At 51.8% G+C, this 225,298-nt stretch overlaps 1 protein-coding gene across 1 annotated transcript; it reads left to right on the top strand.

The window, feature by feature from the left end:
• Positions 1 to 13,370: 13,370 nt before the first annotated feature.
• On the top strand, positions 13,371 to 217,449 carry SH3RF3 (SH3 domain containing ring finger 3). Its single transcript, XM_047782790.1, has 13 exons — positions 13,371 to 13,414; positions 13,466 to 13,719; positions 13,835 to 14,090; positions 14,272 to 14,836; positions 112,398 to 112,652; positions 128,649 to 128,744; positions 146,619 to 146,972; positions 154,115 to 154,191; positions 168,164 to 168,334; positions 170,298 to 170,551; positions 181,829 to 182,160; positions 211,164 to 211,498; positions 214,932 to 217,449. The coding sequence occupies exons 1-13, from the start codon at positions 13,371 to 13,373 to the stop codon at positions 215,098 to 215,100; spliced, it is 3,162 nt and encodes a 1,053-aa protein (XP_047638746.1). The 3' UTR covers positions 215,101 to 217,449.
• Positions 217,450 to 225,298: the final 7,849 nt, after the last annotated feature.

Genomic DNA, 225,298 nt, shown 5'->3' with positions numbered 1-225,298 from the left:
CTGGAGGAGCTGCTCTGTCAGGTACTTTTCTTCCCACATCACTTCCCATGGTGGCTTCTCCTGTGGCCTCAAAGATTTTCCTTCTTGCTGTTCTGGGACAAAACATACAATGAAAGGATCACCAAGAGAAAAGGTGCTAGTCAGTTTCCAGCATGTCCTTATTCTTGCCTTTCAGGTTGATATCAACTAAACTCAGACATTGAAAAGTCCAGCGAGTGTCCACTTTGGTGAGAAAGGTGGTGGAGAAGTTCCTTCTGTGGTGCAGTGGTTTAAGAATCTCACTGCAGCAGCTTGGGTCACTGCAGAGGTACAAGTTTGATCCCCAGTCTGGCACAGTGGGTTACAGGACCCAGTGTTGCCACAGCTGCAGTGTAGGTCACAGCTGAGGCTTGGATTTAATCCCTGGCCCAGGAAGTTCCATATGCTGTGGGTGGAGCCATAAAATTAAATTAAAAAAAATTAAAGTGAGTGGTGGAAATTTGGAGATTAGAACTTAGATTATTTATTTATTTATTTACGTCTTTTTGCCTTTTCTTAAGCTATTCCCACAGCATATGGAGGTTCCCAGGCTAGGGGTCTAATTGGAGCTGTAGCCACCGGCCTACGCCTATGCCACAGCAACTCGGGATTCGAGCCGCGTCTGTGACCCACACCAAAGCTCACGGCAATGCCGGATCCTTAACCTACTGAGCAAGGGCAGGGATCAAACCCGCAAAGAACTTAGATTTTTTTTTTGTCTTTTGTCTTTTTTGTAGAACTTAGATTTTAAATTAAAACAGCATCTGCAGAGCAAGGCCACTCACTGTGTTTGCTGAAATCTGCTGTGCCTCCTCCAGGAAAACAAGAGGCATGTGCTCCTGCTGTGGGCGAGGGTACTCTCAGTGTGAAATCATATTGGAGCAGACTTCGGCGTCCCCCCAGCTCCTGGAGCTTCTACAATAGCGGTTGGCCCGAAACCAAATTGAGCTTGGCCACGACACTGCCGTCCCTGTGGGATTCTGAAAGGTGTGTGGCCTCTCTTGTCTGCTTCCTGCAGAGCAGAGGGGTGGTGGAGTGACCCAGATTTGGTCAGAATCGTGCCAGGAAGATTTAAGTTTAGAGTGGTGAGCTGAGGCTTGTGAAACTGTTAAGACAGACATGAGAGGGCTTTCCTCAGATCTGGGGCAGGAAAAGGCGCAGGCCCACAGCTTGTCATCAGAGGAGGACAGTGAGACAGAAGAACTCTGCTCTTGCTTTGTTTGTTTTCTCCATCCAGGAGCGAGGTCTCCAGATGGAAAAGGACAAAAGGGGCCCAGACAAGGGGAACAGGGCCCCAGAGCAGAAGAGACAGCAGTTGAGGGTGGGTACCTCCCCAGGCCTCGGCAACTCCAGCCCAGCGCCGCAAACCAGAGCTGGCTGTGCTGTGCCTCCTGGGCACAAATCATCACCCAGGGTCTCGTTAAGCAGCACACACCTGAGCACTTGACACTGGTCAGGACGTCAAACAAGTGAGAGAATCCATGCTGCTGAGGCACGAATATGCCCCACATTTTAGTAGGGGAGAAAAGGCAGGTTCAGGGGGCATGGGCTATGGTGCTGGATTACTTAGTGATAATTGATCTTACTGGACCGATGAGATGAGAGGACGGGAGGGAGGGCTCAGGCGGGGCTAAATCCTTGCTGTGGGGAGTTGAGGCGTGGGGGTGCAGTGTGAGTGGGGTGCGGTGGATGAGTGGTGTGTGGTGCATGAGTGGGGTGTGGTATGAATGGGGGTGTGAGTGGGGGTGTGGTGTGAATGGGGGTTTGGTATGAGTGGACTTAGGAGAGGAGGGGGTGTGGTATGAGTGGGGGTGCAGTATGAATGGGGATGGGGTGTGAGTGGGGGTGTGTTGTGAATGGGAGTGCTATGTGAGTGGACCTGGGGAGAGGAGTGGGGTGCAGTGTGAGTGGGGGTGTGGTGTGAATGGGGGTTTGGTGTGAGTGGACTCGGGGAGAAGCATGGAAGGGCTGAGGGAGCTGCTGCTCCCCGCCACTCCCTGAGCTCTGCTGATTCCCTTGCACGAAACCACTTTGATGAAACTTTAAAAGAGCCCCTGCTGGTAATTCACGCATATTATTCATGTAGTTACTACACGGGACACAAGTTAAAAAGATAAAAATGACGACACAGCAGAAACGGTGAACAGAAGAGGAGGAAGGAGAGATCTGTGGTAAAGATAGGGCCTGGCTGACAGGACGGATCGCTGAGGGGGCATTGAGGCTTGTCCTGAATGCCTGGGGAGCAGGAAGGGATGAGGGATGGTGGCAGGTTTAGGGTCTTGTGTCTGAAAGGTGACTAGTGGAGTGCCTTCACACTGGGTGCCTGACTAGACACCAGACAACCCTCAGGTAACCAGGGAGAAGCCCATGCAGCTTCTAAGGGTTGTAACCAGGGAGAAGCCCACGCAGCTTCTAAGGGTTATAACTGTGTATTTCTAAGAGAATCTCCCTTTAAAAAAGAAAAAAAAAAAAACCACAAGAAAAATGTTACTAACATAAAGGCATCTCAGAATGCGTCTTAAAAAGATACATGGCTAAGTTCCCCTAAACCTTTAATCTCAAATACTTAGATAATTTAATGAAGAGAGAACGATGCTTGAAAATTATACTCCCTTGACAACTCTTGGGTAGTTAGGAATGATAATCTTTAAGATCTGGAATATTCTCTCAAAAGCCCATCACCTGCCAAAATGCACCTGGCGGAGGCTAGCGGAAGGCATAGCAAGATGAAGAACCCACCTCAAAGCAGCAAATCCCATAAAACCCACAGGTGCAGGAAGCGGTCCTCAAAAGAGCCCTGAAGGGTGTTGCCCACTAAAGAGAAAGGAGACAGACATTTATTGAGCACCAGCTGTGTGAAGCAGCCAGCCCCCAGCTGCCTGCTCCTGGCTGGAGGGCGGTGTGGCTGGAGGCAGGCAGAATGGGGCCTTGGTGCCACCCTAAGATGACAGCTGACATGATGGGCACAGAGAGGCCTGAAGAGGTGCCTCCAGCAGACACAGGGAGCCCAGGAGCACTAAGAGGCTTCTCACAGCAGGAGGTGGGCTGAATCTGTGCAGCAGCAGGAGGAGGAGGTGGGCTGTATCTGTGCAACAGGAGGAGGTGGGCTGTATTTGTGCAGAAGCAGCAGGAGGTGGGCTGTATCTGCGCAGAAGCAGCAGGAGGTGGGCTGCATCTGTGCAGCAGCAAGAGGTGGGGTGGGTGTCCATGTGCAGCAGCAGGTGGGCTTTGAGTGAAACCCTACCTGGGTGACTGTCCCCCTGGTGCCTGGAAGTAGGACTCTTGGCATCTTCCCAGCAAGTAGCCATAGCTGAGTGGGTGGGACCCCCAGGGGTGATGGACCTGGGATATTGGAAATTCCAATAGTGCCCATTGGCTCTGAACCACTGACGTGGGCAGGTGGAATTTACCATTGTTGGGACATGGCAGAGTCCCCAGGTGCCCTTGGCCTAATTCTGCCATCACTTAGAGATCCTTGGGGTGTTTGAGGTCTCCCTTCCGAGTCAAGCCGTGAGCCACACCTCACAAAATAATGCCTAGGACTGAGAGAGACCCTCCCACCCCTATCTTGGCAATGTTTAAGATTGACACCTACTATTTTGAGAATCATAGAGTTGACCCCAGTGGGCTCAAGACACATGGCTCGTTTCCCGGCCAGTGAAGAGCTCCACCTGCAACCTAGTGGTAAGAGTGAGCTGGCGGGTCACTGGACCGTCAAGTGTGCAGTTGCCTCAGGAAGCAGCATCCATGCCTTCCTGCATCAGGTGAGACCAGGTGACAGTTCACAGCGGAGGATGGCATCGAGAATGATGCGTGTCACTCAGGCCCAGTCCTCCGGCTGGAGGGGGCTCCCCGGGCCCCAAACAGGCTGGGCAGCACCATGGAGGGTGTGGGTCCCACCTCACCACCCCCACCAAACAGGACACCACAATGGACACCAGTCGGAAGTGGACTATCATTGTGTCAAGGCTCAGAAAACCTGGCATATGTTACACAAACCAGGATCAGCACAGGTAGTGACTCCAGCTGAAAGGCTTCCAGCTTTGCAGGGCAGTCCCCTCAGTGTGTGAGCTGACAGCCCACGGTTCTTTATCACTATAGAAAGCCCCCTCTCTCTACTTCCCACATGGTAGCCCAGCTCTGCATCACAGAGTCCAAGTTCCATTATCTATGCGCAGATCTGTATTTAAAAGTTATATTTACTGACAGTTGAAGTACAGCTTTACTGTGGGAGTTTAAAGGCTGGCAATGATATTACACACCCACCACACCACTGAGTGTTTTACCGTCGAGATGTGACTAAAGAGGGCTCTGATGACCCAAAGGGAGAGCTCTCTGTCCAGGACATGGACTCGCGGTCAGGGCTGGGCTCTGTTCCTGCCACATGCACACCAGCCTCTCTACCTTCCCCAGGAGCTCCGTCAGCCCAGCTCTAGAATGTGGTTGCAAACCCACTGCATTGGGAGTTGGGGTTTGCCCAGGAAAAGCGGTATTTTCCATCACATGTTCTTCTAAAGCCTTGCCCCCCCATCAAGAGATGGACAGCATTTTCGTAGCTCTGTACCCCCAGGGGCTCCTGTGTGGACTGCCTGGATGCAGAGTGAGGGATCCCAAGTGACTTCTGAGGGGCAAGATGTTCCTCCACTCACTCCTGGGGCCCCAGGCCACAGGAAAAGGCCACATGTGGTGCCCCAGCCTTGGTGGGCCACACTGAAGGCCAGGCACGTGGTCCTTGCAGCCAAGGAGAGAAGCCACTTGCACTGAGCCCTGCTCGAGTGACAGCTGGGTGAGTAAGGTAAACTGATCCTATCTCGTGCCAATAAGTTTAGGGGTGGTTTTTCACAGGGCAGAAGATACTGGAACACACCCTCTGTGAGGCCCCAGAACAGCCTGCATACTTGGATTCTGTTCTGGGTAAAAGCCTCCACAGCAAGTGTCCACACTGGGGACCCCCGGAGATTTCCCAGCAAAACAAAAAACAAAAAACCAACCCCCAAACGTCAAGGTTTCAAGTATTTGTAGCCCTGAGGTCAGAGACCCTATTCATTCCCCATTGTTTAGAGAAAGGAAATAGGAACAATTTTGCAGGAGGTAGGACTCATAATAAAGCAGCCATCTGTCCCTGGCCACCACCACTCAGGGTAGGGCAAGTGTGAGGGGCGGCTGAGGGGGACACTCCTACCGGAAGTGAGCCAGTCTCTGAAGCTCTTGGCTGCCCTCACAGAGCTTTCCTGGAGAAGCCTCATCCTCGGCACACACGAGGCTGTGACTCTGCTTTTCCACATGTATCCGGTCCTCACTGCGGCTCAGAGAGAAAACAACTCTTGACAGAGTCACAATTCTATTCTTGCCGTGGAAGGAGGTGAATATTATGTTCCCCAAGAAAAAGCCCCATTACTCTTTTTCATGAGATTGGTTCTCTACGTTAGCTCTATATCCTTCATAAGAATTTCACATTTTTCTAGAAAACACATTGGTATTCTTCATAATTGACAGCCTCCCCTTGGGTGATTTAAGATGGACTTCTGCCAAGACAAGAGTTCAGATATTAAATATCATTCAATGTCAATTATACTGTGATTATTCTGGAAGCTTTTCTTTATATTCAATTTTCATTCATCTTGTTTATGACTGTAATTTAACAGTTTTCTTCATTGTGTTAAACGCGTCCCAGGGCTTGGCTGATACCTGCCCAGAACACACAGCTTCAAGTATCTTCTGAGATCTGGGGCCAAGCTAAAATGAAGTGTGCTATGTCTCCAGACTGGAGGAGAATCTATTACAACCCTCTCGAAGACTGTGAACGAAAACATAGGCAACGGCAGGATTATTTTTAATACCCCGAAGCATCTGCAGTATTTTTGTCACAGCGCTATGGAAACTGCAGTCAGGAACGAGGAAACCTTCCTTCCTGCAGAGTTGAATCCATTCTGACTTATTTACTTAACTGAAGGGCTCATTCCCTCGGTTTGAACAAATTCACATTCAAAGAATCCCTCAGACCTGCCCCCCACTGGATTGAGAGAAGCCCAGAGACAGGTCTTGGAGCCCCCTCTGAGTCACCCACAGATCCCCTGTGCCAAGGGGCTGGGGTCCCAAGGCCCTGCAATCTGCAGAGTCATGGTCACTCTGCTGGGGGACTGGACTCACCCCCTTTTACACCTGGGGCAGGGGGATGACCATGAGACGGTTCAAGGCCGTCCCTCCACGCAGGCCACCTTCAGCCAATGGGGTTCCCCAGGAGTCCCCCTTGGAATCACCTCACACTCGGATGTTGTCCTGTGAGGAGAGGGGCTAGGTCAGGAGTGTCTGCCAGCCTTGGCCACCTGCTCGCTGGGTCAGCCAGCCGTGTGCACTGAGACACCCTTTCAAACCAAACTTGCCTCTTTCTGGGTGGTGACATCTCCTTCCACCACAGTATCTGGACAAGGGGTTGAGAAGCCTAGACATGGACTCAGGCTCTCAGCTCGATGTGCTGCAAGGTCTGGGGAGGGTGGCATCTGTCAATTCACACGAAATGGTCCTATAACCCATCACCACAGGAAGTGGTAGCCAGACTTGAAGGTAACTCAGGCCTCTCTTCTGGCACAGACAAGACCCCCGCCTTGCTGCCACAGCACAGGGCAGTTACTTTGGTTGAAAAGCAGCTCATCTTCTGCCCAACCAGGTGTCTAGGTGCCCAGCGAGGAAGCAAAGGTGAGCTTCTGCAGGGCAATGACTCATCCCCTTGGTATTGACACTGTGACTGCTCAGAGCCCTGACTCCAATGGGACAGAACGCCTGGCACATGTCCCATGAGCCCAATGGAACATGTTAGAGTGAGTGAGGGTATCCCCTGCTGCCAGCTCCCCGTCCCTGTCCCCCAAGTAGGAAGCAGGAAAGGCTCCTCCCTGCAGCTCCCCAGGGAGAAGTGCTTACTCTTCTCACAGTGGCCTCATCCATCACCTCCAGGAAAATCACTCCCAGACGTGCACCCCTGGTTCTGAGTTCCCTCCCGAGTTCTGTTTGAATCATTTGACTCCAGACAGCTGCGCCTCCCTGGCCTGCCAGCACCTCCAACTCTTGCCTAAGTAAGACTTGTTTTCCAGCTCCTTCACTTGGCCCCCATGTGCTCCTTTTTGGTTGAGGGTCTTTGTGATTCCTCCTGCCCTTTTCCCCTTGTGCCTAATCAGGGAGAAGAAGCATCTCTTTCCTCAGGTGTGCACAGCACCTGCTTGCTTGAGGGGAGGGCGCCAGCTTCAGTCCAGCACCCAGGGAGCTTGGATTCAGGAAAGGGAGACTCGGGAAAGGGAGACAGAGCCTCTGAGCTGCATGGGCGAGGCGCGTGGTCCAAGGGGAAAGAACAGCTCTGGTTTCAGAGGAAACACAAGGGGAGGCAGCTGATGGTTACTGGGCCCCATTCTCTGCCTGGCATTTTGCACTCCACTTAGGTTTGCGTTTCCCCAGGAGAAGGTCCTAAGGGCGGGGTTCAGGACAGGTAGGTTTGGGAGGATCCTAGGAGGCACAGCAAGGGAAAGAGGAGTGACATCCCAGGGGAAGTCAGCCAGCAAAGCTCTGCCCCACCCGGCGCTTAGGGAAGAGCGGATGGTTACCCCTGTCCAGGCTTCCTGCTGCCCACGAGCTGGTGACTTCACCGTGCGTTCTCAGCTCTCACCTGACTCATGAGCTTGGAAGCCGGGTGGGCATAAAATCGAGTCTGGGGTTCCACCCTTTGCATGCAAGTCCCGACTCTTCCACTGAATAGCTGTGCGACCTTGGGCTACTTACTTGTCCTCTCTGTGCTATTTTGCTCCCCGGCAAAGTGGAGGAGATTGATTAACCCACCTCTCCAGGTATGTAGAGGTGGGAGCATGGACTGTCCTGGCTGCTGGGTGGTGCTCATTTTTATATTTCCAACTGCTTGCTGCTCAATCCTCCAGGCAGCCCGGGGTCCTCTGTACCGAGGCCCTGCTGTGGGGCTTTTTAATTTTTTAAATTGTGGTGAAAGATACCATTTTAATCACTTTAAGTGTTCAGTGGCATTAGGTACATTCCCATCGTCACCCTGGGTCTCCTGGCTCAGATTCCTCCTTGCTCCAGACAACTACATTCGGGGCTGCCCCCAAAGCCTTACTAAGATGGGCAGTGCCCTGGGAGAGACCCTCACTGGCCAGCCAGTCACCGAGTCTGGTGCACTAGTGCCTCCACCATCTGTCTTTCACGTACTTGCAAACCCATGGCTCCCACTCCTCCTACCACTGAGGCGTCTCTTCCACTCCTTACCCTCTCATTGCCCTGCACCTTTGACCCTGCAGATGCCCTTCTCTCTAACCTGGGGTCCTATCTCCTCCTTCAGCCCCGGCAAGTCTCAGCAGGCACAAAGCCGGATGCCTACTCTCTGCAGCCATCCCTCCTGACTCGAGACAGGCTGTGAACCATCTCCTGCTGAGTCCCCCGGGCCAGGGCTGGGTCCCACGCAGGGAATGGGAACTCATGGAATGGGATACTAGACTCGGAGGCTGATTATATCGAGGGCTTGCTCAGGAGAGCGGAACAGTAGCAGAGGTGGGGCAGAGGTTGAGTGGAGAGAAGGCCATATGCTTGGCAGAGGAGGAAGGACTGATGTCAGAGTGAGGTGCCTGCTGGGAGAGTCCCGGGCTGTGGATGGTGTGGTGGGTGAGGCTCTTACCCGCCTTCTCTCCATGTGTTACAGATGCAGACATTACGAGTACTGGAAACTCTGATGCCGTTGCCGTTATTACCTCATGAACGTGCATGCACACACACTGTGTGAAAATAATTTTGAGAGCTTCATCCCTTTTAATAAAAAGAAAGTGCAGCAGAAAGTCCAGCTCTCACGTGCCTAAAAGCAGTCATCATGATCCCCCATGGCCTTAGAGTGAAGGGGAACTGGAGGTCATCTGGTTCAGCATCTTCAAACACAGTCTTCAAACACAGCCCAACTCTGCAGATGTTGATTAAATGCATACCGATCTCAGGACATTTCTTTTTTTAATTTTAATTAATTAATTATTATTTTTTTAATCTTTTAGGGCCGTATCTGTGGCATATGGAATCTCCCAGTCTAGAGGTCAAATCAGAGCCTGAAGCTGCTGGCCTACACCACAGCCACAGCAACAACAGATCCCTGTTGTGTCTGCAACCCACACCACAGCTCACAGCCAACACTGGATCCTTAACCCACTGAGTGAGGCCAGGAATCGAACCTTCATCCTCATGGATGCTAGCCAGATTCGTTTCTCCTGAGCCACAACGGGAACTCCTCAGGACATTTCTTGATGGGTCTTAAAGACCAATAAAGCCCAGTCTTTGCCCTTGAGGAGTTTGTGGTCCAGTAGAGGATAAGGAATGGCAGACTATGAGAGGTGCAGGGGGAAAAGTCATGCAGATTCAAGAGAGGCAACGAGGAGGGCATCTTGGAGGAGGTGGTGTGTGCTATAGATGGGGTTTTGACGAGGAGCAGAACGACACACAATTTATATGGAGGTGGGCAGTAGGGGCGAGGCTAAGGAAAGAGCCTGGAAGAGGAGAAGAGTCACAGATGATAGCAACAGCCAGGAGCAAAGCAGGTTCCCCATTGCAGACATGTGTGGGCTGAGGAGGAGCCATAGTCCAGGCAGAGAGAGTGAGGGCATAGCTGAGCATGGAAGTGGTAGTGGGAGGCTGTGGGGACACAGGCCTATCACGATGTGGGAAACTGCAGGGTGAGTGACCAGGTGTATGTGAGGGACCAGGGTGGGGCTGCCTTACTGGGGGGCTTCTTTTTTTTTTTGTCTTTTTGCCATTTCTTGGGCTGCTCCCACTGCATATGGAGGTTCCCAGGCTAGGGGTTGAACTGGAGCTGTAACTGCCAGCCTACACCACGGCTCATGGCAACGCCCGATCCTTAACCCACTGAGCAAGGCCAGGGGTCGAACCTGCAACCTCATGGTTCCTAGTCAGATTCGTTAACCACTGTGCCACGACTGGAACTCCAGGGGGCGGGGGGGGGGGGGGAGGGCCTTCTGTTTCAAACTTGGGCACCAGGTCACTGAGGTCCAGTGTAGCTGCTGGCCAGCACAGTGACAAGCATCTTGAATTGAGAGCCTTCACTGGTCTCTGATTGATATAATGTCCAACAATTAGGATTCCCTGTTCTAAACAAGAGAAATTGACTGGCAGATTTAACAAAAAAGGAACTAATTAAATAAAACTGAGAAGCCCACGAGATCACCAGGAACCTCATCAAAGCAGTGGAGGCCATGGCCCAGGCTCATCACCCCAACCACACCTGAGGCTGGCCTGATGACAACAGCTGGTCCCTCTCCCAAAAGACAGCCTGGATGGCACCATAGTCCAGGTGCTGATGCCGACGGCCCACCGTCCTCCCTGCCAGCCCTGCCTCTGAAACCACCTGCGCTGCACCAGCCATGTGGCTGCATCTGGCATCCTCCTTCCACCTCTCAGGCCCCAGGGGGCTAAGCCTGTGTCACATCCCCACACCGTTGTTGGAAAAACAAATATCTGACTGTCACCGAGTGGAGTATCTCCCAAACCTATGGAGGAGTTGAGGTCTTGGGCAGCCAGAAACCTGACCCACAACCACCCATCCTGTTTCATCCGAGCTGCCTCCTCTTTGAGAGACCGCAAATCTTCCTTTTGGCTCTATCTTCCTTCCTCCTAGATCCACGATCGAGGCCTCTGGATCCCTCACCACTCACATATCATTACTGTCCGGTCCCCAGAATTGGAAGCAACCCTACGGCTGTGGTCTGATGAGCCGGAGGTGCCATGAGATGATCCTGCCCCATGACGTCCCCTCCCCACCACCCTGAGAGGCCCTTACACCCAGGCAGCCACGCTGCACGGATGGCTCATGTTGGCGCCTTGCAACATGGAGTCACCTGAATCCCCAGGTTCTTTTCACAGGAACGGCTGTTCAATGGGGCTTCTCAACCATTTACTGATGCGGCTGACTTACTGAACATGTGCAGATTTAACTGAGTAATATAAGACTGCATTTGTAATACTTCAACTATTTGGTTCACACCCTAAGTTCCTTTGCTCTTCGGTGCAGTTCCCTTGGCTGCTTCAACCAGAAACTGCAAACGGGGGGCCTGGGGGGGTCAATGTGGCCACAGGCTGTTTGGCTAACAGGCTGTTTTCCTGAGAACTGACGGAGTGCCAACTGTTCAACATCAGGAGAGCCCACGTAGAAAGCAGGCCCCCAACTTCCCTGGAAAGTAGAAAGATCAGGCAGTGCTGGGCCCCAGTGTCCTCAAGGAATGAGGGGTCAGCTGGGGCTGAGTTGCAGCATCTGCCTTTGCAAGGCCAGCATAGCCCCTGCAGATCCCCGCTGTGCAGCCTGTCCGGCCTCTGAGGATGCCTAGGCTGTGGCAGTGGGTCAAGGTGGCCCAAGGGAGGCAGAGGGGTTCAGCAGACCTGTGTTTGCTCTTATGGGGCCTCAGTCATGCATAACAGGGGGAGCTGGGGGCAGGGCTCCTGGCACGGGCCTCTGGTGTTCTGAAATTCGATCTTCTCCTTCTGGGTGACTCCTGATCGGATGATCCTCCCCTGTGGTCAGCACACGTTTGTCCAGAGAGTGGCCACCTGGGCTGAGCTGGGTGGTAGGGCTTTAAGACTTCAGCCCTCCATGGTGTCAGATGAGTGTCTTTTGTTAGTGGCTGAAGCCAAGGATGAAATGCTCTTGGAGTTTGACTGTGTATCCTGCCATGTGGGACGGGAAGTAGAAGCAGCTGCCACAGGAGAGGGAAGCAGCATGTCCCCATATAGAAGGCTGGAGATTTGCCCCCCCCACTCCCCCCCGGGGCCCATCTGCAGCGATCTGGTCCCACTCTTAGCTGGGGGCTTGCAAGGTGCCTCTGACTCCCGGGATCCCTTCAGTTCCTTTAAAAACCTCTCTAGAGCTGGTTTCTGTTGCTTGACACAGAAAGCATCCAGGGCCCATCAGCACAGCAGCCCTCCCAGCTCCCCTCATGCCCTGTGTCCATGCTACTTGCTTTTGGATTAAGCATTCTGGTCCTCTCGAAAATTCCCCTTTGGGAATTCCTGATGTGAGGCAGCAGAAATGAATCCGACTAGTAACCATGAGGTTTCAGTTCGATCCCTGGCCTTGCTCAGTGGGTCGGGGATCTTGCATTGCTGTGAGCTGGGGCATAGGTCCCAGATGTGGGGGCTCAGATCCCGTGTTGCTGTGGCTGTGGTGTAGGCTGGCAGCTACAGATCTGATTCAGCCCTTAGCCTGGGAACCTCCATATGCCGTGGGTGCAGCCCCAAAAATCTAAGAAAAAAAAAGCAAAAACCAAAACAAACAAACAAACAAAAACTCCTCTTTGTTCAGGTCCAAGGGTAGAAGGAGGGCCTGAGAAGGTGCTCAGTGTCTGTGATGGCCCCTCCTGGAAGCCTGGACCCAGGTCCTGTTCCCCAGGCAGCTCGGGATGCCTTCCTCTCTCAGGGCATTGCTGACGAGGATAATCGTGCAACATCCACACTACGAGAGAGTCAGGAAGGGGTGGCAGGCATAGGGCTCCTGTGGTGGTCAGAAGCCAGGAGCAAAGTTTCCACGAACTAGCAGCCTCAGTTCATGGTACCACGGTCTGACTCAGGGTACCCGGAGCTGAGAGGCAAAGATGGGCATTCAAATCACCACCAGGCAATGATTTGGAGACCACTTTTCCATTGATTCCACAAATATCCATTCAAAACTTACTGTGTGCCAGACACTGCGAATATTACCGAGTAAACATACGGCTTATAGGGAGCTCTTGTATTGCAGCGGAATGTGATCTCGTCCACCTTTCGGTTTGGGAGACACAAAGATGAACAAAATTCAGCCTCAGTGATTTCATAACTATAAGCCTCACCTTCATCACAAATAAAATTGGGTTAAAATAATTATCTCACAGAGCCGTTTAGAGGATTAAATAAAAAGATGCAAGGCATGTTCTTGGCACTGAAGGCTCAACAAATACTACTTTCTCCTTGAAAAGTAAAAAAAGTTACGCAGTAGTTTCACAAACCGTAAGTTAGCATAACCAGTAGTCGGGCCCACACGTCCTTCTGATATGGCCTGTCCAGGGTTGTGCAGGATCCAGCGTCCGGCCTTGGAGCAGATTTGTCCAGCGTCCAGCTTGGACCAGGCCGTGCAGGCCGCGACTGGGCCCAGAGCGGCCACGAGGGGGCAGCGCTCGGCAGGGAATCTGCGCCACCGGCCGCGGCCCTGCGGCCCCCGGTCCTCCGTGCGCTCTTGCGTCGCTCTGACGCGCCCGAAGGCGGGCGCCAGGACGAGACCGCGGCTCCCCTCGGTTGAGCCTCCCGAGGAGGGATCCAGCGGGTCCCCAAGGGCGCCCTGCATGAGGCTGCAGTTCGGCGGGCAGCGGCGCAGTCTACGACCCGCGTATCCGGGAGGACCCTAGGCGTCTTCCTCTCCGCCTCGCGCGGCGCCCAGCGCCCACCCCGGCTCTGGGGCTGTCACTTCCGCGCGTCGGTGGGTAGCGGACCGGGCCGTCGTCGAGGAGGATGCCCGGGTGTTGGCTTCGTCCCCAAGGTGCTGGCCGGCGCTGCCCAGGGAGGCAATCGGGATAGCGCCGCCCAAACTTTCCTTCGTGGCGGCGTCAGGCGGAAACATTCCGCTGCGAGGCTCCCGGAGAGAGAAGGAAGGCTCGGGCGCGGGAGGAGACAGGCCCGAGCTTGCGCAGGAGGGTGCCCCAGAGTTCCTGGGGGCCCTGGAAGCGCCCTAAGGGCAGGACTAGTGACCAGGGTGCCCCCAGGCCGAGGCAGGTCCAGGGTGCTGCTGCCCTTTCCCGGCGCCCCGCAGTGACCGTGACCTCCGCGCGCTCCCCACGCACGTGCTCGCGGCCGAAGACTAGGAAGCTGCACCCGCTGGGCAGCAGCGCTCAGTCCGGCCCAGGGCGCAAGGAGGCGGTGCGGGGGAGCGCGCACGCTGCGCCCCCGCCTCCCAGGGGATCCGACTGGCTGCTGCGAGCACAGAGCCGCCGGGTTTCGTGCCTGCCCGGCGGTGGCCCTGGACCCCGTGCGGGGCAGACTCGGAGGGACGAGTGTGACCCGCATCTGTGGGGGCCGTTAGCCGAAGAACTGGATTGGCTCTGCAGCCCTAAGGCAGATTGCGGGGCTCAAAGCTCCAGTCCCTGCCACGCAGCCCGGCCACTACTTGGCGTTGCCAGCTGCAGGGAAGGAAGTCGTGGCGTAGCCAGGAGTCCCAGCGGCCGTCTGGGCGCGACCCTGGCACCCAAGGTCTCGGGACCTAGAAGTGCGCGCGGCCGCCGGCGCCGCCCCCATGCTGCTCCGAGCGCCCAGGCTGTGCGCGTCTAGGGCGGCCGCTGCTGCGCAGAGCGAGGGCGACAGCGAAAGGCTGGGCGGGGACATGGACGAGTCTTCGCTGCTGGACCTGCTGGAATGCTCCGTGTGCCTGGAGCGCCTGGACACGACGGCCAAGGTGCTGCCGTGCCAGCACACCTTCTGCCGCCGCTGCCTGGAGAGCATCGTGTGCTCGCGCCACGAGCTGCGCTGCCCAGAGTGCCGCATCCTGGTGGGCTGTGGCGTGGACGAGCTGCCTGCCAACATCCTCTTGGTGCGCCTGCTGGACGGCATCCGCCAGCGTCCCCGCACCGGCGCCAGCCCCGGCAGCAGCCCTCCAGCGCGTCCAGGTCCGAGTGCCGGCCCAGGTTCGGGGACCGCCTCGGCGCTCGCAGGTGGCGGGGGCAGCGCTCCTGGCTCCCCGGTCCTCCTTCCTGCAGCGACCAGCGCCACTGCCAGTCTGCGCGACCTGGCGACCAGTAGGAGCGCGCCCCTGGCAAAGGTAGGTGTGTGCCTCGCCAAGGTGGGGGCGGTGAGCGGTGAGGAAGGACAGGAGACTAGAGGCGCTCCACGATGGCCTTCACCTGGGGCTTGTTTCTTTTCTTGCTTCCCTCCAGGGAATCCTTGAGTGTAACCCTTCAAGTCGCACTTGCCAACTCTTGGATGTCACGTGGTCCCATTCCGCCCCGCTCTCCTCTGAACTTCTTGTCCGCACCTGCCGCCCCCTCCTCCCCCTCCATCTGAAATTCCCTTCCCACCACCTGCACTTCCCCATGGGTGTGGCCTGTGTGTGCCTGGGGCCCCCACCCTCCCTCGGGGTGGACTTCTCTCCCTACCCCGGCCCCCACTCCCCATCGGTCCATCTCTAGGCTTGGCTTGTTTCCCCACCTTTTGACTTTGCTGGGCCCTCCGTTTCCCCCAAGACACAACCTTCTTCTCCTGGGAAGAAGCTGGACCCTTTGCACACCCTCCTCTGCCTGAGGTTAGCGCCTGGCATTCTGGCCACCGGTGGTGTCTTCTGCTTGGTGCCTGGTGTCTGGCAAGGGAGGACCTGGCAGAGGCAAGTGAGTGCCCTGGGAGGTTGTGAGGGTGCAAATTACAAACTCATTTAGCAAGAGGGGAGCAGATAACCTGGAGGTCAGGACCTTTCCTCACAGCCCTTCCTAGGCTTGGCCTCTCAGGCCTGCTGTGTTCACATGGGCTGTTATTTGAGGTTTGGTTTTGCATTTTGATATTGATACATTGTCCAGTTGTACTGGGTGGACTGCTTCTGTTTCAAAGACCTTATCTTGGAGGTTCCGGTGACTTGGTTTCAAAAGCTGCTTAGAGTGTGTCATTTCACACCCTCTGCCACTTTGGGCATGGTTGCTGGTGGGAGGATGGGATACTGGTTTAAGTGAGAAGTGAGAAACTACTGGTGTTTTGTATTTTCTTTAAATGTGGAAAAGTTCATTGAAAGGTTTGCTATTATTGCAGATATTTGTTTTAGAGAGCAAAACCGTATTCGTCTACTTTTTTTTTTTTTTGGTCTTTCTGCCCTTTCTAGGGCGCTCCAACGGCATATGGAGGTTCCCAGGCTAGGGGTCTAATCGGAGCTGTAGCTACCGGCCTATGCCACAGCCACAGCAATGCGGGATCCGAGCCACGTCTGCAGCCTACACCACAGCTCACGGCAATGCCGGATCCTTGATCCACTGAGCAAGGCTAGGGATCGAACCCGCAACCTCATGGTTCCTAGTTGGATTTGTTAACCACTGAGCCATGATGGGAACTCCGTATTTGTCTACTTTTGACCTTTCAAAGATCTGGTGATGCATAAAGCACTTAAATAATCTTCCATATGTGCAGTGCTGAGGTGGGGAGAAGTTCCCCGGCCAAATTGCTCAGCTCTGTACTGTCTCTCAGGTTAGGAACTTAAGCCCTTGGGTGTTAAGCTTTTGAGTTAAAAGTCAGACTTTGCCAGACTGGGCTTTTCCTATGGGTCAGGGAGAATGGGCAGCCAAGAATAGTCAAGAAATATCTGTACTTGGGATCACTGCTGAAGGGGAATTGGCTTAGTTAATTAATTTGGTTTTGTGATTAAATCCAGTTGTTACAGATTTTCAAACTTTTCTTTCCTACCTTGCCCTTATTATCAAAGGTATCATACTTAAGGGTCTTTGTTTGCAAAGTAAGCGGGTCACCTCCTCCTGCTCAGACAGCCACATGCTTTCCAGAATGATGCTTCCAGTGAGGACGTTTTACCGGTCATGTTTGATCAGGAAGATGAGAGGTAACTTCTGGGCTTGAGGCAGCTCCTGAAATCCACGGCATTTGTAGCATGTAAAGAAATTTGTGAGGAACTGAACTAATAACTTCTAGAAATGACACTTCGTACCAGGGAATTAATTTTTTGTCGCCTGTGTTTGGCTGACTTTCTTTTTGGAAACATGCAGCCATCAGGCTGTGTCCAGGGCTGCCTGAGCCTGGGGGACTCTGGAACACATTTCCTTTTTTCTTTGTGCTGTGTTGCCTGAGTCTGATCCTCCGTCCTTCCTTATAGCTGCCCTTGCCCCAGGACTAAGCTTGGGCCTAGGAAGAGTCGGCATTAAATCCAGTGTTAACATTCGATCATTTTCAGAGAGGAAAGAAAAAATAGTGGTGGGGTAGCAGCATCTAGCCTTTTATCCACTGGGTTTTTTGTTTGTTTGTTTGCTTGCTTTTTAGGGGCACCCACAGCATATGGAGGTTCCCAGGCCAGGGGTCAAATCGGAGCTACAGCTGCCAGCCTATGCTACAGCCACAGCAACACGGGAACCCAACCACAACTGCAACCTACACCATAGCTCATCGCAACACTGGATCCTTAACCCACTGAGCGAGGCCAGGGATCAAACCCAAATCCTTATGGATACTAGTCAAATTTGTTTTCACTGCGCCACAGCGGGAACTCCCCAGCCATTGGTTTTTAATAGTCTTTAGGAGTCTTCTTGGGCAACCAGATGTCCTGCAGCTGGTGAGTGTGGTGGGCAAAGCCTTCAGCCGTACATCATTTTCAAATGGGCCCTAGTACTGGACTGTATACTGGAGTAGGTGGACTCAAAGCTGGGAAGCTGAAGGCTACATGCTACCATGTGTAGTTTAATAGATGGGCATTCATTGTCATCAAGTACTGTATATGCCTTAGTAGTAGGTGACTACAAATATGAGTCCCATTTCCTGGTGAGAAGCCCCTCTGGCCTTCCTTTGGGATAGTTGGAATATGTGGATGTTTTAGGTGTGTAGACAGGAGACACCTGATTAGATTTTTGTTAATTTAGTGACAGGTAGATCCTGAGAATGTGTTTGGTGTAAAAACCGTTCCGTGAGTTGGAAGCACTTTTCACACTCCTCACTGGCATCTTTCAGTGGAGTTGCTTGGACCCTCCAGCCTGCTGGGTAGAGCCATTGAGTGCTGCTTTCCCCTGGGCTGCTTGAGACGAGGCATTTTGAATGTTACACTGCCCTATTACAGTGTCCACGGCCTGAAGCTGGCCATATTGTGCTCCGCTTAAAGCCACCTGAGAAGGGCCATTAACACACTCCCATTGCAATGCCGAGCTTCTCAGCCTAACTTGATTTCTGTCTGTTTTACAGTTTTGCAGGGTGAACCCTTAAACACCCCAACTAGCATTGATGGGGGCTTTCAGGGCAACTTGCCTTTCTAAGAGGATTTTGTGGTTCCCAATTGAGTAATTCAAAGCATACTTTTTAGTGTGTCTGAATAAGGCTCTAATATTAGACAATTCCAATTTTTGGGTGAGTGATTTTTATTTTGAAAATCTCTTGCCCTGTATTTGAGCATACACAGAATTTGCTATGTACCCACACTGGATGGAGCCCATCCTGGGAGAGCCAGGGCAGCGTGTCCCCTGATGGAGCTGAGTTAAGGGGCTGAGGCTGGTCTGCTCTCAGGAGGTTCCTGGGGGCAGTGGGCTGGTGTCAGAACACTGTGAAGGTTAAAGGAGGACATGATCAGAGTTAAGAGCTCTGCAAGGCTTGGTGGTATGTTCACTGATAGAAAGCGTAGGTGTTAGAACCTGATTAGTTGGTCTGCAGGTACTTGGGGTTATGGTTAAGCTGGAAGCCTGTGTATCTCTTGGCCGCTGTGCCTGGGACCCTGTAATGGGAGCAGAGAAAGGAATAACACAGATGGTGTCCATTAGATATTTTATCTTATAAACACACACATATGTTCCCTCACTGTTTTGTTTGTTTGTTTTTTTGTTTTTTTGGATGCAGGATCAGGACTGTTCTTCTGTTTCTAACCTTTCTCTCTAGTTTAAACCACAGTCACAATTTATGATTTTCTATTTCTTTCAAAGGGACTGAGAACTAAGACTTTCAAAGGATCCTGAGTGGAGCACCTTCCAGATTTTAAATAATTCCCCCACAACATGTTCTATTTTTGTTCCTGCCAAAGTGACAGTTTTAAAGAGATCTTTTTTTGTTGAGTCTTTTCTAAGTGGTCACCATGGTTTTCCAAGGAGTGGCTTTTTCTGCACTGACCCTTCTCTGGTTTACATACTATTTGATTCAAGTTTGTATTTATATGCAAGTTTATAAGTACACTTGCATAAATGTGCTCAGGAATCCAGAGAGTGGACTCTGGTGGGCACAGGCCTCCTGGACAGTGGTCAGCCAGGCAGCAGCCGTCTGTGGGATGGAGGAAGTGGAGTGCAGGCTAGTCCAGCTGGCCCACTAGCTGGAGGCCATCAGAAAGTGTCTGCAAATCTGGAGTGAATCACTGTGTCTTGCTTTTGCCCACAGCTGGGCAGCTTGTACCCAGATTTTCTGGCTAACAGTGGCTGAGCGCCTGCCACATTCTGGGCATCTCAGCATATGGCCTCATGGGAAATTCATGTGATCCTGAGAAGCGGTGGCCTAGTGACTTTAGAGACCCATTGAGACTGACATCTGGGCAAATGCAAGTCGGAGAGTGGGCAGTGGCTGGGTCAGCATGTGCTCAGGCCCCACCACGTCCAGCACCACTGGACATGGGTGGGGTGGGTGGTTGGACTTTGGTTTGGGTGTGATGAGGACGCCAGAGAAAGGCCTGGTGCCTGGAGGCATCATGAGAGCCAGGCAGCTCCCAGGACACAGACAGTTGAGTGGTCACTGACTCAAGGGGCAGACGCCAGCTTTGGGACTGATGCAGTCACAGCAAGTCCTTTGGGACATGGTTTCAGAAGGGCCCTGGATGTGGAGCCAGCTCCTTTGAGACGCGGGACAGTGCACGTTTCTGATTGTGGCCAGTCAGTGGGTGACCCCTGGCTGAGCATCTGTTGTGTGCCGGCGAGTTGGGCGGTATAACTGTGTCTCCAGTCTCCCTGACCACAGCTCCGCGGAAGCTGAGGCCCCAAGGTCCTCTTGCTCAGAGGCACAGGATTCGGGGTGAATGTGAAAGATGAAGTCTGGACCTACTTCCCGGTCAGCTGCCTCTCGCTATGACAAACTCAGTTAATCAGAGATGCCAGCCCCGGGAGTTCCCATCATGGCTCAGTGGTTAATGAACCCAACTAGTAATCGTGAGGTTGCGGGTTCAATTCCTGGCCTCACTTAGTGGTTAAGGATCTGGCATTTCTGTGAGCTGTGGTGGAGGTCGCAGATGCGGCTCGGATCCGGAGTTACTGTGGCTGTGGTGTAGGCCGACGGCTACAGTTCCGATTAGACCCCTAGCCTGGGAACCTCCATATGCCACGGGTGAGGCCCTAAAAAAAAAAAAGATAGAAAAGGAGTTGCCGGCCCCATATGTAAGCAGCCCCGGCCCAGAGTTCCACTGTGCCCACATGGTTTCTGCTTGGGCTGCTATCCCTGAAACCGTGGGGGTCTCCTGGGCAGGGGGCGGGGACTGCGTGGAGTTGGGTAGTCTGGGAGGTGGCGGCAGGAGTGTTGTGTCAGCCATGGCTTTGAGAGCAGGCCACCAGCAGCAGTAGATCTGGGGCCCAATGACCGCAGCTCATTCTGTCCCCCAGGATGCATCCTTGTCCATCCTTCTGCCCTGCCACCGTCCTGGTGTCACCCTGTGAGTCCCATGCACAGGGTCTAAAGGTAGATGCAAGGACCTCGGGCAGCTCATCCTCATGAATCTCTGAGAATCAGAGAAAGAAGCATGCCTCCCCTTGTGTTCAGTGTCTAAGCAGATGAGCAGACCTGACTTGCTGCCCTCACGCTCACCCCGGGATCACTGCTGAATCCCAGGCCAGCTCATGGGGTTCATGACCCTGGCTGGCCTTTCCTCTTCCGCCTCTCCTCCCCCACAGCACTAGGTGATGGCAGATCCCTGGGCTCCTCCGAGTCCATGAGGATGGAGGACTGGGGGACTTGGGTGGGCAGGAGTGGCACAGGCAGGAGAGGCCCAGGGGGTGGGTTTGAATCCTGCAGAGGTGGTGATGAGGGTGCAGACCTGGAGCTGTCCTTCCAGTGTCACTAATACACACACCTTGAAACCACGAATCACCACCAAGGTGCACACCGCGGGGCCTCCTTAGTGCTAGAGAACTCAGTATCTGGTACCCTAAGTGACAGGTGAGTGTGTGCACATGTGTCAGTCTCATGCAAGCTGTGTGTCTAGATTCAAAGGCGGCGAGTTATGGTGACTGGATTGTTCAGGGTTGATAGGCATCTAAGCCAAGGCCTTGAATCGGTTTCACCTTTAAGTTGCTTCCACGTTTCATCTTTGTCATCAGAAGTAGTGTTCTTGATCCTTACATGCTTCACTAAAGTGGAAAAAAGTCCAAAAGATCATCTGTTTTAAGGAAGGCAGCCTGGAGAATAATCCTGCTTGGTGCTGACGCGTGGTCCTGAGAGGAAAACACATCTCCCTGGTCTGCAGGGCAGGTGGCTCATCCACACCTCCGCGGTCTGTGGAGGGGCACACTTACGCCCCTTTGTCCCCTGGTTCCATGTGGGAGAGCCACGGACTCACTACAGCAGGATGAGATAGACTGTCAATCATACAGTTTCAAGAGTGCATTTCAGTTCAATCTGTATTGAATCTTATTTTCACAGTTAACTTGCTCTTTTTTGAGATATGTTATTAAAATGAAGCATCAGCAAGGATTTGGTTTATGGGAAATGCTCCTTATGGAACGTGAAGCGGCCAAGGTCACTTTTCGCCAGATTTGCCTTCCCTGGAAGACCTTCGATTGGATGAATTTGACGTATGTGTGATGCCATCCTGTCTAATGTGAATTCACCTTAAAAGACAGGGTGTCAGACGCATGTCAGCAGCGGTGAGCAGTTTAGAAACCGTGACATGGCTCCCCTTGCCCCTGAGTGAAGGTGGAATGAAAGGGCCTGTGAGGCAGCAGCTGATTTGGAGTGTGCCAGGATTTGCTGCTTCTTTGAGTCGGACTCCAGTCCTGATGGCCTGTGGATGAAGAGATGCTGGTTCTCTTTCCCACTGTGTGTTTGTGGTGGTCTCTGGTCATCTGCAGACCTAGAGCCTATCATCTTTGCCCTTCTGCTTGATGGGATGTGTGGGTGCTGCTCTTGTGAATCTGTGTGAGTTTAAGTGTTAGAATTTACTGCAGGAATTCAGGTCCGTAGAAGTGGTGAGCGACATCTAAAAACATTCGGGTACTGGGAGTGGGTATGAATCACTGTTGAGCTAGGGGACTGAGGATGGGAGCATGGGTTCTGGGTGGCACTGAGGCATCAGGGGCTCAGAGGGCCTCTCATGGCAGTTCAGACACAATGGTGATGCGTTTTTCTCTGCTCCACTGAATGCATATCTGAGGACCTACTATGTACCAGACGCTACAGCTAGCACTTGGGATAAAAATTGTTTTGGTCTTTTTGATTTAATTTATTTCTTTTTTGTCTTTTTAGGGCCACACCTGTGGCATATGGAGGTTCCGAGGCTAGGAGTCAAATTAGAGTTGCATCTGCAGGCCTATACCACAGCCACAGCAACTCGGGATCCTAGCCTCTTCTGTGACCTATGCCACCACTCACAGCGATGCGGATCCTTAACCCACTGAGCAGGGATCCAACTGGTGTCCTCATGGATACTAGTCAGGTTCGTTAGCGCTGAGCCATATCGGGAACTCCCTATTTTGGTCCATAGAAAGTGGCACAGAGTTTGTCTGGCCCCTTGCTAGCCAGTGCAGCACCAGTCTCACTTTTAAGACAGTGTAGTCACCCTGGGAACAAGAGCTGCCCTGCGTTCATTTCTTCTACACACAAAACTGAAGCATCACCACCCTACCCTACATTGCTGTAGAGATTTCTATATATGAAGTAAATGTTTACTGTTTATGGCGAACCATTGGATTCCTTAACTCTTTATAACCATACTCCCAATTCCACATGATTACAAATTGCACCTGTTTCCCCGTCCCAACCACGTTGAAGGTAACAAAAGCCAGTGTGTTTGCAAGGTGACATAGGCCATGTCAGGAATGGAACAGGCAGGTGGCCTGTGTCAAATCAACGTTGCTTGGAAAGAGATAACCAGTGAGCTCACCTTTATGTGTCACATTCATGATGCCAGGGTCACTTTGTCACCAGCAGTGATGGGACATGAGGAGAGTGAAAGGCAGGTGTCAAGGGGGTGGCAGTCTTGTGCTGAGCGCCCTGTGCCTTCTGTGCCTGAATTTGCCCTGCATGGTTCCTATGGGTTTGGGGATTTATCTGGTGTCACCATTGGGGAAACCAAGCACTGGAGGTGCCTTGCAATGGTGAGTGTTTTCCTGGAGTTCCATTGTTGCCCAACATCTCAAATGAGTGATGGATCTCAGGTTCTGACCTCATGGCATGGGAAACACCTGGCACATCAGCAGTTTTGGCCTTTCAATGAACAGACATGGTACATTCCTGGCCGTGGCTGTAGGGGCACCCAGCCAGCTCATGCCACCCTGATGGGCAGCCTCCCAGGGCTCCAGGTGGCATGGACTGCCCTGTCCCTCCAGGATTCACTTCCTCAGCTCTGTCCCTCCCCCCACCTACTGAGCCTGCCAATCTCTCCATTTCTGAGTCTCTTAGGCTGTCCCCAGAGGCTCCTAGGGTGTCTTTGAAGGGGCCCGCGCTGTGCTGCCCCGAGCTGGAGGCCTTTTCCAGCTGGAGGAGCAGGGCAGGTGCACTGAGCTCCACCACAAAGGGAGGCTGCTGCCTTGGCGCCTTCCCTGAAGAGCTGGGTAGCATCTCATGGGACCCTGGTGTGTTCCTGGAGGCCACTGTCAAGGGGCATGTCTGCTGTGGCCCCAATCCAGCAGCCTCACCTGCTCCTCAGGGAGGAGGGCAGGGTTGCTGTTCACCTTCTGCAGGTGGGTGTGTGCCCGGCCCTGCAGGGAAGTGATGGGTTTGTTGTTGAGGGAAGGAGGCTGGGGGCTTGTCCATCCATGAGGGAAGGGGCTGTGGCAGGGTGGGGGGTGCGGGGAGGGGCGCTTTTATGCTAAAGTAGGTGAGGAGATTCTGTCATTCTGTCAGGGTGAGGGGTTTCTGAGGGTGTCACTTCTCAAGGCCACAGTGAGGGGTGCCAAGGACTCAGAGATGGCATCCTGCTGTTGGAGTGTGACCTGGTGCAAAGAGCCCCATAGGTGCTGGTGTTCCCGGCCTGGACGTCTTGGTACCCAGTGGTACTTGAGGACAGGCTTTGTGTTAATGTCTGCTTATTTTAATGATCTATTGATGTCAAGTGGCTCGTTAAAAAATTATGACAGTTACCTGAGGTTTGATTTGGAACCAATTTAAATAAAAAGTAAATTGATTTAAAGAAATTAAGTAGATGTTGTGAGGATGAGGCCTGGATAAAAACTGCCCGGAGGCCTAGAATGAGCAGACTTCATTTTCCCTGAGCCACATGACTTTGACTTTTTTTTTTTTTGCTGTCTTTTTGCCTTTTCTAAGGCCGCTCCCACGGCATATGGAGGTTCCCAGGCTAGGGGTCTAAATGGAGCTGTAGCCACTGGCCTACACCACAGCCACAGCAACGAGGGATCTGAGCCGCATCTGTGACCTACACCACAGCTCACATCAATGCCAGATCCTTAACCCACTGAGCAAGGCCAGGGATTGAACCTGCATCCTCATGGTTCCTAGTCAGATTTGTTAACCACTGCGCCACGACAGGAACTCTAGCTTTGACCTTTTTGACCCTTGGTGCCCTCCATGCCTGAGATGAAGGGCTGGAGTCGCCTTTGTGCTAAGGATTTGTAAGACCACAAGGTTGAATGCGGTGAATGTGAGAAGCAGAGCAGAATTTCATGCTGGGAAGTCAACTTTTGTTTTTTTAACTCAAAAAGCAAGTGTGAGAACTTAGCCTTTGGGATTTATTTGAGGCTGAAAATATAAATGGGCAAGAAGTTTTAAGAGTGACATGTGTCTCCTGAATCCTCCTGCCCAGCTGCAGCTGGGTGCCCCCCATCCCCAGCCAGAGTCATCCGCACACCAGGAGCCAGTCAGGTGCCGGGCTAGGACCTGGACATAGCAGAAGAGTGACACAGGTTCAGGGACCAAAAAGGATATGGTTAAGCAGGCTCTCCTGTCACCCTTCATCCCTGACCTGAAGGCTGGGGCTTGAGACAGGTGGGACCAGGAGATGGTGAGCTAGGGGATCTGTCCATGCTCACGACAAGACAGAGGCTCCAGTTCTGAGAAACCCCGGGTGGGCTCCGGGGTCATGGCAGGGCCATCTGATGAGCTGAGCTGAAGGGCCTGACCTGGTATTGACATCCGGGGCTTGGGGTCATCTTTGATTGTCCCTCATCAGCTGTGTCTGTATCACCACATTTTATCATGACTCTCTTGGGAGGCAACAGTTAACTCCTTGCTTTCTGCCCCTGCTGCATCGGCCAGGTCCCTCCTGGCCACACTCCCTGCCAGGACAGTGCCACTGTCTCCATTCCACTGTGCCCCCAGCCTGGCCACCATCCTGAGGTGCTGTTTGGGTCATAGATGCCTTCCACTCAGGGAGATGGTGCTGGGGGCCCTGGGGGAGCAGTGGGTGGCAGGCTGCAGGGCAGGGCCATCTGCACACAGCCGTGGATGAGCTGCTTCCACAGCAAAGAAATGCTCTGTCTGGGTGTAGTTATTATTTTCTACCTGCTGCTTGGTCAATACATCTGATTCACATTGAGTGAAAATCTTGCCGCGCTAAGTGGAATTCTAAACATAGGCCCATAAAGTGTCTAGAGGAAGATGCGTCGTCAATTATTCAGGAGGGAATACAAGGCCTCACACTGTCATGGCTCCCAGTCCTTTCAAAAGTGATTTACTTCTTAATTGTCCACTGAGTGACCTTTCCTATTATATATTTTTACTGCCAGGCCTTAGGGCACTTGGTTTAGTAAATTGAGTTTATCTATTAAGTATGAGAAGTTAGTCTTCATCTGTTTAGGTCAGTTGTCCGGATTAGAGCCTGACCCATTCATTTTCACTCAATAATGGTTACATTTCAATAGATATAAATACACACACACACACACACACATACATATTGACATATAAAAAATATACATATACATAAGGAGTTCCTGCTGTGGCACAACAGGATCGGTGGTGTCTCTGCAGCGCCAGGACACAGGTTTGATCCCTGTCCCAGCACAGTGGGTTCAAGATCCAGTGTTGCTGCAGCTAAAGCATAGGTTGAAATTGCAGCTTAGATCTGATCCCTGGCTGGAGAACTCCATATGCCTTGGGGCAGCCAAAACCAAAACCAAACAAAAACAAACCACATACACATTTATTGTTTTGTAAGTTACGTGTTTATAATTATTACTTTCGTTGGCAGTTCATCCCTTTGAATGAATGTTTGGGGACTAGCTGGCTTCTGCTGACCTTTAGTTTGCTTAAGGTCTGTTAGCCCCTGGAAATGTGTCTTGTGATGGGAAGAGCCATTGAGCTGGATTGTCCTGTAGTGACAGGAAAGGCCCTTCTGTGACCATGGCCTGTCTGTCCTGCAGGAGGAACCTACTCTGCTGCCAGCTGCTGCAGGTCTACAGCAATGGCTGGCCCCTTCCAGGTGCCACCCAGGCAAAGCATGTGGCCAGAAGGACTGGGACGTGTGGGCAGCCTGGGTTGAGGCCTGCATGCCACCACCAGTTGCTGTGCTACATGGGGCTGGTAGGAAGCTGACCCTGTGGGGTCGTGTCTTCTGGAAAATTGGTGAGATGCTGGGGCTTGAGGTGAGTACACACTTTTACAGGTGCAGGCGGTCAGTCTAGAGAAATGAAGAAAGGGCTGAGTAATTGGCTCTGGGGAATATGAGCGCTGATGGGGCCGTTCTGATGAGTAATAGACACCATTAGATCACAGTAAGATGCTCAATGATGTATAATTAAAGATGGCATTAGTCAGGCAGAAACCACAACGTTTAAAAATGTGAGAGGGATAAATTTCTAAGGCTAAAACGCACATCCATGACTTAGGAAACAGGACACAGTGTGTGTGTATTTGAATTGTGAAGCGGCTGCCGTGGTTACAGACAGGCTGCTGTTTGGCAGGACAGCTAGTGTCCTCTTAAGTCTCAAATATTTGTAGTGGCAGCAACCACAGTGGTTTAAACAATTATTTTAGGTGAATTATCAGCTTGTGGACCAGTTCTGATCGGTGACTCGATCAGAAAAAGCAGTCCTATTTTTGTTCTTTGTGGACCAGACGGCGTCCAGGTGAGCTGTGGTCTGAGAGCCTGCCTCCATTTTCCAGATTCACCTTGAGGCCCTTCTTCCCCCTCTCCCTTCTCCATTTATTCATCCTGCTGGGCTCTGGGCTCTGGGATGGGCGTGGGGGCAGCAGGCTCAGTGGCTCTGCATGAAGCTCAGGCCCAGTGACCTGGCCGAGCACTACCCTGGCTGTTGTCCACCTGGCTGTTCAGACCTCTCCATTGTTTGTTGGGCGCACCAACTGTCCCGCTGGGCCCCGGCTTCTGGACTTGGCGTTTAATCAGAGTCAAGCCTCTGGCAGACAATCTCAGTTGTTAATCGTGCTGCTATTAATATTCATGTTGACAGTCATTTGCACTTCTAACCCTCCTCCTCTCAGGGGTTCATGCAGCATCTCACAGACCTCAGAGGAAGGGCTCTCTCCAGCAGGGACAGACACAGACAGGAGCCATGGGGTCACTGTTCCTCATGCCTGCTCTGTGCCTCCCTCCTGTGTTCCATCACCTGGGAACATCTGTGGGAGGGAGGGCTGTGCGTCCCCTCCAGGCATCCGTGGGGCTCCGTGACCTCTTGATGCCCCAGAGCTTACATTGTGGGTGTGGTGGGGCTGCTATCAAGACGCTGAGTAAAGTGCCAGTTGAAAAATTTCAGGTTTGATGGAGATGCTTTGTAAAGCCTGTGTTTGATACTCTAACTGGATTAATTTAGGTTAAAAGAAGTCAGTGAGTCCTCTTTGCAATCTATGGGTATTTCTATTGTATGGAAGAAATCACTGTCCTTGAAAAGACTGCAGCCATGTTTCTTTATTAACCTGGTGGTCCTGGACTTGGGCTGTATGTTGAAAGACTGCAGTGTGGCCCCAGCCTGGAAGCCCTGTTCTGGGTCAGGTGCAGCCTGGTATTGGGTTGTTAAAGTCACCAGGTGATGTGAACACTGGCCTTGGGAAGTATTGGCCTGAACCATGGAAGACTGGGAAAACTCGGGGGAGCTGGGAGACATTTTCCGGAAGCCCCTCTTAGCTTGCAAAGACATACAGAGGGTTGTGGGAGCAAAGGCCTGGGGACCCTGCCACTGGGATCCTGGCCAGGTTGGGAGGGAGGAAGGGGGCTTGGCAGCAGGAACATGGGCTGAAACACACATCCATGACTTAGGAAGCAGGATGCAATAGAGGGGTATTTCACGGACCAGGACATGGAGGCCTGGGGTCCTCAGGTGCTCGGAGCAGAAGCAGACCTGGAAGGAGGTGATTGGGGCCAGTGAGGGTCAGCAACCAGCTGGACTTAAGGCTGGAGGGAGGGTGGAGGCAGAGGGTCTTTTACAGCCATTTTATTTAGGCACCTGACACTACACTTAAAAAATAATTCCAGGAGTTCCCGTCGTGGTGCAGTGGTTAACGAATCTGACTAGGAACCATGAGGTTGCAGGTTCAATCCCTGGCCTTGTTCAGTGGGTTAAGGATGGGGCGTTGCCGTGAGCTGTGGTGTAGGCTGGCAGCTACAGCTCTGATTAGACCCCTAGCCTGGGAACCTCCATATGCCTTGGGAGCGGCCCTAGAAAAGGCAAAAAGTCAAAAAAAAAAAAAATTCCTTAGGGAGTTCAACATTGTGGCTCAGTGGTTAACAAACCCAACTAGCATCCATGAGGACGCAGGTTTGATCCTTGGCCTTGCTCAATGGGTTAAGGATCTGGTGTTGCCGTGAGCTGTGGTGTAGGTAACAGATGTGGCTGGGATCCCACATTGCTGTAGCTGAGGCGTAGGTCAGCAGCTACAGCTCTGATTCAACTCCTAGCCTGGGAACCTCCATATGCCACAGGTATGACCCTAAAAAGACAAAAGACAAAGAAAAAAATTCCTTAGGGATAATTTTCATCAAAAGCAATACATTTAACTCATTATTTCACTCAGTCCTAGTAACAGCTCAGCGGCCTGGGCACTATGATCGCCCCCACTCGGCAGGCCTGGAGGATTCGCGTGTCCCTCATGGCTGGCTGCAGGAGGACCTGAGCCCAGGCCCACTCTGGCTTCTGGCTTGGGCCCTGCGTTAATGTGGGGTTGGGGCCCTGAGCCTCAGTTCTTAGGGCGGGAAGGCATGGTGTGACCTGGGGTTAGCATTCTTCTTCCACCACCTCAAAGGTTCCAATATTTCCTCTTTACCAGGCTGCCCAGATTTGGGGAGAAATTAGGATAGTTACTACTATTTTTTACCTTATGGTGAAGAGGCAAGGTGGTGGGAGATTTCCTGGAGGGACATAAAGAGTGGACATAGATGGAGGGCTGCTGGTGGAGGGTCCAGCAACTGTGGGCTCCCAGTCAGGAGCCAGAGCTAACCTGCTGGCCACAAGAGGCCAGTGTGACATGGAGGTAGGCCCCTGTGTTTGGGGAGGTAGGGGCCTTGGGTTCTTACATTTGAAGGGTTATCCATCCACACAGGTGAAATAAATGAACACAACAGAAATGTCGTCAGTGAGCCAAGGTACTTGGAAATGTCTTTCTGTCCAGCTTTCTTACACAGCAGCCATTGCTGTCCACCTGAGGCCGCTCCCTCTGGAATGAGTGTTAAAATCAGGGCTAGATGTGTGCAAAGCTCTACATTTGTGGCCATGGAAAGCAGACTGAATACAGATTTTTTCCCCTGGACATCTGTGCTTATAAGTCTCAAAAACATTTACAAAATGCTAAAGGATTAACATGCGTTTGAATGAAGTCTTTTGATGGCTTGAATTCTTCATTTTACACTCCAGGCAGCACTGTCCATTGACATAAAATGTGGGCCAACCGGGTAATTTAAAATTTTCTAGAAGCCACATTACAAAAGTTAAGAAACAGTAGATGAAACTGGCTTTAACGATCTATTTATTTAACCCACTCCATCTGAAATGTGAACTCCTAAACTCATCACTCCCTATAAAAGGCTAACAGGGTGCTCTGTGTTCTCGGTCAGCATCTGGCCCCGGTGGTGTGTGGTCGCTGCGTGGTCTCCAGTCAGTCCGCTGGCAAACTCGGTTCTGGCTGCTCAAAGACCCCACCTGGCTGGGGAGATGCGTAGTTTGGGGGTGGCGCGGAGCTCCAGACACCGCGATAAAGATCTGAAGTCACGCGCGCTTTCTGCCGCCATGGGCCTGGTGCACGTGACGGGCTTGGGGCGGCTGTGTTTTGCTGGATGAGACCTCTGGTACTTCACGCCCCTGCTGACTTGGAGGGATGACAGCCTGGGGGCCTTGGATGCTCGCTGGGCGCCTGACCGGTGGTTAAGTCATTTCCTGGACCAGCCTGCTTGTCCTCAGGCCCCTCTTAGGGCCGTGGCGGCTCCGGGGGAGTGGCAGCATCTCACAGGTAGGTGGGTGCAGCACAGCCACGGATGGTGCATTTTCTGAGGTGATGGCTGCCCGGTGAGGTGGGAGTGCTGGCCCTGTGGTGTCTTCCCTGCCCTGCAGTGTCTCCTTGCGGTGTCTCTGCAGCAGCCTAGGGTGTGAGCATGGTGAGGACTCAGAGCTCCAACTGTGAAAAATGGGTGACCCCCCCTTGGGCCCCAGGCCAGGCCACGGCCAGAGGCAGAGCATTTGAGTTCATTGTCTGGAAGTTGGACTTCTGCCTTATTATTTGCATTGTGCATTAATAGGTTTATAGTTAAGGCGATAGTGGTTTTCATTCTCTTTGAATGGCACTGTGGTGATAAAGAGCGTTTCTTTGGAAACTCAGTCAGCGCTTAGGCTGGAGTGGACTTGGGTGGCGCCAGGGTGTGCCCTGGGGTCCACTCCAGCTGTTAGCATCCCATGCCCCATTGTAGAACTTTGAAGTTGTATCTTTGCTTTGATGACACCTTTTTTATTTATTTTGTTTCTATGGCCATGGCATATGGAAGTTCCCAGCCAGGGATTGAATCCCAGCCACACCTGAGCTGCAGCTTTAGCAACTCTGGATCCTTGAATCCACTGCACAGGGGCCAGAGATCCATCCCGGGATCCAGCTGACACCTCCACAGAGACCCGAGCCGTTGTAGTCAGATTGTTACCCATCGCACCATGACAGAAACTCCAATGACACCTTTTTTTGTTACTTATAATTTAATTCAAGCAGAGTATCTGGCCTGTGATCCAGTCCTGAATGACAGTGTTGAGCTTTGATGTCACTTCTGTATAACGGTGCACGAATGGGCCTTGTGTGTAAATGGTGCAGAAAAGACACTTCCCCCACCCCTAGAACTGCAGGGCTATATCTTAACGGTTGTTTGGTTGGGCGTCTTTCTATTCACTGCATTCAATGCGCCAAGGATATTTGGTTGGGTTAGGTTTGCTAGGTGACTGGGGTGGTCACTTGTGGCAGTTACTGAGCTGTCCTATAGGTCAAGGATGCCCTGAGGTCCCATTTTGCTTCTGAATGAAGTGCCCCATGTTGGCAAAAGTAGAGGCAAAAGTTTGCTGTCACTTGATGGAATGCTGGCTGCAAGCTGTCCTCCCTGCTTCTTTGGCTGATTTGCAGTCACCTTTGCTGAGGGATCTGGGCTTAGGACATCGCTGGACTTGGCAGTTGTCAGTGAGGCTGTAGGTGGGGGGTCCCACCCTGTCTCACCAAGACCAGGGGCACATCTCCTGTTTTCCAGTTTTTGGTAGCTCCCAGGCTTAGGTGCTGAGTCTGCCTTGTTCCATCCTGTAAGGATCTTGTAGGGAACAAGTGCCCCCCCCCCCCGCCTTTGTTTGGGGACCTTCAATGATTTAGGGCACAGAGTTTAAGCACTGAAGCACAAATTTTACATTTTTAGAAAAGTTATGTGAATGATTACTGCTACTTCCCTGATAATGGGTTGAAAACAGTCATTCCTGATTTGTTGATAACTGTTGCATGTTGTTTTTGGTTTAAATACTCTCTTATTTAAAGAATTCCTGAGAGAGGTTAACAAAGGCTGATTTCTACTGGAAAGCATATTGGGCTTTAGGTAAGAGTTGATGATGGATCCTTATGATGATTCTCTAGTGAGGATGAGCATTGTCTCTTCAGCCATGGACCCACTGGTCCAGGAGTGAGGGCCTTTCTCAGCCTCTTGTGACCACTGGGACTACCTGGTGAGCAGCCATCAGCCTGGTCTGCCTTCCTCTTGGCCTGGGGAGGAATCTCTGCCTTCTCAGGAGCAGCCTGTTGTGTTAGGTTGTACTGTGAGAACGATCTTTGCACACAAACTTTCTTGCACCCTGATGGGCCCCCTGCTATAGGTGCCCCCCGCCCCCAGCTTCCTTACCTCCTAGAGAGGTCACCAGGTTTGGGCGGTCCTCCCCTGGTCACTGCAGGCTGCTTCTCAATGCCTCTTGGCTGAGGAGCCCTGGGAGGGGTCAGCCTTTTCCACAGAGTGGGGATGGTGTGTGAATCTTGTTAACTTAGAGACCCTAGCACATGTGCCAGAGGTGAAAGTCAGCTCCTATTCCCTAGTGACAGAGGACTCGGGCCTTCATTGTCCACAGCTCAAAGCCCTTATGGTTCTGATAACCACAGCATTTTGGCCAAAGCACTTAACCAGAGAATGAAGTCCTCACGCCTTTAAAAGCTTCTTAGGATGTGAGGAGTTGTAGACGGGGGCCGGGCAGCTGCATGAGGAAGCAGCTGTCTTCCTGCAGAGCCCCAGACCCCGGGCATCTCCACTCACTGCCCGGCCCTTCCTGCCTTTCTTGTGGTGACCATGCCATGCTTTCTGGGGATCAGTCCAGCTGTTCAGCAGTCATCTGTTAGCACCACTGATGAGGGAAAGAGGAAGGGAGGGAGCCCATGCTGTCCCGGAGTCTCATGGTCAGTGTCCAGGCAGATTTCCAACTGGCAGAGATGTGTGATGGAACAAACAGTAGGTTCAGGGCACAGAGGTTCCCAGATAAGCAGGACGGGCAGAAGGTTAGCTCTCTGTTGCCTCGAGCCACTCTTCCCTGTGCTCTGCACCTTTGCTCCATCCTTCTGTCTTTCTCAGAAGGATGCTGTGGGCCTGGGCTTAGGGCAGCATCAGGACCCTCATGCCTGTGGTGGGACGGTAAGTTCATCTGGACATAGGACAGATGTGCTGTTTCCTCCTTGCCATCTGTTGTCTGGCAGGCAGTTCCTGTGGGGAGTAGCATCATCTGGTCCTTAGGAGCTTGGTCCTGGTGATGCTTCTTAGGCTCTGCCCTCTGAGTGTCCTCCAGGCCCCTGCCCTGCTCCCCAGAGGGTCCTTCAGGACACATGGGGGCCTAACACACTCCAGTCTGGAGGAAGAGGTGGATTGCTTGCTCCTAGCTGCATCTCTCCCAGAGTGAAGACTTTCTAGTCATGTTTTATGTGGATTCATTTTTTGAAAACCTCATTTTGTATTCCCTACACAGAGAGCTGAAGAATCATAGCTCCTTCCCTTGATTGTGGTAAAACTGTCCCTTTTCAGTGTGATTTTGAGCTGAGTTGCCTGCTTCCCCATCAAAGGCATTTCCTTTGAAATGACCCCAAGGCAAAGGGCATGGAGAGTGTTTCTCCTGTGGGACTGTCTGCACTGGACACTCTGACAAGAGGAAGCTGGATGTTTGCACCACATGCAGGGTCCTCAGGTGACACCGGTGTCTAAAGGAAAGGCCACTGCCTCCAGGGCCTGCATGCACCTTCCTGAAAACATCTCTTCCGCTTCCCTCACGTTTAAATAAGCAGACAGGAGTCTGAAACCCTCTGCTCATCATGCACTGATTCTGCCCGCCCTTCCTGCCTGTGCTGGGCTCCCTTTCCCTGAGGTGGTCTTTGTAACTTAAAGACATAAAAAAAGTATTACAACATCACTTTATCCACTTTGGTGAATGACAAACACACCCTTTAGTTGTCTGACATGCTCCCCTCCATGTTATCCTAACATCTGGCAGCTGCCCAGCCAGATGGGTGGGGATCTGCCTCTGGCTGACTCTTTCTCTCTCCCTTGTTCCTGGGATGAGGAAGCAGATTTCCCAGGGAGCTCTGGCTGCACCACGTGGGGATGGCATATGTGGCCCCCCAGCTCCCAGGCCCAGCACCTAAGTGCAGCTGCCGTCTCAGAGCAAGGGTGGCCATGGCTGAGGCCAGTGTTTCTTTTCCAAAACAACATGTGAGTTCAGAGCCATTGCTTGCTGTGTGTGCATGTGTGTGTGTTGTGTGTAATGTATGTCTGGCAAGATGTCACCAAAGTCCCCAGGGAGTCATCTCATTTTTTTGGGGTCTATTTAAATTTTCACAGTGAGCATATATTATTTTTTATTCAGATTTAAATAAATATTTTAAAATTGATATCTTTTAGAGTTTTAGGATCAGTTTTTCTTCATGGAAACCAAATACAGACTGGACCCCATCTTTCAGAATGACAGAATTGCAAAGTTGGAAAGAACCTCAAAGACACAGGCCTGAGGTGAGAGGGGGCAGAGCCTGCACGTGGCTTTCCTCCTTTTGATTCCAGCCCCTGGGCCCTTTCAGCCACCAGCCAAGCCTTCCCTGACTGGGCTGTCTATTAAGTGACTTTTTCAGAGAAAGGTAGTCTGGTCTGGGATGATTGGAACAGAGTTCTTCATTTCATTCATAGTCAAGGCCATACTCACAGAAAATGATTAAGATGAGGGCTTAGCATACTGCAGCTCACAGCCATATTCATTTAGCTGACGAGTGCCTGGCCAGAGCCCACTCAGCACCGAGGGCTTCCTTCTGTGTCATGAGGGTTTGGGAAGTCCCTCGGTGTGGCAGCAGGGCTCATGTCTGGAAGGGCAGATGTCTGGACTGGGAACTGTGTATGTATGTGGTAAGGGATGGGAAGATGATGCTTAATGCATTTTATTTGGGAGACAAGGTTTTCCTGAGATGGGATTCCTGAATTGAGGTGGTCGTTCAGAGGACAAGGTGGGAACTTGCTGTGTAGAATGACTTCCTGGGGGCAGGTGGGGCAGACTCTGAGGGCAGAGCCCTGACACTCCGTGTATTTTGGATTCTCTTTTGGGCTTGTTCAAATTGATGTCGTCTGATGGGAAAGTTCCTTTTGGTTGCCTCAAGGGAGGTTGTCTGTACCTCTTTCCAGCAAATAAGTTGTCTCCAGGCTTCCTGAGTACCCTTTATTTGAATCCCACAAGAAAAACCCACACTCAAGGTGTTTTGGGAGGCCCCCGGTAAGGGCACATCCCCTGCTTATAGTCCTGGTCCCAGTCAGTCCTGTGGAAGCCCCAGGCATGTCCACCCTCAGAGGAGTGGGATCTGAATCAATCCCCAGTTCCAGATTCAGGGCTGAGGCCAATTTGGTACCTGGACATTGAGACACCACCACCACTCCACCAGCAAGTCGCTGGAGCTATTCAGGTTTTATCATTTCCCCCTTTGGGACCTGTTCTTTGTATGACTTTGTCTTAATGGCCTCCCTGAGGGGTCTTTGCATCATCTTGTGTCAATGGAACAGCTTATGAGACATGCATGCTGGCATGGTTGGAGACACAGTTCTAGACCATTGTCTCTTCACCAGCTTTGTGAACCAGCAGGAGTTTGCACATTTGTTTTTTTGTTTCTCAGCTCAGCAGTTGCCTACTGTGAGAGCAAGCAAGGTGAGCTCATAGCTCCCCTCCATGGGACCAGTCCCATGACTGTGCTCAGAGAGCAGCAAGTCAGAAAGCTTAGGTTATTGCTTTGGCTTAAAAGTGAGCTCTGAGCACAAATTTTAAGGAACTCCAGAATCAGTAAAAGGAAAAACGTTGCCTTCACTAGGGGATTTTTCTAGGTGGGTGAACTTAAAATTGAAGTGAGTAGTTTTGAAAACTGCAGCCTTTTTAACATGCATTTTAGTTTTGCATTTTAATTATTTATGGGATAAGTGCTGATTTATTTTTCCTGAGGGTTCTTGGAACATTTTATGGTAATACCGCTCTTACATGGATCACTTCTATGAAGCAAATCAGAGAGCAGACAGGTGGCCCACATTGTCTGTATTTATATCCATGAGAGCCCCCTGTCTCCACTTGGGGCCCATCTCCTCTTGCTTTTGTTTAACATTTGGGAAGATTCACTTAGTCACCCTGTGGTCCTGCTCTTTGTTTGGATTCGAAGAGTAGTAATAAATATATAACCTAGTGGGGGAAAAACAAACTACTAAATTATTTTGTAAAGCTTGGGTAGAGTGGTAATTGTAGAAGTTCATGAAATATAAAAAGTGCCGAGGAGGAATCTGGTTAATTGAGAGGTCATTTCAGAGATGGTGGGATGGAGGTGCTATGAGAGGGCCGGGTGGAGTGCACTGAGAGGACTTCTCCAGCAGGAGAATGCTGCCTGCCAGGTGTGCTGTGCTTCAGGAGACCAACAGCTGTCACGCTTTCTGGGTCAGAAGGCTTAAGGGGTGTGGAGGCGGGGAAGCAGGCTGTTATGAGGGCAGGAGCCTGGCTCAGCCCTGAACCTAATTCACAGGAGACTAAGCATTGTTGCCGGCTTTCAGCAGAAGTGATGCGTGTTTAGGGGAGAAAGACCCCTGTGGCTGGAGGTGTCTGGGGCGAGGCTGGTGGAATCGGGGCAGGCTCTGGCCATGGGCTAGGAAGAGAAGATAACAGAGGAGCTGGGCCATCAGGTCATCAGATTTCTCCCAGTTTTGTCACCCACTTGCGGGGTGACTTGGGGGCAGTTACTTTTTAATGTCCTCAAATCTGAGACAGTAAGCTCCCTACTGTATGGGGACCTATTTGTCAGTGAGACACACCAATCCTGGGGTTAGGACGAGGGGACTGTTTTCTCCTCTGTGAAAGCAGGAGAGATGGCCCCTTTGCAGGAAGGTTAAATGCCTCGCCTAGGGTTGCTGCACAGAGGGGCCCAGTGAGCGGTGATTTTTCTTTCAGTCTGTAAAGGTTCTTGTGGTGGGACCAAGGAGTTAAGCGACCAGGCAGGAGTTAATTAGACATGAAGTAGTGTGGGGCTGGGACCGTAGCTCCCGAGAGGGTCTGTGGATGAACTTGGGAGCCTGTGACCCTCGGGTTGATGCTGTGATTTACTCAGGGAGCTGCGGTTTTCCTGGGGCTGTGAGCCCCCAGTCAGGTCTGGGGGGGTTTTCTAGAGCAGGAGTGAGGTGGGGGGGGGCATGGGAGGAAGGAGGCCTGTGTGTCCAGATCAACCTGAGGTGCTCTTCTCATGAAGGGATCTGAAAACTCCCCGAGCAAGTTGGGGTGGAGCGCTCCAGAGAAAAGTTACAGGAGCTCCTTCTGCTCCATCCTCTGGTAGGTTTTAAATATAAGAACTATCAGAGTCTCTCAGACAAGGTCATTTGTTTGATTTATTTTGGCCGACTGCCTGATGGTGTGTGAGTCGAGAGCAAGGAAGCCTGTTGTCTAATCCATCCTTCTCCTTTGAGGTAGGATTTCCTTCCTAAACTGGAAGTTTCTTGGGAGCAGGAGCCTCATTTGATCAGTTTTTCTCTCTCCCAAAACATCTAACATACTCAGCATGCAGGCTAACAACCCAGATCTTTTCTCCTCATTGTACAAGCATTGTAAGGTAAAAGCAAAACGGACACTTCATGTCCTGAAACTGGAACTCACCCTCTTCCCGGATCTAACCCTGTTACACTGCCTGCTCTCCAGATGAGGCCCCACTCTGCAAGCAGAACACCCTCCATGGAGTTCCTCTTTGCAAAGTTACATTCTTGTAACTCCTTCAGGAACACAGGTCAGAGTTTTTACTCTGTGATTTTTTTTGGAGCTCCTTTAGGGTGTTCTCTATTCCAATGTGAAGGGCCCAAAGGAGCACAGCGCCCCTCCCAGGCCTGCCATAGGCTGAGGGGGCAGAAGGGACGTTGGCCCTCTGTGCGGGCACTGCTCTGTAGCAGGTGGCTGGGCCAGGTGAGCCCTGGGCCTCCATCATCTCCTGGAGCAGGTGATCTGGAGACACTATATTTGGATGGGTTCCATTTTCTAGGTATAGAAATTGGCCTTTCATATCTGTGGGTTCTGATCAAAGAAAGAAAAAATTAAACTAAAACTTCAATTTGCTAAAAATTAAACTAAAACTCTTTGCACATTTATGCTGTATTAGGTATGATACATCATCTAGAGTTTGCAGTAGGGTGTGTCTAGGTTACATTCATTGCTTTCTATAAAGGACTTGAACTTTTGTGGATTTTGGTGTCTCTGGGGGTCCTGGAACCGAACCCCATTGATACTGAGGGACAGCTATATTGTATTAGCTTTTGGACCCCAAATCTTTGAACTCAAATGTGTTATTTTCCAGAATCAAGCTGTGGTGGGCGAATGAGGTGCATGCTGGCATGGACCTCCCTTTTGGAAATCAGTTAAATTTCTTGTGTCACTCACTTAGATTTAATTAACATTTTAAATTGGTGTGGTGTGTAGTTCTGGAGCTGCTTATTAGATTTCATAGGTGTCTCTGGCAGCTCAAATGTTTTAATGAAGAAAATAATTGTGTTACAGTGAGATGAATATTCCATATTCACTGAATTTATAAGTGAGTTAAATGATGACTTCATGGAAGCTCCTAAGAAAGTGGGTTTTGGGTTATCTTCTTGGCATAAAATATAGAAACTGACTTTTTGTGTGTGCATAGAGGTTTTGAAGGAAACAAAAGTGCTTTTTCTTTTAGACTGTAAAAATATTGTGTGTGTGTGTGTGTGGTTTCAACCAGAGTGAGTGTCTATAAGTAAAATGAGTTCATGTCCTTTGAGCCTGGAGGAGCCTGGAGGCTGCCATGGTGTCAGGAGGGGCTGGGCTGTGTGGCCTCTCTGACCAGGGAGGTGGATGTCTCCCAGCAGCTCTGGGAAAATGGAAACAGGCTGTTAGGTTCTGACTGGATGTGATGCTAGGGAGAAGGAGGATGGTATGTGAGAGGCGGTCCAGAGACTTGGAGCTGCTGGGCCTGAACCCCTCCTGCAGTAGGTGAAGCTGCAGCATCCAGGATGTGTGACTTGCCCAAGTCCCCATCCCGGCGCTGGGGGCCCTGGGGCCTCCACCACCAGCTCAGAGCTCTCCTGGCCAAACAGCTGCCTCTTACCCTCCCAGTGTTCCTTGTGGGAGGGAGATGGAAGGGCCAGAAAGAGTCACTGAAAAGGATCCGGGCTACTAAAGCTGGAGGCTGGCTTGTTCTGACTTTTTAAAGGCTCAGACCCCTCAGTGCTGAGAGTGTGTTAGAGGTTTTCCTTGTGAAGAATCCAGAGCCCCAGAGACCAGGAGCCCCAGGACAGCCTGGCCCAGCGGGTGGCTGTCCTGCTGGGTGTGTGGCCCTGCAAGCTTGCCTCTCCAGCCATCATCCCACTGACTACTCCCTGCTCTGCATGCTCCCTCCCCTTCCTGCTCAGTCTCTGCTCATCCTGCCTGCAGCTTTCCTACTTGTCCTGGGTCTGTAGATGGTGTCTGAGTCTAGTTTCCCAAAGGGACCATTGTGATAGCCTGGAAAACTCTTTGGTTTTGAAAATGTGCAGTTCGCCTTCCAAACAAAAGCCAAACCCATATGACCCCTACACCCCTTCCCCAACTTGCTTTTATGTGGAGTATTTGGTCTTAACAGCAGCTCTGTCAGGTCAGGAGTAGTTTTTCCACATTGCAGATATGGAGGTAAGGCCCGGAGAGGTCAGGTCACCTGTGCCTAGGTCACACAGCTCATAGGACCCAGGCCGTCAGTGTCCTGCCCCCAGGGCCTATTCTGGGGCATCATTGTGGAATGTGGGCTCTTGAGTGACCCCCCCCTCCTCACTCACCAGTTGGGGGTGGGCTCCTCAACACTTCAGGCCTCCATGTCATCTATAAATGGACACACAGCAGTCGTGAGTGGCCCTAACAGCACCGTGGGTGTGTGTGGTGCCTGTGCTGTGCAGGGTATCTAATCTCTCAGCAGATGTGTCTCATCTCCAGCTCAGGGCACTGCTGGGCATCTCGCAGGTGTGTATTCCCCTAGTGTGGTTGGAATCTCTGCTCTCTCCCTTGGGAATTCTGGGGGCTTGGAGTCAAACCATCATCAAAGGTCTTTCTTCCCGTCTTCCAGGGAGCAGGTTCAGAGCCTGTTCATCAGAATGACAAAGATGAGGGTGGACATAGCAGGTGTGGCTGGTGCTGCCGTGGCTGCTCTGGAGGAGGGAAGGAGGGGGATCCTCCATTTGGTGCCCTGGAGGGCGGGGGGAGGTGGGGGCTCACATTGTCCCTCAGCCCAGGCTCCTCCTCCCAGGTTGACTGCCCACTATCCCCAACCCAGGGGTGGGGGTCCCCCTCCTAAGGCTGCACCTCCACCCAGTCTCCCTCCTGAGGTGGGCGGGGCCTGTGGGTTGGGGTGTGCCCGGGAGGGGCCGAGGCTGTACCACCTTCAGGAGCACATCTGTCTAGTGGGGCTGCTGAGCATCGAGTGGAATGTCCGCCAGATCCTGGTGTCCTGGAGGCCAGACCCCTGAGACAGCGGCCTGGTCAGACATGGGGAGCACAGGAAAATACTCACGTTTCCATTTATCTCTGTGCCTGTGGTGGCGTCACACCCAGGTTATAGCCGTGATTAAAACATGAGTCTACGGGTCCCAGTCAGTGCTCCCATGTCCTTGATCTGGGTCTGAGTTGTGCCTCCAGGATAAGCCCACGTCCCCAGAGTGGATTCTGTCCTCTGGCAGATGTGGCATTACATCTGGAATGTTCTGATTGCTTTTGGGGATTTGCAGGGCCATTGTTTCTCTGTATCGATCAGAATCATGTGACAGGGATGTGTCGTCAGGTAAAGGTTCTTTCTGAATCGATGTGAGCTAAATCTCATGTAAGACAAGTTCAGTGTGTGCATTTTTTTTTAAAACAATAGAAGGTTGAATTGTTAGGGCTTCAGAGAAGAGTGAAGGCAGCTGTGTTTGTTTTCTTTGGGAACTTGTTTTAAATTCTTATCTGAAGAAGCCAATTGATTGACTAGAATGGTGGGGGCATCACTAATTTGAGGGGCAGGGCACGGAGCTGAGAAGTTCAGAGGCCTGAGGCCAGGCAGGCTGGTCTCTCAGGGTTGGGGTGGGTCCTTGCTGGGCCTGGACAGCCCGGGACAGCCTTGTTCACCTCAGTTCTACCACCTGGCTCCTGGTGGGAAAGGCCTGCTCTGGATAGGACATGGGAACTTCAGGCCCTTCTGACAAACCACTCATCCAGGTGATGCTGCAAGTCAGGTGATCAATTTGGCTCCTTTCCCGGTTAGCTCTCTCCATCTCAGTGGGAGCTAGGGGCTGCCGTGTTGCCTAGGCTCTAGGGTAGATGACTGTTCCCACTGGCTCTGCCCCTGCCCACTGCACGGCCTTGGCCTTGGCTGTCCTGAGCACCCACACCATTCCCTTAGCTGCTGTTGTTTTAGGAGTGACTTTTAACCCAAGCAGGGAGCCCTTGTTTCTGATCCTTGGAACATGCCTTTTGGTAACTTTCCTCATGTGTGGAAGTATCTGAGACTGGTGCTTTTGCCTCCAGCAGCCCTAGGGTTAAGTTGCCATTATCTCCATCCCACACACAGGCTTGAGGCACAGAGATGTCAAGTGTCTCATGTGAAGTCACACAGCCCTGACAGGTGGGGGCTCGGCATCGGGTCAGAGTGTGCCCACACTCATCATTGGGAGAATAAGGCAGGGCCAGTTGCTCAGACCGCGACTCATAGACCCACACATGCTCAGCATTCCAGCAGCTGCTGGAACACAGACCCATCCCCACCCCAAGTGAACCCAGAGACAGTTCTGATTCTGAGGGTGTTTTAGATGGGGTTAGAGACCCCTGTGAGCTCCCTGCAGGATCTAATCCTTTTAGGTTTTCTTGTGAAGGGACTTCTTGCAGCTCTGAGCAGAGCACTTCCTGCTGGCACTGGGGGGCTGGGTGAAGAGCAGGTGTCTTCCCACAGTCACTGTCATCCAGCCCATTGATTCTGTGCCAGCTCAGCCCAGAGTGTAGCCTTATTTTTAGTGAACCTGTGGTTGCATGGGTCAGCTTATTTCCCAGCAGAAGAGAACATTAGAACTGGATGGAAACTTAAGGGCCACTTGGCTGCCTCCCTTCACATCTCCTGGCCCCGCCTGCCACCCCCTAAGTCTGTGAGATGGAGCATCACTGTGCCAGCTCTAGAACCCCAAAGTGAAGGAGACAGGGCCCTGCCCCTGTGTGTGCCTACAGCTGCTTTGTCTTTATCTTGGGTTGAGTTTTTTTTTTTTTTTCTTTTTTTAGGGCCAAACCTGTAGCATATGGAAGTTCCCAGGCTAGGGGTTGAATTGGAGCTGCAGCTGCCAGCCTACGCCACAGCCACAGCAGTGTGGGATCCAAGCCTCATCTGTGAGCTACACCACAGCTCACAGCAACACTGGATCCTTAACCCATGAAGTTAGGTCAGAGATTGAAACCACATCCTCATGGATGCTAGTTGGGCTTGTTACCACTGAGCCACATACAATGTGAACTTCCTTGGGTTGAGTTTTTTAAATTTACTTGAAATTCCAGTGAATTGTCCAATTAAAAATTCTTATCATCCTGATTCACTTCATTTTGTATTTTGTTCTAGTGGATAAAAGACAACCATAGATGTTTAAAGATAATGTGTAGAAAGCCTCAGGCTTGCAGCCACACAGGTGAATATAGGTGTGTACGTGCCCATCGCGTTGGAGGTGTGACATGGGGTGCTCCACTCCACTCCTCCTCCTTGGGTGGGGGTGTGCTCCCTGCAGGGCTCTCTGTCTGATGAGCAGGGGACGGCCGTGGCTTAGGACAGTGGAGTGCCCTGCTACCAGCATTGCAGTCCCCATCTGCCACCCGCTGACTCTGGCTCTTGCTTCTGTAAGATCTGGAAGCTGTCTGGTCTGTGTGGCCTCAGCTCCAAGGGGCTGCCGTCCTCCTGGAACCGTGATGCATAGGCCCAAGGTCTGCACATCAGGGCTGGATGGTGGGTGACACGTGTGTCCAGGGACCCAGTTGCCCCTGAGGAGTCAGTGGTCCCTCCTTGTCTCATGAGGGCAAACTTTCTTGTGCTGGACGGGATTCTTGCAAAGTGCTTCATTACATCACATGGAGCTGCTATCATTGTGGCTTTTGAGACTTTCTGAGCCGCACTGTTGCAAAAGTAAAACATTACAATTTGGTTATTTATTGACATCCACGATTACAATAAAAATGGTGCCTACACTCCAGGCTGCTCCTTTAAATGCAGTTGAAAGGGAGAAAGTGTTTGCTTTTCTGGGGCATTTATAGCAGCTGGCATTTATTCTGGCGCTTTTTGTATTTAATAAAAGAATCTGAAAATATGTTTGAAGTTCTCTTTTCAGTCTGAAGAATAGAGGCTTCTTCTGAGGGAGGAGGCATCTTCACAGCAGTGCGTCCAGCTCCCCCAGGCCTGGGCCTGTGGGAGGACGTGGGGTGGGGGGGGGTACCTCAAGGCCCAGCGGACCAGAAGCTCCAGGGTTCTTCTGGACGGAGAACAGCCTCTGTGCCATATGGTGACAACAAGGCCTCGGGCATCCTCAGGGTTCTGGTGTGGGGCCTGGTTCTGGGGGGTCCCTGGCCGCAGGCCCCCTGACAGGCAGGGGTTATGTGCTCCCTCCTCCTGGGGAAAATGACCATTGCACCGGGATTATAGTTTCTCCACAGAGAGTTTTATATAGCAAAATAAAAGCCTTATTGTTATTTATGTTGGTGTTCTCCATTTTTCATACTCTCCTACCAAATTATTTCCTCTAAGCTTATCACAAATATACACTCTGGAAATATGTCAACTTGATGTCTTATTAAATAATCAAAGTTGAAATTAAAGGCCCAGATTATGTTTGCCTCTCTCTTGACTACTTGGGAGCATCCAGCAGTTCTGATGATCTGTCATGAATCCCAAGAGTGACCCCCCCGCCGACACATGTCAAGGAATGCCAACCAGTGGTGGCAACAGATCCAGTCATGGACACGCAAGGTTGGTATCAGGCTGGGGTTGTGCCCTGCACAGAATTCTATGAGGCTGGAAGCAGCCGTGGTTATGGGGAAACCTGATGTTTCAGTGGCTGACACTCTGGCTGTCGTTGCTTTAAACCTTCCTGTAATTGGGTGATTTTGCGTATGTGAGCTTTAACAAAAGTTGTGATGAGAATCTTTCCCTCGATTACAATCAAATTGGCATCTTATTTTTATAGGTTGTTGCTGATGGGTTGTAAACTTCCACAGTGTCGATTCTTTTCCTGTGGAATTTACGACGCTGTGTGAGCAGATGGTTAATGGAGACAGCAAATTACCAGCCCCCCCCCCCCCCCCCCCCCCCCCGTTGCTCCTGATTATGTTGTGGCGACTGCTGCACGTTCTTCTTACTGTTTTATTCCTGCAGCCTCTTTGCACTTAAAGTCAGCTGCAAGCTGTTTAAAAAAATCATTATGTATCTTGTGTCTCTTCCTTTTCCAGTTAAATGGCCTGACACCCCTGGGGTGGGGTGACCAGTAGGTGTGACACACACCATGGAGGCTCAGTTAATCATTTTTTAGAGAGTAATCAATTCAGAAGACATTTGATTAGACGCATACGGTATGTAATGCACCAGGGTATGCATAATGAGGAAATAATACCATTTTTCCCATTAGAAGCCAATGTTTTTGTGGGTGAGATAACTCCAATTAATTTTATTTTGTTTATGTTTTTGTCTTTTTAGGGCCGCACTCATGGCATATGGAGGTTCCCAGGCTGGGGGTCAAATCAGCTGTAGTCGCTGGCCTACACCACAGCCACAGCAACACCAGGTCTGAGTCACATCTGTGACCTACAGCACAGCTCATGGCAATACCAGATCCTTAACCCACTGAGCAAGGCCAGAGATGGAACCTGCCTCCTCACAGATGCTAGTCAGATTTGTTTCTGCTGAGCCATGACGGGAACTCCCCAATTAATTTTAGTAATTGCTTTAATATGGAGTCAGCAAATCTGTCCTGTGAAAAATATCTTAAGCTTTGCAGGCACACGTGGCCTAAGCTCTATTGCGATAGCAGGTGAGCAGCCATGGACAAAACGCAGATGCACTGGGAGAGATCTTGGGAGAGTGCAGATGAGGTTGGAGGAGGCCTGCCTGCTGAGGGCAGCGGGGAGGAAGGCAGGACGATGGCCCTTGAAGGGCGTATGCTTAGGAAAGTGGTCGGGGGGGGGGGGGTTCTTGGCTGACATGGAAGGAGTGGGGATTGTTAGATGAAGAGGCTGATTGCTGACCTTTGGAGGGTTCGTGAGGACTCGAGTGGTACCGAGGTCTTAGGTGTTGGTCTTCTTGACTGTTGAGTCCCTGCTGTGAATCCTGTTTAGATGAAAGTAGGGTCTGTGGGGTGGCCCCGTGTGCATATTGACCTATTTCAGGCCATTCTCAGCCGCCTTCCCTGGGGGCCCCGGTCCCTCTGGGTCTTTCTGGGAGGGTCCCTGTCCCCTTTCACAACCCTGGATGTGCAGGCCTTTCCCACATTTTTACGTGAAGAAATTCTGATGGAGGGAAGTGCCTCCGGAAGGTCAAGGTGATAGAGCAGGTGGCAAGGAGCCCCTTCCTCACACCTGCACTGACGTTGGAGGAGGCCCACAGTTGTGCCTCTGTTACAGGGTCACCAGGCATGTGGTGGACGTGGTGGCCAGGCTGGGACTGAGGGCTCCTGCTCTGTGGTTAGAAAAGAACGACACTGGCTCATTCAGACCAGAATTTTGGAACCTTCGTTTCTGTATTTTCAGCAGAAGAGCCCTTTGCTTGACAGGAGCAGTTGACACCATGCTTTTCTGGTCCATGAGCCCAGCTCCTCCAGCCCTGGCTGCCATTTTGGAGGAGATGGCTTGGAAAATGATGCCCTCATCTGCCATGCCCTCCTTAGCAAATGAGGAACAGCGACAAAGGTCGGATGGGCTGATCTGCTGTCCTCCCACCCCACCCCGCCCCACCCCCATGCTGGTTCCTTGTGAGCAGTTTGCAGATGGCACTGACTTGTTCAACAGGCCACTTGTGTCTGTACCCAAAAAGGGGGCCTGTCGCTGGCACCCAGCCTTATGGGAATGTTTGGGGAAATTGTGGTTTTTTTACTAAAAAGCGATTTGAGCTGCTTGCAAAGAGCAGGAAAAAGAGTTTTAAAAAAATCTCTCTTCTTGAACAGCCATCATCTTCAAAGTATAGGGTATTTATGGCATTTATTACTGTGGGAAAAAGACTTTCATCATGAGGATTTAATTCTTCATTAGCCTGGTGCACATTTGTGTAGGTTTGGATGAAGTCTTCTGTGTAATTTCTGCAGCTGCCAGTATGGTCCTCAAGTTGGATTTTATCTCGCAGCACGAACAGTGAGGCAGAAGGGGGGCACCACGACTCAGGGTGTGGGAGATGTTCATGTGTGCCCTCCAGCTGCAGAGCGAGCCTTTCTACACTCTGCTGTACTTTCTAAGGCCTGACTGGAAAATCTGGTAGCTTGTTTCTATCCCTGGAGCCTCTAGTGCAGCCACCCGAGTGGAGGTCCAAGCCATGACCCGTGAGTCTGACTGCAACAGGTGTCAATAGACACTGGAACCACTTCAGCTCACTGTGCGAGTCCTGAGCACGTGATTTGTGTCCTGTCTTTGTGAATTTTTAAATCGATGGCATTCTTCCCCGAGATGCCACATGTGACTGTGAGGCCTTGTGACATTAAGGGCAGTCCACAAAAAACAGGTAGTGACAGAGACTCCTGTGACTTAAGCTGTGCTGCCTGGGCAGCTGTGATCCAGATCTGCGGACAACTGAAGTGTCTGGGATGGAAATCACTTAGCCTGGTTCAGAGCAAGTAGGCAGGAGTCATAGATCATAGCCATGAGGATGAATTTTGTGATGTTTCTGACAGTTGGATTCTGGATCCCCAAGGACATGCCCAGGGCCTCCCATTGTCATATTAAAGACCCTTGCTCCCCAGGAAGAGAAGCTGAGGTGGTGAAATGCATTCCTGGTGGTCTCCCCACATCTAAACTTTTTCCTTTTACCTGTTTTATGGGTAGAATTCACACACCACAGCACACAGTCCATTCGGAGATGCGTGTGACCATCACGCCATCTGTCTTAGGATGTTTCCTTCATCTCAAAACTGTCCTCCATCACCCACTCCCTCCCACCCCCAGCCCTGAGCAACCACAGGCCCACTTTCTGCCTCTAGATTTTCCTGTTCTGGGTTTCAGAGGAATGGACAATGCAGCGCGTGGCCTTCTCTGGCTGGTGTCTTTGACTTAGATAAGGTGTTCAAGGTGCGTCCATTGCAGCTGGAATCAGCACATCTGTCTTTTCCTGGCTGAGTAATACTCCTCTGTGGATTCCACATTGGGTTTACCCATCAGCTGTCTATGGGGACTTGGATTGTTTCCACCTCTGCATCATGCATTTTGAGTCCCAGGCCATTCTTGTTCTCACGTGAGAATTAGCTGGCAACTAAAGGGAAAACACTGGGCCAAACAAGCTCTAGCTGGTGCAGGCCCCTCCTGAGGTCTCAGGCCAGCGAGTGGTGATGCAGTGTGGAGTCCAGGTGCCACAGAGGAGAGGGCAGTCCCTAAAGGAGTGCTGAGGCTGCAGGGCAGCACATCCTGCCTGTGTGCATGTGACGTGGGGGCTTCCCGTCAGGGTATTGCAATAAAGGGTGCTGGGCCTCTGGGACTGTTGACAAGTGCCCTGGATGGGCTCAGCCTCCCCACCCTGTGCCAGTCCTCCAGGGGCTCCTGGCCACTTGTGGTGAACCTTGAGGACCAGCCCCCTCCCCGGCCCCCTCACCGCAGGAAGGCTCCGTGCACAGTCCCCTGCCCTGCCCTGCCTTCCCCTCCTGGTGTGCAAAGGGCAGCCTGCTGTTCCCCAGTGGTCTGAGCCTGTGCAGGTGCCCCTTGCTGCCAGCTGGGAGACAGAGAGGCTTCCCTGGCCCACAGACAGCATGTTGCTGCTTATTGTGATCGTCCAGCCACGGGGCATCCCCACCACCCCTCGCCTGGCACTGAGCAAGTTGTTTTACTTGGGAACCCACACTCTCTGGAGACCTGTGTAGTTAAGTCCCCGTTTGCACCTAACCTGGCAGAGGTGCTGGATATCTCCTGCTGGAGCTATTTTGGGGCCCTTTTCTGGAAAGACGCCTCTTTCCCTGCAGGCAGCCTCTGACCGTGCCAGATGGCTCCGCTATTGGATTTTATTTTTCTGAGCACTTGCTATTTTTGGTTTTTGAGGCACTCACTTGAGCTGGAATTCTGATAAGGTGTTTAAAATAGCCTGTGGCCCTCCTGTGGGCTGTGGGGACTTCTGAAGATCCTCCTCTGCTTCTTGTCACTTGACTCTTGGACGGAGTAAGTCCAGGTAATTGGACGGTCCCTCCTCCGGGTGCTGACATGTCTGTTGCCAACACCTGTCCACAGTGAAAGGGGCAGTGACATGTCTATCTGTGGGCCTTCTGGGAGCTTCTGAGGATGTGTGTTTGATGATCAGTGGACACATGCTTTTCAAAGTGGGAATCCCTTAATGGTGGCCAGCTGACATCTTCAGGCCATCTTTTTCAAAGCCACAGGCTGACAGGGGTTGGGTCTCATCGGGGTCATGCGCTGGGCAGCCAGGGGGGAGCTGGCTGTCTGGAATCCTTGTCCACCCCAGATGCGTACCACATCTCCTTTGGGGTGGTCCTTCCCTGGGACCATCACAGGCCACCTCCAAGAGGGGCTGATGCAGGCTGACTTCAGGCGGTGGCCGCCACCTGCCCCCACCCCCAGCCCTGGCTCATGCTGAGCCACTCTCACCCTGAAGCCTTTTGGTTTGGCTGTGGCTGGGGTCCTGTGTGATGTTCACAGTCATTTAATCCCTGGTGTGCAGCCCTTGGGGCCTGACTGTGGTTCCTGCTGGTTCCCTGGGCGGCCGACTAGGCATCAAGGATCAGCTGCTTAGAATGTGTCAGGAAGGCCCGGCTCTGCCCACGGTGAGGGCAGCCAGGTCAGGGGACTGGATTTGCTTGACGCTCCCAGGACTTGATGTGATCGTGAGCTCCTCTGAACCACGGCTGGGTCTTGGCAGTGACTGGGGTGAATCCTGGGGTGACTCGTGCTGGGGAGTGCAGGAGTGTCCCCAGCAGGCCCGCTCCCCACCCTTCCCAGCCCACTGGTGCCAGGGCTTAGCGGGACAACCATACTGCCCCACAGTATGCCCCCAAAGGTCAGGACCCTGGGGGATTCCTGCGTGCAGGTGCATAGAGCCTGGGCAGCCAGGCAGCATCTTAACCAGCAGGGCCATCGTGGTTCTGGTCACAAGTGCTCTGCCTGAATTCATTAGCTGTCACCACGTGCAGAGCCACTGTCTCTCTCTGGCATGGACGAGTCCACAGGCACAGTAGGAATGTGCAGGGGTCTCTCTGTGCCCCACCCATTCCCCCCTGCAGGGCCCAGTATCCGCTGCCTGATTTGGAAGGAGGGGCCAGGCCTACGTGTGTTTTTGTTTTGCTCTGCTGCCTGCTGCTCCTTGTCCTCAGGTGAGTGGCATCATTCCTGGGACTGTCCTCTAGGGGGGACCAGGCTCTCCTCTTCCCAGGAGCAAACGAGTTCCCGCTTGTGGAAGTGACTCAGGACTCAGATGTCGAAGTGCTAGGTCCTTAAGGGCCCTAAGCTGGGATTCCATGCCCTCGATAATCTTTACAGTTTGTGTTTTTGCCTCAAAAAACACAGTGGGCCTGGGACGTGGTGCCTGCACTCCCCAGGATCCTGGAGGGCGGGCGTCTTCAGGGCTCTGCGCTGGCCTTGCCTGGATCTCCTCCCTGGAGGCCTGGCCTAGGGAGTGTTACCATGGGAGAAGGGAGACACCCACTTCGACTGGCCCAGTGGGCACAGAGACCCCCACTTGGACTGGCGCAGTGGGCAGCTTCAGCTCAGCCTCTGGGATGAGGGTGAGGTGAGGGTTTTGTGGAGCTGGACTGTAAGCAGGGACAGCATCCAGTGTGGCAGTGGCCTTGTCACTGGACTTAGCAGCTCCAAGGCTTTGGGGGAGCTTGGGCCACATGGGGACAGCTCCCTTCAGAAGTGTGGGCCCTGAACAGCCCTCTTGGGGGCGGGACCCTCCTGGATGTGGGGGATGGTCACTTCCAGGACCATCTGGGACTGTACGTGACATTGAGTGTCTGTGTTGTAAATGAAAACATGAAATAAAACGCTCTTGCTGTCTCATCCTGTGTGATCACAGCTGCAGTGTCATGAACGTGCAGTAAATTTATAGCCCCAAAGAATAAATTCTCAGCAGTGCGAGACAAGAGTTACCTAAATATCCAGATGACAGTCTAAAATAGGCCTCTGAGCTGGGTGTGGGCAGGAGGTACACAACAGGCTGCCTCACTGTCTGGGCCCCTGTGAGCCCCCTGCCCCCGGGGACTTGTTCAGCGTCTGGAGGCAGTTTGGTGGTCACAGCCTGGTTTGGGTGTGCGACCGGCTTCTGGTAGGTGGGATCAGGGTGTGCAGATAGGTCTCAGAGGGAGGCAGAGAGCTGATATCGTCTGAAGAGGCTGGGCAGCGGCCCGGGGACGGGGTTGGGGAATTGGGGAGTGGTTTATGTATTGTCTCCACGTTCTCCTAAGACAGCCCTGGGAGTACGACCACTTCTGGTTTTCAGGAGGACATGATAAGACTCTGACTGCAGACCCCCATCTGCAGAGGCAGCACCAGGTGGCGGGGGTGGGAGTGGGGGTCCCTCTCAGGCCAGTGTGTTTAAGATTCTGCAGGAGGGCTGCCCGCAGCTTGGGTCACTTTGCTCACAGATCCCACCGCCTCCTTGGCCCCCATGGTCTGTGGCCTTGAGCACCCCCTTTTCCTGCAGACCATCCCCACCCTTCCCACTCTTCCTGGCTTTTCCTGGGGCTTCTTTTGCCCCATGTTCTGTGGGCCCTGAACCCTGCCCTGGCTTGCGTCTGCAGCCTGGACCCTAGCTTTGCTATTGCAGTTGCCTGTGCTGCTCTGTCCAGAAATGCTGATGGCTTCTCGGTGAACCTGTTACAGGGGCCTCCCCGGGAAAGTGGGGACTCCTCCTAACAAAAGGGGGCTTTTCTCTGCAAAGTGGCACTCCTCCCTGGCAAAGTGGGGGTTCTCCTCAACAAAGTGGGGGGGTCCTCCCTGACAAAGTAGGGGCTCCTTCTTGAGAAAGCGAGGCTCTTCCCTGGCAAAGTGGGGCTCCTTCCTGACAAAGCAGATGCTCTTCCCTGACAGAGTGGGGCTTCTCCTTGACAAAGTGCAACTCCTTCCTGACAAATTAGGGCTCTTCCCTGGCAAAGTGGGAAACTCTCTGCAAAGTGGGGATCCTTCTTGGCACAGAGGGGCTCCTCCTTGACAAAGTGGGGTTCTGGGCTTCTCTGGTCAGGAGCCTGGCTGGGGCGCTTCCTGCATCCCTGGCCGCTGTCTGTCAGGAGCGTGTGAAAGGGGAGCTGAGAGGAGCAGGGACAGCTGTCTGCACAGCAGACACCCTGCTGCAGGTGGCACAGCCTGAGCTGTGGGCGCATGCAGAGCCCTTGCTGGCCCTGCCCTGAGCTGATTGCCCACCTCAGGTAGCTTCCCCTCCAGAAGTGTCAGCCTCGGCCCAGCAATCCTTATTTCACTGAGGATGGGGTCTGGTTCCTCGCCCTCCCCCTTTATTTAACTTCTAAAAGTTTTAATAAAGTATAGTTGATTTACAAGGCTGTGATAATTTCTGCTGTACAGCAAAGTGACTCAGTTATACATGTCCACACTTCCATTCTCTTCAGATTCTGTTCCCACGTAGATGATCACAGAATATTGAGTAGAGTTCCCTGTGCTACATAGCAGGTCCCTGCTGGCCAGTCATTCCATAAACCTCAGTGTGCATGTGCCAGTCCCAAACCCCAGTCCATCTCCCTCCCAACCCCCATGCTCGACCAGTCCCCTTTGGTGACCATAAGTTTTTCAAAGTCTGTGAATCATTTTCTGTTCTGAAAATAAGTTCATTTGTATCCTTTTTTAGATCCAGCATCTAAGTGATATCATATGGTGTTTGTCTTTCATTGCCTAACTTACTTAGTGTGATCATCTCCAGGGCCATCTATGTTGCTGCAAATGCCTCAGCCCCTTCTTTTCCCAAGTCTGAGGCTCCTATTGCTTGGCCTGCGTGGCTGTGGCTGCCTGCTGCATCTCCTGTGGCCAGTCCTCTTCCCTTTGGTGCAGCCATTCCCCACACCCGAGGCCCAGAGTCACCCTCTGTGCCCATGACATGGCAGCCAGGTACCCCCTTTTTGTCCCCATGCCCTGAGCTTCTGCATTTTCTCTGTCACAAGGTGCCCCTGTCCCCCCTACCCGGTTCCTCCAGTTGACTATTCAAGATGAGGCTGAGCCTCCAGTCCTCCCAGTGGGGCCCACACAGCACTCAGATTCATGGACTCGATGTCCAGGAAGATGTTCTGAATATAAGAATAGGAATATTCTGTGTTCAAGAAAATGTCAGAAGGCCATTCACAAAAACTCAGCGTTTCCACTGCATACCAGCCTGCCATGAACATTTTCAAGCAATGAGAAAAGATGAAAGAAAAGCCCAGGGAAGGCCTGTGTTTCCTTCACTTGTATTCAGCCATTCATTCTGCCATGATTGCTTTTCTTTAAACAGTCTCCGTTTGTGTGCGTGTCCATCCTGGGTGAACCGTGAAATGAAACTTTAATTCTGTGGATGTTGTGTTGCTTCCACCCTAGGTGAGCCAGTGTGTCTGAGGTGCTAGGGTGTGTAGCACCTTTGTCCCACAGGGAACCAGCAAGAGCTTCCTGAGATTATCAGTAGTGAACATCTGATCTGTGTTTGGGTTTCCCTAGTTGTCCATTCAAAATCTTTTTTGTGGGTTTTGTTAAAACTCAGTTCTTTCATTGCCCTTCCTTGTTATGTGGCTCTGGTTGCTCTGATCCAGAAGAGCTTCTCAGCAGCACTGCTGCTTCTCAGGTGTGCCAGTAAATACCTGATCTCGACTCCCAGCCGCCACTGTCCTGGAGAGAGACCATGGGGGCCAGACTGCCCATGCGGGTCCTCACTCTGAGGCATCTCTCCAGCCCTGCTCTGTGAGGCCTCAACCATCTGGTGACACCATACTCCTTCTTTTGTAAATTACCCCATTCTGGGTTTGTGGGTCATTTTGATGGTGTCCTTCTCTGACTGGGAGGTGGGGGCCAAACAAAAGGCTTTTTTATGTCCCAGGTAAATAATTTTGGAAGCTTAACTTTTAAAATAGAGCACCTTCTATGACTGTGCTCACAACGAGAATACCTTTGGGATGGAGAGAAGAGGGCACATTCTTACTTGGGGTGGCGTGGCTGTGGGTGACCAGTCAGGACCAGTTCCCTCCAGGCTCAGTAGGACTGGCATCTCCAAGACAGGTAAAGGACCTCTCTGTGTCCTTCTAGGACCTACCTGTGGAGGTGACACCTGTTTGCAGCATTCTTAGCTGTTAGCTGACATCCCTTCTCCTGTTGTCTATGGAAACCAGCTGCAGGTTGTGGGTTGTTTACTTAGAAGAAAAAGTAGGTGGACTGGGCCAAGATGGCAGAGAAGTAGGATATTAAGCTCACTTCCTCCCACAGATACATCAAAAATACATTTACACTTGGACTAATCCTCACAGAAGATCTACTGAACATGGGCAGAGACCTCAGGCTTCTGAAAGAGCAGGAAAATCTCCATGTAACTGCATAGGATGAAAGAGAAAAGTGAGAAGGGAAGAAAGATAGGATCTGCACTGCTGGGAGGGAGCTGCACCCTAGGAAGTCTCCTTACTGGTGGGACATCAGTCAGGACTGGGGGAGCTTCAGGGCCTCAGAGGGAAGTGCAGTAGCTGATTTGCAGCAGCCAGAATGGAGATAGTTGACACTGCCTACCAAAACTCCAGGAGAGGTCACAAGCTGTCCAAGGGTTTTGGAAGCAGTCAGGAGCTGCCATCCCCACTCTCCCCAGCCACCTCTGCTCTCATCCTGTGCTCCAGGGGGCACACATGGGCCACCACCACTGCCAAGAACTCCAGGACTGGACACCAGCTGCTGCTGCATCCACATACCCACTACCAATGGGGTAATGGCCAGCACACCCACCAAGGAAAGGGGTGACAGGCACCCACACTCAAAACAGCCCTTGCACCAGAAGCATTAAGCCCTCAAAGCTGCATAGGGATGCTCCAATGTAAAAAAACTCCAAGACCACAGCAGACAATTGTTCTTCCTAAATTCACAGAATAAGCAAAATATAAGTAAAATGGAGAAGCAGAGGAATTACTCCAAGTTAAAAGACCAAGAGTATTCCCCTGAAGGAACAAACAATGAAACAGACCTCTTCAGTCTAATAGACACTGATTTCAAAAAGGAGATAATGAAAATACTGAGGGAGCAAAGAAAGGCTATTGACAGAAATGCTGAGTACTATAAAAAGGAACTAGAAACTATAAGGAGGAACCAAGAAAAATTAGAAAACTCATTTGCCAAGACGAAAGCTGAGCTAAAAGTAGTGCATAGCAGGATGAATAATGCAGAGAAATGTATAAGTGACCTGGAAGATAGAATAATGGAAATCACCCAGTTAGAACAGCAGATGGAAAGCCAAGTGAAAAAAATTAAAGCAATATAAGAACCTATGGGATAATATAAAACATGCCAGTGTACACATAATAGGGATTCCAGAGGGGAAAGAAAAAGAAAAGGAGCTAGAAAATATATTTGAAGGAGTTCCTGTCATGGCACAGCAGAAACAAACCAAGAACCATGAGGTGCAGGTTTGATCCCTGGCCTTGCAGGGGGTTAAGGATCTGGCGTTGCCATGAGCTGTGGTGGGTTAAGGATCTGGCGTTGCCATGAGCTGTGGTGTAGGTCGCAGACGTGGCTTGGATCCCGCGTTGCTGTGGCTGTGGTGTAGGCTGGCAGCTGTAGCTTGGATTAGACCCCTAGCTGGGAACATCCATGTGCTGTGGGTGTGGCCCCCCAAAATTAAAAAAAAAATAGAAAATATATTTGAAGAGATTATGGTTGAAAATTTCCCAAACCTGAAGAAGGAAACAGATATCCAGGTACAGGAAGCACAGAGGGTCCCAAACAGGATAAACCCAAACAGACCTACACCAACACATATTACAATTATAATGGCAAAAGTTAGTTGCTGTGAGATGTGGTGTAGATCTCAGGCATGGCTTGGATCTGGCATTGCTGTGGCTGTGGTGTAGGCTAGCAGCTATAGCTCCATCTGGGGACTTCCATATGCCGTGGGTGTGGCCCTAAAAAGGCAAAAAAAGAAAAAAAAAAGCAAAAGTTAAAGAGGATTCTAAAGGCAGCAAGAGAAAAGCAAAGAGTTAATTACAGGGGAACCCCCATAAGACCATTAGCTGATTTTACAGAAACATTGCAAGCCAGAAGAGAGTGGCAAGATATATTCAAAGTTCTAAGGGGAAAAAAATCTGCCACCTAGGATACTCTACCCAGAAAGATGATCATTTAGAATAGAAGGAGAGATAAAGAATTTCTCTGACAACAAAAACTAAAAGAATACAGCAATACTAAACCTATCCTAAAGGAAATATTGAAAGGTCTTCTATGAATAGAAAAGCAGTAAGTATCTATAGGAAAGAGAAAAGCACATTTGGAAAGTAAATCACCTAAGCAATATACAGATTAAAACAAAAATTGGAGTGAGAGTGTGTGTGTGTGTGTGTGTGTGTGTGTGTATCTATATATGTATGTATATGTATATGTGTGTGTATATGTATATAGATGGATAGCTGGGTCATTTTGCTGTACAGCAGAAATTGGCACAACATTGTAAATCAACTGAAAGGATGACCATGAAGATGTAAAAGAGGACATAAAAATCATAAAATATGGGTGAGGAGAGTGAGAAAATGTAGGTTTTTTTTCCCCTTAGAATATGTATGAGACTAAGGCAAACAGATATAGGAAGGGGGTGAGATATTTGAAAAACAAGGTAACCACAAATCAAAGACATACAATAGATTCACCAAAACCAAAAAGAAGAGAGCATAAGTATAATACAAGAGAAAATCATCAAACCACAAAAGGAAAAACAAAATGAAGAAATATAAAATCAGTGGGAAAGTAAGGTTTAAAATGCCAATAAATAGACATCTATCAAATAAGTACTTAATGCTATCAGACCAAATGCTCCAATCAAAAGAAACAGTGTCAGAATGGATGAAAAAACAAGAGCCTACAATATGCTACTTACAAGAGACCCACTTTAGGGCAAAAGACACATAGGTCAAAAGTGACAGAATAGAAAAAGGTACAGAAATGACAAGAAAGCGGGGGTTCCAAAACTTATACCAAAGTAGACTTTAAAACAAAGGCCATAAAGAAAGATAAAGACACTGTAATGATAAAAGGATCAATACAAGAAGAGGATTATTGACACTTGTCAACATAGATGCACCTATTATAGGAGCACTCAAATACATAAAATGAATATTAGCAGACATAAAAGGAGAAATTGATGGGATTACAATAATAGTAGGACACTTTAACTCTACACTTGCATCAATGGACAGACCTTCTAGACAGAAAATTAATAAGGCAATGGAGATCCTAAATGATACAATAGAACAGACTTAATATTTTGGGGACATTACATCCAAAAAACTCCAGATTCTTTTCAACTGCATATGAACATTGTCTAGGATTGACCACATATTAGAGCACAAAACAAGCCTCAACAAATTTAAATGTATAGAAATTATCTCAAGCATCTTTTCTGACCACAACAACATGAAACTAGGAATTAACTACAGAAAAAAAGAGAAAAAAGAAAGATTACATGGAGACTAAATAACATGCTACTAAAAAACCGATGGGTCAATGAGGAAATCAAAGAGGAAATTTAAAAATATCTTGAGACAAATGACAAAACACAACCATAGAAAATCTATAGGATGCAGCAAAGGCATTTCTCAGAAGGAAGTTTATAACAATATGGACCTTCCTCAAAAAACAAGAGAAATCTCAACAACCTCACCTACCACTTAAAAGTATTAGAAAAAGAAGAACAAACAAAACACAAAGTCAACAGAAGGAAGGAAATTATAAAGATCAGAGAGTAAATAAATAAAATAGAGATTCAAAAGACAGTAGAGGAGTTCCCTTTGTGGCTCAGCAGAAATGAATCCAACTAGTTCCATGAGGATGCAGGTTTGATCCTTGCCCTTGCTCAGTGGGTCCAGGATCCAGCATTGCCATGAGCTGTATTGTAGGTCACAGATGCGGGTTGGATCTTGCATTGCTGTGGCTGTGGTGTAGGCTGGCAGCTGTAGCTCCAATTTGACCGCTAGCCTAGGAACTTCCATATGCCATAGATGCAGCCCTAAAAAGCAAAAAAAAAAAAAAAAAAAAAAGTGTATATACATGTATAGCTGAATCACTTTGCTATACAATAGTAATTAACATTATAAATCACCTATGCTTCAATTAAAAAAAGAAAAATAAAAAGTAGGTGTGCGTTTCTTTCAGCTCCATGCAGTACAGAGATGATCCTGTCCACTTTCTGAAAAGAGCTGGGGGGCAGTTGGCAGCTGGACCCTCTGGGCATCCCCTGGCCCCTGAGGTTGCTCAGGCCTCATGGTATTTGTGACTCAAGGAATGTGGATGGAGGGCTGGCCCCCTGGAGATTCTGCTCTGCATTGGATATTCTGTGGGCTCCGTGGGGTCCTGATCTGGGGGTTCGTGGTCACTCTTGCATGTGCCCATACTGCACTGGTTATCACAGTCCCTGCTCTGGCCTCGAGCTTGCTTTGGGTCAGGAAGGTCTCCTGTGTTGGGCTGAGTTCTACCCCTGGTGTGGGAGTGGTGGGAGCCCTCCCGGATCATTCCAGTTAAGGGTGGGGGCTGAGTGCACTGTGGAGGGGGGAGGTGCAGGTGTGGCTACAGAGATGGTGACGGGGTGAGGGGCTGGGATGGAGGTCTGAGTATAGTGTCTTGTCATTACACCGTTGTCCATTGTAAACAGAGACATCTATTTACAGTAGCTCCTTTTTACAAGCTAGTTATTCTTTCTGGATCATTCCTGTGGATGGTAATCTTAGAATAAGCCATGTAACTGATTAAATAAAGAATTTGTCTCTAATTAATGCCAATTTAAAGATGTCTCCTGTGTTCTCTTCTCTCTGTGGGAGAGGAGGCAGGTTGCCATGGAGACAGCATAAGAAGTGACGGCAAGAAGGCTTAGCTTTGATTTTGAAAATATTTGTGATGCAGGTAATTACATATTATAATGTCACGTGACAGCATCACCTGCCCTGGTAGCTAGGGTCATGGAATTTAGGCATTTATGGTGCAGTAGTGTTTGGATGAGGAACATTGTGGTCAAGGAGTTGTTAAGATGTTGCAATCATGAACCTAAAGGTGTGATTGTTGGAGGAGGTGGAGGTGGGCAGCTGCTGCCGGAGGTGATGTGTTGCCCATAGAATCTGGAAATAGAGCAGTATGTAGTAAGACTCACCTGAGGCTGAATTGAATATGTGATTTTGGTTAGTGGCTAAGAAGTCAGCTTTACTGTGGTTAATAACTGATTTTCATCCATTTTCTTTCTCCTTTTAATTAAGTTACATCTCACATTTGAGGACCAATATAACAAGCCAACACTGGGCTCTTTGCGTCTGCCCTCATGTCTCTGGTGCTTTTGTAGTTTTGCTTTAGCTTGGAATTCTGTCTTTCCTCATGTGCAATGCAGAACCTTCCCCAACTCAAGCCCAGTTTTTGGAATTCTGATCAGTTTAAGAGAAGAGGGAGCTTCAGGGTGGCTCAGTTCAGTTTGACAGCTCAGCAAACATTACCCAATGCCCGTGTGGGTGCTCAGGCAGTCTTTGCTGCAGGTTCAAGGCCACTGGGATGTGAGGTCACTGTCCTGGCTTGGGGAGGGTGGACGGCTATTGGTTCTGTCATCAGGGTTTTGTTTAACATCTTTATTACTGATGCTGGAAGCACAGTGATTTGATGGAATTCACAGATGGCACTACATCTGGAGGTGAATTGCAGAGAGGAAGTAATTTGGCTGCATTTGTGGAGGCAGAGGGCACTGCCAACATGCCTATGGAGGCAGGGCTCAGGCCTTGGGAGAGCTGGGGTCGTTGGGCAGAGGTGGCGAGCTGGGAACACTGGGATGTGGAGCACGTTGAAGGGCAGGCGGTGGACTCTTTCCTGCCCCTCTTCTGTGCCTCTTCCTGGTAGCCTCAACCTGGACCCTGGATTCAAGAAATAACCCTCAGAGCTCTTTCTTGGGGCACTGGGCTAGCCTCAGAATCCCAGGGAGGGCAGAGTCGTGTTTAGTGACCAGGCTGGTTGCGTGGTCTCCGGGATGTCCTGGGATTGTGCCCTGGCTGGGGTGAGGGCCAACAGCTGACTTGTCAGGGTCTCAGTCCTCCTATAACCTTTTTTCTTTTTTTTTTTTTTGTCTGTTTGTCTTTTGTTGTTGTTGTTGTTGTTGTTGTTGCTATTTCTTGGGCCGCTCCCGCGGCATATGGAGGTTCCCAGGCTAGGGGTTGAATCGGAGCTGTAGCCACTGGCCTACGCCAGAGCCACAGCAACGCGGGATCGTTAACCCACTGAGCGAGGGCAGGGACCAACCCGCAACCTCATGGTTCCTAGTCGGATTCGTTAACCACTGCGCCACGACGGGAACTCCCTATAACCCTTTTTCTTCTCCTCTGCTCCCATCTTCCTCCAGCCCCTTGAAGTAGGGGCTGGGGCTGGTGTGTTGGCCTAGTATGTGGTGGGTGTCAGTGGTGGGGGCCAATTCTAATGCAGGTGCTCACTGGGCCCACAGCCTTGGCTGCTTTTAGCTGATTATAACTCCCATCTTAGGACCTTGATAAGGAAAAATCATCTGAAAGTCTCAAGACGAATCCATTCTGTCCATTGTGGCCGCTCGCGAGGCTTAATTCAGTGCTGAGAAAGCCCGCATTGCTTACTGGCTGCTTGGTGAGCCAAGGATCTGCTGACAAGCCCAGCTGGGTACCAGGCTGGGCGCTGGAAGGTCAGGTGTACCAGACACAGCCTCTGACTTGGGCAGCTTCTGTCTGGTGGAGAAGGAAGGCAAATGGAGGGTATTGGGGATGGAGATAAGACAGACATGGAGGAGGCCCTGCTCTGAGGGGGGTCAGGCGGGACGGATCGGAGCAACCTCGTAACCCCAGGGTACACACATCAGGTGGATGCTCTCAGCTGCAAATAACATAACTGAGTGAAGGTGGTTTGGGTCCTAGGGAAACACATCTCACTGGGCAAGAACCCTGGGGGACCAGAGTCTGGGGTTGGTCTTGGGCTCAGAGATGTTGCCAAGAGGTCCTCTACCTGTCCACCTTCCATGAGGTGTGTCCTTCACAGGAGAAGATGCTGCTGCAGCCCAGGCTGCACTGCACTGGTGGGCTCTGAGCGGTACCCTCTGTTCATTAGGGAGAATAGCTCTTCCCAGGGTGGCCAGCATTTGCCTCCCCTCCCACCACCAGCACCCCATGTCTCACACGTGAGGATGTGGCCACAGGATTTGCCTGAGAGTCTGAGCCTGAGTATCTGGCATTTTCAGCCCCTGCCAGGGGCACTGGGCTCTAGCAGGGATGATGGGGCAGGTTGGGGAGAGTGTTGGTGGGGCCGTCTGCTGCCCCAACAGAACTGCTGACCTGAGTTGGGAAGGTGGGCTCGCAAACCACGGCATCCAGCTTCTCCCCTTTCCTTGCATGGGAGACCATGAGACAGATGTAAATAAGAACAGGGCAGGTCACGAGGTTACAGTGGAGCTGGTGGGAAAGGTGGTCAGGTTTGGAGAGAAGAGATGGTGTTTCCTGTGAATTTTCATGGATGTGGGGGTTTTCTCTGATTAGATGACATCAGTGGACTGAGGTGGATGGGAACCGGCTCCAGACGTGGAGGAGGTGGGGCCCCCCCGGAGGAGTGAGGAGGAAGGAGGCCAAGACCCGCTGTCCTGCCCAAGGCTTAGAGGAAGAGCCAGGGCCACTCAGCTACAGGGTCACTATAGGATGAGGCGGCTGAGGAGAGGGACCCTTTCTGAGACAGACAGGCCTGCAGATTCATGGAAGAAGGTGTTGGCCTGAGGTTCTTGCTGACATGCAGTGCTGCTGTCTGCTCGACCATCAGAGGTGCACCTGAGACTGATAAGCTGTACGACCTAGAACTAGTCACTTATCCTTGTGTCCTCAACTGCACGGGGACAGCATTTGTGCACCCAAGGCTGCTGGGGGAGCAGGAGATGGACAGGAAGGGTGAGGTCACGGGGTGCACGTGAGCCTGCTGCCAAGGCCAGGCCTGCTCCAGCCATCGTGACACTCAGGAGGATGGTCATGGGGAGAGATGCCACCCGGTTAATTCCAGGGCTGAGTTTGTCAGCTTCCAGAGTATTGTCGGCTCATCTGGGGCTGCTGTGGGTCAGCAGAGCTGGCAGTTGGGGCTCAGAGCTGGCTGCAGTGTGTGTGTGGGATGCATCTGGCCTGCTGCTTCACCGCTTCCTTCCAGACCCCGAGCAAATGCAGCCCTGAGTCCCATAGGAAAGGGGAATCTAGGAACCCCGCTCCAGCTCCAGGAGCCCATCTGGGCATGCTGTTCACTGACTTCATCACCCCCACGAACTGGTGCCGGAAGCTGTGCTCTGTGTGAAGGTGGTCAGGCCCACTTGGGAGGAGGGAGCCAGGCTCCCAGGAGAGCAAGTGCCCTGAGCTCAGCTTCATGCCCAGTCCAGCTGGGCAGTCATGATGCAGATGGAGCAGAAACAAACCCTGAAGCCTAGGGGAGGCGCCACTGGGGATCTCCCTGTGGCGATTGCAGGCAGAGTAGGGCAGTCTCCCGCCTGCCTGGTTGTCTGCTAGGACTTTTATTTTATTTTTATTTTTTATTTTTAGGGCTGCAGTTGTGGCATATGGAGATTCCCAGGCTAGGGGTTGAATCAGAGCTACAGCTGCTGGCCTACACCACAGCTACAGCAACGTGAGATTTGAGCTGTGTCTGTGACCTACGCCACAGCTCATGGCAACGCCGGATTCTTAACCCATTGAGCGAGGCCAGGGATCGAACCTGCATCCTCGTGGATACAAGTTGGGCTCATTACCACTGAGCCACAAAGGGAACTTCCTCTGCCAGAAATTGATGTGAATTTCAGCTGTGGTTAAATACACATAACAGAAATTTTACCACTTTGATAAGTCTTAGGTGTCTGGTTCATGGCATTAAGTACATTTCACATTGTTGTGCCACTTTCACCACCATCTATCTCAGCTCTTTCATCTGTAGCTGAAGCTCTGTCGCCACCCATCGCCCAGCCCCCAGCCCCACCATCTACTTTCTGTCTATATGGATTTGACGCCTCTGGGGACTTCGCATAAGTGGGATCCCACAGGATTTGACCTTGTGTGTCTGGCTTATTGCACTGAGCATCATGTCGTCAAGGTTCATCCAGGTCATAGCAGGTGTGGAATCGCCTTCCTTTTCAAGACTGAATAATATTTCACGGTGTATATGAGCCGCACTTTGTTCATCCATCATCTGTTGCTGAGTTTCTTTTGCAAACATTTTTGTAGACTATTCTGGGAGCAGTAAGTGAGTACAATTCTGTCTTTCTTTGAAGCCTTGGATCATGTTTCAGTCTTATTTTTAGCGTTCAGCATGTCCTTGGAGAACCGGGTGGCCTGTCAGTAGATGTAGAGACGGGACCCCGGGAAGGAGTGGGTCTAAGAGGGTGAGATGGACCAACAGGAGGAGGAAGCCGATGCTCCCAGGCCTTACAACCAAGTGACCTCGGCACAGCAGTCGACACAGATGACCCTGCTGTTCAGTTGATGCTGCACGGGCCACGTGGGGCCCTTTGACTCACCTGACCTTGGAGCCGAGTCTGCCCACTTGTAAACCGCAGAGCACACTTGCATCGTCTGTGACTCTGGGCTGTGGGTTGGACCCGGCAGGGCTGGTGCGTCATGTCTGATGGTCTGGGCGACAAATGCAAACAGAAGAGCCACAAAACCTTTGTTTTTGGAAGAAAGTTGGGACTTTTAGTAAACAGGCCCCAAACCTCTGGACCTGGGCCAACTGCCGGTGGAGCCAGGACCTGACGGCCCTCAGTCACCCCAGGACACTTAGGTACCTGGCCTGTGAATCCACCAGAGCTTCTGAAAGTTGTCTGTGAATTCAGGGCTCGAGCCATGGGGATGCACTTTAAACCTGCATATTTACTGTTCATATTTCCAGTGTGTCTTATGCTGGTGACCAGCAGCTGAAGAGGGTATCCAGGTGCACTTTCCCCCACCCCCACCCTGGTGCCTGTTCCGACACATGGCACTCCCTCCCCTCTTGACAGGGAGGGGTTCCATGCTCCCTGTGTCCCCTTCTCAGGGGCCTGGTGGCTTGTCACCCTTAGCCCTGAGCAGCCCTGTCACGTGGGGGTGGTCCTGCAGGCACACGGGGGCCTCTGCAGAGGGTCCCGCTGCATGGGTCGGGCCCTTGGATGCCTGCCTGGGACTGCACTTCCCTCTGGCCTCTTCTGAGCCCCTAATGAGCTGTCACACAGGTGTAACTGCTTGGAGAGCCTCTGTCTCTGAGCCTTGGCTCTCAGCCTATCCTCGTTTCAGGCTGGAAGCTTCTCAGCCTGAGAGGAAAAGACAGCAGACCCAAGGGTACCAGCTGACCCTTCTGCCCAGCTCGCTCAGCTCTGAGCAGGACCTGCCTGCTATCTAGTGGGTGCTCCTTCTGGCTGGGGCTGCCCTCTCTCTGTGTGGGGGCTCCTGGAGGACCCCTGCCCTCCAGATGGCTCAGCTGGGAGCCTGATCAGGATGCCCCCTTGAGGATGTCTGCTGCTGCCCCATCCCTGCCTCCCCGGGCCTGCAGACTCTGCAGAGAGGGGCACAGAAGATGGGGACCACGGCCTTGGGAGGAGGGTACAGGTGTTTGGAAACAGGTTGGGACCAAAAATTGTGTTAATCACTTTTTCTGACCTCACCAGCCTTCTGAGAAGTATGACAGGTTCATTCATGTGACATGACACAAAAAAGGACATAGCAGCGTTTGGCTCACCTGGGCTGTCCTGCCCTCGTTTTGTGGCTTTAAGGAAGGTGTGGATTTTTTTGACTTCATCAGAAGCTGTCCTTCTTTAGGTTTGAAATATGAGCTCTGAGTTTCTGGATGGAAATGTTCTGGAAACAGCCTTTGAGTGAAAATGTTCCCCTTAGCAAAACTGGCCTTAGATTCGCACTTCCTTTCTGGAGGCTAAACCCACACAGAGCTGCTTACTCAGAAGCAACTAAGAGCAGATGAAAGGTGTGTGCACTTGGGCCTCTGACCTTTCATCTCCCATCTTAGTCAAAAAGCAGCACCAAACTGCAGTTTGGGTGCAGACGTGGTCCTACTGGCGGGGGTGCAGGATGGATGTGTGAGCTCATGGGTGCCTCGCTAAAAACAAATTCATTTACAGTAGCATCAAAAAGAGTAAAAATACTTAGGAATAAACTTAAGCAAGGAGGTAAAAGACTTGTACACTGAAAACTGCAAACATTTTCTGAGACAAATAGATGGAAAGACATTGCTTGTTCATGGATTGGGAAACAGTGTTGTTATGACAGTACTTGCCAGAGTGGTCTGCAGGCTTAGTGCAGTCTCCGTCAACGTCCCAATGCTGTTTCTTTACAGAAACAGGCAAAGCTATTGCTCAGATTCACCTAGAATCTCAAGGGGTCCTGAATAGCAAAAAACAATCTTGAAAAAGAAGAATGAAGTTAGAGGACTCACTTCCAGATTTTAAAACATATTATGAGATTACCATGATCAAAACAGGATGTGTCCTAGCCCAAGGAGAGACATATAGATTGATTGGCTAGAACAGAGTCCAGGAGTCCACTTGTCCTTAGATGGGTAATTGATCTTCAACAGGACCGTTCAAGAAGGAGAGGACAGTCATTTCAACAAATGGTGCTTGGAAAACTGGATATCCACTGCAAAAGCATGAAGTTGGACTCTTTCTTTCTTTTTTCTTTTTCTTTTTGTCTTTTTAAGGTTATACCCTATGCATATGGAGGTTCCTAGGCTAGGGGTCTAATCAGAGCTACAGTTGCCAGCCTACACCACAGCCATGCAACGCCATATCCGAGCCGCTTCTGCGACCTATGCCACAGCTCATGGCAATGCCGGATCCTTAACCCACTGAGCAAGGCCAGGGATCGAACCCGCAACCTCATGGTTCCTAACTGGATTTGTTTCCACTGTCCCATGACAGGAACTCCTGAAGTTGGACTCTTACTTAACACTGTACACAAAAATTAGGCCAGGGAGAAATGGTACAAAAGGGGACCAGAATCAGGCTGTGACAGTGAGGGGTGTCCCACCTCACTGTTTGCTAGGGTCCGAGCAGGAATTAGCCCTCAGTGCACTGGCCTTGTCACTCCTGCATGGGGCCTGGTCTCCTGCGTGTGAGCCCATCATGTGCTGTGGGTACAGGTGGGGCTCCTGCGGCTCGGGGTGGCTGCTTGGCCTCTGCTCCCAGAAGACCCAGTGTCAGGTGGGCTCCTCGCTGCAGGTGCTAAAATAAAACCCCCATGTTTCTGTGAAATTGGGTGATTTGCCTCAAGACTGTTCCATCTGCTAAAAACAAAACAAAGCACATAGCAGGTAAAGCACGTTTCCAAGTTTTCAGCCTGGAAGTCTGTTTTCCTGCCACCATACAGTGTCCCTGAAGGCTTCTAAATGTGTCCCCCACTGAGAGCCAGCCAGCATCCCCATGACGCTCCAGGCCGTGGGTGAGCTGCACTAGCCTTGGGCCCCATGGTCATTGGCCACCCCTTTGGCCAGCAGATGTCCCGAATCTGTTCCTTGGCCGAGGCTGGTACCTCTCTGTTTACTGCAGTGTGAAAGGAAGTGGCTGGAGAGTGGCTGGAGGGTGTGGCTGCCCTCATCTTAGCTGGATCCAGACTTGGCTTGTCTGGGAGGGTCCTGCCATCCCACATGCAGTCCCAGGTGCCCTCAGGCTAGGGTCAATCATCCTCATATGGCCAGCTCACCCTCTAGTACCACCTCCAGGCTGAGTTGTGGTTTGTTTCCCAAACCTGAGAGGTATCAGAGGCCACGGGAGCTGCTGGCTTTGACTGAGTGGTGAAAGAGCTTGGTTCCTAGGTTATTTCAGGCATCCCCCTGTTGGGGGAGCTGTTGCCCAGGTCAGCTTCCAGGTCAGCAGGCAGATAGACGCTGTCAGGACCCTGCAGTGACATCTCTGAGGAATGAGATGGGTGGACACTTGCTCAGCTGCCTACTCCCACGTCTTTGAGGGTGGAGCCGGAGTGGTGGAGGTGGCCTCAGTGCTGCCTTGCACCTACTTGCCAGCATGGCAGCCTTCCACAGAACTGTGTGCTTGTGTTCTTTCTCCTGGCACACGTGTGTTTGTGCAGAAAGGGCAATTTACATGCCAGCTCAGCTGAGAAAGGGACAGAATGTCAGAGCTGGATCTGGCCCAGACCTTGTTTCACACAAAGAGAATTGAGACCCAGGCTCCCTGTAGCCCTGGCTGGTGTGTGTGACATGTGGAGGGTGGGGGCTGGAGGGAGTAAGCTTTGCTTGTGTGACTGATCAAATAAATACATCAAAATCAGCTTTCACTTAGCAAACTGAGACTTGCCTGGCATTATTATAGAAACCCTAGGACTTAGGTCTCATGCTGGGTAGTGAGGTTTGTAGGTGTGGATGTAGGTCTTCCATTGCATGCTGAGTTTAGTCCTTTTCACCATCAGCTTCTGCAGTGAGGGAGCCAGAAGCACATCAACGTGGATGCAGGCCCTGGAGCAGCCTGTCCATGGGCTGAGCGAGGCTGTGAGCTCTTAAGAGATGGCTCCTGTGACTTCACAACAGTGTTTTGTTTTGTTTTTGTTTGAATTTAATGGCCGCACCCACAGCACATGGAAGGGATTGAATCTGAACCATAGCTGTGACCTAGGTCAAAGCTATAAGCAATCCTGGATTATTTAACCCACTGTACTGGGACAGAGTTGAACCTATACCTCTGCGGTGACCCCAGCTGCTGCAGTCAGATTCTTAACTCAGTGTGCCACAGCGGGAACTCCCAGGAACAAGTTTTAATTTTAACCAATTAGAATTGTAACTGAAAGATCCACATGTGGTTATGGCTATTTTAGTTGGGGGAGGGAGCAGGGAATTGTAACACAGTCTTACCTTATTTTACCTTTTTGTTGTTTTCTTTTAAATCTGATTTAAACAAGAATTTTGTGGCTTTGCAGAAAAGATCAGGTCTAGAAGAAGATAGTGACTGAGCCCATACATTCTCACTGCTCTTCTGGTAGCAGGCTGGGCTGAGTGATGGCAGAGAAGACCCTTGACCCCTCCAGCCTCACGTATGAAGAAAGGTTCTAAGACAGGGAATAATGAGGACGGTGTCAAACTGCAAGTCTGGACTCCGCCCAGACCACCATGGCAGGAAACCTGCGATCTGAGAAGTTTCCCAGTGATTCTTGAACAAGCCACTCTCCCACTGGACCTTGGGAACTGCCCACCTGTGTGGTGCTGGGGTTCAGAGTGTGCACAGGGCTTGGTTTCCACGTGGGTCACTCTGAGTCCCTCTCTAGGACCAGCCAGCATAGCCGCTCCCTTCCTGCTTAAATTTGGAAAAGCAGAGGTTGCTTCTTTCCTCTAAACATTCAAATGGGGCTGAGGGCCATTCTGTGCATTTGTCTTTGACCTCATGTTAATGTTTATTGCTTGCTTCAAGTTTGCTTCCCCCATCCAACCTCCTGTGGTTGGAGCAGGCCACAGCGAGTGTGATTTTAATGTTAGAATGTTGTCTGTTGTGAAAAGTAGACCAAACCCTGGATATTTGTGCCGCTTTTCAATTCAGGCCAACCCCCCTTCTTATCTCTGGGGGCACGTGGGGGTGGCTGTTATCTGTCTCCCAGGTCTTTGCAGGCACCTAGAGTTGACGGGCTCCTTTGCCTCTTATTTATTCACAGTGGATGTCAGAGCAGGTGTGTAAAGATCACTGAGCTTGTTTAGACATGACCACCAGTTAACTTACATTTAGCTCTGGAAGCTGCACTGAGGGCCCAGCCACACCAGAGGAGTGGTCCTTCTGCCAGCACCATTGTTAAGCCCTTTGGCCTGACCTCATCAGGTTTCTCCCAAGCCAGCTGCAGCAGCGGCCTCACTTCTGCCTGCATCATGGCTCCCTGTCTTTCTCCATCCCCCCACCCTGCTTCTCTTCCCTGGGAGATTTAATGTGGTCCTGGGTTTACTGTGTGGAGGGCATCATGCTGGTTCCTGGGGAGCCTCAGGTGCACATGATCTGTTTTATGCATTGAGGAGTTTAGGGCCCAGCAAGAGAAGTGCTTAGTTATGAACCAAGATTCTCACATTGCAAGAGACAGAAAACCTAACTTGAGCCAGGACACGCAAGGAGGGAGAGAAGGGAGTGTAGTGGCTTCAGTGATGGGATGTCCTGAGGTGGACGGCATCTCCTGGGGCTGGACTCATGGCTCAGATGTACCCTTGGGGCCTGGCTTCCTTCCAGAGCTGGGCCTCATGCTGGAAGCTACAGGGTCACCCTGAGAGGGAGGATGGTGGTGGTCTCTGTCCTGTTCCTGGCAGCCTCTGCAGAGCACAGGTTGGTCTGGTGGTCGTGTGAACTCATCTCACAGCAGCTGCTTAGATTTCAGTCCTGAGGTCCTTCCAGATCCAGCCGGGCCTCAGTGTGACAGGTGGGGGGTGGGCAGTGGGTGTGTAAGAAAAGGCCAGTGAGCCAGTGGGCCAGATGCCTTCTACTCTCTAGGGACTTAAAGGAGTCACGAGGCCAGCAGAGAGCAGGTATCCTGGACGTGCTGGGACCTGCAGAGGGCGGGGCTGCTTCTGGGGGTCCAGGCACGACTGGGTTCTTGACCCTCATCCACTCCTGTCTCTCCAGAAGCCACTGACTGCAAGGTCACCTCTGTGGGGACCTACTGCCCTCAAGCCAGCCAGCCGGCTGTCATCATCTCACTCTGCCTGCCACGCCGTCCACCCCTCTGCTGATGTTGGCATTGTCCAGGTCCAGCTCAGCTGCCTTCTGGGAGGCCCACCCACCCGGCCCTGGGAGTGGACACACCTCCCCTGAATCCCAGCTCAGTCTGGGTGAGCCTGCCACCCTGGGTCATGGGGCTTCGTGGAGGATGCCGGCCCAGCACCAGGGCCCCTGAGGCTGCGCCAGTGTGTCCTGGCTCAGGGGTGTGTGTCGTTGCATGTCTGTGGAACACGGCTCTCTCCTGACATGCTCAGTTGTGTGGTTGGATTTTCACGCTGCAGGTCGGGTGCCTGCAGTGTTTGGCAGTCGTGCTGGTTGGTTATTTGGTCCAGGAATGTGTCTGCTGGCAGGTGTCACCTGTGCAGTCTGTCCCCCCGGGCTCTTATTGTCTAGTTAATGAGCAGGTGGAACAAACTGTGAGACAGATGGGTCTGTCTCCACTCTTTCCTTCCTCCTTTGATTTTGGGATGTTTGTACACAGGAGAAAGTAGCAGAGTCACCAGGGGCCCCAGCCCACCCTCCCCTCTTGTTGCCACCCCCATGGGGTGCACCAAGCTCAGGTGCATCCCTATCAGCTGCCCCAGTTTGTTCCCACTGCCTTGGCTTTTCCCTCAAGCCCTTTCTCTGGCCCAGGGCCCAACCCAGGATGTTCACCAAGCTGTCCTGTCTCCACGGGCTCTGCTGGACTGTGACCGTGCCTCAGACTCTCCTTGTTTTTGAGGACTTGACAGTTGTGGAGAGCACCAGTCAGGGGTTTCGTAGGATGTACTGTGCTTGGGTGTGTTGGCTGTTTCTCTCATGACTGGAAGGGATTGTAGGTTTGGGAGGAAGATGACAGAGGCAATGGACTTTCTCTTCACACGCATCAGGGGTACATGCTCTCCTTTTGCTTCTCTGTTTTTATCAGGGTAAAATATACATAAACACATTTACCAACTTTTTTTTTTTTTTTTTTTTTTTTTAAGAGCTGCACCCATAGCATATGGAGGTTCCTAGGCTAGGAGTCAAATCGGAGCTGTAGCTGCCAGCCTACGCCACAGACAGCAATGCCAGATCCGAACCTATCTTCAACCTACACCACAGCTCATGGCAACACCAGATCCTTAGCCCACTGAGAGAGGCCAGGGATCGAACCTGCATCCTCATGGATACTAGTCGGGTTTGTCACCACTGCACCATGACAGGAGCTCCCACATCAACCATTTTTAAGTGGCATTAAGTACATTCACATCATCGTGCCACTATCAGCACAGTCTGTCTCAGAACCCTTTCATCTTGTAAAACTGAAGCTCTGGTCCATTGAACACTAACTCCCCACCCCTCCACCAGCCCCTGGATCCCACCGTCCCACCTTCTGTCTCCATGGACTTGACTCTTTTAGAGCTTTAATGTAGATTTTATTATGGCTCAGGGGTGGTGAGGCCAGCAGATGAGGCACTGAAAAGGTAGCTTGCTGCTCACAGATCTCAGAGGAGTGGGCACAGCAACACTGGGCCACATGGGCAGCACCTGTTCTGGGCTGGAGCCTGGCTGTGGTTCCAGAGGGAATAGGCTGGCTGGGATGATTTCAGGGCTCTGGGGCGAAGGGGGTGCCTCTGGTTGTCTGGTCCTGTCCCTGAGGGTTGGGGTAGGGCCTGAGGATTGGGGTAGGCCCTGAGGGTGAGGTCCATGGAGGAGGGGTGGGTTGGGGTCAGTTTGTATCTGGAAGGTGCTCTCTTGGGCCTTTCCTCTACTCGCTCCAGACTGGCCAGTGCTGGGCAGAGCCACTCTGCAAGGTCGGCAAACCCCAAGACACCAGAGCATCCGATGTAGAATAGGATGGGGTTTGTCCACCCAGGTCCCCCTCCTAAGTGGAATTGCACAAGATTTGGCCTCTGGTGGCCTCAGAGTTCGTCGACATTGCCGCAGGTGTCAGATTTCCCTCCTTTTTAGGGCTGAGTAATGCTCCATTATGTGTATATACCACATATTTTGTTTATGCATTAACTATATTGATTTTTAAAGGGGACAAAATGTTCCATTTTTATTTCTAGTTCCCCTGGGAATTCACTGCCCCCCCCCCCAGCCTCCCTTTGGGCCTCCCCTGCGAGCAGCTGAAGGGGGCTGGGACATCAGCATCCATCCTGGGTGGACTGGTCCTTGACATGTAGTCTCCCAGGGAGGCCCCTCCTGCGAGGCCCTGGCTGACCCCCTGGGACCATGCTTGTGGAAGTCTGTCCACCATCAGCTGGCACAGTCACTCAGGGCCACATCCTGCTGCAATGATGGTTCTGTCTTCCACACTGGAGGAAGGGGGCCGAGGCCAGGCTGACAATGTGTCATAGGAAAACTGGGTCTCAGGAGCATCAGCGCAGTGGCAGCTCATCAGGCCAGGTGGTGGCCTGTGCGGCAGATGCCCTTCTCCTCTCGTGCCAACCACTCACGCCCAGTTCCAGCATGTGGCTTGAATTCAGGAGTGAAGATTGGTATCTGTTCACAGGTTCCAGGGGTTCTGCTGTGTTTCTCACTTGGCGATGGACTGCTTCTCCCGCCCCCTCTTCAACCAGCCTCTTCCCTCTGCTCTGAGCTGCTTGTGGTGGAGGACACGTAGTAATTTTAACATTAGCCCCAATAAAAGTGTAGCTCGTGTCTTTGGTCTGCTTCCAAATTAGATCTTACCCTGTATTCTGAAGGCAGCTACCCAATACTGGGATGGCTTGTGTGTGTTGTCACCCTCTTAGTCATTTGTTAGCGTGGAACTTAACTTAACCTACCTAACAGGGGTAGGTATATGCCATTAAAAAAAAAAAAAAACCTTATTGGGATGGAATTCACACCCTGTATAATCGTCCACATAGTGGCCTTTAGGACGTCCCTCAGCAGGTCGGCTTAAGAACATGTATTTCTTTACAGCTTAGTCATATTCCACCATACAGAGACACACTGTCCACCCACCCTTTGTTAGATAATGGACATCTGAGTGGTTTCCGCTTTTTGGCTTTTGTGAACTGTGCTGCTATGAGTACTGTCAGTTTCTGTGTGGGCTCCATTTTCCTCTCCATGGGTGCACACTGAGGGTGGAATTGCTGGGTCATTCCATGACCCTGAGGGTGGAATTGCTGGGTCATTCCATTCCAGCCAAACTGGTTTCCACTGCGGCTACCTCAGTGCTTCAGGTCTCTCCACACCCTCCACCACAAGTGTTGTCTGTCTGGCTGTTGGCAGCTCCTCGCCTAGGAAGCACTCGAGCTGCCAGAGGGTAGATGCAGGTCAGGTTCCTGCTTCAGCCCCAGCTGCCTGGGCGACCCGGCCACTTGCTTGCTTTCTCTGGACCCTGGTTCATGTCTGGAGGTGGGGAAGGCTGTTGATTCTGGGTGTTTGTGTGATGGACAGGATGTGAGCCATGTGGAGCCTTGCAGTCAGTCTTGGTCATAAATGATGCAGCTCTGAGTCCCCTTCCCCTCCCCCACCGCCCCTCCTGTTGGGGGCGTTGTAGGGAGACGTGGGATCATCCTTGTTGAGCAGAGGTGTGTCAACATGATGGAAACAGGAGCTCTCGAGCCTGGATTTCCCTCCTGGCGCTTGATGGGTCACGTCGACACCTCTGGCCCCTCATTTTACACCTGAAACTAAGTCACTCATACAGTTTGATTGTAATTTGGGTAAAGTAATTTACACTCTCCATTTACAGGTCTGAGTGTGTTGAAAAACAGTTGCAGTTGAGTGACCCATTCCTCCTCCACCAAGATAGAAAATTTCGAGTTCTGTCGACTCTGCTGCTTTATTGGCACCCCCAGTCCCTGGGGACACCAGACAGTGTTCCATCCTGTGGCTTATGTTTTCCAGAATGTCGGGTGAAGGGGTCACGTGTGGAGCCCTGAGTCTGCCCCTCGCTCTGCCTAGCGCGGGGCTGGGTGATCTGCATCATCCAGCTTCTTCCCGTCACGGCCTGAGGTCCTGCCGTGTGGATGCACACACAGAGTCCATTTAACACCCAGGGGGACTGAGTGTTTTGATTGGGGGCAGTTATTGACGACATCCCTGCAGACATTCTCATAAAGGTGTTTTTAACTTCCCGTCTCACCGGGATAAGTATTTTGGAGAAGGATTGCTGGGTCCTATGGTGAATGTGTCTTTAACTTTATGAGAAATGTCAGCTAGCTTTCCAAAGTAGTCATGCCATGAAATTAAAAGTTTTTTAACCAGGCAGCTGAAATCTCTGAATTGATTACTGGTGGATTAGTTGATTACTGCAAATGTGCTCATCTGCTGTTTCTAACCTGATGATGGTCGTGGTTCTCAGACTATTGGTAGGAAAGCTGTGAAAGGCACGGTCCTTGACAGATTCATTTAGGAAAACTTTAGGTTAAAGAAAGTTAGGAGTTCCCCATCGTGGCTCAGCGGAAACAAATCCGGCTAGGAACCATGAGGTTGTGGGTTCAATCTCTGGTCTTGCTCAGTGGGTTAAGGATCCGGTGTTGCTGTGAGCTGTGGTGTAGGTCACAGATGCGGCTTGGATCCGGCATTGCTGTGGCTGTGGTGGAGGCCAGCGGCTACATGTCCGATTAGACCCCTAGCCTGGGAACCTCTATATGCTGCATGGGTGTGGCCCTAAAAAGACCAAAAAAAAAAAAAAAAAAAAAAAGTTAAACAAGACATTTAGTGTCTAAAGTGTGTAGCCTCTCAGGAGGGAGGTGAAGTGGGCAGTTTTCCCGAGTTTATTTGTGAAAAATATTTCATGGAGCCAGCATCCTGGGAAGCAGTGCTGGGAAACACAGATTCTTGTCCACGCTCCTGATTATCCACACAATTTGCCCTTTTTTAGCTGTTTCCAACATCAGAGCTTCATTTCTCATTCCTGCCCCGTGTTTGTCTCAGAGGCAAGGCCAGTGGGAGGGGGAGGGCATGAAGGCTCTGGGTCCCCCCCTTCCAGACCCAGGTGACACACGCCTGCCCTTTATTGGCCGCAACGCCCTCCTGGGGATCCAGCCAGGCTGTGTGGCTCCTGAGGGGCTCTGGCCTGGGTGTCTGTGCACAAAGAAGCCACCTGATGCCTCTGCTCCCCTTCTGGAAGGCAGCTTTATACCCAGAGCATGGGTATTTGCTCAGAGTTGGGGCCCCTGGAGATGCTGTAGCCATGGTTCCAGACACAGCACCAAGGAGAAGCTTTCTTCAGGTGGAGGTGTGTGAGCTCCTGGGTGTGTAAGAGGAAAACCAGTGGTTCTGGGAGAAGTGAACATGCCTGTGTGCCCCTCCTCCTCATCCTCCCTGAGACCCTGAGGGCCCCCAGAGGTCACTAGTCATCTCTGACCCCTCCTCTGCTGGCTAGTTGGGGTCAGACCAGGGCCTGGAGGGTGATGTGTAAGGGGGCTTCCGCCGACTGGTCTCCTGGAGGTGAGGGGACAGGTTAGAGGGCCCCAGCTGGACACGGGTGCACTGCGGCCCCCCTTCAAGGCTGCAGCTTGTTTGCTTTGCTGTTTGTGGTGTCCGTAGAGGGGGCTGTGTGTGTCTGCACTAGAGAAGCAAGATCTGCAGCCTGGTGTCCAGAGGGAAGAGTGAGCTTTCATGGTGACATTTATGACTCTTAACGTGCAGTCCCCTCCCTGTCCCTGTCTTGTCATCACAGCCCCTGCACCTGAGGCCCCCCACTTCCGACCTTCAGCACCAAACTGCATAGAGGAGGGCCCCTGAGTCTGCGGTGCTGGCTTGGGGGCTGCTGGACTCCCTCAGATCTACTGTGATGCTGTGATGCTGTGATAAGTGGTAATCCCACCTAAACTTTAACCTCTCCAGGATTAGGGGCTTTTCAAGCTGTAATCACTCTGCTGAGAAGAAATTTCTTTCTGGAAGTGACAGCTGCTCCTTTCGACACCTCGGGCCTTTTCTTAATGACCAGACTCCCCTGAGCAGTCACTGCTAGAGGCCCCAGGAGGCACTGCAGTCTCCCCATGGAGCCCCTGGTCACACCATCTGTGTGACCTGCCTGTCACTCCCCGCCTGACAGGCCCCCAGGGCACCAGGCAGACAGGGCCCCTCAGGCATGTTGGGGGCAAATGTGAGCTCCTCTGGTTGGTCCTTTGCTGAGTTTGGCTAAAGACAGCGAGGGCGAGGGCTCTGCCTGGTGAGAAGTGTGGCCGGCACTGCCCACACCAGCTCCAGGAGAGGCTGCTCATGGGGGAGACTGAGGAAACCTAGGGTCACGGTGGGGGAAGAGGCTCCTGTCTGTCCCTTATGTTATTTTACTTCCCGACACCATGGAGCTGTTTCCTGTTTGCGGCTGAAATGTACCGTGGACAGACTAGTGAGGCGGGAAGCAGCCCACGTCAGGAGGAGGGGGAGCCGCTCAAGTCAAAGCACAGCTGTGTGGCAGATAGTAAAGGCCCTTGGGGTCCTGAGCTTTTGGCCCAGGTGACCAGGCTGGACTGGAGTTGGGCAGGAGGGGGAGCAGCCCCCAAGCAGGTGTCAGCTGGCCCCGGGTGGGACACACAGACCAGGAGCACAGGATCCTGGTGCAGGTACCCAGACTGGAAAGGGACACAAGGCCACCAGGGAAGGGCCGCTGGCCACACCTGAAAACAAGGTAGGAACCTCAGTAAACTACAGGACGAGATACACACAGGGAACGGACTTACAGAGCACGTTTCAGTAGTTCACGTTCTCAGTATCCGGAGAATTGGCTAAAAGTGGTTGTTCCAAACTACCCAAAACCTGATCATGTAGAAGAGCAAAGACCATAAAGAATTCATGAGAGAGGAAATGACGATCGTTAATGTTGGAAAACATTTGATCTTGGTAATCTGAAAACCTATGGAAAAATGTTTGGGCTTAATAATTAAAGAGACACACACTTGAAAATGCAGTAAAATGCCGTTTCTCAGCTGTCAAGTTGACAAAGAATGAAAAACTGCAGAGTCTTGATGAGGCTGTGATGATGGCCTCATGGGACCTGAGAGATGAACCAGGAGCCTTTGGAACTCTGTGTCCTGGGCCCTGTGGTCACCCTTAGGATCTCCCCCAAATAACCCACAAAAGCAAGTATCATCTACACAAAGTTTTTGTTTAAATATGTGTGAAAAATAGCAGGCAGTGGAGAACAGTACCCATACGGTTAATTAATACTGTGAGGACCACTATACATTATATGGGCAGTGCGTTCAGTTACATAACCAGTTTAAATTGATTTCTATTGAGACTAATTCAGTAGGAAAGTGTAGGTTCTTATTAAGAAATAGGACATGAAATGGTATGTACATTGATGGCATTACACTTTTAAAAATCACATACATTCTATATGGAGAAGAGGCCAGAAGATGACTGACAGGTAGATTACAATGCTTTATAGCAGAGCCCTCATTTCTGTGTGTTACAGTTTTCTTGAGTATTCCCTTGGTAATGAAGAAATAAAACTGAGTCTTTAAGTCTGTGACAGGCAGCTCTGCAGCAGTGTCCAGATCTGACCTCATAGTGATGATTGCTTGGGCTCTCCTGGAGGTTCATGTGGTGGTTGTGGAAAAGCTCCTAGTGTCATTGCTGCTTCTCTCTCTCTCAAATCAGCCTCCCCAGGTAAGACAGCTTCCCCAGGTAAGACAGCTTCCCCAGGTAAGACAGCCTCCCCAGGTAAGACAGCTTCCCTAGGTAGACAGCTTACTCAGGTAAGACAGTTTCCTCAGGTAAGACAGTTTCCTCAGGTAGATAGTCTCCCCAGGTAGACAGCCTCCCTCCCCAGGTAGATAGCCTCCCCAGATAAGACAGTCTCCCCAGGTAGGCAGCATTACCCAGGTAGGCAGTGGACAACTTGCAGTTTCATCAAGGACAGTGGCCGTCGGTTGGAGTGTCCTCCCCCTCCCTCATCTCCTCTGAGCTGCTCACACCTCCCCTGCATCCTTCTCATTAAATCCCAGAGGTTTGCTCTCCTGCCTGTGACGGATTCTCCCCCGGCTCAGGAGGCACCTGCCTCCATGGGAAGCCGTTGGTCTCTGGGTCCCTCTCCTATGCTGACTTCTCTCCCCACCTCTAGCTATACCCATGTCCCTACCACCTCTCACCTTCCTGTGACCCAAAGGGTGCTACTGAACATCAGAAGAATTGCTAAAATATGTTTAAAGTAAGTGGCCTTCATAATACTCTAAGAATGAGGCCTCATTGTCCAATAAATTAATAAAATTAGCTAACAGTCGATGATGATGAAGAGAATGAGGCGTGTTTCCACATGTCAGAAAGCAGCTGTCTAAATCTGGATAAGATTCGCATCAGCTTTTTATTTTTCCTTTTTAGAGCTGCACATGCTGCATATGGAAGTTCCCAGGCTAGGGGTTAAATCGGAGCTGCAGCTGCCAGCCTAGACCACAGCCACAGCAACGTGGGAGCCAAGCCGTGTCTGTGACCTACACTGCAGCGGTGACACCACATCAGTAACCCACAGAGTGAGGCCCAGGGATCAAACCTGCATCCCCATGGAGATACGTTGGGTTCTTAACCTGACGAGCCGCAATGGAAACTCCATGCATCAGTTTGAGCTGGCAATTCCAGCCTGAGAATCTAACATGGGAAAGGAAGAAAAAAAAAAAAAAGGGAAAGTAATTCATTTGTGAAGAAGTTTCTCACAACGCCAAGGTCATGTGGAAGGTGGAAAGATATTGGAACATTTCAAGTAAAAAAGATACAAAATTCTTTATATCGTCCCCCTGTTTTCCATGCCTTATATTGGGAGAAAAAGACTGGAAGGAATATTTTTGGAGAAATTTTTGTTCATATTTATTTTTTAATTGAAAACAAATTTCTTAAAGGATTCGCACCATCTAATTAACATGTCCATCTACTCACATTTCTATCTTTTTTTTTTTTTTTTTCTGGTGAGAACACTGAGGTTCTGCCCTCTTAGCAAATTTCAGTTATACCACACTGTTGTCAACTATAGTCACCAGGTTTGGCATCAGACCCTTAGACCTTATTCACCTTGTGCCAACTTCTCCCTGCTCCCACCCCAGGCCCTTGGTGAGGCTCCCTGCTCCCACTTTTCAGATCCCAATCCTATACCCAAGAAGGTAATTTAAATGTTCCAACAGGTTCCAGCAAAGAACTGGTTAGAAATAATTGTCCTTCTGGATTCCCATGAGACTTTTTTTAAATAACTTTTCACGTGATGGTTTTATTCTTCCTTGCATCATAGTTGGGGCACGTGGCAACTCTCCTCCCTGGACTGCAAACCTCCTGAGGGCAGTGGCTGCTTCTTTTCCGTCTTTCTCATTCCTCTGCCGCCTGGCCCACCCCGTTCAGTGGGAATGTTGGGTGGGCGGGTGGACTTGTGACTGAATGAGTGGGTGAGGGGGTGAGGGTGGGTGAACCAGCACATCAGGGGACCAGCTGGAGCTGCAAGACAGCCAGTCCCAACTCCTTTGCTCAGAGGCGAGAGCTGTGGCTGGCAGTGATCATCTCACACTGTGACAGGTGATTGTAGGGAGGTTATTTTCTCTTCTGTTGGTCCTAGGCTGCCTGTAATTCTGATGGAAACAATAGCTTCCTCGAACTGAAAATATAGCAGATCCTCCTTAGCTGTGTTTCTGTTTTCCTTGTACTGTTTAAAGGATGTACAGTTTACAGACTGAAAAATAGTAGATTCTAATCTGAGGTGAGATGAAGCGTAAGAGGAGCGTAAAACATTTCAGGAGCACACAGGCACCGCGCGGCAGCACGGCACAGAAGCTTTCCTAGAAGATGTGTGCAGCCGTGTTGAGGAGCAGCTCCATGGGGTGTGTGCAGCTGATTTGTCATAATGTGTAAACCTCTGGCTACATTCCGAAAATGCATAGTTTATCAAGTCTTTAGGCAAAAACCATCAGTGCTGGTTCTCACCCACGAATGTAGTTCTGTCTTCCTGATGCGCTGGAAATACCCCCAAACAGATGCCAAATGCGAGACTGAAAATTGAATTTATAGGGCTCCGTGCTGTGTGGAACTGTGTTTTTAAGATGAGAGCCGTCCTACCTGATACTTGTTTTAGGGATAAGCTGGCAGCACGAGGGAGACCCAAGAATGCAGTTAGGAAGAGAAGCTGTTCCCAGAGTTTCTGTTGACCTGGGTTGTTCTTGTTCACAGCCCTGGTGATCACAGCCTCCAGAAACCAGGTCAGAGGCCCACGGAGCCTCATTCTTAGGCCTGTGAAGGGGGGCAGCAACCAGGACAAGTCCCTCCCGGCCTCTGGTCTCATGGCTGCGAGCAGAAGCCATGCATTTTCCATGCTGCAGTCTGCACCACTGGCAGCAGTGGGAGAGCTCGTGTGGTGTGGACACCTCAGAATGGGCCTGGGGCCTGGGGCCTGGGCCTGTGCTCCAACAGGTGCCGCTGCCCCCAGGGTTGGGGGGTGTTGTTGACACCGAGCTGCCATCTGATGTGACCCCTGGACGTGTCCATCCTGATGCTCTGGGCCGTCTTCCACTGGAGACCCTCTGTGAGGCCTCATCTTCCCAGCTCAGCAGAGGGAGGGAGGGCTGGCTGCACCGCCCAGAGCTGCCCTGTGCTAGGGCTCCCGTAGGAGACCTGCCTCCCTGAGGTCACACCAGGAGGTGAGCAGAGCTGCCTCAGTCAGAGTGAGGCCCCCATCATGGTCACCTCCTTCTGTCCCCAGCTCATGCCAGCATCGGCCCTCACTGCAGCAGAAACCCCCCCTTGGTGCTCAGATGTAGTTTTTATTTCTTGAGCGATTTGAGCCCGGATGCTCAGATGTCTCTTCAGAGTCTGGAAAAATGGCTTGGACATTAGTTCCTCTGCACATTGGTTAACTCTCCCTTCCCAGGGTCAACTGGAAATCAAAGGTAAATTAATTTTTGTTTTTCTTGGACAAGCTGCACCTCTTAACCAACTTGTTATAGGAAATTGGGTTTTAAGGCTCTTTATAAAATGTCTTCATAGTTTTTCATGTTTGCTTCTCACCCCTTGAACTGAGCCCAGTTTCACCAAGACTTCCCCTTGAAGTGGCCACAACAATGCACTGACAAATTCAGGAAGTCCACTGTAAGTCATGGTGGACCCTCGGATTCCTCGATCCTCAGATTTTCCAGTTAAAGTGGCCTTGGGGAACTCACAGGTCTTTTATGGACTTTGTGAACTTCCGGCCGAGGACACTTGGACATGGAATCTAAGGCTCTAACACAGTCCTGGCATTGTTCCCAGACTCAGGAAATCCTCTGAGGAAACAAAACCACATGCCCCCATAAAAAAAGGTGCTGATTCACAGAGCAGCTCACTGGCAGAAAGCATTGTATGAGCGGTTTCTGAAATCAGGACTCCTGGGCTCAAGTCTGCTTTACACCTGGGACTGCTGTGACCCCACTGGGGACTGGTTTCTGCTGGGGTCCTGAGAAGAGCATTCGGTCCCCCAACCTGCCTGGCCATCACGTGTATTCCCCAGTCCCTGACATCCTGGCAGGAAAGCACAGCGAGGTCTGTCTGTGGAGCATCTTGGATGCAAACCCCAACTGTGGGTAAGGGGCCGCATCCTTTGGGAGTCATTGCCAGGTGCTCTGGTGTCCTGAGCTGCCCGGGGCTTCTGAGGGCCCCTTCAGGGGCTTCCATGTGGAGCCTCTACCCCAACCCAAGTGAGCCTGGAGGCTGAGCCGCCTGGGCCATGTCCCAGGCACATGGTTGGATTGGCACAATGTTTGCCTTGCTGCCTCCCTGGGCTGCCCCTGCAGAGGGGACACTGCCTCTGCCTGGGGAGCTGCCCCCGGGCCTGGAGGCTGCACTCACCCCCCTGCTGCTGCTGGTCCTGGGGCCACAGTGCCCAGAAGCCCTTGAGCTGTTCTTTCACCAGAGTCTGTCTCTCTGCTTCCGGCTCCTACCTGCTAAGAGCGCCCAACCTAAGGGACGAGGCCCTCCCTGTGGTGGCAGCCCCATGCCCCCGGCTGGCCCAGCTTCCCCCTTGTGATGCTGCTCCATCACTCTTCTGCCCCCGAGCTACCCATTTGCCTGCAGATGAGGCGACCAGAAAAAGCCTTGAACTTCTATCCCCATGGGGGACTCGGAAGCTAGCCACGCCTCACAGATGGCAGTTCCTGGAGGCAGGCGGTGCGCGTGTCTGCAGAGCCCAGACCCATGCGAAGAGAGTGACAAACTTGTCATGGGCTCGTCGAGGACAGAAAGAAACCCTTCTGGCTGCTCATGAAGCTGGCCTTGTGTTGTCGCTATCCTTCGTTTGTCAACTGTTCTTGGGATAGGTGTTAAATTACAACTGAGGAGCTGGCGTTATGAAGACAAATGGGATTTTCCAAGCTGTCAAAGGAAAAGAAAATCATTAACTACCCCCCTCCTGTCCTTCCTCTGTCCCCTGGCAACACGGGCCCTTCTCTGCTGCCCTGTGACTTGGCACCGGCTCTGCCTGGTGTGGCAGTGGTGCTGCGTCCTGCCCGCTGGCTGGGGGGTGGTCTCCTCGCTGTTTACTCCCAGCTGGAGCAGGAGTTCAGACCCTCTGCTTCTGCACAAAGGAGCCCCAAACCACCACTTGAGGGAGTTTCTGACGGAGCACGTGTGCTGTCCTGTAGAGCAGTAAGTGGTCCGTTGTGTGCGAGGGCTGCTGTTCTGGGTGGTGTCTCGGGGGCTGACCCTTGCTTGGGCTCGTGGAAATGGGTGCAGAGCTCTCTGACCTCAGTGACCACAAGGCAGCGCTGGGATGTGTATGCACGCAGGTGTCTCTGTGTAGGTTTTGAGTCACATGGGCAGCCTCGCAGTTTTCCCTCCTCGTTACTTCATGTGATATCATGAAGACGAGGGATGGCAGGTCCTTGATTCTGAGAACCTGTGCTGGGGGGGGGCATGCCGTCATGCAGTGACACCTTTCTGGTGATAGTTCGGGGCCTTAAGCCCCAAACTGAGTGACAACGACATCTTAAAAAGTGGGGGCCCCAGAAAACCCATTAGCGCTTTCAGAGCCCAGTTTGCTCGTCCAGCACGTGGTGGGTTGAGTGGGTGACACTGAGCGTCCTTCCAGCTCTGCCTGCGGCCTTGGATTCTAGGCCCTGAGCTCTTCCACCTGGAGCTGGTTCCTCATCAGCCAGGAGCTGGGAGAGCGCCGGGGCCTTATTAAAGTGCAGATTCTGACTCGAAGTCCATGAACTGCTGGTCGTTGAATCCCCACATTATTTCTTCCCTTTGGCAGCAAATAGAAATGAGGACAGCAGAGTGAGAACTTGTTCCCAGCAACCGGACATGTCACACCAGCCACCCCACCAACACTTAATCACATTAACTAATGGGAGAAGAAGTGGGTGTATCCAGGCCTCAGACATTCCAGCTTCCCCCACGTAGGTGTGCACACATGCACATGCACACACCCCTGACCCTCTGAGGAGCCCCATGGCCCCGGCCCCCTGACCTCACTGTCCAGCACAGCCTCTCCTGCATGAACAGCCTGCCAATTTCCAGATCAGCCCAGCCCCTAACACCTTGTAGCCGCCTGGCTCCTCCATCCCTGATGCCCCTTTGGAAGCGAGGATGCAGGTCTACCAGCTATGCCACTGCCACCCACACACCCTCCCGGTCGGGGTGGGGCCTCAGGGTCCAACCCAGCACTTCTGGGTTTGAGCCTCTAACAACCGTTGGAAATATTGTCTTTGTCTGGCTCAGAGCTCATGTACTGTCTTCATACTTCTGGCATGTATTTTCTGTCTCTTAGGTCAGATGGTGAACTTGTTGAGAATGGGGACCCTGTGTGTGCCTACACACACACTCTATTGTCATTTCCCAGGGTGCCGTGCAGAGTGCTGGGTGCTGGGTAGAAGGATGCTGGGTGTTGGGTGGAGGGGTGTTGAGTGCTGATACAGGGTGCTGGGTGGAAGGGTGATGAGTACAGAGTGATGGGTGTGGGGTGCTGGTGGAAGGTTATACAGAGTTCTGAGTGCTGGGTACTGGATGGAAGGGTATAGAGTGTTGGATGCTGAGTGCAGGGTTCTGAGTAGAAGGGTGCTGAGTGCTGAGTGCAGAGTAGGTACACAGTATGTGATGACCTGTCATTAGTCTTGTGGGCCCACTTCATCCCCTGTAGAGCCCAAGATCCCCTGACCTGAGAGGTGGCTAGGACCTCCTTGACAGCTCAAATGGAACCTGATTTGAGAATCTTGTCCTTGTGAGTGCTGGGTAGGAGGAAGGTTTCCTTTAACATGATTCCTTTGAAAGTGCTGTCAAGATGATGTGGAGAATCGCCAGAAAAGCAGCAACAGAAGGCTGTCAGGAGGAAAAAGGAACTGAGAAATGTCTGGGTTTTGCATTATGCTTGAGGGGGAGGGAAGCTGTTTTGATTTTCAATGTTCTACATGCACTTGCCTCCACGGGCTTGGGTTGGATGAGGCCCATCTGCCCAAAGGCGAGTGGGGTGGTGTTCACGATGGCGAGGGGGATTGGGGGGGCTCGCCACCACAGGGTCAGGGTGGGGGGGTGGTGCCAGGTCTTGGAGGCCCGGGAGTGCCCCTATGGGTTGGGAGAGGGCTGCAGCAGTTTGGGGGCTCAGGTCCTGGAGGCCCAGGGACACCCCTTTGGGTGGGGAGAGGAGGCAGCCAGGGGGCCCCCACCTGCTCCCAGCAGCTCAGGGCCGGTACCTCACTTGATACAGTCATCACGAGTTTCAAGTGACTCTTGCATCTCAGCTCCATTGAGGGGCCACCGAAAGCTGAGCCATATTTGATGCCTCTTCAGTGTGAAAATAATGTTTTTTTTAAATTTTTAAATGTTTCCTTTGAATTAGGAATCTTATTTATGCTCACTCCAGAAAATGCAGAATGTATAAATGTATAAAAATACCATTTAAAGAAGGAACTAGAACCTACCCTTTTCCTAATCAGAGAAAGCCTTGTTAATATTTGGCTGTTCTGCACATGTGTTTGTTTCCAAGCATGATCAGGATCATGTTAAATATGAAGTTTTGTGTCCTGGTCTTTTCACTTAATGCTCCATTTAGAATATTTGCACTTCACTAGAATGTTTTAAACATGGATCATTTAATTGCTGTGAAATAGGTTATCACAGATATTTCCTTCATGTAATGGTTCTCCTAGACACTCAGACTTCTTCCCATTTTTTTCTCTCTTTTAAATAATATTTTATCCCATTGTTTCAAGTTGTTTCCTCATTTCTACTCTGGACTTTTTCCTTTCCCTTCCACAAGTTTGCTCCCTGCCCCCTTGGTCTGGAATGGGAGCATCTTTGCTGAGGCAGTGACGGGATTCTCGGCCCAGTCACCCTGCAGTTAGGGTGGGTGCAGAGGAGGTGGCAGCCGCTTTGGATGGGTAAGCTTGGGGAGATGGAGCCTCTAGGCACCCTGGACCTGCCTATAATTTGTGCCGCCTCCGGGTTGGCCGGCAGGGACCAGCTAGGAAAACCCTCCTATTCAGAAGGCCCAGAGCCACCATGCATGTGCACCGGCCCACATGCCAGCGGAATTCTGCTCCTTCTGCCAGGCGCACATCACAGCTGAAGGGACCACGTGTGTCCACTCACGTGTCAGGGACTACCACATTGGGCACAGGGCTCTCCTGCTCAGCCTGGGCATTCAGAGCATCGTCAGCTCAGGCCCACGACAGAGGCCACCAGAGGACAAGTCCAGGAGGGCCAGGCCAGCCCTGGAGCCCCTTCCTCTGGATGCGCTCAGTGGTCCTTGGGCAGTGTCCTCACAGAGTGGGAGTGGGTTTTGCCAATGAGTAAGTGTCCTGTTGGAGCTTCCTTGCATGACCAGTGCCTTTCCTGACCCTCCGCAGCATCAGGGGGACAGAACACTCCCTGTCCAGTTCTGGCAGGACACATGGGGTGCATTTTTGGAGCAGGATCTTGGTGACCCTGATGACAGGGCTGAGCTGAGTAGCCTTGACTCTTGCTGGCCCACCTGCTCTGAGTTCTGGCAGCCGGGTCACCCACACCTGGGCCCTGGCCTGGCCTGGTGGCTGGGTGTGTCCTTTCCCTTCTTGCCCCAGTCTTCTCTGCCTGGAACCTGCCTCTCCCTTCTGACGCACCAGACAGGGGCCCTTTGTGGTCTGTACTTGTCCCTTGCCCCTCCCCTCCAGAGATGAGGTCACTCCAGCGAGAAGTCTTTCTTCTGTCATCTCAAAGGTGACATTTGCATGTCAGGTGAAGTTCCTTGGAGGAGGTTTTGCTGGAACCTTTGGAGAGCTTCTCTGAAGACATGAAGATAGGCGTCCTGCAGAAAGAGCTGCCGTTAGACCGTTCTTGCCTCCCTTCGCCTGATTGGAGCGTGTTTGATCATCTCCTGTGTGATCTGGGTCCCAAACCCCTGACTCAGAACCCTTGTGGGTGTGCAGAAGAGGGGCCTGGTGAGAAAGGACTTGGAAAGAGGGGGACGGAGGAGCCCCTCAGGGTCTCACCCCCACCCCTGTGTCTAGGTCACCCACCCCATGATTGCCCACTGCCTGCCAGATGCTGGGCCAGCCCTGAGTACGGGGCTGGGAAGGACTCGTTGGGAGCTCCTGGTGCAAGTGGGAGCTCCTGGCCATGAACCTGTCAGAGACACTTGTCCACAGACAGTGACACGGGGAGTCATGGCCAGAATCTGCAGGTGGCTCAGAGCTGACTCCCCGCAAGAGTTAGTATTGATTTGATGATACTGCACAAGCTGTAAATAATGGAAAAGACTGCTTCCTGCTGGCCTCCTGAGAGTCCTTCGCTGACACTGTTGACAGGAGGCCTACAAAAGGGGAAGGGAGGAGGTGAGAGCCTGCTCCCCAGGGTCAGAGCTCCCCGGGGATCAGAGCCCTGGATGGGCCTGGGCTTCGCTGAGAGATGCATAGCCTTGCAAGCGTGTCCTCCACTGGGTGGGTGGCTGCACGGTGACTGGCGGAGCTGGGAAAACTGTCTGTCTGAGGGTCAGCAGAGGGGTGGGTGCTGCCCTGGCCCCACGGCTGAGGCCCACAGACAGGCTCTCCCAGGCAGGGCGAGGCCGTCTCTGAGGACAGGCTGTTGTGGAGTGGGGGGGGGGGGGCTCCCTAGGTCCTTTTCCTCCAGGGTTTCAAGTCCCACCCTGACAGTGGCCCCAGCACTTGCCCAGGCCTGGGACACAGGAGTCGGGTAGGTGGTCCTCACAGGAGAGGGGGCCTGGCCAGGGCACCCCAGCCCCACCCTGCCCCTCACCCTCAAGGGCTTACCCATCAGCTCTCCTCACAAGACACCATGGCCTTGGACCACAGCTGCCTCCCCCTTGTGTCTGTTGTACTGGGAGGCCAGAACCATCCTGCAGAAACAAGTCAGATCATCAGGTCTTCACCTCAGCCCCCTGGCCCCCATCACAGTCAAAGAAAAATCAGGAGCCTGAAAATGGGCCTGTGGGGTCCTGCACCCACCCCTTACTGTCTCCCTGCATCCTTAAGGCCCAAGCTGCCGCCCATCGTACGCGGCCCCTGGTGGATCGTCCCCAGAGGTTGCATCTCTGGGTGGCTATCCAAGGATTCACTCCTTTGGCCTTCTCTTGATTTTGTGTCTTGTCACTGCCTGTCTTTTCCCATTGAAGTCAGAGTTTGGGGGTGTGTGGAGGCCGAGACCATGTACTCGGAGTGATGCTGGCACCCAGGGGCCTCCACACCCTCGACTGGTTGACCGCCAGGCCACCCCATGGGTCTGCCGGCCTCTGGGGATGCCCAGTGGCTCTGCCCAGGCCCAAGACCAAGAGTTACCTCACGGGAGGTCACAGGAAACTTGGGTTTAGGGCTCTTCTTTGGCCTGCACCCATTGCATCTGAGACTGATTCTGTCTAGAATATTCTAAGTAATCGGGGATAAAAATACAAAAGAATTCTCAAGAAAAGCTTTTCTTTGCTCACACTCTGCTCTCTTGTCGGCAGCAGGCGGAGGATGTGGCCCTGGTGCAGGCTCATTTACTTATTGATTAAAATGCTTACAAAGCCCAGCATGTACAACTGGGCTGAACATTCAATTAAAAGCCTGAAATGAAACTTGAGAACCGCTGGGTGATGTGTGGGCCAGGTGAAGCGCTGAGAGGAGGGCTCCTGCTGGCACTCTGCTCGTGTTCTGGGATGTGGCCCTCCGGGAAGCAGGTGTGGGGGTGTAGCCTTGGCCCCCTTCCAGCGGTGTCACCAGCCCAACATGCAAGCCACTCAGAGAGCAGTAGGCTCTGCAGCTTCATCCTGTTGCCCCGTAACGGGAGCTCAAGAGAGGTTCAGAGGCCCAGGACCTGGGATGCGGGAGGCCTTGTTGCTTGCGGAGGCTGTGGGCAGAGCGACTGGGCTCAGCCCATGTGCTTTCAGATGGGATGGCTCATTGTCACCAAGAGCCTGTGAGCTCCAGGCCCTGCTTGCTGCGCAGTGAGGACGGACACAGGACAGAGCTGGGTGTGAGGAGACAAGGCCTGGCCCCAGCCCATCTGCCCCCAGGGCCTCCGAGACCACATGCCCCGTGGGGTGGCTTTGGAACTGCAGGCTGGTAACCAGGACAGCCTGAAGCAGCAGGACCATATCTCCCCTACCTGGGGAGGAAGCAGGGAGAGCCCAGGCCACCGGGGCTGGGTGTCTGCACCGTGGTCCTTCCATCGAGATGCACTTGTAGTCTGTCATCAGGAGACTTTCAGCCTGGGTTTCTTGAGTCTGCACTCAGCATGGGGTCTTTCCTTCTCTTGTGATCTGAGGTGAGAAGCACCGGTGCCCAGCGTGCTGTCCCAGTAACTTTCCTGTTCAGTTTCCATTGCTGAGTGACATCTGTTGGGAAATCAAATATACGGAGGGACTTTTTCACCGACAAAACTTTCCTGAAACCCAGTGTGACCGGTCCCCTCGAGGCCCTGACGGGTGTGCTGTCACTTTGGCTTCGGCTCTTCTTGGAGGGCACAGATGGTGGAGAGATGACTGGAGACCTGAGTAGGGACAGTGCTGGGAACTGCTTTCTGACTGGTGGACCCGAGTGGCGTCTGGGTTTTACTTTTCTGGCTCCACACTGGAAGCAGCTCTAATTTCTGGTGATGGCCAAGTCAGCCAAGGCCCAGCGTCTGGCACTGGTGAGCTTGTCCCATTCCTTATTACCATTTTTGAATGTAGTGCTGTGAGTTCCCATCGTGGCTCAGTGGGTAACAAACCTGACTAGCATCCATGAGGACACAGGTTTGATCCCTGGCCTCGCTCAGTGGGTTAAGGATCCAGCATTGCCATGAGCTGTGATGTAGGTCACAGATGCGCCTTGGATCCCGCATGGCTGTGGCTGTGGTGTAGGCTGGCAGCTGCAGCTTCGATTCGACCCCTAGCCTAGGAACTTCCATATGTCACGGGCGTGGCCTTAAAAAAAAGACCAGAAAAAAAAATGTAGCTTTGATATTGTTTTCTCCTTCTCTGCCCTAGTTACAGGAGCTGCTAGTGTGTGTGGGAGAGTCACAGAGACTGTAGAGCCATACTCTTCCATGGTCATGTGCCGGCCTGACCAGGGCATTGGGGTGGCCAGTCCCGCAGTTAGACCTCAGCCAGGGAAATACTGGGGTGCCTGTGTCTTGGTTCAGAAATACATCAGCCAACCAGAACTGGCCATTTAGTTATTCCAAAACTCAAAATTTTACAAAGGATCACAGAGCTTAGTAACTGAAATCTGTGCAGCCTCAAGGTTGAAGGACATCGAAGGTTAGTTCTGACTCTTACTCCCTTTCCTGTAGACAGAGGGCAACATTCTAACAAGTTTTGTTCTTGGACTTGTATGGTCTTGCTTTATGGTAAAATGACATGACATGCACTAGTCATAGTTTTGTGCAGTCCTCACTTCTGTCTAGTTCCAGAACCTTCCATCACTCCAAAGGGAGCCCTGTACTCACTAAGCCATCACTGTCCATACCTCCCTTACCCCCAGCACCACCCTTCCTTCCACTCCCTGTCTCCAGGGGCTCCGGCCGGTGTGGGGCTGCCTCTCCAGATCAGCACATGCTAGACGGTCTTTCTCCAGGTGGTAGTATTGGCCCAAGATCTGGATGATGTGTTGGTCTGCTGGGTTGGCCTTCTGGGCACATGTGGAGACAAGCAGGTGGCAGGCTCAGCGGGGCCAAGGGGTCTGAGGTGTCAGGGTGGCAAGGACATTTGGGAAGGTGCTTTGGGGCCTGTGTGTGACCAGAGGTCTGGACGTTGTATTGCAGAACATGAGAAGGACATTGGGGGTTTGGAGGAGCAGAGAAGATGGTGGCTGGAAAGAACCCAGGGCCCTCCCTCCTGAGACAGTCGCAGAGGAGAAAGGCTGTGGGAAGACCTTTGCCACTGTGGTTTGGGGCCCCAGGGGCAGAAAGTGGGGCTGAGCAGCTGCGGGAGCATGGGTAGAGGCAGAGAGGACAGCAGCGACCTGGGCGTGTGGCCAGAGGACCAGGAGGTGGGGGTGCCCATGTGTTATGCAGTCTGTCTAAGAAAGCAGGGCTTTGAATATGTTTAGAAGAAAGTTTTCTTCCTGAAATGGTTACATTGACAAATCCTCAGTTGTCTTCTACAGGTTCCTGATTGTAATAGCCATGCTTGGGCATAGCCAGGAGGTTAGGGATGGGGTTCCCCCAGGAAATTGGGCCACCTTGAATGGCCTGACCTTCAACCTTTTCTCCCAGTCATAGGAATAGAGCTGTCAGTTTTTCATTGTTACTCATCTTAATTTGCATGTGTCTGTCACTGTGTATCAATTTGTAAATCTCTTTAGATATCAACTTGCTCCTTAGTGAATCATTTGATGGGTTTTTAAAATTTTTATTTTTCACTTATGTATTTATTTGGCTGTACCTGTGGCATGTGGAAGTCCCCAGGCCAGGAATCGAACCTGCACCACAGCAGCGACCCAAGCCTCAAGAGGGACAATGCCAGATCCTTAACCTGCTGTGCACAAGAGAACTCCTGATGAATCTTTTTTAAAAGGGAGTAATCTTCAACAGCCAGTTTCTTCGTTCTTCCAATACTTTGGTTTTATGACGTGGGCTTTAACTCTACGGCATGACCTTTGTGAGAGGAGGAACGAGCCCGCCAGACCCTGGGTGGGAAGGACACTCTCGGCACTGCTAAGCCCTTGGCCGTAGCCCCCAGCGCCCTGCCCAGGCCATGCTGTCCAGCGGGGCCATGCTGAACCTGGGGGAGCATGTGGGGCTTCCAGGTGGACGCCGTGGATGTGCTACTCAGGCAGAGCAGATCCCAGGCTTACGGGACTGAGTATCCTTGGGGAGCGGCTGTTACAGTTTAGTTCCTGGGCCTCCAGTGCCAAATGTGGGCCCACACTGTGTCCCAGCGCTGCCCATCTCTTGTGATGAGGCAGGGCCACCCACTGGGACAGGTCCAGCAGGTTTAAAGACCACTGAATCCAGCCCAGCTTTGGGCTCTTCACTGAGTGACACGAAGCTTTGCTCCTCAAGTCTCACGATTCTTCTAGTGACTGAAGCAAAGCACAGTAACCCTCTGTCCCTGTGTCAGTGGGTAGTCTGAGGAGGGGGCTGTGCCTGTTGAGCACACGTCCTTATATTAAAAAGCGGCCGTAAGTAGCATCATGAGAGTGGCCAGTGTTCAGGTAAGCGAAGGGCATCCCGCATCTGTGCAGATACACATGTTGGGGATGCGGGCCTCCCGCCAGGGGACGTCGCCTCCTGTGCCCATTCTTCCTTACTGCCTGGCTCATCTGAGGCAGTGGGCCTCTGCCCTCATGTTGGACAATGGGAAACCTTGTGAGCTGTGTTTGAAGGTTTGGGGCCCTGAAATTAGACTTCATGCAAATGCACCAAAGATTCCTATTATTTAGGGATCTGGAGCTTTCAAAGGAGAGAGGGCAAGGTGGGCTAAGGGGAGTTCACAGCTGGCTCCCTGACTTTGAGAGCCCTGGGGGAGGTTGTTCTGGACTTAGGTGAGGTTGTGCTGGGCCCACAGGAGGTTGTGCTTGGTCTGAGGCGGGGTTGTGCTGGGCCTGGGGGAGCTTCCACTGGGCCCCGGGGTTGTTGTGACCCCTGTTGCCACATCCCTTACAGCTGCTGAATCTCCACAGACACGTCATCCCCCCTCTCCAGTCTCAAGTTTCCATCAGGGTTCACTCTTGATGTTGTGGTTCTGTGGGTTTGGACCCGTTTAAGGACCTGCACTGTTGTATCATATGGAGCACTCTTGCTGCCTGTTCATCCCTCACTCCCCAGCCCTGCAGTGTCTCTCTAGTTCTGCCCTTCCCAGATGCCATGTGCTTGGAATCACACTGTCTCTAGCCTTTTCAGACTGGCTTCTTTCACTTAGGAACATGCATTAAAATTCCTCCTTTGTTTTAGGCCCCTGGTGTCACTGCCATGTGGATGCTCCTCAGTTTGTTTATCCTTCACCTCCTGAAGGTGCTTTCATGTTTGGTGATTATGAATAAAGCTGCTGTGAATGTTGTGTGCAGATTTCCGGGGTGCTTGCACTGTCACCCTCCATTTCTGTGGTGTTGGGGTTATGGGGTCATGAGATCACAGCTGCACACCCACTTGGACATGCTTTCTTGGCAGGAGGGGCTCCTGGTGGCAGTTCCCCTGAGCCCCTAGTCAGCGCCCTTGGCTGTGACTCCATTCCCAGCCCTGGGAGCTCAGTGTGGGGAGAAGGGCAGAGGGAGGGGAGACTCAGGACTGCTCCTGCTCGCTGGGTCCCAGGGCCTCTGCCCATGTGGCCCTGCTATGTGGCACAGGCCCAGTGGGACTCAGTTATGCCCCTGTTTCTTCCACTGTGGCCTGCTCCGTGCCAATGCCTCTTTTGTGGTCCAGGACTGTCTGAGAGCTGACCGGTGTTTAAATGACTTCAGATCTAATAGTGTTATTGAAGTTTCCTTTTTTTAAATTACAGTATAGTTGATTTACAGTGTTGTGCCAATTTCTGCTGTACAGAAAGTGACCCAGCCATTACCTTAAGCGGATGCCTGCCTTTGGAGAGACATTTCATCAGATGTATCCCTGCGTGTCCTTCCCTTCGCTGGCCAGGGATGTGTCCAGGGACGAGAGGATCCCCTCTGTCTGGGGCTTAGATTCTCAGAGGCTGGAGTCCAGCTGAGGACAGGTGGGTTTGGGCAGCTGTGTGCCGTCTCCACTGGCTGAAGCTGCAGTGGAATCAGGCCTGTGAGGGGACCCTGCAAGTGAGACCAGACTCTCCTGGTTGCCCACACAGGCATCTGGGCTCCAGATGCTAAATGCTTCTTTAGGCAGAAAATGCAGCTCGGTGATGCTGAGTGACAGCTTAAGTCCTTGCATAATTTCAGATCAGGCAGAACCTCGGCATTTGGCCAACGCCGAGCCAGTGAGGTGGCACAGCAGGTGCTGGGAGGGTCCTTTCTGCTCCTCAGTATGGCTGCCTCACACCTCCTGGCACTGAGCCCCTTCCTGCATCTGCCCTTGGCCATGAATGTGCCTGCAGGGTGGAGGAAGTCTGCCCAGGGTGGGTTGAGTAAGAGAGTCCTGCGTGTGGCGGGGGGCGGCGATGGGGTGCAGGTCCGGACTGCTCCCAAATACTCACTGTCAGAACGAGTTTGGCGAAGTGACTTTGAACTCTGTTTTTATTTATTTTTTATTTTTTTATTTTTTTGCCTTTTTTTTTTGTCTTTTCTAGGGCCGCTCCCGTGGCATATGGAGGTTCCCAGACCAGGGGTCTAATCAGAGCTGTAGCCGCCGGCCTACGCCGGAGCCACAGCAACACGGGATCCAAGCCACATCTGTGACCTGCACCACAGCTCATGGCAATGCCGGATCCTTAACCCACTGAGCAAGGCCAGGGATCGAACCCGCAACCTCATGGTTCCTAGTCGGATTTGTTTACCACTGAGCCACAATGGGAACTCCCTGAACTCTGTTTTTAGAGGCAGTTAAGGGCTGCCATCCGGTGGGTAGAGGCTCCATCAGGCCAAACATGACCAGATTCTGCTGGGAACCCCATGGGTGCTGACAACTGGCTGGTGAGACTGGGGCCCCCAGCGTGTTGGGATGGGTGCATTTGCTCCCCCTTTAGGACTCAGAAATCTCAAGGGGTGGCACTCACAGGGTTGGGGGCACTGATGGGTATGTCATCCCAAGGCCTAGCATGATCAGCTTGTTTTAGATCTTCAGGGAGCCTCTGCTTTGGACCTGGCCTGGGACCAGGTCCTGGGGGTTGGGGCGGTCTCTGTGCTGACCTGGATTTCAGTGACCGCCCCTCCTGTGCCTGTGGAGGGAGGGTAAAGCAGGACCTGGCTGCCAGCTCGTGGTCCCACAGGCGGTCAGGTCATCTGGCACAGCTTCTCCCCACCACGAACCATCTGAATGACCGTAGCTATTATCTACAGTGTCTGCATCCTTCTGATCCAAGGACCAGCCCCTTACATCATCTGTGTCCTTCTGACCTGAGGACCAGCCTCTTATGTCATCTGGTGTCTGGCCTGTGAGCTCTGCCCTCCTTTCAGCTCGAGGTCCTGGGGGTCAGCTGTTTTCTGCACCACCCCTGCTCTATGCGTGATGTCTGAGCTTGTCTGTGGATGAGGGTGACAGTTGTCCTGAGGTCATCGTGCTTGGCCTGCCCGTGTGGCCCTCTCTAGTGGACCAAGAGGAAAGTTTGTGCCTGTTCCTGGGCAGTGCTGGGCCTCTCCCCTGGAGAGCAAGGGCCCCGGCTCTTTCTCCCCCTGAGTCAGCCCCTGGGGGTCAGGCGACCACTTTCTTGCTGAGAAGGCCAGTCTTCACGCCTCCGCCAAGCCACAGCTTCTCCTTTCCCAACGCAAAGGGGGAGCTCCCTAGGATCCACGTTCATTATCTGCGAGCCTTGAGGCCTGTCCCAGCCTGACCTGCACATCCAAGCCCTCTACCTTCCAGGTTGCCAGGACCTGTGTGGGTTCTGGTTTTGTCACACAGTTCTCAGAACAGTCGTCCATGAAAAATTCCTATGAAATGTCCACACGGAGGCAGGTGCCCCAGGTGGCTAAGCTGCCCTGCAGGCATCTCTAGAGGAAAATCAGGGTTTCCAGGCTGGGGCTCTGCCGGGTTTGTGCAGAGAGCAGAGCAGTCCAGCGGGCGACCCGTGGCTGTGGCCATGGGGCCAGAGCCAGGTTCAGATCTATGCCCTGCTCCATCATCTCTGTGACCCTGAACAACTTCCTTAACTTTTCTGAACCACAACCCTGCAAGGTGAGGATAATGTGGCATCTTACAGCATTTTAACCAGGGCCAGATGCATGTACAGCATCAGAGGTTGTTCACAGGAGCTCGCAACGTGGCTGCGGGTAATGAGCAGTGACAACGACGGGAGCCACGGTTCCCTGATGGGCATTAATCACAGAAACACGGTCATGAAAGGAGGACAGGACCGCGTCTGTCAAGGACTCTGCTGCACTGTGCAACCTCTGAGGTCATGCAGGCAGCAGTGGAGCAGACATCCTTACATCCTCCGATTCACTTTTAATTAGACTGTCCTCATCAAAATGCTCTTCCTTCTCTCTCTTGCCATTTAAGCTAGTAATTTGGTGGAGCAAATGCGGCATGCAGATTGCCTCTTCCTCCAGGACATCCTTCACTGCCAAAGCTGCCGTGGGTTCGAAGCATTTCAAGTGGAAATTGTTGAGTCAGGGCATACAGTTGTTGAATCTTGATTATCTGCTTAGAGTATTTTAAAAATTAGATTACGCTTTGTTTCCTTTTAACAAAGGAAGGAAAGTGTGTTGGTGGTGTTTTTATTAAAATAGAAATTTGACACTCTTCAGTGACTGGGTGGATTGATTATAGGAGTAACCAGTCAATAGAGGATTAAATTTTGCAAAGTTAGGAGTCTTGTCTGGGTGAACCCTCTTGTGGTAGCACAGACCTGGTAAACCTGAATTCCTGTGAGGTGGTGTCATTGTGGTCCCTGCCTTGAAACTCAAGGAAAGGCAGGGTTCCGAGAGGCTGCATCCTGCTGCCAGAGGAAGTGCAGGACCATGGGGGAGGACGTTAAAGACCGGCCATGACCAAACTCCAGTGGGTTATGCCTCTTACCCAGCCAGGGCCAGGACTTGAGGACTCTGTAAAGTGGAGATGGGACCGTTTCCTGCAGGTCTGGGCTCAGAAGACAATTGGTCCTGATAATTCAGAACCAAGGCTGTTACTACATTTCAAAGAGTGGATGGCTGTTTTAAAAATATCACCTTGATTGGGAGCTCCCCTTGTGGTACTGCACAAATGAATCCAGCTAGCGTCCATGATGATGTGGGTTCGTTTCCTGGCCTTTCTCAGTGGGTTTAGGATCTGGTGTTGTCGTGAGCTGTGGTGTAGGTTGCAGAGGCGTCTTGGATCCCGAGTTGCTGTGGCTGTGGTGTATGCTGGCAGCTGTAGCTCCAATTAGACTCCTAGCCTGGGAACCTCCACATGCTGTGGGTATGGCCCTAAAATATCAAAAAAAGAGAAAAAAATCACCTTGACAACTGAGGGAGGAGGGGTGGGAGTGGATGTAGGAAGGGGAGGGGAGAGATGGGGTGGGGGACCCCCACAGGGTGGACAACAGACAGAATACCTGGCACAGCTTCTAAAGCACTTCCTGTTCAAGTCCTAAATCCAGATCCTTGATAAACCCCCAGAGTCCATGCTGTGCTTCCTGGGGGGGTGGGGGGGGGGTTGGCAGGAGCCCAGGGGGCTGAGCTGAGCCTGTGCCCATTGCCTTCCAGCTGAGCCAGAGTCAGCCCAGAAAGTTGTCAGTCTCAAGGAAGCGTGGGTTTCTAAATAAGGCTGTGAGTGATTTCATAGTCAGGCCTGTGCTGACTCTCTCTCGGGAGCTGCTGCAGGAATAGCTCTGCTGAACGAATAGCCTCCAGGCAGATGTGAAAGGACCGTCAGTGCACAAGTAACCTTTTAAAAGGCTGAGCAGCAGCCCAGCACAAAGGGTGCCTGTGAAAGTGGTTTCCAGCTCATTATGGGACCATGGTCAGTGCAGTCTGTGGTTTTCTGCAGACAAGCATTCAAAGGAGCACTGGCTCCTCCCTGGCAGCCAGGCTTCCAGGCCTCGTGAGTACCTGGGCTCACAGCTTCATTGCCACACATGGATGCTCCCTGCACTGGCTTGTCCAGTGGAGGCCAGGCAGAATGCAGTGTGGTGGGAAGGCGGGCAGCACATGAAGCTGGCTGTTGGGGCTGCAGAGCGGCTTCTCAGACGGCGTCCTGTCTCATGCCCCTACCCCCCAGGTGGTATCACTGAAATGTGACAGTAGAGACTGCAGGGAACCTCCAGCTGTTTAGCTGTTTCCACATTGCCAGCTGCGCTGGGCTCCCTGCACACAGCCCAGAGAGGCCCAGGCTCCTGTGGGAGATACCCTGGAAGGAAGGGGAAGCCTGTCTTTCTGGTGGCGGGGCGAGCCGGGGGCCAGACAGCATCCATCTTGGTCAGGAGATTGTCAGTGTGCAGATGGGGCTGACAAGGGGGCAAATACCTATAAGGCAGGTGACCAGGGGAGGGCGCCATGACCAAGAGACTGTGCTGCTCCAGCTAGGGCCTGACGTGCTCCATGAATTGGACTTCGGAGGATGACAAGCCCCCTGGGCACACGCAGGGATGTGTCATCCCAGTGTTCAGTGAGATGGAAAATAATGACCTGAGCATGTCCCTGACCAGCAGTCTGAGCCCCCTTCCCAGGAGGGATATCTGGGTGACCCCACCTGCATGCACTGCTGCCCTGGACGCCTGCAGGTTTGCAGGTGGGCTGGCCAGCAGCCCCCTCAGCAGCACCACAGGAAGTCAGGAGTGTGGCCAAAAAGCCAGGGGTAGGGGTGGTGTGGAGACTTGGTCTGAACTGCAGACCTGGTGCACAGATGCACAGATGTTTTATCTTTTTAAGTGGTTTTGAATGTAGTCACAAAGTCGTGCAGCCAGTGCCATCATTTGCAGTGTGTTTTGTTACCCCAGAAAGAAACCCCACATCCCATAGCGGTCCCTCTTCATCCTCTCATCCCCCTCCCCCACCCCGGGACCACTCATCTGCTTTCTCTCTCTTGGGATTTGCCCATTCTCAGCATTTCACACAAGTGGAACTGGACAATGTGTGACCTTTGGTGTGTGACTTCTTTCACTTGGCATAATATCTTCAGACTTCATCTTGCTGGTTACATGTGACAGCACCCCAGTGTTTTTAGGCTGAGTGTTAATGCATCGCACAGAGATGCTGACTGGTCAGCTGGTGGAAAAATTTGGACTGCTCTTTTTTTTTTTTTTGCTTTTTAGGATTGCACCTGAGGCATATGGAGGTTCCCAGGCTAGGGGTCTAATCAGAGCTACAGCTGCCAGCCTACACACAGCCACAGCAACTCCCTGAGCAAGGCCAGGGATCAAGTCCACATCCTCATGTATAGTAGTTAGAATTGTTACCACTGAGCCACAATGGGAACTTCCCATGGTGGCATTTTAATTAAGGCAATTAACTTAAAAACAGCCATTCCCCTCCACCCCCCCAGTGGCCAGGCCAGGCAGCCCCCTGTTGCTCCACAGACCCCAGCCTGCAGCCCTGCATGGGCCTCGGGTTCCCACGCTGCCCCTCCTCCTGACCCTTACTCCAGCAGGAGCTCTTGGGCCTTCTTTCAAATCATTCCTGGTGAAGAGCTCAGAAGGTAAAAAGCATGTATGGTGCTTGGATTAGAGATGCTTTGTTCTTAGCAGTACTTTTGTGGAGAAGCACTCGACCAAGAGCCTTGTTTGTGTGCACAGGTCATCCATCATCCCCCTCATGGTCTGTGGGCTTTGGATGCCCATGCAGAACCCTGGCAGTGCTCTTGGGCCTGTAGTGCAGGCTGTGGGCACTGCTTTCTCCCCCTGACCCCAACCATGGAGACAGATGCTTGTTTTATACCATTCCAACACTTGGGATTGTCAGACTTCTCAATTGTTGCCAGCCTGGTAAATTGAAATAGCATCTTATGTGCCTTAATTTGCAAATCTCTGATGCACAGTGACCAGTGCTGCTGAGAACCTTTCATGTACTTATGGACCATTTATTTGTGTTTGTCTTTTTGCAATGCCTGTTGGAATGACCTTTTTCCTGAAGATGGGGAGATGGTATTTATCTGGTGTGTACTGCCACTGCTGTGAGCAGTTTGGGATCAATGAACTGTTTCCATCCTCCCCTAATAAAGCCCTTGTTACTGCAGTGATGCTGGCCTCCCAGGTGAGGCACCTGGAAGGCAGGAGGAGCATCTCACCTGACCCTCAGCAGGTGAGAGCAGGGCTGGCTCCTGTATTCTAGCACTGACTCATTCATGTATGCTGGGGGCTAATACTTGCTTCTGAAATGGGTTGTAAATATCTTATCCCAGCTTGTGCATTGCCTTTTTTCTTTCTTTCTAGTGTCCTGTGATGAATAGAAGTTTTCTTAGTTTTAGTGTTTTTGAATTGAAGACATTTTATTTTATGGCCAGTGTTTTGTGTTTTATTGTAAACATCTTTGCCTAATTTAGATCCTTAGACGAGCTTCTAAAAATTTCATAGTTTTGCTTTTCACATTTAAGACTGTAATTTGGCTGGAAATAATTTCACATGTGGTATGAGGTAGAGAGCCATTTTTAAAATCCGATTTTGCTAACATCTTTTGTTAAATACCTGGCGTTGCCCTGCTGTCCGAGTGCCTGTGCTTGTGACCCATTCTCTCCCTCATGGTGTGGTTTCTGGACTGGCTATTCCTTTTTTTTTTTTTTTTTTTTCCTTTTTAGGGCCGCACCTGTGGCATATGGAGGTTCCCAGGCTAGGGGTCAAATCACAGCTACAGCTGCCGGCCTCTGCCACAGCCACAGCAAAGCTGGATCTGAGCCGTGTCTGTGACCTACACCACAGCTCACGGCAATGCTGGATCCTTAACCCACTGAACAAGGCCAGGGATCGAACCTGCAACCTCATGGTTAATAGATTCATTTCTGCTGTACCACAAATGGAACTCCTGTCTATTCCTGATTTCATTATGTTTTAATCATTACTATAACTTCTTTAAAGCCTTAATGTCTAGTAGGACAAGAAACTTTGCTGTTCTATATGAATTGTGAATCAATTTGTCAAAATCCTGCTGAGATTTCCACTCGAAATGCATTTGAACCATGCATCAATTTGGAGAAAATTACAGCTTTTCTGAATCTTCCTACTCCAAAACATGGTATTTCTTTCAGTTTATTTAGGTGCCCTCTAATGTCTTTAGATAAACTTTCGTAATATTCTCCATAAAGAAAATGTGCATTTTTTGTTACATTTATTCCCTAGTGTCATTTATAATAGCAACAAAAGTATAAAGTATTTTTAAAAATTGTGTGCTCTACTTGTTGACTGTGTATAGAAAAACGGTTGGCTTTTATATATTGGTTGATTGTGTCCAGTAACTTTTCCAGATTCTGTTAACTCCAATCATTTCTGGCTGGTATTTTTGGGTTTTTATAATCCCATTGTCACATCTTTCAAAATTAACAGTAATTCCCCCCAATATCAGCTGTTTGCAACTTTCCCGATCATCTCTAAAGTGTCCTTTCATGCTTGTTTATCTGAAATAGGCCCAGGCATGGTGGGGATTTTGATTCTCTCATTTCTTGTCACTTCTGATATTTCCCACTGCCTCTTCCTGCTGTTGACTGTGGCAGAGGCCTGCTCATCTGCCCTGGATGTTCCCACACTCTTGACTGTGCTAGTTGTCTCCTTTGTGGCTGTTTGCCACTGCCCGTCATCCCTCGTATTTCTCGTTAACTGATTAGATTTGCTTGTTTACCTACATGTTTGTTTCTTCCAAGACTGCTTTGAGGTGGTGCCGGGAGCCTCCTTGCTGGTGGTGCATTTCACTTGTTCCTGGAAGAGGCTTGTGCAGGATGCCTGGGTCAAGGCAGAAATGGAAGTCCAGAAATGGTTTTGGTGATGTGACTGCTCCATTTTAGGCTCCCAGGGTTGCCCATCTTCCTGAGACCTGGTGGCATGGCTCTCCTCTCCCCAGATCTCTCATATTCCCTTATGGGGACAGGGATGTGACAAGGCCTCACCTGATCACGAAATGTCATCCGAGCTGGATTGTCAGAGGTGAACTCCCTGCTGCCACCCAGCAGGGCATCCCCTCAATGCTGATGTGGCCACACAGAGTCTGGGCCTCTTCCTTCCCGCACCCAGGCCGTCCTCACTGGTATTCCTGGGGGATGGGTCCTGTGCTCCCCAAGGCAGGCTTCACATAGCAGGGCCTCACCCTCTGGCTGCAATTCCTTCAGGAGCGTCTCCAACCCTGCTCAGTGCTCTCTGGCACCCCTAATCTAGGCCGAGCCCCTGGCAGACCCTGCCAGACCTAGTGGATCCCTGTGGAGATTGCTGAAGGAAGGCTGGCTCTTGGGGAAAATACATTTGCACTGAGGACAGGTCCCCATGAGGCCTAAACAGTTGGGCTGATCAGCAGGTGGTTTCATTACCAAGACTTTCTCGGTGGAAGAACATCACTGGGATCTTTGCCTTGAGAGAGAGAAAAAACAAAAACAAAAACAAAAAAAAACCCAACAAAACTGGCTCCGGAGGTCAGGGCTAAATACTCCAGCTTCCTCATGCTCCTTCCGAGGTGGTGGCTGGTCCCGACGAGTCTGGGGGGCAGCTTCCACCAGCTTTGGCTTCAAGAAAGCTTCAGCAGAGAGGTTCCCGCGCCTCCAGGCTGCATGTGGGCTCTGCTCAGCTCTCCATTCAGAGCTGGGAAGCAGGGAAGCAGAGGAAGATGTAACAAACTGCAGGAACCCAGCCCTCGTGTTCTCTCACCTTTAGGCAGTTTTGTGTGTCCAGAGCTCAGTAAACAAAGAAGGTTGCTAGGGGGAAGGAAAGACAGTTGACTGGAGCAGGGAGATGTCAAGCAAAATTTACTGACCCGCAGAGTGGCCGGGAGCCCTGAGCAAGAGGAATTCAGAGTCCCCCTCTATTGGGAGAGAATCAGGTTTTACAGGCTGGGGGTCATATGCTGAGTTCTCTAGGTCCAGGATGGTGGTTGAGAACATGGTATAAAATGTAACTTTCTCCTTGGGCCCTGACTTCCGCTTCATGGGCTTGTTTGTTTCAACTGTGGAGGTCCAATAATGTGGAGGCTGCAGGTCTGGGTCTGGGCAGGTCAGTGAGTCATGCCGACTTAGTCTCTCCTAGGCCTTCCTCTGAGTTTGTACCTAAGACAGGTGATGTGGAGGCGGGTGCCTCCAGGAGTCCCTCTGGGGAATGTGTAGCTTTGGGTCCCCTGGTCACTGAACTCAGCACTGAGAAGGGGACTCTGTAAGTTTCCCAGCCCTTGAGAAGTGTTGGCTTTTGTCCAGATGAAGCCATAGTTAAAAGATTTTCACAGCAGGGATGTGATAAGCTGCAGGTGACCTGTGCTGACTGTGTCTCCTTCCCAGGGGCTGGTGGAGCTTCCCTGATGGAAGATGCCAGAAAGCATCCTGCTGGCCTCTGTCACACTGGAATGTGTGTGGTCAGGCTGCCTGTCCTGGGGAAGGACAGATGCTGCCCTTCCTCAATTTTGATTTAATTTCAAATGTTGTTGCAAAACTAAAGGGAAACGTCTCCTTGTCTTGTCTGTCTCTGTCCCTTTCCATACTTCTTTCTTTCTTTTTTCTCACCTGGGCATATCTCAGAAGAATCTGACTTTTATCTTGCAGATTTGTTAAAGTCATTGAAGTTCCATGCATTATCATATAAATAAACATTGCATCTTCCTCATAGACTTTGTGAGAAGGGCACGGTCCCCTTACACTGCTCCTTACATGGGTACCTACCCGGAGAGTAGCCAGTAAGTGGATGGGTGATGGATGGAATGGGGAGGATACTTCAGATATGCACAATGATGCTGGAAAGATGGTACCGAAATCCAAGTTCTTGTTCACGGAGGTCGAAGAATGAACTCCACGAACAGGCAGCAAGCAAGCAAAGTCTTTATTAAAGGAAAGCAGATAGCTCCCAGGACAGCTGGGGTGGGGGTGGGGGGAAAAAGATCCCCCTTTCTCTATTATCCTACAGGGATTTTTATTCCTTAAAGTTGGGGGCGGCTACCACTGTGGGGTCCAGAGAGATGTGGTGTTTTCTCCCATTGGCCTTGTTCAGTTACCTACATCAGTGCTTGTCCAGTAGGGCTTTTGGGGTTGTAAATGTCCTGAAAGTTCTATGGGTTTGTTTTTTTTTTTTTTTTGGTCCTTTCCTTTTACCATTCCTGTCATTCCTCTTTTATCATTTGAGGAGTGGGCTAGAGATTTGCATTTCCTATAGTAAAAAAGTCCGTGGGGAATGTGCATTTCTTATGATAAAGCAAGGCCTGTGGAAATGTTACTCCTAAATGTTAATCAATGGCCATATCAAAGAATGCATCGAAGCCCAGGCTCCTACACTGACGACCTGAGTTAATATTCTGCCTCACAATAGACCCATCACCCCAGCCTCCTCAAGAGGGGTGTGTGTGTGTGTGTGTGCACGCACGTGCACATGTGTGTGTGTGGCGGGGGGTAGATCCTATCCATGCACAGGCTCTGAGTCCCTTCTCAGTGGTCACTAGCCCCTCGGGCCATTTCCCATGGGAGCCCCGAGAAACGTGCCAAGTACAGGTGGGGCCCAGGTGGGCTTGCGGTCCACCTGAACGGCCAGGCATTTGGAATATGCATAGTGCCTGTGGTTGCCTTTGGCTGGAATCTTAAAAGGACTCCTCAGCTTTTCTCTTGAGCACAGGAAGTTGCTCTTTCCAAAAGGACCAGCAAAAGATACAGTGAAAGGCCACACTGTGCACCTGGAGCTCCAGTGCCAAGCATGGGCAGCTGTGACACTGAGGCCCCCAGAGACAGTGCACCAACCTTAAAGCAAGAGCCAGGAATTGAGCCAGACCTGTCATGGGTTAATAGCACTCAGCCTTTCCTGCCTCCTCTCCCACCCACTTTTCTCTCTGCCCTTTTGCTTCACAAAGAAACTGATTTGAGCCTGAGGAGAGGAATTCTTAAGGGCAGACCTCCTCACTGCCACCTGTCCTTTCACCTGGAGTGTGTTCCCAGGAGCTGCGGGGCTTCGGGCTTCGGGTTCCTGACTTAATTTAAACTGTGAAGCCCCCAGCCACTGACTTTCTGACCCCCCTCCCAGCTACCTGTCTTCATTGTGCTCAGGTGCTAGTGTCTGTTTGGCAGTCTCTCTCCCCTTCTGAAATGTGTGTTCCCTCAGGACAGAGATGGTTTCTATCTATTTTGTTTCTAATGTATTAGCAGTTCCTAGAACTGTGTCTGGCCCCTGTTAAGTGGCCAGCATACACTCAGCAGATGAATGAATACTAATAACAGCCCTTGAAAGGCCGTTGACCTCTGCTGGCGCCCATGACTGTGGGACCCAGGGCAGAGCCTTCCCAGCCTCCACTCAGCCCCTCCTGGACCGAGGGGGCCAGGGTGCACCTTTCTGAGCGCTCCCTGTGGCCCTGAGCTGGCTCAACTGCCCATGGAGGGATCTGCTCTGGTCTGCAGGGCAGGAGCTGGGGTGTTGGCCTCTCTGCTGAGCCATTCTTGGACTCCAGGGGTCAGTAGGCAGTGGCTCAGTGCCTGTGTGGTCAGCAGGGAACATCACACTCTTGAATTGACCTGTGTTCATTGTGTCCTTACAACTGTATTGAAGCATTTCTTACTGCACATAATAAAAGATCATAAACTGATGGGTTCCTTTGCAGTATTCTGCTGGGGCATGAACAGTGAAGCCAGGCCTTGGCCTGGTGGCCAGTGGAAGCAAGTGTAGCCTCGCCCACCTGCCCCATCAGCGTGGGGTTGGGCTGCACGGAGCCTAGTCCTGGGGAAGGCTCCTGGGTCTGGATCCCAGCAGGTGTGTTGCAGGAATGGGCACTGGCCCTGGGCAGACACCTCAGGGTCTGCCGCCTTCCACACTAAGTTGGCTCACAAAGTCCCATGAGAGCGTGAAGGCGAGAAGGAGCTTCTTGTGTGTAGGTCAGCAGGTTGTGGGTTGGCTCTCCAGCACCAGGAAATTCCTCCTTTCTGCTTTGTAACTGACTCGGCCATGTAATAACAAAAGATAAACTGTCCTGATCAGCTTTACTGCCCTGAGGTCTTTGTTTTCACACAGCTGGTTGTGTGTTGTGTGATGTACACAGGTTTAGAGCACGTGTCCCACCTGCTTTCTGACACTAGTAGGGTCATACGTTGGACTTACTGCCTTCCAAGCACTTGTAGGAGTGACAGAGGCTGTCCCCGGTTTAGGCTCACAGGGTCCCATGGGAGACAGGTGTAAAATGACACCCATTTTGCCCACGAGGAGCCAGAGGCACAGAGTATCTGGGCTATGGTAGAGCCAGATCCTTTAATGTGCCCATGCTCAGCCCAGAGGACCTGGGATCTGCCCCAGTGCAGGTCTCCCTTCTGACCCTCAGAGCTGGATTCTTAAGGAAAGTTTTTTTTTTTTTTTTTAACCTGGATATTTCTAAATACTTTATTTTTCCTTTAGTGTCCTGTAATCCTTTTTTTTTTTTTTTTTTTTTGGTAGCATTGAAACAGTGATGTTAAAAGTATTTAAAGATGATGGGGTGGTTGGTTTGGACCAAAGTAGGGGCCTCGAGGGAACCAACCATCTGCATCTGTTTCCCTTCCTAGGAAAGGACAGATGCTAATGGAAGCCTTTTCTTCCTTTCCTGACACCCAAGCCTTCCAAGGTGGTGGGAGGTCCTGGTACAAGGGCCTTTTGCCCATAAAGCAGGTTCTGGGTGAACTATGGCAGAGGTATGCCTGGCTGGGCATCTCTGGATCCAGGCCTGAACAGTTCTGGGGTGGAGGGGTGGAGGCTCTAGGCAGCAAGCCCCTTGTCCCCTGTGGGGAGCACAACATCAAACCAGGGGCTTGAGGGAGGCCATCATGTGCTTATCTGGTAGCTACTGTCCAGAATATGACCAGGAGTTTCTCAGGGTCAGCCTGCAGTTTGGGTATGTCTTCCCACAAAGTGGAAAAATGAGCACTAAACTGGATAAATACAAACCCAGCTCTGGACCCTCCTGGCCTAATGGGCAGTGGCTTACCTTTCCTTCTCCTTCCACACCAAGCACATAATTATCAGAGCTGCACTGGGGCCACCATCCCTCTGCTTTGGGTAGCTTTGGGTGGCTTTGGGTGGCTCCTCTTACAAGCCCAGCGACATTCAAGAGCTTCCTTGCCTATGAATTTTTCTCGCGTATAAAGTGGCAGTAATGATTCCTACTTCATGGGGTTTGTGTGAGCAGTAATTGGGTTACCTGGAGTGTGTGGCTTGGAGGAGCAGCTTGGTAAAGAGTCACGTGGTTCCTGGGAGCCTGTAAGTGGCAGGTGTGTGTTCAGGCTCGGAAAGCAGCCCCCCTGCTGTTCACACCACCTCTGGGACTTGGGCACATTACTGAACTTCTCTGTGCTTCTGTGTCGTGTCTGCAGAGTGATACGAATATATAAGGCCAGCTCATAGGGTTGCTATGAGGAGCTGGTGGGGCACATGAGAACTTTGGAAGCAGCATGTGGTGTGTCCCAGGTGTCCGGAGAAAGAAGTGACAGCAGCTGTGGGTCGGGATGAAAAACACTCCTGGGAATCTGGGCCAGTGCACAGGGAGACACAGGAGGGGAGACTGTTCTGCTTCTGCCCAATTCGATACATAGCTGGCATCTTGCTACACCCCTCTGGCCTTTATTTGCAGTGGAGAGCTGGACCGACCACATCCAGGCTCCTGGAACATTTGTTTGCCTCAGCAGAGAGTCCGTGAGAATCTTTTTTATAGAGGCTTTTCCATTAAGGGACAAAAAGCTCATTGCATTTCATTAATTTCATTCTCTTGACATTCCTGGGAAATATGAAAGGGTAGATGTGATCATCTCCAGTGTGTGGGAGGACTGAGAGCTGTGAGCAAAGGCCAGCGTGAGCCAGGGCTGACTGGAGAGCCACCGCTCTGACACAGGGCTGGCAGGGCTGCTCCTGAGGGCAACAGGACCGTCCTGCAGCCCCTGGAATGAGTGGAGCATGTGCAAATATCTGACCTTGGCCACTGTTCACCTTGACCTATTCAGGGACCCGCAGGGGTTTGTGGTGCACATGGTCCTGGTTGCAAATTCTTAACTCTGCTGTTGTAAAAGGTGTGGCTGCAACCCCACAAGGATCCACTGACCCAGGCAGCAGGCAGGACAGAGTGCTCAGCGCCTAGCCTGACATTAGACACTCGCTCCCCTTGTCCTCACTGATGCATTTGGCAGGCCATGGGCTGCTGGCCTGGGAATCACTTTGGGTGGGCATTTGCAGCTGTGCCTGTGTGCACATAGGCAAGTGTCCACACCCTCCTGCATGGGCCAGCAGGAGGCCTGGGGCCTGGGTTAGGGCTCTGTCTCTGGACAACACCCACAGTACTGCTACCAACCTGCATGTCCAGCGTTAACCTCTTTCATGCAGTTCTGACCACCTCATGTTTCATACTGGAAGGAACTGTGATCTGCCCGGGGAACAGGACCTTACAGAGCACCCTTCCCCCTCCGGGTGGGTGGGGAAGTGAAGCCCAGGCAGTAGCCCACTGGTCACATGGAGAAGGGCTCCTGGGGACACAAGGCTCGCTGTCTGCCCTGGGGCACCACCTCAGGTATCATCCCTGAATTGGGGGTCTAATGTGCAGTTTGGAATAGGCCTCCGGGGGAGGGCGAGCAGGTCACCCTGCTCTGTCCACTTCACCTTCTGGCTGTGGGCCGCCCTCTGCAGCTCCTAGGACTACGTGTCCCCTCCACCATCTGGGTGGCACTGCTCCCCCTGCCCCCAGGACCAGGTGCCAAGTGCTCCAGCAGGTGTGGAGGTGGGCCTAGGGATTGAAGGTCCTCTGCATGCAGTGTCCAGGCTCCCAGGGCCCTCGTGGGGAGGAGCAGAGCCCGCAAGGCTGAACATGACCCTGAGCTACCCCGCCTCCCATTGGAGTCTGGAGCTCAAAGCAGGCCTGGCAGGCTTCTCCAGAGGCAAGTCCACCTGTGTTGCCAAGAACTGGAAATGCGGCCATGGCAGCCAAGATGGACTGAAGTGCGGCCAATGTTGCTAAGATGGGCTGGAAATGCGGGCACTGTTGTCAAGACAGAACGGAAATGCAGCCATTGTGGCTGAAAGAAAGTTGTGAAGCCAAGTGGTGTTGGCCAGGTTGCTGCGGTTCTCATCTGGGCCTATGGCAACTTTGAAAAGCCAGTGCCCAGGAATGCAGCTGCTGGCACTTGGATACCCGTGGACTTGCTCAGTCCCCAGCCTTCCGCAGGCTGCTTGAGGGTATTTGCTGTGGAGAGCCTCTTCCCCCTTCCCACCTCATGGTGAGCGGAGGTCCAGGTAGGAGGGAGCACTGCCCTTCATGTCCTGGAGGAGGCTGGGCAGCCACGAGGAGCAGACTAGGTTCTGGGCCCTCATCCCTGTAAGTGCCGAGACTCACTTCCAGCAGAAGCATCTTCATCCTTGGAGTTTCTGCAAACGTTGGCTGTAGACACCTCCCCAGAGAGAAAGGAACTTGTCTGGACTGAGTCGGGCTGCAGGAGCTGCCTTGCACAGGGACAGAGCCTCGGTCTGCCCTCAGACCAATTTGCAGGGACAAGTTTGATCCGACGTCCCTCTTCCCAGCCTGATGTAAGCAGGCTGCCTAGGGATTGCACATCCTTGGAAGGGTGGTTGGGTCTTTAAGCATAAATTCTGTGATGAGGACTGTGTCATTCGAAAGGGTTCCTTCCTTACAGCACCGTGGCTGGGTTTGTTGTGAAGTTGTATCCGCTAGTTTGGGCAGGGATTTGAAGGGTCACATTCCTGACCGCCTTGGCAGGGGCATCGTGGCGTCCAGCCCTGTCCATCCCAGGAGGCCTGGGGGACTCTGTCAAGCCCCGACCCGGCGTCTCTGAAGCAAAGGTAGTCTTCCTCAGACCTCACTTCTGCTAACAGTTCACCGCCTTCCAGCAAAACACCAGGAGCAGTAGTGAATCTACTGTCAAGAGAGCAGAGCCACACACTTGAGAAGACACTTTGACAAAGTCCAGGAAAAGGAAAAAAAAAAGGAGAAGAAGAAAGAAAAAGAAAGGTACATTTTCTCTTTGATCCACCCTAATCTCGCTGAAAGGTGAAACTCAGCCAAAGGCAGCTTCAGCCCTCACAGTCACATCACAGGACAGCGCTGGTCTTACTCCCCTACAGCACAGGACCTGGCCTGTTGTGGTGTTTCACGAGAAACAAGAGTCTAGATATGGGGAAGGAAAATTCCATCAGAACAAAAGATTGAAAGAAACAAAAGCCAGGACTCAAAGGTAGCTTAAAATGAGAAAAATGAAAGAAGGAACTTGAAATGTAACCAATAGTAAAAGTGAAACCTGGGAACCTCCCGGCCTGGAGTATGATATAGTAATAGCTTCAATCCAGGTGAAATTTGTAAACTAGGAGACAGGGACATTCTGGTGAAATACTGTATTAACACATGCTGTTCAGGTTGTTAAATCAGAGACTGTCCACATAAGAAGGAAAGCACCTATGTGACATCCTCCAAGGTGATGCAAGAGCAAACACTTTGGCTTGAAAACTACTTGTGAGCAAAGAAATCATGGGTCACACCTCGATCTCCCAAATTAGTCTGGATATAGGCTAATCCACTGATAAGAGAATCCCCAAACTGGGCACTCAATCAGGATATAGTTGTACTTGTTCACGTGATAGCCACGCTCTGCTTCACAAGGTCATTTGAGGAGCCGGGTCCTCCCCTCCTTTGCCCTGAGTGTGATCTTTGTGGAAAAAGGTGGCTTCCCACCGCCCTTATTCCCACCATGCTGCTCAAGCCACAGGATGGGAGGAGCAGGGAGTGGAACTTCTAAATGTCATTGCAGACACGACCCAGAATTGGCACAAGTCCCTCTTCCTTGCCTGCATTGACTGGAATTTTGATGTGTGGCCAAGGCACCTTGAGCAAGGGTGGCAGGTGACGTCCTTAGCTGGTGAGCTTGGCCCAGCTGACACTTGGGATATTCTCTTCAACAGGTGGATCAGTTGGACTTGGGGGACAATTGGCTGTCTCTGTCACCCTCTCAGACCTTGTGGTGCTTGGTTAGTTTGGGGCTGGGTGCTCTCCCCCAGGGGCCCGCTCACTGTCCAGGAAACTCCTCAGGATGTGTTTCCCTGTGAGGCAGGCCCTCTGTCTCCAGCGCCAAGCCTTGGCTCAGCCTGGCTCCTCTGAGTGATCACTGGGGCTCAGCTGCTGTTAGCAACAGGATTTGGAGTCTCATGGACCTTGGTCCTCCCATCCTGAGAAAAGTCTTTCCAGCTCAAGGCCTTTCACTGGGCCCTAATCTAGGGACTCGGATTGGTTTGGCAGCCCACAGGGTCATCCATTTGGTAGGTGTATTGAGCATGTGATCTGTGCCAGCCAGAGTCTGGAATGCAACATTAAAAAAAAGCAGGCATGGGACCTGTCCTGGGGGCAGAGAGTCTGGGGTGGGGGTGAGCCACTCTGGTAACAGGTGCCCCCTGAGGATCACTGGGTGAGGAGAGCCCATAAATCCTTTGAATCTCAAAGCTTTGCCCACACCCTTCACCCCTGCCCCAAGGAAGCCTCATAAGGCTCAAGCAGTGTGTTTGTAAACCAGTCAAAGGCGGAGATGGGGCAGCTGTGCACATGTGAGATTCCGAAGCTTTCCCGCTGTGAGACTGTGTGCGACTTCTGGTGAGAGTGGTGTTGTCTGTCTTAATTATGACTGATGCCCTGTAGGGTGGCTGTGTTAATTATCCTGTAGGCATCCCATTGTGCTTCCCTTTTACTTCCTTTCCTGAATGGCCTGAGCTGGGCTCTGGGGCAGCCTTTGACCCAGCAGTTCCTCCTGGGGGAGCACACAGTGAGAGCTTAGAGGAACCCACTTCAGATGCCCTTGGGCTGGGCGGGGATTGGGGGTGCGGTCTCAGGGCTCCTCTGGCTGCTGCAGTTACATCAGAGAAGGTGTTCCCATGTGATAGCGCTCGCCTGCCCTGGGCCCTCATCATGGTCTGATTGGCTCATGTCATCAGGGGCTTTGGAGCTCTGAGCATTTCCTGGGGTCCAGGGTCCACCACAGCTGCCCCTCTTGGCATCATCTGACTTATTTACCCCCAGAAGCACATCCTGAATCTTAAAGAAGTATCTCAGTTTTGCTCTGAGACGCTGGTCTCATGGTCTGGAGAGGGAATTAGTGAGGTGGGTGTCTCCCTCGCCCCCCTGACCTCCCCCTTTGCTTCCCTCCTGTCCCTCCTGTCGCCTTGTTCAGTGCCCAGCAGACAGGAGCCTGGCTTCCTCCCCAAGCGAGGCTGGGCAGTGAAGTTGCTTCTGTTCCTGTGCTCTGACCCCAGGGTCAGGGTCAGGGTCAGAGCACAGGAATAGAAGCAACCTCACTGTTTTCTTGGGCCTGTGCTGTCCACTCTGCCCCTGCTCAGGAGGCCCTGGCCCCTCTCCTCTCCTGGCTCACAGGCAGGGACCTGTGGGGAGCTGGGCTTGGCCTTTCCTGCAGCCCTGGGCCATGTGTGACCTGTCATTCCTCACTTTCCTACCCCTGTCCAGAGGCCCATGTCAGGAACATGCACAGGGAATACCAGGCATACCCAGGGCACCTTCCACCTTCCAGGAACCCCCCTCAGCTGGGTGGGGGGTGCACAGGAAAGCATGGCAGTCTGTCCTGGGGCCTTGATTTAACAGGGGAAGTCCAGCAGAGGCTCGCCAAGGCGGGAGGGCACTGCCAAGGGCTATGGCTGAGCCGGGGGATCTCAGGGGCCTCACTGAGGCAGAGTACAGGATGAGGGCAACATGGTGGGCAAATACAGCACAAGGTCCCCATGAGAACTGGGCAGTGGAGGCAGCAGGCATGGAGTCTAAGGAGACTGGGGCATGGTTAGCAGAAGTAGGTGAGGAGTGTGGGACAGACGCGGGCGTCCAGGCAGTGAGGCTGAGCCAGTGGTTCGACTGATGAGAGCTTCTGCCCAGGAGGGAGTCTGGAAGCACAGAAATTGGAAGGTCACAGGCAGCCTAGAGGCAGGTAGGGAGGCAGGGCTGTGGATATGACCGGGCCCCAGGGAGGGCTGGGCCCAGCTCTCAGGCAGTCAAGAGGGACAGTGAAGGACCAAGCCCCCTGAATGTCCAGGTGTGGGCCTTGCAGGAGCTGGGAAGACTTGCCACTCAAAGGCACCAGCCCCAGAACCAGGCCACCCTTGGAGCAGCATCAGTCCCTCTTCCCCACCCTCCAGGTGGGTCGAAGCCAGAGTGCCCAACATGGGCCCATGTGGCCGCTGTCAGAGAGATGGTGTGGAGGTGGTGGGCAGGCCCCCAGGGCAGCGCAGTGTCACTGCCACATGGGATCAGGTGGTGCGAGGGGTGGGCGTGGCCATTCTGCCCTCAGTCCTGCACGGGGGAGAATCCCCCACTGGCCGGCATCTGTGGCAGTGAGGACGTGGCCCTTGTGAGCTGGGGATGCAGGGGCAGGGATGTGTATCAGCTGAACCAGCTCTCCAGGCTGGCAGGAAGACCCCGGTACCTCTCACCTAGGTGGGCGTCCCAGCCTCCCCAGGGTCTTCCGATTGTGACGGACTGGAAGTTGTTGTGTATGGCTGCTTCAGGCTTTGGGTCTCTGTGAATGGATCCAAATCCTAAAGGAATCCCTGGAGAGGGGGCCCTGGTGAGAAGACGTGGCCTTTGTGGGGGAGCCGGTGGGTGTTGAGCACAATGAGCCTGTGGCCCGTTGTCCCCAGCATGGAGCTGGCCATTGGCAGAGCTGCTCAGCCAAGCAGGAATTGGTCACTGCAGAGGAGAGAAACCCAGGTGCCTGGGCTTTTGTGGACATGCGAGTGGAGGAGGCATGTGGGGTGCCAGCGAGGGCAGACTCCCTGATGCTGAAGAGTGGGGTGCCCAAGGATCATTTGAGGCCAGACAGCACTTCACTTCTGGGGAGTCGGCTGACTTTGGGCTGGAGGATGGGAGCCTTCCTTGATGTCATGAAGATGCTTTCTTAGGCTTGAAATCATACTTGTGGACGAGGCTGCTGTGGCTTCAGGAAGCTGGGAGCCATGGCAGGGGAGGTGAGATCCCGGACCCTCGTTAGAGCTCCCAGCCCTGGGGGTGCCTTCAGCTCCTGTGGAGACCATGAGCCAGTGACCTGGGCTGGGAGGGAGCTGACGTCAGTGGGGAGGCACCACGCAGCATGGAGTCTTGTCAGCTTAATCCCCCTGGACTTATGTCCTGAGTTGCTGTGAAGGTTCCAGGAATGGAAATTACATTGGATAGTGAAAGTTGGAAACGTGGTAGAAGGAATAGTGTTTGGGGGAGGGGGCAGTCAGCATGGAGGAGTGGGTCGAACTTTCCAGGGCCCAATCCCATATCAGGTGTTGCACCTGCCTTACAGCCTGGGCCCCCATCTCTCTCTCCGCCTCAGAAGCAGGTCACCCAGCTCCTGTCTCAGCATCCCGCCAGCGCAGAGCTCCATGGCCCACCTGGAGTGTCTGGGTGGTTACTGTGAGGACCCTCTGGGCCAGCAGGGCCGTGGCCTGTGTTCCCAGGACAGGGCTCTGCTCCCTCGAGGGACCCTCTCTTTGGCTTTTAGAGACAGGCCCGCAGTCCAGGCGCCAGGCAGGCCCAGAGGGCAGCCACTGAGTAACGCTCATGTTCTGCTTTCAGAGCCTTCCCCAGCCGCCCTATGGCAAAGCCCTGCACAGTTATGAGGACCAGGAGCCCGGGGACCTCAGGTTCAGCAAGGGGGATGTCATCGTCCTGCGGCACCGGGTGGATGAGCACTGGTACCATGGCCTCCTGCCCGCCAGCTACGTCCAGAGTGTGCGGCCCCTGCCCCAGGCCCCGCCCCAGGGCAAAGCGCTCTATGATTTTGAGATGAAGGACCGAGACCAGGACAAGGACTGTCTGACCTTCAGCAAGGTAAGGTGGGTTTGAACGTGGCCGTCCCCAGACTGCAGCCCCAGCCGGGAGCCTGGGCCAAGGAAGCATGTGGCCAGCCTCACCTTCCTGCCTCTGCCTGGCATGGATAAGCCTCTGCCCTGTGCCTCCCTCTCCCAGGGTGGGATGGGGGTGGGGGGAGGGGTGGGTGGGGAGTAGCTGTTTTCTCTTCCTGAGGGTTTGCTGGGTGGAAGGACAGGGCACCCAGCCCACGGGTGCCTGCAGGTGATGGGAGCAGGACCCTAGTCAACAAGTGTCCAGGGCTCACAGGCCTCGAAGAGGTGCTTCCTGGGGAAACTGCAGCAGAGACCCCTATGAGATCCCAGTGGTGGGCGCTGGGCCCAGAGACCAGCCTGTCAGGGCCCTTCCTGGAGAGCATGGGGCGGGGTGGACGTGTGAGCTTGGGCCGGTCAAGGTGGCCGGCAATAGACCAGTAGTCTTTACGTGCAATTGTCTTGGGTGCGAGTGAGATGTGAAGGGCCTGGTTTCTGGCCTCCTGGCCTTGGTGTGAAATGCGGTGTGGGCAGAGGTGGCACCCTCAGGCCCTGTGACCATCCTTCTTCCTGGCTCAGGGACCAGCCCCTTGGACTCTGGGCCACCTGCTTTTACCTGACAGCAGTAACAATGAAGTAACTCACTTACATCGATTAATCAATGACCTTCGTGGAGGGGAACCTGTCTTCCCTGCGACTTTGGAGCTAAAGCTCTAGAGGCTCCTCGCTGGCCTGAGGCTGGCATCGGGGCCTCCCTCTTCCAGGCATTCCCCAAACACGCTTACAGAACTGATTCCAGCTCGTATCTCTGACTTCAGAGCCCAAGTCCAGCTGATCATTTTTGCTGTTGTCGTGATTCTCTGTGTCTGCGCAGAGTAGAACTTTGCCGTGGTGCTGAGCTTTCTGCAGTCGTGGAGTCCCCCGCACTCCATTTTGAGCAAAATTGGCCTGTTCTGTGCAGGCTTTTGCTACTGCTGTTTATGTCTTGTTCCATTGTTCAGCCTGACAGTGAATAATCTCTTTTCATTCAGGAATTCAACTCTCTCCTCCTTCCTTCCTTCAAGGTGTTCTGATGCTAATTTGGATTGTCACCTGCCCCCCCACCAGCTTCCCAGGAAGCAGCATAGGCCTCCCCTCCCTCCCTCCTGCTTCTTCTCAGACTGCGGGAGTGTGCAGCCCAGCCTGGCCCTGAGAGAGACCCCTGGGCCCTGGTGCTGTCACTCTATCCAAGCTCAGGGACCCCACCTGCCCCTCAGGGGCTAGTCAGGCCCTCACAAGGAAACAGACCTTTTAGGGCCTGACATGGACAGGGACAAACAAGGTGTGTCTCACAGCCTTCATGGCCAGAGGCTCTCCCAGAAGACAGCTTCCAGCGTCTCCTGGCAAGGGCTCCCTTTCCTCCACCACCATCATCTCTCTACATGTGAGCCTCTGCCTGGGACTCTCAGCTCTGGGGAGAAGACCAGAGCCCACTAGAAAGAGGGCAGAGAGGCATCTGTCCACTTATCAACAAGACGTGGAGTTCCCATTGTGGTTCACTGAGTTAAGAACCTGACTAATGTCCATGAGGATGCAGGTTTGATCCCTGGCCTCACCCAGTGGGTTAAGGATCCGGTTAAGGATGTGGTGTAGGTCGTAGATGAGGCTCGGATCCCGCATTGCTGTGGCCATAGTGTAGGCCAGTGGCTACAGCTCCAATTGGACCTCTAACCTGGGGACCTCCATATGCCATGGGTGCGGCCCTAAAAAGCAAAAGAAACAAATAACCCAAAAGGTGACAGGCCAGGTCCTGCTGGGAGCTGTGCTGTACCCAGGAGCCTGAGGTCTTGAGGTCTGATGGAAGACACAGGGACAGCAAGTCCAGGTTGGCACATCCAGAGGATGGTTCTGGAGAATGAGGGGCTCTGTCCATCGCCCAGGAAGCAGATGGGGTATCTGGTACACATTCCAAGTAGTCAGGGTGGCATTTGTCGTTTGGCATTTCAGATGGACAAGTGAAACCTCCGTCAGGTTCTGAGGCTCACCCAGGGGTCCGAGTAGCTCCCACTTGGCATCACAGGGCCCGGTTATGCTGGGCATGGGAGCCACACTGTGGAGGTGGGCAGCGCCCAGCCTCCAGGGAGGAAGGAGGCATGGGGCCCATGGCAGGCACACATCCCAGGCTGCTCTTCCAGGGCTTCCTCCCCTTCAATCCGAGGATTCACATGGAGAGTTGGAGACCCCTGGGGTGGTTCTCCTGAAGTCTGTGCCGTGACACCCTTGTCGTGTGCACACAAACTTTTCATCAGCACCCACTCCCCACCCCCTGTACCTGCTCTTTCCCACCCCTTCCAGGGGCTGTGGGGAGCTCCTGCCAGGCTTACATCCCTTCCACCTGCCCTGCAGCCTGAGCAGGTCCATCTGGGTGCCTGGGACCTGGTTCTAACAGCACCTGAAGTGACCACAGGCTTCAGACAGCTTGGCTTTGTCTCTGAGGGCTGTTGCGTTGTTTGGAGATGCTCCATTCTGGACTCAGCAAGGAAAGGAGGGGTGTCTAAATTCCACAGAGGTGCTGGTTTACCTTTACAACACCTCGTAATGGGATTGATTTGGTCTTAAAAAGGCAGGAAACATGTGCTTCAAAGCAGGATTTTTACCTTCAATGTCAGCTTTTGAACAGTCCTGTTAAAATTGAATTAATTGAAGTCATTGTTAAACCAAAGTCTTTGTTTCATTTAAGAAGAGAATGAATAATTACTTCTTGTAAAACAGTTATAAAAAGCGTATTTTATAACTTCTTAGCAGCTCCACTCCACAAAGCTGGTCACGTATGAATAAAAAGAAGGAAACAGTGTATTGTCCCCACTCTTGTCAGCCTATTCTGAGCTCTCACCCTGTGCAGTGCCCTCCACATAACAGGGAGGGCTGGGTGGTCAGGGGCCCTTGGGAGCAGGGACTTTGGGGACTGTGAGACCTCAACCCTGTGGCCTTAGGACCACATGTGTCACTCATCTCAGGGCCACCAGCACCTACCCTGCAGTGGGGACTGCCCCCCCTCATGATGACACAGGCCACATGGACAGGCCACAGGATCTGTGGACACTGCGACAGCTCCCCACTCATCCTCATCTCACACCCTTTCTGCAGGGCCAGAGGGCTGCTTCCTTCATGCTGGCATTACCAGGAGGCCCTTCCTTGTGGTCATCTTACACTGCTGAGCATTTAATCATCTTCCCCAGCACGGGGACTCTCTCCTCTGTGAATTAACCTAGCATTAATTCCACACTGCGATCTTTTGACTGGGGACAGATGTAGGTGGATAGAAGTCAAGCGTATTCAGAGTTTGGGCTCTGGAGTGAGACAAGGATTCAAATTGTGACACTTTTAATGGTGACCGTGGGATGTTTACTTGGCCTTTGAGTCTCTTTGGACTATAAAGTGGGGTTGATAATAGGATTCAGTGGGCAAAGGCAATCAGGGAAGCGACCTCAAAACAGGTGCTGAGCCGGTCCTCATGCCCATGCCGTGTTTCCTTCCTGCTTCTGTGGACGGACAGAGTGATGGCTTTCTGTGTTGGCCCAGGCTGCCTACGGCAGGGTGGGCCTCCTCCGCAGACACATGCTGCTTGGGGCTGAGACTCTCGTCCTGGTGGCTGGCTGCATCTCAGAGGGGGCTGACCATGGGTGTGGAAACCCCCCCCCCACCACGTCAAGGCCACTGTGCCCATCACTGTGCAGCCCAGGCCCAACATGTGTCGTCTGTCTGAGGATGCTCTCAGACAGGATGACTCTCAGGGCAGGATGACTCTGGGACCTATGACCGGGGACTAAAGTGGATGAGCCTGAGAGCAGGGGGCCCCTCCCTGAAGCACTGCATTTGTTCAGGCTCCTCCACCTACCTTCCAGCTGGGTGGCAGCTGCTGCTGCCAGTCCCTGCCCAGCCTCCTCCCTCAGCATCAGGTGGGGGCAGAGGAGCCAAGCTTCAGGGAGCTAGCCGGGAAAGTGGGGAAAGCCCAGCAGCTGGTGCTGTAAGAACCTCACCTGGAACTGCAGAGCTGTCAGGGAGAATGTTCCTGTAGCAGAGTGTGGAGGGAGTCGGCTAGCTTTTCCCTCTCAGGTTTCCCTTCTCTCTGGGACACAGAGTGACTGGCACTCTGTCGTGGCAGTGGGGGACTGTCAGGGCAGGGCAGGGCAGTGAGAGGTGGCCAAGGGTGTGGCTGAGGCCCGGCCGAGTAGGCATCATGCCGAGTGGACTGGCCATGCTGCCGTGTTTCTGAAGGGCCGTCCCTGGTCTCTGCTCATCACTGCCTCCTGGAAACCACTTGGCTGCAGAGGAGGAGGCGGAGGAGCTGGGGAGGCTCCCCAGGATGTGTCATCTGGCCACATGTCCAGGTGCTGTGTGTGTGTGTGTGTGTGTGTGCAAGATCTGCCCTGCAGCTCGTTAGAGGCTGCCTCACGCAGAGCTGCCACCACAAGAACTCTCCAGGTTTTCAGTCTGTGCAGAATTTCAGGCCGGGGCCTCGATGTGTGAGATGGACTTTTGAAGTGGGGTTGAGGACAGCGCAGCCAGCCACGCTGTGGCACTGGGGGGCCCTGTGGGGACAGACTCCCCAGCCTCCTGGCAGGTCAGGGAGGGAAACCTCAGGTCTGGGCTTCCTGATAGGCCTATCTTTGTGCAGCTCGGCTTTTCCTGGGTAGGAACTGCATGCAGACAGGGCTAGTTAGGTAAATTAATTAGGAATGCCCCTTTTGGTAGTATTGGAGTTCTTTGGGAATGTGTTGCCCACTGAGCCTTGGAAAGGAAGGCAGCACACCTCTCATGTAACTGCACTCAGGTCACTCAGAACCGCCCTGAGCCACCTGCTTGCAGTGAGCTCTGCCAGTCTGCCCTGGCCTGAGCCTGTCAGTGCATGGAAGGCCAGGGGCAGGGAGGGCTGTGTGAGGGAGGAATGTTCTTCATGGAGCCATGAAGTTGGGCCATGGGTGTGAAAGCAAAGTGACACGGTGGAAGCCACTCTCATCCATGAAATCCATATGATGCTGCAAGACTGGCCCAGAACTTGGCTTCCCCAACCCTCAGCAGCCTCAGTAAGGTTGCATTTGCCCCTCAGCCCCTCAGTGCAGGGGAACCGGGTCTCAGGCCAACCCCGCCTGCCTGCTGAGGTCTCCATCCACAGCCTTACTGCCACCTGGCCAGGCTCCATCACTGGCTGCTGACCCTGAGATGCTGACTCCCTGGCCTGTCCTAAAAGGGTCTGCAGACCTTGACAGCCCAGTGCAGAGTCCTCTGTATGTCGGCTCAGCTGGCTTTGGGCTGAGGCCATGAGTGCACCTTGATGAGCATGGCAGGTGGGCACCATGTAGCTCAGGGCTGCCTGTCATGCGTAGATGAGGATTTGAGGATGGAACACTGCTTCAGGTTCCCAGAGGCCACAGAGCAGCTGATTCCCCAAGCCCTCCCCTGCGAAAGCACCAGCTCTGGGCTTTGGAAATGTGACAGCAGCGCAGGGACCTGACTGGGATCCAGGCGTTACTTCCCTGGCCCTGTGCTGGTGGCAGAAGTGAATGTTTGCAGAGCACACAGCATTTCTGCTGGTAGTTCTGAGCTGATGCCCACCTTGTTCTCCTCACTGAGATTGTGTCCACAGCATGAGTTGGGTCAGAGGTTAAGGTGGTTGTCACTTGTTTGTGTATGAGGACTAGCTAGCCCCATTGCACAGCCCAGCCTCCCCAACAATTCCAGCAGCTAAAGAGGAGCATCTAGGTCCTGCCACATCCTTGAGTCCAGGCTGTGGTGCCACAATCACTCCATTGGTATCTGAACCAAATCTGACACCTGCCACCAGGTGCCCTAGCTGCACCTGGATGTCCCCGCCTACATCCAGGAGGCAGGCAGGCTGTGCAGCTTGCCCTGCTCATGACCTGGCCTCACGGGACCACTTTGATGTAGACCAGGCTGGGGTCTTGCTGTACTTGTGGGGCATCGAGGTCCATTGCTTTGTGAGTGGACGCTGACCTCTCTGTGGGGAGGGATGGGTTCCTCCTTATGCCATGCACTTACGAGATGCTGAGGAGATGCTTCTGAACTGGGTGAGGAGTAGGGTGGCCCCAAGTGGCCCTTGGTTGGTGACAAGTCCCCAGCCTAAGAGACAGGGACCCTGTATTTTGGGCAGCTCCCCTTTCCATGGAGCTGTGTCTGCTTCTGAGTAACGGGGCCTCCTGGGTGGCCTGGAGTGAGCCCAGCTCCTCAGTGTGGAGATGAAGGCTCAGCGCCCTGCCTCTGTGGTTTTCTGTGCTCGATTCCAGACTCTTCACACCTCAGGAGTGGCGTCCCCTTAGAGCTGTGTCAGAACTCGGGCCGTGCGGGCTTGTCCACACTGGAAAGACTGTTTCCTTTAGAAGAAAGTGCTTTACCGTGCTGAGCACAATACATGGCACATCCATCAGTCAGAATCATGCAGCTTGGTGTTGGCAAGAATGTGTCCTGTGCTCACTGCCCAGGGGAGAAACAGTGAGGTGCCAGCACTGCAGGGCCTCCACCTTCCTCTGGTCTCTGACACGGTGGGTGAGAGCCTCTGCTCTGGAACTTCAAATACACAGAACATGCAGAATGTACTTGTGCGTCCTGCTTTGTTTCTCTCCGCATTCCATGTATGAACCACACCTGTATCGTGTGAATGCTGTTGTCTGTTCATTTTCATCACTCTATGGTATTTTTTAAAAATAAACTTAATTTGTAGAGCATTTTTAGGTTCAGGCCTGAATTAAGCAGAAAGTACAGGATTTTTCAAATACCCCTGCCCCACATGCATAGCCGCTCCCACTGTCAGCATCCTGCATCAGATGGGACATTTGTTACAGCTGAGGAACCCACACTGATGCATTAGCATTACCCAGAGTGCATACCTTGCATTAGGTGTTCACTCTTGGGGTTTCATATCCTATGGATGTGGACAAATGTGTGATGACACACACGTGTGCATACTCTATGATACATGTAATACGTGTGTGGTACAGTATAGTCATACAGAGTAGTTTTGCTCCCCTAAAAATCCTCCGTGCTCCGTCTCTTCCACCTGCCCTCCCTCCCCCCCAGCCCCTGCAGTTGCTAATCCTTTCCCTGTCTCCGTAGTTTTGCCTTTTTCCAGGATGTCATGGAGTTGGACTCACACAGTATGTTGCCTTTCCAGGTTGGCTTCTTTCACTTAGTTGCATGCATTTAAGGTTCCTTCATTTAAGGTTCCATGGCTTGATCGCTCATTTTTTCTTAGCTCTGAATAATATTCCATGTCTGAATAGACCAGTTTATTTATCCATTCATCTACTAAAGGACATCTTTGGTGCTTCCCAGTTTAGATGCTATGAACATCCATGCACAGGTTTTATGTGGACATTTGGGTAAATACCAAAGAGTATGATTGCTGGATTGTATGGTAAGAGTATGTTTAGTTTTGTAAGAAACCACCAAACCATCTTCCAAAGTGACTGTAGTGTTTCACGTTCCACCAGCCCTGGTGAGAGTTCCTGCTGCTCCATATTCTCCCCAGGGTTGCCGCTGTCAAGGTTTGGATTGGGGCCATTCTAATAATACTGGTGTCATGTAGTTTTAATTTTCCTATCTCTGATGACTTTTCACATGCTTGTTTTCCATCTGCACATCTTATTTACTGAGGTGTGAGTTATGGTCTTTGGCCCATTTTAAATTGAATTGTTTGTTTTCTTGTTGAGTTTTAAGAGTTCTTTGCATATTTTGGATAATAGTCTTTTATCAGATATGTCTTTTGCAGATATTTTCACAAGCATAACTTGTCTTTTTATTCTTTTGACTGTGTCTTTCACAGTGAAGAAATTTTTAATTCTAATGAAGTCTAGCTCATCAATTCTTTCTTTCATGGACCAACCTTTGATATTCTATTCAAAAGTCATCACTAAACCCAAGGTGGTCTAGATTTTCTTCTATGTTATCTTCTAAGAGTTTTATAGTTTTGCATTTTACATTTAGATCTATCCTCCTTTTGTAGTTAATTTTTGTGAAGGATGTAAGGTCTGTGTCTAGATTCATTTTTTTTTTTTCATCATGTGGATGTCCAGTGGTCTGGCACCATTTGTTGAAGAGACTGTCTTTGCTTCATTTTAGTGCCTTTGCTCCTTCATCAAAGATCAGTTGACTACATTCATGTGAGTCTGTATCTGGGCTCTCTATTATGTTCCATTGGTCTATTTTTATATCCTATTGTTAATCCTACACTGTCTTCCATACTGTAACTTTATAGTAAGTCTTGAATTTGGACAATGTCAGTCTTTGTTCTTTACTTTCAATGTTGAGTTGGCTCTTCTGGGCCTTTTGTCTCTCTGTGTGAAGTTTAGAAGCAATTTGTCAATATCTGCAAAAAATCTTGCTGAGATTTTGATTGGGATTGCACTGAATCTAGAAGTTGAGGAAAACAGTATCGAGTCATCCTTCCCATGAACATAGAACATCTATTTACTTACTTTGTCTTTGATTTTATTTGTCATTTTTACCTCTTACAGCTTTTGTGCTTTTTTTTTTTTTTAAGATTTATACCTGTTTCATTTTTTTAGGTGTTAATGTAAGTGGTATTACCATTTTTAATGTCAAATTCCACTTGTTCATCGCTGGTATATAGAAAAACATTTAACTTTCATAAATTAACCTTACATACTAAACCTTTCTATAATTGCTTATTGGTTGTAGTTTTTTGTTGATTCTTTCAGATTTTTTATGTAAAAAATCATGTTATCTCCAAACAAAGACGGGTTTTTTTTTTTTTTCTCCAATCTGTAATACCTTTCCTTTCCTTTTCTTATCGTATTGCATTAGCTGGAACGTTGACTATGATATTGAAAGGCCATGATTAGAGGGGATGTCTTTGCCTTGTCCCTGGTCTTAGAAAAGGCTTCCTCTTTTTCATCATTAAGTATGATGTTAGCTGAAGGATTTTGTAAATGTTCTTTTTCTAGCTGAGGAAAGTTACTCTTTTTCTGACTTACTGAGGTGTTTTTTTTTTTTAAATCATGAATTAGTGTTTGATTTTGTCAGATTCTTTTTCTGCATCTCATAATGTGAGGATGTGATTTTTCTGCTTTAGCTTGTTGATGCGATGTGTTACAGTAATTGATTTTTGAATGCTAAACCAGCCTCGCAACCGGGATAAATCCCAGTTGATCATGGTGTACAATTCTTTCTATACTTGTTAGATTCAACTTGCTAATATTTTTGTGGAGGATTTTTACAGCTATGCTCATGAGAGACATTGTAGTTTCCTTTGCCTACTGTGTCTTTGTCTAGTTTGTGTTATTATAGTGCTGGTCTCACAGAATGAGTTAGGAAGTAGTCTGTCCCTCTGCTCTGTCTTTGGTAGAACTCACGAGTGAACCCATCTGGGTCTGGTGCTTTCTGTTTTGGAAGTTGATTATTGATTCAAGTTCTTCAATAAATACAAGCCTATTCAGATTGCCTCTTTCATCTTGTGTGAGCTTTGGCAGATTGTGTCCTAAAAGAAATTGGTCCATTTTATTTATTAAGTTTGTGGGTATAGAATTGTTCCTAGTATTTATTATCCTTTTACTGTTCATGGGGTCTATGGTAATGACCCCTCTTTTATTACTGATGTGAGTAATTGGTGTTACTTGGTTATCTGGGTTAGAAGCTGAATTGATTTTACTGATCTTTTGAAATAACCAGCTCTTCATTTTGATTGTTTTTCCCTATTGATTTCATGTTTTCAACTTCATTGATTTCCTCTCTAGTTTTTATTATTTCTTTTCTTCTGCTTACTTTGGATTGAATTTGTTCTTCTCTTTTAGTTTCCTAAGGTGGAAGCTGGGCTATTGAGTCTGGATCTTCTTTTCTGATATGTGCATTCAGTTTTATAAATTTACCTTTAAGCACTTCTTTCACTGCAGCTGACAAATTTTGACAAACTGTGCTTTTATTTTCATTTATTTTAAAATATTTTTAAAAAGTTTCTCTTGATAGTTCTCCTTTGAAGCAAATGCTGTTAAAATTCTGTTAATTTCTATGTATTTGGGAATTTTCCAGTTGTCTTCCTGATACTGATTTCTACTTTAATTTCATCATGGTCTGAGACAGACATTGTATGGTTTCTGTTCTTTTAACATTGTTGAGGTGTGTTTTATTTAACATTGTTGAGGTATGTTTTATGGCCCAGAATATGATCTGTCTTTGTGAATGTTTCATGTGAGCTTGAGGAGAATGTATATTTTGCTATTGCTGGATGAAGTGGTCCAAAGATGTCAGTGATAACAAGTTGATTGATGGTGTTGTGTCCTTACTGATTTTCTGCCTGCTGGATCTGTCTGTTTCTGATAGTGGGGCATTGAAGTCTCCAATTTATAATAGTGGATTCATCTGTGTCTCCTTGTAGTTCTGTTAGTTTTTGCCTCACGTATTTGACACTCCATTTGTAGGTGCATACATGTGGGATTCTTAGAGCATTGACACTTTATCATTGTATAATGCCCCTCTTTATCCTGATGACTTTGCTTGCTCTGAAGTCTGCTTGATCTGAAATTAATATAGCTCTCTTGCTTTCGTTTGATTAGGGTGAGCATGTTTTTCTTTATCCCTTTACTCTTAATTTATATGTATCTTTGTATTTAAAGTGGGTTTCTTGTAGGTGATACAAAGTTTGTTGATGCCCCCCAACAATCTGTCTTTCAGTTTCTCCATTTAGACTATTGCTATTTAAAGTAATTATTGACATTGTTGGATTAATATTTATTACATTTGTTCCTGTTTTCTCCATTTCTTGTCCTTGATTTTTCTTCCTATTTTTGTTTTCTCCCCCTTTTTTTGCCTTTTTCAGTTTTTTATTTTTAAAAAGTTTTATTAAAATATAGTTGATTTACAATATTGTGATAATTTCTGCTGTTCAACAAAGTGATTCAGTTATACATGTACATACATCCATTCTTTTTCAGATTCTTTCCCCTTATAGATGATCACAGAATATTGGGTAGAGTGCCCTGTGCTATATAGAGCAGGCCACCATTTGGTGGGTGCCTTTTACAGTTTTAATTGATCAGTTTATATGATTGCATTTTTCTCCCCTGTCTTAGCATATCGGTTAGACCTTAAAAATTTTGTTAGTGGTTTCCTTGGAAATTGTAATACACATTTACAACTAATCCAGGTCCACTTTCAAATAACACTGTACTGTTTCACAGGTAGTACAGGTGCCTTATAACAACAAAGGAATCCTAATTCCTTCTTCCTGTCCATTGTGTCACTGATATTAATCATTTAACTTATGTATAAAGATATATATGTATTTATATATAAGTTGTGTACATAGGCATACATAATCAAATACATTGTTGCTGTTATTATTTTGAAGAAACCATTATTCATTAGATTAATTAAGAATAAGGAAGTTTTAATTTTACCTTCACTATTCCTCCTCCAGTCTTCTTTCTTTATGTAGAGTCAAGGTTTTGACCTACATAACTTTTCTTCTCTTTAAAAACTTCTTTTAACATATCTTGCAAGGCAGGTTTATTACCTTCTTTTTTTTTCTTGTCTCAAAAAGTTTATTTCTCCCTCACTATTGAAGGATGATTTTGCAGGGTATAGGATTCTCAGTCATTATTGTGTCAAATATTTCTTTGTTCCTTTTTTCCTTTTTCTCCTTCATATATTCCCATTATGTGTGTATTTTACCTCTTATAGTTATCTCACTGTTTTTGGATATTTTTTTTGTTCTGTATTTTCATTTAAGTTTTTTTTTTTTTTCCGTTTTTTGTTCTCTTCACCTTACAGGTTTGGAGGTTTCTACTGAGGCATCCTTAAGCTTTCCTCAGCTATGTGAAATCTACTGTTGAGCCTATCAGGGGCATTTATTTTAGCTACAGTGTTTTGATCTCTAGCATTTCCTTTTGTTTTGTGTTTTTTCTTGGACTTACCATCTCTCCATTTACATTACCTACATATTCTTTTTTTCTTCCCCCAGAGCTGCACCTGCAACATATGGAGGTTCCTAGGCTAGGGGTTGAATCGGAGCTGCAGCTGCAGGCCTATGCCACAGCCACAGCAATGCAAGATCCAAGCTGCATCTGTGACCTACACCATAGCCTGCAGCAACACCAGATCTTTAACTTACTGAGCAAAGCCAGAGATCAAACCTGCTTTATCATGGACACTGGGTTGGGTTCTTAACCTGCTGAGCCACAACAGGAACTCCTAGTTACCTATTCTGAAATACCTAATCTTCTGTCTACTTAATTTGTTAGAGCCCTTAATGTATTAATCATAGTTAAGTCCCCCTTCCCTTTTTTTTTTTTCAATTTTCAAAAAAATTTTAAACTTTTTTGTTTTTTTAGGGCCACACCTATGGCATATGGAAATTCCCAGGCTAGGTGTTGAATCAGAGCTGTAGCTGCTGGCCTATGCCACAGTCAAGCAACGTGGGATCCAAGCCGCATCTGCTACCTATGCCACAGCTCATGGCAACACCAGATCCTTAACCCACTGGGTGAGACCAGGGATCGAGGCGGAATCCTCATGGATACTAGTTGGGTTCGTTACCACTGAGCCACGATGGGAACTCCCTAAATCCCCATTTGATAATTTTAACATTCCTGCCAGATCTGAGTTTGGTTTTGATGCTTACTCTGTCTCTTCAAACTCTACACTGCCTTTTAGGACATCTAGTAATTTTTTTTTGGATAGTCATACCTGACGTACTAGGTAAAAGGAGCTGCTTTGAATCGGCCTTTGGTGACATGGGGAGGGGGGAGGTGTGAGGGAGGAGAAGTGTTCTGTAGCCTATGACCCTGTTTTTAGGGCCCCATCTTCTAAGGAGCTCTGCCTCCAACCTGTTTGCATCCCCAGTTTCCCCTCCTCCTTAGGTGTAGGACAGGGCGGCTGGAATGGGCTGCAGGTGGTATTGGTGGACATGCTACAGTTTATCTAACCAATCCTCTTTGGCTCTGCATTTGTCTCTAGTTGTTCTTTAGTTGAACAAACACCGAAATGAACAGTTGTGATGAATCTCCTTAGGAAAGTCACAGATCAGTGGGTATGAAGGCTCTCATGTTTGATGGAACTTCCCAAACTGCTGCCATGAATTTATAACACCACCAGAGATGCTCAAATACCTGTTGCTTTCACTGCTGGCCCACCTGTGAGCTGGCTCAAGTCCATCCCTGTTAATCTGAATAACAAAGAACAGAGAAGGGATGAGGATTTTCTTATCTCAAATCATAATTTTTTTTAATACAGTCAGATATCACACTTATTTAAAGTGGCATTTGGTTTTTCTTCCTTTTCGTGATTTGCCTAACTTGTACCCCTGGCCTGTTTTTCTTGTAAGGAAAAGTATTGTCTTTTTCCTGCTGTGTCTCTTAAGTCCTTGTCTCCAGTATGTCTTGCATGTCTTTTTCTAGAATATTTGCTTTTTTGTTTTGCTCTTGCAGTTTTTAACATAAAGAATTTAATTTTTCTGTAACCAGAAAAATTTTTCTGTAACAAAGGTTATTTACTTCTTAAGACAATCCCAACTCAACAATAAATACCTATTCATATTTTCATCCTGGACATTCAAAGGTTTTTTCCCCTAACATTCAAGTCTTTCATACTTACAGAATTAGTTTTGACATATACAGTGAATTAGAGAACTAACTTAATTTTTTGATAATTAGCCAATTTTAATTACATTTTCTAGCTGGTTATTGCTGGTAGATGGGATAACCAATAATTTTCATGTATTTATTTTACAGTTAGCAGCCTCTCAAATTCTTCCTTATTCCAATTTTTAGTTGATACTGTTTTTCTATGTAAAAAATCATATGTTTTTTCCCCCAGTATTTATACCTTCCATTTTCTTTGATTTCTATGGCTCTAATTTCTAGACCAATCTCAACAGAGAATGTTATGGTAGTTTCTATATATATATATATATTTTTTTTTTTTACCAAAATTTACCTTGTATTTTTTTTCTTCTCTCTTTTTTTTTTGTCTTTTGTCTTTTTAGGGCTGCACCCGTGGCATATGGAGGTTCCCAGACTAGGGGTCTAATCAGAGCTGTTGCTGCTGGCCTACGCCACAGCCACAGCAATGCCAGATCTGAGCCACAGAAACCCCAGCTCACGGCAATGCCAGATTCTTAACCCACTGAGCGAGGCCAGGGATTGAACCCGCAACCTCATGGTTCCTAGTTGGATTCATTTCTGCTGCACCACAATGGGAACTCACTTTTTATTTTTATTTTTTCTTTTTACAGCCGCACCTGCGGCATATGGAAGTTCCTGGGCTAGGGACTGGATTGGAGCTGCACATGCAGGCCTACACCACAGCCAAGGCAACACTGGATCTGAGCTGCATCTGCAACCTATGCCACCGCTTGTGTGTAACCCACTGAGCGAGGCCAGGGATCGAGCCCACATCTAATACTAATTGGGTCCTTAACCCACTGAGCGACAATGGGAACTCCATCTTTTTAGTGTTTATTTTTATAAAATTAAATCTTTTTCATTTTGTTGTTGCAGAAACTCTGGCTTATAGGAAGCTTTCAGTTACCATTCCCTCTGCCCTGTTGGTGATGTCTCAGAGGCTGCCCCATGGCTGACTCTGGGCAGAGAGGATCATGGGCACAGGGCTCTCCTGGTTGTGAACTTTATGTAAGATAAACAAGGTGCCCTCTCTGTTCATCCTCCTCAAGCCAGTCGGCCGCTTAGGCCCTGTAAGGACCAAGCACTGACCATACGGAAACCCTAGTGGGTATCATCCTGCAGCCAAGAACCAGCCACTCTGTAATGTGTGAAAGGCTGCTGTTGCCTCACAGTGTCTGTTGCGATTTTCTGGACTGTATCCACTGGAAAAAGAAATGTTCTAAAGTCATACATCCCTTTTTATTTGGCATTTGTTTAAGCTGGAGAACTGGGAGTGAGGACCTGGGGAACAAGAGGTGCAGTTGGCCCTGCATGGTTCCCTCTACTCTTAGGAGGCCAGAGATTTGGGGGGCCCATGGGGAACCTTCCACCCCACCCCCCGTGCAGACTCATCCTGATCCCTCCCTCCCATGTCCTCTGGGAGGCGCGTCCAGCTCCCACTGCCTCACCCCCAACAAGCTCCATTCACAGGGGAGTGGCTTCGTGTCAGCCAGGCCATTGGCCTCGCACATCCCTCTGACCCTGAGAGGCCACGCCCCCGCATTACTGCCTCACACAAAGGTGTTGTGGGCCCTTGGGCAGGCTGGTGGAACATTCAGCCCCAGGTAGGCCCTGGTCTCCAGGGAGACCCTGAGGGACAAACACAGGCATTTTGTTGTGTGGGGCAGGTTGGATGGTTAGGCCAACATTCTGGGGCAGGTCCACTGGCTCCTGTGTGGCACAGCTTGGCCAGCCCCCAGCTCACGCTGCTGCCCTGCCACCCCTCTCCTCATGCTCTCTCCCCATTGTTAGTTGTCCTTCACTGTGGCTCCAGGCACCTGTGGGGGCACCAGACCCATGCTCCCTCACTGGCCACCTGTCTGCCTGCTTGACGCCCCTCCTTCCTCCTGCCTGTGCCCACCTTCTCCCTCCGTCCTGGGTCTCCTCTGGTCTGACAGGGATTTAAGAAGGTTGTTAAGAGCTTCATGCATCCATGACTGTAAATAAATGCTATTGGATTGGGTCATATTTTGTGCTTGGAGCCAGAAACTTAGAAACTTAGAAAGTTTTATGCTTAGTTGACTTTATGGAAAACAATTTTATTCATAAATATTAGGAACACAGATTTTTAAATAATAACTATACTGTGAATTGCCACACACTTCCATTGGAGGATCTTTGCAGCTAAAGTCACAATGTGAGAGGCAGAGAGCTCCTGGGTGCAGATAGGGAAGTGGATCTTTTTCATGTTGGATCTTGGAACAAGCCATCGCTTAGGGTCTTTCCTTAGCTTCAGAGATGCTAACCAGTCTCTTGGTTCTGTTTTTGTATCTTTTTCTGTGTGTGTCCCTGTCTTGCCTACATGGGGATTCCAGGATGAGGTCCTGACTGTCATCAGAAGAGTGGATGACAACTGGGCAGAGGGAATGCTGGGAGACAAGGTGGGGATCTTCCCCCTCCTATATGTGGAGGTAAGGCTGCACCCTCAGACTCATCCCCTCCTGTAGGTGGAGTTGAGGCCATGCCCCCAGACCCACCCCTCCCATAGGTGGAGGTGAGGCCCTGCCCTGGCCCTCTCTTGCCCTTTGCTGTTTGCCTCACCAGACTGAGAGTAACCTGACCTTGGAGCCCCTTCTCTAAGGAAAAAGAGGTTACCCCACAGTCATCAGCGTCAAATGGGGACAGCCTGTGGGTTTTATTCCACCCAGAGGGTGTAAGAATGGCCTTGGTCTCTGGGTGTGGTCTGCCCACCTGTCTGCCCCTCATCTCACCTCCGATGAGGCAGAGCCCACAGACCTTCCCTACTTCTCAGGAGTCTTGGGCCCAGCCCCATTTTTCAGAGACTCTCCCGGGTTGTGCTGCCTTTGTCCCCCAAACCCCAGGGGACAAGGTCTCATACCCAGAGACCGCCTTTCCTTGAGACTCCGTGAACACTGAGGGAACATTGAGGCTCCTGGAACTCCGGGTTGGGGGCAGCTGGTCAGTTGCAGGTCCCTGGAGTGGAGAGGTTTCGGGCTTATTCGAGGCCTGTGGTTTCCTGCCTTTTTTGTGTGACCAAGAAGCCTAGGTTTCCAGTGAGGAGTTACAGGCAGTGGCCCAGCGGGGCCTGTTCAGAACCTTTGACCTTTAAACCCCTGGTACCATGGGCTGTATGTCCGCTGTTTGTCAGCATACATCCGCATGTGTAAGTCCCCAGGCTGACCACCCACTCCACCTGTGCTCCACTGTGTCACCCTAACAGTCTTCAGCCAGTGCATGCACCCCAAACCCTCTGAGGAGTCCTCATCCAGCTTCTCAGCAGCCCCTGTGGGAACACCAAGCGCACCCCAGCTTGACAGATGAACCAGCAGACTTAGCCTCAGTCCCAGCCCCCAGGGTCCCCACCCAGAATTTGCAGTCCCCCAGCTCAGGGCAGGGCTATGCATGGTGTGGGGACTTGGCCTGCTTTGCCCCAGCTGAGTTCTGTGGGCCAGTGTCTTCCGTTCCCTGCAGGGTGAAGTCCACTCACTGGGCGGGGGTGTCCAGGGCCTTCTATGGTTTAGCCTCAGCTGTTTTTCCAGCCTCATCCCAGCCCTTTGCTCCTCTTTCCCTGAATCTCTTGCACCTGTGGTTGTCACACTTACTCTGGGTGAGCTGCCCAGCAGATCCTGAGAGCTCCCACCAGTGTCCACACACACATGCATGCTCTCTGGCACACTTGTGGGAACACACATGTGTCCATCCATGTGTGCACATGCTCTCTGGTACACTTGTGAGGGCACACACGTGCCCATCTGTGTGCACACACTGCTCTCTGGTATACTTGGGACACACATGTCTAACCATGTGCACACATGCTCTCTGGTATACTCGGGACACACGTGCCCACCTGTGTGCACATACACTCTCTGCCCCCCACCCCACCAGGGCCACAGTCCCCAGTACCTTCAGCCTCATTTGTGCATTTTCTTCAACACTGGGAGGTGGGCTTCTCCATCCTGCCGCTTAAGACCCAAGAACTCAACACAATAAACCAGGCGTGGAGAGTCTGAGCTCTTTGGTCAGTGGGACCTCTTCCAAGGCTGACTCATGCTGGGCCACTCAAGGCAGCACAGGGACATTCCTAGGAGCCTGTCGCCATGCCCCAGACTGAGATGCCATTGCAGTGGGACGGATACTGGAGCCGGATGTACACATGGCAGAGAAAAGGAAAAGGCTACATTCAAAAGTGTGGATACATCTCATAGGCAAACTTTTGGAAGGAGCCAGAGAGAAAAGAGTGAGCCTGCTCCCTGCTCTCTTAGAAGTTCAGGAGCAGCAGAATTTGCCCCACCCCTGACCAAAGAGGGAGGCTGGGCCAGGTGGCTTGGTTAACACCTGTGCTGTTCTCTTTGAAGTGCAGAAGCTAAGAAAATGTTTTGTATGGAATTCAGGCAAGTAACAGTGCCTCCTGCAGAAGGCCAAGTGGCCCAGGGCTCCCCTTCCCTGGAAGGACCTTGGGCATGGTCAGGGAGAGCCTGGGCCAGGGCAGGAAAACCAGTCAGCGGGGCTGCCTGAGGCCCTCGTGCTTCAGGCACACTCTGCTGAGAGCCAAGGTCTGCGCCCCCCAGATCCTGGTTGCCTGGGCCCTGGAGAGGGTCCTCAAGACACTCCTGGAGGGTATGGGGGCTCCTGCCTGTTGGGAAGATGGCTCGGATCGTCAATGTTGGAAAATGAGACACATGAACACAGGAAGATCTCGACGAGGCTTTTTACTTCCGCAGAAGGGTGCAGGTACTCAAAAAGCATGGGTACTCAAAAAGCACACACAAAGAAGAAAAGACCCTCCCTATTTTTCCCTAATGCAGGTGATGTACCTGTCCCCTTCCCATTGGCCAGGTCAGGGCGCATGTTCTTCTCGGTTGGCTAATTTGAAACAAATTGTTACTGGGAGAAGAGGGGAAAAGGGGGAGGGTGTCACAGGAGTTTCAGCCAAAACTGGAGCAAAATGGAGTAACCAAGATTTTCTTTGATAGAAAAGACATTATGTTACTTTCCACACACCTGCCCCTCTGCCCTCAGCATGGTCTCCTTCCCCCTCGCATAGCTCCTCCCAGGCTGGGGCTGGGCTTCTCCCAGAAACGGTGACCTGAGCTGCTCCATCCTGCACCTTCCCAGGCAGGGCTCCAGCCACACAGCACCTGGCCCCCCACCACCGCCCTTGGGTTCCTGGCCGTAGCCACAGCCTCAGATGTTGTGAACAGACTCTTGGACATCAGCAGCTGCTGAAGAAGGAGGCTCTGGAGGGGGTTTTCTAAGATCCGCTCACCGGGTGTGTCCCATTGCATTTTGAAGTGGAATTGACTCGCCCTCGCCCGGCCTCTGGGGTGTTCCATGTGGGCTGCAAAGCTCAGACTGTCTTCCCTCCAGGAGGGAGCTGGGCCTGTCATCAGAGCACGGTTCAGGGTGGGGTTTACCCTGAAGACATAGCTCAGTCTTGGTTATGCTCCTCGCAGGGCTGCTTTTTAGGAGCCGTTCTCCGTCCTCCGGCTCTGCAGCTGTGGTTTGAGGGGCAGGCGTGGGGCATGAGACTGCTTGGGCCCTGCGGTGCTGGCCGGCTGTGATGCCTGACCAAGGAGGACCTTTTGGGAGTGGACTAGAGACGCTTCATCCTCTCCCACCCCAGGGGGCTCTTCTACAGGGCTCGCCTGGCAGGCACCCGGGCACACATGGGTTAAACTCAGAGCTGGCCTGGCTCCTGCTGTTTTCTGAGCGGGCATCCTGTCTCCAGAAGTGTCCATATGTCTGGCTCACTGTGGAAATCCTCCTCTCACCACGTTCTCCTCAACTACTGGCTGCATCCACAGCAGAGCTTGGGGTGCTGGTCCTGGGGGCAGGCACCTCCCCCAACCCAGACTCTCCCACTGCCTTCCCAGCCTCTCCATCCAGGAACCTGCTTCCTCTCCTCGTCCCTACTGCTCAGGGGTGGGCACATCCAGCAGCACCTCTACAGTGGGACCAACAGCACAGCTCACAGTCCCCTGCCCACCAGTCAGGTGTCGCTCAGGATGGAGGGGAGCAGGCTGGGTCACTCTTAGCCTCAGAGGCCAAACCCACATGTGACTGGACTTCCCTTCTGGGCTCTGGTTTTTGAGGGTTTGGGATCTGGTGCCAAAGCTTCACACCGAAGTTTCACAACACCTGTCAGCCACAGGGGGTTTTGGCCTCCCCCGAACACCCGAGAAACTGTGCGGGGGCTGCCTGATGAATGTCTGAGTGCACATTGGCCAGGTTGGAAGACAGAGGCAGGATGGAGATTCGGGGTCTTTGGCACATAGACGGAACAACCACAGGGGTGGGTGCATGTCCCCATTCTTGCCCTGCACCTGCTGCCCCCTCCCCCGCTGGTCTGTTGTCCTCACTGTAACTGAAGCTGTTTCTCTCACACCCGCCCCTTCCCACCCCCCAGCTGGGGCTCCACTGCCTACAGGGTGTGATGGGATATGTCACCTTCCTGCCTGCGTCCCAGCCCCTGTGTCCCTCTCCCTGAGCGCAGATGCCAGGCTCCCCGGGGTTTACCGCTCCTTTTCTGAGCTTGTGGCCTTGGTGCCAGGAGCCTGCACCCTTGCTCACCTTTGGAAACTCAGTCCCCTGCCTCCACGAAGCCATCCTGAGCCCTGCTCCTGGCTGTTTCCAGCCTCTTTCCTGGCTCCCACTGACCCTGATCCTGTGTTCGTTCCTGGTGCCCCCCATGCTTGGTACTTGTTCAAGTGCTTGATGCAGCCCAACAGCTGGGGCCAGTTTTTGGATTCAGTAGAAGGCAGGGATCGTGCAGAGTCAGATGCTTTGGAGATTTTGGGGGGCAGACTGAGGCAGAAGAGGTGCCAGACAAGTTAACTGGAAAAAGGACGAGCCTAGGCCGGCTGCCTGGACGTGGAGGGAGATGCGGTTGCCTGGATCCCAGCATCAGACTTTGGCCACCCCCGCCCCCTGGGCCTCCCTTGGGCTCTGCCCCCACATCTCCTCCCCCTGAGACCCCACCCCTGTGGTCACTGGGCTGCAGCTTCCTCTGTCCCAGGACACTTTAAGGGGGATGGGAACCCCTTTGTCCTGCTTCCTGACCTCACTGTGCCTGGAGCCCCCCCACCCTCTCCCTCCACACCCCCTTGAGGAGACCTAGTTTGATGCCTCAGCAGGCAAGGTTTCCTTCAGCTCCCACTGAGCTTGATCGGGGACCCAGGTGTGGGAATCATGACATGTCTGCTTGGCCCCAGAGCTCAAGCAAGGCCACAGAGCAGGAACCATGATAGGTGACAGGAGATAGGTGAGTGTAGCTTGCGAAGAGGCAGATGGGCCAGAGCTAGGGGTCACGATGAGAGAGGCCCAGGACCACTAGGTGTGAGGGGCTGGAAGGAAGTTAGGGGGTGCCTCCCTCCAACTGCCACCCAGATCCATCCAAGCCAGCCCACACCTAGCCCTCTGCAGAGCTGGATGCATCTGGATGGTATCTGCTGAGAGTCTGTGTCCCAAACTGGGAGCCACATGGGCACCTGTGGGTGACAGAGGGAGGATAGGTGAGCTCCAGAAAGTGGGGCAACCTCACCTCTGGGCATCCAGAGAGTTCTGACCTTGGGGAACCCAATTCAGGCCTCTGTTGGTGAGTACCACGGGCCTCAGCTTTGGTGTTGACCGCACCCTGTGGGGTGTGCAAGCAGACTGCCAAGGTGGTGACCTTTACAGATCCTGGGAAGCAATGGAGGCCAAGCAGATCTTGATTTAGCCAAATAGATGTTCTACCCGAAATGGTGTGGTGATTAACAGTAGCTGCTTCCTGTCTGAGCAGCAGTGCGATAATTACAGTGGCTGTCACCCAAGCCTCGGCTGGTTGCAGCGTTGCACTCTTGCTCCTGTACACTGTTGTCTCTTTGTCACTTGATTTTATGAAGAGAGGGCATTATTCTGCTCTCGGCCTCCCTGGGAGCAGATGGCCCTGCCGTTGTTCCTTGGTCTGGGCCGTTCCGTCTCAGAGGTGCCAGCTGCCCTCGTGCCCTGGGTTCACCCCCAGTTCTCTGCTTATTACCTTGCCTTTGTCTTGGTTTTTCAGCTCGAGCCCTGGGCCAGGCAGAGTGGTTCCAGGGAGGAGGCTGGGGATGGTCTGCAGCAACTAACGGGAGATCCATACCCAGGCTCAGGAGCCACCCGGAGCCCCCTCAGCCTCAGGGTCTCTGCAGACCCTCCCCACTCCCTGAAGGTGTCTTCCCAGTTGAGGGCTCCATGCCTGGAAGAGAAACCTAGTGTATCAGGGAGGGCCTGGGTGGTGGGAGAGGGGAGCAGGGTCTGACTCCCTGCTTCCCAGAAGCCCCTGCCCCTGTCCGCTTGGCAGACATGGACTGGGTGGCGCAGCTCTGGGCCTGCAGGCTGCCTTCCTCCAGCTGAGCCATGTGTCTGCACTGGGTTCTCCCTCTGCCAGCATGGATGGAGGGGGATGGAGGTGTGGTGCCTGCAGGGGACCCAGTGAGGAACCGGGCACAGTGCCCCTGGGTCCAGCAGGGCACAGACGAGGATTGTTGCGTGACCACCAGGCTGTTAGTCCTCCTGCATGTGCAGACAGGAGGACTCTCCAAAGAGGCCACTGAGACGGGCAGCCCTGCAGGCCCCCAGGCCCCTGGCTTGTGGCCCAATGAGATGGCAACACTTCTTCACCGGGAACCGGTTCACAACTAGCAGCTTGCAGCCACATCTGGATGTTTCACTGTGAAGCATGAGGTAGACTCACGTGGCTACAGCTTGTTCCTGTGACTCTCCTGTCCCATGGCCTCCCTTATTGCAGGGCTGGCGGGTGGGCCTGGCCCAGAACCTCTCAGGGGCATCTTGTACCAGACCTCTGTTCTTTCCCGCAGGCAGCCTCAATTGACACAGGGGCTCCAGTCCCTGCCTGTGTGGGAGGAGAGGTGGCCTTGGTGGGGCAGGCGGTGGGAAGCACACACCCAGCAGATGGACAGACAGACAGATGGGGCTTCTGGGCTGCAAATGGCCGGCTGGGTATCCAGGGAGCTCATCTCTAGAAGCTGCAGGGTGTCTCCCTCAATTCCTGGGTGCATGTCTGGCCCGCGCGCTGGCCCCGCTGCAGACATGGGGGTGTAGTGTGGCTGTCCGAGCGCCTTCTCTGCAGATGCTGGGCTGTTGATGCTTCTGTTCCTGTTGCCTGACTCTTCTCTGTGAACGTCTGTGCAGTCGACTTATAGGTTACATTGTCCTGCTTCTTTGCATGCTTGGTGTCTTTAATAAGATGCCTGTGTTGTAAATCTTGGCTTTTCCGGTGCTGGGTGTTTCGTGTTCCTACAGAGATTTGCAAACCTTGTTCTTCAAGGTACCAAGTTATACAGGGAGCAGCATGATGCTTTTGTGTCTTGCTCTGAAGCTTTGTTAGGCAGGGCTGGGGCTCCTATACCGTGGGGCTAATCACCCCACTTCTGCAGCTCTATTCTTCACTCCACATTCTGGGATGTGTGTGGTTCTTCACTCCTGAGCTGACTCATGTCCCACTGTTTCATAAACCTGTGTTTAGCATTTCAGGTGAGAGGGTGGATATGGTCCTTGTTACTCCTCTGTGTTAACCTGTGATGGTTGAGAAGCTGGAAGTAAGGGTGACAAACCCTTATGTTGTACATCCTAAACGAATACAGTGTTTATGTCAACTGTATCTCAGTAAAACCGGGAGTGGGGGAACAAGTAAGGACAAAAAAATGAGGATCCAAGAGGTACTTTTGGCCGAACAGGAAAGCTGTAGGTCAGCTGTGGCTCTCTGTGTGGAATCCCCCCTGGTTCAAGGCCAAGAGTAGAAAGTTGGCTTTCATCTGAGGTGAGGTGATGGTTCTCTGTGGAGCTAGGTTACAGCCACGTCCAGACTGTCCTGTTGGCAGTGCTCTAGGTAGGCAGTAGGTGTGTCACCAGCTGGTAGCTCCTCCATGTCTCCTCAGCAGGTGTGACATCTGCTTCCTCACCGAGATCCCAACCCTCCAGACACCCCGATTCTGCCACATCAGAGGGGAGGCGACAAAGCCAGAGGAGGGAAGCAGGAGTTCAGGGGCTTCTGCCATAGAACCTTGGGGGGGGGGGAGTGCAGTTTTGCTTGAAGCTCTGTTTTATTTTTGTGGTTGCACATCCTGTTTTTCATGAGCTTCTACTTCAGGGGGCAGCTGTGGGCAGGGATACCCCACCCTTGACCCGGGTATGAGTCCCACCTGCGTTTCTGGGTCCAGGTGTGGACTGTGCCCTCATGAAGACTTAATGCACTCACCTCCCAGGTGACGGACGCCCAGTCACCAAGGGGAAGGTGAGGAGCTGGCAGGGCCTGTCGTGGGTAAGACCTCAGTGTCCTTCACACAGCCTCGCCAGGATCTGCGTCTGTACTCTGAGGCGTGATCTGGATGCCAGGGTGTGGTCGTTGGGTTTTCCCCCACAGAAACAGGCAGGCGCATAGGTCTCAGCTTACCCTGATCCCTCCCTCCTTTAGCTGTTTTTGAACCATTTGTGAAGTTACCATCTTGTAACACAAAATACAACGAGGTAGCATATATTGTCTCTGATTCTGTAATTGCCGAGCATTTCCTCAGCATCGCGTCTGTCTCTGTAACTCTGGAAGGAGCTGCTTTGAGGCTGGACCAGTAGCACAGACTTCTTTTCCCTCTCGTCCTGGCACAGTACTGGGCACACAGTGGGCAGTAGTACATTTGTGCGGTGTTATCAGGTTGTGGGCCAGTATTTCACAGAACTCGTCAGAGTATGAGGATTAAGCCAGTGGCCGTTTCTAAAGTCTTAGCTGATACACGTTCAGCACGTTCTTGAAAGTGCCGGGTGGGACTTGGAAAGTCCTTGTGAAACCGGAGTCCCCAGGAATTGTCCCTGCCTGCTGGCCCCCTGCCCCACCCCCCCAGAGCCTCTGTGTGGGAGCCCCACCCACAGCCTACAGGTCGGCCCAGAGAAAGCAGAGGTGGCCAATATGAGTCTCCATGTCTAAGACAAGCAGGGAGTGAGTGTCTCCCCCTGGGGCCATAAGGGAGGATCAGCCTGCCTGCCTGCTGAGTCCTGGCCTCTCCTGTGGCCTTGGCTTGCCCAGCAGTGGGAACAGCAGCTGGCTGGGTCTCTCTGACCTTTCCTACTCAGTCTCCAGCCACTTTCCTTCCTTCCCCTCACGTGTTGCTTTTGGGAGCAATAATAGGCCTGCACATCAAGTATGTGGAGGACGGGAATATTCTTCACCCAACCTGAGCTCCCGCCACTGTGCTCTTCATGCCTCAGAATGTTTCTGTCCCCACCTGCCGTTCACTCACTGTTGTCCTGCTCAGGAATGCTGTTTCCTCAGACCTGCCCCTGGTCCTGCTCAGGGATTCAGCATCTTCAGACTGTCCGTGGTCCTGCTCAGGGATACTGCTTCCTCCCCATAGGCTGTGCTCCCCATGGAGCACAGCTTCCGTCTTGGGTGTCCACATTCCTACCTTCCCTACCCAGTCATCCAGGCTGGTGACATGGATGCATTAGTGTCAGAGTCGCTGCAAAGCTCAGGTCCAGCCTAAGCCTGCTGCGGTGGGTCTAGTGGACCTGTGTCTGAGAAGTAAGTCAGGGAAGAGGCTCGTTTGGCAGATTCCACTCGGCCCCAAGAGTGGGCCTCGGCCATCAATGTGGGGGCCGCTCACCAGGCAGAGACCTGCTTCCAAGGCTGCCTCCCCTTCAGGTGGGCCTGGGTTAAGATGGAAGCACACTCAGCCATGGAGAGCTTTGGCTCTGGGGCATGTAAGGTGACAACGGAGTGCGTCTTGGCTGAGATTCAGGGCCTGTGTTCAGTGCAGAAGGAATAGGCTATCTGATTTGCAGCTGGAGAGGGTCATGGTGCCTCAGAAGGGGCTGATCTCCCTGGGCAGCTGTTCCCATGCTTCCCGGTCCATGGGTGTATCTGAGCCTTGCAGGCCAGGGGGCGACCATGCACCCTCCAGTCATTCATCCTTTGTTCACTCATTTACTGAGTGCCCACTGTGTGCCAGGCCCTGAGGAGAGTGGGGGCGTTGGAGGAGGTAGGGTGGAGGGAAGGTGCCAGCTGGAGAGTGGTGTGTCCTCTGTGGAGAAGACTGAGCTGCAGAGACAGAGGGTGCAGAGGGCCTGTGGAGAAGTGGCTTGGGGGTGGGAGGTAAGGGGCCAGGAGCCAGCCGTGCTGGGGGCAGTAGAGCTGGGCCCCCGGCGGGCTGTGTGGGGGTGGGTGAGGTCAGAGCCTCCAGGAGGCTGGCCTGGTTGCTCTCAGGACCTCAGAGCTTGCGCCACACAGCAGAAGTGAGTGAATCTGGGTTTGGGTCCGACTCCCTTCCTGATCCCTCCCTGCTCAGGGCACAGCTTTGTCCCTCTGTCCACGGCGCCCCTGACCATGTCCTTCATTTCTAACCCTACCTTTACCTGGGAGTTGATGTTGTCAAATGAATGTAGGGAGAACCTTCTAAACTAAAAATCTTCAAGCTGTGATGGGTCTTGGGCGCCTCCGGGCAGCCCTGTTGTCTGTCACAAGGCCCCACCTCCCTGGGGTCCATCGTCATACAGTGACACCAGAGGTGACACAGGCTTCATTCCTGCCTCCAGCTCCAGGGAGGCCAGTTGCTCTCAGAATAAATCCAGTCTCATTGCTGCAGCACGCGGGCCCGTGGCATCCTCAATGCCACCCCAGCCCACTGCCCCAGCTACACCAGCCTTCCTCTGTCCCCTTGACAGGCCAGGCCCCTCTGCCTCAGGCCCTCCCAGTGCCACAGTCTCTGGTCTGTACCATGGGGGCACTGACCTTGCCCACCTCGGGCCTTGGTGCAGAGCTAGGACAGTCCTGGCACCCTGGGGGCTGCATCTGAGAAAGCATCACTTCAAGGAACAGCTCCTTATGCCCTGGAACAGCACGGGGCCCTGAGTAGAGTGCATCTCTGTGCAAAGTCATACTTTACTGTGAGACTGCTGTTTTTGAGACTGTCTTACAGATGAGCAAAAAAAGCCTGGACCCTTTGAAAAAGAATTTAAAGTAGTTTCTCACTTTACCCTGAGTGAAGGAACACAGATGCTGGGAGAATGAAGAGCCAGAAACCCTGCAGGGTGAGGCCTGCTCTGGAATAATCAGGTTTTTAGGTCCTGCTGGAGGCAGAGGCCAAGCCTGTCACTGTGGGTCAGGCAGGAGCGGCCAGCCTGGGCTCTCAGAGAGTCACCTGTGGTCACCTGAGGTCATCAGGCAGGGGAACCAGGTTCTCATCCAAAACCTGGGTCTGCCTCCAGCATTGGACCCAATGGCTGAGGCCCTGTGCACGACCAGGGAGCCCTGGGGTTAATTCATGCTTCTTAAGCCTTTGCATTTCAAAGGGGCTAAATGCACATTTGCAGTCTGCTCTCTTAGTACTTCTTATTGCTAGATATACACCACAGTCATATATGAACAAGTATGTAAGCACTAGGGAGAAATTTCAGGGCTGTTGAGGTTTTAGTCAAAGAAGTCTTCATAGTCTCAGATCCAGCTGATAAAAAGATGAGTCTAAGAGGTGGAAATTTAAGTGTTATCTTTATTATCAGCAAATCTCTTTGGAGAAACATAGGTCAGATCTGGAGGCAGTGAAACTTGCTAGTTCCTTGCCCTCAAGCATAGACCAGGGACCGCAGTGGGTCGGCACCCTTGCCTAGAATTGCTGCCTTGCCCCAGAGGTGGGAGCATGGAGAGGGAACCCCCAGGCCTGAGCTCCCCCTGCTCAAGAAGACAGACCCACGTTGGTGTCCCTGTTAGGGACGCTCCCTGAGCAATCACAGGGGAAGCCAGGTGGCCTCTGCAGTTTGCTCCAGGACGTCCGTGGAACCAGTGAGGAGGCGGGGCAGCAGCGAGGCAGGAGCAGGACAGGGGCAGTGTCTGTTCATAAAGTTAGGCCTCCCCTGTCACATACCTGAGTGGAGGGATTCGAGAACGGGCCAGGGAGCTATTCCAGGACTGGCTCCACTCCTCCCTGAGGTAGGGGCTGTCATGGCAGCAGGGATTCAGGTGGGCACCTCCCGCACAGCCCCGCAGGGTCCAGGACCTGGACTTGGGTATGGGATGGGGTCACCAGCCCTGCCCCAGCCCCAACCCCATGTTTCAGTCTCCCTCCCATTCTGGCTCTTGGGCCCCTAATGGTCACCAGTGGGAGGAAGCCTTTGCCAGACCTTCCCTGAAATGTCAGCTCCCAACCTGCTGCATCTAAACTGGGAAACGATGGTGTCTTTTATGGCACCTCAAGCTTTGTACAGAATGGAATAGTGTGTCACTGCCCTGACCCGGGAACTCCCATGGGTCGGATGATCCCCCAGCCTAATCTGCTTGTTTTGTTAACACCTGGCTTTTGTTCAAATAGGGAAATTCAGAAAAGTGTGAAGAAGAAAACCAAAGTCACCCGTAATCCTACCAGTAAGTGTAATTTACATATAGGAAAAGAATGAGCGGAAATGTGACTGTACTGCTGTTTCCTTCATTCTTTTCCATGTGTAAACTTGTATACATTATGAACAAATTTGGGATTGTGCTGCATCGGTATTTCTTTGTTGCTTTTTTCATTGAATTGTGAGAATTTTCCAACAGCATTATCGCAGTGTCCCCATCACAGAAGTTGGGGTCCTGCTGCTGGAGCTCCACACCCCCCACCCACTCAGAGGACAGCCTGGGCCCTGCTGGCCCCCTGGCAGTCCCCTCGTTTCCCCCAGAGCCTCTTCAGCCCCCTGCCTCCCATCCCTCCCCAGGTCAGCAGGCCCTGCCTTCCTCAGCGAGGCCTTCTAAAGGTAGAAGGACCCTATGGGACTGGTCATCTTGGCCCCCGGTTAAAAATGGTCAGACGTGTCCTGCAAGCACACGTCCCCAGGAGCCTCACCTGGTTCCTATAGATGGTGAGGTCTGTGGTCACCTGGGAACCTTTGTCTCCTTGTAAGTTTATCTGCAGGCAGGCTCATCACAGGTCCTCCTAGAGCCTTGAGGCTTCCAGCAAAGGGCTCTTTGCTCTAGGACACCCACTGCCCATGGGCCTCATCCAGCTTGCACGCGTTCTCTGCAAGCAGCAGAGTTTTCTTTTTCTTTCTTTTTTTTTTTTTTTTTGGTCTTTTTGCCCTCTCCAGGGCCGCTCCCGTGGCACACGGAGGCTCCCAGGCCAGGGGTCTAGCTGTAGCCACAGGCCTACACCAGAGCCACAGCAACACCAGATCCTTAACCCACTGAGCAAGGCCAGGGACTGAACCCGCAACCCCATGATTCCCAGTCAGATCTGTCAACCACCGTGCCACGAAGGGAACTCCCACAGCAGAGTTTTCTGTTCTCTTTATGCATGTCAGATTCTCTCTGGAAATTTCTTTCCTGTGCACCTTGTTGCTGAAATGAACATGGGTCACTGGGCAGGGCAGGAACTTCGCCCAGAACTCGGGGCTCAGCACCCGAGGGTGGCTTGATCCTGTAAATGGCATGAACACCCAGGGAGGAGAGGGCGCCTCGAGCTGGGATGGGCCGGCCTCCTGCAGGGTGGCTGGGGGCCCACAGGCTGGTGGACAAGCCCAGCTTCGTGGGACGCGCCTGGCAGCTGACAGAGGTGGTCTTTGGCCCATAATCAGGCTTTTCCTACCAGACCAGGCAGTCATGGGTAGCTCAGGTGTCCCTGTGCCCATGTGGATCCTGGCAGCTGGTGCTTCTTGTTTGAAATCTCTGTTACTGAAGAGCTGCCTCTGGTCGCCCACCCGCTTCGGCAGCACAGCCAGGGCTTACTTATCACCTGTCACCTCAGGCACTTGGAGACGGAACATGTGAGGGGTCTGTGGCCCGGGCGGTAGGGAACACATGAGGGGCCTGTGGCCCGGGGCTGCAGGGGGCTCCCAGCAGCCAGGGTGGTCTTCCCCTGGGTTCCACAGCACACCTGCAGGGCCTCTGGAAACGCCTCTAGGGCAGAGGCCTCCTGAGGTCACGGCAGGTGCAGGACCCAGGCTTGGATGAGTGGGAGAGCCCCGCGTCCCTACCTATAGAAGTCAGGGTCTTTCTCAGGGTCATTCGCAGGCCCTCGAGATCACCAGCACTTGTTTGAAACAAAAGGAGAACAGAAACTTGCGCCTTGGTAATGGTAGCTGGTTCTCCCAGCGTGAATTTGCCTGACCTAAATTTCATGCCCCCCCAAAAAGTGCTTTTTTAAAGTCTCACATGTGAATCTGCAAAATGAACCCAAGCCTCTCCAGCTGCCAAAAACATGGATAAACTTCACTGAATAGGTTTTTGTCCTGAAGCTGTAGCAAGGCTGGATACTTGTTCTCCCACTGTGCATGAAGTTAGTGAGGGCTGGGCAGTGAGAAGGGATAGGTGTGAGCAGTGGTTGTGTAAGGGTCACGGCGCCCTTGAGGGAAGGTGGTTCTCCTACCCTGTGCTAGACTGGTGCCCGTCTCCAGGCCACTGTGTTTGACCAGCTTGGCCAGCTGCGAGCCTTATTCCTCAGGGCACCAGACACAGCCTTTGGGAGGTGGAAGAGGAGCTGGGGCTCCATTCCCACTGCCCTTCTGATGGTTTGGTTGGTGGGGAGCAGAGTGTTTGACACCCAGGAAACGCTGATCAGAGCCCTGTCAGCTGCCCGACTGCTCCTCTTAGCGAAGCGGGGCTCCTGCTGTGTCTCTCACAGGAGCTTTGGGCAGATAAAAGCCATTTCTCACCAGCCGCTGAGTTTGTGAAGCCCTGAGAAATAAAAGCCACCTGCCAGTGTGGTGACCTGTGCTGGCCTTAGCCCCCAAGTGAAGGGTGGATGAAAGGAAAGGCTGGCAGAGCTGCCTCAGGGCCCTGTGGATGCTGGGAGGGCAGCGGGGGTGCAGGGCCAGGGTGGCCTTCTCCCTCTGTGGAAATGCAGACGTGCGGCCCAGACTCTGCAGCTTTAACCGCTCCCAGGGTGCTCAGCACACACTGGGTTGACCTTGCTCTGAGCTGCTTCTGCGCCCAGAACGGGGCCAGGGCTCAGAGACCTATGTTGCTAAGGGGATCCTCTGTGGCCTCCGGCTCCTGGGTCCCTGGAAGGGAGGTCACTTTCCCCAGGGGCCATGGTCATGAGCTGACAGCTCTGTGGGCAGGTAAGGCAGGGCGGAGGGTCGGTGGGCACGCCTGCCCCTGTTACATCTCTTGAGAGCTGCTGGGCATGCCCCACAACTTGCTCTCCCCTCACATCCGTCACTCCTGAGGTCATCACCTCTGTCTGACTTTCCAGTCTTACTCCTTTTGAAAGATTCTACCCACATGCATTTAGTCTGGCGTCCTCTCAACAGAACCAGTGATCTGAGTGACCTGGGAGCCCAGGCCCGGGAGCCTGCAGGTGACAGGCCTTCTCCATTTACCTGGATTCAGGTGCAGCTTTCTCTCATTTAAAAGTCTGGTCTGCGGGGCTGTTTCACCCAGGGAAGTACTCCTCAGTGCCCAAGTTATTCTAGGTGTTTGCCTGGTTGCAGGAAGGTGTGACTGTGGAGGAAAACCACATCTGAACTTTTGAAGTTGGTGGGACAGTGTCCAGGGAGGTGGGCCACTAAGCCGAGGAACAGTCCCTGGTGAGGCATTATGCCCCTGGGCAGGGCCGGAGGGTGGTGCTCTTTCCCACGATGCATGTCTGTCCTGACACATGAATGGGCTCCATGAGGCTGTCACAGGCTGGAGCTGCTGCCTTCTCCCCTTTGCGTGTGTGGTCAGCACATCTTCTTTTCCTGTCAGCATCAGAGTCCTGGGTGTGGTGGCTGGTCAAAGCTCTATTTCGTGGCCATCTCCTGGAGAAACTGGCACACTGACCCCACAGGTGGGTGGAGCCAGAGCCCTTTCAGTCCTGTGAGCGTCGTGGGGTGAGGGGCATCTAAGGCAGGTCCCAGGAGGCACTCCCCGGCTTCCTGACCCCCATGGCTCAAGGGACATTTCTCACGGGACATTTCAGCATACGTTTGTAGGGGAGCGGGGAAGCCTCCAACACTTGCTCACCCACTCCTTGGCCCCCAGAACTCAGGCTGGTCCCTGGGGCCCCAGGCCTGGAGGACAGAGCTGCAGCACCTCATGGGGGAGGGGGCACCTGGTGGCTTTGGGGCAGTGCAGAGGCCTGTACCCTGTTTGGAGTTTGAAGAAATGGCAACCTTGGCTGCTTCTAATGAGTCTGACGTGAGGCAGCTGTCACGGGAGGTACTGGCAGCCAGGGTGTACTGGGACCCTGGGCCATATGCCATGGCAACCGGGGGGGGGCCTTCCAGCGGCCAGCCCCCTGATCCCCAGACCCAGTCAGGTTCCTGCAAAGCACACAGTCTTTCTGCCCTGGTCTGAACCTGCGGGACAGGATCTCCAGTCTTGGGTGGAAGGTTCCTGGTTGATTCTGTATATATGTAGCTCCAGCAAGATGCTGCTTGTCATGGACGTGAAGACTCAGTAAACAGGATGAAACCAAAGTGTTTCTCCCTCAGAGGGTCCTCCTCAGGTCCCCAAACTGTTTCTCCAACGGAGGTGGTCCTCCTCTGGTCCCCTTGCCCACAGCAGGGGTGTGGGATGAAATGCTGGGACTTCACCCCCGGGAAGCAGTGGTTCCTCCTTTTCCTGCAGTTTGTGGAGACCTCCTGTCCTTAGTGGAAGTCTGCCTGTCCACTATTTCAGCACCTGCAGAGTGACATAGGCCACCCTGCACCCTAGCTCTACATGGGGCATCATGGCTGGACACTGCAGCCCTGGACAGATGTGCTGGTGGGGCGCCGAGTGTGGGGAGTGAGTGGCTGGTGTGGCCGAGGGCAAGGCTGAGCCTGCTCCTGCCTGTGGCTCATGTGCTCTGGGCATGGGCAGGGTCCCAGGGGACTGAGCAAGAGGTCCCAGGGCTGCTGCTTTGGGGGAGAACAGAGTTGTTTGAGCCTGATGGCACTGTCGGTACCACTGCTTCTGTTCAGAAACCTTCCGCAGGGAGGCTTGTGGCAGGTAGTTTAAGTGCTGATGAGCAAAGGCACTGTGCTTGGTGCTTCCTGCTTCTGCTTTGCAGTTAGTTGGCCCTGCAGGCAGGCACAGAACACGGGTGCAGGGGGCTGGCCCTCGGGGTCACAGGGCCCTGTGAAGGCTGCGGGGGGAGGGGGGGAGACAGCACCCATCTGTCCTCCAAGCAGCATTGCTGAGGGAGCAGATGAGTAAAGACTTAAAATAGAGCCAACAGCTGAGCCTGGCTGGAGGCAGCATTTCAAAGCAGAGAATAATCCTGGATTTAGATCACACGTCTTGGGGCTGGGAGTGAGTTTTTCAAAACCACCCTGTGAAGGACAGGTGTTTGTAATGGAAATGCTGACAGCCTTGTGCCTGGGCCGACTGAAGGTAGCTGGCCACCCAGTGCCTTGACCTGCTCGTCCTAGGGACAGGGAATATCCCTCCTCCCACCACCCAAATCCACCAGCACTTTTTTTTTTGTCTGGCTTTAATCCATTGAGATGCTGCCGGCTGCAAACCCCATCGGTGTGCCAGTGAGAACCTCGAGGGTGAGGGGACCTCCTGCCTGGCCTGCTGTCAGGCTCCACCACATGTGGCCGAGGCCCTCCCTGCTCCCTGGCTCAGGTGAGCACCTGGCGTGGCGCTTGCCCGAGGTGACCTGCAGATCCACGGCTGGAGCCACATGGCCTTCATGTGCCTGCAAGGACCTTGAACTCTTGAGGGTCTCTTGACCCACACACTTCCTCTCCATCTACCATCAGAGCCGTGTGTCCTTCCAGGCTGAGCTCAGCCCATCCCCAGCCCCCCACAAAGGCTTCAGATCCCTCTCCAAACTGGTGCCCGGATGGTACCTCATGCTAGCTCTCAGCTCTGTGAGTTGGTCTCTGCTCGTGCTTCCCTTGGGCCCCACTGTCCTCCCTGGTCTGCAGGTGTGTCCTGCTCCAGGAGGGCCTGTGTTCTGCCCCCTCCCTGGACCTCCCCAGCCAATTCCATTCAGCCTGGGTGGTCACGTGCCTGGGAAGCTGCATCCTGTGTGCCCAAAGTGGGGAGCATGTGGGGTTCTGCTGCCTCTCTGGGCACCTGGGAAAAGATTGAGGTGACACTGGGCAGATAGGAGTAGCCCTGGGAAGATGGGGGTGTCACTGGGAAGATGGGGTGACCCTGGGCAGATGGGGTGACACTGGGCAGATGGGGGTGGCACTGGCAGATGGGGTGATCCTGGGCATGTGGGGTGACAGCCCCTGGAAAACACAGCTTTTTAATAAAATGCCCAGCTGCCACCCCAGCCTCTGGTGAAATTTCATGGCCCCATTCATGCTGGACGTGCTGGCGGGAGGAAAGCCAGCTGGAAATCACAGGCAGCTCTGAGGGCTGGCTGTGGGGGTGCAGCCTGTTCCCTGATGCCTCCCCCTCCCCTTAGCTCAACGATGCTGCCAAGCAGCTGATGGAGATGGACAAGCCTGGCCCGGTTGCAGCATCTGGCTGCCTTGCTTCCTTGCCCTCTGACCCTGGCACGGCAACTGGCTTGGCCCCGGGTCCTACTTCAGGCAGTCCGGGGGCAGCCAGCGCCCTCCAGCGGCGTGTGGACAGCAAGAAGAACACCAAGAAACGGCACTCCTTCACGGCGCTCAGCGTGACACACAGGTCCACGCAGGCTGCTGGCCACAGGCGTTCCATGGAGATCAGCGCCCCCGTGCTGATCAGCTCCAGTGACCCCCGGGCCGCGGCCAGGATTGGAGACCTGGCGCACCTGTCCTGCAGCGCTCCCACCCAGGTAACTGCGGGCGTGGGTCTGGGGCCGGGGGCTCCCTCCTCAGGTCCACCTGGCTCCTGTGCCCTGGTCCCCTGGGCAGGAGAGAGGGAGGCCAGGCAGTGGCACCTTTTGGGGTCCTGGCCTCAGAGCCCCCCAAGCCCTGGTGGGAGGTGTGTCTTGGTCTCCAGCAGTGTTTAGACAGCCCAATTAGATGTGAGGTGCTCCTCAAGGGTGTTCAGCCCCTCTGAGGTGTGGAGAGAGTCTGGGTTTAGTGCTCCTGTGTCCTCAGCATCTTGGTAACCTGCTGACACTGTCCCTGTCAATGGAGAGAGGTCTGGAGCTCAGAGCCAGAAGCGATGGCATGTTTTCAGGGCCTGTCTTATGGGATGTGGCCCTGGCTCTGTCACCAGTGAAGCCAAGGTGGGGGGCCTCACTTTCCTCTTGCACTTACCTCCACCCCCCACCGTCCTGCGCCTGCCGGGCATCCCTCACATCGGTTGCAGACTGTGTTGTTTCGTCACTTGTATTTGTGGCCATTTCCCCCACCCTGGACTTGGATGTCCTTGGCAGGGATGTGGTATTTTTCATGCCAGTGTCCTGAATCCTGGCCCCCAACTGGCCATCCCTCCCTGGGTGGCTGTGGGACCCGAGGCAGCTGTGCTGCCTTCTGAGTGGGCTGCACGTGAAATGCCCCACTGTTTTATGGCCCCCAGAGTCCACACCAGCAGCTGTAGAGAGGGTGCAGCTGCAGGGCCACCTGGGCAGTGAGGTCAGGCTGAGCCTCTGATGCCCACCTTGCTCACTCTGGACCTTCAGAGAGATCAGAGCTCTCCCAGGCCCTGGGGAATACTGGAGCATCTTGGGACACTTTGCTGTGGGAAGCGGGGGTTTCAGGAGAGGACGGGGAAGGGGCTGTGCAGGTGACCCCACTGCATGGAGGCCAGTGGGTCAGAGCAGGAGGGGTTCACCCACAGCTCACAGCAGCCTCAGGAAACCCAGTCAGAAGCCTCCCAGCTGCCTGGAAAGCCCCAGTGGGTGCATGGCGCCCCTGTGCCTGGTTACACCACAGGAAGGGCAGCGCCAACCCTCCAGGCCTGCTCCCTGCCCATGCCGTGTGTCCACTGTGTGCCCCCATGCATGCCATCACCCCCGACACCAGGAGACAAGGCCAAGCACACCCACCCATTCAGTAGATAAAGCCCTCCTGGGCCATGGCCACACCCGCTGCTCGCACATCATGTGCTCAGCTGTGTTAGGGCCTCAGCAGAGGAACTGGTGGCCGTGAAGAGACCATGCGACTCACAGAGGCTAAAATGCATACCCCCTGGTTGGCAGTGTCACCATCACCCTGGTGGGAGCGGGACATGCCGAGCACACTGTTCCCTACAGGCTGCCATGTAGAGGGGACACGTGCCACCTCTGCTCGTGTTTGGTGGCCTGGCTCTGCTGGAGGGTGGGAGGTGGAGAGCAGGGCCCCAGAGCACTGGGTCCCCGAAGTCTCTTCATGTCTGCCAGTCTTAATTGCTTAGCACAGAAGCCGGTGACTTGGGGAGCAGAGGTGACCCATAGAAACCGAAGCCAGCATTTCCACACCCACTGTCTCTGGATCCCTGGATGGCCATGGGTGTGCCTGATGCTGCGTCTGGGGTGGCCAGGCCCGTGTAGGGCGATCTCGTCCAGCCACCAGTGGGCTTTGACCCACATGGTGCTTCTCAGCCTGAGAGAGACCATGGCTTACAGACCAGCTTCAAATAAGCAAACTAAAACCCTTGGGATCAGGAAAATGCACTTTAAAATCAGGGGAAGAAGGAGAGTATGAAATTTAGCAGCAAGAACATCAAAAGGGAGCATTTCTCTAGCGTCTAAGGAGTGAATTGGCAGAGTTCCCCGGATGACCCGGCCATCTCTCAGTGCATCCACGGGCTGGACCTCTGGCCACCTCCTCTTATTACAGCCCATGAAAGGGTCTGAGCCAAGGAAGCACCAGCCTAGCCTCTGGGCCCTGCACTCCCTGCTTGTGGAGAACCTGGGCTTGTGTGTACCATCTTCAGGAAGTTGCAGACTTAATTCTGTGCCTTATAAGGAGTAAAAAAAGAGGACTGAGTGAGCATGAGAAGAAAAAAATCTCATTCTTGAGGACCTTGCATAAGAAAAGCTTTCCCTGAAGATGTGGGAAGTGCCACCCAGGACCCATTGGCCATTGGGACGAGAACACTGGGTGCCCAGGCCCGGCCGTCATCTGCAGCACCAGGTGCCCACTGCACTACTGCTGCAGCCACCAGGAGGGAGGAACCAGTCTAAGGCTTTTGCTGGGACTGGGACACTGCTGCCCCTCTGTCCTCCCTCTCATGTGGCAAGCTCTCGGCTAAGATAGCAGCACTGGCAGGTACAGGAGGGCTTGTGGTGGACCCTAGCCTCTTGGAGCAGCCAGCCCACTGGGAAGCAGGACACAGCCCCTGGGCCCTCGTGGAGCAGCACAAGGAGTAGGCGAAGGTAGGAGGGGTCTGCATGGAAGGAGCCAAGAGGGCAACAGGCCAGAGTGGGCCCCGAGGACCTGAGGCCTCGTCCTCTGGTCCCCACATCTCCTCTGGCCACAGTGTAGAGGCTCATGGTTCGTGGACTAGGATGATGAAGAAGTTCAGAATCCTCCTGCCTCCCCCAGCCCAGAGCCCTCCCACCAGCTCCTTAGGGGACACATAGACCCAGTGGGGGTCGTAGACCCAGGCCTTACAGTCTCAGCCCTCACCATGTCCAGTGGCTGCCTGCTTGGGAGCTTTGCTGGGCTGGAAGGTGTGCGTGGACCTTCTCTGCCCAGGCGCTCTCAGACACATGGACAGATAGTTGGCCACACTGAAAGGAGCTGAGGGTTCTTGAGTCCTGTTCCTCCTGCAGCCTCTCACCACGCAGGGTGCACCTTCTCTTTGAAGGCAGGTAGGTCCTTGAGATATGACCAGCATGCATTTGGTCTGCGGACTTGTACAGAGGGGGCCACAGGAGCTGCTAGCACTGTCCTGTGGCCAAAGACCACCAAGCAGGTGGACTCCTGGGTACAGGTAATGTGGAGTGTGGGAACCGCCTGTGATTCTTCTTGGCAAAAAAATGTTCTAGCAAATCTGTTGGTTCAAAGTCAAACTTTACAAGACCCCACAGCAGAGAATCCTTTGGGTACTGCTATGGCCGTTTGGTCCCAGCTGCTGGTCCAGCACGACAGGCAAGGCTGGATACCTCGAATAGGGCAGCCAGTTTTTGTAGCATTTTGGACTCTGTGGCCTGTGGGTAAGAGCAGCTGGGTGCCAGGAAAACTTTATTTTCAACAGCAGGGGCAGCCACAGGCCAGATTTGACCTTGGAGTGAGTCTGTCAACACCCAAGCAGACATGGAGTCAGCAGCTCAGGTGCTGAGTCAGTAGTTTGTGCACAGATTAGGGGCCCTTTCGGGGAGGAGTGTGAATGGGGCCACTTGAGGTGAATTTGGCCTCCCTGTGGCCTCTGTCTTAGGTGGCCAGTCAGCCATCCTGGGGGCCAATGAAGAGAACTGTGGACATTCTGTTGGCACAGAGACTGGCTCCCTCTCCCAGGACAGACTTCCTCCTCCTGGATCCTTCGCCTCTGACCTAAAGCTACCAGCATGAGCTCTACCAGCCCAGGCCCTGCCCCACCAACCCTGCCAGCCCCACCATCTTCACGGCCCAGACCCTTGGGGCCAGGAGCAAGGAGACCCCTGCACACTCTGGCCTGTAAGCTGTTGGCTCTTTTGGAACCAAGCAGAGAATCAGGCCATAAATGTTTTATTCTAAAGTTTTCTTTGGGAAGCATTGTCCCTAAGAGTCTGATTTATACCCTGTGTTATGGAGCGGTAGCCTATGATGAATAAAACATGGACATTTCATGACTCCTTAGGGTGATGACAGTGTTTTCTGGATATATATTAAAAATTAAAGTAAGATGTTTCTTCTCAGGGTCTTATTCTGTGTTAAGAAAAGAGACTTGAAGTCCCCTTTTAGCGCAGGCACAGCTGGCCAGCCTACAGACCCTTTTCCCTTTTATTAATCCCAATGGGAAAGAGAAGGCCTGGTTCCCAGCTACTGCTCAAAGTCCTCATTAAAGGCAGTGCTGGGGCCTGTGGCATCTGGTAAACAAGCTGGTGGTTTAGAATCAGGGTCCGTGGCTGCTTGTCCAAGACTCCTGTCTGGGCTGTTGCTGAACCTGAGGCCTAAGCAGCCCCTGGAGTCACCCACTCCATGGAATCAGTGGCCCCCAGAACTGGGTCACTCATGTCTTTACACTGCTGGCGCCTTCAGTTCAGGCTCTGCTCACCTCCTGGACTGAGCCCAGCCTGTGGCCATTACATATCAACTGAAGAGAATGCTGCCTTGTCAGAGTGGGCAGCCTTCCTGCTGTGGCCTGACCGGCTGCCTCTCCACTGTGCACAGGGTGGGCTGCTGTGGGAGGGTGGGGTGGGGTGTCCTCCCACTCCAGGCTGCATCCCACTTACTTTTATCTGAAAGCAACTGAGGCTGTCTTTGTCCTCCCTTTTTCTTGCCTGGTTTCCTACTCCTACCAGACCTGCACTAATCTTTCAAGGCCCAGAATCATTTAAAAATAAGCCATTAAGAGGTCCCATTGTAGCTCAGTGGGTTAAGGGCCTGACATCTTTGTGAGGAAGCAGATTCGATCCCTGGCCTCACTCACTGAGTTAAGGATCTGGTGGTTGCAGATGTGGCTTGGATCCCTCATTTCTGTGGCTGTGGTATAGGCCACAGCTGCGGCTGCAATTCAACCCCTAGTCTGGGAATTTTCTTATGCTGCAGGTGCAGCTGTAAAAAGAAAGCAAGTAAGCCATGAAAAATCAAAGTGGAATCAACCTCAGGCCCTCAGCCAGGAGGAAGCGCCCCAGTCCTGACATGGGAAGTCTGTTCCACAAGGTCACAGTGGGGCCTTGAGCACAAGACACCCTGGTGTTGCATCAAAAGACCTTCACACAGACTTTCATGTCCCCCATGTTCTGGGAGTGATGTGAAAGGGTGTGGCCGTGCCTCTGGTTGGCACCCCCCTCCCAGGGCTGGGAGCTGCTGCTTCCCAAAGCATCCACTAGTCCTGTTGGCAGGGGACAGTGGCTGCAAGCGTATACATGTCCTAGTCCCCAGGATGCTGACCATGCTGCCTCACTTGGCAAGAGAGACAAAAGCAACAGGGAACTAGAGACTGAGATGGTCCAGGTCCTCCTGGGCCCAGTGTGATCGCAGGGGTCCTTCTACCAGGAGGCAAGAGGGCAGAGCGGGCACGGACTGAGGTGGAGACTGGGAACCGGGGGGTGGGGAGGCAGTGCTGGGAGGTGGGATGGACTCCCCTTGGAGCCTGGAGGTGGAGAACCTCTTCCTCCGGGCACTGGCCTTGTGGTCATTTGCCAGTGCAGCAGCGGGAAGCTCCTGTGGATGGTGCTGCAGGGGAGCACGGCCCCGGCATGGGCTGTCAAGTTCACACGTGGCCTGGGGCTCTGGCTGGCTGTGTGATGGAGCCACGCACCCACCTGCTCTGAGCCATGGTTCCTCCGTTTTGTAAAATGGTGACAGAGAGTAGCATCATCTTTGCAGGCCTATTCTGAGATTAAAGGCACTGTCCCAGGCAACGTGTCTGGACAAGAGCAGGCCTGCAGTGAGCTCTGCGTGGGGGAGCGGCTGCTCATATCCCTGCTGTTTCTGTTCTTACCAAACGCCTCCATCACATCCTGCCCCCTCTCCTCGCCCCGCCCTGCCCATGCCCCCTGGCCTCAGCCTCTCTTCCAAATGTGCAGAGCTTGCCTTGCCAGTGGGGCTGCCCCTCCCTCACCTTCATCTGATGCTCACAGGAGCCTCTCCGCCAGGCTCCTGCTCAGCCCAGTTGTGTGTGCTGTATCCCTTGCTGGGGCCCCATGTCTGTGATGACCTGCCTGGCACCTGTCTCCCACCCCCCCCCCGACTAAGCCCCCTAGGATTGGAAGCTGTGTCAGCACCCCCAGCTGGTCTCTCAGGTGGTTGGCCACTGTCCCCAAGCACGAGGGTGCATACCTGTGCCATGTCCATGAGAGGGGAGGGGAGCTTCAGGCCCACCTACTCTCTGTACCCAGGGGAAGGCCTGGGGACCAGGTGGCCCAGCAAGTAGAAGACCTGGAGACTCAGCAGGAGGAACTTCCCCACCTTCCTAGGTACACAGCATCCGGGGTGGGATGGCTTGGGGACGTCAATGACGTGAGGACACGGATCATTCCCCATGGGTTTGCACATCCTCATTCTGCCAGAAGCTCTGTGTCCTGACAAGGAGAAGCAGTTCTGAAGTGGTTTGTCTTGGGGGCTGCAGACAGGCTGTGGTTCGGCCACCTGCCATGGTCCCTGAGGGTGGAGGGCAGTAGGAGGTCACAGCCTTTGTGGGTCAGAGTTCAGTTCACCGCACCACCCGGTACTCTGAACAGGAAGATGGAGAGCTGCTTGGGGTGGGTCAGGGTGGAACGAATGAGCTGTGTGGTGAAGGGACTCGTGGAATGTTGCCTTCACAGGCTGGGTCTGCAGGGCTCCCCAAGTGTGGTCTCAGGACCATCTTGCAGCCTCGGTCTCTCTGCTTGGCCCTCAAGCAGCCCCTCGGCCAGTTTCCCATGCACCTGACACTTAGCAGGAACCACCTGGAAGGAGGTCCCCTGTCACCTCGCAGGGTGTATGCTTGAGCTTTGAGCACCTGGGGTCAGGCGGAAGAAGCATGCTCTAAATCCCATCACCCTCTAGCCTCCCCTCTGTCTGCTGCCAGAGGACCAATTTTCTTTCATTCCTGGGGATGCAGTTTTTAGATAAGCTCAGGTTTTGTAGCATGTGAGGTGTGGTTTGGATTTTCTTGGACAAACACAGAAGTGATTCATTCAGGTTCTAAGAATAAAAGAGGCTTCCTTGTGTTGGACACAGTGTGATGCTGTGCAGCCCAGATGTAGGCTGGAGTGGTTTTCTGAGCTGCTGTAGGAGGCTCAGGCTTCAATGGCCTCCAGGCTCCCTCCATAGGGCTGAAGGTTTTTACTAACACCCAGCAAATGGAACCTGGACCCGTGGAGGCAGCCAGATGCCCCTGGATGCCACACCCCACCCACCTTTCTCCCCTCCAGGAGCATCCTGTCCTCTCACTGTCTCCTCTTTCTGTTTCCAGGACTCATCCTTGGCCGGATCTGCCCCAGCGACTGAACAGCAGGGCACAGCTCCCAAAGTCCAGCTGCCCCTCAACGTGTGAGCTGCCATTTATGTTTTTGGGGTCCCAGCCTTCAGCACCTCCCCCACCCCTGCTGATGTGCCAACATGGAGTGTTCTCGTGCATCCCCAGCTGGTCCACTTGGTTCTGTGCAAGTGACAGGACTGCTGATGGGCAGCCAGGAGGACCATCTAGCAGGTCCCTCAGTGTCACTCTGCCTCTCGCATTCAGTACAAGCAGGAGGGTGGCCCAGACATGAGAGACGCTTTCACTGGCTGCTCAGGAAAGGGCCCCAGAGGCCCTTGAGAAGGTCATTGTGGGCCCTGTGGGGCAGAGGCAGCCAGAGCTGTGGGCATCACCAACTGCTGGAAGCGGCTTGGTGATGAACAGCTGACTTCCGTTGGTGCAGAGTGGCGGTGTGTCATTTCCTAATAGAACCAGATGAGTCATTGTTGGTAAATGAGATGCTTGTCTGTTTAGAGAACGTGCTCTTGTTAAATGAGGACTCCTGAAAGGTCTGGGTTTAAAATTCCCCATTTAAAGCGTGTTCTGAAGAATCACATTGCCATTTGCTCTGTCATTTGGCAATGAGTTCAGTTATGTGAATGAACGTTTAAGGAGGAGAGTATGAGTTTGGCAAACATGTGGCAAAGTGAAAGTTCCCAAGGTCCAGTACAGCCAGAGGGACAAAATGGATTTCAAGCAAAAAATGCCCTTTGAAAATACAGCTTGTTTGTCTTCAGAAGGATTCCTAGATGTGGACTGAGTGCAGTGGAAACACTCACCTTTATCTGGTGCTAAATAGGAATCCCTGAGCAGTTACTCAGGCTGCTGGGATTAGGTTATTGCCACAACCAACTAGACAAAGGAAATTGGGACTTAGCTCTTTTTACATAGCTTCCTGAGGGGACATAGGTTAGCAAGTATGACCTGGATGTCTCCAGGCAGAAACTTAGGGGTCACAACACTGGACAGAAGTATCTGTCTTTCAACCAGGCCTCTGGAGAAGCTCCACTAGCCTCCACTCATACCTTTGGGTGACGCACCTAGGGGAGGATGGGCTGTGGTCTTGCTCTTCTTGAGAACTGGATGCAGGACCCTTTCCCTGAGGAAGCAGATCCAGTTCACAGGATACTGTGGGGTCTTGCTGGAGTTCCCCAAGGGGGAGGCAGGCAGGAGAGCTCTTTACGGACAAGGCCTTTCAAGGTGTTTCATCTTGGCATCCCCAGCAAGGTGCCTGGCTCTCAGGCTTTCCATAACTGCTCACCTCTCCCAAGAGCCTGATCCTCCCCTCCTGTGCAGAGGGTCTTGGCGGCCCACCAGGGAGGTACCTCTTGTACACCAGGTCAGCCATCCAAGAAGCTTGCTCTGCCTTTGAGACCCAGAAGGTAACACAATTCCAGGAGTATCACTTCCTGGGAGTTGTCAGTACATTCTAGAGGCCTCAGCCAACAGACCTTCTGTATCACAGAGGGGTTTTAAGTTTGGTGCTGAGTTTGGAGGGACTTTTTTCTCCTCCTTCCTCTGCTCTGCTCTGGGGGATGAGCGGCTTTGTGTGGTCCCAGCCCCCTGCCTCACCTCCAGAGCATGGCTGTCCCTGTTTGGTTGGAGATTTTCATTCAAGTAACGGAAGGGAGTCAGATGTATCTTTCAAAGGATGATGAGCATTTTGGCGGGAATGTGTCTGCTGGTCCTGGTGGCCATCGGGAGGACTGAGGCCAGCATCAGTTTTCAGCTACCACCAGTCAGTGTGTGCATCCTGGGGCTGCCTAGTTTGAGATTAAGGAGGTCATAACTCCAGCTTTTTTTGATTGCCTTGACTATTTGAGGCCTTTTGTGGTTCCATACAAATTTGAGAATTATTTGTTCTAGTTCTGTGAATAATGCCATTGAAATTTTGATAGGGATTGGACTGAATCCATAGACTGCCTTGGGGAATGTGGACATTTTAACCATACCAATTGTTTTTATCCTTGAGCACAGAATATCTTTCCATTTTTTATGTGTCTTCAATTTCTTTCATGAGGGTCTTAGAGTTTTCATTGTAGGGATCTTTCACTTCCTTGGTTAAATGTATTCCTAGATATTTTATTCTTTTTGATGCAATTGTAGGTGGGGATTGTTTTCTTCATTTCTGTTTTGGGTAGTTTTTTGATAGAGTTCTGTATATTAATTTAATGTACTACAACTTTACAAAATTTGTTGATGAGTTTTAGTACAGGATTTTCTGTGTATAGAATCATGTCATTTGCCAACAGTGACCGTTTTACTTTCTTTTTCTTGACTGATTGCTGCGGCTTGGATTCCAATGCTATGTTGAATAAAAGTGGCAAGAGTGGGCATCCTTGTCTTATTCTTGATCTGACAGGAAATGCTTTGAGCTTTTCACTACTGAGTAAGATGTTAAGTATAGGTTTATCATATATGGCTCTTATGTGGAAATATGTTCTCTCTGTATCCATTTTGTTGAGAGTTTTTATCATGAGTGGATGTTGAATTTTGTCAGGTGCTTTTTCAGTATCTGTTGAGATGATCATGAAATTTATTCTTCAGTCTGTAAATGTGGTGTATCACATTGATTGATTTGTAGTGTTAAACCATCCTTGCATCCCTGGAGTAAATACCCTTCTTCAGTATATGATCCTCTTAATGTGCTGTTGAATTGAACTTGCTAATATTTGGTTGAAGATTTTTGCATCTATGTTTTTCAAGGATATGTTTACCTGTAATTTTCTTTTATGAAGATGTCTTTATCTTGTTTTGGTACTAGGGTAATGCTGGCCTTGTAAAATGAGTTTATTTTCCCTCCTCTTCAGTTTTTGGAAGAGTTTGAGAAAGACAGGTATTAAATATTATTTGAATATTTTGTAGAATTCATCAGCGAAGCCCTCTGGTCCTGGACTTTTGCTTCTGGGGAGGATTTCGATTATTGATGTAGTCTCCTTACCAGTAATCTGTCTACTCAGGATTCTGTTTCTTCATAATTCAGTCTTGGAGGATTATGTGTTTCTAGACATTTTTCCATTTCTTTCAGGTTGTTGTTGGTATATAATTGTTCTCAGTAGTCTTTTATGATCCTTTATATTTCTGTCGTGTCAGTTGTAACTTCTTTTTCAATTTCTGATTTTATCGACTTGGGCCAGCTCTCTTTTTTTCTTCATGAGCCCAGTTAAAATTTGTGAATTTCATTTGCCTTTTCAAAGACCCAGCTCCTGGTTTCATTGATCATTTCTATTTTTTCTAGTCTCTATTTCATTTCTTTCTTTTCTGATATTTATTATTTCCTTCTCCTAACATGTGGTTTTGTTTTTTCTATTTTCTAGTTCCTTTAGGTGTAAGTTTAGATTTTTTATTTGAGATTTTTTTTTTCTTGTTTCCTGAGGTAGGCTCATAGGACTGTAAACTTCCCTTTTAGAACTGCTTTTGAAGTGATCCACAGATTTTGGATCATTGTCATTCCATTTTCCTTTGTTTTGAGATATTTTATTTCTCCTTTGATTTCTTCAATGACACATTCTTGTTGTTTAACCTCCATGTTTTTGTGGTTTTCCCCATTTTGTTTCTTTTTCCTTTTTTTTTTCAGAGTAGAGAAAGGCAAATGCACTGAGTACACTGCAAGGGAGCAGCAGGTAGGGCAGCATAATGAGAGCTGTCTGTACCCAGGCAGTGGTTTGGAGTTGGCTTCAGGAATGCCCTCTCCAGGTTCTCACCATGCACATAAGGGACTGAAACATGTCAGTGTGGGTTGGCTGAGGTTCAAGGCTGCTCATTGGTCAGTTAGAGGTTAAAAGTTAGAGACTTTTGTCATATAGGATGGCTTCCACATTCCCCCCTCACAGATCAACAATGCCAAATCTTTGGCATTTGGGTGAAGGTCTCATCTTCTATAGTTTCTTTGTGCTGAGCAGGGGTGACACGCTGGCCCTACCTGGGATTGTTGGTCCATCAGGGGTTCCGTGTGCCGGGAAATTGGAATAAAAGAGCCATTTTGGTAATTAAGAGCCAAAATCTTTTGTAGCTTAGTCTGAAGGGCTCAGAGAAAGTGGAGTTTTCAGAGGAATGGGTTAGAAGCCTTGTCGGATGGAAGGATGGAACTGTTAGATTCTGGAAGAAACAAACTTGACAAGCAGGTTAAAAATATGGGGCCAAAGATCAGTTGAAGGATGATTGTAACTAGGGCCCCAGCAGGAGTGAGAACCAGGCTGTGCTTGGTAACAATTGATTGTGGTCCAGACAGTCAGTACTTGGGGACCACTGGCCCTGGTCAGATATATGTTTGTCCCCTTCTGTTAGCCCAGTGTTACTATATAAATGTAACAGACCCAGTTAGAAGTAGTTGGAGAAGTGACAACCTGAACATTAATAGACAAAATAGATCTCATTTCTTTCCAGGAGAACAAGCCGGAAACCCAGTCTGGACCTGGCACTTCCGCGAGACTTGTAGTCAGGTAGCCAGTTGTGTAGTTTTATTTAAGCAGGTTTTAACTTTTGATGTGGTAGTAACATAAATAACAGGAGCTATTGGTCATTATGCAAGTGTCTCCTCTTTCTATTAATGTAAGATCTAAATATAGTAATAGTTACAAGAGGAGACCTTGAAAATGTGAGGTTTCCCCACTTTTTCTTGTTCCATACAATTGTGTTTCTAGTTTCATTAAATTATGGTTGGAGAAGATGCTTGATATGATTTCCACCTTCTTAAATTTATTGAGACCTGTTTTGTAAACTGACATGTGACTTATCCTAGAGAACGTTCCATGTGTGTGAGAAGACTGTGTATTCTGCTCCTTTTGGCTGAAGTATTCTGTATATATCCTTTAAGTCTGTCTAGTCTAATGTGTCATTTAAGGCCAAAGTTATCCTCTTAATTTTCCATCTGGGTGATCTCTTCATTGATTTAAATGATTTGTTAAAGTCCCCTACCATTATTGTATCACTTTCAGTTTCTCCCTTTATGTTCATTAATTTTTGCTTTATATGTCTTGGCACTCCTATGTTGGGATCATATACATTTATAAACATTACATCTTCTTGCTGGATTGAACCCTTTATCAATCTAGCAAGATTTATAGGATTTATAACCCTTTATATAATGCTGTTCTTCGTCTTTTCATTAATGAGTCTTGAATTTTATTTTATATTTTTTCCATGTCTTTTGATAGTTTTCTGCTTACAACAGTGTGATAAAATACATTGATAGAATTTTCTAATGTCAGGTCATCTTTGCATTACTAATACAGTCCTTACTTAAGTATGATTTTTTTACAAAAAAATTACCACATTGGATTTGATAGTTTCATCAGATTTTTCCATCTATGTTTTTTTTAATCAAGTACGTAGTTTTTAAATTAACCATTTTTATGGAAGTAAAGTTAATTTACAATGTTGTGTTAGTTTCAAGTGCACAACAAAGTGATTCAGTTTTATATATATATGTAAGAATATTCTTTTCAGATTCTTTTCCATTGTAGGTTATTACAGGATATTGAATGTAGTTCCTTGTGTTATATAGTAAATCTTTGTTGTTTATCTATTTTATGCATAGTATTGTGTGTCTGTTAATCCCAAACCCCCAATTTATCCCTCCCCAGTTTCCCCTTTGGCAACCATAAGATTGTTTTCTGTGTCTGTGAGTCTCTTTCTGTTTTGTAAATAAGTTCATTTGTATCATTTTTTTAGATAGCACATATATGCGAAATCATATGGTATTTGTCTTCTTTGTTTTTTATTATAACCTTTCTTTTATAGTCTGTTTTGTCTGATATGAGTATAGCTACTTAAGTTTTCTTTTCATTTCTATTTGAATGGAATGTCTTTTTTCCATATCTTCACTTTCAGTCTGTGTGTCCTTACTTCTGAAGTGAGTTTTTTGTAGGCAGCATATAGATGAACTTGGTATTTTTTTTTTTTAATCCATGCAGCTACCCTCTTTCTTTTGAATGGCAGACTTCATCCACTTACATTTAAAGTAAATATCAATAGCTATGTATTTAATGTGATTTTGTTAATTTTTTTTCTGGCTGTTTTGGTGGTTCCTCTCTGTTCCTTTCTTCTCTACCTTTCCTTGCATTTTCGTGGATTTCTTTAGTATTATGTTTGGATTCCTTTCTCTCTTTCTATTGTGCATTTACTATGAGTTTTACCCTTGTGGTTACATTGAGGTTCACATATTTCACTCTGTATAAATAGCAGTCTGTACTTAGTTGTTAGCAACTTAAGTTTGAACACATTCCAAAGCTTTATCTTTTTTCTCTTCCCCTACCCACATTTTACATTATAATGACATATTTTTTATCTTTTTATTTTATATACCTCTTAGCTGCTTGTTATAAATTAGCTAATTTTACTGCTCCTGTCTTTTAAACTTATGCTTGCTTCATAAGTAATTTATCCACTCTCTTCATTATATATTTACCTTCTTTAGTGAGATTTTCACTTTCATGTGTCTTATTAATGCCATTTCTTTCAGCTTAAAGAAGTCCCTTTAACATTTCTTGTAGGGTTGGTTTAGTGGTGATGGACTCCTTTAGCTTTTGCTTATCTGGGAAACTCTTATCTCTCCTTTAATCCTGAGTAATAACTTTAATGGGTAGAGAATTCTTGATTGGAAGTTTTTTCCTTTCAGCACTTTGAATATGTCATGCTAGTCCCTTCTGGCCTGTAAAGTTTCTGCTGAAAAATCTGCTGATAGTCTTATGGAGTTCCCCTTGTCTATAACAATCGGTTTTTCTCTTGCTGCTTTTAGGAGTGTCTCCTTACTCTTGGCCATTTACGTTTTTTTTGTTTGTTTGTTTTGTTTGTTTGTTTGTTTTTTTGGCTTTTCAAGGCTGCACCCACGGCAAAAGGAGGTTCCCAGGCCAGGGGTCTAATCAGAGCTGTAGCCACTGGCCTACGCCACAGCCATGCCAGATCCAAGCCACATCTGTGACCTACACCACAGCTCACAGCAACGCTGGATCCTTAACCCACTGAGCGAGGCCAGGGATTGAATCTGCAACCTCATGTTTCCTAGTCAGATTCGTTTCCAATGCACCATGATGGGAACTCCTACTATTTTAATTACAGTGTGTCTCAGTGTGCATTTCTTTGGGTTCATCTTATTAGGAACCCTCTGGGATTCCTGGACCTGGATGCCTATTTCTTTCCCAGATTAGGGAAGGTTTAGCCACTATTTCTTCAAATAATTTTTCTGGCCCTTTCACTCTCTCTTTCCTTGTTCTGGGGCTCCTTTAATGCAAATGTTATTCCTTCCACTGGATGTTGTCCCAAAAGTCCCTTAAGGTATCTTCAGTTTTGTTTTCCCCATTCTCTGTCTGGTTGAGTCCCTTAAGGTGTCTTTAGGTCCCCATTCTCTGTCTGGGTGGGTCCCAGTGCTTTGCCTTCTGCTTGCTGACTCGTTCTTCCTCCTAATCCAGTCTGGTGTGAACACCTTTAGTGCATTTTTTCATTCAGGTGCAGCTTCTGTTTGGTACTTTCTTACATTTTCTCCTTGTCAAAGTTCTTCAGTGTTCATCCACTCTTGAGTTTGGTGACAGCATTTATGACCATTATTTTTAGCTCTTTCTCAAGCAGATTGCTTATCTATGTTTTATGTAGTTCTTTCTCTGAGGTTTTATCTTGTTCTGTCAGTTGGAACCTATTCATTTCTCATTTTGCCTAATTCCCCATGATTGTTTCCTTGTAGTAGGTGAATCAGCTACCTTCTCTAGTCTTGAAGGCATGGCCTTTTTTGGGGAGATATCCCATGGGGCCTAGAGGTGCAGTCTTATGAGTCAGGCACTCAAGGTCCCCTGTGTGGGCTGCCTGTATCCTCCTGTTGTGGAGATGCTGCAGCTACTGCACACTGCTGGGCAGGGTTATTGCTAGGCTGTGTGAGGCCCCAGCCAAGGTGCAGGGGTGGCTGGGTTTTCATCAGGACATGCCCATTGACACTAGCAGGTTAGATGGAGAATTCCAAAATTGCACCCACCTGGCCGGCATTTGCAAGGTTAGACTGAGATCACAGAAATGGCTCTGGCCAGTGACTCAGTCCCCAGGGAGTGTCCCACCTGGTTCCTACCTCTCTGGCAGGTGCTTCACCATTAGTAAGTAGGTCCCCTTCATCTGTGACACTGTGCTTTTCAGTCTGGGATGTTTGTACTGCTTTGGGGATTGAGGGAGTCTGCACACGGCCCTTTGAGGGACTCCCATTCCCTGTAGTTCCATGCTTTTCCTGGGTGCTCTCTGTTGGTTTGGGGGGTTCATCTCTCCTGAGCAGGATCTAGGGGTTGTGTGTCTTGTGGAGCTCAAATCCCTCACTCCTTAGTTTGTGGTCCCTCCCATCTGTGGGTCACTGCGGCTGGGGAGGGGTTTCTTTGGCAGCTCTGTCTTTCTGTCCCCACCTGTCTTGATGCCATCCTTTCAACCTGTGTCTTGGAGGCTGTGTTCATCCAGTTTTCAGGTCCCTCTCCAAGGAAGTTATCCCACATGTGGGATAACTCGCCATCCACGGGAGGAGGTGAGCCAGGTGAACCGGAGATCAGGGCATGGGCACGTGTCTCGCCAACCTGAGCCCGTGCGGCACTGCTGCTAGAAGAGCAGGAGTGGAGTCTTCACAGCAGGAGCGGAGAAGACTCTTTCCCTCATTTCAGAAGAAAGAGCAGCCATCACAGTCACAAGGAGGTGGGAGGTGTGAAGCTAATGAAGACTCTGAAGCACCTCACCCACTGCTTGGTTGGTGTGGAAGGGAGTCCGTGGACCCTTAGTCACAGCAGGCGAAGCTCTTCTGTAGAAGTGAGCTGTCACAGAGTGCCTGCTGGCTGCTCCCAGCAGGCTGCTTATGGAACAGCTGTGATGCCAGGCAGAGCTGTTGCAGCTGCGGGCTGTGTTAGCCACTCACCATCCAGCCAAAGGTGCCGGGGACGGGACCTGAGTAGCCCTGACTCTCAGTCTCAGGGCTGCGTCTGCCTGGAGGAGGGGGCACCTCTTTTGGGAGGCGCAGAAACTGCCTGCTGGCTACCAGGCGGTGGGGAAGAGCCATTCAGAGTCAGACGCCCCCACCCTTGCCTAAAACCAGTACCTTCAGTGCCAGCCTGTGTGTGAGTCTGCAGAGGTGAGCCCTGGGCCTGGAGGGCGGCCTGCCTGCACGTCCTGGGAGACAGGCCCCCTCAGGCAGTGCTGAGCTCAAGGCCTTTGGGAGGAAAGGACAGTGAGGATGGGGCCCTGGGAGCACACGGGCACAGGATCATTCTCCCGTTTCCCACAAGCTGCATCCTGAGCTCTGCCAGCCCCTGCCATCCTGCCCCAGGCTCCATGAGGACTGGCCTGCAGCTCCATCACTGGATACCACCCTGCTGGATGTCAGCACATGTGCTTCTGGCAGGCACGGCCGAGGGGACGTGGTGGATGGGGTGCTGAGGGTACACTCCTGTGGCCACACTCAGGTCTGGACCACGTGGCCTGGCACACGGCAGGGACCAGAGAGCTGCAGACAGAGGCTGGTGGCTGGCTGCTCCCTCCTGCACTCAGATAGGGTCCGTCCAGGGTGTTTTTTTGAGTCATCCGAAGGAGCGAGATGCCAGGTGACACATTTCCTGGCCCCAGCGTGAGCTGCATGCATATGTGCAGGGAGAGGCCCCAGGTCCCTCTGTATCTGGATCCCCACAGGGGGAGGTACAGAGACCATCCAGGTGAAGGCAGATTTGTTTCCACTCCATCCCCCAGCAAAGCTGGGGCTGACCTTGAAATATTGAGGCCAGAGGAGGAGAATGCATTTAAAGTAAAGATGAAGACAGTGGGTATTAGTGCCCTGGTGTCAGCGGGCACAGGGCCCCTCACACACAGCCCCCTCTCTGACTGGCCTCTCCCCAGCCGGCCAGGGTGCTGCGCCAGGCCTTGGGGCCATGGACCGCTGCCTCTAACTGGCTCCAGATTCTCCATCCTTCTGAGCCTCAGTTGCTCAGCTGTGAAATGGGTGGGTAACGCAGCCTCAGAGCTCACATGGGCCTTGAGGAGACCATGATGAATGCAGCTTCCCACCCTGGGCCTTTGGCCTTGTGCCTGAGGTGGGGGTGGAGCTCTGCTTGCCTCCCACAGTCCCCAGAGGCAGCTCCTCATGAAGAAGGTGAAACAAGGTGAATGGAGTTCTGACTCATGGCTTTGAGGAGGGCACCCTGATCCCCGTCCCCTGGGGCAAAGGCATCTTTGGAAGGGACACTCATCTTCTCCCTCATGTTGTCAGTGCCCGAGGGGTACAGCATCCCTGGACAGCTGATAAAGAAAAGCTGACACTTCCTGCTGTTTGCCTGGATGTCCAAGAGATGCAGAGTGAACCCAGGTCCTTCTGCAAACCCACAGCTTGCTGCCCCCAGGAGAGGCTACACTGGCAGTGGTTTCAGCCAAGTTCACCTCTCAGCTGCTCTTTTTCTGCTTTTATTACTTGGTTAGGAACCGTGGTGTGTTTCTATGAAGCACAACTGGGCATTTGGAAGAGGACTCTGCTGACTTAAAGGTGCACTCAGCATGGCTGAGCCCACGGCTTGAAGAATGTTGGTTCTCATTGTGGGAGGATGCTGAGCAGCGAGCACAGCTTTGCTGCTAAGATGGCTCCTTCCTGCTCAGGAAGCTGAGTGAGGCCGTCAGTTCACCCCCAGGCGGTCACCTCTGTCCCCAGGGTCGCTTCCGGGACCACGGACACTTGGCTCATGGGACCTCTGCTGTCTTTTACTTGGTGTGTTACTCTCGGATGCCTGCCTTACTTTGAAATCTCCAGGTTGGCAGTGGGCCTACCCTGGGCCTCTGAGCCCACTGAGCTCACACTCGCCTGGACTCTGTCCTTTCTCCCTCAGGGACAGCGCCTCTTCCCACAGGTGTCCGCTGTCCATAGCTTTGCACTCCACTGGGTGGCCCCTGAGGTCGTTTAGGTCCCAGGGACCAGAAGGATGGGTGGGCAGCAAAGAAGGAGGCCCAGGTGAAGCCCCTGTTCAGGCCCTGCCCCGCCCTGGTGGGGAACCCTGATCCCTGGGGTGGATGCTGGTTTGTACCTGTGTTAAAAGACGCCTTTTAGGAGTTCTAGTCATGGCTCAGCGGTAATGAACCTGACTAGGATACATGAGGACACAGGCTACATCCCTGGCCTCACTCAGTGGGTTAAGGATCCAGCATTGCTGTGAGCTGTGGTGTAGGTCACAGATGTGGCTCGGATCCCATGTTGCTTGCTGTGTCTGTGGTGTAGGCTGGCAGCTGCAGCTCCATTTAGATGCACAGCCTGGGAACCTCTATATGCCACAGGTTCGGCCCTAAAAAGCGAAAAAAGAAGCTGCCCTTTGAGCTCCCATCTCGGCTCCCTTGTCCATTCTCATGCCCCAGCTACCCTGCCCCCACCTCTCATGCCCACCTCTCCATGTACCGCCCACCCCCCCCGCCAGCTCCCACTTCTCTCTGGGCCCAGCTCTGTCCTGAACGGACACCCATGTCCTCTGCCCCTCAGCTCTGCTTCTGCCATCCGTCCTCAGCTTCCCTCTTGGCTTCCTCCCCCTCCTTTCCAGGGAGCAGCTCTGCCTTGTCCCCCCTTCCGCCTCTGTGAGCACCCAGGGCACCCTCTCCTCATGGTCCCAGCTCTGTGCTCTGACCCTGAACAAGGACACCTAGAGCCTCTTTGCTCCATACTTGTCCTCATATCCCGGGTCATCTGGCAGAACTTGGGGCTAGATGAAGCCGTTCCCAGTGCATACACATGCACTCGCACACACACATACACACATGTGTACACAGTACACATATGAATCCACATGTACACACATGCACACACACACCCCTTTGCCTTCAGCAGGTTTGGTCTTAGCCTCAGAAGTAGAGTCTGTTTTATTCCTCTCTCCCTAAGTGTTTATTGCGAATCTCTGTGCAGACATGGTTCTAGACCCTGGGATGGAGCAAGAACAGAACACAAAATTCTCCCACGTGGGGTCCTGGGGTGAGGGGTGGAGAGGGCACATGTATAGGCCTGAGGGGAGGAGTGTGCTTGTGAGAGCCCCATGGTTTGCTAGGTCCCTGCAGATGGAAAGAAATGGGTGCCCCTCCTGGGTGGGACCCTGGGTCCCCTTCTGAGCAGAGGCCACTCCCCAGGATCCCAGCCAAGGACAGAAGATCTGCCCCGGTCAAGCTGTTAGGACTGCTCCCAGAGGGGGGACCCTCCACTCTCATCTCTCCCTGAGGGCTCGCCTACCTTGCAGCCCCTGGGGCAGGAGCCTGGGAGGAGGGGCCTTGGTCAGTGGACCTGGGGCTTTGTAGGGGGAGGCCTGAGCCCTGATGCTGGCCCGTGTAGGCGTGGAGAGGGGACGGGACCCCTGGTGAGGCCCTGGTCCTGTGAGGGGAGTGTTCAGTCAGCAGCACCCGGAGGGAGGGACGGGGGCCACCTGGGTCCCTCCTGGGCAGGGGCTGTGTACTGTGGGGCCACAGCTGTGCCCATGGGCTCTGCAGGGCTCCAGAGTGAGCCTCGTTTCAGAACCCGTGATTGGGGAGCTCTGTGTCACACACGCCCAGGAGCCTTCACCCCCAGCTTGGTGTCCCCCTGGACATTGTGTGTCACTGGCAGCAGAGTCAGAAAGATTGTTGTCATGCCACAAAGGGGCAGAATGAGGCAAACAAGCGGAATTTGTGTCTCCCTGTTTCCTGGAGAGCAGGTGCCATTCCTGTAGGTTCGCAACCCCGCCGACCAGCAGCCTCCTCCGCAGTGAGGCAGCCCTGAGGGTGCAGGTGTGAGGGCACGTTGCAGGCCCTTGTAGATTCCTCTTTGCCCCCAGAGCCCCGGGAGCCGCAGGTGAAAATGGAGGGATCACACCTGGCTATTTATTGGTTGCCTGGTGTCATTCGGACGACGTCAAGTTCCACCTCACTCACTCTCCCGGAGGCCTGGGTCCTCTGTGTGTGGGTTTTGTCTCTGAGACTCAGTCCAGCCTCTCGCCCTACGGCGCCTTGGCTTACAGGGCAGGGGCACCGCGGCCTGTGTGTTAGGACGTTGGAAGGGGTGCGGGTTTATTTTATCTTGTTTTACTGTATTATACAGCCAGGATGTCTGTGCTCTGTGGGACCCTCTTCCTGTTCTAGCCTCTTCCTCCCGAGGTCTCTCTGACCTGCAAGGCCTCGCTTCTTCTTACTTGACCCCAGAGAGTCGTGTCCCACTTCTGTGTCACCTCCTAAGAGGGGCCTCCGGGGTCAAGAGGGAGCACCGGGGTCAGGGAGCTCCAGTCCATGCACGAGGGCGGTAGGCCTGCCAGGCCTGTCATGACAGGAGGCCCCGCAGGTGCCATTTCTCTGCAGTGCGCCTTGTTCCTTACTGAATTGAAGCCCCATTCCCACCTGCACCTTGTGGGAAATGTAGCTGCCTGACACTGTTTCCTCTGTTAGAGAGAACGCAAACACAAACCCCCGGGTGGTGAAGCCCTTACAGGTGATGCCTGGGAGTGGGGACTGGAGAGCAGCGGCACCTCAGAGAGTCCCGGCTGAATTGAGGCATAACTTTTAAGTGTAGGGGAGGGTTTATACCACTGTGTTGTTCAGAAAGGCTTAGAAGAAAAGTAGAATTGAAATCATCAGTCACAGATTGAAGGAGTCCCGGCTGGGCTGCCCTGTCTTTAACAGGGCCTCTGAGTCTCCTCCAGCCCAGATGTATGGGTGAGCTAGCAGGCGAGGCTAGATGAGGCAAACCTAGCCCAGGGCTGTGTCGTTTACTGTCTTCCTTAAAGCCTTCCCTTGCCCAGAGTGTCAGGCCTTAGACAGAGGGGAGGAAAGAACAAAGCGGGGCCTGGAGGGCTGGCCCCCGCTTCTGGTTCTGGCATGTCCTCCAGGGCCAGTATCACCAGGGGAGCTTGGCCTCTTCCCTGCTCACACCTGCTAGCACCTGGCACCCGGCTCCATGTGTGCCATGGCAGCTGGTGCTCCTGGCACCTTTCACCTGGCTCGCCATGAAGAGGAGGGTGGTGCGTGGGTGCTGGCCCTCCCCACACCCCTCACCTGCCCGCCTCTTCTGCACAGGTACCTCGCGCTCTATGCCTACAAGCCCCAGAAGAGCGACGAGCTGGAGCTGCGCAAGGGTGACACATACCGTGTCCTGGAGAAGTGCCGGGATGGCTGGTTCAAGGGCACGGCCCTGAGGACTGGGCTGTCAGGTGTGTTCCCGGGAAACTACGTGACGCCTGTGTCCAGGTAAGACATCCTCGCTGCCCCATCCCCTGCTGCTGCCCTCATGGGACTGCTCACCTCAGAGCAGGAGGAGCGGGAGCCAGGGGCAGCTTCACTCAGGTAGGGAGTTGGAGTGAGATGGTGTGCATGTGTGTGTACAGGGGCGTATACATGTGTGAGAACAGGAGTGTGTGCCTGGGTGTGTTCAGGGGGTGTGTGCATGTGAGTACAGGGGCATGTGTATGTGTGTGTGTGAGTGTACATGTGCATGTGTGAGTACAGGGCCTTGTGAGTCTAGCAGGCATGTGCACTAGAAGCAGGCCACATGCAGACATGAAGGAGAGATGGTCTATCCCCCCAACGTTAATCATTGTTAGAGAGCATTGTATGTAAATTGTCTTTCCATGTGTTTTTCTGGCTTTTACAAATTTACTGTTACATTATTTTTTTTAATTTATTTTTTTATTTTTTTGTCTTTTTTCCATTTCTTGGGCCACTCCCATGGCATATGGAGCTTCCCAGACTAGGGGTCTAATTAGAGCTGTAGCCACTGGCCTGTGCCACAGCCACAGCAACGCAGGATCTGAGCCGTGTCTGTGACCTACACCACAGCTCATGGCAATAACCTACAACCACTGAGCGAGGCCAGGGATAGAAGCTGCAACCTCATGGTTCCTAGTTGTATTCGGTAACCACTGTGCCATGACGTGAACTCCTACATTATTTTTAATGGAGTAGAAAAGCAGTTTTAAAAATTGATAGAGGTGGCTCAGAGTTGTCAGCTGTTTCCATGGAGAGGAGGGTTCCACCGAAGGGTCAGGGTCAGCCTCACTCCTGGGAACTGCTGGCACCCAGCCCTGGTCTGTGCCCCGAGGCTCAGGTCCACTGGGGACTTGCCCTGGTGTCTGCTCTCTTTGGAACAAGACTCTTGTTAATACAACTAAATAACCCCCAGGCCTGCACTGGCTGCTGGATGGACCCTTCCCTTCAAAGCAGCTGGAGAGGGGAGCCTCAGCCACACAGTGGCTCCCAGAAAGGCCCAGCTTTGTGAGCCCACCTGGTTTGGCTTTGAAACGTCATTTGCAAGGGTAACGGTGAGTCCAGCAGGCAGGGGAGCAGACACAATTCGGAAGGAATCCAGGTCTGGGCTGTAGGCGGACTGTGTTCCCTGCCTAGGTGCTGCCTGCAGCCCTGAGGTCCTGGACAGGGCCTTGTCCTAGAGGCCCTGCTTCCCTCAGTGGTTCTGCAGAGGCTCTGGTTCCCCCAGTGGAGTCAGGGCCACAGTGCCTGCCCTCCCTCGAGTGGCTCCCAGGGGACAAAGGGCAGTTTTCCCGGCTCTTGGACAAAGGGAAGGCATTTGATCCCTGAAACTGGAACAGGAGCCTCCCGGCACAGACAAAGGCAGTGCACAGTCTGGGCCAGCCCGAGTCCGAGAAACTCAGAGGCCCCTCTCTGCCCTGTGCTTCTCTTTCCTCAACACTCTGCACTGGCTGCACCTGGAAAGTCCGGGGTATGAAGCACAACTTCCCCAGCACCCTCAGAAGCCCACGACCTGTCTGCACCTTCCCGGAGGCCCGGGAAACAAGAAGACTACACCCTGAGGGAGATGGCGGCACTACCGCTTCCCGTGCCAGATGTGGCTCAGCCTGTTACTCTGGCTTGTGATGCAGACACATGGCTGTTTGTTAAGTTGCATCAAGGCTGTGGTTCTGGAACAAAACACCTGATTAGCCTCAGGGTTCTTCTGCTGTCTTGTAAATGTTCACTTTGACAGATAGACAGTGCAAGTCGTAAAGGGTCCCTGCTGGCCAGCCTGACCACTGGGCCTCACACGCCTGCAGGGATCATCTTGGTGTTTTAGGATTTGTCCCCTGGACTGCATGGCCTGTGTCTCTCAGAGCCCCTGGGTCAGGCAGGCCTCCATCAGTAGCCTGGGTGATGTGCTTTTAGGTGTGCCCTCACTTGATTCATTCTGTTTATTCTGCAGGGTTCCTGGAGGAGGGGCTGGGTCAGTCCGGAACAGCGTGCTTGGAGGGTCTCCGCTGGCCAAAGGGATGGCCACAACCCTGCACCTGGGAGGTGGGAGTCTGAGCAGCCCGGCCACGGCCCTGAGGCCGGCCCTTCCCCTCAGCACTGGCCAGGCTCAGGCCCAGCACCAGGCAGCCTCGCCGCCGATGGGCAGTTGTCTACGGCACTCGGCCCAGCCGACAGCCAGCCAGGCTCGGAATGCCGTCCCCACCGGTACGTGGTGGGATCCCCCGGGGCCTCGCTCTGCTGGGAAATTGGAGGAGGGGGGTCTCAGGGACACAAATCCCAGGTCTCCAGCAGTCCATGGAGGGCTCCTTGTAATCACGGCCTTCCATCTTCTGGTCCTGGGACATGTACTGCCCTGTCAGTAACCTGTCCTGAGTGGGAGTGGCTGAGAGAATTCGCCAGTATTTCTACACTTCCTCGTAGCAACAGAACTGTGGGTCACCCGTGAGCAACCCCACCATGGGGCGGCTGCATATGCCTGCCAGGCAGCACCCCCCATGAGGCCTGCAGAGCCAGTAGGAGACACAGACCCTGAGTCTCTTCCGGACAAGGTGCTGAGGCTGCGAGGGGATGGCCATGACTTTCACTTTCCTGCAGTGTCATCAGTAACCAGACTGGCTGAAGGTTAGATTCCTGGTGGGGTGAGGTGGAGAGAAAGCGGGCAGGTCTCAAATGTATCAGGAGGGCAAGCCCATCCTGCCAGAAGCCTGGCAGCCAGCTGAGCAGAGCCCCGAAGCCTGACACAGCCAGGCCAGTGACTTCCCAACACGTGGAGCCAGCATACTGTCCCTGTGCAATGGAAAAAACACACAACCTGAAAGCTGAAAGTTAAGTGTTATTTGGGGCAAAATTAGGAACCACCCCTAGAAGGCGACTGGGAGCTAGGGTATACAGGAGTTTTTGCAACAAAGGGCAGGGAGCAGGAACAGAGGAGTCCTGGGGGCTCTCGAAAATCCTTCCTTTGATATGTACCTCCACTGTCTGGGCCAGCATCCTGAGTCTTCATAGCCTGAAGGACTCACTCTTGGAAGGTGGCTGGTTCTCAGAGGACTGTGAAATACCACCCCAAAGAGGTGGGGAAATAGTATCAGTGTGTTTGACAAAGCCAGGCACACATTTTACAGAAGTTGGTTGCTGGTCTCGTGAAGATTGCTGCTAGTTACAAGGAGCAGACAGCACCATGAAGGATTGTAGTGTTTTTCTAGATATGAGAAGATGCAAGAATAGGGCACATAAAATCTCCTAAAAATATCTGACTGTCTGCAGACCTGTTCTTCCAGTTTTCGCAGAGCACAGAGCACCTCCCTCCTGATGTTCACCCTGAGCTCTTCTCAGGAGGTGCTGGGGGTTCATGATTTAATCCTTGTGGAGTATGGCAAGCGCCAGACTCCAGTTCACGCAGGATAGGAGAATGTACTGCTGAATTTCATTTAAATGACACAGAATTCCTTTTCCCAACCCAACCTTTTTCTCAGAAATCATCTCTCTTCTCAGAGTCAGGCTTAAGGAACAAAAAATGTCAATTATTTGGAGCAACCCAATGCACTAGTTTCTAGACTCTGGCCAGTGAGTTGTCTCCAGAGCAGGTGCTCAGGCATGAAGTCCAGATAACACTCAGCACAGCAGAGCCACACTTCCTGCCAGACCTGCTGAGGGACACGAGGGTGGGGTGGGTGTCCAGGTGCCTGCCACTCACTCTCCAGGAAGGTGGCCGCACCTTTCCTGCTGAGCCCGACCGGGGCCTGCATGGGAGGAATTGCTGAGCCCTGGAAGGAAGCCGACCCAGCGTTGCACAGTAGAGCTGACACAACCTGGATGGACGGACCCTCTGGTGCTGGAGGAGGAGGGTATAATGGGGCTCTTGCGTTGGAGGCTGGGGAGAGGACACCCCTGGGCAGAGGCCAGTCCAAGAGGAGCTGCCAACAGCCATCAGGCAGAGGAACAAAGATGGGCTTTGGGGCAGGAGGAAGAGAGCCAAGGAGCGGAAGTAGGAGGAGCAGAGGGCAGTTGATGGCCACAGCGGAGCCCAGTGGCTGAGACTTGGAGGCTGGGATGGCATCCCTGGTGTGGCCCTGTCCCTGCTCCCTCAGGGATGGGGATGGGCAGTGAGGACCATGCACCCCTACGGCTCTGGTTTCTGCTCTGTGTGCAGTCAGAAAGGTAAATAGTCTGTTTCTAGCGAGCTAGGGGTGGAACCCTCGTTCAGGCCGTGGAAGCTCCTGAGGGATTTTGAACTTGAGGGTGACACTTTTCTAAACAGTGGGGAGGAAGAGTTGTTTGGGGACCAGGGAGGTGTTGCTGTCCAGGCAAGAGGTGGCAGTGGGCTGGCCCCAGGAGTGGGGTTGCAGAAAGGGACAAAGTAATGAGCTACTCAGAAGTGGGAGGGTTGTGACCTAGAGTTGGGTGGGATGGACATGATCAGCAGAGCAGGTGTCTAGACTGGCTGCCCCAGAGCACAGTTCAGGTGCACCCTGACCAACAGGCTGCCAGAAGGGGACCGTTTTGTGGGAGACACTGTGGCCTGTGGCATTGAGAGATATAGTGGGTGCTGGGGCACTGTGACCACTAGCTGGTCTGGACCAGCCTCCTTATGTGGGGCTCCCATCCACCTGGGAGCCCATCTCACCATGAGCAGACACTGCTGGTCCACTGCCTGGCACGTGAGGTGCTGACAACAGGCATGGACTCTGGACAGATGCTCCTAAATGTGACTTCCTTTAAGGAGAAGTCACATCTTCATGTTTTATGAGAGGCCTCAAGATCCCTTTTAGGGTGGAGGTGGCAGTGAAAACATCCAGCTTTCCAGGGGTGCAGGTGGCTTCCTGTGTCCAGTGTCTGGTCATTAATGGGGCAGGTGGGCTTCCTGTGCCTGGTGTCCAGCCTCATGCTGGGTGTGTCCCCACCCCCAGAGGTAGGATCTGTACGAGAGAAGCCTCAGGTATGCTTTGCCCTCCCCTGGTGTAGAGCCTCTGAGACTGATTCTGCCATCCTAAGACTGTCGGTGCCTGTGGTCCTTCATATATGGTTTTTGTTTGTTTTTTGTCTTGCTTAAATTAGTAAGAAGTGAGCTCTGTTTTTGCACCTCTAGCCCCAGAGTCCTGGGGAAGAACCAGTTGTCCCTGTGCTAAAAGAGTCTAAGCAGTGTCACCTGTGCCAGACCTCCCACCCCAGCCGTTACCTTCCAGCCACTGCGGCTTAGAGCACCTGATGGTGTTTATTGGTGGCTTCTAGCCAGGGTGCAGCCTTCAGGGTCAAGGTAGCCCACAGAGCTCCTTGACGCTGCTCTGTGACTAGGTCAGAGCTGCACCAAGATACTTGTCTTGTAGGTCCTGGGAGTCCCTAGGCAGGGCCAGGACAGCTGAAGTCCCCAGCCAGGTCTCTTCTGTTTGTGTACTTCTCCTTCCACACAACCTGCCGTGCACGTTTCTCTGTGCTCTGTGACAGCAGAGCTTGGGGGAGCCTGCCCCCCATGGAGTGTATGTACAGCACAGCTCCCAGGTTCTACAGCACATGCTCTTCAGTGGCCTTTCTGTGCCAGGCTGTGCTAGCAGAGTTCCCAGTTCAAAGAGAAAGTGTGACCTGCCTGTCTCATTTATGGAATGGAGTAACAACAGAATCAAAGAAATTGGCACAGCTGGGGCAGAACAACACTCCATCTCTGTCCTCAGTCACCATGGTGATTACCATGGTAACCACCATGGGGCAACAGTTAGTTCTGCGTGTGGAAAGAGCGAGGTTCAGGGCGGTGTGATGGCTTTCCTGGTGCCTTCTGGGCCAGAGACTCTAGTGTCCTCATGCCGTTGCTGCCACAGCCAGGCTGTGGCACCCCCCCCCCCCATCGTATCAGTAAATTAAATGCCACAGAGTTCCCATGGCATCTTCCTCTGCATTCTGCATCTAGAGGGAGAACACACTGCTGCCAGCACAATAATGGATCGCCCCCTGCAGTTATTGCCTGTTTCGGCAGCACCCAACCCAGGCACCTGAGGGGCCTTGGTCAGTGATCTCAGCCCTAGCTAAAGTCAGGCAGTTGGACAAAGGCCTGGTTGCATACGCCATGGCACCCAGGGGGCAAGAACCCTTCACAGCCATTCCTTCAACAGCACAAAGCACTGGGAGGGAGCTGAGTAAGCAGAGGTGCCTTGCTGGGTCTGGAAGGACAGGGAACTGGAGACCTCATCTACCCCCACTCAGAGGGAACAAAGAGACAGATGCTTACAGTGGAATTTGAAGAGCACTGTGGTGGAGGCCTGGGTGGGATTAAGGGGAGTGTCACTCACTCATAGGGAGGGGCTCATGGAACATCACCAGGAGAAGGTGATACTACCGTGTTTCCTAAAGGGCAGGTAGGAGCTAGGAGAACGACAAAGCAGAATGGGAGTTCGGGCAGAGGGACTGGCAGGAGGGGCACAGAGACATGAGAGGCCACAGGTCTATTTGGAGTGACCTCATACTCTCCCCTCTCCCCCTACTTTAATGTGACTGAGGTAGAGGTAGGGAGGAGGAGCCGGGTGTTAATAACAGTTTCTCTGCAGAGGCCAAGTTTACTTATTTTGTTTGTTTGTTTTTATAGGGCCACACCCACAGCATATGGAGGTTCACAGGCTAAGGGTCTAATCGGAGCTGTTGCTTCCCGCCTACGCTAGAGCCACAGCAGCGCCAGATCCTTAACCCACTGAGTGAGGCCAGGGATCGGACCCACAAACTCATGGTTCCTAGTTGGATTCATTTCCGCTGCAGCATGACATTAGATCTTCAAGTGGTGGAGCCAGTGTGCAGGAGTGGAGTGAGGCAGAACACATGGAAGGCTCCAAGCCAGCAGGTGCACGGACCTGAAACAAACTCAGTGTGGGCTGGATGCTAAGAACCTGTAGTGACACTGGGATGGGGCAGATCAGGAAGGTTCTCTTCCACCACTTTGACGAACCTCAGTTTTTATCCTGAGGGCAATGAGGCTTCTGAGAGGCTTTTAAATAATAGATATAATCGGGAGTTCCCACTGTGGCTCAGCAGGTTAAGAACCCAACATTGTCCCTGTGAGGACATGGGTACGATCCCTGGCCTCGCTCAGTGGGTTAAGGATCCAGCATTGCCGTGAGCTGTGGTGTAGGTCTCAGATGTGACTCGGATCCAGTGTTTCTGTGGCTGTGGCATAGGCTGGCAGCTGCAGCTTCGATTTGTCCCCAGCCTGGAAACTTCCATATGCTGCACGTGCAGCCCTAAAAAGAAAAAAAAAGGTATAATCAGAGCTTTTTTTTTTTTTTTTTTTAATCCAAGGCATAAAGCTAGACTTCTGCTTACCACCAAGGTAAAGTAATGATGTCAGGATTTACCCTCCCACCAGAAACAACTAAGAAATAAATATGTAAAACAGTGGTTTGTGAGACACTAGATACCAGAAAACGAGGTTCAGTGATCCAAGGGAGATGGGAACAGAGAGGAGGGTCCCAGCTCAGGGCCTGCAGAGAAAATCAGGCATTGGCATCCAGAGGGTAACAGAGGCGAGCCCAGCAGGTGCCCTCAAGTAGGGACATGGAGATGAGAGTCTGGGTGACAGTGGCTGGCTAGTGGCTGAAGGACGGAGCCCCAGAGAAGAGGGAGCTACACAGAGTAAAACTCCAGAGGTGCAGAGTGTCCCTGGACCAGGACACTGATAACCAGAGGGCACAGGTATGTGTAGGATCTCACAGACAGTGACGGAAGGGGTCTGAGTCATTGGTGTCCCCCAGACATACACTGCTGGAAGTGTGCTGTTCCCACGAGCAGATTCTCAGGGCACTAGGTCATCCATGCAGAAGGGCCTCACCTGGTAGTGACAGCACCACTCTAATCCCACCTGTGACTAATGGCAATAAAGACATACTAGGCAGGTAAGCTGCACAATGATGAGCTCAACCAAAACTGACCCCAAACTGACACAGGTGATAGAGTCAGTGGACAGAGACATTAAAACAGATGTTCTAAATGCTTTCCACATGCTCAGAAAGTTAAGTAGAAACATATTAGATATTTTATAGACCAAGATCAAACTTCTAGAAATAACTACACTGTGTAAAATCAAGGCTTTCACTGGCTGGAATTAATGGCAGAATTAATGATAAAGAAAATACTGGTGAACTTGAGGTTGTAGCAGTAGAAACTATGAACAATGAAGCAAAGAGATAAAAGAGAATTTTTAAAAATCAACAGATCATCAGTAAGCAGTGGGGCAACTTCAGATGGCCTAATATATTTGTAATTGGAGTCCCCAGAGTAAAGCAAAAAAGGGTGAGACACGAAAATTATTTGGAGAGATCATGACCAAAATTGTTCAAATTCGATGAAAATTAAACTCACAGATCAGTGACAGTTGGTGAATCCCAAGCACAGGGAACATGGAGAAAACTAATGCAAATTAGGATCCACTTGTTCTAAATTTGTGATGAAGAAAACCTTGAAAGTGGCAAAAGAAAAAAGATGCATAAAGTAGGAAAAAAACTGAGGATGGCAGTAGGTTTCTTATCAGGAATGCTACAAGTGAGAAAACACTGGGAAACTAAAAAAGTCCTGAAAGAAGTAAATCTGTCCAGTTCTGATTCTATACCCTGCAAAAATATCTTTCATAAATGAAAGCAAAATAAAGAATTATGCACACATAGTAGAGCTGACAGTTTTCATCACCATTAGATCCATACTATGAAAAATATCCAAAGGTGTTTTTTAGGAAGAAGAATGATACCAGTTGGAAATAGGAATGAGAAACACTGGAAATGGTAACTACATGGCTAAATACATAAGATTTTTTTCCTTACTGTTTAAAAATCTTCAAAATATAGCTGGCCACTTAAACAAAAATAGAAACAGTGCAGTTTGGGCTTTAAAATGTACATAAAAGTAAAATGTGATGGCAGATGCACAAAGGCGGGGGAGGCACAGAGGCCCATTTATGTTGTCAGGAGTTCTGAGCCTGTCTGTGTGCTGTGTGTGTGGACAGGTAGGTAGATGACAATGAGATAGAGATTCAGGCAACTGCTAAACATCAAAACAAAGAGTCTTGGCAAACATGCTACCAGAGTACCTGCAGTAGAATCATAGAAACTTGTGTTAACCCAGAAGAGGGGGTAAAAGGAGGGGATACAAGGACAAGAACACATGGGTCAGATAGAAAACTTGAGGTAAAATGTTGGTTTTAATCTAATCATGTAAATAATCACATTAAATGTAAATGGTCTAAACAACCTCATGTGGCAATTGTTAAAAACAAAAAACAGGGGAGGTCCCATCGTGGTCCAGTGGTTAACAAATCCGACTAGGAACCATGAGGTTGTAGGTTCAATCCCTGGCCTCGCTCAGTGGGTTAAGGATCCGGCGTGGCTGTGAGCTGTTGTGTAGGTCACAGATGTGGCTCGGATCCTGCATTGCTGCGTCTGCGTAGTCTGGCGGCTACAGCTCCAATTAGACCCCTAGCCTGGGAACCTCTATATGGTGCAGGTGAGGCCCTAGAAAAGGCAAAAAGACACACAAAAAAGTTAAAAATCAAAAAAGGCGAGACCCAACCATATGCGGTGAACAGGAAACAGCTTTTAATACTTAAAATGTAAAACCATAAATAAGTTAAAAGGATGGAACAAGATAAACAGTTGATCGCATTATTCACAGTCTATATGGGTTTTTGGTTGTTGTTGTTTGTTTATTTTTGCTTTTTTTTTTAAGGGCTGCACCCACAGTACATGGAGATTCTCAGGCTAGGGGTTGAATCGGAACCTTAGTCACTGGCCTATGCCACAGCCACAGCAACACGGGATCCCAGCTGTGTCTGTGACCTACACCACAGCTCATGGCTACGCAAGATCATTAACCCACTGAGTGAGGCCAGGGATCAAACCCACAACCTTGTGGTTCCTAGCTGAAATCATTGCCGCTGCTCCATGAGATAAATTACATTTAAAAAAAATTTTATGTGGTTTTATTGTGTTCTCTAAGATTTCCATGAGCACTGAATAAGTGCATACCGAACTGTTGCTCCTGAGTGAGGTGTGTGTGTGTGTGTGTATCACGTAGACTACAGTGTTAAATACTTAGAAACAACTCATCCTGGTAGATTCTGTTTTCTTATTTTACAAAAGGGAAAATGAGGCTCAGAAGGATGAAATGAATTACCTGTGGCCACCTCACTAACAGATGGCAGAGTCAGGATCCAGATGATTCAGAACAGATAAACCTCTAGCCAGATGGATAAAGACTAAGAAGACGGGCACAGATGATCAATGCCACGAGTAATAAAATTGACATCACTTCAGATTCTACAGAAAAATAAGATTGTTACAAAAAAGTCTTTATGCCAGTGAACTCAGCAAATTAGACAAAATGGATACATTTCTTGAAACATGGAGTGATAACCTAAGATGAACTAAAAAATCTGGATAGACCTGTATTTATTAAATAAATGGAATTAGTTTAAAATCTTTCACAAAGAAAACTCCAGACCTGAGAGTTTTCATTAGTGAATTACACCTAAGAGTTAAGGAAGAAATTATAGCCATTCAATGGAAACTCCTCCATTCAATTATCATTGGAAAGAAGAGAGAGTGCTTCCTAACTCTTTGAATAAAGCCAGCATTGCCCTCATTACAAAACCAGGCAAAGACATTAAAAAATAAAACTAAAAACCAACATCACTCAAAACAGAGATAGAAAAAGTCTAAGCAGAATTTTAGCAAGTCAAATACAACAGTAAATATAAAAAAGGGTAATGTATCAGGAATTTAAGGTTTGATTAATGTTTTATAATCAATACAGTTCAGTGCATCAACAAACTAAAAAATGAGCATAGTATCATTTCAGTTGATGTGGAAAATTTTTTTGACAAAATCCGACATAAATTAACATCAGAGTAGAATGCAAAACAAAGACGTGCATTGGGTGACTCAAAATTTGTGCTGTTCTGTGCATGTCTGCACATTAAAACTCTCAGAAAACGAGAATGAAGTGAGCTTCTCAACCTGATAAAGGGCATCTATGAAAACCCACATCTAACCTCAGACTTAATGGTGAAAAACCAAAAGCTTTCCCCACCATCAGGATCAAGGCAAGGACATCTGCTCCTATCACTTGTACTCAGCATTGTGCTGTAAATTCCAGCCAGAGCAGTTTGTCAGGAAATGGAAACCAAAGCCTGCAGATTGGAAAGGGAGGAGTAAGACTGTTTGCAAATGACATAACCTTTTAAGGAATCCACTCACACATACACACACACACTCTCTCTCTCTCACACACACACACACACACACACACACACACAGCTTCTTGTAGAGGCAGTAAATTAGTTCAGCAAGGTTACAAGATCAACATACAAAAGTCAGCCTGGTGTTCTAGACCAGCAGTGAATAATGTCAATTGAAAATTGACATTTTAAAAAATGATATCAATTATAATAGCATCAAAAATATGAATTACTTAGGAGTCTGATAAAAGATGGGAAAGACCTGTGCTCTGAAAACTGTAAAATATTGCAAGTTAAAGAAATGAAAGAAGTCTTAAATAAGTAGAGAAACATATTTTATTCATGAGTTAAAAAAGTTAATATTGTTAAGGTGCTTATTCTCCAAAAACTGACCTGTAGCTACAGTGGAATACCCATCAAGATCTCACCCAGCCTTTTTGTGGAAATTGACAGTCTGGTTCCCAGGTCCATACAGGCATGCCAAGGACTAAAAATAGTCAAAACAACCTTGAGAAGAACAAAGTGGTTGGAACGCTAACCCTGACTTCAGGACATATTATAAAGCTGCAGTCATCAGTGTGGCATTGGTGTGGCGATAAACAGCTAGATCAGTAGCTCCTTTTTCTGTGTTGTTATTAAGGTTGCTGACAGGTGTCATCATCTCTGGTCACGTCCAGGTAGCATTTGGTAGAATGAGGGGGTGAGGAACTGAAGGCCGCTCAGGAGCCTGGGAAGCAAGCTGAGGGCTTGGAAAAGGAAGAACCTTTAGGGTTGAAATCCCCTGTCTTCTCAACAGGGAGAGGTTGGTTTTGGGGATTTCAAGGAGCAACTTCAGGGATGTGAAGAAATGAAACACGAGTGAGTTGATGCTGGGCTCCAGGGTACAGCAGGTAGTGTTGGCTGGATTTTACCTCCTGCAGGACTATGTGGAGTGGCAGCTCCAGAAGGCATCAGAGGCTGGGGGTGCTGTACAGGTTCTGAGTGGCCGAGCCCCTTCCTGGGGTGCAAAGAGAGGTCGGCCCCACCTGGACTTGGAGCTGGGTCTGGCTCTAGCCTGAGGATGAGACCTGCACCTCCCCTGCAGATCTCAAGGAACCCTCTGCTCAAGCCCCCCTTTACATCTAGTTCTGACTGGAGGTCCTACAGGCCATGGAGAAGCAGCAGCAGATCTGCAGGAGGGGATAAAGGAAAGGAAACAGTCTCAGGAGGAGCCTGTACCAAGCTCCCGGGAGAGTCACACATCCCCACAGCCAGCAGCCTGAGCAGCAGGAGGGAGAACTGGAGGTCTTTGAGATCAGCACAGTTAGGCAACTCCAAGAGGAAGAAGAAATAACACCCATTCCCCCAAGGAAAAACCACAGTGTTATGAAGAAAAAAAGTAAAACAGCATGTGGATGTGAATCAGAAACTGCTAGATATGGAAGAAACAACTTAAAACTTTGGAAAGGGGACATATTTAAATGTGAGGCCCCTGTTGGTGACATCCTAGCCTGGACACAGCTGAGGGTCTGGGCCACAGTGGGGAGCATGCAGAGGGCTTTGTCCAGAGCACAGGGCGGGGTGACATCGTTCTAACAGGACTTTGGGAAAGAGAGCGGAGGGGCTGGGAGAGTCTTGGGTGGGGGCAACCATGACTGACCTGCAGAGCAGAAGCGGCTCTTGTGCAAGCAAGTTGGAATCAGAACCACAAAGCACGCTTGAACCTGCCATGGTAGCTGTCAGGTGTCAGAGATGAGGAGACACCAAACACCAGCCCAAGCAGAGAGATGAGGGGGAAGGCGGGGCAGGGGACAGGAGTCCAGGGAAGGGAGGAGGGGATAGGGGATAGGAATCCAGGGAAAGGAGGAGGGACCGGGGGCACAGGAGTCCTGGGAAAGGAGTCGGGGCATGAGAAGCCAGGTGGAGACTGGGCAGAGCCATGGTGCCCACAGAGGCCACCTTACATGCGGTGGTGCCTAATGACCCAGGGCTCCTCCATGGACTTCAGGTTTGTGAACTGTTTAACAGATTATTTCTTCAAATATGAGTGTATGGTTCACCTCAGCAGAGAACTCCAGCTCAAAGGCTGAAGAAAACTGGGAACTGCTGCATTCATGGCAACCCTGGCAGCCATGTCCCAGCTCCCGGTGAGGGTGGGCTGTTCGGTGCAGGAGCCAGTGTTGGCTGGGCTACTTGGCCTCCGCCCTCCACCTGCGGCGTGTGGCCAGGTGGCCGTGGGCACAGGGAGAATGGGCCAAGACTGACCTTCCCTCCCTCCTGCTCTCTCCAACCTTGTGCTCCAGCTGCCCACTCAGCCCAGACTCAGGACCGGCCAACCGCCACCGTGTCACCCCTGCGCACACAGAACTCCCCATCCCGCCTGCCCTCCACCAGCCTCAGGCCCCCATCTGTGGGGTCCCCACAGCACATCCACCAACCCCCGGTGCAGACGGCCACTGGGGCCCAGAGCCCCCGGCCAGCCATGCAGCTCATGTCAGCAGCCTCGGCCATCACACCTCCCAACGTCAGTGCCGCCAACCTCAACGGGGAGGCAGGAGGAGGCCCTGCCAGCAGCCCGTCCACATCCAGCCCCACCAACATGGGAGGCAAACCAGATGAGAGGAAAAGTGAAAAGGTAAGTGGCGCCCTGCCCCAGGCCACCCCTGGCCCTGGGCCCAGCTAGTTGTTGTACCTCTGGCACATTTTGGTGATACAGTCACCAAGGCATCAAGGCACAAACCAGCAAGCAAACAGCTGGTTGTGGGTTTGGCATCAGATGGGCCGCAGGTTCCTGCCCTGAGCCCAGCTGCAGTTTTCATGAAAATGGGAAAAAAGCTGTCCCCTCCTTAAGAGGCTCTAGTTCCTTCTGTTGGAAAATCATTGTAAAACGCTCACTTTGCTGTGATTAGACACTTATCGCAGCTGCCAGCATGTTTAGTATTAAGTCCATAGATCTGCATGTGAGCACCTGAGCAGCACCCCCTCCCCCAGCATGCCACCCCCAGGCAGTGCACAGACCACTCAGCTGCAGGGCCAGGCCTGCTTTCCAAGGAGCAGCCAAAGGAGGATACCAGCCCCCTGGCTTGTGTGGACAGCATTTTAGCTGTTCTTTAACAGCGAAGGGAATTGGGCTTATTTCCCAAAAGAAATCTGAGTACATCAAGCCTGCCCCAGTTGCCACCAGATAGACATCAGATGAGCCAGAATAAGAGTCCTGGTCTCTGAGTCAGTGCTGTCCAATAAAGCTGTCATTCAAGGAGTTCCTGTCGTGGCTCAGTGGTTAACAAACCTGACTAGAATCCATGAGGATGAGGGTTCGATCCCTGGCCTCGCTCAGTGGGTTAAGGATCCAGCATTGCTGTGAGCTGTGGTGTAGGTGGCAGATGTGGCCTGGATCTGATGTTGCTGTGGCTGTGGTGTAGGCTGGTGGCTACAGCTCTGATTCGACCCCTAGCCTGGGAACCTCCATATGCTGCAGGTGCAGCCCTAAAGAAAATGACAAAAGACAAAAAAAAAGTCATTCGAGCCACATCTGTAGTTTCAAATCTTCTAGGAGCCACAATTTTGAAAATTTAAAGGCAAAATAAGTGAAATTCATTTTAATGTATAATCTGTTAGCCCCAGTATCCAAAAATGTTAGCATTCCAGCATGTGATCTGTAAAAAACATTTGATGAGCTGTTTTACATATTTTCACATTTGGCTTTTTAAAGCCCATGAGATGTCCAGTGGTGGCCACTGAACTGCCCAGGCTGTGCTGGATGGTGGCCAGGTCCCCAGGAGCAGCCACTCTCCTCATTGGCCTTGCTGTACAGACAGCTCATGCTCATGCTCTCTTGGCTGGGTCACAAACCATGGATCTTTTCAGAATTTTCGGCGTGAGGCCAGTCTTTGATGAGAGTGCCCCCCCTGGCCAGGTAGTGAGGAGGGGAGTGTCCAGTCCAGCATGGGCTGCTCAGGCCCCCTGCCGGGACCCCTGGAGCCATGCCCACTCCTCCCCACCCGTGCTCGTGGGTCCTCCTCACCACCTGACCCTTGGCTCCAGAGGGATATTACTGCCGTGCTCCCTGGTGCAGGAGAGGCCATGACTGTGTCCTCCTGAGACCAGCAGGTGCCTGGCCATGAAGTGAATCCTTGCTCCAAGTCTCATGTCCACATCTGCTTGAAGTCAAACCGTTGTAATCTTATACTTTTATCATGCTGCCCCAAGGAGACGAGGTCGGGTGGTTCCCCCCTCTCACTTGACATCCTGCCTGGGGATGGGTCCCTGGGTCTCCTGGCCACTGAGAAGAAACCAGGGGCAGACATGGGGAGGGAAGGGGGTGGCTGTCTGGACCTCTCTGGGTCTAGGCCCCACGTGTCCTTTGCCTGGGTTGTGGAAGCAGTGGTGCCCCAGGCCAGGCCCACAGGGCCTCTGGGAGCCGTACTCCATCCTGCCCCCTCATTCTTGCCCGGGGACTCCTGGGGGCATGTCACCTGTGCTGACAGCTCTCCTGCATCACAAGGAGCCTCTGAGTCCCTGGGACTCAAAAAGGCCTCTCCTGCAGAAAGTGGCCGATGTGTCACCTTAGTTCAGCTGACTCCTGCTCGTTTTCAGCCACTGTGCCAGCTGAGCTTGGGGGTGGTTTATGCTGCACTCCTGGCCAGAGGTGAAGTGACTCTGGTGAGACTTGGTGGGCACGTGTCCTCAGGGGCAGCCCTGACCATCAGCATCACAGCCAGGAGAGAAGTGGTGGTCTCCATGGCTTTCGTTTCTCACCTCAAATCAAGCAAAAAAAAACTGGTCTAAAAAGGCACCTGTTGATGTTTCCTTCCTGCACCCCCCCCCCCCCAGGTAAATCTTAACTGATTCAGAATGCAAAGTGCCACAGCTGCCATCTCGAGCTGAAGTACCAGGTGGCGGCTGTTGGTGCAAAGCTGGGTGGTGAGCTCCTAGCCAGAGGCATTCCCAGCGGGGTCTTGGCTGACCCTGAGCTGAACAAATCCTGCCTATTTTAGGACACAGGAGTCTGCTTCCGGTCTGCTTCTGGGCAACCCCATCGTGGCTATGCCAACATTTACTACAGCAAAGGACTGTTTACGTGTGATGGCAGTGCCCTCCAGGTGCTTTCTGTTACTGAATCTCCCTCAGGAAAAGACAGCAGGCTCCACTCCCACTGTCCACAGAGACTCCAACCTGGGAGCCTACTTTCCCAGTGCCCAGCTCTGCTGCAGTTCCGCTCGGCCCTGCCAGCACAAGAGGGGACACCCAGCCAACAATGGGCCAGGCTCCTGGGTACTGTGGTCAGGGTGGGGACCCCTGGGAGGCTGGTGTCTGCTAGTCATGCCTGTGGGGGTTAGGCCCTCATCCCTGCTCAGGCAGGCCCTGCACACAGCCCGGCTCAGCCCAGGCTTGGAGGGGGGAGGGGCTTCAGAGAGATGCAGGTGCTGAAACAGGTCATCAATCAGAGTGTGTCCCCCCAGCCAGCTCTCCTGGCACCCTTCCCACCCACCCTCCTTGTGTTGGCTCCTGGCCCAGCCCCCAGTTGCCTGCAGGGCTGCCTACCTCCTCTGTGGCTGGGTCCCCTAGCCCACGTGGATGAGAAGAGGCCTGGGATGGTAGTTCTGACCCAGAACCAGAGGTTCTTCTGGGTCCATTTGGCCTGACCAGGGATCTGTCCTGCCTGGGGACAGGTCTGCTGGGGGTGGCCCTCAGTGGGAGGGGCCAGTGCTTCTAGGGAGAGCTGGAAGGATGTAGACTGTGAAGCAGCCAGTCTGAAGCACGCCCCTGGGGCCACTGTGCACACAGGGCCCAGGATGGCAAGATGGGAGCCCCCCCACCCCCAGGCTTGGAGGCTCCCAGGGAATGGGGGAGGCCCCCAGGGAAAGGGAGGGGGTGGGGAGGCCCACAGGGATGTGGAGAGGTCTCCAGGGCATGAGGGGCCCCAGGGGTGTAGGCAGGCAGGGGTGGGGTGAGGGTGGGGGCAGGGGATGGGAGGAGGGGTGGGGAGGCCCCCAGGGGTGGTGGAGGCCTCCGGGAGATGGGAGAGGCCCTCAGGGGGTGTTGGGAGGCTGCTGGGGTATGGAGAGGCCCCCAGGGCATGGGGGGCTCCAGGGGTATAGGTAGGTGGGGATGGGGGCAGGGGATGGGAGGAGGGGTGGTGAGGCCCCCAGGGGATAGGAGGTGGGTGGGGAGGCCCCAGGGGTGTGGAGAGGCTCCAGGGGGTATAGGGAGGCCCCTAGGGCATGGGGGGCCCCCAAGGGGTTGGGAGGCCCCAGTGTGGGGACATGGAGGTTACACCTGCACAGGTGCAACAAGTGGGAGCCAAGGAGGTTACGACCTTTGGAATAATGTTTGTAGCATCTACACACTGCAGAGTAGGAACCAAATCTTGGAAGCTTTTTAAGAAGATGCTCCATAGAATTTGTTAACCCTTTTGCACTTAAAAAATCTATTTTGTGCTCAAAACAACTACCAAATTTCTCCTGTCATGTCCATCAGTGGCTGTTTTCTGTCTTCGAGGCCTTGTGAGACATCAGCACCTGGGTGACTCCAGGAAAAGTCACCAGAAAGGGGAGTGCTGGGGCCCAGGAAGGAAGCAGCTTGTGGCCCTTGCTGCCATGAGTGACTCCAAAGCCTTCCTTGGCCAGCCAGGGGGAGGTTGGCCCCAACTCACGCAGATTGTTGTCATGGACATGGCAGGTGCTGGGAGAGTGCTGGGCACTGGGGCTGATGGTGAGGAGTCAGGTGGGGGCCAGTCCAGGGCTATGGGTTGGTCTGCAGGCCTGATGGGGAGCTGAGGGCACCTAGTTGGGAAGGGGAGGCCTCCTGGGAGCTTCAGCCTGAACAAAGACCCAGGAGGTGGCCCGCAGGTGGGAAGCCCAAGAGCCGCCGGGAGGTGGCGAAGCCACTCCTGGGCCTGGTCAGTGCTGGGAGTTGTCAGGCACAAGGCAAGGGAGGGTGGAGGTCAGACCTGACCAAGCACGTCCCTGAGCTGTCCCCTCCTCCCTCTCACCGTCCGTGGCAGCCTCCCCTGTGGCACCAGCACGTCTGCTCCCAGGCGGGCCTCCAGCTGGGGCCTGACTACGCAGTGTTCTCGGTGGGGCCATGGTGCAAGGGCTTCCTTGTGACCATGCATTTGAAATGTCCATTGTGAGTCACCAGACCAGCTTAGTGGATTTGAACCGAGGTGTTTAGATGAACCAGGACATGAAACAGGAGGTGGGTGGGCCCAGCACACAGAAGCAGTTGGCACATTTGGGGACTCTGTTGTGGGTTTGTTCTGAGTCCTGATTTAAAACTTGTTTCTAAACGTCTCAGTTCCTGACTGGCAGATCCTGGAGGATGCCTTGTGCATAGAAGCCACCTGGTGATGTTTGCTAACTAACCAGAGTGGAAAAAATCAGCTGCCCGTAAAGCTTCACTCCCAGAGTTAGGAGAGAGACTTTATGGATTGGGAAAACTTTCTGCTTATGGGTGAGCTAGTTTCTGTTTCACAAAATAATAGAATATTAGGACTAGAAAGAGCCTCTAAAAGCCTTGTCATGGAATGCTCCTGAGGCTCAGAGATGCTGAGAGACATGCCTGGGGTCACACAGCATTGGCCAAGGAGGCAGCCTAAGGACTCTGGGCTCGGTGCTTTCTGGGCTCCAGTGTGGTGACTTGTGGTACCTCCCCATTCCCCTGAGGCCATGACCTCTGGGGCTTGGGGTTTGTCCAGGAGTTGGGGGGTGAGCAGTCCAGGGTAGCTACTGGCAGGAGGTCCTGTGGTCAGCCTGAGAGAGGAGACTGACCCTGCGGATGTCTGCCTTCTGGCTCCACATGACTCAACTGAAGCCAGAGGGAGCCACACAGCAGTGAACCACCCGAGCAAGCCCAGGCAGGAAGTGCAGCCTTCATAGCTAAGGCTTGGGGGACTGGGTTGGTCTGGCAGCCAGGACAGCAGCAAGCAGGCCCACCTGCAGTCGGGACCTTGTGGAAATGGGTTTGCGGGTGAACTGTCCTTTTTTAACCACACCTGCCTGATTAAACATGTGTGTCTGTATGATAGAATATGTCCAATGAAAACCCAGGAATGGGAGTTCCCATCGTGGCTCAGTGGTTAATGAACCTGACTAGGATCCATGAGGATATAGGTTTGATCCCTGGCCTAAGTGGGTTAAGGATCTAGTGGTGTAGGTCACAGACATGGCTTGGATCCCTCATTGCTGTGACTGTGGCGTAGGCCAGTGGCTATAGCTCCGATTAGACCCCTAGCCTGGGAACCTCCATATGCCGTGGATATGGCCCTAAAATAGCAAAACAAACAAACAAACAAAAAACAACAAAAAAACCCAACCCAAACAAAACAACAACAACAAAAAAAGACAGGAATATGCAGGCTAAAGAAACCTAAAGTGAGGAACCGCTGGCTTGGGATTTCCTTTCCCCTTCCTGTGGGGCCTCAGCGCACCAAGTGAGCCGCACCTGTGGCTTGGGGGCTGGGGGTCTCTGTTCAATAGCTGCCAACATGCTTGTAATTTTGAGACAGGTGGTGCCCTCCTGCATCGCACTGGCTGCTTCAGCCCCGCCAACCCCATTGGTGGGTGGACAGGGAGAATCATGCAGGCATTGAACCTGGGTGGGAATGCACTGGGTCTGACCTCACCCTGCCTGGGGTGCAGTGCGTGCCCCATCCCCACGCTGATGTCCTGGGGAGACTTGCCCTTGGTCTCCTGTGGGTCAGGCCCACACACAGGGGACCAGAAACCAGCGCTGCCTCTCAGGTGCAGCTGCCGTGGAGTCTACGCACAATGTGTCACTGAGCCACAGACCACGTGGCACATTCTCAAGGGCTTGGGAACTGCATCCACCCCATGAATGAGTCTCTGAGGAGTCTGGCCATCATCTGGTCAGCCAGGGCCGTGGAAACCTGTGTCTTCCCGGCCACACGTGGGCTGGGCAGCCCTGCCTGTGCTGGCTCTGGGGTTTTTGAGTGCCCTGGACCCACTGCTGGATTGTCCTGGACCTGTTCTGAGACCTTCCCCCACCAATGCCCTGCGACTAGACTGCCCGCTATGAGAGCAGAGCTGGCCAGCGGGGGCCAAGTCATCTTCAGGCACAAAAGGAAGGGTCCAGAAAGCATGATGCCCAGATCTCAAAACGGCACTCGAGGTTTTACAGGCAACTTTTTGGAGGGAACATGTGCTGAAGCAGTTTAGTGAAAATATCCTCATAGCCTGGTCTCTCTGGAAGACCAGCAGTGATGGCTGGCATTGTGGCTCACATCAGCCGTTGTCTAGTGTTTTCACGTTATGTCACCTTAGACAAGTCCCTTAGATTTCAGTTTGTTGAATATGAAAACAGGAATAATGTCTTCTTCTAACTACTGAAAAACTAATTTTTGGTTTGTTTGGTCCTGGTTTTCTAGAGAAAGAGGAGCAGTTGGAGAGAGAAGAAGATACAAATGTTCGTGTCAGGGTTGGCCCATGTGATGGTCATAGAGGCTAGAAAGCTAAAAGCTCAGGGCCAACAGGCTGATGCTGCCAGCTTGAGGCAGAAATTTTTCTTCCCCAGGAAACCTTGCTTGCCCTGTAGGCTCCCGACTGGTGGCACTGGCCTAGGGCACCGTCACACAGTCTCAGTAGCTGCTTTCTTCTGGGTCCACTGGGTGTGGGAGGCAATCACATCTGCACTAACTTTCACGCAGCGTCTGGACCATGTGCGAACTCTAGCTGGCAGCCTGGCCAGGAGGACACAAAACACCACCGCCACCCACCCTCAGCAGCTTGGCACCTGTGCCTGTTTCAGTGACCCAAACCCAGCCTCCAGGTAAAAACAGCTCCCTCCCACCTGACGTGAACCGACTATGCCATGAGCCTCTGCGAAGGCACCAGCCCCCACCCCAGGAGGAGCGGTGGTCCTCTGAGACGTTCTCATGTCTCTGTGGTGTCCGGTACCTTAAATGCTTTGGTATAAAGTTGGCATCACTGATGGTACATGATAAGAGATAAGAGAGGGAAGGAAATCAAGATACTATATTTGTATTTAAACACACTGATTCACAGCAGAACAAGGAAGAAATTGTCACGACATTTATAGTCCTCGTTTCTGTAACTGGTCACGGCTGGTTTTCCTAACCACCTTCTCCTGCTGCCCGATGTGTTTTCTGTCACCCTCAGCAAGCAGCTCAGCTGCTGTGGTTCTGACCCAGTGGGTGACTCAGGCCCCTGTTCCTGAAAGTCTGGGCTGTTAGCCTCCTACCTGGATGGCGTGTTGTTTTCCGCTGGCTGTGGCAGAAGTGGTTCACTATAACCAGCCTGCCGCCAGGGAGCTGGCTGACCATGCAGAGACCAGGCCCTACTAGGGGCTCAGGGTGGATCTCTGCTGCTGGCCTACTGGACTCTCAGCAGGGGCTGTGGTCAGGGTGGGCTTGGCCAGTGGAGGCCCATGATGCTGAGCCACATGTTACCTCCGCCCCTCCCACCATGGCCACTTGGACAAGATTGGCCAGGAGTGGAGGTTGACTGTTTCCAGGTCCTGGAAACCCCTCCTCCCCCCACAGTGGGGTCCTCTGGTGAGCGCTCGCATGGGACAAAATGTATTTCCATGGTTTCTGCCTGTTCAGAGGGATCTGTCCACATGCCACCTGTCACCGATTTTCCAACATGTTCCTTGCAAGTCTGTGACCGTCCAGTCTAACCATTGACCACAGCCCACGAGTCAGTTTATAATCGCACACCTGGCTGTCTTGCTTTCCAAGCAGAGGGCACTACCTGCTGCCCCCCATGCCCACTGGGAGGATTTCCCTTCACCTTCTCCCTCAGGGGCATCCCAGAAGGACTGGACCAGCTGGGACCTGGCCTGATACTTCGCTTCCTTGGTTAATTGATGGAGGGAGTTAAATTTCCCAGGAGGCCAGGTGCAGAAGGGGGGTGTGGTGGGGGTAGGAACTGGGCCACTTCTTCCTGTGTGTGCCTTGTGCCCTCAGCTTCACTCTTACTTGGTGATGGAGGGCTGCTGGGCTCACCCAAGTTGATGGCTTTGTGGTCAGAAGCACCCACCTCACCATGGCAGCTCAGTCACAGGGGACCTTGGTGACTCATGGTCAGACACCCGCCTCTTCCAAGGCCCGATAACAGCCAGAGCTGTTTCTCAAAAGGAGAGTAGCTGTTTGAAGAGGCTGGCAGGTCTTTCCTCTAGAACCCTAAGGGCCTGCACTGAGAGCACCTAAAGACTTGGAAAGGCTCCAGCTGTTTGCTGGTTTGGCTGAAATATGGACTGAAAGACATAGGCCAACTATTTGGTTAAAATGCTATAGCTGCCTTGGTTCACTGCAGAGACGCACCCTCCAACCAGCATGGGACAGAGGACACCTCTCATGCCGTGAGACCTATGACTTGTGAGAAGAGCTCTGTGATTAACGTTCTGTGTGGCCAAACTCAGTAAGAGCTGAGCATGAGTTAGGAAAGTGGAAAGCCAGGGGGTAGTTGGGTCTGGGGTGGCAGGGACCAAGTGGCTGCACTTAATTACCAAGAACAGCTGGGCACAGTTACTGTGTCAAAGCATCCACCTGAGGAGACCCGGGTGCTGGGCCATGGACCCCGGTGCCCCTGGAAAGGGCTGAGCTGAGTGGTCGAGAAACTATTCCATCTGTGTAAGCATGAGAGTTCTAGGTCTGGGGAAGGGAAGTCTGCCCTGAGTCACAGAACAGTCACAGCCCCTCAGTCAGTGCTCAGACCTACAGGTTATAGTGAAGGGGGAGCCAGGTGACTTTCAGGAAGGGCTGCCCCCACTGCCATCCACTTCTACTGTTACTCTTTCCCTGCCTTTCCCCAAAGGACCTCGAGCTTTTTACCAAGGTCACAGTATACAGGGGAGGGAAGTAATTAGGACTTTGAGGGACTCCTGGACACTGGGTCTGACCTGACACTACTTCCAGGAGACCCAGAGTGTCACCATGGTCCCCAGTAAGAGTTGGGGCTTACAGAGGTGGGGGGAACCAATGGAGTTTTAGCACAGGCCTATCTCAAGTGGGTCCTCCAACCCTCTGTGTCCCCCACCCCAGTTCCAGAATACATATTTTTTTTTGTCTTTTTGTCTTTTCTAGGGCTGCTTCCTGTGGCATATGGAGGTTCCCAGGCTAGGGGTCTAACCAGAGCTGTAGCCTCTGGCCTACACCAGAGCCACAGCAATGCAGGATCCGAGCCGTGTCTGCAACCTACACCATGGCTCATGGCAATGACGGATTCTTAACTCACTGAGCAAGGCCAGGGATCGAACCCGCAACCTCATGGTTCCTAGTCAGATTTGTTAACCACTGCATCAGGGGATTCCCAGAATACATAATTGGAATGGACATCTCAGCAACAGGCAGAATCCCACACTGGTGCCCTGATGAGAGGAGTGAGGGCTATGGTGGGAAAGGCCACATGGAAGCCACTAGAACTGCCTCTACTTAGGAAAATAGTAAACCAAAGGAAAACCACCTTCCTGGAGGTCATGCGGGGATTAGTGCCAACAACAAGGGCTTGAAAGATACAGGGGTGGTGACTCCCAGCACCTCCCCATTCAAGTGTCCTGTCTGGCAGAGGACAGCCCAGCAGAGAGGGACTGTGATTATCTAAGCTTAACCGTGGTGACCCCAGTGGCAGCTGTCCTACAGCCCTACAGTTCACGTGGTGAGGGATCCCCTCCGCCACAACCATCATCACCGCCTGCGGGAGGCATGGCCTCAGAGTCGCTGCCTCATAGGGGTTGTTCTGGAGGAAAAAGCGAGGCCCTGGTGCTGTTCCTTTGGCTGAGGGGGTCCTTTCCTTTCCAACAGTAGGAAGCAGCCAGGGGACTGCAGGCTCCAAAGTCTTTGTGGTAACCATGGTGATGGTGACAGTGATAGGCAGCTCCCTCTAACACGTGGCCATCCTGTGGTCTCCCCTCTCTGTGTGGTAGGGCTCTTGTTACCCCTGCTCCACAGGTGGGGAAACAGGCCCAGGAAATGTTAGTTCATGTCTAGGATGGCTGGGAGCCCAGAGGAGCCTCCTTCCTGCTGTGTCAGGTCCTCTGACCTATGGCAGGTGCATACCCCATGGTGACCTTTGTGATGCTTCCTAGAGCATGTGGTCCTGCCCCCAGGAGGCCCTGACAGCTTGTGGAGGTGGAGGAGTCAGGGGTGCCTGTGCTCACTCCCTGATAGACCAAGGTTCAGAGTTCAAAGAGTCAGGGGTGCTGGTGCTCAGTCCCTGATAGACCAAGGGTCAGAGGTCTGAGTTAGGAGTGCCGGTGCTCAGTCCCTGATGAACCAAGGGTCAGAGATCAGAGGCAGGGGTGCTGGTGCTCACTCCCTGATGGACCAAGGTCAGAGGTAAAGAGGCAGGGGTGCTAGTGCTCACTCCCTGATGGACCAAGGTCAGAGGGAGCTGACCAGCTGCCCACACATAGCAGCTGAGCTGGACCTGAAGTGGCTAGCAGTGTCCGTCACTGAGAATATTTCCTGCTGTTCAGTCTGGTCATTAGTCTGAGTCACGCCGTGACCCTTGCTGAACACCAGGTGACCCCTGGGCCAGATGATGGGGGCAACGCAGGATACTGTCAGCCGTTGAGTCAGAGAAAGGGTGGCCAAGCGAGCAGCAGCAGCCAGCACACAGCCCCCACTCAGGGTGGCACTTTGCAGAGAAGGCGAGGCCAGTCCAGGGAGCTGCAGGACCTGGGGACGAGTGGGGTCCAGGTCAGACTTGGACCTGTGACTGTGCATGGGGGTGCCGGGTGGAGACCAAGCAAGGCCCTGGGGCTCGGGGCTGAGTCGGACTGGAGGGTGAAGGAAGGGCAAAGCCTCCCCGTTCTTCCCCAGTGGCAGGGGGTGGGCGGCATGGGGAGTGGAGAGAGGCCAGGGATCCACGTCCTGAGACCCGGCTCCACCCACACTGTCTCTTTGAGCGTGCATTTCCTCACCTCTAGATGGGGTAACTGTGGCCCTTAAACAGCATGTCCGTGTCCCCTAGAATTCGCAAGTTGAAGCCCCAACCCCCATGCAGGGGGGCCTTGGTGGGTAATTAGGGCTAGAGGAGGTCACGAGGCGAGGCTGCCTGAGCAGGTGACAGAAGCCTCGTCTGCAGGCTTGGGGGCTCCTCACCAAGAAGCCAGCCATGCCAGCCCCTCTAGTCCCCAGAGCTGTGAGAGAAGAAAGGCCATTGTTCAAGTCGCCAGGCTGTGTTCTTTGTTATGGACTCCTGAGCAATCTCTTCCAGATTTGGTTCCATGAACTGGCGTGGGGGCGGCTTTGGAACCAGGCAATGGATAGAGGCTGGAAGGGTTTGAGCTGAGGGCTTGGTATTTGGTGTTAAAGGCAACTGGTGGCGTGTGGCAGGGGGTGTCTGGGAAGAAAAGAGCAGTGGAGAGAGAGCATCCACTTCCTCCTCGGGCACTGGTCAGAATGTGGCTGTTAAGGGCCATCCGGACCGGAAGGGGAGCCTGTTCCTGGAAGCAGAGTGTGGCCGCCTGGTTATAAAGTGGCAGGAGAAGGTGGGCAGCGACATCGGGTACTTAGCTGGGGGTGGGGGGCTCTGAGCTGAGCTGAAGGACAGGCCTGGTTCTCCTGATGGCTGACAGCAAAATGCAGGTGGAAAGAAGTGAATTGATCGATAGCCAAAAAAGGACCAGAGCTTGGACATTTGGGAGGTTCTCAGCCTATCCGTATTGTGAAAACTGAGAAGGTGTGTTCTGAAGAGACAGCAGGAATGAGGTGGATGCTACTTGCCAAGGAGATCCCGGTGCAGCTCACAGACTGAACCCGCCACAGCAGCCAAGCCAAAAGCGGGAGTGGGACAGAACTGCCAAGGACTCGCCAGCTTGAATGTCAGGGGACAGAGGCGGCAGAGTGGACTGAAGGGAGGCTGTGGGGCTTCCTGGATTCTGCAGGACCAGAAGACAGGGCTCTTTGGCTCAGACGGGTACCGTTCTTCAGGAAAGGCATAAAGGACCTCGGAGGCAATTCAGAGGTCACCAGGACCACCACCTCTGACCAAAGCCAGGGGGTAGGAGTTGGCCCGGAAGAGAGGCGATGAGCCTAAGAGGATTATTCTCAGAATTTAGGAGCTAATGGAGCTTGCCTGGCTAAGTGCCGGACCTGCTTGGTGATTGTCACCCCTTCCTCTTCTTCTCCCTTGGAGAACGGCAAAGTCTGCTTTAGTCTTTCTCACCTTTGCATTTGGGAAGCAAACTTTATTTGGTTTCATAGACTCACAGCTGGGGAGGAAATTGGCCTCAGGTTGAATTGGAACTGAAGGCTCACCCACATCTGACTTAGATGATTTTTAGATGAAACTTTGGACTTGAGACGTTTTTGTAGTTAAAATTGAAAGACCCCATTATAATACGAGCACCACTTAATGATTTGATATTTGTACACATTATAAAATGTTTGTCTTGAGGAGATGATGCAGAGTTGTTAAGAGTGCTACCGACTGCATTCACTGTGTGTTCTTCACATCCCTGACTTGTTTATTTGCTGCTGAAAGTTACTTCTCTGAATCCCCTTCACCTATTTCTCCCCTCCCCCAACCCCTCCCTTTTGGCAACCAATAGTTTGTTCTTTGTACCTATGACTCTGTTTCTGTTTTGTTTTGTTTGTTCATTTGTTTTGTTTTTTAGATTTCACATATACTTGAAATCATACAGTATGTGTTTTTCTCTGTCTGACTTATTTCACTTATTTCCATCCATGTTGTTGAAAATGGCATTATTTCATTCTTTTTTATGGCTGAATAATATTCCATTGTGTTTATAGACCACATCTTCTTTAGCCACTTCTCTGTTGATGGATACTTAGATTTTTTTCCATATCATGACAGTTGTAAATAATGCTGCAGTGGACGAGGGGTACATATGTATATATTTTTCTGATTAGTGTTTTTGTTTTCTTCAGAACCTAGAAGTGGAATTCCTGGATTATTTGGTAGTTCTCTTTTCTTTTTTTTTAAAGAAAGGCAGATGCCACATGTGATGCCTCATTCAGATGTGTCTGGAGTTTTGGAAGCTTACTACTTTACACTCTATGAGCAGACCTTGTTGGGAAGTCCTGATTTGTAGGGGAGCACAGCCACTCCTACACCCTTGACTGCAGAATGGTCCTCCTGGACCGGGAGGGATGCATGGAGTGCTGAGGGAGGAAGGGGACCAGGTCAGCCAGGTCAATGCTGGTGATCAGTGGGGAGACAGACCTCACAGCCAGATCACAAGCACATCAAGTTCTAGTTTTCAGTCTTTGAGGAACCTACACACTCTCTTCCATAGCTGCAGCCAGTTTCCATTTACAGTCCCACAAACAGTGCACCAGGGTTCCCTCTTCTCCACTTCCTCACCAATACTTATTTGTCATCTTTTTGGTAACAGCTATCCTGAAAAGTGTGAGGTGATATCTCACTGTGGCTTTGATTTGCCTTTCCATGATGGTGAGCGATGTTGGGCATCTTTTCACATGCCTGTTGGCCATCTGTGTGTTTTCTTTGAAGAAGTGTCTATTCCAATCCTTTGCCCATTTTTTGATTGGGTTATTTGAGTTTTTATTTTTATTTATTTATTTATTTATCTTTTTGCCATTTCTTGGGCCGCTCCTGCGGCCTATGGAGATTCCCAGGCTAGGGGTTGAATCGGAACTGTAGCCACTGGCCTAAGCCAGAGCCACAGCAACGTGGGATCCGAGCCATATCTGCAACCTACACCACAGTTCCCGGCAATGCCAGATCCTTAACCCACTGAGCAAGGCCAGGGATCAAACCCGCAATCTCATCGTTCCTAGTTGGATTCGTTAACCACTGCACCACAACAGGAACTCCTGAGTTTTTAAAGTATTGAGTTGTATGAGTTCTTTATACTTTGGATATCAACCCCTTATTAAACTATGACTTGCAGATAGATTCTCTCATTCAGTAGGTTGCCTTTTCATTTTGTTGGTGGTTTCCTTTGCAATGCAAAAGATTTTTAGTTTGAAATAATTCTGTTTGCTTATGTTTGCTTTTGTTTCCTTGCCTGAGGTGACGTATCCAAAAAAACTGTTCCTAAGGGTAATGTCAAAGAGCACGCATACCCCCGTGTCTTTAGGAGTTTTATGGTTTCAGGTCTTTAATCCACTTTGAATTTATTCTTGTCTATGATGTAAGTCGGTGTTCCAGTGCCATTCTTTTACATGTAGTTGTCCAGTTTTCCCAGCACCATTTATTGAAGAGGCTGTGTTTTCCCCATTGTATATTCTTGCCTCTTTTCTCATAGAATCTTTTGACCGTATACATGTGGGTTTATTTCTGGGCTCTTTAGTCTGTCCCATTGGTCTATGGGGCTGTTTTACTGTCAGTACTCTACTGTTTTGACTACTGAAGCTTTGTAGTATAGCCTAAAATCAGGGAGCCTGATTCCTCCAGCTTTGTTCTTCTTTCTCGAGATAGTCTTGGCTATTCAGGGCATTTGTGGTTGCATACAGATTTTAGGATTGTTTGTTCTAGTCCTGTGGAATATGCCATTGGAATTCTGATGGAGATTGCATTCAATTTATGGATTGATTTGGATGTTTTAACAATATTTGTTCTGGAGTTCCTGTTGTGGCGCAGCGGAAACGAATCTGACTAGGAACCATGAGGTTGTGGGTTCAATCCCTGGCCTTGCTCAGTGGGTTAAGGATCTGGCATTTCGGTGGCTATGGTATAGGCTGGCAGCTATGGCTCCCATTGGACCCCTAGCCTGGGAACCTCCATATGCCACAGGTGCAGCCCTAAAAAGACAAAAAATATGTATATATATTAGTTCTTACAATACATAAACATGCTACATCTTTCCATTTATTTGTGTTATCTTTAGCTTCCTTCCACAGATTTTCTTACAGTTTTCAAGAGAACAGGTCTTTCACCTCTTTGGTTAAATCTATTCCTAAATATTTTATTCCTTCGATGCAGTTATACATGGGATTGTTTTCTTCATTTCTCTTTCATTATTAGTGTGTAGAATTGTGACAGTTTTCTGTATATTGATTTTGTGTCCTGCAACTTTACTGAATACTTTTATTGGTTCTAATAGTTTCTTGAAGGAGTCTTTGGGGTTTTCTATATGTAGTATCATATAATCTGCTAATAGTGACAGTTTTATTTCTTCCTTTCCAGTTTGGATGGCTTTTATTTATTGATTTATTTTTGCCTACTTTCTGTGGTTAGAATATCCAAATTATGTTGAATAAAAATGGCAAGAGTGGGCATTCTTGTCTTGTTCCTGGTCTTAGAGGGAAATCTTTCAGGTTTTCACCCTTGAGTATGATTTAGCTGAGGATTTGTCATATATGGCCTTAATTGTCAAAGTATATTCCCTCTATATCCACTTTGTTGAAAGTTTTGATCATGAATGAATGTTGGATTTTGTCAGATGCTTTTCCTGCATTTATCAAGATGATCAAAGATTTTTATATTTTGTTTTCTTTTTTTCTTTTTTCTTATTTGTCTTTTTGCCATTTCTTGAGCTGCTCCTGCAGCATATGGAGTTTTCCAGAATAGGGGTAAAATCGGAGCTGTAGCCACCAGCCTACGCCAGAGCCACAGCAATGTGGGATCCAAGCTGCATCTGCAACCTACACCACAGCTCACGGCAAGGATCCTTAACCCACTGAGCAAGGCCAGGGATCGAACCCACAACCTCATGGTTCTTAGATTCATTAACCACTGCGCCACGACGGGAACTCCCAATCTTTTGTTTTCTTAATGTGGTGTTTGACAATGATTGATTTAGGGATGTTGAAACATCCTAGCATGCCTGGAATGAATCCTACTTGACCTATGTGATCCTTACAATGTATTGTTGGATTCCGCTTGCTTATATTTTGTGGAGGATTTTTCATCTATATTCATCAAGGATATTGGCCTATACTTTTCTTTTTTTGTGTGTGGTGCTCTTGTCTGCTTTTGGTGTCAAGAAAATGCTGGCCATATAAAAATGAGCTTGGGAGTTTCCATCCTCTTCAGTTTTGTTGTTTTTTTTTTTTTTCTTTTTTGGAATCATTTGAGAAGGATGGGTGTAACTCTTCTTTAAGACTTGGGTAGAACTCACCTGTGAAGCCATCTAGACCTGGACCTTTTTGGGGGGAGAGTTTCTTGAGCACTGATTCAGTTTTGTTACTGGTATTCAGTCTGTATTCAGATTTTCTATTCATGATTCAGTCTTGGAAGATGGTATGCTTCCAGGATTTATCCATTTCCTCTAGGTATTCTAATTTTTGGCTTATAATCATTCATAGTAATCTCCTATGATCCTCTGTATTTTGTGGTCCCAATTATAATTTCTCCTCGGGTTTTATTTATTTGAGCTCTCCTTTTATTCCTTGATGAGTCTGTCAGTTTTGCTTATCTTTTCAAAGAATGAAGTCTTAGCTTTCTATTGAATTTTTCCATTTTTTTTTCTTTTTCTTTTTGTCTCCATATATTTCTTTTCTGGTCTTTATTATTATTCCCTTCCTTCTACTAACTTTGGGTTTTGCTTGTTCTTCTTTTTCTAGCTCCTTTAAATGTATATTTGTATTATTTATTTGAGATATTTTTTGCTTCCTTAGGTAGGCTTGTATTGCTGTGAACTTCTTTCTTAGAACTGCTTTTGCTGCATCCCATAGATTTTGGATCATTGTGTTTCCATTTATCTCCAAGTATTTGTTAATTTCTTCTTTGATTTCTTTAGTGGCCCATTGGTTGTTTATTAGTGTGTTGTTTAGTCTCCATGTTTTTTTCCAGTTTTCTTCTTCTTATTGATATTAATTTCATATTGTTGTGGAGAAAAAAGATGCTTGAAATGATTTTAGTCTTCTTAAGTTTATTTTGACGTGTGTTGTACCTGTCATATAATCTGTTCTGGAGAATGTTCCATGTTCAGTTGGAAAGAATGTGTATTCTACTGCTTTTGGATGGAGTGTTCTATATATTACCTATTACCTTCATCTGATCGAATGTGACATTTAAGGCCAGTGTTACCTCATTGAATGTCTTGTTCTGCAGGATCTGTCCACTGATGTAAGTGGGGTGTTAAAGTCTCCCACTATTATTGTATTACTATCAGTCTCTCTCTTATGTTTCATATTTGCTTTATGTTTTTAGTTGCTCCTGTGTTGGGTGCATATATATTCACAATGTTATATCTTCTTATCATTATATAACGCCCTTCTTTGTCTCTGTTACAGTCTTTGCTGTAGAGTGTCTGTTTTGTCTGATAGCAGTATTGCCAGCACAGCTCTCTTCTCATTTCCTTGCTTGGCGATCCCCTCCCTTGTAGTCTCTCTGTGTCTTTAGATCTGAAGTGGGTCTCGTGTAGGCAGCATATAGATGGCCCTGGTCTTTTCTTTATCCAGTCAGCCATCCTGTGTCTTTTGATGGGAATAGTTAGTCCATTTACATTTACATTATTGAAGAGTATGCACCTGTTGCCATTTTGTTCATTGTTTCCTGGTTGTTTTTGTAGTTCTTCTCTCTTCCTTTCTTCTTCTCTTGGTCGCCCTCCTTGTGATTTGATGACAATCTTTGTAAAGTGTGCCTTTTGGACTACTTTATTTTGTGTGTATCCATTGTACATTTTTAGTTTGTGGCTCCCACAAAGTTCATATATTATATCAAATATATGTGTGTGTATCTGTGTGTGTATATATATATATATGTGCATATATATATCCATCCATCTCTGTTAAACTGATAGCTGCTTAAGTTCTAGGCCATTCTCAAAGCACTAAACTCCCCCTTCATGATGTTTTTGATGTCATATTTTATATCTTTTATTTTGGTGTCCTTTAACTACTCATTGTAGTTATGGTTGATTTTACTACTTTTCTCATTTAACCTTCATACTAGGTTTTTAAATGGCTAATCCACTGCCTTTACTATGTATTTACAGTACTATATACATGTTTACCTTAACCAGTGAGTTTTTTCTTTCACATATTTTCCTATTTCTAGTTGTGGCCTTTTCTAAATAAAACTCTTTAACATTTCTTGTAGGGCAAGAAAGTGGTAATTGATCCCTTTAGTTTCTGCATTTCTGAGAAACTCTTTTATCTCTTCTTCAATTCTTAATAGTAACCTTGCTGGATAGAGTAGTCTAGGTTGTAAGGTGTTTTGTTTTTTGTTTTTTGTTTTTTTTCTTCAGCACTTTGAATATATCCCACCACTCCCTTCTGGCCTGTAAAGTTTCTGCTAAAAAAAAAATTCAGATGATAGTCTTATGACATGGGAGTTTCAGTGTATGTAATTAGATGTTTTTCTCTTGCTGCCTTTAAGATTCTCTCTTTATCTTTAATTTTGCCATTTTAATTACCTCTTTCTCTGGATATCTTGGGACTCTGTGCTTCCTGGACTTGAAATTATGGTTTTCTTCCTCTGTTTTTGGGAGGTTTTCAGCCATTATTTCTTCAAATAAGTTTTCCATTCCTTTCTCTCTTCTCCTTCTGGAGCCCCTATAATGTAAATGTTAGTATGTTTGATGTTGTCTCAAAGTTCCATCAAACTCTCCTCATTAAAAAAAAAAAAAATGCTTTCCGGACTTCCTGCCATGGCTCAGTGGAAACAAATGTGACTAGGAACCATGAGGTTGTGGGTTCGATCCCTGGCCGCCTCACTCAGTGGGTTAAGGACCCAGCATTGTGGTGAGCTGTGGTGTAGGTCACAGATGCAGCTTGGATCTGGCATTGCTGTGGCTGTGGTATACACTGGTGGCTACAGCTCTGATTAGATCCCTAGCCTGGGAACTTCCATATGCCGTGGGTGCAGCCTTAAAAACACGAAAAGACAAAAAAAGTTTTCCTTTTTTTGTTCTGATGTGATTATCACTATTCTGTCTTACAGATCTTTTATACTTTCTTCTCTGTCGTCTAATCTGCTGTTGCTTCCCTCTAGTGGATTTTTCACTTCAGTTATTGTATTCATTATCTCTGATTGACTCTTTCTTATATTTTCTTTCTCTTTGTGGAAATTCTCACTGTGTCCCTCCATTCTTCTACCAGGTTTGGTTCTCATCCTTATGACTGTTTCTTTGAACTCTTTATCAGGTAAATTACTTATCTCCACTTCATTGGGGGTTTCCTGGGGTTTTATTTTGTACTTTCATTTAGAACATGTTCCTCTGTTTCCTCATTTGGTTTGACTTTTGGTTTTTGTTTCTATGAATTGGGAAACAACTACCTTTCCTGGTCTAGAAGGAGCAGCCTTGTGTAGAGTGTCCCCAGTGTAAAGTGGGCAGCTTTGCCCAGCTACTGGGGCTGGAGTGGAGGCACTGGCTGAGGAAAGCTCCTGGGAGCACAGTGCCCAAGGCTACGTTGGCGGGGCAGCTGGGGCCAGAGCAGGCACAGGCCAGGGGGAGTCCCAGGGAGACTCAAACAGTGGTGTCCACTGTACCTCCAGCTCCAGAGAGGGCTCCAGCGGTCCCCTGCTTGTTTAGCAGAAGCATTAGGGTCAGTCAGTGGCTTTCCTTCCATGTAGATGCCCACAAACTGCTGTTCTTGATCGTGTCCAGGGCTGGAGAGTCTGGGCTTAGGCCCCTCAGCAGCGTGCCTCCCTCCTGAAGGTCGCTGGTATGGCTGCTGTGTCTCCATCGTTCCACCTGTGTCCATGTGGTTCTTCTGTGTGCAGGAGCTGTTTAGCACACCTGGGGTCCCCTTCAGGAGGAACTGCTCTAAACATGGGTGCAAATTCAGTGTGTTCGGGGAGCAGGTGGGCTCAGAGCTTTCCTGTGCTGCCGTCTGGGCTGCTCCTTCTCCCTCTGCCTGGACTTGAAACTACAGATGTGATGGTGAAGCAAGTTAATACTTCCAGGGAAGTTGGGATGGAATGTATGTACGTGCTTGTGAAGAGGACATGAACTTGGGAGGTGAGGGCAGGAGGTTATGGATTGAATATTTATGTCCCCCCCAAATTCATGTGCTGAAACCCTAACCCAATGTTATGGTATTTGTTGACAAGAGCTTGGGGGGGGGGATTATTAGATAGGTCATCAGGGTGGGAACCTCATGAGGGGTTAGTGGCCTTATAAGAAGAGGAAGAGGTTGCTCTCATGTGAGGACAAAGAAAGGGCAGAGAGAGTCCTTGCCGAGGACCTGACCGTCCTGGCACCTTGATCTTGGGCCCAGTCTCCAGAACTTTGGGAAAATCAGTTCCTGTTGTCAGACCACCTCATCTATGCTATTTCATGATAGCCACCTTGGGTAGACAAGAAGTGGAATACAAGACACCGGGTGCACCCCTAACCCCCTCCTTGTCTGCTTGCTGGGCTGCTTCCTGCTGCTGAACATGGTGTGGGGGTGCTGGTGTTCCTCCCACCTGACCCAGAGGGAGAAGAGCAGGAGCAGGACCCTGGGAAGGGGCAAGACCTGCAAACTGAGAGGGATGGTGGGGCCTGGGGAGCAGCATCCCCCCACTGTGGACCTGTGGTCTCTAATCAGGCTAGTGGAGGCCTCCCCAGTCCTCCAGCTCTGAGCTTTAGGCATCTCATGGTGGTTTTATTTGTGTGATTTTTACCTTAAAAGACTGTCCAGATGCAATTGCAGATACAAGACCTGGAGCTCTTCTGAGGCCTTGGGGCTGGAAGGGCATTGAAGAGCCAGCTCATGTCTAAGCTCCAGGCAAAAGAAGGTTAACGAGCAAGCGAGAGACTGTGTTGGGCATGTGTGCATGTGGCTGGGAGAGGGTGGCACTGGCGGAAGGAATCCACTCCACCCAGGAAGGCGGCGAAGCACAGTCCAGCACCAGGAGCCCTGGGAGGACCTCCCAGGGTTCAGGTGATGAGGGGCCCAGCTGCGTGTCTCTCAGGGCCCGTGTCTCTTTGTGCTCAAGTTCTGCTCATCCCGTGCTGTCTCCCTCTTGCCAGGAGCTGGGAAGGGCATGTGGGCTTCCTCTCAGCAAGCTTGAGTTTGAACAAGATGTGGAAACAAGTCTTCCCAACTGGCTTCTTGCTCCTGCTCTCTGGCCGGGGCTTCAGGGACTCCTGGTACCTGGGCCATTGGGGACTGGGAGGGTGTTCTCAGCCTGTTACTGTGCAGGAGTCTCAGAGGGTCACAGACCTTTGAGAGGGGATGCGCTGAGCTTCCTCTGGCCTCAGTTTGTGTGGATGGGAAACAAACACTGACAGGGGCCAGTAAGATGGATGAAGGGCTCTGTCCTGTCCCAGAGGCCTGGCAGGACCTGGCAGCAGCTTGCTGGGTGCCCTGCTGGGCACTTTCTGTGCTGTCGTCATCCGTGCTCCTGTGGCACTGGGGGTGCAGTCAGGTCCCACCTCGAAGCAGCTCCCAGAGAAGCAAGGAGCTGCCGTGTCCCGGGGTGGCCCTGCTGCCCCTCCAAGCTCTGCATCCTTGTCCTGTGCCAGCACGTCTGTGATGGAATCCCTGACCTCTGAGCATCTCGTGGTCCCAGAGCTGGCTGCTGGCTCCATGCCTGCCTTGTTCAGTTCTCATGACAGAGTGTCAGGGCCATTGTCAAGGTTTGGAACTGAGTCCTAGGATCAAATCCAGATTGAGCAGATAGATTCCTGGTCGAACAGACGCTGTCGAGATGCACACCCAGTGTCTGCTGTTTAATGTCTCAGAGACTCAGTTTTTTATGGGGCTGATTTAAGAGCCTAATGAGCTGGTGTATGTAGAACAGTGTCAGAGTCATACTCCTCAAGAGATAGTTTCCAGTATGTCAGTTTTATAAATATCACTGTGTCATCCATTTTACATATGAGGAGACTGAGCCTCGGAGCTGTTAACTGCTGTTCACGATCCGTCAGCCAATGCGGACGTTGGCACCAGCTCCATCTGCCGCCGGCTGTCAGGATGTCTGTCTCCCTATTCTTCTGGCCTCGTCCAATGTGGCTGGCCGCCCAGAACCACCTGCCAGGGGCCCAGCTCCCAGGCTCTTCCCCCATTTCTGAGTTGGGGGGTGCCGTCCAGGCAGCTCAGGCCCCGCTCAGAGCACCAGGACGCCTGTGCCTACAGTCCCCCCTCCCTCAGTCCCCCAGATCCCTTATCAGAGCACCCAGTGCAGCCCTCAGGCAGGAGGCCAGCATAGGCTTCACCACCATGGGTCCAGTCCCTGGAAGAGGGGAGAACACGCAGTGATGCAGCCCCTCCTGTCAGCATCACAGGGGAGTAGCTCCCGATGTGGCTCAGCAGGTTAAGGACCTGACTACTATCCATGAGGATGCAGGTTTGATCCCTGGCCTTGACAGTGGGTTAAGGATCCGGTGCTGCCGTGAGCTGTGGTGTAGGTCACAGATGTGGCTCAGATCTGGCATTGCTGTGGCTGTGGTGTGGGCCGGCAGCTGTAGCTCTGATTCGACCCTTAGCCTGGGAACCTCCATATGCCACAGGTGCGACCCTAGAAAGAAAAATCACAGCAGAGAAAGCATGCTCCTGGCTCCCATCCCCACTGATCCCATGTTATCGCCTTCATGAATCACTCTTTATCTTCTGAATTTTGTGAGAGCTGTATTTTTGAAGATGCATTAAGGGGTAAAATAGCCAATAGCTAAGGCACAATTTTTGTCTCTTAGCTTCTTCCCATCTTCTTCTTTATCATGGATCCCTGTACCTCTGCCCTTTCTGAAGTTGCTCTGCCCATTCTAGTCCTTATAACCTTCTCCACTCTCACAGTAACTGTTCCAGGGACAAGCAGAGCCGTGCCTGCTCCAGCTCCAACGGGAAACTCTCCAAACAAAAAACTCCAATCAAAAGTCTCCAAGTGTGCTTGCTGCCTGAAGGCACTCAGTGAAACCAGAGCTGCCCCTTAAAGCCCCAGCTTTGTCTTCCTGCCCAGTTCAGGTGCATCAGGCTCTGACCCCGTCCCTGCCCCAGTCTTAGTGTCACCTTCCCAGGTGTGCAGTTGTCAGTCATGTAACACACGCGGTCTCACACAGAAAGGTGTGTGAGAACCAGAGGTGCCTCCCCAGAAGGCCTTCCTGCACAGGCTGCAGGCTTTTCCTGACTGCACACAGGTTGATATGGCAGCTGAGGATTCTTTGACCATTTTCCCAAGGTCATCTGCCTCCATTACTGTCCCTTGTGCTGTGTCAGCAAGAACGTTGCTGCTTCTCACCAGACAGCATCGGGTTTGCAGGGATGTCAAGCCTATAGACACAAGGGGGCACAGAGCCCAGCTCCCAGGCACATGGGCCCCCACCTCCTGTCTCCTGCTGGCAGCACCTCCCCTCTAAACTCTGTGTAACCACACGGCACCCATGGCGGCCCCGCTGTCACTTGGGCTTCTCAGAGGCACCACCATGTCCATGGCTGTGTCCTGAGAGGCTTGCTCCCTCCAACCCCATCGTCTCTGCCTCCAGCACCCCCACCAGTGCCCAAGTGACTCCAGCTCCTCTGTTGAGCCTCCAGACCCGCCATGCTCCTCTCCCAGGTCCCAACGTGCCTCTCCCCTCCTCCTGACCCCTCACCTTCCCCCTCCCCCGCTGGCCAGGTCAGCCTGGCTCTCAGGACAGGCGCCCCTCCTCCAAGACCACCTCCTGACCCCTAAGCTAGTTAACAGCAAACTCTCTGCTTCATCACATCTGGTACCATGTGTTCAAAGGAACTTTGGCAACTTTCCTTTTGTTGTTTCCCCTCAAAAAGAGACACGTTTGATGTAATGAGTCAGAAAATACCAGAATTGGAGTTCCTATCGTGCCTCAGTGGTTCACGGAACCAACTAGGATCCGTGAAGTTGCAGGTCGATCCCTGGCCTCGCTCAGTGGGTTAAGGATCCGATGCTGCCGTGAGCTGTGGGGTAGGTCGCAGACGCGGCTCAGATCCCGTGTTGCTGTGGCTGGGGTATAGGCCGGCAGCTGCAGCTCCAATTAGACTCCTAGCCTAGGAACCTCTATATGTTGTGGGTTCAGCCCTAGAAAGACAAAAGAAAAAAAAAAAAGGAAAATACCAGAATGTCTAATAAAACCTAAGCATTGCCCGAGCCCCCTCCTGCACCTGCTCCCTGAGCCAACAGAGCATCTGAGCAGTTTCTGTGCTCCCCTGGGCAGTCAGCAGATGCCCCCAGATCACTGAGTGCTGACATGATGGCCCCTGACCCCTGACCGGTGACCACTATCTCCTGGTCTCAGCTCACAAAATTGTCCTTTTGTGCCCCTGGCAGAGTGGGGCTCTGCTTTCGTCCTGGTTCTCAGAGGTGGGTGGTACCCAGCCACCCTCCTGAGGGGTTAGAGCCTGCACATGCCAACTGTGCACCTAAGGTTCTGCAGGTCCAGGTTTTCCTGGATGACCAGTGCTGAGCTATGCCAGCCAGCAGTCCCTGTGGCCCACTGCACCTGCCCAGCATTCCATGTGCCCCCCAGCGGCTCTGACGTCCCAGCGGCAGAAGACAGGTAGCAAAGTACACCTGTTAGAGAGAAGGGGACACCTGATTACCATGGGTTAACGAGGTGACAGTGAAGATGGGACACTCAGGTCCATTACAGGTTTACTTCATTTTAATGAAGTGAATTGAATCGTTGAAAAAGTTAATGTCACATTTTATAAATCAAATTATATTCCCTTTGATTTTTTATAATTTCAGAGACAATTTTCCATAATTTTGATTGACTTTAAACTGGCAATGATTCTTAATTTAAGCTTTAAACTTCTTTTTCCTTTGGCCAAGTTTTTGCATTAATGTTCTATGAAATGAGGTCTCTTAAGGACAGAAACTATATTTTATTATTTGTGAATTGTTTTACAGTTTTCCTGTAATAAAAGAACATCTCTTTTTTTAATTATTAGATTACCAGATCATTTTTTCCCTTTTTTTGGCTGCAGTTGTGGCATGCAGACATTCCTGGGTGAGGGATCGAACCCACACCACAGCAGTGACCTGAGCCACAGCGGTGACAACGCCAGATCCTTAACACACTGAGCCACCAGAGAACTCCCAGATGATTCATTTAAAGTAGGATATGACTTTATTTCATGGTGCATGTGTATTTGTTTTCCTGCTGTCACCTGGAAGCTCTTCTCTACCATGTGGGCGTTGTTTACATGTGAGACAGACATGCAGACCCAAGAATACAGCTTGAAGGCTGAAGCTTCTCGTGCCTGCAGGCCTGGCTGCACCTGTTCCTCTGCCTGACTTGGCTGCTCTGCCCATGGGGCTCCTGCTCACATGACAGCCCTGGCCACAAGATGTGCCTGGGAGAGCGGCCTCGCCTGGGAGCTGGCTCACACCAGGCCCTCTGGTCAGAATCTGCACCCCAGCTCATCACCGCACGACTGGAAGCCCATCATGTCCCCTGGGCTGGTGCCCCTGGTAGGTGCTCAGCCTCCTTCTGTGACCGGCTCCGCGTGAAGCTGGCCCCTCCCCAAGTCTTCATCTCTGTTTGCAAACTTCTGAAATTACCTGTCTGGTTGCACAGGTGACCACGGCTTCTAATTGATCGCTCCCTTGGTTCTGGATCAGAACCATTTCAGACATGCTGGATCAGGATCTTTGAGAGCAGGTGTACATGTACATTTACCCAGCTCCCTTGTTGGTTCCTGGTACCCAAGAGTTGGAGCGAGAGCCCCTTGTTTGCCTGTGGACTCTCCCGAGGCAAGGAGGTAACAGGAAGTGATGTTGTTTTTATTCATTTAACAAAAATATATCAGAAGCTAACTATTTTACAAACTTTTTTTTTGCAAATATTTGTATATATCCAAACATGCCATAAAAGAAGCAACACAATTTTTGTGAGATGCATTCATAGTGTAAGGGATCTCTTGCATTTGTCATCTTAAATGCTTGCTGAGGCAGGACTCAAGCTGGGCCTTGTGGCCCTGGCCTGGGGCTGCTCCTGGCTCCTGGACTTGCTAGGGCACAGCGCAGGGTGCAAGCTCTGTCTGATGGGGTAGTGAGCACAGTGCGTCCACTGCATGGAGCTGAGAACTGCTCAGAGGACAGGCGGTCCCTGCTGGGGGCCAGGCCTCTCACTCATTTGGGGGAGGGGGCAAGCGCAGCTTGCTCTGGGGAAGTGCCTCCCTCCCTCCCTCTGGAGGAGGTGGGGGGCAGAGGGGGGCATTTCATTCCCACAGTTCAGGCTCTTTGGGGTTCCCCAGAGAGGCTGAAATGACTGAACCTTGGTCATTCAGGGTTCACTGGAGGGGCAACTGCAGCAGGATGTTGAGGGGAAGTGGTGTAAGAAAGCAGTGTCCCCCCAGATCACAGTAACACCTTTCCCACACCCCACGGGCTCACGCAGGTCCCTGGAGAAACCCCAGCAAATCCATCTTCCTTGATCATGAACATTTCAGGCAGATCCCCCGTAAATGTTCTCTGAAGCCTCAGGGGCCTTTCCCCGCTGCCCTCGAGTGCCCATCAGCCCACTCTTAGCTGCGTGGTGCAGATGCAGACAAGATGGGGAGGGGCTTGAGCTCTGACTCCCCCTGTGTGTGACCACTGGGGACGGCAGGCGCTAGCGGGATTCTGCTGTGGATGGTGGGCATTTGGGGAGGGCTGTCTGGTCTTCATGGCAGCGTTTGCCCAACCCAGTTGGGAGAAGGATGGTCGTATTTGATCACGGAGCCTGACAGGAAGGTCACCTGTGTGTGGGTGCCTCTGGGGCAGAACAGCCTTGGCTCTCCCTTCTCTCAGCTCCCGCCGTCCGGCAAGGCCAGTGCTCGTGGATGAAATCTGCTCATGAGGCAGAAGGACAGTGCAGGGCCTCCTGCCGGCCGAGCCCACGTCCCTCCCACGTGCATTCAGTGTGTCCAGTGCCTGCCGTGTTCTCAGCCTGGCTGGGCACTGGGAGGGCAGAGCCCCATGGCCCTGCCCACATCATGCTCTGGGGAGTTGGGAGGGGACAAGGAGTGGGAGGATGGGGGAGCAGCTGGCAGGTGGCAGGGTTGGCACGGGGCCTGGTGATTTGCTGTCCTGGGAAGGGCTGTGGCTTCCCCTCAAAACCCCCAGGAGGCAGGGGCCCACTTGCTCTGGGCTGTGCTTGGTGCATCTCCTCCGCCTTACTTCATAAGCAGCAGTAGCCAGGCTGCTTGAACTGGGCGAGAGCCAGGCTGTGGGCACAGTGGCTGTAAGAAGTCGCCTGGACAGAGCTCCTTCCACCAGGACAGATGCCCAGAGGGCCTGCCTGCCCTGGTACCCACCCTGTGCTCCACTGGGGTTTCTGGCTGAGTGTCAAGGCTTCATCCTCCTGTGGTCTGAGAGCAGGGCCCAGCCCAGTAGAGCAGCGGGAAAGGCAGTTGGCTCCCAGCCCCCATGGTCCTCCCTCTGTTAGGCACAGCGCCACAGGGCCACCTGCAGGCTGGGGACCCATTCACGTGGCTCTTAGTTTTACCATCTGTGTGTGCTAACCCCTCACCACACATAACACCTACATACCCCCCCACATACACACATATACACACATACACAATATACATACACATGTGTACACAGAGACACATACACATATGTACACTTAGATGCACACATACCCATGTATACACACATACATGCACACATGGTAAAATTACTTTCAGAGTTTGGGTTTTACGGCCCTATTTGACCATTTGATAGCCTGTGGCTTTTTTGACCTGAGACCCAGCAGCCTTTGGGTATCTGGTTGTTTGGGTGGCTTCCCTGACGGAGCCCCCAGAGGGCCAGGGACTGTCAGAGGCCGTTCGAGCCACACCGTGTCCTCCCAACCCCCTGCTGGGCTCAGGTTAGGAGACAGTTATCCTGGGAACCGCTGCCTCTGTGGGGTGGCCTGGGAGCCTCCAAGCCAGCTGCATGGCGCCCCCTCGTGGCCAAGTGATGGAGGCTCTCTTAAGTGTGCCCCACACAACTCCCAGGGATGTTGGAACAGGGCTGCCCTGTGCCACGTTCCTCGCCCGCCTGTTTCTCTCCAGGCTAGGGTAGGGGGCTTGCCCGTGCCAGCCATGGACAGCATTAAGAACATCAGATTCCACCTTTTCTATCAGTATCAGTGCTAAGAGTAGAGAAAACAGATTTGTTTATACTAAAATGTTACCAACTTAAGCCTTGAGGATGCACACAGGTGCACATTAAGGGGATTGCAGCCCCACTAACGCCCAGAACCTGGGCAGGAAGAGGAATTCCCCATCCAGCCCCTGCAGGGTCCATCCCATACTGTGACCTTGAGGGGCTATCCCAGGAGCTGTAGTTTCGGACTCCATATCCCTGCCAGCTGATCTCCCCTGAACGTTAGAAAACTAATTCCAAGAGAGCCATGAAATTGTCCATGTTCTAAGGCACATACATGGTTCTGAAAGCCCCTCTGCGTGTAACGCTCTTCCTACTTTGCCCGCCCTTGTGCGCACATGTGCAATACACACATGCATGAACACATACACACTCAGTACTGCCCGAGCCTCCAGATGAAGCCGTGTCAGGACACCCAGCTCTCGGGACCCAGATTGGGGGTCTGCTGTGGAATCACCAGCCCCGCTGCCTGAGCTGAGGGGTGCCCACAGCAGATGAAGTCCCCAGGCTGGGACATGGTCCTGGGGGGTGGGGGCTGTCCGATTGGCACCTTCAGGCTCTGGTCTGCTGGCACTTGTGCCACGTCTGGGGAGAGGAAGGAAAAGGGGGTTGGGCAAGTTCTCTCTTTGTTCCATTTTCCTCCTCCAGATGGCTGTATCCGGTCATGTTTAAAGCCTTCTAAGAGGGCTTGACTTCCCCTTGCTGACAAGGTCATTGAGAAGCATTAACCCATTTAACCTCCGTCTTGTGTCTCTAGAAAGACAAGAAGACTGGGCTCCTGAAGCTGCTGGCCGGGGCATCTGCCAAGAAGAAGCCCCGCTCCCCGCCACCCACCTCTCCCACCCATGACCCCCAGGCAGCGGTGGATGCCATGCTCCAGGGCGCAGTGGGGCCCGAAGTGTCTTCCTCGCTGTCCACCCATAGCAGGGCTGGGTCCTGCCCCTTAGAGGGCGAGATGCAGGGGGCTTTGGGTGTGGAGCCGCTGCACAGGAAGGCGGGCTCCTTGGATCTGAACTTCTCGTCCCCTTCCCGGCAAGCACCTCTCTCCATGGCCGCCATCCGCCCTGAGCCCAAGGCACTGCCCAGAGAGAGGTAAGCAGTGGGCTCGTGTCCTCCAGGCCTGTGCGGGTGGTCTCTGAGGTCTGGAGCCACTTTAGGGAACGGGGACGGTGGGGGTTGGTTTTCTGTCCCTCACTGTCGACTTGGATAAAGCTCATGCCACAAGTCCATGTGGGTCCTGAGTGTGGATTTACAAGGGGTCCATCAGGAAATTGGGAGAATCAATGCATCCCGAGCCCTCAGAGTGAGCAGTGGGGTGGGGGCCTGTGTCCCCAGCCCCCTTTGAGCCTGAGTCCCTGTGGGCCCAAGTGGGCCCCACCCTGGGCAGCTCTGTGAGGCTAGCCCACGGATACCTCACACCCAGCTGCCTTCAGGGTGAAGCCATGTGAAGTTGCCAGGACCCATCTGTTTTTTTTTTTTTTTTACCAGAGCCAGCAACTTCATAGGGCTTAGCTTGGGATTTTCCACAGGAGGAGGCTGAGTCCACCAAGGACTCAGGTGGAAGGGGCCAGAGGCTGGTGCTCTGCTCGATGGGTCAGCCCTTTTGAGTTATGGGTCCTTAGCTTCAAATGAGGGCAGATGGCCAGTGGGAGGAGGCCCTTCCTTTTGGGGGCTTCTTCTTGGAAAGCTGCTTAAATGGTAAAATGGGAGCATCTCTAGAGAACACAATCCTGGCCTTTCTGTCAGAATCCCTCCCCTGCTCGGCCACAGTGACCAATGCCAGCCCTTCTCTGAGTCCCAGGATGTATGACCTGAGACACATCACACACACTCAGCGTGTACACCACACACAGACACACACACACCAGGTACAGCACATACACATCAGGTACACCACACAGATATACCACACACACTGCACACAGCATGTACATCACATGGACACACAGACACACACACACACACCATGTCCACCACACAGACACACACACACCAGGTACAGCACATACACATCAGGTACACCACACAGATATACCACACACACTGCACACAGCATGTACATCACATGGACACACAGACACACACACACACACCATGTCCACCACACAGACACACACACACCATGCCCATCACACACACACACCCCATGTCTACCACAGAGACACACACATACCATGTCTACCACATAACTCCATGATGGTGACACAGGGGCTGCCACCTTCACTGTTCGGTCAGCCCTTTCAGTCTGTGGAGCGTCATTTCCTTTCATTGTCCTGGAAGCACCTGGACAGAGAGCTTCACGCCCGTCTCTCAGATATTCAGCCCATGCCATGCGTCCGGGCTCATTAAATCTCAGGATTGCTCAGAAGCACCAAATTAATTTTTTTTCTGGAAAATTACATTTTTAAAGTTACTTGTTTGTTTCACATCTGGCAGTTGAGGCAAAAGCTAAAACTTGTGTTCAGAGCATGAGAAGTGATCTCACTGCTTTTTTTCCTTGGGGAATCGAGGAAAGGCCGCAGGTGCCTGGAGAGGAGGAGGTGGTGGCAGGAAGCCACAGGGGCCAGCGCTGCCCTGGCAGTCACACAGCCTGGCACTGGGGTTTGGGAGCCACAGTCCAGGTGGTGCTGACTGGCCTTATCGGCAGTGGCCAGCAGGCAGCTGTGGCTGAGACATTGGGCTGGGAGGAGGGTGAGAGCTGCCCTCTTCCTTGCTTTGCCACCCCCTGAAAGCCCATGTCTGGTGCCCAGGGACAGTAGTGAAGCCGGCCCCAGCCAGGCACTTGGCCAGCTCCCTTGGCACCAGGGGCCTGCACTCTGGCCAAGTCAAACTCAGGACCCCCTCCTCTGCCCCTGAGATCCCCCAGGGCTGGGCCAGGGGCTTCTCTGTCTGTGCAACCCCAAGCCTCTGCACCAACCCAGCCACCCTCTGCCTGTGGCTTCTCTGCCCTGACTGGACAGGCCACCCCCAGGCCACCCACATGTGCCTGCTTCAGCGTTTGCATTCAGCACGTGGTCTCAGATGGCCCGTGTGCAGCCTGGAGTCTCATCAAGGAGTCCAGGGTCCCCAGTCTATGGGCCTCACTTCAGAATTGCTGACCTAGGATCTTCAGCTTCATAATGTCCCGGTTTTACTAAGTCCAGAAAAATACCAGATCACAGGCTCCACAGACAGAACCCCTGGGAAATCCTAGGGATGGCTAGTTGCCAGCCTCAGAAGACTTCCTTCAGGGGCCATTGGTGTGGCTGTGGCTGACAGGGAGGCATGGCCTGGGGACATCAGGATTCTCCCCTCCCCTGCCCCACCAGCAGGCAGGACCACGGGGCAGGCCAGGCACTGCGGGCAGGAGAGGGATCGGACAGCCCCACAGGAGGGCAGGGGGGCCACAGTCTGCACTTCTGCCCCGTGAACGCCACCGTGGGTTTGTGGGACCCGGGAGAGGATGAGGTCCTGAGAGCGGGGGCTGCGGGGAGCAGGTTGGGCAGTCTGGGGCAGCCACAGCTACTGAGCAGGGAGGTGAGGACTGAGGTGGTGGGAACGGCTCTCAAGACCCAGCCCATGGCCACTCCTGTTCTGCCACTGTCTACGGAAGGGCGCAATGGCCAGAATTAGCCCTGGAGCAGGATGACCCATGGCTTCCTGGGGATGGGTTACCTTGGGAGGACCCAAGCTGTCAGGGGAGCCACAGATGCCACCAAGCCCACAGTCTTAGTGGTGGCGGTGACCCTGGCCCTGGCCCCTCTGTTCCTCCAGGTCCCCCAGCAGCTCGGTCTTGGACAGTCCCCTCTGCCCTGGCTACTGCCAACAGGCCGGAGGCTGGGCCATTTCCTGAGCAGGTGGCTGGTGTGGGGGCCTGGGGACAGCAGCTGTGACATGGAAGTGCAGGTGCATTGGGGGAGGCAGGGCAAGATCACAGAGCCTTTTCCCAACTTGTTCCTCCTTGTCCCCATGGAGGAGGGCGGTGAGGAAGCTGCCAAGGAACGTGGGACCAACCCCTGACCCCAGCCGCCTCTGCCTGCCGTGGCTGCAGCGCCTCCCCACAGGTCTGCAGCCACAATAACAGCTATGGCCTGCGGGCCACCCATCCACCCACAGCTATGGTGCCCTCCGCTCCCCACAAGGTCGTGGGTGCAGGGCCGGGGGACAGTGGGACTCATGCTGTGCAAGGTCCCTGGGTGGAGGGTGGGGATGGGTCATGGGTGCGTGGAAGGACACAGGAGAGCCTGGTCTGCTCTCTGTGGTGGTTTAGAGGAAGGCCGGTCGGCACAGTGCCCCCTCCCCCGGGCTTCCAGAACAGGGGTGGGGAGCAGGCCCGCCTGGTGCCCTTGATCTCAGATCTGGGAGCTGTGGGGGCAGCCGCGCAGCCAGGGTTCTGTTCCTGCCTGGCGGGCAGGGGCACCCACAGGCAGACCCGTGTCTCCAGAGGCTTTTACATCACATTGGTCTGGAAGCAGGGACAGGGGGACACCATAGAGGCCTCAGGGGCGCCTTATCAGGCTCAGCCCCTGCGTGTCTGCTTCCCCAGGTACCGCGTGGTGGTCTCGTACCCACCCCAGAGCGAGGCAGAGATCGAGCTGAAGGAAGGGGACGTGGTCTTCGTGCACAAGAAGCGTGAGGACGGCTGGTATAAGGGGACCCTGCAGAGGAACGGCCGCACGGGGCTCTTCCCCGGCAGCTTCGTGGAGAGTTTCTAGGCCCAGGGCTGAGGCAGGCTGCCCTGTACACGGCAGGCGGGGCCAGGAGATCAGGGCCCCTGATGGGAACCCCTGCATCCCCATGAAGTGGCTCTGAAGGAGCAGACCCTGCCAGGTGGTTAGCTTCTGGGACACTCACTGGCCATCTGCACAGGGGGGCTGGGGGCACAAGCCCACCACCCGTGCTTGGAGAGTGTCCTTAGGGAGGCTCCCATCTTCAGGTGGGCCCAGACTGCTCTCCGCCTCTGTCTATACCTCAGTCACCTCCACCTGGACCCTCAGCATGGGTGTCACCAGCCCTGTCCCAGGGAGGCCACCTTGCGGCTCCTGTGGGACGAGGTATGAGCAGTGCTTCTTGCTTTGCCAGCGTGGTCCCATCTTTCTTATGTCTTTTTACTGCAAAGCTGTTAGACTTTATAAACTGCTAACAGGTCATACACTGCCTATTTTTCTTACACCTGGTGCTGCCTTTTTGTAAAACTTGTCAGGACTTGGTTGAGCTTGAAAGAAAAAATATCTGGGGAGGCACCAAACAGGCAAAACTTCCACAGGCGCCATGTGACCCTGGGGAGCTAGGTCCTCACTGCCTTGGTGTTTGTGGGGCCAGAGGGGCACTGGGTGTTGGAGGGAGTTTGGAAAAACTAGTCTCTTTAAACTTGTTCCAGAGCTCCAGCCACATCTAAGCAGAGACAATGTGACCAGAGGTCCCTGTAAGTGCCTGTTGTGAGGCAGCAATAGGAACAGGAAGGTTGGCCGCAGGCCTGGAGGCATAACTCCCCTTCTGTTGCTGCAGAGTGACCAGAGCTAGGAGCCCCCACTACAGAGATGTGTGGGTTTTACCGCCTTTGCAAGGTCTGGCCATTTTTCTTTAACTGCTCTGCCATCGAGCAGCACAAGCCTTGGTCTCAAGTCCAGAGACACGAGGAGGAGGGCTTTGGGGCATCCTGTAGACTTGGAGCTGGGAGGGGAGGGGGCAGGTCTGATCTCGGGATGGGGTCCACACGGGGCCCCTGTGAGTCCAGCTTCCTGCAGGCACAGACTGGAGGCACCGTGAGACACCTCATGAAACGTTCTTCTCAGCTTGGAGTCCTGGGCCCTAAAGCCTCTCTCTCATTACAAAACCACTCAGGTTTAAACCAGGCTGAGGTCATTAGCCTTAGAAACATGGGATCTCCCTGCAGTGAAATCCCGAAACCCACTCGTGGCCTCTGATGCCCTAACAGGAATGCTTATCTTCAGAGTTCCTGTGTTGGGATGTGACTTGCTACGGCCAGGTGGATCCCAGGCTGGCAGTAGCCCCTAGAGAAAAGCTCTCTTCCTCTCTCCAGAGGAGAACAGATTTAATAGAGTTGAGCAATTTGTTCTGAGTCAAATTAAAAATCTGGGTTAAACACAGGGAGCCCTGAGTGCTGAGTTTATAGCAGCCGGAAGGTGCCCACTGGTCACTGGTAGCCAAATGAGTTGCCTCCCATGCACAGGAATCATGTGCATGCCTAAAACTGGGTCATCACCAAAGATGTGGATGGATTGGCACGCTGAGTGAGACTCCAGTGAAACAGCTAATTCAATCCCCAGATGATAGGAATGTCTAAATGAAGGCAGTTACCAAGCAACAGGACAGACGAACCGGCCGGTTCCTCTCCTGGCTCCTTGCACGTGATGCTGAGGCCGGTGCCTGGCAGAGGCAGCAGCTGGACCCCAGCCCCCAGCAGGTGTCTTATCATGGTGGCCTGGCCCGTCCGAGCAAAGTCAGGGACGGGCTTGGTGGGGAGTGACACCAGCATCAGGACCTCCTTGCAGGCTGGGCTCTGGGGAGCAGGAACACAGGTGATCACTTCTGCGCTTTGGGCAGTTTTCCAACCCTCAGACCATCAGCCCTCATGGCCACTTAGCCACAGGCAGCACAGAGCCAGCATCAGACCCCACTGTCCGGCCATCTTGCCTGAAGGACCCTCTCCATCTGGCCACCAAGATGAACCAACCCTTTGTCTGAAACCCGCAGGTTCCCCAAGCCAGACCTCACGCACCTTGGTTTTGATATGGTGCTAGGGGCCCAGGTGACATGCTCTGAGGAGCAGGACAGATGTGACATCAGAGGACACCAAAGTGATGGGACATTGGGCCACCAAAGGGCCACAGGCACTGGGGTGGGGGATGGAAGGCAAGCATTTCCCAGCAGCCTCACAGTGGGGAATTCTCTGTACTTTGCACAGTTCACACACACGCACCCCTCGTTTCTGTTGTACACAAGTGTCAGTGTGTGGTGTGTGGTCTTGGAGGAATGGACAGTGATGACAAGCCATGATGCCTCTGTTTCCAAATCTTTAAATAAAACTGAACATGGACAGGTCCGATGTCTGGATGGGGGAGCAGTGAGGTGTGGCTGGGCTGGGCAGGACCAGAACCAGCATCCCCCTTACCAGCCCATGGCTCATAGCCCTGCCACTTCCAAGAGCTTCCTGTGGGGGACATGGTCTGCGTCAGGGTGGCAGGCTGCTGAGGGGACTGAGGATGCCAGTCAGCCGTACCCAGCACAGGCCAGGCTTGCACTGCTGGGCAGGAAAAATTGAGCCAGGCTGGCCGGGTGTGGGTGGCCTCTAGGTCCCTGCAGGGTTGTGCTCGCCTGGAAGGGTAGAGACCACACCCCTTCTTTCCTTGGAGGCAGCCTTCATGCCAGTGGGAACACAAGTCCTGTCAGCCAGGAGTGTCTAGAATCGATCCCCAGACCAGCACACTCACACCCCCACCTTGCGGTCTGGCCTCAGGTGCCTGGGGCGTGGAGACATGGGGTGGAGGGTCCCTGGCCCCTGCTGGCAGACAGAGTGAGGCCTGGCAGAGGGCTGCTCAAGACTGAGACCATTCGGGGTGTCTCCTGAAGCAGCTACCCAACCCCCGGCTTCCTGACCAGGACTCAGGCCCATAGCTTTGAGCATCATATCGCTTGTGCTGAAGGGAAGCTCAAGAGCGGTCTCCCTCTTCTATACAAATGGAGTGACCTTGTGTAAGACTGAAGACCACAGTGCAGACTGCGGGTGTGGACAGGGCCTGCACTGCAATGAGGAAGCCTTCACCCACCTCTCCACATCTGGCCAGTGGGTCACTAATACCGACTCCCAAAGCTGGGTGCTGAGCTGGCCCTCCCTGGAAACTGTGTCAGGTGTGAGAGGCGGGGGCAATGCCAATACCACCTGCAGCAAAACATGACTGGCAGGCCATCTGGGAAGTAGGCCGCAGGACGACCCTGGCCACAGGGATGGACATGGCCACCCCCTTCCCCGGGGCCTGGAACCATATCCAAGTCCAGGCTGGTTTGCCTTTACTGGTTTAAGCCCTGCAGAGCGGGCAGTGTGCTGGTCTGGGCAGCTGGACACTCACCTGTGGGACACTCCCATTGACCACAGGAAATGGGCTCCCATCAAGGCCTCAGGCCCATGGAACTTCTCTGCCCTGACACTGACAAGGGGGCAGTCTGTCCCAGGGAACTTTGGGTTCCTTTTGCAGGGGATACACTCCATATCCAGCCCTTAATCACAAGGACAGATCAGCAACACCATATCAGCTGTTCAGTGGAGGACAGGAGAGATGTCCTGCCTCCCTCCAGCCTCACCCTGCCCTACTCCTCCTGCCAGAAGCCCCACTGCAGAGAAGAACCCATTCCAGGAGTACCCCCCATAGTCCTGAGCCTCCTGGGAAACCTGCAGCCAGACCTCCAGTCACAGGGCTCCTTCTGGAAGGGACAGGAGAGCCTGCTGTTTAGAAAAGTACTTATGAGTAAGAAAGCAGGTTGGGGGAGGCCAGCAAGGAACTTGCACATGAGGCAGGGCAGAGGTACAGGGTACAGGGCAGAGGTACAGGGCAGCCAGGAGGGGCCAGGGCCAAGTGTCCTGCAGATGGAGAACCACAGCCCCCAAACCTAAGAGGGGCTGAGGGTGCCAGGTGGTAACCCTGTGATGGGAACTTCCTAGTCAGCTGGGTGAGCCCAGAGCTTCACAGGGACTTCAGGGAAGTACTTGGTGCCCAGTGGGCTCTGAAGATGGGGAAGCCACAGGCTGGTACCCTCTGCCTCAGGTCAGATCCTGAGTGATCCCAGGGACTGCTGGATCCCTGCAGGCTTTTCACCTCCATCTCAGGAGGGCCTGAGTGGGTCTATTCTAACAGAGACATGATGCAGGCCATTCAGGCCAAGGGTGAGGGGGCTCCTGACGGGCAGTGTCCAGCCATGTTCCCCCTAGGATGGAAGCTGCTCAGGAGCAGAAGGAACTGCTGTGAAGAGGCTCCACATGGACCCGGGAGGCCTCCTGCAGAGGAGGTGGGCCCTGTAGCCAGGCCGAGGATGGGCACAGAGGGGGTGACTCAACTGGGAGATGCCAGCCCTGTGAGGAGGGGTTGCCTATGGCAGTGGTGAGAGCTCAACATGGGCCACAGCCACAGGGACTGAAGCAGTCTGCAGGAAAGTGTCATGGGGCTGGGCACAGGCAGGCGGGAGGGACTGACTGTCACCTGCCCACCTTGCAGCCCTGGGGCTCAACCTGAGGATGCAGGTTCCTCCTCAGGGACCCCCTTGTCCTTTAGGAAGACTCCCTCCTTGGGCCCCCAGCTTTCTGACAAACAAAACTGCACCTTCTCTGAACAAAAAAAGCTCTTTCTCTGAACAAGAAAAGCTTGCCCTGATTTTCAAGACTGTTGTTTCAGTTTTTGGTCTGAAGAGTAATGAACAGACAGTTCCCAGAAAAAAAATATAAAAGGCCTCAGTATCAAAAGACGCTTGGCCTGCCTGGTGATCAGAGAAACAAAACCCAAAGACTCCGAGGGGCCTTCCGCTTGGCAGACCGGCCTGAGGCCCTCAGGTGGGGCTGCTCCACCCACAAAGTCACGATGCAGGTGCCGCCAGCAGGGGCCCAGGTGCACCTGCGCCCCACAGTGACACGTGGACATGAGCACGCCTGGCATGTCCGTGCATGGGGCCCATGTACGCAGGGCACATCGGTGCACAGGGCCCACGCTGCTGCGCCCAGGTGCAGGGACTCAACTTTGTGAGACCTCCATGTGGACTGTGGGAAGAGCAGGTGAGGAGCCGCGTGTATCGTCAGAAAGCAGGCCTCCGAGGAGTCAGTACATGTGTAACGAGGCAGTACATGTGTAACACACTTGTACCTCGTGTGCTCGGTGTTGCAGAAGAAATGCTAATATCAATGGTGAGGTTCTGACTGGGGTGGGCCTGGGCATCTCTGGATGTATTTGTACATGCTGATTACTTCTTACCCATATCTGTATCTTAGTTAAAACGTGATTTTTTATTTAAAAGTCACATGACCTGTTTTGACCAGCTCCACACTGTGCAGAGGGGCCCCACTGGACATTAGGGAGGAAGGCCGGGCTGTGCGGTGTGTAGCCTCGGAGGGGGGAGGGGAAAGGGGAAGGGGGCGCAGAGTCCCTGGAGGAGGGAGAATGAATCCAAATCTGAATCCCTGGCTGCCACGCCCCAGGCCCGCCTGCGTGTGTGGACTGAGGGAGAGCAGGAGCAGAACCAGGTCGCAGGGCTTGTGGTTGGACATGTGTGCTCTTGGGGTTTCCTCCCTCACTTTCCTGTCGTTCCAAGTGGTCCGGACCCTGGGTTTCTGACATGGACACTGCCCACCCTCCGGGCCAGATTCCTGTTTGACTGCAGCCCTTCAAGTTCCCAGACGTCTCTTTCCTCCTGTCCTGCCACTGCGGTGCTGAGGTGACTTACACGTGAGGAAGGGCCAGGCCCTGCAGCCCCACAGCCCCTCTGAATTATTAAATCATGGCACATGCAGTACCTTCCCCTGAACTCAGCCCTTTAATGTGCTTCTTAAATATGCATCTGAGCCCTAATAGACGTAAATCACCCTGGGAATGTCTTCTCAGCTGCTCGCCTGGCACATTGCTAATTTATATATTTTCAATGAACCCATCAAAGGACTTAGATTTTAATCAAAGCCTTCAGGATCTTCTGCAGGGCCAAGTCACATCACCGTCAGTCAGAAGGGAGGTCTCTAGTGGCATACCACAGGGCTTTGCCCAGTAGAGCCTTCTGTAATTCAGATCAGGGTATCAAGGCATAAATACCACACTTTTCAATTACCCAAAACCTGGTGGGACAGGCTAACAGATGGCAGAATTAAGGTCGGTTCCCTCCAGGGAAGAGGTTTGTGCCACCTCAAGAGCCTTATGTACAGAATCTAGCAGTTTATTGTGCTTGACCAGCATAGCTTGACTGGGCTAGATGCAGAACTGCTGAGGTGAGTGGGCTGCACTCCAGCCTGGTGGGCTCGTCCTAGGACACATGTGGCTGTGGAGCCCAGGGAAGTGTTTTCTGCCCCAGCCACCCTGGGAGATCACTAGTGGAAGGGACCCCCCCAGGCTGGCGAAGGAGGCGGGCTTCTCCTTGGTGGTAGTTGATGTCACACTCCAGGCTTTGGAATCTTAACACAAGCATCCAGGTTGCATCAACCATAAAATTGTAAAAACTGCTTTAAGCTTTCTATTTTCAATACCTTAGAATCCTTAGTTCAGATACCCTCCAGTCTGGAAACCTAGTATAGAAACTGGAGGAAAGCAGGATTAGTCTTGAAACAGAGGTGGCAGCCCAGAGACCCCCAGCCCTCGTGAAGGCCTGGTCAGAGCTGGCGGCCTGTGTGTTTGCACCACTGCCCTGCAATCTGACAAATGCAAGCTCTGGATTCTGTTCAGCTTCTGGCCTCTTGTCCTAATAAACTTCTTGGGGTGCTGTCAGGACATTTTAGAGATGGGATCGGAATTGAGATCACAAAGCTGGGTCAAACGGGCCAGAACCACATTCAGTCCCAGCCTGGCCCACCCTCCAGAGGCTGCATCCCCAGGATGCCTGGCTCAGCTCTGCCCCTTTCACATCTCCTCTCACTTGGTGCTAGGCCTGTGACATGGTCAGGGGCAGGGGCAGCATCTGAGATGCAGCTTCCCTGGTGCTGCTGGTGAACTGGCTTCAGTGAAGGAGGGCTAATGGCCGCATCCTGGTGAAAGGCTGCTTCTCTGTTACCTGAGAGTAGGGTGTCGCCTGTGAGGCTTCTCCCCTCCTCAGTATCCCACTGCCAACAGCCCCTCCCCTTTTCCACGCAGCCCTGCAGCCAGGCTGGCCCTCCTCCTTCTCCTCCTTCTGGAAGCTCGGGCGTGGATGTGAGCAGAGCCATCTCCCACGAGACTGCAGTAGAGGAGGGAGGAGGAGGGGGCTCTGAGATGTCCCAGCACCATGGGTGCCTGTCCAAGGTCACCGTGCGTGGGAGTCAGCCATTTCTCTCTTACTCCTGTGTTTTTGTTTTGTTTTTGTCTTTTTTTCCATTTCTTGGGCCACTCCAGCAGCATATGGAGGTTCCCAGGCTAGGGGTCCAATTGGAGCTGCAGCCACTGGCTTACACCACAGCCACAGCCACACAGGATCCAAGCTGCATCTGTGACCTACACCACAGCTCAAAGCAATACCAGATCCTTAACCCACTGAGTGAGGCCAGGGATGAAACCTGCAACCTCATGGTTCCTAGTCGGATTTGTTAACCACTGAGCCATGACAGGAAGTCCGCACTTGTGTTTTTTTTTTACCACCTCCACTGCACTGCCTTCCAGTCTGGTGTCCTGTGTATGGTCATTTCTCCTTGGATCATAGATGGAACAGACGTTGCTGAGGGACCGAAAGCCAGTTCTGACTTCTGCTCATGGGCACGATGGAGAAACAGGAGATGGAGCTCCCCTTCCACCTCCATAAATAGAAAACCAGACAAGACATAGGACATTGGAGCCCGAGCATCACCAAAGAGTGGTTCCTGGGAGGAGGAACCTTCAGTCAGTGACAGCCACCAATCACAGAGGACTGAGGAGGGGGACAGTTTTTTACATTACTCGCATATTCACTGTTTCCAGTTATTTGTGTAGATTTGAATTTCCTTTAGGTGTTGTTTTCCTTCTGCCTGAAAAACATCCTTTAACATTTCATGTAATTAAGGTGTGCCAGTGATGGGAGTTTTCAGCTCTTGTTTGTCTCAGTGTCTTTATTTTGCCTTTTTTTTTTTTTTTTTTTGTGTGTGTGTGTGTGTGTGTGTCTTTTTTTGGGCCGCTCCCGAGGCATATGGAGGTTCCCAGGCTAGGGGTCAAATTGGAGCTGTAGCCACCGGCCACCACAGCCACAGCAATGCCAGATCCGAGGCACATCTTCGACCTACACCACAGCTCATGGCAACACCAGATCCTTAACCCACTGAGCGAGGCCAGGGATTGAACCCACAACCTTGTGGTTCCTAGTCCGATTCGTCAACCACTGAGCCACAACAGGAACTCCTTGCCTGTGCATTTGAAAGATATTTTCTCTGGTATTGAATTGTAGGTTGACTTTTTTTCATTCATTCAGGGGTGGTGTTGTCTCATGGTTTGCATTCTTCTTCATGAGAGCTCTTTGCTCTTTCTTAGTTCCTCTTGGAACAGGGAAGAACCTCTGGGAGTTCCATGGTGGCTCAGCAGGTTAAGGATCCGGCATTGTCACTGCTGTGGCTCAGGTTTGATCCCAGCCCAAGAGCTTCTACTTGCTGTGGGTGCAGACAAAAGAAGAAAAAGGGAGAAACTGTATTCTATTTCAAAGTAAACACTAGAGGGACATTGCCTGTAAGCTTAAATTATACACAGTGATCCTTCTCTGGGCACCTGCCTCCCACCTAAGTAGTATTAAGCTAAAATACCCTGTAAGTGTGGGCAAAGAAATGAACACCTTCCTCTGGAGGTTTGCTGCTCGAGGCCTTTTGGGTAAGGACCTAGGGGCTGCTGGAGCCCTTGTCCTGAGGATCTGCCCTACAGAATTCCCCAAAGCAGCCGAGCCAGAAATCAGCATTTAGAAGACATTTCCACACAGTCGGATAATTTGCCCTGCTCTGTACAGCTGGGAACTTTATTTCCTCTCTGGGGATTTTTCCACTTTTTCTCAAGTGCTGCTTTGGTTTTTCTCTTGTTTCTTCCTTTTTCTTTTTGTCTCTTTAGGGCCATACCTGCGTGCAGCATATTGAGGTTCCCAGGCTAGGGATCCTTTTGGAGCTACAGCTGTCAGCCTATACCACAGGCCACAGCAACTCAGGATCCGAGCTGTGTCTGCAACCTACACCACAGCTCATGGCAACACCAGATCCTTAACCCACTGAGCAAGGCCAGGAATCGTACCTGCATCCTCATGGATACTAGTTAGATTCCTTCCGGATGAGCCACAATAGCAACTCCAAATTCTTTATTTGCAATTAAGGTATAATTGATTTAGGATGTTGTTCACTTTCTGCTCTGCAGAGAAGTGACTCATGTTACAGGTTTTTATACATTTTTTCACATTCTTTTCCATTTTGGTTTATCACAGATATTGAATATAGCTCCCTGTGCTGTACAGCAGGACCTCATTCTTTATCCATTCTGTGCCTTTGTTTTTCTTTTTTAGGGCCACAGGTGCAACACATGGAAGTGCCCAGGCTAGGGTTGAATCATAGCTACAGCTGCTGGCCTACACCACAGCTACAACAACTCAGGTCCTGAGTTGAATCTGTGACCTACACCACAGCTCGCAGCAACACCAGATCCTTAGCCCACTGAGAAAGGCCAGGGGATGGAACCTGCTCCACATGGACAGAATAATTTCTGCTGAGCCACAACAGGAACTTCTGCTTATCCATTCTAAATGTGGTAGTTTGCATCTACTTATCCCAAAATCTCCATCCATCCCACTCCCCTCTCCCTTGGGAACCACAAGTCTATGAGTCTGTTTTTGTTTTATAGATAAGTTCAGTTGTGTCATATTTTAGATTCCACATATAAGTGATATCATATATTTGCCTTTCTCTTTCTGACTTATTTCACTTAGTATAAGAGTCTCTAGGTCCAACCATGTTGCTGCAAATGGTATTATTCTGTTTGTTTTTGTGGCTGAGTAGTATTCCATTGTGTATATGTGCCACATCTTCTTAATCCATTCATCTGTTGATGGACATTTAAGTGGTTTCCATGTCTTGGCTATTGTGAATAGCACTGCCATGAACATTGGGGTGCAGGTATTTTTTGAATGAAAGCTTCATCCAGGTATATGCCCAGGAGTGGGATTGATGGGTCATATGATAGTTCTATATTCAGTTTTCTGAGGTACCTCCTTACTGTTTTCCATGGTGTTTGTACCAATTTACAT

Source organism: Phacochoerus africanus, chromosome 5, assembly GCF_016906955.1.
Source record: "Phacochoerus africanus isolate WHEZ1 chromosome 5, ROS_Pafr_v1, whole genome shotgun sequence".
Taxonomy (NCBI): Eukaryota; Metazoa; Chordata; class Mammalia; order Artiodactyla; family Suidae; genus Phacochoerus; species Phacochoerus africanus.
The sequence above is the reverse complement of the archived record's forward strand: the minus strand, read 5'-3'. Positions and strand labels throughout refer to the sequence as shown.

Coding starts and splice junctions, on each gene's coding strand:
- SH3RF3 (XM_047782790.1), top strand. CDS start 13,371: ATGAGGCTGCAGTTCGGCGGGCAGCGGCGCAGTCTACGACCCGC. Junction 14,837..112,397: donor GGAGCGCGCCCCTGGCAAAG/GTAGGTGTGTGC, acceptor TTCTGCTTTCAG/AGCCTTCCCCAGCCGCCCTA. Junction 128,745..146,618: donor TCCCCCTCCTATATGTGGAG/GTAAGGCTGCAC, acceptor CCCTCCCCTTAG/CTCAACGATGCTGCCAAGCA.